Here is a 269,591-nt window from a genome sequence, read left to right on the forward strand (position 1 = left end):
CCCATTTTGTGGCAGAATCACCTGGAGCAGGCAGGGCAGGTCCTTCAGGAGGGGAGGACAAATTGATGCATCCTGGGGAGCTGCAGCCCTGAGGATGAGGTGGTTGCTGGACCTCCGAGGAGGTCTCTCAGCCAACACATCGTGTCACCGTGCCACCGCTGATGGCTTCTGCCATGTGGGATGTCCCAACCTGTGCTCCTCTAGCTGCTTCGTGGCTCTTCTGGCTTCCTCTGGGGTGTTCATTTGGGGCATCCCCTGCCCCAGGATGGTGCTGGACCAGAATTAAAGCTTTGCTGTAATGCCTTGTGTGGCTGAATGTGGCCACCTGGGATGTCAGGGCAGGGTTGTGATGTGGGCAAAACCTCAGCCCCTCATGGAGCTCTTAGGGGAGCCCAGCTCCCTTCCCTTCCTCTGTCCAAATTACCAGCCTTGGGCAATCCGGTGTCCTTCCTCAGGACGGGGCTGCCCAAATGGTACAGAAATAGGGGACACACGAAGGAAAGCCATGGGGGCTGTGCAAAATGCTCTCCTTGGATGCTCCGAGGAAGCCCGTGTCCTCATCGTGGGTCCAACCTCCATCACCACAAGGGCTGGTGAAGGTGTGAGTACAAACACGTCCTAGATATGGAGCTGAAGTTACACAAAGTGTCATCTGGAAAGTCATGTGAAAGCTCTGGGCCTGTAGGGGGGTCTGGAGGCCCCATCTGCTTTGGTTTGCCCACTCAGCATCCAACTACAATGCTGTGCCTATGGGGTTAGCACTGTCATGGGGCAACGAGGGGTCTCCTGGCTTTAACCCACACTTGGTAGGAGATCTTTGTAGGTGAGATGCATGGGATGGAGAAGAAATGTGAGATGGGAATTAGCTGGGGAAGTCTCGTTCGTATGAGCTTGCTTTTCCCTGTGTTTCTTGTAGGGCTGCTTGTGGCTGCTGAGCTGAATCAACTGGTTTTCTAGTGGTGATTTAGCTCCCAAAGCATCACAGGTGGACAAGAATGAAAAAAATACGACTTTCATGCACCACCTAGGAATTTCTACTGGGTACAGGACTGTTGGTTGGAGTGCTTAGCACCACGGTCTGACTTGGATGCACTAAGGATGGCCCCGTTGGGATGTGCTGTCTTGTTGCTTTGATATCTATCACTAGTGTTTTCAAGAATTTAGGAAATCCCATTTTTCCTTCCTCGTCTTATGGCCAAAACTTCATAGGGAAATGGTCCCAAAGGGGTGTGAACACCCACACAGGAGGAATGGTCTGAAATGGGTGCACTGGTCCATTCCAGCTCATGCCAGAGGGAGGCTCTGAGTATCTTCAGCTGGACTTAGCTCTCCTGAACTACTCAGTTAATCCTGAATTGTTTGGACTGCATAAGTGCAACCCCAGTTAAGGTGTCCAAGGGGTCTTCAAAAAGACTGGGCTGATCCCAGCCCCAGCTTTGGGTTTTGGTGCTGTTTCGCACCACTTCTTGCAGTGGGAGCATCTCTTCCCCTCGGATCAGTCCCCAGGGAGTCCCAAAAGTTTCAGGAGGGTGCCTCCAGACACCAACAAGTCAGTGTGTTCATATTTTCTAATGGAACAGCTTGAATTTCCTATTCAAGGGATTTAGAGAGAAATCAATTACCATAAAAATCTATTAATTGCATTTTTTTAATAAATAAATAAAAGCTGCAAACTTTTGACCCCCCGAGGCTTATTTCTCCCGTGCAAGAAACAACCCATATTTAACCCGATCTCTCCTCCCCTCCAGAGCTACCTTTTTCCTGGCCAATGTCTCTGACTCCCTGCAGCAAATGGTGCCTGATCAGCGGAGAGGGGCTGCGGAAATGCCCCTGACCGGGCTTTTTCCATGTGGACGTTTCAAAGCTGAAGGCAACAGCTGGCATTTCCTCTGCAGAAAATTATGAACACGTTTGCTTCCAAAGCTGACGGGCCCTCTAATTGACACCAGCTATTGCATCTTCACCCTGCCTCCTGACTTTTTTCTTGCGTTGGTTATTTTGGATGTGTTTTTCTTGCCTTTTAGGGGCTGGCAGTAGTTCTCTCCTCCTCTGTGAGCCATTAGGATTTACTCCCTCCTCTGTCTCCTTGCTGTTGTGTTAAGCCTCGAGCCCTTGCATTTATTTTTTTTCATCTTGACCCCAAAATTCAGTGGTTTGAGTCTGGCCTTTGCTTTTGGCTGGGTGCTGTCTGTCCCTTTGTCTTCCCCATCCAAATCTCCTGCAAAATTATACGTAGATGTGTGAGGATCTCAGTGACCTGTTAACTCTGATCCCATCAGAACCTGGACCTTCTTCATACCCTTTTCCTGCTTCCACATCCCAAAATTCCCGTTAATTCTCCATTCAGGCCACTCTCAATATTTGTTACATGATCTTTCAAGGGGCTCCTGGGATCTTTCTCCATAGGATTTTGTGACATCCCTGATGATGCTCCAAGAGCACTCATAAGTAGATGCCCCTGTGGGTTCTCTGCTGGCTAATATAGAGTTGTGCTCAGCCTTCAGAGAAAGCTGCAAAGAGGTTATCCTTCCTCTCCCCAGCTGGCTGTTTTCAGTATTAAAATATTTCTTGTTATCCTCTATCCGAATGGGCTGAAATTGTCAAGATTTTGCTGCATTGTGAGATCTGTTTGGTTGCGTGATGCTTGATGCAGCAGTGGGTGTAGGCACGTGAGTTTGTGTGGATTATCTGGGAAGGCTGTGCGTGCCCAGATGCAGAGCTGTCATGTAGGTTTGTCGTCTGTATGGGACAGGGATAGCTGTTTGGGGATGGAGTTAGCCTCTGGCACTGGGGATCTGTGGATGGGAGAAGCATGGGGACCAGCTGGAGGTACAGGCAGGCACCAGCCAGATGAGACTGCAAACCCACTGGGTCCCATCCCTTTTAGACAGACCTTGCTGAGTGGGGTTATTTATCTATCCCCAAATGTGCTGTCAGAAATGGAAAAAGAGTTTATTACAAGCATATACACAGGAAGAATAAATGGAGAGGAACAGCCCAGCCTCTGGCACTGCTGCAAGTTTGTAAGACCTCCTTTTTTTCCCCTCTTGCATCTTGCCAGGCTTCCCACGGCTCTGTCATCTGGTCCAGGTGTGGGAAAGGGAGAACCTGCTCCATCGACTTTACGGAGTTTGGAGGCAATTTGTTCAAGGAACTGTAAAACCTGGAGAAGTTGCCCCTATAAATTATTTACCAGAGGCAGTAAAAGATCAAGGAAATTGCTGGGATTCCTCGCAAAACCCTGAGGTTTATGGGGTCATTTGCCTGCCCCTACCAGGTTTCTCTAAAGCGCTCTATAGTGGTTTAGGAGGTCTTTGACAAGGCAGATGGCAGCCAGTGTCTGCAAAGATGAGCTGAGACCTGCCAGATTGAAGTTTGCTAATATTTAATGTATAAAACGAGCGGTGAAGTGGCACTGAAGTGAACTGGTGGCTCTGAGTGACCTGAGCTGTCTTGGTGTGCTGGTTTCACCCTGAGGGGCAGCTGAGCTCCACCACAACCCCTTTTAATTCCCCTTCCTCGAAGGGGAAATATGATGGGGGGGTGAAAAAAGCTCATGGGGTGAGATAAGGATAATTTAATGAATGGGAAAAGAAAAGAGAGGGGGGAAAAATACAAGCAAAGGATGCATGGAAGGAAAGGGATTATACTTCCCATAAATGAGTGATGTTCGGCCACATCTTGGGAAGCAGGGCCTCGATATGTGTAGGGTTTTTTTTTTTGGGAGAATGGAGGTTTTCACACCATTGGTGTGATATTAATGCTGTCCCAAGATGGGGTGGCCTTGGCCAACGCCAAATATCACATCCCAAAAGATGAAATGGCCTTGGCCAACCCCAATATCCCATCCCAAATGATAAAGTGCATGGTCAGAGGAAACCCAGGTGTGATCTTGGCCTGCTGGTGGGCTGTGGGTGGAGGGAGCTGCAATGGAAGCTGCAGAGCATCCCTTTACATTCATATAAATGGCCCTGTCTTGCTTACAACCTGTATTTTATTTAGGATCACAGCAGGATTTTGGAAAAAAAAAAAAAAAAAAAAAAAAGGAAAAAAAACACAGGAAGGGGAAAAGCAAGAGAGAAAACTACTAATTTTCCTTTCAACATCAGAGAATAACGCCCTTGAGTTGGGGATCATCTGTAACCTGGAGGTGCTGCAGTCATCCATCAAGGGCCCACGCTGGCGGCACAGCAGCAGGGCTTGGGTGGGTTTTCACAGCTGCAGCTCACTGCTGGAAGGCAGAGCACAGCTTTAGCTGAAATGTCAAAAGCCTGTGCAATAAAAAATTAAAAAGCTCAACGCAGTCAAAGATTTGCCACGTAGAAGTTCAACGTGTATGCACAAACGCATGTATGAATTCATGTCTGCATGTGAAATCTGTGGGATCTGGGTTGTGAAACCTTTTTGCATCCTTTTCCTCACTTCTGCAATGTGAATTGAAGACACAGCTATTCTGAACCAAAGCCTTTCTGCACCTACAGGGTGTTCGCTTCTGCAGACATTAGCATTTGCTCTCTGAAGGCCCGGGGCTTGCTGTGTTTTTTCTTTGTTTCTACAAAGCCTCCTAGGATTTATCCCTCATATGATTGTTTTCCCATGGCTGGGTAAGACTATGTTAATATGCATTTCTTACTCTATTTGTTCAGTGCTGAAACATTAAACAGTATCAGGGAAAACAGCGAAGAATCACATATCAGATGTTTGTCTGCAAAAATGTGCTTTGCCTTAGCAAAAGTGGCTGCAGAAACTCAGAATTATTTCTTGTTGCTTTTTTTTTATTATTATTATTATTATTTCCTGCATACATGTGAACTTGGACAGCAAATGCTGAAGATTCAAATGTGTTTTTAGTTCTGGTCTTTGCCCCTTGCTGGCTCCCCATCGCTCTCAGGGCATCGTCACGGCGCTACGTACCCCAGTCCCAGCTCTGTGCCGTGGCCAGAGGTGCAGATCCTCTGGGTGAACCTGCTGTAGGATGATGTTGTCAGGTGCCTTGCCTACACAGGCATCCTAGAGGAGTTTCCTTATTCTCCTTTAAGAATAGACCAATATTTTCTTGGAATTACAAAGTACTGAGGAGATTGGTCAGCATTTAAGCTTTTCTGATTTTTTTTTTCATGTTTTGGGCTCAGTCTATCCCAAGGACTCGAGCAGCAGGGATGTTTCCTGTACATGAATATGAAATATTTATGAAAAACAATGGCTTTAAACTAAAAGAGGGAAGATTTCAGTTAGAGGTTAGGAGGAAATTCTTCCCTCAGAGGGTGGTGAGGCCCTGGCACAGGTTGCTCAGAGAATCTGTGGATGCCCCATCCCTGGAGGTGTTCAAAACCAGGTTGGACAAGACCCTGGGCAACCTGACCTAGTGGGTGCCCACGGCAGGGGGCTGGAACTGGGTGGGCTTTGAGGTCCCTTTCAACCCAAACCATCCCATGACTCTAACTGGGGAGCCTTCCCCATACACACCAGTAAGACCATTAGGGCAGGCTTCGGTCTCAGCCATTGTCATGGACATCTGCTCTCAAAGGACCTACATTAGCTATCTCAGTGGCATTTCTGACGTTATTTTAGGCACAGATATTTCCAGAATAGCTTGTTGAATTTACCAACTAATATTCTTCACTTGGATTATATTTTGGGCAGAACTGTAGGGATATGGAGGACAGGAGGAAGAGAAGAAGGGAGGAGGGAGGAAATGAAAGAAGAACTTTTGGAAGAAAGTGAAAATAAAGGTCTCTGCAGGAACATTTCTGGAGGGATGTACATTTGTAATAGTATTAACACAGAGCTCAGAAACTCATTCAGAGTGCCTTCATGCTCTAAACTGGGTTTTCTTGTGGCCCAGGACAGACCCTGCCCTATGGAGCAAAGGATTAAATGGGAAGGGAAAAGGGGATCCTTTGGCATTGCAAGAAGGATGCTGGAGCTGAGGGGTGATGGGGTGACCTCGCCAAAGCTGACAACATGACTTTTGCAGAAGAGCTGGGGGTAAAACACAGTTTTCTTAGGTCTTAGCTCTGCACTTGTGCTGCGATATAGGAAGGAAAGGAAAAATGTGACCCTGGAAAAGAGCTAGGCTGGATGAAGTCATTGAGCTCTGAATTTCCACCCTGGAAGCGGTCCATGTCTCCCTGTGAAATCTGCTCGGTCCCAGCCAAGCAGGTGAGGCTCAGACCAGGAGAAGGACTTTTTATTGTCCCTTTCAAGAGAATAAAACCCCTTCTGGCAACATCACTTCTGCTGCAGTTAGTGCTTCACGGAGAGAAGTCTCTGCCTTGCTGGGGGAGACTTCTGTAGCCTAATGAGCTGTCAGCAGTCATCTGGGGAGCCACTAAACCATCCGTGAGCAGCAACCAGAGCTTTCAGCCCCCTTTGGATCCATGATGAAGGGCTGGATTTCCAAGGAGGCCACGTGCAAGGCAGTTAATCCTAGATTTAGGGACCTGAAGGTCGGTCACAAAGCAGACTAATAAAGACTTGAGTGCGGGTGGCTGCTGTCTGCAGCGATCTCTGAGCGATGCTCGTGGGCTGATCCCGCACGATGGAGGCAGCAGATGTTTCCTTCTTCCATTGCAGCAGTAATATTCACATTTAGGCTTAATTGAATATGGTCATTATTGCCTGAAGAAGGGTACTTTTAGGGAAAGGTGCTGGAAAATGAAGCTGAGCTCTCCCTGCAGCCAGCTTCAGCAAAGAGATGGAGGAGTGAGAGGGTTTATGGAATTTAATGTTGATTCCCCATGCCAAGATGAGCTTTGGGAGCTAGAGGAAAGCTTCCCTTGCCACAGCAGGCAGGTAAAGCATCCCATTCAGATGGCATACCTTAAAGCATCTTTTCTCCTGCAGATGAATGACTGTCCAGGCTGTGTGCTGACTCCAGGAACTGAGGAACGGGTTCTTATCAAGGGAAAAGAAAATGCTGTGTGCCCAGCTCCTTGCCCTGGCAGCAGCCGTGGCACATTACAGAGCCATGGCCATTCATGAAGGTATGTGGCAAGTGGGCTACCGTGAATGCAGCAGCTGGGAGGAGATGCTGAGACACACTGGGGAGGGAAAGAAAAAAAAAAAAAAAAGAAAAAAAAGCATTTTCTAAGCAGTTATTTCTCTAATGTCACATCAGGGTGAGCTGTAGTGCTGATACCTTTGACTTTTGCGTTAGGGTCCTTTTTTTTTGTTAGCAGCTTTCTAAAAGAGCATCCCTACTGGTCCCTGGACAGGACCTGATTTTCCCTGGTTTATGGGGAAATCAGGTGTCCAGCCTCTGACACTGTCCTACCTCAGCTGCCCCAGGGGAAGGTGGGGAGAAAGGGAAAATTTGTCCTCTCCTGATTCTTCTTTTGATCTCCAAGAGCTGGGACAAGCCACCAGCCAGGGGATGTGAGATAGAGGACCTCAAGGCAGCCTTGAATCCTCCTGCTGCTATTTAGAGAGGCAAGGCAGTGTGAGGGCTCACCTCTTCACTGGCTCCCCATTGTCTGTGCAAGCCCACAGAGTTTTTGGGAACGAGGGGCTGGAACCAAAAAGACCCTGGAGAAAAGCCTCGTACAGTTACAGTATGATCCTTCTCATGTCTGTGGAGCTTTGGGGTCCTGCAGGAGGGGAAGGCTCCTTGCAAGCTCCCAGGAATGCTGTGGGGCTGGCTGCGAGCCAAAGGGTCCAAATCCTTCCTCTTCGAATCCCTCTGCAGCAATAACCCCCCCAGGCTTTGGGGGTGTGAATTCACCTGGCGTAAATTCAGCAAATTCAACAAGGAGTTAATGGAGGCTTTGGCACCAGCTCCAGAATTAACTTGATTAAGTTCCTGTCCATCAATTAAGCCAATATAGTCAACTATAATGCTATTTAATTTGAAGCTGGGAACAGTGCAATAAATCAACGTTTACAGATGTCTCTGGCAAACCTGTGATTGATGAAACGTGGTAATTTTGGAGGTGCATGGAAAATTTCAAATAAAATCATATCCCCCTGTGATTAATATAGCTGTCTGTGTTGGTATTTTCTCCAGAAGGTACCCATCCAAATATGCTTAACATCACATGTTCCCAATGACAGCTTCAGGCACCTGATCCAAGCAGCGGATGCATGTGGGTTTCATTGCCCAGCCGGGCCCCTCTGGAAAAGGTGCTGAGCACCTGGCTCAGCATCTCACAGCATGGGCTCTGGTTGCCCCTTTATAGAGAAAAGGGCACCAGCCTTCCCATTTTGATCCCGTGGAGCTCCTGCAGCTCACTGTTGTCTTTTTCCTTGCTATCCCTGGGTGCAAACAAGGGCAGGAGCATTGTGCAGGGTGAGCAAGGCTCCCATGGACCAGGCACGGATGGAGGAGGCTCGTGGGGCTATGGGATGTGGAGGGGTAACAAAGGGACCTCTGATACTGACAGTATTTTGAGCAGGTTCTCCAGATCGGGTCCAAAAATGCAAGTTTTCCAGGGAAAACTGTGTGCAGTGCGTTGAGCAGCTCCAAGAGGTGGGTGATCTGGGGAGAGCTGTTGGAAAGCGTTCTCGACCTCATCCAGCACTTGTTAGGATTTTCTGGTGATAACACAAGGACTGGCATTGCCTTTCCTTAAAATCCTTCTGGGGTAGCAGGGATATCAAGGTCCAAGCTAAGGCAAAGGGGTAGATCCAAGAGCAGCAGCAGCTGGGAACAGAGCTTATGGTGACACGCTGTTAGCAGCGGAGCTGCCTCCAAGCCAGCCCTGACATCCCAGCTGAAAAGCACTTGTGGAGGGTTGAGAAGGAAAGGGAGATCTCAAAAGAGCGCTCTAGAAAGGGAAATTGAAATAATTATCTCCCACTTTTGTCAGGGGAAAGTGCCTTGTGTTCACAGCTGGGTGAGTTAAACCAGAAAGAGCCAGTCATTGCTTTTCCTGCAGTAAAGAATTGTTAAGTTGTAAAGAGCTCAGGATCAGGAGGCACAAAAGGAAAATGAAGAAACCAAAAACCTCGGGCAGCAAAGACCTTTGGGGAGCCATCTGTTTGCTGACAGTAAGTGATCCTCTTTCCTGCTGCTTGGCCAAAGGGAATCAATCAGGGATAGGTAGCAATGAAGGAGATCACAAAACCTGCATCTTTCCAAGCCCTTTGGGGAACCTGCTCATAGGATTGGGGTAAAAGGCAGGTAAATTGAAGAGGCTGAGCTAAAGCAGCCTTTCCATCGCAGCAAAAACACGAGAAACCCTGCAATCTCTGCAGCAAACCCTGAAATCTCTGCAGCAAACTGGAGCAAATGCTCCAGCCTGGTTGGGTGTGTGTTGGGTCTCCAAACCTGCAAAGGAAGTCCAGAGAAACAGTGACACAAAATGAGAAAAAATGTGAAGAAGTTGAGCCCAGTCCTGGTGAACAAGCCTGAATACAAAAGTCTACCTCCAGCAGTCAACACAGCCAACTTTTTAGCAGCTTTACATTAATAAATCAGTGTCTATCTGCAATGGAGAGAAAAGCCAAAGAAAATACAAATTTTGAACTTCCCCTTAAGAGACTTCATTATCTTAACCAACCTTAAAAGCTATCAGATTTCTGCCCGTGAAATATATTTATTGGATTCCTAAAGAAAGAGAAATTAAATTTAAGGACTGAACAGTGTAAAGGGAAACATGCCTTGATGTTCATTAAACAAATTTCCGCATACACCCGCCCCTTGGGTGCCAGCTGCCATGGATAGCTCTGGCTTGCACTGAAAGCCCTCTCCCATTGCTCATTCTCTGCATGTGACATTTTTTCCACGCTCAGAGCTGCTGACAGCTTGGGAAGAGGAGGGTGTTGCAGATCTGAGTGCATGGGGTGTCCATGCAAGACTGGAGGACCTGGTTGTTTTAGGACTGGAAAAGTGCATGGCCCCACGTCTGCGTTGTGTGCCTCATGATGGCTCTGAGACCTTAATGAGAAGAAGCCCAGGGTGGTTAATAGGGTGACAGAGCTGCTACATTCCCAATTTTCAGTTGTGCATGTTGTGGGTGTCAGCTTTTGGGCATACGAAAACCCTAGAGGTCCTCGTACTGCCAGCATGGCCTTCAGCCTTCACAGACCCGGGTCGCAGTGTTTGTGCTTCAAATGGGAAACTTCACAGGGTGGAAACAGCAAAATGGGGATTTAGGGAGAAATTAGAGAGAATGAAGCAGCCTGTTTCTCTGGGAGACCCATGATTAATCACTTCATTGGGCTGAAACGTGGTCTCTCTCCCTTAGCTATAATATCTCAGGGGTTCACATGGCTCAGAGGGGTTTATCTCCTGGCTGGTTCCACGATGTGAGCTGAGCTCTCCTCCTTCAGTGTGCAGGACAGCAGAGGTGGCCGACGTTTTGTTCCTCGTGGGGCAGTCCCAGGGTGCGGAGACGGAGAGCACGCGGCTGCTCAAGGACTTTGTCAGCAGCATGGCTCGCTCCTTTGAGAACGTGGTGATGGGCAAAGGAGGCGTCCGGCTGGCAGTGGCACTCTATGGAGAGAAACCAAGGTGGGTCAATCCATCCTCTACCACCAACACGTGGGTTTCAATAGCCCTACGCCTCTAAATGGGGACTGTTTTTGATAAGCAACCATCTCCCTTCCCATCCTTCCATCTCCTCCCTCAGTTAAAGAGGTCTTCCTGCTTGGTTGAACTCTTGGAAGAGCAAAGCAAGAGTTCAGCAAGAGTTCAACCTCAGCAATGTCACCAGAGTCTAGAGGGGCTTGGCCATGGGGAACTCTTCCAGGGCAGGGAAGGTAGCATTTAATGCAGCCACAAAAAAACTCCCTCCTGTCCAATTTTAGGTACTATTTTTAAAGTAATAAGGCTCTGGGGTTCCCCTGACCACCATGAATAGGAATTCTTGACTACCTGTGAGCCTAGTGTGACCATCTAAGTGTCATCACCGTTGTTGGTCATTACCATTAAAGATGCAAACTTGCTGTGATGACACCATTTTCTTGCCCTTTATCCCCCCATATTCCCCCATCTCTCACCCCCAGGATGAGTATTGAACTGACGGATTATGTGACCATCGAGGAAATACTGGTGGCAATTCAGGAGCTTTCCTTCAAAAGGAGCAACCTAAAAACGGGGGCTGCCCTGGCGTTTGCAGCTCATGCCATGTCTCGCCCAGCCACGCTGCGAGAGGATGCAGCGAAGGTAAGCGACCTTCTGTGACAACTTCCCTGGTATAATCCTCAGCAGGGATCAGACCTCTGACTTCTCCACCTGCTGGCACGAATGGGCCAGTTGGGTTGTGGTCATCCCATCTGCTTTTTGATGTGGAGTTGGGGAACCTCATTTAGGAGCCCATTCAGCTTCAGGTCTGTGATGGAGAGGGACAGGCACACTCAGATTTTCAAAGGGCTGGCTCAAATTATGGAGATGCTCATGTTTCTCCATGGCCTGCAGAGTGCTCTGGTCCCGGATGTCTCCAGCTAAGTACCCAAATTCTTACTGCTCAAGCTACCTGAGCAGGCTTAGGATGTGATTTAGACAAGGAGACAAGTCTTGGTAGCATCAGTTCCTCCTAATGTGCTGTTGGTAACAGTCTACGTGCACCTGCTCCATTTGGGGACAGTGGCAGTGCAACCAGCATCTTATTCACAAAGCAGACACGTGGCAGTGTCCCTGCCTTTTGGGCATAAGTTTTGGGCCATCCTGCAGCTTCCTCTTCAAACCCCTCGTGTTGTGCTCGTTCATTCTCTGGCTCTGACTCCAACTCTTGTAGGTAGTCGTTTTGATCACGGATGGGAAATCCAGCGACTCAGTTGAAGACAAAGCCCACGTCCTGCAGGATCGGGGAGTGACGGTGTTTGCTGTAGGTACGTATGGACATAAAAAGCTACGTGGAGCATGACACCAACTACTGTGTGTGAAACACCACCCGGTTTACACACCAGGGAAGGTTCCAGCTGCACAACAGCACCCGCCTCTAAACACTGCGCCCATCCCTAGGCTCAGCCACCAGCAACTACTGCACGAAGGAGAAAAACACATCTGTGCTGTGCTTGGATATTTGTTGTTGTTGTCAATCGCTGATTTATGCAGCGGAAATCTGCGGTTTTGCATCTGTCAAAACTACTTGTGAATTCAGGAGGAGTTCAATAAGTAGTTCCGTAAAAGTCAAAATGTTTTGATGTGGCATTTTCAAAAATGAAATGGTTTCACTTTTGAAGGTTTCTCTTAATCGGGTTTAGAGGCTGACTTCAAGTGTCCATCAGAACGATTCCACGGGAAAGGAAAAATATCAGCCCCTTCTGCCCCCAAGTTAAATACAGCCATCTATTACAAGCCAAACCCTTCATTTCACCAAGTATTTTGGAGAGAAAAAGGAGGTGGTGGTGGTGATCCATTAGGGAGAGCAAGCAGGTGAATTTGGACCGATGCAAGCTGAAAATTATGATTAATTTCTTTTTTTTCTCTTTTCTGATTCAACCACTGGAAGATGCAGCAATTTTCACACAGCTTCCCAAAGTCCCTTTGACTAATCCCAAAGCATCCCATTAGTGCTGAGTCCCCAGGGGCAATCTCTAACATGCCTCTGGAGGAAAAATTGGCTTCTTTTCCCTAATGGAAGAGGCTTCATCAGCTCCACCACTGGAGACTGGTTCTCCATTCTTTGTTTCAGCCTTCACTGTGGGCAGCATGACCATAAAGCCAGCATAAATCACAAAGGGCAGCATGTTGCTCCCTCTTGCTCTTCCAAGACCTTTGCCAATGCCTGACCTACCCCACTGATGTCTCTGGTGTTCTCCTTTTCCCTTCTTTTTTTTGCCTAGGAATTAAGGATGCTGACAAGCAGGAACTGAACACAATAGCTTCTGAGCCCACAGCAGAGCACGTGGTTTACGTTGACGATTTCCACCTGCTCCACAGCGTGGCCCCCAAGCTCTCCCGAAGGCTCTGCTTCACTGCCTCAGAGCCACCACGGCCCATCAAGCAGACTGTGCAAGGTAATTTTGGGGTTCTCCCTTTATCCTATTTTCCACCTGCTCAAACCAGCCACTTCCAAGCCCCTGGATGTGCCAGCTGTGCCATGGAGATGGACCTCCCACATCCCTTCTGGTCCCATCACAAGGGAGTTTTATGGGTTGGATGACCCTCAAGGAGCAGCCAGCTCCTTGGAGCACCTGTTGCTTAGGTCCTGTGTATTTTGCTTGTGTCTGCATTGCTGTGGTTTGTCTGGTGATGCAGGATCCCAATGCTCTTGCTGCCTATTTGGGCACTGGGGCAGCAGTTCTGCCCCTCTGGATTTTCATGATGGGTCTCCCGTGGTGAATTCTGGCAGCACAGCTCAGTGTCAGAAGGAATTTCATCCTCAAAACGGATGAAAAAAACAACCAAAGAGATGTCCAAAGAGATCTGGATCTCCCCAAAGAGATACAGGCGTTGCAGCAAACACAGAAGTGGTGGTAATGAATTTCTCCCTCTTTCATGGCACACAAACTTAAAAAGTTTCAATCTTAGGACAGAGCTTGGGAGAACTTTATCCAAGTCTTTAGAAGATCATTTTATTTGTTTGTTTGTTTGGTTTCTCTGCGGTTCTGCATCTCTTCAGGGCTTCCTGTGATGCTTCACAGAGAGTTTGAGCTTTCTGGCAGAACCATCTCTGCTGGCAGGAAGGAGAATAGCAGAAAGAAGCTGATGCTCTCTGCATTAAGCAGGTGTTCACAGGGCAAGTGTAGCCAGAAACAGTTTTGTTTTCCCTTCTTGTGCTGTCAAGCAATTTGTCAAAAGAAAACCTGCTTACATGGTTCTGGACTGGAAACAGAGGCTTTCTCTGCGTTGAATATGGTGCCTCCATCGATGAAAGGCTTGCACATCGTGGTCCAAACCAAAGACCTTTCTTTTCTCTTTTAGCAGCTGAGAAGATTGTTGGCCCTCGGGATCTGCACGTCAGTGAGCACAGCCACAGCTCGCTGCGGCTCACGTGGATGCCAGCTACAGGGAGGGTGACGGGGTACCAGATCCACTTGCATCCCTTGTTGCCTTCTGGGCAGCCAATTTCGGAGGACCAGCGGCAGGTAGAGTCACGTTCCTGTCTTGCAGAGCCCCAGTTGTGGGTCTCAGTGTTCAAGATTAATCCTCTTTTGGGGTTGTTGATGGCACAGCCTGGTTTGGAGATGGCACCGTGTCCCTCAGCTACCCCGGTCACAGCCCAGAGCATTGCCATAAACTGCTGGAGCTGCTTGTTTGAAGGGAAGCTCTGTAGGGAGACCATCAGGTCTGCTGGTGTGTCAATTGGAAAGGAGGAATGGAGGGAGAATATGGCACAAACTGTCACAAGCTCCTTTATGATCAATAAGAACAGGTTAATAGGAACTGTGCCTTTCTTTCCATACCTCTGTGATACCACCTCTCAAATAAGTCCAGCCAGCTTCCATAATAGCAGCTCCTGTTCCCCTTGCTGCCAAGTCTGTTCACCTTAGCAAGGTTTCTGCGTGTTTTGGTTTGGGATTTGCCATGTCCTTGTGAGAGGGGTGATGCCACATGTGCCAGCTCACTCCAGGTCAGCTGGGTCAAGCAGGATTGAAGGATGGAAAATGTATGCCTAAGAGCTCCAATTTCTAATAAGAGAACAAACCTATGAAAGCATAAAGTATTATGGTTAAGATTATTGATTTTATTAATTTTTAAGATTGCATTTAACAAGAATGATCTTGACTGCTTCAGAATCTCATAAGAACAGAGTAAGAACACAAAATTTAGGTCTACTTCTCTTGCCCTCAGGCTACATTGAAATCTCCTTATATGAGCTTTTCCAACCTAAGTGATTCTGTGAAAATGGTTCTAAAAGAAACTCTCTTTGTCAAAAATAGTTGCTTTTCTTCCATTGTCTTTGAAGTGAGTATTGGGAAACAGTTTCACCATTGTGCATGCTCTTGTTTTCATGGAGTTTCTTCTGAGATATCCCATGAAACCCACCCTTGGCACTGTCCCGTGTCAGTGGCATGTCCCATGTGAACCCAGATATCATTTGATGATTAAAATGTACATAAAATCCATTAGTGCATTTGAAGAGGCTCCTGCTGATGGAAGCACCTTGCTCTAGAGGAGAAGCCTTGTATTCCTAACCTGCTGTGAACACGGGGGGGTTTGACCATCACAGAGGTGTAACAATGTCCTTTGTCCCCCTGTGTGACAGATCATGGTGGACGGTGACAAACACACCGTGCTGGTACCTGATCTGAAACCCAACACCAAATACGTCTTCACGGTGAGAGCTGTCTACACAGATGCCCTTGGGGAATCAGCAGCTGTCAAGGGGAAGACAAGTGAGTATCTCTTCTGCAGGCACCCCTGCATGTCACTTGTCCATGTGGGCACAGGAAGAGAACCACCCAAAAACTATATGTGTAAGGAGGGAGGGATAAAAGGGTAGGAGGAACATCACCTATACAATGGTATATTTGGTCCCTGGGACAATGTGCAGCATCTTGAGAGGGTGCAGAGTAACCCACAAAGCTCCTGAAAGCACAGGGTGGAGCTCACACCATCTCATTTAATAATCAGTGGAATTTAATGAATCCAGACTGGGATTCAGTTAACGTACCTCCCATGTACCTGGGATGCAGGAAGCCTTCAGAGACCATGGGTTTAGAAACACAAACACTGGGGTTCTCAAGAGAGATATATTCTAAACACCTTGTTTTGGAAGTGGGACTGTCCAAAAGGTTTGGGTTGGCACTATGTACATGTACACACTTAGAGTTTCACTACCCACAAGGAGAACACCAAGGTGGTATGATCGTGGCTTTTAGGAAATGCTCCAAGTGGTGATCTCTGGTCCCTTGAAATGATCTGGACTTCCTCCAGATTGTGATTTTGGCCCAGAAATCTCTGCACTACTTTCCGGGGCTTTAAGGGATAAAGGGGCACAGTAATTCCACTTTTCTCCCTGTTTTGCATGAAGCACCAAGTCTGCTTTGCCCAAGGCATTTTGAAAAGAATTATTCCTTTTTCCTTTCCCTTTGTTTCTTCTCCCCATCCCCACAATGTCTAAATTGCTTGTTTTCTTGAGGGAAGATCTCCGACAGGATGAATAAATAAAGAGCCTCAATGAAGTTGATTCATATGTACTTGCCACAAAGAAGATGGAATGGCTTTGTGGGTAGAAATAAAGTCATTTGATCTCTCCTGCTATTATCCCCAACATGAAGGCAGAGGTAGAAACCATAAATCTGTCTGCCGTGGCTGGCTGGATCAAAATGGGCTCCTCTTTGTAAGAGCCACATCTGTGGGCTCAAGTAATGTTTGATTCCTGTGTTCTTGCTCAACCTACCTGAAACCACTGCAGTTTTATCTGCTCATGAGGCAATGCCCTCGTGATAGATGTGTGGTTTGATATTTCAAAGCTTACGAGACTATTCAAAGAGGAAGCCCCGAAGCACGTTGACAGGGGGAGGTTCAGCTCGTTTTTCAAGTGGACAAGGGTGTGATAGAGGGGGAAGTTTACTTTTGAGGATATTTTTGCTACAATAGGGAGAATTGGCACTGCTTACTGTTGTGTCTCTTTGAAGACAAAAATATTTCCAAGGGTCTTTGATGTGGGGCTTTATTAAAGCCCTGTCTTATCCATTTCTGCACTATTTTTGTACCCCAAAGCACCTGTGCCTCCAGTCACTAATTTCCGGGTGATCGAAGAAGGACTTTTTAGCTTGAAGGTTGCTTGGACACCTCCCCTGGGCAAGCTGGAAGGCTATAAGATCTACATCCCCAGAGGTGAGTTCAGTTTTCTTGGCGTTTGCTTTAAAAGGAGCAGTGAGCCGAGGGCAGGGAAAGTGCCTTTTTATCCAAGGAATACTGCACCACAATGCTCCTGGCATTACTCTGGAAGGAGGCCAGGTTAGCTTCTTCCAGACATTGTGGTTCCTCTGGGATGGAAGAAGAGAGTTCTTTGAAGGACCTTCTTTGGCAGGACAAGGTGGGGATGATGCTGTGGATGCCCTGTACTCAATTGCACCATCATATCCAGATCTGCCCTGGATGTTTTTCATACTCAAGTATCCCTTTTCTCTTTGTTTTGCAGCCAACAGACCAGGAATGACCTACGAGCAAGTTCTGCGGGGCGATGTCTCCTCCCATGTGCTGGATAACCTGCAGGAGGACAGAGAGTACAGCGTCAGCATCTACGCCGTGTACCCCCAGGGGCCAAGCCAGCCCGTGGCTGCCATGGGGAGAACATGTAAGAGGTTTGACTCCTTGGCTGTCCCCTTCTTGCCCTGAGCTTTGCTTTCAAACCCTTTGCTGTTGAGAAGCACCTTATAGTTGGTTGGGACGGCAGCTACACATGCATCAAAAGAGCAGTGCTCAACACATCCTTCCTAAATCCGTTTTTGAGCCGTGCTCTTCCCCCATCACGTGCATTGATCCTTGAATACCACCATGCTGTTGGGGTGGAAAGGTGGGAGATCTGCCAGAGGCTCACTCACCCCTCTCTTTTGCACCCACACTGCAGAAAACAAGCAAGGTTGATGCCTTAGAGGTACTGATCCAGTGGCCACAGATTTGAGTGTTTTCGCCAGTGCTTTTACAAGAAACCTTCAAGCTTTTAGGCAAAGCTGCAACCCTTAGAAATCCTTCTCCTGTTGACAGACAGGTTGGAGGGACAGTGATAGAAGGAAGGCAGCCACCCAAATCCTCCAGTGGTCAGTAGGTGCTTTGAAAGATTTGTTCCCTGTTCTTCCAGTGAAGCTCCTGCCCGTGAAAAGCATCTTGCTGCAGAACGAGACCACTGACACGCTGCAGGCGAGGTGGAGCCCCGTCCGGGGAGCAACAGGCTACAGGCTCACCTGGACATCAGCAGGTAGAAACAAGGGAGTGGGGTGCAGGCGTTGGTGGTCAGGGAGATGGGGAGGCTGGAGCTGGGTGCACTTCAAGCCAGCTGGGCAACAAGAGTCTGGAGGGACCCAGGTTCTTTGGGTCTGTTGCACCAAGACCTGACTTTGGCCTCCAGCATCCCATATCCCCCTGAGAATGCATCCTCATTCTCAGATTTTAACGTTTGAAAACAGATCTGCACTAGCAGCTGGAGCCTCTCCCCTGCCCTGAACCCAAACATATTTTCATTGCTGGTGTGGGGGAGTAGAAGTTAAAAAATCAGGCCTGATGGCGTATTTTGGTCTTGGGAGATGGATGTCTCTGTGGTTCAAAGAGGAGATGGGCGTCGAGACACCTGGGCTCCATCACAGGCTTTGAAAAAAATAGCACTCTCTCCTCTGGCTCAGCTCCCCTGCTAATGAAATAAGGAGATATCTCCCACGGGGGGTTAGCTGGAGAACAGCTCCAAAGGTCATCAGAAGGGAAAAATCTTTATGGGGAGGATGTAACACTGCTTTTATTGCTTTGTAGTGAATGGTTCTCTGGAAAAAAAAAATAATAAAAATTCAAGGCACACCCCAAAACTCAGCTCTTTAGTCAGTCTTTGCTTAATGTCCCAGATAGAAATGGAGTACATGTGCCTCTCCTGCCACATCTTGAGAGGAAAATGAGGGATGTCCTCAACTGAAGGAGCAACAACACATCACCTCTGCTCTGGGGTTGTGGTAGCTGAGCAGCTCTTTTACTGAACACTGATTCACCCCAAATCTAGAGGTGACAAAAATCCCAAGGGACAGCCCACCCTCATGACTGTGGGGTTCTTCTCCCATGCTCCATCCCATCCCATCCCATCCCATCCCATCCCATCCCATCCCATCCCATCCCATCCCATCCCATCCCATCCCATCCCATCCCATCCCATCCCCCTGTGTGCAGGGGCATTGGGATTGGACACCTGCTGTCCGTTCCCTTGCAGCCATCCCAGGTGCTGGAGAATGTGGATTTTTCTTCTCTGACAGAGAATAGACAAAAATAAATGAACGCCTGATACGGAGAGAAGGTCCATGGAGTAGGGGGGAGGTGGGAAAGGGGGATGGGGCGCAGGGTGCTGGTGGAAGCAGAAGATGGGGACATGGCACCCTCCAGTGACCAAACTGTAAATGGCAGCCCCCCCCCCCAAATCCTAACCAGCTGCTGCCTGCACCTCTCTGCTCCTCTAAAAAGGGGGGTCCGATCCCCCAAGGATTAGGTTTTAACTCTTCTCTGTCCATGCTCCCCCCTGGAGTGATGCTGAGAAGTTCTGCTGAGCGGTTTCTAGTCCATGATACAAAAAATAGGATTAACATGGAGAAAATCTTTTGTGGCATCACTTGTCTCCTGTGTCCAGCAGGGAAGGCAGGGTTGCTCCAGCAGCATGTCACCCAGAGCTGGGCAGCATGTGGACCCTCTTAAAGGACTGCTCCCAGCCCCACGTACCTCCATTTCTGTTTTTTCTACCTCATTTATTTTCTTTGGCCTGCAAAGCCCTAAGCCACCTTGATCGGTTGGTGATCACTGAGGTCTGCCCAAAATGGTTGTGGGTTATTTCTGTCTGTATATACATTACCTCCTCAACCAAGATGTGAGCTAAGCGCCATCCCTACTGTCTTTGGTTTGAGGACCTCATGGACACACATGCAGACCAGGAGGACAAAGTCTTTAATCTCAGGCAACCGAGATAGTCCTTGAGTGTCTGTGTGATTGCCCACCACCCTTCCAAATTGGGGGTCCTCCTTGAGGGACCTCACCCATCGTTTCCCTTTGCAGAGGGCAGCATCCAGGATGTGAACCTCAGCAACGCCTACACCTACTACATGATCCAGGGGCTGCAGCCCGGCACAGAATACACCGTCACCATCAACCCCATCTTCGGAGATGTTGAGGGGCCGGTAGTAAATGCAAAAGCAACCACAGGTGGGTGCCCTGCAGCAAGGTGTGAGCAAGAGAAACAGTCCAAGAGGACATGGATGGGGTGAGGATGTGCTGGGAGCACGGAGTTGGTGCCATTTGTGGTCACCACCCTGCCTGTTTGGTGCAGAGAGCTGTCTGGGGGTCACTTAGAAGCTGTGGGGACCTTGATGCAACTGGGCCACTCTGCTCTCTTGCAGTGGCTTCAAGCACCGTGCAGATGCTGAAAGTGAGTGAAATATCCATCAGTGGTGCTCTGGTCTCCTGGGACTCGGTTGCTGGGGCCACTGGGTACCGAGTGGCTTGGGGTCCTACACCGGGTAAGATCCTGCTCTCCTCCAGCCTGTATCACCCTCACCAGCTCCTGACTACAAATGTGAGAAACTAAAGGCAAACTAAAAACACCTTCCCCACAGACACCCTCTTCTGTGTCCTCCTCAACAAGTTGCACAGGGGAATGGGGGCTGCGGTCAGTCCCTGATGCTTCGTCTCCACTGCTCCCTCATGGTCCCTCTCTGCCCCTGCTCCATGTGGGGTCCCTCCTGAACTGATCCTTCAGGGGCTTCAAGAACTGCTCCCACACGGCTCCGTCCCATGAGGTCCATCCCTCAGGAGCAAACTGCTCCAGCACGGGGCCCCCACGGGCTGCAGCTCCATCCTGAAGCCTGCTCCTGTGGGGGCTCTCCATGGGCTGCAGCCTCCTCCAGGCCACATCCACCTGCTCCACCGGGGGCTCCTCCACCCATGGAAGGGCTGCAGCGTGGAGATCTGCTCCATGTGGGACCCATGGGTGCAGGGGGACAGCCTGCTCCACCAGGGGCCTCTCCACAGGCTGCAGGAGAACTGCTGCTGTGTGCCTGGAGCACCTCCTGCCCTCCTTACCTTGGGGCTGCAGGGCTGGTGCTCACCCCTCTCTCCCAGCTGCTGTAATGCAGCAGGGTTTTCCCCTTCATTTTTCCCTTTCCTTTCCTCCCAAAGGCCCAACCAATGCCACTCAACTCAGCTCTAGCCAGCATCAGGTCCTTTTGGAGCTGGCTGAAGCTGGCTCTTATCTGCCATGGGGCAGCTGCTGGACTCTGCTCACAGAGGATACCCCTGCAGCCCCCCCCCCCAACCAAAACCTTGCCACATAAACCCAATACGTCTGGTTTGATCATTTTGGTTCCTCTTGGCTAGTTCAGTTCCTTCATAGTCATTCAAGCCCTAATTCAAATACACAACCACACTCTCATGCCCCAGCACATGCAGATGTCCTCCAACAGCACTTCAGCTGAGACAGAGATGGACTGCTGGGGAAAACACGGCATTCTCCAGACTCTCTAGTTTTATCCTATTCTGTTTTATTTTCCCTCTCTTGCAAAGAATTTTTTGGCAAAGACCGGCCTCGGCAGCTGTCCCTCAACAAGTCGATCACAGCCTACAGGCTCCGCAACCTGGCCCATGACACCGAGTATGTGATTTCCCTCTATGTGCTCTTTGGCTCAGTGGAAGGACCAGGGATCACAACCTCAGCCAGGACATGTGAGTATGGGCAAAGCACTCAAATAACCACTGCAGCACACAACATTTTGTGTGGCTGGTTCAACCTGGTGTATCCCTGCAAAGCTTTACACTGTGCCTCCAGCACCTCACTGCCGTCACCTTTCCCTCATGTCAGGGGCATCATGCTGGTGGTCCTTTGCCCTGCTGACCTGATGGGTGAGCGCAGGAATCCCAAAGGCTCTGGGTTTTCTGCTTGGGAGTCTTCAAATGCGAACTGGAGTCAGCATGCTCTGCTGTAGATATGTTCATGTGCCTTGGGCTTGGACAAAGCTTCAAATATGAACCACCAAATCTGCGTTCACCGAACTTTCAGGCATCTCAAAATCCATACCAATAGCCAAAGCATCCCACACTGTCCAATAGTTCAGCTGGAAGAGAAGAGACCTCGATAAACTCTGCTACAGGGAGATGCAGGGAGAGGAACATCCCAACACGGTCCTTGATGCCTGGTGGACTGTGTTGGGATGCCTGCTACAGGCAGCTGTCTCCTGCCTCAAAGAATGAGGACCCCAAATGGCTGTGCTGGGAGCCCAGGTTGCTTGGACAAGAGGCAGCAGATACAAATTCTTCACCTAAAATAGAGAAAGACAGTGATCCAGTTGGTAGCCAGAGATTGCCCCTCAATGGTGAACCATTGTATGTCCACCTCTGTTGCTGCAGCTTGAGGGGGGCAATGTGGTAATGCTGAGCACGGTGAGCACCATCTAATGCTGTCTTCATCTTGCAGCTCCTCTTGGCTACGTCTCCAATTTCAAGGTGACATCCTACACCAACACAAGCCTGTCTTTGGCGTGGAGTGCCACAGCAGCTGCCACCAAATTCAAAGTCACATGGAGCCCTGTGGGAGCAGGCAATGGTGAGCAGAGACAGGGTGCACATGCATGTTCCTGGCAGAGACCCATGTCGGTGGCCATGGTGATGGAAGGCCCCTTTCCAAACTTCTTATCTAGTGCCTGGGGTAGGAAAAAGATCTCACTACTAAGAAACACGGCCTTGAGCCTGCACCTATGGGTGATAAATCTTTTCCTGTTTGTATTCATGCTCTTCTATTTATGAAACCAATCCCCAAAGCTCTTAAACCACAGTACAAGTAATAGCTATTTCCTTTCCCTTCTTTCACAGAAAAACAGGTTGCCAAGACTCAGTACCTGGGCAGTAGGGTGTTAGCTCACCGTATCGACCACTTGCTGCCTGACACCCAGTATAAAGTCAGCATTCGGGCTGTTTTCAGCAAGACTGAGGGGCCAGAGGTGACTCTGACTCACCGCACAGGTAAGTCCTGGTGGAACAGACATCCTTGTATTGGGACATCAGGGCTGGATTTGTGGTCCTGGCCCTTCATTCTTGGGGTGTTCCTTTTGACATCTGTCCTGCTTTTGGCTGGGATAGAGTTAATTTTCCTCCTAGTAGCTGGTAGGGTGCTATGTTTGGGATTTAGGATGAGAATAATGCTGATAACACGCTGGTGGTTTAGGTGTTGCAGAGTAGTGCTTACACTAAGCCAAGGACTTTCAGCTTCTCATACTGCCCTGCCAGCAAGGAGGCTGAGGGTGTAGCAGGAGCTGGGAGGGGACAGACCCAGGACAGCTGACCCCAACTGGCCAAAGAGATATCCCATATCATATGGCATCACACTGAACAATTAACATGGGGTGGGGGGTGTCTGTTGCTCGAGGACAGGCTGGGAATCATTTGGTGAGTGGGGAGCAATTGTGTTGTGCATCGCTTGTTTTGTTTATTCTTTTTTCTTGATTTTCTTTCTTTCCTTTCCTTTTCTCTTTTTCTTTTTTCTTAAACTGTCCTTATCTCAACCCAGAAGTTCTTGCACTTTTCAACTTTCTCTCCACCCCACTGCGGGGTGGGGGGGGACTGAGCAAACAGCTGTGTGATATTTGCCAGTTTAAACCCCAACAACATCTCATCCTGGTTCATTTCGGCAGCATCTCTCGCAGACTCCAACCTCATCCAGACCGTCCAGGATCTGAAGATTACTGACACTGGTGTAAATAGTTTGAAGCTGTCTTGGAAGAGGCTTCCAGGGGTAACTCACTATAAGATATCCTGGGTGCCATTCAGCGGTAAGCATCCTCCTCTCTTGGATGCAGTATGAGGACAGAGCACAAAGGTCCTCAGAAAACAGGAGCTTAGCTCAGCTCAGTTCTTTTCCCACAGGTGATCAGGGTGGATGGGGACTATAATGTCTGGGGACAGGCTGAAGCCCTGAAACTTGGCCTTGTTTTAGTTTGCAAAGTAGATATTGGTCAGATTTAGGCATAGCTGGATTTGGGGAGTCAGGGAAGCAGTTCCCTTCCAGCAGTGTATGTGATGCCTTTGTGACCAGAGCCCTCAGCTGCCCACACCTTGGCTCTCCTGTATTCAAAATAAGCTTATAACATCCTCCCTGGTCATTTTCCATAAGATCTCTGTGCAGAAACTGCTGTAACAATAACTGTCAACAGCAACCGCGCTGCCATTTCTATGTAGCATTGTGTGTATTTTTTTGGTGTGGCTGCAATTTTTGTTAGGTGGCTTGGAAACCTCACAGCTGGTTGAAGCAGAGACCATCTCGTTCACAATCCCCAGACTGAAGGAGGGCACCACCTACACCGTCTGCGTATCTGCAGTGATCGGGGGCCAGGAGGGAAGCCCCACGCTCCTCACAGCCAAAACCTGTGAGTATAGAAACCACCGAGGGGGGACAAGGGCAGTGCCAAGATTTCCAATGGTTATTTGCTAAAATGCCACCAATTCCCACCATCAAAGGATCTTACCTGCCTCAGCTTTCTGGAAAACCCTTAAAGTGCTGCAGGGACTCCTTCGTCTCATCAGAAACACAATAGCTAAGGAGGTAAAAAGGCTCTGAAAACTGATCACAGGCTAAGGAATATTTCTAATAAGGGATATTTAAGGGATATTTACCCTGGGGCAGATATCATCAGATACTCACCAGCAGCTGGAGCTGTGGACAAGTGGAACAGAGATGTACTTCATGCTCATCGTTTCTATTTGGACTTTTTGCCTTTCATTTCAGTGGGGCCTGGATCAGAGTCTCCCAAAAGAGATGCATCTCTTTCATTTTAGCACAGTCAAGCTCTTGGTAGGAGCTTCTACCCTCCTTAAGTTTGAATTATTTTTCTTTTCCAACAGTGGATTTACCCAAAGTGACCGAGTTCACGGTGCAGGAAGCTGCAGAGACCAGTGTTTTGCTGACTTGGGCGGCTGTTCCTGATGCATCCACGTACCTATTAACGTGGCGCTTGTCCTCAGGTAACCATTTTTGGTGGGGAAAGGAAGATGGTTTGTAATTTGGAACCCTCCATCTTGAGTTGCCCCATCACCCAAGAGGATCTGAGGATGGACCATGGACAAGCCTGGCTTACCTTGTGGTGTGTTCAATTCAGTACTTGGTCTTAGAGCCAGCTGATGCAGCAGAAGATGGAAGGGGTGGGTAATAAAGGGGAAATTTCTTTCCAACACCAGCCTTAAGTGGCTGTTGTTTCCTTCTAGTATCATGACTATTATTTCCAAGTGCTGCCCAGTTTGACCAGGGTGCAGGTATTCCATGCATCATATCCATTAATCTCAGTTTCATTTGGGTGAAAAATAGAGGGAAAAAAGAAAACGGTGTCATTGAGGAGGTTCAGAAGATGATCGATGTGACCATTGCAAAATCCTCAGAGGAAGAAAACAGAAAAGTAAAAATTGCTTAGGAAAAAAAAAAAAAAAAAAAGCCTGATTGGCATTATCATTTTCTCTTCCTCTAGAGGCCCTGCTACTCCAGCAGGAAGAGTTGCAGTGAATCAAAAAAAGGCTGGTTTTGCCATCCATAAAGCCTTAATTCTTATAATTTTAAGACCTTTACTATATAGTAAAGAACTTTTAAATCTTTCCTAATCATTGCTCACAGTTTTTAGTGTATGGCTTGTTTTCTTCTTCAGTTGATTTGGCCTTACTGAATTTTACTGTTTTAAGGTACCAGCTATATATTTTTTTTCTGTAGTGGGCTTAAACCTCTTTGGATATAGCAAGTTTCCTGTCATTGTTGCTTCAGCCACTAACTTTTTTGCTAGGGATCAGTTCATCTTCACAAGTCAATAAGAAAAACGTGTGATGCAATTCCCCTGTGCTCCCTGCAGTGCTTTTTGAGTTACCAGGTCATCAGCTTTAATTTTTCTAATTCCAAGGACGTTTTGGTATTGGCAGCTTAAGACTTGCAGCATATGTCACTCAGGATGAAGTCTCCTGTGATAACATCATTTTTTTGCTCTACATATTATAGGTAAGTGATTAGGGAACTGAACATTCAGCTCTCTAGGGTGACTTAAGTGATCTAATGCAACTGTTCCTCTCCTGTGCCATGCTGTTAAAATATCGATCTGTAAGTATTCAAAAATCATTGGTTTCAGAGTTGTCAGGGGCTCAGAAATGGATAATACCACATCTGACAGTCCCACTGTGCCCTCACTCAATCGATCCTTCTGAAATAGGTTTATAACTATTGATTTAACATTACAATCAGATGAATCTTGCCACTGAGTTTCAATAGTACCAACAAGATCAAATTTATGCTCATAAGTGAGTAATTCCAATTTCTCTTGTTTAATTATCCAGGCTGCCAGCATGAGTGTATAAAGGCAATTAAGAATTTTGTCTTTTTTTTATTTTTTTCTCTGCCTGCCTTGATTAATTTTCTTCTCAGCAACTTGCTTTTTTGCTAAATGAATTCTCATTCATTGCCCATTTCCCTTGCTCCCTTTTTAAGCTCGCTTAATGCCCTCCTCCCTACCTGCCTACCCTCACCAGCCTGCCCTGTAAAAGACTGGGTCCTCTTCTACTCAGCTGGAGGTCATCCCAGCTGTAGATCTCCTTCTCATTTTACATAAAACCAACCCCATACATTTCAGCAGGGCTCCATCCAGAGCCAGTCTTCATCCCCCGTGTGACAGAAGGGACCTTGGAGAAGTTCACCTAGACCTTGCCCTTCTCTCTCTTCTTTCTAACTTCTCTTGACTGTTCTTAGACCACCAAAGCCACGTTTTTTTGCATCCACTCAATCAACATCCAGAGGCTCGTTTAATCGTGCAGTTGCTCCTTGACCCTCACATCTCTTGTCCCTTGCAAAGCATTTCACTCTTCTTCGAAAACTGTCTCCAGCAAGGACCATCTGCCTTCTCCAATAGTTGCAGACTTCTTCCTGCATGTGCTTGGCAGCCTTGTGCTGTGCATCCCATCCTGGCTATGATCCAGGTGTTTCCTGCCTCTGTCCACCAACAAAGTCTTCTGCTTGTCCAGAGCATGAACACGGTAACCAAACACTTTCTGATTGTGGAAAACATCATGTGAAACAGAGGGTTTTAGTGCTACGCAGTGGCACAGAGGAAAAGGAAAAGTAGCTAAATTTACCTTTTTGGGGGTATAAAGCAGGGGTGAGGAGTGGGCTGCTTTAGATCTGTGTCTCAGCAGAGCTGTCAGCTTATGTTTCTCTTCAGGCAAATCTCTTCAGGCAGAATAACAAGTCATCTATGATAATTATTATCTTGAGTTGCCTACCCAAATGGAGAGGAATAGAAGATTTTCAAATTGCAAGAGGGAATAATATATATATATAAGTATATATATATTTAAAGGAAGAAAACATCCCTTCCAAAATTTGTTCTGGGGTAATGAAGAACATTCAATACAGTTGAAACAAGCTATTTACAACAATTTAATTTATTTCCCTAGAAACTAACGTTCTTTTCTTTTAAGAGAAAATGCTATTTCAGAATGAAAAGGTACAAGTTTCACTTTGAGCAATGTCAAAACTCATCATTCAGTATTTCCAAAATAACACACTTTTAAAATGTCAAAACATTGTTATGACATTTTCACAGATTTTTCCTATCACTTTGAAGCAAAACTATCTATTGTATGCAGTCAGTTTTCTCAAGTTATGTTTATTTCTATTTTACAGCAAGCTTTCTATTCATTAACAAAAAGAATCCTGTTTCTATACGTGCCAGCCTTTGCAAACCATAATTAATGTTCCTTCATTGGATGGTCACAGAACTCAGTGCCTGGACCAAATGCCCTCTCTAAACATTTGCACAAACATCAGGCTTTATTCCATCCCTCTCAACTTCAGAGAGATGCAAACAACCTTATTTCAGCTGGTTTAGGGCCTGACCATTGCAGCTTGCAAATCCATTTTACCATGCCCAAAACTCATCTGCTTCTCAAGCTCCTGTTTGCCAAAGGTGATGTCAGTAGCAGATGGGGTGCTCCTGACATTGGATTTTCTTGAGCTCCTCTGCCTCTCAGTTAATGCATATTTCTTTCTTTTTTCCAGATTCTGATCTTTCCCTGGAACTGTTATCAGCAGCTTCAAGATCATACCGAGTGACAGGACTGAGCTCCAAGGAGACCTATTTGTTTTCCATAAGGCCAGTCTTTGGAAATACTGAGGGACCAGAGACAACACTCACTGCACAAACAGGTATGAAGGCAGGAAGGTTATGTAGTAGTTTTTCCTAGGTAGCTGCTATTGAGGCTAATTTCTTGTCTTCTCTACCCTTGTGGTGTTTTACACCATAACTAAGAGGGGGTTAACAAATATCTTTTCCTCTTTTCCCTCTTGCTGCAGGACCTCACACAGATTCACCTGCACTGGTCTCTCCCATGACTTCTGCAAAATTGGCTGCAATGAGATCCCCAACCACAGCTCCTAGCAATGTGAGGACCACTCCTTTCCCACTAGCCACGGCTACAACATTAGCACCAACCCCAGACACCCTGCCAGCAACCACCACAGCGTCTGCACCACTGACGACTCTCCCTGGGCCAAGTGAGTGTGCATCTGTGTGTGATTTGATGATGATGATGAAGGGGGTCAAACCACCAGAAATCATGGTCTTCTCTGGTGTCAGGAGCTAAAATTAATCTTTGTTTGCTGAGAAGTGAGAATGACCAGCGTTGGGGAAATGAATAAAGCATATATCATGCAATTAAGCTCTCAGCTCTGTCCTTGGGGGGTGAAGGTGCTGACTGCTCACTCAGTGACACTTGGCATCACAGAAGATGCCCATGCCTGAATTTGTTTTATTGTTCTCAGCACAAAGAAACATGCTGCTCCTTTAGGACCACACAGCTCACAGAGATTCTCTCTTCCCTCCGCAGTCTGTGGCAAGTTCAAAGCAGACGTTGGGTTCCTGGTGGATGAGTCCTCAAGTATTGGCCAGAGCAATTTCAACAAAGTGAAGGATTTCCTCTTCCGAATCGTTTCCTATTTCCCTAAGATTGGGCCAGAAGGGACACAGGCAAGAATCTGTTCTTCTGTTTCCTGAAAGTGTTTTCCTTCCAAGTGTTTGCCTGTTGCTCACCTCTGCAATGACAGCAGTCTGCTCACTCATGTTGAGGTTCAGAGAGGATAAGCACTTTGCCTAAAGGTAATTTAGTTCAGGAGGGATGCATGCTGCCATGGGAGATCCTGCACCAGGAGATGCTTCCACCCAGCTGTGAGCTGCCAGAAGTGTACTTCCCTCTGGTTCTGTGGTCTATCTACCAGCCTGTGCAGAAATTTCTGATGCCCTAGAGAGCAGAAAATAGCACTTTGCCCATGCTTAAGCACCTGAATTGTGCCCTATGTGTCATCTGCCAGCCTGACAGATGTTTTTGTGCCTGTTTTTAGTCTGTAAGAAACACAGCCTCATTCCACTTCTGTTGCAATGCAACTGTTTGTGTTATCAAGGAGATTTATTGAGTGATGGCACCTTTGCTTTGTGCTTGATCCCTCCACATTTCTTATCTCCCCTGCCTCCCTTTTCTTTGCCAGGTTGCTGTTGCACAGTACAGCGAGGAGCCCAGGGCAGCCTTCCACTTCAACCAGCACCAGGACCGCAACAGCGCCCTGAAAGCTATCAAGGAGCTGCACTACGCTGGAGGCAACACAAAAACAGGTGTGCAAGTGCAAGCCCACATTTGGGGTAGAAAGTTATGGTCCAAAGTTCTGTAAAATCTGACAACAGACAGTTGAATTTGGTTTTATTCCCAGGGATGGCCTGTCCAACCAGCCTGGTGTCCTTTATCCGTGTCCTAGTTTTGCTACTGGATTTCTCTTTGGTTTTTTATAACCTTGCCTACACTTAAGGGAGGTTTTTATACCTGGCTTGGAGATCAAGCCCATAAACATTAGATAAGGATAGTTGATGCTGAAGCATCCTTATTACCCACTCAATGCACATTCTAATCAGTAAATGCCAATGGTTATTGCCTTGTTACCCTAACAACAAAACAATGTACCTGGTCCTATTTTTATGGAGTGTCATCACGTAAATGTCCTTTGTTTCCCTCTGTTGTACAAATAACACAGCTCTTCATCAGCTCAGCATCTCAGAAATGCAGACACTTGTCTTACAGAGTTAAAAACCCACAGAGCACTTTCCACCTACTCATTCCCAGAAGGATGGTGGGGTATTCCTGCTTCCCCCAAGGTACATGAGCAGTAATCTTAAACTGAAGATAGTTAGTTTTAACTTTATCGTTTTTAAGTGGCCCACCTAAATATCTTCCAGTCAGTCAATGTAAGGGGAAGCATTGAGGAACCCATATATGTTAAATGAAGGCTTGTGTACCTCATCCTGGCTTAGTGGTATTGGTTAGCAACACAGAGAAATTGGGCTGGTCAGAATACAAGAATTTGGACAGGACTGGTTAGAGTAAGTGGGTGTGAAACAGGTCAGATTGCAAATTCTTAGGTAAACTTTCTTTTGGTCCCCTTTTTTTTTTTTTTTTTTTTTTTTTTTTTTTTTTTTGTGGAGTTTGTGTCAATGAAGGCATTTTACTGCTCCAAGGAGACTTTCTGTGCTATTTTGGAGTTTCTTAACCACTTCAGCTTGGGGGAGAGTTCTTTAGGAAACTCTCCTGATCTTTCTAAAGAAATTTGGAAATGGGAATTCTGTGATTTTTTTTTCCCTAAAATGTAGTGAAAAAAATGCTTCAAATCTGCTAAACATCTTTTTTCCTTTTCCAAAACAGAAACTGCTGAAATCAGCCTGAACAATTTCAGCCAATCTCATTTACTTCTGTCTTCCCTCAAAAAGCATTGGCCCATGCTAGGGTCTACAATCTATTTATAGGACCACACAAAATAATTTTTTCCCCCATGCATGGAAGAGGCCCCACAGGTCCCCCCTGTAGACCGTGTTAGGAAACCTACAGAAGTGTTATTCTGTAGGTTTACATCTTGCCTTTCTATGTTTGCCCAGGTCGTGGTATAACCTACATGCTAAAGGAGATATTTCAGTCCTCCAGAGGGATGAGACCTGAGTTCCCTCACATGCTGGTGCTCGTGACTGATGGGCGATCCCAGGACGATGTGTTGCCACCAGCCAGAGTAGCTCATGCTTTGGGTAAGAATTGCCCTATTGTGTTTCCCTAGGGCCTTGGTTCTCCTTCATGTACAGAGGAGGCTGAATTTCCAGAGGGTTGAAGGTTACTCCACTCATGCATTTTGAGTGCATCGTTTGCTTTCTTCACTTCTTCATCCTTTCTTCTTCCTGTTCCTAGTTTGAGTGTCTTGGTTTTGCTATAACTCACACACACTGCTGTCAGTGAGTTCTCTCAGGACAAGTGGAGTGAGGGTTTGGACACTGATCTCAGACATTTCTGCTTCCACTGAAAGAGTGATGTGTTTCAGGAATCCGCATCATTGCTGTGGGTGTCTCAGGAGCTGACCCTGCTGAGCTCAACAGCATCTTGCTGCAGCAGAACCTCCAGAATGTTTTCTACGTCAGCACATTTGATGACTTCCCCCAGATCCTCCGAGAGCTGATAGAAGTCATTTGCTCTGATCCTCAACCTTCAGGGGCCCAGTTGCCTAGTGGGGAGGTGAGCTGCTTCATCCCCTCCTCTAACTCTGGTCTTTGGAAAGGATGTGAGCTTGTCTGCAGTTATCTCCAACAGTAATATGGTTATTTGAATGAAAAGGTTGGTGGTGTAAAAGCACAGTAACCTCCTGAGACATGTTGAGGGACAATTTTTGATGTCTGGCCCCAAAACCTGGAGGATCACTAATCTAACTTGAACTCCATGATGCAGGTTGCCACACATGAGGCCAACAAGCAGCTGCCGTTTGATGACGCAGAGAGCAAGCTACTCCCTCCCACCCCATCATCAGCTCAACCACACCTCCAAAAAGGAGAGGAAGCTTGTGGTCCCTGGTGCCTGAAGGTAAGAATTTGTTCACTGATTCAGGGGAATATATTTCAGAAAAACATCTTGCTCACTGCTTTGGACAGGTGATTAGGTTCTCCATCCTGTTCTCCAAATTTCAGTGCAAACTGAAGACACTATAAACAATACATAGAATCATAGAATCATCTAGGTTGGCAAAGACCTTCAAGATCACCACGTCCAACCATCAACCTGACCTACTGAGTGTCACTACTAAATCGTGTCCCTTAGTGAGGAAATGAATCAGTCTCCTAGGTGGTCAACCTTGCTTCTGTTGCATAAGACAAGGGGTATGCTAGTCAGCACTTCATGGTCAGTCTGGTTTGTGTTTGGTGGATAATGATTTTCTGATCATCTCTTCTATTTTTCTTTTCCTTTCAAGAGCTTCAGGGGCTCACCAACTCGTGGAGGCTACGACTCATATGGATTTGTTATGAAGGGAGAGAAAGGAGAGAGGGTGAGTCCATTTTCACGAACCATCCACTTGGTTATACAACTAAATTATTAGTAACAATGAAGAGATCTAGCAAAGAATCATCCTCAGATCTTTTATGCTAGTGTTTTGATATATGCTGCTTCATGCTGGCTTTGAAAATCAGGCAAAAAGAAAAAGATGTATATGTGTATGTGTATGTGCTGGCAATGGAGGATTCCCTGAAGCAGTGCAGAAAGCTAGTGCTGCATGAAAATGTTTGGATTTGCAGGTCTGGAGCCATAACTTGCATACTATTACTTTCTACATGTTTAGGGCCTGCCTGGGAAGGATGGCATTCCTGGGCTGCCGGGTAGGCCGGGGAGGACAGGTCCTCCTGGTCCCCCAGGGCTCATGGTATGTATTTGTTTTAACAAACTCAGTCAAAGTGGCATTTAACGGAGCAGTCAGCATGGCTCTCAAGTCTCTCTCTCTCCTGTTTTGCAGGGACTCCCTGGCATCCAAGGTGATATCGTAAGTATATTGAATGCAGCAAATGTCATCAATGCAGCGGGACCCTAAAGCTTTGTTTTCCAAGCTTTTCAAAGGCCAGTAGTGCTGAGCAGGACAGGAGGCCCCAAGTGGCACATTCTACTTTTCTGTCACCAGACAGCTCTAGACCAAGACAAGGAAAAGTCTGTTGGCTCTTTCTTTTTCTTTTTTTTTTTTTTTTTTTTCTTTTTCTGGGTTCTGTGTCTCCTGCCAGGACTCTCACTTCTGACTGTGAACTGGAGTCAGACACTCAGATTTCCTTCTTCTCTTAGATCTGGCCAATACTGCAGTACAACACAGGCATATTTCTAGCCAATTAACCCTCAGTGAAATAGAAATCTCCAGAAAAAAAGGCCAAGGACTATGAACTCTGCCTTCAGTGATGTACCTGTCCTGCTGCATAATCACCAGCAGCATCATAGCTCTCAGACTTCCCATATGAAAATTGTTCATGCAACTATTCATACCAATGCTTGGAAAATATGTGTAGGCAGATGAGCCCTTGGCCCTGTGGATGACACATACATGATTCTCATCATTGTTGGGACCAAAACCCACTTCTAGGGACCTCTTCACATGACTACTTAAAAACTGAATGAAGTTTTATAAGAGGTCGGTCTGTGACTTGAACATCCCACAATGATATCTTGTGGGTGCTTTGTTTTTTAACGCTGTGTGATTTATCTTTAATTCCAGGGAGCTCCTGGCTATCCAGGACCAGTGGGGCCAAAAGGAGACCGAGTGAGTTTCACTCTTGGGATTGTCTGGGAAAAAAAATAAAATATATCTTGCTCTCTTTTCTTATTTCTAAGCATTTGCACAGTGATTTGTGATTTCATATTCATAATATGTGAATATGAAGTTCTGAACTATTCATAACTAACCCTCCTACACCACTAGTTTTTTTTTCTTAGGGGTTTGTCCTTCAGCTTTGCTAGGAGGCATTTAAAGCCTCTGTGGAGAAAACTGCTCAGTTATTATTGCAGGTCCTTGGGACATTTCATTTTTTTTCAGAAACAGGTTGGGTCATTCTGCATTTTGGAGAGTTTCCCCTATGAAGAAGTCTGTTTGATCACTTTTAGGACACAGAAAGATAAGGCTTAAGACCAGTTGTAGGCACTTCCTAGGAGCAGTCCTTCCATCATTCCCAAATGCACATTTCTCCTCCTTCCTTGCATGGACCCAAGCTGTCTATATGGCTACACAGTGCCGTAGATCAGAGAACAGATCCTGCTGAAAGCCAACCCCCTTCTTTTTCCCCAGGATTAATTTTCTGCCATGCCAGTGAGCAGAACTCATGGCACAGCCTTGTGGTTTCTAGTACCTCTAAAAGAGTTTCTGAAACCAAGTGGTTTGGTTTTGCAGTGTAGAGAGGTGCATGCCTTTTGGGGGCTGCTTGGTTTAAAGTTTGCTTATTGCCTCTAAATCACAAAACTGCCTGTTTTTGCCTGGACATCCCAGCACAGCTGAATGTGTGTCCTCCTCTTCTTGCACACAGGGTGAACCGGGCTATGTCCTGGGAGGAGTGGAGGTGATTCCCGGCCGAAACGGGCAGCCTGGCCCCCCTGTGAGTATTGTACCCCCGGTGTGCTGAGCCCTTCAGCCTCTGTGGCACTGACAGAGCAGCAAAGGGAGCTGTGAGAGAGCCCACATCCCTCTATCCCCTCTCTTTTTTGTTGTTGCAGGGACAGAAAGGACAGCCGGGGGTTCCTGGGGTAGCAGGACCTCCAGGTTTACCAGGCTTACCAGGGCCGCAGGGGCCACCAGGCATCTCCATCAAGGTGAGCAAAGTTATTTGCAGCACAGCTCTGTGATGCTGTGCCACAGAGAGAGGGAACCTGGCATAGCCCAGGGTCCCTAGACCCTCTGTTCACTCAAGGGCCCTAAGAACACACATTTCTTCTCTCTGTCATGGGATTCTCTCATCAAGTTATAAAAGGACTCTCTCTCCAAAATGGCTTTGCATGTCACCAGGACCTTGCTGTTCAACACAGCAGGAATCAATGATGGAGCCTGAAAAGGTTGCAGGCAACTTTCTCTGACATGGGACCAGATTCAATGGCCATTAAGACTTTTAAATCTCTAGGTCCATACAAAGGTTGTTCAGTGGCTGGAGTGAAATACCTGGGATCACTTCTGCTGTGCACAGCTCAAATAGGACTGATGGTTGTAGCCAAATGTCTCCTTACACTGGGGGATGTAAAAAAGTCTCAGTAGAAAACAAGAGACCTCAATTCCACTCCTGTCTGCCCTAAGGTGGGTTTTGACATCCAATTTTGCAAGTTGAGGAGTCTAAAGCATGAAAGATAACAGACACCTCTGCTAAATCTCTGCTTTCCCTTGGTGGTAGGGGTTTTGGTCTCTGGGGTTGTCAGCCTGCAGGAGCTTTTGGCCACAACCTAAATTTAGAGAGGAACCCCTCTCTAAATTACCACGCTGCACTAATACTCCTTGTCACTTTTTTTTCAGGGTGAACCAGGGGATTCGGGTATCAGAGTAAGTACCTGAGACTGACTTTCACTTTACCAGGTGATGACAAGCCTTTATTATTATTATTGTCATTATTATTATTATTATTATTATTATTATTATTGTCATTATTATTATTATTATTATTATTATTATTATTATTATTATTATTATTATTTCTAAGCTGCCCAATAGGCTCTGTTTTCAATACTTACCAGATGCCCATCAACACCCAAAAGGGTTGCTGGGACAGATGGTGAGACTGTCCTGTGCTTCACATAGGGCCCTCGTGGGAGGAACGGCCTCAAAGGGGACCGAGGAGGCACGGGAGAGCCGGTGAGTTGTCCACCGAGGGCCAGTGGCTGCAGAAATTTCCCTGGCCATGGTGGGAAGGGGCTGTTGGCCTGGGGACACCTGCTGCCACTTGGGGCAGGTGTAGTGGGACAATGTTTGCTGCCAGCTCTTATCAGCCATCACTCTGAGATGCTTTGCTCTGCTGATGAGGGCTGGCAGATTAAGCATGGTCAGTTAAGCATTTCTCACTTTGTCAGCTTCATCCTGCTGACCCATCACTCACCAATAGCCAAAAGGAAAATGTTAGAAAGTCAACAAAGTCACAAGATCACAGCCACTGATTTTGCTAAAAGCAAGGACATGCTCATCCTCATGGCACAGAGCAAATCAGTAGGAATTGTGTCCATCACCATGCTTGCCATGATGACAAACCCTTGGGTATAGTCAATTATGTTGGCAGATGATAGCAAATATTGCTTGATGAAGGTTACTCCAAAGTGGCAGTGATTCCACCTTGAACCCCTCCTGTCCCCATCACCCAGGGAGCAGCTCAGTGCAACCCTGCTCCTTCCAACATCCCAAATCCGACCCCTGCCCCTGTCTGAGGAGGGCAGAGAAGTCTGGAGTAGGTCCAGAGGAGGGCATGAAGGTGGATTAAGAGAGTGGATCAAAAGTGTAGGACAGTAAATGAACTGAGCTGATGGCAGATTCGAGAAAACCAAAAGGATGGTTCTTCACACAAGAAGTCCCACAAGGATATTTGCAGTATTGGAAGGGAAAAAAGGAAAGTAGTCCATGGAGGGCTACTAAGGATAATTAAACCTTGTCTGGTTTGGGAAGTCCCTGCATTACAAATGATTCAAGCCTGAGAGATTACTCAGGGACTTTATGCATCTCCTGTTTTTACATCCTTCCCAAGGTGCCTATTGCTGTCCATCATCATACACAAGTGCTTTTTTTGTAACCTTTACCCTACTGCAGAGCTATATCCCATAGACCAGACATTTCCTTATTTCAGTCTACCACTTCTACATCAGCAGCATTACTGGGATCACCCTCTTCCAGTAACACAGCCTTGAAGTGCCACTGCAGAAGGCACCCACTGCCAAATCAACACAAGCACCCAACCTCTATCTTCCCATATAACAAGCAAAAACATCTGATTTTCTTTTCCTGAGTGAGGACAATGATCCATAGCCTATTTTGGGGAGAGCAGGAAGGGGAGACATTTTGGGTCTAAATAAACATCTCTGTAAATGCTCAGTTGCAAAGAAACCAATAAGCCAGACTCGTCGGGAAACACATTTCTCTGTTTGTGTTTCTGCAGACTTAATAAATCTTCTCTTTAGTACATTGGGTAACAAACAGTTTGGAAGAAAAAGATGTGATGATGTCTCTTCTTTTCCAGGGGAAACCTGGCTTGCCAGGCCCTGTAGGACTGGATGGTGTTCCTGGACTGCCTGGACCACGTGGAGAAAAGGTCATTACTCGTACCTGATGTTTGCAGGATCCATCATCCCAAGGGGGAGCTGAGAATAACTGAGGCAAAGTAATATCAGGGTAGAATAACTGCAAATAGTGGAGGCATGTCGGGATTTTCCCCTACTCCCCTCCACTCCCTGCTCATATATGTTCAAGTTCATGCATGGTGGAGGAGATGCTCCACCTCCATCCAAGCCCTTGTATTCCTCCCAGTCTTCTTGCTTCCACCCAGTGGAAGATCTCTGCAGTTCCTGCTGTCAGGAATGGTTTTTCCTCCCAAGCCCTGCAATCTTTCTGTCCCCTGGATGGGGCTGCTCCTCTGAATCCCCCATCCTGCTTCAAAAATTCACTAAAAATATCCACAGACCCTCGTTTTCAATTCTGTCCTCCCAGTCATTGTTCGCACCTTGCACTGGTTGGGCATTTATTTTAGTTAAATGGCTACAGAGCAAATTTCTCCCCTCCTCCTTTGCAGGATGGTTAAGACCAGAGCTTGGAAGCAGGTTGCAGTGTAGGATGTATCTTGCTTTGCAGTCTGGGGATTCAGCTCTCCTGAGCACAATACTGTGCTTACCTTGCAGGGGATGGCAGGAACTGGCATTCCTGGCACTGCTGGCTCGAAGGGGGAAGAAGGAGAGCAGGTGGGTGGCCTTTCTGCAGTGACACATCTGCTGAAGTCCCCTTAGAGGGCTCAGTGTCTTCCAAAGTCTCCTCCAGGACCTTCCCTCTAGCTTCTTCTTGGAGGGTACAACCCGTGGTTTCGAAGGAAAGGGACAAAGAAGGGAAGACTTGGGCTTTTAAAGCTTGAGTTTTCACTGTTTCATTTTCTATTTTATTTTTTTTTAGGGGGCGATGGGCCCTCCAGGAGTACCAGGTCCAAAGGTGGGTACTGAAACCCTGAACCTGAGTCACTGTGCTTGATACTCAGGTGCCAAGGGATGTATCCAGCCCTAACCATCATCACTGGCTGTGGGAACATTGACCCCTTCCTCAAAAGCAAGGAAAGGGAATAATTCTGTGCATCAGCGGTCATTGGCCTGTGGAAGTCATTGCTGTGGGATGTTGCAGAGACCTGGAATGGCAGTGAGAGGCACTATCTCAATAATATAATAAATGCCATTTTTTTGTGGACAGTGAGAACCTGCAGAACTGTAATAGCCACGGTTAAATGTGTTTTGGGAGGAACATGAACTCTCATGCACCAGGGTTAATCCCAGCTCTGATGGGATGAGGAGGGATGAAGATGTGAGGAGCAGATTGTCTGACATCTGCATTTCAGGCACCTTCCTCTGAACCATCAGGAGATTCTCCTGAGCTGGGAGAAAAGTCTCTAAATTCAGTTTTGAGTGGCTTTTTGCATCTTCCTGAAGCATCCAGCTTCAGCTCACACTGGAAGTTGACACTAGAGCAAGACTGAAGTCCTGGGCACCAAATTTTCAGCAATTTTCAATTTTCGTCTCAGGAGATCTGAATTTCTCTGGCACAGAAAGCACCAGGCATGGGCTTAGGTGGTACAAAAGCCATCTCAGCACCATCCCAGGTTGGTACAGCTCTTGGAAGAGCAACCACATAGGATTGAGTTGCACTGCTCTCTGCACGTCCCCTTCTCCAGGTAACTCAGGTTATACTTGGAGTGACTGCTGATGCCCGAAGGAATATGAGCCACTGATTTATTTCAGGTCTGATAAAGTTAAAAAAAAAAAAAAATCCATGTTGACCCCAAAAGAAATTATTGTCATACTTCCAGGAGAGGTGAAAAATAGGGGAAAAAATATAATATTCATGGAAATGTTTCATTGGCCTGAAACAAAATATTTTGCTCTCCTTTGCAGCGATCTTTTTTTTTTAACCTTCATAAAATGGAGATGGATCTTAAATCTGTGAGGCCTTTGCAAGTGGTAACAGACAGTTTGCTGCTCATGTATTGATCTTCATGAGAGCAAAGACCTCCTTGAATTGCACAAACCTGTGAAGTCTGGGTGTGTGGCCAAGTGTTTCACTGAGAAAGTGCAAATTTTGGCAGGGTGCTCACCAGTAGGGTAACTGGTGATGTTGGCTTATGAGCTTATGAGCTCTTCCTGAGATGATATCAGAGGGTGCAGAAGGCAATCACTGCTGCTCTCCTTCATCCAGGGTGAACCAGGACCACCTGGGAGTGGAGAACCAATTGAGCCAAGGATGTGCCTCCAAATGAATCAAATCAGAAGGAATTTTTTCTAAATGAAGATTTTAATAAATACATAAGTTAATAAATTTATACGTAAATATAATTTACTTATATGTAAATATAACTTATATGTAAATATAAGCTCCAGACCTGCACGTTATCTGTGCAGTTAACTTCAGCTTTTCCAAAAGGCTGTCTCATCTTGAGCTCTCGAGCTCCTTGGGAGGAAACAGTCTGATCAAGCTCAGGATGGTCTATATATATACCTATAGCAATAAGTGCTTATGTATATTATATTAGGTAGTAAATGGTCATGATATAACTATCTAGTATATAATAACTGTATATTATAATATACATGCAGTTTAGTATTAGGCATTATATTTAAAGTATAGATAATAGCATGCTTGATTATACAACGTCTTAATTATAAATATAAATTGTAAATAATAGAGGTATTTAAAATAATATACAATGCATAAATGCATGGACTACATATATAATTTATGATATATCCCATATGTGATATATATATATATAAGAAAATCTTGATTTTCCTTTAATTTTTTACTTGCTTTCCCCATGGCTTTCACAACCTCCAGTGGAAGGACCATGCTCAGCACGCTCTACCGCAGCATGTGAGCTTTCAGGCTGATCCTGCTCTGCCAGTGGAGCCTAAAATCTTAACAAAAGCATCTTCTGTTTTTCAGGGTAACAAAGGGGAAGGTGGTGTTAAAGGGGAAAAGGTGAGACTGGGCAGCACTGGATAGCACAGCAGGAGGGAATCAGCCCTGGCTCCATATTCAGGCTCAGAACAGAGCAGCTGAGATATCAGGTTGGGGATCCAGGGAGGGAATTTGAGGTTCCCCCAAAACGTTTCTCGCAGTCTGGATGTAGATGACCAGGCCGTGTATCTATGTGCTGTGTAACCACAGAGTTCAGGAGCCTCTTGCTTCTGAAGGAGCCTTTGTGCATGGGATAGACCTTACATCAGTGGGAAATATCCTAGACAGTTTGCAACCAGCAAACACAACACACCAAACAACCCTTGATTGTTCTTTGCCAGTCCATCCTGTGCATCGACAGATTTATTTTATTGAGCTTGATTTCAATTTTGCTGCTTGAACAAGTGCTCCCCCAGCTGTTTATAAACTCAACGATCAAAAGAGACGGTGGATTTTTTTCCTAAGAATAACTACGATAATGAAAAGTGGAAATAGCTGTCAGTCTTTCTCAAGTCATTGGCCTGGAGTGGATATATGGGCTGTGTCCTGAGCCTCTTGTTTGACTGACCAGGCTCAGGAGGGTGCTGCAGCCCCTTTTATAGGAGAGGAGTGTGGATCCTGAGACAGGCACTGATGGTGGAAGGATGTCCAGGGCCTGGCAGTGATGGACCAGTCCTTGTTCCCTTGAGGTTATATGCTTTATTAGGTCCCTAAGGTGCTGTAAGCACAGTGGATACGCATGCTTGCAGCTTCCAGCTCTGAGCAGAGTCCCAGGGCTGGATTAGACAAAGCACTGACCTGGTCTGATTGCTCCCATAATCTCAGGGCTGTCTCCTGTCTCTCTGCTTTTCTCTTACAGGGACTCCCAGGACCTCCAGGGCCAAAGGGAGACCAAGTAAGTCAAACAGTAAGAGGGCATGTTTGGCTAGCTCAAGGGACGGTATCCCAAATTTCCCCAGCTTGTATGGCATGTGCAGATCTTGCAGGTGTAGTCAAGTGTGCTTATGGGGGGCTACACAGAGAAGAAGCCAGCAGGGAGTCACTTGAGCATCCCTGAAAGCTCAGAATCTCATTTCTGGTTTTCTCTTCACATTCTGAACAGGGTTTTGAGCTGATTTAAGGAGGAGATATTTTTTTTTTTCATTGTCCCAGGTTGTTCATTTTGTGTCATCTTGCTTTGCAGGGGAACCCAGGATTTCCAGGTGCTCCAGCTATGGGGGTAACTATGAGTGGATTACAGCCCTTCTTGTGCCATACAGCATCACCAACAGTGGTGCCAGTAGACCAAGGACCAAGAGATGCATCCCACTGAAGTGTGGGATGAACTAAGGGACTTTATCCCTAGCCCTCCAACCAGCCATGTCTTCTTCTCCCTTGCTCCATTTCTTTTTTCCTAGCCCTGTGCCACAGTTGCCCCCTGGCTTCTCAGAGGAGCAGAAGGATAAAGCCTCTCCCCTGCTCAAGCCTGTGTTCTGGACTTGTTCCCTTGTTCATGCTGCTCTGGTTCCTGCTGAAGAGACACTGCTGATGTCTCTTTTTTTTTTTTTGATTATTTGCCTTGTTCTCAAGTGGAAACAGGTTCCTCCAGCATCCTGTTCATGTCCTTCCAAATGCTAGGGCAGCTTTCAGGATAAATTTTGGTGGTGGCCACCTCTGTGCACTTCACAGCACTTCTGCAAGGGCTGTGGGAGCAGCTGGAAGTTGCACCGAGGGCTGAGACCCACCACCAGGACACACCGATGCATCCTGGAGGGTGCTTGAATGAGCAAGGGTGCCCTAGATTTCCTTCTGAGCAAAACCAACAGAATTGTTTTGGAGACACAAGGTAGGAAGACAGCTCCATGGTCCCAAAATCCAGCTCAGGGCTGCTCTGCAGAGTCATAGTGCGGCCTTTAACATTTATTTTTGTCCAAAGGTCAGTCCTTTGGTTTTTAAGCTGTTTGTTAGCAAAGGCTACAGCAGATATCTGTCAACTACCCCTCACTTATGAATGATATTTCGGTCTTATCCCTGGAGCCAAAATCTACTGAGGTTGGTGGGATCCCTTCACAAGCTTCCCTGGGCTTGGCATTTGTCTTGGAGCCCTTCCTGGTGTTTTCTGTCCCAGTGTAGGCAATGCATTTCCTATCCCATAACGAGGCTGAGATTCTCCTGCCTTGGAAGTGGTAGCACGAATAGACCCTCCTTTGAAAGGGAGATCCCTTCCCAAATAAGAGAGAACTTCTGTGATTTCTTTTTATCCTCAGGTTTTGGGACCACCAGGCAAGAAGGGTATGAGGGTAAGTCCATTAATTAACACTGCTTGAAACTTAGATGAAACTTTGACTAAGAAAAGAGAGGGCAGGGCTATTTACTGCCTGAATCATATATCCCTTGTGAAGGGCTGGAGAAGAGAGGTTGGAAAATTAGCAACAGTCTTGCCCTGCTGGTATTTCTTTTGCTTTTATTAACATTTTGTACCTGTCATTCTCTTTCTAGCTCCAGTCTGTGGGGAAATTTGCTATTTCCATGTGATAGTTTTAGAAGGTAGAGTTCATGGAAGACTCATCCCACTCACAGAAGCTAGTTTCCAGCCAAGGGAGGCATTGACACCAAGTCAAACAATAGCGGAGGCTGGAAGGGACTTCTGGAAGTCACCAGTCCCACCTTCTGCTCAAAATAGGGACAACTTCAAAACTGGGTCAGGTTCCCCAGGACCTTGCACTAAGCACCTCGAAGGATGGAGAGTTCTCCACCTCTTGGGACCCCTCACCCAGAATTTGGCCTCCCCATGACTGGAGGAAATTAAATTTCTCATATCAGGGAGGTCTCTGAGACAGAGCTGTTCCATGATTGATGTCCATATTCTACATCTGTTTTGTAGAGCAACACACATAGCTCACTTTTACAGTCTAGTCTTCATGGTGGTACATGGCCTGGAGTAGCTTTTTTTTTTTTTTTTCTTTATTCTTTATAGTTTATTGTCAATCTGCAGAGAAATTAAAGATCTCCCTTATCCTTGTAAGGAGTATTTACTGCAGGAGAAACTCCTCTGGGTTTTCTGACTCCTGGTATTCATGAAATACCCTCCAGACCTTCCTCACCCCTTAAAGCTAATGAGTTCTGCCCTTTTCTCTGGGCCTGGGTGTTTGTGCCACCTCCCTTCTTTGGTCTTATTCTCCAGATTGTTTAATGTGGGTTAGCAAAAATTTCTCTCTTATTCTAGGCTAGCTGCAGTTAGGTAGTGACCTGGGACCTGCATTTTTTGTGCTTGACACCACTATAAGAGCGCACATGGCACCTTGTAGTTGTGTGAAGTTACATAAAACATCAGCCATGTGGATGGATGGATGGATGGATGGATGGATGGATGGATGGATGGATGAATTTCCCAAGGGAATGGCTTTCAGAGTGGGTTGAAACTGCAGAATGCATCTCTAGCCAAGCCACATGAACAGAGCTTGGCTTTCCTGCATGATATTACTTGCTTTGGGGTTGTCTTTATCCACAGGGAGATATCGGACCAACAGGGGCCCTGGGACCACGAGGAGACAAAGGAATACAAGGAGACAAAGGAGAGAAGGTAATGCACTTGTTCTTCTCAGCACATGCTTTGTGGATGGAAGGGTTTTATTCACCACTTGCCTTCCTGTGTCAGACACTCCTGTGCTCTAAGCCCAGGGGAAACCTGTGCTCACATGGAGAAGTCAAAAACTGCTTGCAAAGAAGTCAGTGAGGGATGAGGAGTTACCAGTGCTTGGCTCACATGGCTGCCTGGGGTTGGTGAAAATTCTTGGGATCTGCTCTGGCCTTTCCTGCCATCTTATTTATGAGCTTGGAATTGCTCCTGGAAGACACCGTGTCCCTGTTTGCATCCTGCTTAGCACCAAACAGGGCACTAGCAACAAAATCCCATCCATTATAGCAGGGACAAGAAGTAGTCTGACCCTTAAGGGGCTGCAAAATAGCGGTGGGACAGGGACAGGTACCTGTGGTTATGGCACAGAATATATCGTGAAGAGCCTAGTGGGCTCATGTCTCCAATCTCTAAAACCAGGACAGTGAAACTGAGGCACTTGCTGGCTTCACCAAATAGTGCTTTTTGAAAATTAGCATCTCCTAGAGGTGGCAGGCAGCGTGGTGAGGAGGCAGAGGGATGTGGCAAGATGGGGAATGTGGAGCCAGAGAGGAAAAGCTCTTTGGTGATGCCTTGAGATATTCATTGGCTTTGTTTTTGTGATTTTTTTTTTCAGGGAAGCCCAGGTTTTGGCATTCCTGGTCAGCCCGGGCTGAAGGGAGACCCAGGGGACAGGGTAAGTGGAGCAACACACAGGGTATGAAAGAGAAAGCTAACAGACACACTGGGAGGTTCAGAGGCAATCTCTCAGTCACTCCCACGGGGATCTTTGCACCTGACCTTGGAAGACAATGCTCCTCCAAAATGCAGAGAGAGGATCGCTCCTAAATCTGGAGTAAAGCTCATCTGGTGATGCTGCAAGGAAGAAAGCCAAGGAATCCCCATTCCCAGTGGTTTTGTGGCCCGAGGGCAAGCCTGAGCTTTATCTTCCTGACTTTTGTGTTTAAGGCACTCCTGCATGTATTCACTGATGGCTAGTAAAGGTTAATGCCTTCACGTTTCCTCCTGTGAAGGTATTAATTGTCTCTTTCACTTTAATGTAGTCAAAACTTGCAAAAAATAGCATATTTGAGATCCCCACCCCTCTGTCAAAGTCATTCATGGAATTAGTGATTTCAGAAATGATAAAGATGTGCATCTAGACAATGTCTGCTTGTAGGAGCCCCTCTTGGGATCAGATTTTTTCCCCTTCTTTGCATCATACTAGGCTGTTTCAGCTGCTACCACCTCCTAAGGGCAGCATTGCAGCACTGAGTCTGATGCTTACACCCTTTAGATAACACAGAGGACCCTCATCTGAAATTTTTCAACCTCTGTCATTGTCACTGTGTGACTAACGGTCTGTATTTCTGCAGGGAAATGTAGGTTTGTCTGGGAAACCGGGTCAAAAGGTGAGTATTTGATGCAGTTACTGCAACGTGTAAGGCACCATCTCCTGACTGATGTCTGTGTCACTCAAAGCAGCTTGAGTCAGTGTGGTTTTAACTTTGCCGTGGGGCTAGTGCCAAAATTTCGGGAGTGTTCAGAAGCTGAAAGGTCTGAACAGATCCTACTCTGCTGGAGTCTCCAGGTGACATGCAGAGCCCTGCACAGATAAATGTTGAAAACATGCAGGAAGTGGGGCTCAAAACTCCTGCAAAACCTGTCTTGTAGGAAGCAATTGTATGGCCATGATGCCCGGCACGCTCCTTGAACCTGCCCTACAATATCTTAAATGTGAGGACTATGAAATCCAGAAGAGGAATGTAACAACTGCCTTGTTTTCCTTAGGGGGAAATAGGTCTAAAGGGAGAGAAAGGTGAACCAGGAGTACCTGGGAAACCAGGCGAGACCGGACTAAGAGGTAAAGATGTAAGTAGAAGCTCACAATCCAGGCAGACGGTCGTGCTGAACCCCTTTAATCCACCACTCAGTGCCAAGCTCTCAACCCCACGTTATGCCCTTGCAGCAGAAAGTAGGAACAAGTGATGAGATGGGACCAGTCTGAAACAAATATCTTATATAGGGCTGGATGGGAAAGCAACAGTGGTCAACAACACGAGTCCAGGCCTCTAATTAGCCATGCTGGCTTGCTGTTTGAGGGATCCACCTTCCTACTTGCTCTGTCCTTTCATAGCAAACAAGAACATAGACCCTATTGGGGTGTGCTTCAGGCTAGGTTTTGGGGTGAGGTCTCTTCATGCATGGTCAGGGTGGTGCAAGTGCCTGGCACCACGGTGTTTATGTTACACCGTATGGATGCAGCATCTTTTTTTTTTTTTTACCTCTTATTCAACATTGTGCTTTTTTGTTGTTGTTTTTTTTTGGTCTGGTTTGGGTTGGTTTGGGTTTTGCAGTTGAACCTGTCTGCCATGCAGGAACCTTCACGGTGTGCAGTCACACCAGCCCTGAAGGACTTGCTGTGTTTTTTAGGGTACAGCAGCTCCCTCTTATAACCATCCAAGGTGGCCTTTCCCAAGAGCTTCACAGCTCGCTGGCTTCAGATAAACCTCTCCTACAAGCAGTTTTCAGACTTTTCTTCAGTTCAAAGGGCTGAGCTGACCCCTGAGCATCAGGTGGAATAAGATCACCAAGAGGAGGCTTAAATAAAAAAGAAAAAAAAGCAGCTGTATTTCTGAGCCCAAAGCACTGCACAATTCCCCTGAGTTCAGAGCCATGGTGATTTCAGAATCAGACCAAGAGTTCTTAGCCTGAGCGGGAAATTAGTGTAAAACAACTTGCTGCAAGACAAAATGTAACCCAGCATTTTTGCATTGTGTTTTAGGGAGAACCAGGGAAGAAAGGCACCTCCGGGACAAAGGTAACATAAACTTTTAGTGCTCTCAGACAAGGCATTGCATGAGTTAGTTAAAAAGAATCTGCAAAACTAATCCCTTTGTTTTGAAGCTGACCCCTGCTCGTTTTATTTCCTGTTGCCTTGTCCTTGGGTTAGATGAGGCTGTGAAGAACCCTCTCCATATTTCCCATGACTTTTGTTTCTTTTATTTCAGCTTTGGCTTCATCTTCCAAAGCTAAAGGCTGAAAAACAAAGGCCAAAAAAGAATCAATGTGTGTTTTCTTTGGGAGAGAGATCTTTACACTGTCCAGCAGAAACCATTTGTTGTGACAAATCATAGTAGGGTTTGGTGGAAATAACCCAGTTTCCCCCATAAGTATGAATAGGTTGTTTTCATCATCAATCCCATTTATTCCAGCTCTAGGGCTGCTCTGAAACATCACACCTAGTCAACAGTTGATATTTCACATCACCATAAGCCTGCCTTTGTACCAACTTTCCAAGCATTAAGCAATGCCCAAGAGGTGCCCTTACCTTCTTTTAGGACCACTGGGATAGTAGTTGACTTGTTTCTCCCCCTTTAAATTGTTTCCTTCAGGTGTAAATGGAGTAAAATTAGTATCACCAAGGAAGGCTCAATGCAACCGAAGAAGGTATTTTAAAGCTCCTATTCCTCTCTTTTAGGGAGAAGCTGGTGCCCCTGGAGAACCAGGAGAAAGAGGAATGAGGGTAATAATTGAAATTATAGTGATTTTCTGCCCAGGTGAGTTTTCTGCTCTGCTACCACCTGGGCCCCCTGCTCTGTCCAGGAGGAAAGGAGTTCCTTCTCCAGCCCAGCAAGAATCCTCATTCAGAAGTTTCCATGTGCAACTATTTATTCCATGGGTGAAATATCCTGGAGGGAATCATTTTACTTGTTTGCTTTACGTTCTGAAGCTCCTTGGCAGGCTCTATTTCTGACTGATTGCTTCTCTGAATCCTTTCTTGTAGGGCCCACTTGGACTCCCAGGACGACCTGGAGAGCAGGGCATAAAAGGCGACACAGGACAACCTGGAAAGGACGTAAGGAATGCCCAAAGCAGCAGCTGAGAGAGGAAGGGCTTGGGATAGTGCACTGCCAGTCAAAGACAGAACTGTATTTTTTCTACCTTATGGCGTGCAAGGCACAGAAAGCTCCCTCCCTTTCTCCTGGGGAGGGATTTCCTCTTCAAAGGGAGGATTAGGGCTCTTTCTCCCTTCTTGTTTGACTAGGATTGTGCACCAGGTGGTGCTGAGCATGCAAACCTTCCCCAGCCCCACGCTGCTGGAAACAAAATGCTCAGCCCTGTCTCAGTCTGGTAAAGAGGGAAGGGAAAGGATGCGCTTGTGTTCTGTCTGATCTCCCTCTAATAGCTTAAGAAAACACTGGCTGGCATAAGCTACATTTGTCAGAGGGACAGAGGTCTCAAAGGCATGGCATTTCTACAAATTTTGGTAAAATGAGCATCTGGCTGGGGGAGAGAAAGTCCCTAACAAGCCTACCCACTGGGGAAGAGGCTACTAACCTCACCCCTTATTAAATATCAGAGAGCATCCTCTGCAGGAGTGATGTTGAATTCCAGGTTTCATTAGCTCCGTTGCTCTAGGAAGGGCTTGTTAGTCCACTAGATGCTGAGCTAGCAAAAAGATGCTGAGCCCCCCTCCCCTCCCATGGCTTCCTCTCATCCTGCCTCTCTCTCCCCCTCCTAGGGAATCACTGGAGAGAAGGGAGACAAGGGCGATTCTGTAGGTTTGCACATTCCCATTTATAACCTTGCATGAAAGAGTCTGTTTGGAGGCTGAAGTGCTGAAGTGCACCACTCACTTTTTTTTGGGGGGGTTATGGGGATGTTGTATCTTCCTAGGGTAAGCCTGGTCTGCCTGGAACTCCTGGAAGCATTGTGAGTAACATCTTCTTCTACTGACTTCCACATTTGATCAGGAAAGGGATATGTCGAGATTTATCATGAATCCTGGGTACCACAGGGGACACACTGCCAGAAATTATTGCTTTCAGCAGCATGTGCTGTACAGAGGATTTCCTTATCAAAACAGCACCCTGAATCTCTGACCTGTGAGCACAAAGATGCTACACTGGTATCCCGTTGGTTTGAGCCCAGACATAACGGGATCACATTGCTGGTTAATTTCAGAGAAAGCTGCTGGCTTGGGACCCATGGTTAAGGGCTACCTGGGACAAAAGGCACGTGGAGGTGAGAGCTCACATCAAAGACATCTTCCTTCACCGCATTTCTTCCATTTTTTTGTAGGTGTCTTCTCTGGAAAACACCATCACCCTGAAAGGTGAAAAGGTAAGGTCTCCTTCTACCTGAAGAAGCTTTGCCTTGAAGCTGAATATGTGATTATTGTAGTTATGTCATATATTCTGTAATTTCGTTACTTTTATAAGTCCAAGTCTGCAAACACAGCCTGAAACTTGCAGGCTCCTTAAGCAAATTCTTGCTGTTCCCACCTCCAGCAGCAAAGCTACTCCAAACTCCACGTATCACTGTTGATGATGCTGGGGCAAGGTGAAATACAATTCTTCCCAGTCCTCTTGTGTTTTCAGGGAAAACAAAAGAGAATATTTCAGCGCAGAAATTGGGAGGATATAATAAGACAATGAAGTTTGTTGCCAGCCCAATGGTTTTGCAGAAAGGCAATAAGATGACAGGGATGCTGCTACTCCAGTAGTTTGTCCAGCACAAGTCTATTGCTATTGCAGAAGCTCCCTTGCTCAAGCAATAGCTCTGTCTGGAAGGGATTGAAGGAGCTTTTGCCCAGCACCAGTACTTGGAGGGATCTCAGTGACATGGATCCAGCACAGAGATATCAGTGATAGGATGCAGCAGAGCCGGAGTCATTCCATCCTATCACCAGCCCTCTGAAAAGATCACTGAAAATATCACCCAGCCCCTCATGACTTGGTGCCAGTCTGCCTAAATTCTATCTGGGGAATGCCCAAATAGTGATCAAGAGCAAAGCAGCTCCTTGCCCCCTCTTGCCCTGCTTATTTATGGTCTGTTTAGCAAGCAAATGGCAAAGCTGCCTGCAAGCCATCATGCCATGTGCAGCCCCAGTGCAGGAACAGAGGTGGGGTCATGGAGCAATTTGAGTAATCAAAAAGCCCAATATGATGAAAAATGTATTTAATGCATTTAAATCCCTCTGTTCAACAAAGTTTGTGAGATGGTCATTTATTTTATGCACCATGCAGCTGGGGTCAGGAGAGGAGAGGAGGCAGCCAGGGGGGAGGCAGGGCAGCCACAGCATTGATTTCTGCCAAATTTCGATGTCTGCCAAATTTCACTGAGAGGAAAGGCTTGTTCAGAGAGAGGCAGAGTGTTTACCTAGATGGCTGCTTTGTAGGCAGGTCTGGGCTTTCCAGTTCACCCACAGGACTCGGTCACAGGCAAAGACTGGGAGAACAAGGCAGTATCATCGTGGGTCTGTCCCCTCCCCAAACCCTACATGAGATATCCAGGTTTTGCTTCATTGGCCAACCTGTGATGGCAAAGAAATCCAGGAGAATTTTAGTTTGTGAGGAGGAGTAACACCATTATTAGCCCAAGTAGATATGAGGGGAAAAGAATAAACAGAAAAGCTCTTAGGGATGTGAAACTGTCTTAAGGACCTAGGTAGCATACTTCAAGTGAAGAGCAGAGTTGCTCCAAATTTACCTTAATTACGTGAATTAATAAGGTAGTTACAAGAAAAGTCTGGTTGGTCCATGCGGAAAAGACAGGGATTTTGTTAGGATGAGGCCGGCATAGGCCAGTAGGTGGGAAATGCCATAAAGCTCGATGAAACCACTGTGAATATTAGAGGGGCTGAAGAACTAACACGTTCCTGCTGGCTTGCAGGGGGATCGCGGGAAGGATGGTTTGAAAGGTGAAAGAGGACCTCCAGGCCCAAAGGTAGGTGCTCGAATGCGTGGAGGCATCTTTGTGTTGGGCTGTCCGGAGGGGAAGAGAAAGAGAACCCATCTCAGATCTCTTCTTACCCCAAAAACATCAGGTTTTTCAAAGCAGGCGTCATGAGCTGGGCTCGTAAGCTTGTGGTCATCGTGATGTAAGCCCTACAACCCAATTTCGTAAATATATGACATGTAGGAAGGAAGGTGCTGTTCAGGAGCTGGGCGGGATACATTTCTAAAATGCTTGGGGTATTTGCTTTCTTTCCTCCCCTCCTGCAACTTGAAGATCACATCAGAAAGGAATGGAAAGAGAAAATGCTTCTGCTACAACACGCATCTAGAGATCTTTAGAGGTGGGACCAACTGCTCCGCTAACAAAGAGGAAAATGGTGAAGAAAGCAACATCAGTGGGTGCAGGTAGATGTCCTGATGTACCCAGTTTATCCAGCGCATCCCCACGATGTGGCTTCTTTGCCCCAGCACACCTTGGCATGGAGATGCAGCACCACTGGGGCCTTCCTGACGCCCTTCATTCCACCGGAATCTGTCAGTGCAGAAACCAGATTTCAGTGAAATGAAGCCCGTCAGAGAGGCAGGTCAGCCCCTGGTCCCATCAGATGCTCCTTGCCCTACCACTGGACTTCCCAAGCTGTTGCAGCTCATCCAGCATTTCATCCATGGCAGTGGCTCATGATCTCTCACCTGGAGACCCACGTCATATTGGTCAAAGAGAGACAGAAAACCCATCCCTGGGACTTAAACCCATCAGAGATATTTGACCCAGACTGTGCATGGTGGTGTGGAGGGCCACCAGGACCACAGCCACCCCTAGAAGGGACCACAGTCCCTGGGAGCATCTTGGCCACCCAATGCCTTGTTGCCACAACCACACAACTTCCAACCATGGCACTGGCAGTACCGGTGGCATTGAGGGGCCAACTGCACTTAGGTTTTTATGTCTTGTGCATGGCTGAGGAATGGAGAAGGAGTAGATTCAGTCTGTGGCAAGGAGGATTGCCTCCAGAGCAACGGGTCACCCTCTCATTGCATTTATACATGCCAAGTGGAAATGTGGGAGCTTGTTAAATTTTTATTTTTTAAAAAAAAAAAAACCTCTTTGGTGATGCTCAAGTCAAACTCTGGTCCAGCCTGACCCTAAAAACACAGCCATTGCCTGCATCTGATGGAGGAGCAAAGGAGCCCATGCAGTAGGGTGGGATTCAAACCCCTCTGAGAGCCAATAGAGCTTTTTCTGGGGTCACGGAGCCGGATGGTGGCAGACTTCTGCCCATTCTTGATGCTCGATGGTACAACTTAATTAATTGTTGTTATTTGTTTGAAGGGAGAGCCCGGTCCACCAGGAAAAGGAGTGGAAATGAAGGTAATGACAATAAAAAATTTGGAGCGTATTAATGTTGGCAACACCTCCCTCTCTACCAATGGTTGGGATGGCAGAGGGGACCCCATGCATGCCCCCAGGCTTAGCCATCACCACCCGTGCAGCCAGCTTCCCAGGTTGGAAAGGGGAGGAAAAGTATTATCATGTTCAGTCCTTCAGGAAATGCCATTTTCTCCTCTCCCTGCTGTGTTTCCCAGGGCACTGGAGTCAGGCTGCTGCTCAGCAGGGGGCATTTCTTCTGCTCTTTGGGGCTGGCCTTTAGTCATGTCCTTACCTTTCTTTCTTCTGGCAGGATCTGGAGAGACTTTTTGAAGAAAATGGTATTAAGGTATGTAACGCCTTGACCTTCCTCTTGACAAGGTGATTGCAATTAAGCTTTTCCATCTATCCACTCTGGTCTTCTGGAGTTGATGTGTGCTCCTCTGAGCCCAGCACTCACAAGAAGGCATGATGTCTTCCATCTTCCATGGATGAGGCATCTACAATTTCTCTGGGCAATGCCAAATCCCCATTCAGAGCTTGGTGCTGCCGCCTGGGTTGGTTGGTGGAGTGTCCTGCAGCAGCACTGGGTCTGCACAGCCAGGAAGAGGAGACCCCCCAGGTTCCTCTGGGTGCTTTGGCCATCTTGTTTTTTACATCTTGTTTAGTGCAAAAGCCAATTTGGGCTGCCCCTTCACTGATAGCACAAATAATTGTGACTTATCACTGCAATACAGCCATGCTAGGTCGGTGGCCTCCCTCTCCAGTCTCAAGGTAGGCACCAAGCTCAGGAATTGTGATGAACCTCAGCTTTTAGTATCTACCAGCTAGGCCCTTATTGTTGAGCTCATTGCCCTCAGCTCCTTTTTGTGAGCTCCGGAGATGTGACCAAGGGTGGTGAGGAACTGACTTATTCAATCGGGTGTAGGGGATCTTATTTACAGTGGGGAGAGCCCCTGCGTAAGCACCATCGATCAGATCCTAGATGCCCAAACCTTAAGCACCTATATTTAAATCAGCTGTTGGCTGTCAGGGCCAGATCGTAAAATCCCAGAATCATTAGGGTTGGAAAAGACCTCCAAGACCGTCTGGTCCAACCATCCCCTACCACCAATGTCACCAGCTAAACCATGTCCCTAAGCACCACGTCCAACCTTTCCTTGAGTACCAATGCCTAACTAATGCCCTGTGAGCTGACTGGAAACGCATCAGCAATCTTTTTGGGGTGGCTTTTCTTGGACTGTTGTGTCTTGGGGATGGGAGGGTGACAGCAGACCATTGCCTGAATGGTCCATGCTGTTGGCAGCTGGCATTGCTGAAGGATCTCTCCAACGTGCTGCTACGGGATGGGCTGGATGGGCTGATTCAGCAGTTGGGCAGCTCCAGGACAAGCAAAGCCTCCAGGAGAAAGCAGACACTTGCACGGACTGCTAAGCATGGTGTGAGTATTCATCATCCTCAGGGGGACCTAGAAGGAAATGAATCAGTGAAGGCTTCAGGGTCACCTCTGTCATCAAGCAGGCTATGGTGACTTGCAGCCAGCTTAGTCTGGAAGGGGCTGGGGGCTCTCACCAGGATTTTGGAACTATGGGTTAAGTTGCTGAGATTGCAAAGCACCTGGTTTTCAGGGAAATGAAAGAATCAGCTCCTGATATTTGGTGGTGGTAGCTAGAAGCCATCATCTATAGCTCAGAGAGGCTGGGGGTTGCTGGACTGGTGGACGTGTGAGGGGATCAAAGCAGAAGAAAGGATAAGAAAAGACCAAAAGGGTGGCCTCAAAAGTGAGAGGGATCCCAGGGACACAGAATTAATTGGGAAAGAAGGCCTGGAAATGACAAGCAGGGTCTGGCTGCCTGCTCAATCTACCCTGGCACAGGAAGGCCAGCAGGTGGGACAGAGCATGCCAGGGTGGTGGGCAGAAATAAGCCATCAGGACCCAGCTTTTTGCATTTGTGGTTCTTTGGAGCTCAAGTTTGTCCTGGCCACAGCAAACCACTTTTTTTGAGGTTGCAGGATTCGCTGAAGTTTGATACTTCTCGTGATGCCATGGCCAGAAGCGAGGTGACAGAAGAAGCACAGAGCCTGGCAGCGGAGCCTCCGTTTAGGGTGCTGGTGTCTGAAGGACCCCCTAAGGTGACAAAAACAGCAGAGCTGATGAAATGGAGTCACATAGATCTGTACTCTTGTCCACCCAGTCTGCTGCAGCAATAATAGAGCTCTCACATCTTATGTGTGCCAGATGCCTGGGAGCGCCCAGCCCATGCTCCAGCGATGATCCTCCTGCTGATTCCTCATCCTCCCTTGTAGAGGCTGTAATCTAGGTGTGTCTCCTGCCCCAGCAGGGATGGATCCAATCCTGCTGTCAGATTGGGCTGAGATTGCCCAAGGAACAGTTCCTGCCATGACTCCACAGCCCTCATTTGCTTGAGTAACCAGGCTAATTGCTAGAGATAATCTAGTCACCTACATCCTCTGCAATTTCAAGTAACAGATTGTGGTTGTGGGAATTACAAATTTTAGTGATAAGACTTAATCTCCACCCTGGACCTGAGTTCCTGTGTGTTACAGCACACCTCCAGGAATAAATTCAGAAGGCTGTATCCAGGCCACCTCTCATAGCTGTTGGATGAGTCCTGGCTCTTAATTTGCCCACACTAGACAGTCCTGATAAGAGAGAGCCCAGGAAACAGTAACAGCAGCCGAGGTGAGGCTTTTTAATCCTCTTTTACAACAGTCAAGAAGTGACTCACTCTCCACAAACCCTTGTTGGTCACTGGTAGGAAATGTTGTCTGTATCTGGAGCACAAGAGATGTGGGAGCATTTGGAGCCAGATCTGATGATTTTATCTTCTTCTGTGGTTGGTTCAGTGATGACCCAGTTGCTCAGGCTTAGGTCAAGACAGGCTCATCCCCCCTCTGTCCAGGCTCTTCCTGTGATCTCAGGTGAGATGCCTTACTTTTCCAGATTGTTGCAACCTGGATGACTGTCTTTTAGGGTCTTGAGGGGAATGAAGTGCTCACCAGTAAATGTGTTTGCACCAGAGAGCTCAAGAGACTGAAAATAGACATGTGGCAGAAAGCCTGGAGCCAGCAATGTTGGGATTTGGGGCATGGAGACACCAAAGCTGTCTCTGTTGGGTTTATTAGGGACAGCATCTGGAAATTGGTCACATCATGTGCTAGATGGCCTTTGTAAGATAGGGTGTGCTACGTAGTCTGTGCTGAAAGAAGCCACATGACTTTGTGGTGTACTCAATGATATGCCAGAGATGTGCTCCAAGAGACACAGCTTTTCAGATACCAGCATGGACCTATGAAAATAACCGAGTTTCGCTCATCTTTGTGGGTCAGGGCGCTCCACAAATGTTGTCACTGTCTCTGCCACCATGAATGGAGGTTTGGAGTATGCTTATGTTATAAATGGCTCAGGATTCAAATTAGGATTAAATAAAAAAATAGGATTTATTGAAAGAATATAAAGGAATAGAGGTAAGCAAACAGCGCTGGGTGCACCGGGAGTCTCCGCTCCACCAGGACGCACACCAGTTACATCAAGCAGCTGATTTTTATGCTCCTAGACTAATACATATTCATTACTACTTCTAAAAAAAATAGATTATTAAAATTAGCTTCCGGGGTGCAGTCCCTCCTACTGAAGCATGCTCAGTCTCCTCTGGGGTCTCTTCTGGGGGTCTCTAGGGGTCTTCCATGCTGAAGGCTCGCAGTCTTCCTCTCCCCCTTTGTACTTACTGGGCACCATCCCAAGTTTACGGAACACCTTCTTCAAATCTTGTCTCCCAGCCGCCCTTCAGCTTCTTTCTCCTTCCTCTTTATCTCTCAGCCCCCCCTAACCAGATACCAAAGATCCACATAGTATCCCATAACAGTCACTAGTTGTTATCAGTTGTTCTGAAACTCCCAGACACACGAGTAATTAAAACATTCTTCCCCAGCCATTCACAGACACATCTATAGCAGTGTTAGGAATAGAAGTCCGGAATAACAAAAGCAAACAGGTTCATAAATTTAAGAAGTGATAAATTGACTAGAATGAGGAATGAGGGGGAGACTGGGACACACTGCAGCTGTGGTTCAAGAATTGAATTGCCAGTGCAGGGCCCAGAGGCAGACAGGATTCAAACAGAATTGTTCTTTATGGACACGAATTGTTAAAACATTCCTCACACTTATATGGCCTGGGCCACTTAGCCAGGGCAGGGTGGAAAGGGGCTGCTCACCTTCTGGTGAGAGCCTTGGTTTGAGTTCCAGGTGAGAAGAGGCAAAACATTTGCCCTGAGCTCACTTATATTGTTGTGGGAGCACCATTGCTCCTCTCTGACCCCCTAAATCTGGCTGGAAGGGTTGGGGACCCTCTCTTCTCACCTGGACCACCCTGTTTAGGATGGACTTCAATGAAAAACCAGGGAGCAAAGGGGTCAGAGCCCTTAGGCAGCCCTCCAACCCATCAGGGACCTCTGCAGCATGCCCCAGCCCAAAGCCATTAGCACTTCCCAAGTAAGGTGCAAAAGAGATCATGGTAACTTGGCTCTCCAGCCTTGTCCTGCTGTCTGTGAGCACGTTATTGAATAAATGGTGTGTTACTGATAAAAGCAGTGTGTTGTGGATGAGGTCTTGACTCGGAAAAAGAAGTAACTGCTTTTGTTCTCCCCAGGGTCCATCTGCTGGTGAGTACCAGCCCCTGGGGAACACTCCCGAGTCCTTGGAGGAGAGAAGGAAGGAGCGAGACTCGAAAGGGACAAACACTTCTCACAGCAGTGTATGTAAATGCCTGTTCAGTGACTTTTAATTACATTCCTATTTGTGCTGATTTAATAGGCGCAATGGGATTACATTTTGAAGAGCTTGAGTGGACAAACCCTTGCGATTCTGTGCATTCAGCCTCTATTTTGCTGCAGTGAAAAGCTAATTTAGGGAGAAGATAAGGAGTTCTGCATGAATCGGTTTCATAGTTTTGAAAAGTCTTTGCTTTCCAACTTCCACTCTGGTAATCAGTAAGACTTGTGTTGTCAATCATCCAGCATCCCCTGCAGAGCTTGCCTGTGCCTCACACACACCCCGAAGATGATCTGCAAGGAAAGCAATCCATGGAGCTTCTCGAATCCTTGGAGGAGAGGGCAGAAGGACAACCACAAGAGGACACCAGCCATGTAGGTATTCCCCAGCAGCTCTGGGTGCTAGACCAGTGTGGAGACAAGCGATAGACTGGAAGGGACTGGGATGCTCATCTCTCACACAATGCTTTGAGATCCCCAGGGGAGACAACTGCTTGGACATAGGACCTTGGCAGGAGGCTGATGGCTTCATGGCTAATGGCCTTGTCCTCTGTATATGGGCAGGGAAATGGGACCACCCACCACCCAGAGCCCTTGGAAAATTTTTTTGGTGGTTAAATACCCACTTTGATGGAAAAAAAAGGCCAATTTCAACAAGAGTAAACTGTAATTTACCAAGCCTTCGTGGGGCAGCTGAGCCAAGGTGCCTATCCCAGAGGAAACATGGTGTAGGGCAACCCACTTTAACTCTTCCTCCAAGGTCTGCAAGACATTCGCCTCTTAGAAACCTCAGGAGATGAGTTATTGCTCTTCAGCTGAGGGGCAGTAGCACAGGAAAAGGTTCCTTCCATAGCCAGGAGGTGCAGCAGCCTTCCAAGGGCACATGCACGTCCCCTCTAAGTCACACCACAGCATTTGCAGCAAAGCCAGAGAGCACATCCAGGCTGGCAGCAGCAGTGTCACAGCTCAGAGGATGGGCACTAACTTGGGGTGCTACTGCAGTGTGGTTGTCGGAGCCCTAACATCCCAACTCACTCTTTATTTCTGCCCTCCTGGGCATGTATTTTCTTCTGTGAGCCCTAACATGCTCAATGACTTGGACCAAACCCAGCACCCTTCATTCTTCACAGCATTTTAACCCTAAAAGCAAGGTCAAGCTTGGCTGGGGGACCCTTCCCCAACACCATGCACGGAGTGGCACCAACCCCAGTGATGGAGAGGGGGCAAATGCACTCACCCAGTGCTGCTTCTGCACTTTTCCACCCGATGTTTTCCTGTGTGATGGAATGAAGGCTGTTTCTGAAAACACTTGGAGGCAGGATGCCCACAACCTGAGTGGAAAAATCCCTTGGATATTTGCTTTCAGCTACAAGCAAAGCTTCTGCTAGGAGCAGCATCAGCAAGGATATTTCTAGGAACAGCGATGGGGGAGGTAGCCCAAAGCGGGGAGACCCTGTCAAGAGGAAATCTTGCTCTGATTTGAGTCTGCTGGAAACTTGCCTCTGCTCCATCCCTTCAGCTGTCTCCTGCCTTGCAAATTGTCACGGCGCTGACTCACGAAGCTGGAGCAATTGCTGTGGCAGCAGCCACAAGAGGGCTCCCGGCACAAGCACACGCACACGAGCGCTCACACACGCGTGTCTGTGTGCAAGCTGCAGCCCTGCAGACTGTGCAACGAGCATCCCTCAGCTGCTATCACAGGGCAGGGATTTAGGAGCTCGCAGAGCCTGTTTCCAGCCCACATCCCACTTTTTGTATTGCTTCTCTTCCTGGATGCGCTGTTCCCCTTTGCTCTCCATGGTTTAAGCTGGAGAGAGATTTGGAAAAGCAAAGGATGGACACCAAAACCCTCACTTCTCACTCAATTGTGTGTAGTACCCCAGCTGAGGTAGGAGCTTTGTGATGCCCCGCTCTTAAAAGCAGGTAGAGCTCAGTCCCTAGGGACCTACACCCTGGAATTGGGGCATCCCAAATCTGTACTTCCATTCAAAGCTGTGGACTTCAGCTCTGTTCCTTGTGGTTTCACGCATGCCCCATTCATGGAGTGATTTAATAAATCAGATCCATCACAGGCACAGCATTTTCCTCCTTGATGAAAAGGGAGTGACCCCTCTTTGTCTGGTTTCAGGGAACTAAATGCATCCATGTGCCCAAACACTGTGGCTGTGGTGATAGGAAAAAAGTGGGGTTTGAGGCAGACAAAGAAAAGTCTTACTGTCCTCAGCAATCAGGGACGTAATCATTTTTTTAATCCCTGCATCCCAAGGATGAAAAGCAGTCTTTTCATCCCATTTGAGATTCCACTTCCATTTTTTTAAAGCCAATGGGAGGTGAGGAGCAGAGCCACAAAACTGCAGGCTCATTTATCACCAGAGACATAAGATCAGGTGGTTTTTTTTAGCCAAAAGTTCACACTTTGGGTTTGGAGGGATGATCTCCTCCCCCATTTTTCCCCTCCATCCTCCGGAGGAGGAAGAAGCATGGGTGGAAGGCAGGGAGCCAGGAGCAGCCCCTCTCCCCCCAGCACTGATCCCTGTGCGCATCGCAGGGTGATGCAAAGAGAGCGAAATGGAGCCGCTTGTTTCCCCGTCAGCAGCAGCTGTAATCACGAATTTTACCTGTTAAAAGGTTCATGGGGCCCTGGAGAAAAGCATTCTGTAATAGCCCAAGAGCTTCATCTCAGAGGTGCAATTTCTGGCTGGCAGGAGTTAATGGGGGAAGCAAATTAACTGGCATAAAGAGGCAGGATGAGCCCTGGTACACGTGCCCATGCCAGAAGCAGTGCCCAGTTGCTCTTTCCATGGATGAGCCACTTCTTTGGCACTATGGGACTGGTCTGGTTAATTCCTGCCCCCTCCATCTTCCAGCCTCCCTGCAGTTCAACTTACTCATTTTCGGGGTTAATTCAGATAAATGGTGCTGACTGTCTCCATGTGGATAAACCCAAAGTCACTTTTTTTTTTTTTTACCTGATATCTTCATTCTTTGTTGTTTCTGTCTTTCCTGTTCCTATTTCTTTGCAGGATATTTTCTTCCTCCCCCTTTTATTTTAATTTTTCTCTTTCCTGTCCTGATTGTGTCTGTTCTTTTCCTCCTCCTTTTCTCCTTCGTCTCTTTCTATTTTTTTATTTTTTATTTTTTTACACTGCCACCTGCCATCAGCAAATCACTGCTTTAGAAAGCAGCAGCCTCTCCACTTTTCCGTGAGGTGCCTTATTGCTGGCATCTCAGAGCTGGAAACTGCTAAAATTGCGGAGGAATAGCAGAAAGGAGGAGAGTTATTACCCCCAGCAATTTCCCACCACCCCTGGAAATGGCAGCTTTATGAGATCGCCTGCACATGGGTTGCCATCTGAACCTCGGCGAGGTCTTGGCAACCCATGGGCTTGCCTCGCCTTTTCCTTCTGACGCTCTTCGCACGTCTGCAGAATGAAGGTGGACCCGTGCGAAACAGCAGCGGCATTTTACACGTGCTCTGCATGCAGATCAGCCACGACCCAGTGCAGGATGGACAAAAGCCACCCAAGATGGGCACTCGTGAGCAATCTGTGCCAGCGCATCATTGACTGGTCTTTAATTCCTCCTCCTCACTCCTCGCTACGTTGCAGTAAAGAATTTCAATTTTAATTGGTCCAAAATATTTTTCCTTACGTATTTCGATGAGTCAGAAACTTCCTGGGTTTATTAGCCAGTTAGAGAAACCATCATCCAGCTACTTGAATCCAACAAAACAAGGTTAGCAGCCCTGCAAACTTGCCAACATAATGTCCAGGGCTGGACTAACCAGCACTTCTTACAAGTCCTTTGTCTAGGATTTACTTTTCCTTAACTTTAGCCATCTAAAATTTTCAAAATACATTTCTAGATTAAATTGTGAAATCAATCCCTGAGTCTGAAAATAACAACAACGTGGAAATAGTGCTGAGTATCTGCACCCCATCCTGATTTTCTTCTCTCCTTCCCATACTCAGGGCTCAGGTTTGGGTACAAGGAGGTTCCCAGCCTTCTTTTGTTGTGGATCACTCCGTTGTTTTCTGCCTTCATATCAAAATGTTTACCAAAGCTGATCTGCAGTGCCTCCATCATGTGGCTCGGGGAATAATTGCTGTACACTGAGATATCCAGCGGCTAGGAATATTATAATTTTTACAACAGCAAGCAGATAATTTGTTGTTGCTAACATGGAAAATTACAATCAGTTTATGATTTGGGCCAGTAACTATTTGTTCAAGCTTTACTGTGTGTGTCTCAAATATGTACCGGCCAGAACTGAGCATTGCAAACATCAGCAAGAGACAGATGACCGAGGAGAGTGATCAAGCATCAGCAGTTGTATTATTGCAGTCAGATATATCGGGTACAATAAATGCACAGCAGCTGTGTTACCCAGGCATGGGTGCTGCAGGAAAGCATTTAGAGCTCAGAGTTGCAAGATTTTAGGTATTCCTCTGAAATAACAGTAAGTTAATTGCATGGTCCTGAATGAATAATAGCATGGGGTGCTCAGCAGGGTGATGTTTCCTTTCCTGCAGGAAAAGATGAATTTGGATGATGGTTCTGCACTCCCAAGGCACATGAGGGCCAGGAGATCAGCCCAGCAGGACAGACACCTGGTAAAGACCCTATTTCACCGTGGTGGCTTTGGGCTGGCCATTGCATGCAAGCAGAGTCATTGGCATGATCCCCAAGGGAGCGGTGACCCTTCCTTGTTGGCTCTGTCACAGGTGCATCCCCCTGGTGCCCCAGGAGCTCCGAAATCCCCATCTGGATCTGCGGTGAGTGAGTGAGACAACCTGATATAAAGTTGTCTTCAAACACATGGACACGAGGGAAACCCTACTTGCCTCTTCTCACCGTGCAAAATGATGATGAATCATGATCAATCTGGGTGGGGGGGGTGAAAGTTTGGTGATAAATATTAATAAATAAAGCAAGAAACAGCTGCAGGTGTGGCTGTCTTGCTTGGCAGAGCAGAGTGTTCTCGTATTTGGCAAGGGAAACGTGATGCTCACAACACAGAAGTGGTGAAAATCAAACTTAATCAATGAGGGAACATAATTACCTGGATCATGGAGAAAGAAGTATGAGACAGGAGTATTTTGTGTCCTGAGAGAATAGAAGATACTGGTATGTGTGTGTAAATGTGAAAATACTTGAGTGCATTTATAAATATGTATAAGACGTATGTCTCTGACATACCTGCACAATTACATCTCCAAATTTAACATAATAAGCGAGAAATGGAAAATGCAAAGAGTTGATTTTACAAGATTTAAGCGAGCAAGACCTGTCTCCAGGAGTTAAGGGTGAAAAATTCTGAGTCCTCCAGACTCCTTTTCGCTCAAGGGGTGAAACATTTCTCCACCTCCTCTCACACTTTTCTCTTTTCTTCCTCAATTCAAGACGTACCCAGGCCCTCAGCACCCAAGGAGAATTAAGGTACAGCATGAAGCCCCAGGGCTCCTCTCACCCCATCTGTGCACGGTGAGGATGTGGCAAAATCCCAACTCTGTGTTGAACCTGCAATCATTTTCTTACAGAAGGAGGAAATGGGCCAGCCAGATCCACCCTTGTGTTGCCAAAAGGTCAGTGCTTTTGGTTCACCTTTTAATGCAGATACCCAGTGATGTTGGGGTGAGATGGGATCCCAGAGCATCTCCCAGGGCAATCTCTTTTAGAGGCTGAGAAATCGCAGATGAAAATTGGCCAGGCTGGTGGGTTCAAGAGGTGGTAACCAATGGTTTTGGCTACTGGCAATGAGTACAGGACCCATGCTGGAACTTTCCACATCTGTTTCAGACATGGTTTTGGTGTTTTGTGCCTCCTCAGTATTTTTTTCCTCTGTGAACTTCTCTGGTCTCCTTCAAACATGGTATCCTGGGACAGGGAGAACCTCAGCTACCGCTCATCTCAGGCCCCAGTTCCACAATTTATCATCTCTCTGTGCATTTCCACAGTTCAGGATAGGAGGGATAGGGTCAGGGACAGCCCTGATCTGGTTAGGATCTGGTTGGGATGGCCCTGGTCCACCATTAAGCAGTGGAAAGGAGGTGGCCCTCCACTGCGGTTTGACAAAAGGTGGTGCAGAAATGAGGGCAACACCAACATGGCCCAAAGAGGGAAGGAGAAATTCCTCATGCTCGCAATTGAAGGCTCTGTCTGTTGTTTTCCAGGGAGAAATGGGAGCTCCAGGAGCCCGTGGAGACAAAGGAGAAAAGGTAGCAATAGTGCTTTTGTGGTCTGAGTCTCTGAGATTTGGAGAGGAAGCTGGGGACACACTGGTGGACATCCAGGGTCCATGGGAGGCTGTGCTGATGTAAACCGGGATTGCTGCAGTCCCACCTTTATCCCTTGATCTGTCTGAGTGCTTCTGCTCCCTCCCAGCAATGCTAACACACGTCTGCCATGCCTCAAGGGGAAGGCAGAAAATTCAGGGAGGTTCCTGACGTTTGTTCTGCTGGACTGAACCAGGTGACAGATAAGCGAAAGCCAGCCCTGGCACAAGGACAGGGATGGAAGAAGGGCTGGAAGATATTTGGGTTTTGTCTTACAGGGGCAGCCTGGAGAGATGGGGGAGCCTGGAGAAAAGGTGAGCTGCGGAGTCGGGATCAGCAGCTGGAGCAGGACAGTGGTACCAGCTAGGTGGCCCAAATCCAGCACTGGGGATTGCCACGGGGAAGCCAAAACCCTGTCCCCTGCTCAGACCCATCACCTGCTGGGTCAGCTCAGTACCCCAACTCCTTCAGTACCCCATCTCCTTCTCTTTGGCCCCGTGTTGGGGCGTTTGGCTCTGCCCTGGCCACATGGACATTCCCCACCTCCTGTGGGGACATCAGAGGCATCTCTGTTGTGGGCACAACTGGAAACCTTTGCTCTCACTCGGGGTGGCACTGAGGTTGTACTTCACTCCTTCTCTCCCACAGCCTTGGTAACTCTCTCTTCATTTCTCAGGGCACCAAAGGAGACAGAGGGGAAAATGGTCAAAAGGTAAAGAATAGCGTTGGTACCACGGTCAGGGGTGCCTCTACTGACACCAGGAGACCTTGTGTCCTCTATGACTGCTCTCCCTCATGACATTTTACCTCCCATCTCAGGGAGAGGTGTCAAGGTGACCTCCTGAGATGTGGGCTCAGCCCTGGGAGATACGGCTGCTGTCTGTTGGTTTGGCAGTGAGTCCTGGTTGCTGCTCTAGGCAGGGCACACATCTTAGACTAATGCCAGAAAGTACGAGTCTCACCCAGAGTCTTCTGACACCATCTCTAATAATATTCCTGCAATTCATCTCCCTCTTTTCTAAAGCTCAGAATCACTGAAGGTTGAGGCTTGGAGGCACCTCTGGGTCCTTCGGGTCCCATCCCTGCTCCAGCAGGGCCACCCCAAGCTGGTGTCCAGGTGGTTTTTGATGCTCTCCAAGGAGGGGACACCACGACCTCTAGGTACCTATGCCAGGGTTCCAGCACCCGCCCAGCCCAGAAGTGCTTCTGGTGGGCAGAGGAAACCTCCTGGGCTCCAGGTCGTGCCCTGTTTGAGGTCTTTAAAAGTTCTCAGCAACTTTATCTCTCCAGATAAGGCTTCCCATCATCTAGAGGAGATGTGATGATCAGTTGGGGCCCTTTAGACTGGCTGTTCAGGGAGCAGCATGAAGCAAGTTCTTGATGGCCCAGACTGGAAGTAGTGGTCTTGCTTTTTTCTTGACCTTCTTTTCTTCATAGGGAGAACCAGGAATTGGATTCAGAGGTCCTGTTGGTCAGGCTGGTCCCCCAGGATTTAAGGTAAACCTTTCTTCTCCTCTAGATAGGATCTCACTTGTTTTTCTATGGGTTTTACTCTCTGGAGTCCTTGCTGACCTTTCCATTGCTGGGTGGGAAGCACAGAGGTGGCTGAGATGACAAAGATAAGGCACTGAGGCCAATCCTAACTTGGAAAGGCAAGAAAAACTGTATGTGGGTTTGGGACAGAGGGAGAGCTTTGTGTCCTCGAAGGGACCAGTTCAGAACAGGTAAGCTCCAGAAGATAAATATGGCTATGAAAAAATCCAGGGAGTTGTGATCTCAGCAGAGGGATGTTTCTGCAGTCCCTTGGGACATTGCAGGCATTTGGGGTTTGAGTTTACTGCACAGCTCTGTGGGTGTAAAGGTAAGTGTTCCTCACTCTAGCAAGCCCTTCTCCAGCCCTAGGACTTCTCTGATGGGCCTGAGCTGGAAGAGATGCCCCCAGTTCTACGTACCATTCATGGGAATTCAATGAAACACCCCAGGCTTTCTCCAGGACCTTTGGGATTCCATCAGTCCCACCTAAGATCTAAATTCCTTGTGATTCACTCAACAGGGTGAGCCAGGGGCCCCAGGACCTCCAGGAGCTCAGGGCATCCAGGGCATTCGAGGCAACGCTGGCACTCCTGGGTCACAGGGGGACAGAGGGGCTCCAGGCCTGCCGGGGACACCAGGACAGAAGGCAGGTGGTGTGTGGTGAAGGGACTGGGCATGTGGTGTTGGACACAAGGTGAGAATGAGCGTGGTCTTCCTTAGATTGCATCAGGTGTCCACTTCAGGTCAGACCCCCACCTACCCAGGTCTCCTGAGCCTACACGGAGTCTGTGAAGGGAAACAGAGATAAAGGCTGGTTGCAAAAGGAGTGGTAACGGCATTGATGAGATAAACTGATGTGGTTGGGGAAAAAAAAATAAAATAATAAATTAATTAATTAATTAATAAACAGTCAGGGTTTGGGCCAGGAGGATGTTCTTCAAGTTCAAAACAAAAGCAATGGAGCTCCAAGATAGCTGGGGACCCATTATTCTCTACTGAAGCTTAATGATGTGACCTGATGAGGTGATTAGGAAGAAAAGGAGTGGTTTGGGGTTTGATGTTAGCAAGAGGGTTCGGGGTCATTAGAACATGGGGATAGAAGGAGCAATGATTGTCACTGCAAGGACAAGGAGGCTTAGTGGGAGGTGGGATGGGGGACAGCAACATGTTTAAACTCAGGGTCTCTCCTCAACAGCAAAGAGGCTCCCATTGGGAGCATCCCAATGACTATTCCTCCTACTTGCTGTGGTGCACAAAGCTTTAGGGATGCTGGTTTTGGCTTTCAGGCTGGCTTAAGGGGAAGCAGGGCCTTTCCCTTAGGGTGTTCTCCTTAAAGGTTTTTATTTTCAAGGGTGAACGTGGGAAGAGGGGCCGGAATGGATTTGCTGGACCTGCAGGACCATCGGGATCCCCAGGAAAGGAGGTGACTTTTATACCTCAACCCTTTGTCTTCTGAGCAATGCAGGGTTGGCTGGGGAGGTGGTTGGGGCCCTGGCACCTGGCATGGGTGTGTTTTCACCCTTTTAGTGGGCCAGGAGAACATCAAAGACATGCAAAAACGAAGTCTTCCCTCCTACTTTGTTTTCCTCATCCTACAGGGGATTCCTGGGACACCCGGACCCAAAGGCAACAAGGTGAGTGCCAATCTGCCAGGCAGGTCACAAGTAGCCGAGATCCTGGGGTGGCAATGGGACATCCACTGCCATCCCCTGGCTCCTTATCCCTGAGCCCTTCCAGGTGCTTCATCCCTCTTTTGCCCTCAAGCCCTTCTTCCCCATGTTTGCCAGAGCATCCTCCAGAGAGAGCAGCAGAAAGTCAATGGAAGTGTCTCCTGACTCTTTCTGTGTCTTTTAAATCAGTGTCAAGCCTATCAACAATCATCCCATGTGGTGTCCTTGCTCCAAGAAAGACCTTTTTTGTTTTTGTTCTGCAGGGAGAAGTTGGGGTTGGAGCTGCTGGTCCAAGAGGTCCTCGTGGGCTGCCTGGCCCTCAGGTAGGTCCTTCCAAAAATGCTCCTTGCTTGGCTCGTTACAAGCTACCCTCTTCTGGAGGCAACATTATACCATCACCTCCTGCTCACTCAACACAGAGGATGCCAGAAGAGCCCTGTTTTATTAAATAATGGTTGCAATTAGCATCCCCTCTGCAATTAGATGCCCTCAAGTGCTGCATGTTGCACTGGCCGGCTGCATGCCTGTGCCCTCACTGGCTGAGTGGGAGCTTCAAAGGCAGCATCTACACCTCCACATCTGCATGTCTCAATAATATCATTTCAGTGAGGAGCCAGCTCATTTTGCATGCTTTGGGGATGCTACCTGCAAGCTCATTCCTTCAGAAATCCACATCGAGCTTTTTTACCCTCATTTCCCTCTTCCAGTCCCCCTGGCAGAGGGAAAACAGCCCCTGTCATCCTTGGGACAGCAATGCTCACTTTTCCTCACTTTGCTGAGAAGTTTTTGGTCCCCTTCTGGCAAAGACCCCAGGGAGACCCTCTGGAGTTGTAATCAGAGGCCATGTTTCAATTTGCTGCGTCTGTGGCTGTTCCGTGAATAAACTGATTTTATGCTGCAATCCATTTAAACAAACTCCCCATCTGCTAGCAGAACAGTTCAATGAGGCCCCTGAGACAAAACACTTAATGAGAATGTCAACAGCTGTGAAAGGTCTGGGGTAAGCCTCGCTCAAGCTTTATTATCTGTAGGAAATGATGAAATAATGTTTCTGCTCTTCTGACTCCAGCATATATCTGGAGTGAATCACAGAATCTGAAATTACATTGGCTACACAGAAGAGGGAAAAATTTGGCCTCACAGGATGGTGCCTAAGTCGAGGCATCTTAAAGACAGGTAAATCTTGGGGGATCTACCTAGGGAGGTCATAAAAGCACTTCTCAGACCCAACAGCACACCTATTCCTGGTAGTAAGGTTGAAAAAGAAATCAGTGGCATGCTTGAGGCAAGGCTCAGAAGAAGCACTAGAAAACTACAGCTAAGTGTGAAGATAAGGCTCACATTGGTCACCAAAGGCAAGGGTTTCTGCTGAGCAGCTGGCTGGTGGTATCTTCTTTCTGAAAGTCAGTGGTGTGGGTTTCAGGTGAATTCCTTTGCTGGGGTGAGGCCTACTGAAATTGAGATCAGCAATGGGTTATGAGCATGCATAAAAGCTATCGAGCCCTTTAACTGAGGGTGAGAAACCTCTTGGGAACCCAGGAACATCTCAGATCTCTGCCCATTGCTGCCCATGCCTTTGTCATGTGTAAATGCAGCTCAGGGAGGGTCACCCAACCTTAGGTGGCTTCTTCTGAACCAGTCCTCCCTGTAGCATCAGAGAAGAAGAGGCACCTTTATTGGAGTGATATCATACTAAATCAGGTCCATATCCTACAAATGCATTTCATTTGGGGGCTGAGGAGAAGCTGAAGATTGAGGCTGACCAAAGTATTATTCTCTAAACCCTGCACACACTGCCACCTGCAGTGACACGTGGATGGTCTCGAGCCCTCCAGGCCCTTTAAACCAGAACCATAGGAGCATTGAGGCACCTAATCCACGAGGCCATACAAGTGAGCAAGGCAGGAGGACTCCCTGGAGGATCTAGGCTTCTGAACATTCAGTTCCTGTTGTCCCCTGAGAGATGGTTTGCAGAATTGGGACTGTATATGTTGCATTTGTCTGCTGGTGGCCATCACTACCCCTCTTCTTTCTCACAGGGTGGCAAAGGCGCTGTGGGAGTCCGTGGCCCCGTTGGCATGATGGTGAGTGTTAACATAGCATGCAAGACTGATTAACATGGATTACAGTGGCCCAGGGCCCACAGATAATGAAAAAAAAAAATAAAAAATGTAAATGATTTGATGGTCTTAGTGGGAAATAGAGACTTGGGGAACCTGAACTCCAGGATTGTGTTGGGATGCATGAGCATAAATCCCGCAGGCAGCTGTGAGACACAAGCTGCCGTGCCAAGCATAATCACTTTAGGCTCCTGTCCATTTGGCTGACTCATCTACAAGCTTCGGAAGCCCTCCTAAAATATCTCCACCTCTCTTTTCTTCTCCGTCAGGTCTGCTTGCCTGCATGAGTTTCAGGGCCTTGTTCTGTTTTAAATTCCCTTTCCGCTGATAGGGGTGAGTCAGGAGAGATGCAGATCACAACTGCTGCTTCGACAAACAACTTTTTATTTATTAAGCTGTTGTCTCGAATGGAATGAAGCTCTTGTTATGAGCAGCATAGGCCTTTATGAAGCTCCTCAGAAGGCCAAGGGTGACTGCAGCACCACATTTCACCCTGGGTCTCATCCCTGAAGGGTTTGTTCTTGTCCAGGCTGTCCCTTAACCATGAGGGCTTGCAGAAGGTTGTAGCCCAGTGGTCAGGGCAGCAGCACAGGGCACATGGGGCTGGCAAAAAGCAGGGTTTGTGCCTTTGGGAAATATCTGTGCTCCATCTCCTCCCAGTCCATCCTGTCCCTGCCCACCCCTGTGATGAGCTGTCTGTGCTGCAGGGGGAAGTGGCCACCTCTAGATGTATTTGTATGAGGTCATGGATCACAAAAAGGGTTATACCTCGGCTGACTCCCCAGGAGAAGCCCTCTGGCAGCAGCCCTACACTCTCTGAGAGGCTGGGGCTTCATCTCCTTAACATTAAGCATACAGAAGTCTCAATGTGAGGCTTGCAAAATGGGGCAAATTGGCCAATCTGGTTTAATTTATATATCTCCCAGGAGATCCTGAGTTGTAGCCCTGACCCTGTGCCGGGCAGAAATCTATGGCTAATTTTTTTCTTTCCACCAGTGTGACTCAATTTTGCTGTTTCTCACTTCTCAAATTGCTCTCAGGGGGAAGGAAAGGAGAGCTTGGGCTCCTGCACCCACCCCACCACCAGCTTCTCCACGCTGGAGCCTCTCCTTGGAGGCAGCCCTTCAAGTGGAGGCTGCTCTTTTACTCTTCCCTAACACCTTCCCCGTTTGGAATTTCTCTTTACATTTTGTTTTATGTTCTTGCAGGGTCTAAAAGGCCTCCCAGGCATGAAAGGCGAAAGAGTAAGCAACAGTCACCTTACTTATGCAGCTCCTCAGGAGGAAGGCACCGTTGTGGGGAGCCTTTATCATGGAAAACTTGGGAGGGGGGAGAGACAATTTGCTCAGTGTGCACAAGTGTGAAGTGACATCTGCAGCCCCCAGTAAGGACTGGGCTGAGATGGGGCCTGGGTGCATGCTATCTTTCTGCAGGCCCATTTTTTTGGTTGGTTGGTGTTTTTTTGGAGGGGTGGTGGAAGGAAATTGGGGAGTTTGGACACCAAGGGACTCCTGGTGTACTCCGTTTGACACCCAAATGTGCAATGCATACCCTTTATTTGCATCCCTGAGCAGGAGTCCCTTGGTCTTCTTCTGCCACTTCCCACTTGCAAGCCCTGAAAAGCTGAAAAGTGCAGTGCTGAGAAGAGCAAATCATTCAGTACAACATGCAAGTTTTGAGGGGGAAATCTGGGAAATCCTACATTATGTAGGAAGTCTTCCTACCCTAGATATAGCGTGGGCACATCTCTGCAGGTGTTATGTCCTGCTGGGAGGTGAAAATCCAGGGACGGCTCCACACCGTGGATGTGCTGAGCATGGAGTCAGCCAAACCACTCCAGTCCTGGATCTTTCTTTTTTTTTTTTTTTTTTGTTTATCATTGCAATAAATTCTGGTGGTGCGCAATCTCTTGTGGTAAGCTAATCATTTGGCCAAGTGCCCAGAGGAACTGGCTCCCAGCTGTGATAGATGTCAGTGTCTTGACGTGCAAATCGGTGGACTGAGCAGCACAAGAAGAGTGAGTAAAAAGGGAATCACTCACTGTCTTTTTTTTTTTTTTTTTTCTCCTGTTTTCAGGGTGATCGGGGACTTCTGGGACCCAAGGGAGAAAGAGTAAGGACATTCCAGTTTGTGGCTGTCTGGTAAAAGGCTGCTAGGATTTTATAGTTACCTGTGAGCAGATGGACGTTTATTTTAGCAAGTCAGTGATCAGACATGGTAGAGACGTATATGACAAGAAATACTGATATCTGTTTTCAAATATATGAAGGTCTTAGCGATGTTACAGGATTTGTAGTGTTACATATGGGGGAGCACAGCCCAGCTTGCATGGGGTGCTTAGCAAGGATCCCAGCTGATGGTGTTCAAAGACTTCACATCAAAGGGGACTTTAAATCCTACCTTCAATCCTTAGTGGGAACTGAGTAGTAAGCACCACGTGCCTGGATGAGGATCCCTTTGCCAAGGAAATTTGCAGAATTTGAGCCCACCAGTGTCTCAGAGCTGTACCACGTGGGGAACCCTTCCCTGGTGAGACCTTTTAAAATTTTAATTAAAAATAAAAAATAAAATCAGAGCTTAAACAGGACCTGTGGACATCTCTGGTACAACCCCCGCACAAAGCAGGGCCAGCTGCAAAAGCAGATCACACTGCTCATGTCCTCGTGTGCTCTTCTCTGAGCCTCTGCTCTGATGTTTGGCCACCCCCAGGGGAAGAAGCTTTTTCTTCTGTCTGATGGGTGGAACAACTGGTCCCTTCACTGTGCACCTCCAAGAAAACTTGGGGTCTATCCTCTCTGCATTTTACACCCATGAAACGGAAGACAATGCTTAGATGTCTTCCTCCATCGTGGGGTTCTCCAGTGGGCTCAATCCATTTTGTTGGCGTCTTCCTTGCCCTGTACGCAATGCTCCAGGTGGGGCTTGCACCATAGTTTTAACAGGATCCTACTACAGTCATAACCAAAAACAGCAGGAAAAAAAAAGTCACTTCAGCAACTCTTTTCTGGGGCACAAAAATGCTTCCTGTGCTCTAAGGGAGGAAGAAAATTTCCACTGATTTTGGTGAACCAGCTCGCCCCAAAGCGTGCTGCAATCTTAAGCCTGAGTTGGCTCATAGCAGGTAATGCGAAAATAACACCCAGAGTGGTTCTGGAAAGTGCACAGAAAATGCTGAACTTCTGCCCAGTGTTTTGTTAACTTCCTTCCTGGATGAAATGGCTTGTTAGAAAATGAGTTTTAGAAAACCTACATGATGATTCTGCCTTTGAGTCATGCAGTATTAAATGATTATGGCTGATTTGTCTCTGAGGAGGCTACTTTCAAAAGGGACTCGCTCCAGAGACAAATCAATTCTTAATCTGCTTCATGAGGAGGACCCAAAACACCTCCCAAGATGAAGGAATGCGTAATCTGTTTTTCCAAAGAATACCTTAATAAAATATAAGGAGGAGTGTGAGATAAAAGTGGAAGGGAGAGAGAGTTGGTTTGGGTTTGTTCTACATGATTGCAGCTCAATTTTCTTTCTAACTCTCTCTTCATCAATACAGGACTATCTGTGTGCATCTCAGGGCCAGTACCATATATTGGATTAAACTACAGCATACTTATGCTCTCTTTTGTCCGCAAAATTGATCAAGTCCATCCCCATCCGCATTATAGATACTATGGAGAAAGAAAGCAGGAGGGTATATTAAGATGGAACTGGATCAGGGTCCTACAGTGACTGTGATGGTTGTATAAAGATTGCAAAAGACTGAAAAATATTATCAAATCTGGGGGAACGTTAATTCATGCATGTTTGTTAAGACCCTAGCATCAATGCAGTCTCCCTGAACGGGGATATTTGCGATACTGAAGCGAGCTGGTGTAAATGGAGGCCTTTTCAAGAGGGCTACAATTGCCACAAAGGACTAGCAAGGAGAATTACCAGCCTGTAAGGGGTTAATTTATCTTTCAGGGGAATAAAAGTGAATAAATGAGTTCTGTATGCTGCTAACAGCAATGGTGAAATATTAACAGGCTGCACTGAACATCCAAATCAGATGTAAAAGTCTTCCAAAGGCGAAAATTGCTCCTTTCTGCTTCTGTCCTGCCCATGGTAAAAAGGAATCACCTTCCCTACTGGGTCTGCCCTGTCTCCAGTGCCAAAACCCACACCTGCTGCACCTCCACGCATCCTCCTTGCTGCTGCACGCTGGAGGCAGGTGCACGCCGGCAGGTCGCAGTGCCCCGGTTTGAAGAATCGATGTTGCTGAGGGTGTGGAGGTTATCCCATTACCCTGAAACCAGCCTTTAGCTGGGTTAGGATGAAACAGAAGTATTACCCTGTGACACGCAGCCTGCACAGCTACGGAAGGCTGATGAATATACTTGGCTCAGACATGTCCGTGGGGTTACTGCAGCCCTGTAGAAACCAGGGCGGCACCTGGGGTGGCTGACCCTCAAAAACTACCTCAGAGGGGTGCCCTAAGTCCCACTCATCTTCCTGAGCTCCATCTCTGTGCCCATAAAGGAGGGCACCCTGAGCCTTTGGCCAGGTCCTGCTCCTGGGAGGAGATGCAAACCTTGCCATCCTAAGTGACACGCAGGGATGAAGGAGCCAAGCCACCTCATCGGGGATGAATTTGTCCCATCACGGATGGCCTCAGGTCAGGAATTGAACCTCAGGGTCCCATCTTCCCATGCACAGCTCCACCTCCAGCCTTGACTTCCAGACAAATGGGCCCCAACATTTTCTGGAGCAAGCGGTCACTGGCAAAACTCTTGGCTGTGAATTCAGGAATCACTGGGCATCTGCATCTCTTCCATGTCTCCTTTCCCTAGGGTGATCCCATGACTGGTTTTGGACCCCAGGGCTATAAAGGCAGTAAAGGAGATCCCGTAAGTTTGACTCTCATCGTCTTTTTAAGCTATCCCTTCCCCAGCGTTGGTGACATCCCCATAGGAAACAGCTTGGGACAACCACTGCAAACCAGCACTTTGGTCCAGAGCCAGCAGCTGAGGGCTGCATCCTTCCAGGAGAGAGGCACGACCCACTAATTTCTGTCTTGTCCTTCAGGGTGAACAGGGCCTGCCTGGTTTTGATGGAGACAAAGGCGAGAAGGGAGAGGATGGACCTGTAGGAGAAAAGGTAAGATCATCCCAATGTGATTGAGCTGTACAAAAAAAAAAAAAAAAAAAAAAAAAAAAGGCACTGGCTGTGTGAGGAGGGGGCTATATGCAGATACTGTCTCTGCACCCTCCCTTCCCACCTTCCTGATGGGAAACAAGGTGCAAGGACACATTTGCCCACCTCTTCCCACAGACAGGGCAAGGATGCTGCTGGGCTGGGGCTTGGGGTTGTGATATTCATCCTGTTTGCCAGGTGTGGAGCCCTGTAGTTGTGGGACCATGTGAAGCTGGTGTTTGCAGTGTAAAACCACCTCGGGAGAAGTGTTCATTCAATTGCTGCAGCACTGAAGGGCCCCGTATCTCCTTCTCCCTCCAAGAGCTGGCCGTGCTCCTTCCTTCAAACCCTGCAGCTCCTGGGGCAGTTTTAAGGCTCAGCCAGCTCCTCTGTTCCTGTCCAGAGCTGCTCCTCATGCAGGGCTGTCCCCCAGGGGGTGGCACAGCCAGCCACCCACCCCTCTGGCTGTCTTTGCTCTTTGAGAGCCCCCCTTGGTGGTCTCAGGTCTCAACCCATCACTCTGCTGGGAGGAATCGCGCAACTCTCCCACTCTCGGACTGAGTCATGGATTAAATCTCCATATGCTAATCATCCCTATTTTGATATCATGTTAATGGGTTTTGCTCCAGAAGCCTGACCCAGGACAGGGACTCAGCTGGATAAATATAAGTGTCTACAACAGCAGCATCCCTGTCTGAGCTCCTGTTACTTCCCATGGGGATCTGCATAACTCCACAGGGCGGATTCAGGATGGGCCAGTGTGGGCATCTCCTTTGTGAAAGGGCAGATCACGTCCTGGCACTGATTAAATCCCCAGTGATGTTAAAAGAAACCCATGGAGATGCTCCCATGGGTGGTACCTGTGTTTTTGTCAGATGAAATCCCCCTCGCAGTATCTGTCAGACTGCTCCCTAGTAAGAAAATAATATGTAAACATCTCCTAAAGACGCAGCACCTTTGGGCTGAATACCTGAGATACTCTGGAGCCCCGGGGTAGTACCTCCACCACCAGTAATTCAATCGGGGTCTTGCTCTTCGGTGTTTGCAAAGAGGCAGCCTACTTAGACGCTTCAAGACCCTTTTCTGCTTGTGTTCCTTCAGTCCCCATCACTGAGCACCAACTCTCTTCCAGGACAGTGCTCTGAGCTTTCTGCTGAGCTGTTCTGCAGCTGATGGCTTTCTTCCTTAGCACTGGATGCCATACAGACATTTGGGGTCTCTGGGGGCCTGCTATAGACACGGAGATTTTGGTGATTCTCTTTGCTATCTCCATGGGTTCCTCTGCTCTCTCTGAGGATGGGCCACTTCAAGATCATAGGGTACTTAGGCTGCGTTTGACAGGGATTTTAAAATTGTAGGGACTCAAAGGTGAAGCTGGCTCCAAGGGAGTCATGGGGCTTTTTGGAACAAGAGGACCAGTGGGACAGAAGGTGAGTACAGCGAGCACCTACATTAAGATATCCTCTCTAAGACCCAAGGTGTAAAATCATGCATGAACTGATGCATAAAATCCTTTCATGGTTTCCTCACAATAGAATTCTGTATTCTCTCCAAAATTACTGCTCGAAATATTATGGGGTTACCAGAGAGCAGAAGTTGTGCTCTGCCAGGAGAGCCCTAAAGATCCTTCCCATTTTATAAAGCACCATCTTTCCTGGCATCTTTCCTGGGTTATGACAGTCAATAATGATTTTGCTGAAATGTCAGTATTTACATGCCAGGTATGAATTCCTGCCTAAGCTCCAGAATCAAAATGGAGATGCAGGGCTCCCTTCAGCTGCCCACCCAGGATGTTTAAAGGATCTTACATCCCAGCTGCTGCTGCAGAGGGTCCCTGACCCCCAAAGGTCCTCCTGTCTCCTCTTCCACAGCTGTAGGAATATCCTAAAGCAATCCCCATTCCCAGAGTGCATGCATCTCTTTCTCACAGTCATTCATCACCGCTTTCCTTGCAGGGGGAGCCAGGAGCACGAGGCCTGCCAGGCTCTGCAGTGAGTTGGAGCATGTTTCTCTGCCTTTGGGATGCTTAAGCATGGAGTGGGGCTGGCACCACTCCTCCTCGCCCCATGGCCACGCGTGTGGGTCACTGGGGAGGTGAGGGGATGGCCGCTCAGTGTTGCTCCACAAAGCTCATCTTCAAAGAGGCTTTGCTGGAAAACCAGCCATGGGCAGGGGGGGCAACACCAAAGGTAAGTTTTAATAGGAAGTTGCATTTTTTTGCATCAGGAGACACATGAAATGTGCGTTTAATTATTATTTGTAATGCCTTTAGTACTTCAGGGAGCATTGCCAGACACAAACAGGCAATGTTCCATGTTCAGGTGGTTAAGAATTGTGACCATAGGTTGTGTGTCACATGAGAAATGTATAAATCCTTGAAAGACTTGACTACAAGTGGCTATTCCCAGTGCTTAGTGGGCACTGCTGCTGGCCAGAGGGAAAACAGTTATGTAGGAGGACCTGGATAGTACTTCCTGATTCCTGGCAAATTGCAACTGGGGAAAAAAATAAAAAATAAATATACTACTACTAATAATAATAAACTAATTTTGGTTTTACTGCAATGTTTTACAAAACTTTTACAAAACAAAACATTTTTGCTGCAATGTTTTACAACTTTGCCATTTCACCTGGAGGTAATCCTAAGTTTAAAAAAAAAAAAAAAAAAAAAAAAAAAAGGAAAAAAGAAAAGGGTCTCCAAAGTTGTTCAAAGTGAAAAAAGTCACCACTGATTTGTTTTCATTGGGGAAAAGAAGGAATAGGACAGTAGGAAACACCAAAAGGCAACTAGTCATGGAAATATGAGCATGTTCAGTTGTTTCATTGCAATAAGAAATATTACTATTTTTTTAAGCTATTCCACACTTAATGTCTCCTTGTGCATGAGCAGATGGTTCTCAGCAACTGCCTGTTGCTGTAAAGGCTCCACGGCTGCTCAGCGCTGCCTGATGATTACTGGTCATGGATGTATGGGTATTTAAGAGTCCATAATCCAAACTGGTAATTGCTCACTGAGGAAAAGGCCCTCATTCAAATTAGAATTTCAACTCCTGCTTTGGTAGTGCAAGTAGGAGAATAAGGATGGATTCCAGCAAAGGAAGCTCAACTGGACTGCAGTAGGAACTGGCCATCCTGACCAGCGGCCATCCAGTGATGGTTGGGAGGTGTGCTGTTTTCTACTGGTACCCACAGGGGTTGTTGCATAATATAATTAACTACCAGAAATTGCTATCTTGACAATCAGTATTTGAGGAAAGCTACGTAATCCTTCTTTGGAAAATATCTGAGGATTTTGCTGGTACAGGGAACGCTATGCTGTGCTTGGGGCTAGAATGAGATAACAAAGCTTGGTTTTCGTTTTTCATTAAATTTCTAAAATTGCAACTCTCACATCAAAGCTGGGGCCTTGACAGAGGAGCCTTGATATACAACAGCTTGGATGAAATTCATCTGACCTCCGGTTAGATGTCTGCCATGTTCGCTTTCCACATCTGAGCGGGCTGGACTCAGAGTGTTTTATAGACTGCTGTAGGGTAGTCTTGCAGTGTGATTCACATCATCTATTTCAGACACCTGTGATGGGACATGACATCCTGACGTAACTTGTTCTCCACAAAACCAGGCTGATGGTGTCTCACTTTATCTTCACAATGCTCACAGATACCTTGATTGTTTGCTCCTGAGTTACTCCAGAGTGGGAGGTTAGGCTGTCTCATTGATCATTCCTCAAGTCCTCTTTTCCCCTTCTCTTGAAGACAGACACTACTTAGTCCAGTCTGTCTGTACGCACTCATTCCTATGCAAAACCTCCAAGGTAATGCCTAGCAGTTCTCATTTTCCTTCAGCCCCCCCTAATTCCATCTGTCCTTTCTACAAATTTCCACCAACTCATTGCAAAAACTTGCTTTCTGTCCTGCTGAATTCCCTCCCAGTTGATATCTGGGGAGACAAAAGTTCCAGTGCCACCACAAATCACTCTGAATAATTTAACCAGCTTGTACAAAGTCTCATCCATTTACTCTTTTGATTTGATCTGCAGGAGTTCCCAACCAAGTGACAGTATTTGTGTCTTCTCCCTGTAATCGTTGCCTGGAGAATTTCAGTGGACTTAGATGAGTTTATAACTGGATCTCAAGGCAAATGAGTGCATTCTTGATATTCAGGACACCTCCTTCTTTTTCCTCTTTTCTAAAAGCACTGTGCTCGTTTACATTGATATTCCTGCCATACTTCATCCTTTAATATTAATACTTCAGCCTGTGTTAGATATATTAAGTTGTAGTCTTGATTATGTATTAAGACTTCAAGCTCCTCTTCTTTATGTCCCAGATGTAATTCATGCATTAAAATACTGGCAGATTAACCCATTATTCTCCTTAAAGCTCTGTTTTGAATATTCCTTGCCATTACTCCCTATTTTGGGTTTCCAGGATCTGAAGTTATGAGTGTTCCTGGGTCTTCTCCATCATGGTGTGCAGTCTTCCTCACTTTTGTACACTTCCTCGGTGTACAAATAGGGTCTCTGAGTTCTTCATGTCCTCTTGTGAGCTGGGCTCTATAGTTGGCCAGCAGCCTGTGGATGCTCGCCCTATAACTGAGGAAGCCAGGCCCCTTGTGGTAACACCATCCACACAGCCATGTGCGTGTTCCCAGAGAGTCCCTCTGAAACTTGACTGGAGGGTGGGAGACCCACCAGATCCTTGGGTCTTCTGCTTTTGCTCCCACAACCATTTCTGATGTTCTTTATTCTTCAGTGCTCTGTGGGGCCTGAAAATGAAGTGATAACCAAGGCCCCTTCACCCAGGCTGTGGTAGGTGTGGTAATACAAGCACAAATTTGACTTTACCAGATTAATTAAAAGCCCTAGAGCTCTTGATATAGTCATTGAAGAGCTACTCAGGGTACCAATGTGAGGGTCATACCTCACTACACCAGCTGCGTGAGGACTTAGGTGAACCCTATGGCAGCACAGCTCTAAGGCCTGCTGAGCAGTGGGGCCACCTCAAGCAAGAGGTGAGGAAACGTTGGGCGTAGACCTCTGTCCTGTGCTGGACAAGAGGTGCCCTAGCCACTTGTAGCACAAAAAGCCATATTCTGAGTTGTTTTTGGCCCAGGAGGGTGCCCTGAGCACTTCTGATGAGTCCAAGGTGGCCAAGGAGAAGCCATCCAGACCTTCCAGCCACAGGTGGAAATCTCTGCCCAGAAACCTTGGAGGCTTTGTGAGATGCATTACCTGAGAATTAATGCTTGTTACAGCCACGAGGACAAGCTGCTGCTTCCACACCAAGACAGGACAGGGTTTTTTGGGGGAGGAGGCTCAGGAGTGAATCAAATAATTGCGGGCAGGATCGTCTAGGCACAGGACGCAGCAGGGAAGGGATAAAAACACAGCTGAAACTCCCAGGTTGAGACTCCCAGCTACTTCAGATGTATCATCCCATCAAATATTGAGCGCCGAAGCCCAGGAGGTGGGAAATGTTTTAGCAGAGGTAGCAGCCTACGCCATGGTTTGGAAATGCATTAGCCCTTTGATGTCTCTTCCCTGCTGCTTCCAACAGATTGCTCCTTTCGGGGTGCAATGTGTTTCTGCAGATGGATTTCATGCTTGCCCAGGGTGACCCAGCTAATTCCCCAGCTCCTCATCTGAGTGGAGACAATGAGCCTGGTGATGACACAGGCTCTTCCCTGGCTCCAGCCCAAATCTTCGCAGGAATTTGTGCCTGGAAGCAGAGATCCTTGGCTGCTCAAAGGCATCTTTGCGTCACGGCCAGTGCTCAGGACTTATGACTAAGCCTCTGCGTTGCTGTGCCTTCATGGTACCTGGTGTCTTTGTGGTTAAATGAAGCCTGTTCCAGCAACATTTTAATAACAGAACCAAACAGCAGAAGCCATTTCCAGTATTCCACCATTAATTGCCTTTAAACTGCCATTTTACTAGCTTTTCTTGCCCAGCCTTTATTTGCCTGGCAATACACAGAGTGTAAATCTGAGGGAACAAATTTCCATTTGGCTTCTTTCCCTTGCCCACTGCCTGAACATTTTTCCTCTTCTTCTTGTTTTTAAATCCTCTTCCTTCTTGACCCTTTCAGCCATCATTTTCTTTCCCTGGGTGTAGACGGCCTTGAAAAGCATCATCTCTCTGACCCAAACCTCTGAAGAGAGATTAGACCCGCTGCATGCCCAAACCTGATTAAAAAAAAAACTTTCTAGCATGTATGATGAAGTCTGTTCAGCCTGTCACAGATAGAGCAACTACAATGAGATAAGATCGAGGTCAAAAGCATATTCACTAGATAAGTAGGCATGCCTGAGACCAGCAATTTTTCTGCCTACCGGTACGTATCTTGAGCTTAGCTCTTCCTGAATCCACCTGAGTTCCTTTCAGGTCCAGAGCCATCACAAGAAGCATCCCACAGGTTAAAGCTAACAGAAGAAATTAGAGTTGGACATGGGCAGATGTGGGAAACACAAGAAAAGACAGAAAGGTCTCTCTTTGACACAGGAGCCCCTCTGGACAAATAAATCCAGGTGCTGAGAGGACTATTAGAGCTAATTGGGAAATCACTAACTAGTGTCAGGTTTCTTCAGGCTCAGGCAGTGCTCAGGAATAAGCTTTAGCCCATCCTCTCGGGCACAGGTGTATAAATCCCTGGCCAGATGGGTCTGTACCTAGTTCAAAGCAATCTGAAAAATGCCAGGCACTTGAAGGTATCCTGGGCTCTTGAGATTTAAACATTGAACCAAAAGGTTTATTGCCCTCCAAACAAGCAATCTGTCCTAGTAAACAGAAATTCTAGTTAGCTGTGTTTTTTATGGCCCATTTATTTCCTCAGCCAGAACTTCATATTGATTGTGTCAATAAATAGTAACTGGTAAATAAAGATCATGCATGAGATGTTCGTGCCTGATCGTGCAGGCAGGGCTCGAGGAGCATGGACTTTACCTCCTCCAGACATGACCGGCAGAGCCGTGGAGGAGCACGTGGCCTGCTCTCAAATGCTCCTATTACTCCAAAAGATAAAAGGTGCCCAGGCTTTGGGAGGGGTTCGAGGAAGCACTCCCCAGAGAGGAGCTGAATTTTAATATCTGGGGATGAAGAGGTGATGGGTCTTGCAGGCTGACCTGCTGGCAAGGGCAGCACCGTCCCACCCACGTATCTCTGAGATGTTTGCTTGTCACCACGATCACTGAGTTGTCCATTAGCCACTGAGAGGATGAGTAATGGGAGAGGTGATGATGTAGCTGTTTGACATACAGATCTGGTGGCTGTTTTTTTTCCTTTTTTTTTTTTTTTTTTTTTTTTATAAACATGCTTCCTTTCAATAACTTACTGTAAATTAATTCCAAGCAGATAATGTAACCAAGCAGACAACAATAACTTGTTCATCTCCTGATCTGCTTAAGCAGCCAACTCACGCTCCTCCAAGAGAGATGAGCCCTGTGCAATCAGTGTCTCTCAAGTGGGGCCAAATCCAATTTCACCTCACACCCAGGTTCTGAAAACTGCAGTCAAAATCAGCCAGATTAGATAAATGGACTAGCAGAATTGGCAGCCTTGGGAAAAAAAAAAAAAAAAAAAAAAAAAAAAAAAAAAAAAAGGCATTTTTAGTAACTTTCAATTTGCTGTTGGAACAGGGAGACCCCAGAGAAAGAGGCCCTAATGCTGGATGATGTTGATATCCCATGCTGAGCTAAGCAGCAAAGTGGTTCGAGGACCTCCAAGGTGTAGTGCTATGGTGGAGCATCTTTGCCCTTCATTGCCCACATGTTTGGGCTGGATGAGGCTCTCTTTTCTCACTCCAAACTCTCCAGGTGGGAGATCTTCTCCAAGCTGTAACTGTAAGCAGCCTAGTGCTCAGAGCTGCTCTCACCAAGCAGGGCAGTCATTCACCAAACTGAATTTAACTGCTGAATTTCTGCTCTGCTCCACTGGTTGGGGCTGAAACTGAGCTGCTGACCCAGTGCCCAGGACCGTGGGCATCCCATGAAGGAACTCACACAGCGTGATGCTGCCTGCTTATACCCCTACCCCTATTTTCAACTGCAGCCATCACCACCTCAGTTTTCTTTCTTCACACGTGTGGCTTGCAGGTTTGTGAAAAATGGGTGCTAAACCCCAGCCTCGTGTCTCAGTGCTGGTTTTAGGGTGGCTCCTGATCTCTGACCATGTCTGTGTGCCACCTGGACTCTTACTATTGAGCTTCTGTCCTGATGACTCTCCTCAGCCACTGCCTTGCTAACACAGAAATTCATTTTGCTCCTCTTTGGCAGGGTGCAGCAGGCCTGGATGGGAGGAACGGAAACAAGGGAGCCAAAGGTGACAGAGGTCTGCAGGGACAGAAGGGGAAAGCAGTGAGTAGCAGGAAAGGATGTGGTTCATTTGGAAGGCAAAAAGAGGCTCCATGGTTTTCTCACAGCCATATAAGAAAGTTTTCTTCACTGAGGGTGGTGAGGCACTGGAACAGGTTGCCCAGGGAAATTGTGTGTGCCCCATTATTGGAAGCGTTCAAAGTCAGGTCAGCTTTGAGCAACCTGATCTAGTGAAGGGGAGTTGGACTAGGTGATCTTTAGATGTCCCTTCCAACCCAAGCTATTCTGTGATTTTATGATTCCATGAACTGCAAATTTTTTAGGAGCCCCCAGTGGTTAAAAGGACAATATAAATGCAACTGATGTTATCATCAGAGCTGCATTCTTAACCTGTCAGGCTACATATGATATGGCTTTTGTTTTGTTTTGTTTTCATGTAGGGAGATAAAGGTGATCCTGGGATTGCTGGTGACATCGGGCGGAAAGGAACAAAGGTAGGGGAAGGGTGAGACCCTGTTGAAATCTCTGTTCATGGAAATACTCAAAAGCTGTGTGGATACGGTCTTGGACAACCATCTCTAGGTGATCCTAGAGCAGGGTCCAGCAGAGTGGTTGGACCAGATGGCCTTCAGAAGTCCTTCCAACCTCGGCCACTCTGTCATTCTGTGAAATAAACATTGGGACAAGCAGAGAAAAGAACTCAGACTCCAGGCTGGAGTGGGGCTGATGGGGAAGGATGCTGTGGGTAAAGGAAGCTCTTGCAGCACTACACTGGGACTAATCCTGTGCACATGCAACGTTCATCCTGTCTGCCTTCCCCTTGATTTAACATCATTGCCCATGATCTGCTTTCTTTCCAGGGCTTACATGGGCTCCCAGGACGCACTGGCACGCCAGGAGCCAAGGGCACCAAGGTGAGCTCAGCCCAGCTTTCCCTCCTGCTCTGGATGCCCCATTTCCAGGAGTGTTTCCCACTCATCCCCAGGGTAACATCATGCTTGAAGAAGCCACCCTAACTCAGGCAGAAGACCCTCTCTGCAGGCTGCAGCACAGAGAGATGTGGGCACAATCGGGATTGTCAGAACTGATCCCCAATTTTGGACAATCTGTGGTTAAAAAAAAAAGAAAACAGCCCCTCATGAACCCCTGCCCAAATCCTCTCCTGGTCTGTGGCTTAGCAACTGCCTGGGCTCGATTCACAATTACTGCCAGGCACATCGCTCTGATTGTCAGCACTGCTGGTCCTTCCTCTATAAACAGGGATAATGGCCCTTAATGGTCTTTTTATGAAGGGTTTTGAAAAGCTTGATAAGAAGCAAGGGAGCGCTTGATATCTGAGCCAATGGGCTATGTTGTTATTATTGTTGTTATTGTTGTTATTGTTGTCCTTCGTCTGCCTTGGCCTGTTGGGTAAATTAAGTCCTACTCAGTGAATTGCCCACCTACTTTTATGTGGGTGGGCTTAAAGTCAGGGCAGCCTAAAGTCTATATTGGTCTGATGTAGGAATTTACATTAGTCTGAAGTAGGAATCTACCCGTATTTAGGCTTTCTGTTACCAGGAATGTCATCACGTCCATGCCCTCCACAGCACCACTTACCCACCTTGCATTTTGAAGCTAGTTTTCCACATATTTTAGACACTGTATGTACTTACAGCCCATTCACTGCTTTTGCATCCACAGGGGGAAATTGGCAGTCCTGGAAAACCAGGAATCCCAGGATCAGATGGGCCATCTGGACCAAAGGTGAATATTTAAATTGCACATCTTCCTTCCAAAAGGAAGTTTCCTAAAAGCTTTGCAGATTATGGGAATTTCACCTCGGCAATGTGCTTATTTCCGTGGGAAACAAACAGGACTATTCCTAATCTGTTCCTACAAGCCAGCATCTATCTGAGTGGAGATGCTTGGACATCTCAGAGATGGGGACCTCTTCTCTTGCCTCGGCAAGTCTCAGCCAAATTCATCCACCCAGCCCTGAAGCTCCTCAAGCAATATTGCACATGCCAAGCACTGGGGCTTTTTAATGAGATTTCTATCAGTCACCTTGAGTACAACACAGCCTGAGAGACCCTGATGGGTTGCACTCAGTAAATAACATTGTAATCTGAAGAAAAACAGGTTTGTTCAACAAATGCAACCATGCTAAATCTGCATTGGCCATAATTTTTATCTTGGCTCCCAACAGGGCGAACAGGGAGCATCAGGTGACGACGGTGCCATGGGGATTCCTGGGGAGAAAGGAGAAAAGGTTAGTGCTTGCCACACTGCATCGAGCTGCCATTTTTTAAAGAATAAATCCCACATCCATCAGGTCGAGTTAACAAAATTATACACTTTATGCATCATAGGTACCCTTTCCAGAGGGCAAATGTCAACTGTCTGGAGCATTGAGGCTGGGACTGCAGGTGGAAAGGGCAGGAGAAGGAGGTCTCCTTAAATTCACCCTCTGCTAATGCATGAAACATCAAGGCTTATTGCACTTTCCAGCCCCTTCTTGCATTCAGCTCCACCATTTGGTCCCAAAGGTTTTTGCTTTTGGTCCCCACTCCTGACAGTCATCTGTGTCAAATACTTTGAGTCCTTCTCTTGCCAAGCAACACCCCTGGCTCAGTGAGTTTCTGAGCTGCAAATGGTTGGAGGCTGGGAGATCAAGATATGGATGAGAAGCAGAAGGAAATGAGAGAGAAAATTTTGTGTCCAGAGGAGCTGGACAGGCTCTTATTTTTGCCTACATCAGAAATCCACCTTTAGCTGGGTCTTGCAAGCATCTTGCAGGCATCTCCTCCTGTTGTGTTTTAACAGGAGACTTTTCTGTTCACCACAGCTCCAGGAGAAAGCCCAATGGTGCAGATAAGTAGGAAACTTACAGGCCACCTCTTGGTGACTCCCTTTTTCCTCCTCAGCAGTCATTGGACTTTCTGGGGCTACAGACTAAAGGACTCAGCTTATATGTCAGGCTTTAGAAGTTTTGGGGTATCATCCTGGAGATGTCCATGTCACCAAGCAGGGAGGTTCCTCTGGAAGAGAAATGGTAGGGAGCAAAACAAAATTAATCTCAACCATCCTACTGATGCTCTTCCCATGTGAACAGACAAAAGAGAGTGTCTAGGGTCTCCCTTTATTGCCAATGTCCATGGGAGTATCTGGGAAATACCTACAAAAGAGAGTGTCTAGGGTCTCCCTTTATTGCCAATGTCCATGGGAGTATCTGGGAAATACCTGATTGGCCCATCTCTAAAATCACCTGTGCTTGATAAAAGCTCTGAACCCCTCTCTCTTGCTGATTCTCAGGGGGCCAAGGGAGTTCCTGGCTTGGGAGGCTTCAAAGGACAAATGGGGTGGCCTGGAAAGACTGGAGCTGCAGGACCAGATGGACCTCAAGGGCCCCAAGGCAAACCAGGGCCACAGGTGAGCAATAAGCGTCATTATCATGCTGTGAACCCTAATGAGATCTGGTGTGAGGATGGTTTGAATGATAAACTCTAATAAGCTGGCTTCTAGGAGATCTAGTTTTCTCCTTACCATTGTAGCTATATCATACATCTATTGATAAAGAAAAATCCTCTCCTCCTGCTCCTGTTCAGCCAGGTCTGGATCTCCCACGTGGACAAACACAACCATGGTCCCTCTGCTCTCTATAAAACCTTATACCAGAGCTGGTGGGGCTGCTCCAGCAAGGATTCACCCCCAGACACCCTCCTCCAAGAGCAGGATGCTCTGGACCTCATGGATTTACCTTCTGTGGGGAGCTGTGGTAGAAGTCCCATCTCCAGCTGCCCTTCAGATCATTGCACCTCACATCCTCATATGAGATAGCACCCCAGAAGTGTCCCCCACATGCCACCATGTGTACATACATGCCCCCCTCTCACCCAGATTTTGGAGGGGTCTTGGTCAACTTAATTCATCTTGCGATGCATTTATCACCAGAGATATTTTCTTTCCTTTCCTCTCTTCTTTTCCTATCTGCAGCATAAGTGGTGACCTCTGAATGAGGAAAGGAAGGCTGATAATTTCATGTTAGCAGGGCATCGAGTGCACCCCTCCTGTTGCTAATTATCTAGGGAGCAGGATGCCAAAGTTTCGGAAGGAGCTGGTGGCTTTCAAACCCCATTTGTGGCCTACGCTTAATAGGTGTCTTTGCATGCAAGACATGCTGGGCACCTTTTGAAATGTAACAAAAAGACTTGGAAATGAGACATACTAATACTGTTTATAAGCAGGAACATGCTGCCCCCAGATTCTATGGTAATGAAGAGTGTCTTGCTGCTGCCAACACAATGCAGAGGGACGACACTAGAGATTAATGTTAATCACCCACCCTTAGACAGCATCCATTAAGTAACGAAGAACTTTTCGACTGAAAGAATACTGGAAATGAAAATACTCTTCTCAGTTGTGCTGGTGGGACTGGCTGAGTTTCAGGCTTGCACAGGAGAATACATAAATGAACATGAAAGAGCTGAGAACAAAAGAAAAGCTGAAGTTGGGCAACTACCTGAAAGACCAACTGCATCCCACCAGACATCTCAGGGACAGCCCTGTTTTAACTCCTGCAAGGCTGGCAGATATTTGGCAGACATTAATTGATTGATGTATCCTTATAAAAATAAGCTTAAGGACTTAATGCACATGTGTGTGTGTATTTATACATAGGTATCATGTGTATGCACATCCATGTGTTGTCTGAAACACTTGAGTTTGCTGCCAGATGGGAACTAGATCGTGCTGCTGTTTGGAAATGAGGAAAGGAGGGAGACACCCTGGCAGGGTTTTTCTCTGTTATGCCCTGATGAATTTTTTCAGCCAAATAATGCATCTCTGATGGTCAGTGAGTGACCTTTGCCAAGTTAAGAGTACATGTAAAAGGAAGGAGAACGTAGCTGCTGTGTAGCTGCATCTGACTTTACAGGTCTGTGCTGGTAAAGATACAGCAGTGGGAATTGCTCTTGCTGTCAAGGATGGAATTTGGGACAGGTCAGACCCAGTTCGGTGTGAATTTTCAAATGAATCTGGACCTCATTAGATCAGGTCTCCTGGGCCTGACCAAAGGTCTCCCTTCCCTAGAAAGCCTTGCAGGGCTTCAGAGTCAGGTGGTGTAAAGGCATCTATATAGGTTTTGTTGATTATGAACCTAATTTTCACCCTACACAGAGAAAGAGCAACGCATTTGGGGAAAGTCTGTACCCACAGGGTGGGCAAGGTGTAGGACCCCCTCTCTGAAACACTAAAACAGGGACTAAAACAGCCTCAGGTCACAGCAGCAGCATTCTTCTTCTTTTCCTTGCTCCCCAGGCTCTATCTGGCAATGAAAAATTCATCAAAAGAATCGTACAAGGGAGGAAGTAGCCAAAAGTACAAGCTCCCCTCATGTATGTTTAAAAGGCAGGAAGTTTTTATGTTAGCACTTACAAGTGGTGAATGCTCAGAGAGCCATGTGAGAGATAATAAATGGCTTTTGTCTGGACACTGATTAAAGAGGGACTGTGAGATGCCTCTTTCTACACCCACACTGCTACTTGTCTTTTCCCTAAATTAAAAGAGAAAGTCCCTGGGTTTGAACCGCAGCGAGGCCACCCCTGTTTCTGATGTGGGAGGGCGTTATCGCAGACTGCAAGCCCTTCTCCTCCCGCTGAGGCTCCCTTTCTTAAATTAGTGCTGAGACAGAGAGCTGGAGAGAGAAAACTGCCTTCTGCCCCACAGAAAAAAAACAGGAAAACCCCAAGCTGTGGAGCATGGAATCTCCAGAGGTTGCTCAGGCATCACTAACTGAGCTCTCCTCATGCTCTCCAGGGCCCACGAGGAAGAAGAGGAAGACCTCCACTCTGCCTCAGAGGGCCCCCAGGCATGGACGGGCAAAAAGGAGAAGCGGTCAGTATGGGGGTGATCCTGCTGTCCTGCTGAGACCCCACCACCACCCTGCAGCAGGGCTGTGCATTAGGGCTGGGTGAACCCTGGCTGCCCTAGGTGGGGTTTCTTGGCCCTCCAAATTTTGCAACAGCAAGAGCACAAAAAGCTTCTTTGGGAAAACATCAAACATCCTCAGCTGTGCTTGGTAGACCAGGAGACCAATTGGTAGACCAACACTCAGTGCAGTACTTCAGTACAGAGGGGTAATGCTCAGCCTTTCATTGCTCATCAGAGAATATAATCAAGAGCTTAATTTCATGATACTGACCTGCAACCCATGTCCCAGATCAGCCCCTACATGCTTCGGGCCCTACCACCACCGACTCACAAGATTTTTGCATCAGGAGGTGGCACTGCTTTTCCTCCATGTGTCAGTGGAGGGTAATGTGATTTCTCCCCAAACTCCAGCACCTATAAGCAAGTAGGAAATGAAAAAAAATGACCATCAATGTTTTAATTTAGGTCACTTTCCCCATGTTCCTTTTCCTTTGATATTTTTAAGTATATGTAATCAACAAATCCAGTTCTCACCAGCTATGAGCAGAAAAAATTTCTTTTCAGAAAGCCCTGTTGGCAAAACCCAGCATCTCCCCAGTGCTGGGATTGCAAACCTGGCTTCCATCTTCTGCGTGGTCTGGTCGGGGTTCCCAGAGGTTCCCTGGAGGCCAGACCCTCTCCACGCCTCCACCTCAGCCTTTGTGGTCCCTTACATATTCCAAAGAAACCTGCCTTAAACCTGGTAACATCCTTAGAGCCCTGCTGCCTTGCACATATATAAGTTAGAGCAGTCACACAGCTCTTCAAACTCAGTGGAAAAGCAAAAAAACAGCCCCCCAAAAAATGGGAGCCTGCACCCAGCCCTCTGAGACACACTTTTGTTCTTGTTTCCCCGCACACGGATGAGACCGTTCCTTCCAGCTTAGCCAGCTACCCACTGATATCCCTTAAATTTATGGGAAAACATGTGAGCATTTTTCTCCATCTCCATTTCTAGAGCATCCTCTCCTCTCTAAGGTGCACTTATTCTTGGAGCATTTAATGGTCAATCTACTGAGCTTTTGTAATGACTTAAGTGTTTTTAACAGGGTGAAAATGGGCCGGCTGGCCAGAAGGGAGAAAAGGGAGATCCTGGTCTTTCTGTGAGTACTTTAGTCCAAGATGACATCCTATTACACAAGCCTGAATAGAGAAAATAGGACAAACTGCCCCTAAGAGGTGTAGAGAAGGAGGGAAATGGTGAGAAACAAATTCATGCAGAGAATATCCAGGAAATGAGAGTGTTGGCCATTACCCAGAGACATCAGATAGGCACGAGCTGGGGCAAAAGCAATGCTGGGCAGTCCAATGCCAAGTCCAAGCAATGACCCGGAGTTTGGGGCACAAAATTTGGCACCCCTACAAGGTGGAGAGCACGTGAAGTTGCAGTAGGGTGCAACATTAAAGATGCTCAGCTGAGACAGTGGTAGTTGGTTAGCCCAAGGACAAGGGATAGACTCAAAACCCATGGGACCAGATGTCTCACTCTGTGGGGATTACTGTTAGCTAGAAAAGAGACAGAAAAGAACAAAATGAGGTGCAGTTACATCTCAGCTAAACCTCGTGCTACAGCCCATCTCTGTCGGTCAAGCCTGCAGTGTGATTTCAGCAGCCCCTTATGGATGCAGATGGGCTGACGAAGCTTCTCAAAGGACATCTGAGGGACCTTGACTCCAGGGACAGTGCCAAAAAGGTGCTGGTACTCACTGGAAAGCCAGCCTGGGCTTGAGGTGTCCCACGATCCTCATGGCTGGAGATGTCTGTTCCTCTGGGCAAGAAAGAAACTATCAGTAGGGGAATCATTTTCCTGATAAGCCACAAAATGTGAACCAAGGTCCCTACGACACCAACATCTTGGCCAAACCGAAGTGGAGGTGGCCAGAGACCACATCTGGTGGGGCAAGGGGAGTCTGGCTGGGACATAAAGCAGAGGGAGATGGAGCTTGGGTAGAAAATCTCCTCTAACCTCTGCTTTTCCCCCTGGGGCACAGGAGGAAGAGGTGAAGGAGGTGGTCAGGAGCGAGATGAGAGGCAGATGCGGTAAGTCGGCTGGCGAGCCGTGCTCGGGGCCACGGCTCTGACATCTGCCGGCGGCTAAATTGGAGCAATTTGAGCACCAGCACATGCTCGCCCGGCAGAGCAAATATCACGCCATTAGCAGCCAGTGGAGACGTGTCACCTCGCCAAGCTCGGAGACGAGCTCGGGTTTCTGGGCCCTGGGGTCTCTGTCGTGGCCCTGACCTCCTGCTCAAACTCTTAATATTTTTTTCCTTCGAACCCTCTGTCTTCCCATTTTTTTCCCCGGTGGTTTTATCAATAAAGGTTTCCTCACCGGTCACCTCCATTTCCCTGCTGATCGGTGAAAGACACTAGGTCACCAGGGGAAGTTTGGAGCTGCGTTTTGCCAAATAACAACCTTTTAATTCCCGTCTACTTCGTGGTGCTTCTTGACACACAGACCTCTCTTCTGCAGCAGTGAATAGCTGCCAAGCAGGGCTATGGCAATAACAAAAAAAAAAAAAAGTGGAAAAAAAAAACACATTTGGAGTTGGTTTTACCCTGTAATCCCCACATCAAAAGGGTTTTAGGGTTTTGTGGTCTTGCTTTCCTTGCTCAGCTTCCTGAGCACCACTCATGTCCCTCTCCCTGGAGCCTTCTTGTGGCCAAAGAAGGTTTGAGTTTGCCTCCTTGCACTTGCCAAGATGATTAAGCCAGACTAGTGCTTGTTTCTGTCTAGAGATGTTAAGAGGTATTTGAACGCTTTTCAGGGGTAAAAAAAAATGGAAAATAATCCATGAAAGCATGTGCTACCTGTAAAAATAATTATTTTATTGGAAGAAAAAACTGCATTTCCATAGGGAAGGAATAAATAGAGAATAAACTTTGCCCTGTCTTGTGTTTACAGATTGTGGAGGTGAGCTAGGAAGGACGCTTGTGGAAAGGGGTAAGGCTACTAATACAGAAATGTATGTGAATATATAATATATAAATAATATATGTATTTCTAACATAGAAATGCATGTGAATGTGCACTGGAGTAAAGGGTGTTCTCCCTACCTCAAACAGTCTGAAACTATGAGTGAAAAGATGTTGTTAAGAAAGAGTGTTTTTTTCTGAGATTCAGCATGGAAAATGACCCTGGATCACTGAATGCTTTTAGACCCTGGCTCCTAGGGGGACTTTTTTTGAGGGAAAGATGAAAAAACAAGGTTAAAAGGGACACCAAGAAGTCTCCTGTTTCCACTCTGTACAGCAAGACAGAATCAAAGCTATTCTTGGCAAATATTCCCAACACCCAGATGTAAAAGCTGTAGCAATAGGAACTCCTTTCCATACCCATGAAACAGATCCTGTTATTCCACCATCCCAAACCCTTAACACAATAAGCTTTGGTGCCTGCATTGTGGGTGTCTATGTGCCATTTAAGCTCCCCCTTTAGGGACCTAATGGTTAAGGTCCATGGAATATGGAGGGCAAATCTGCTGGTACTGAGGTAGACCCATTTGGTCAAGGATTCAACCTCTCTTTTTTTTAACCTTTGTAGCACATTGTTTTATAGTATATAAAAGCAGAGCATTTCACAAAGCTGAGACTTTCTAAAGAGAGAAATAGGTCAAGAAGCAAATAGCTGGGATACTTGGCAGCATCCTTGCTCTGGACATGAGGAGCCAGTACAATCACAGACACACAGTGTAGCTGGGAACTCCCTTGGCATGGGACATTCCTAATTACACCAGACACAATATAGCTTTTTCTGGGCTCTGTTTCCCCTCCTGCTCTGTATTTAGAAAACAAATGTGTCAGCGTAGAGAGCATCTCTCCCTGGTGTCTCTCCATGGCCCCGTACCTGGGATCCTGCTCTTGCACTGGCCTCCACTTGCTCCTGCAATGCTCATAAATCACAACAAATGAATCCTGCACAGTGAATGTTCTTGGATACAGAAGAATTTCTGCTCCTATAAAAGACAGCCCTTGCTGACGTGTTTTGCATTCATGACTCAGGTTCTACCCAAGGGATTTGCCTGTTATCCAGCTGGTCAGTCCTTCAGCCAGGAGCACTGGGTCCTCTCTCCATCACTCCTGTTCAGAGCGTCATTTAGACGTAGCTCTACATTCACAAAGGAAAGCAAAGCTGCATCAAAACCACAGTGGACATGCCACTGAATATTAACCTGGGATGGATTTGATCTGCTGGTCCAAATCTCTTCAAAACGTGTTTCTGGGTTTGCACAGCCAGGTTCAACCAGATCTGCCATCCTGTAACCTCAAACACTGTACACACATACAGCCAAAACTCCTAAATTATCATACATAAAGCCCAAACTCATAAAATATCTGCCTCACTAATGTGCCTGCCAGCCCAGTCCTGGTCAAAATCCCACCTGTCCCACATTTATCCTTTTTTTTTTCCTTAGCTGGTCTTATCTGAGAAGACTGCAATGCCCAACATTTTAGTGGATCCACCTCATAGAGATGCTACAGGTCTCACAGAATTTAATTATACAGGGGGCTTTGATCACATCCCAAGCATCACTGAAAACATGTCCATGCAGTGCCCGTGGTGATCCCAAGGAGTCCCACCACACTGGCTGGGAGCTGCTTCCTTTAAAACCAGCTTTTAGTCTGGATAAATTTAGTGTATCCCCCTGCCTTCATTGGGAATACAGTAGACACCATGATCTGCCCCTAAGTACTTGACTTTCTGAAGAGTATGTGTGATTTGGGAATGGTTTCCTACCTTGGCCACATGCCCATGGTCTGGAGGTTATGGCCAACAAAACATGGCATTGTGTTGAACTACAACTATTTTTCCAAGCACGGGGGGCTTAGCTGTAAAAACCATCATGCCAGATTTCATCCTCACTGACCCAGCAATTAAATCCACAGGCCTGGAGGCAGCTGAAATCAGCAGGCGGCTCCCAGGGTATTCTGAGGGACAGGAACACCCCGGAAGGGATGGTGAAAACCAGGAAGAAATGCTCAACAAAACCCAGAGCATGACCACGTTGGCAACACTGTCAGAGCCCTTCATGGACCCTTCACTTATTGCAGGTAAGTGCGGCTGCCTGGATGCACGCTGTCGGTCTTTTCTACCACAGAAATAATGCTTTCACCTCTCTTAGAGCACACCATGAACCCTCTGCTAAATGTCTATCATGGACAGTGGGCAGAAAGGAGGCAGGAAAGGGATTTCCAGCAAGGACTCCTACACAAAATCCCACGTGCTGGACAGGGCTGATCTGTGGTTCAAAGCCAAGATGATCCAATGCTCCTACAAAGGGCAGCAGATGAGGAAAAAGGGGCCCAGTGATGATTGCCACTTTTGAAAGGACATTCCTAAATTCTGGAAGGAGGCAGCCAAGGTTTTCGGGCTGATTTTGTCCCACTCACGTCCTTGCAACTTCTAATAAAGCTTCCTACCAGCCAGAAATTACATCTCTGAGACCAAATGCTTCAGCTATTATGGACTATTTCTGCCCAGGGCCTCGTGAACCATTTAATGGGTAAAACTTCTGATTACAGCTAATGGGAAAACAACCAGCTCGATTTGTCTCTCTTTGTGTTGCCCAAGAGAGAGGGGGAGACAGAACAGCCAAGGTCCTGCTTTGCAGATGCACATACATGACCTGCCCATACATGAACACCAGTAGGTCTATGACATCTCCTCATCTACCTGTGCACCAGCCTAGTGGGATTGGCCACATTTTTAGGAATTATCAGTCTCCCCAATAGGATCTGAAGCAGTGCTGGGCAGCTGAGATGCAGCTACTATTTGGGGAGGATGAACAAGCCAATGGGGTTGTTCCCCAGGAGGCTCCAGGACCACACTGGGATTCACTGGGATGGTGTCCTGGTAGAGAAGCTCAGGAGATGAGTCTGATGGACATGGGGAAATCCATTAGTGCTTGGCTGAGAATGGCCAGCTCTCCAGGAAGAGGATAGCACGGGGCAGTTTTAGCTGCATTTTCCGATCATCCAACCTTTCTTCTGACCGTGAACCATGGAGTGAGTCCCTGGGGGACTTCTTGGTCCAGCCAGCTCACCAGCTGGCCAGCCAACACATCAGTGGGCCAATCAGCTCTGCTACTTTGGAAAATGTTAAAAAATAAATAAAATAAAAATCACATTGCATTTTTTTAACATGCAAAACCCCTGATGTTATATAATTTCAAACCTCAAAACAAGTGGTAGCCTGTAGAGGCCAGTGACTGCAGTGTAGATATGTTCACCTCTATTACACTATGGCACTTTCCTTGAGCTTTGGGACGCGTTTTAAGTCAAACCCATTGACGATGACCCCAACTTTTCGCCCATATAATCTGCTCAGGACCAAACAATCCCTCCTGAATCCAGCTAAGACTGAAGCCAGCCTCCAACCATCGCCGCCTTCCTCCTGCCCATCCCTCAAACTCTCACCTAGCCTCTGCATGGCACTGCGAAGACGTCATCCATCTGGGTTTAAACTCACTTTATACCAAGGCAGCATTCGGGATCTGGGCGGTTTCAGATCGATGGAGCGTACCACGCGTTATCGAATCACAGCTGCCGCCGTCGCCAGCCGACAATCCCATTAAAGCCCGGGTCTGAGGCAGGAGGGCTCATAAATCGCTCGACTAAGTGATGAGTGCGGATAGGCGCTCGAAATGTTAACAGGATTCTGCAGTCGGAGGGTTATTACCGCCAGATTACAATCGCTCCTGGCTTTTCAAAGCTCCCAGATTTACAAAACTCCGGCCTGACATTTATCTCCCGCAAACAACCTCAAATACTTCCATTTTCTCTGACTAACACCCAACCTTTTTGACTGAGTTGTTTAACACCATTAAGAATTTTATTGCCGCCGGTTCCTCCCCCCCACCTCGCCAATCGCTCCGTGACATTTATTAAGAGAACTTGTTAAGTGTTGGAAAGCCATGCAAGGCTCCGATGATCAATATTTAAATGATGGCTAATTTGTTTGCGTGCCCTCATTACATGTAATTTCCATTTGCTTCCCCAGCAGCTTCCAGCGTGCGGCAGATAACGGGGCCCTCTCTGCACAAGCGCCGAGAAGCCCACAGTCAATTACCAGGTGAAATACGCTGAATTAAGTGACATTTAGGGAAGTCAGCTCCCTAAATGCTTTCTGGCCTTGAGATCAAGGGGATGTGGGGCTGAAAGTGTTACACGTTCCAGCACACAGCGGCTCCAATCTCAGATTTGAGCTCGCCTTAAGGCAGCTGCATTTGTCCCCACCCCAAAAAAACACAGTGAGATTCCCCTGTGCAATGTCCCCTAATACAACCATCACTACAAAGACCCCCACCCCAAGAAATTGGGGTTCATTGCCCCCATGCAAAGCTCAGAGACTTCCTTGATGGGCAACCAATGCTGCGGAGCAACAGGGAGCTTTGTGCCCATCCCACTATTGGAAACCCACTGCCAAATGCCCACCGCTGGTCCTTGCTGCCCCCTTTCCTCCTCCAGCCCCATTTTTTGGGGTGAGAACCCAACCAAAGAGCACAGGCAGCTCTTGCACCAGCCCCATACATTTGCCCAAGGTGGAACCAGGGTGGCTTTTGCCCACCCGGGTCCCACACCTGAGTGGTGTTGGGGTCTCCCTGCAGCCCCCTGCCTGCAGCCGATGGACGAGGGCTCCTGCCGGCACTACTCCCTGCGCTGGTATTTCCACCCCATGACAAATTCCTGCCGACCTTTCATCTTTGGGGGATGCCGAGGGAATGGAAACCTCTTCGAAAGCAAGTGGGAGTGTGAGCGGCGCTGCAAAACCTCAACAGGTGAGGCTGCCCCTGGCTCTCCTATCCTCCTCTTCCTCAGGAGGAAGCAGGAAAACCCATCTGTGATCCATCCACCTCCATCGCCTGGTGGTGCCCCACCAGGACCAGGCAGGAGGGCTCCAAGCCCAGCAGGACAAGGGCTGCTCTGTTTTGTTTGATAAACCGGGATGATAAAAGGGTGGTGATGGTTTGGAGCAGCAGGGGGAGGAAGGGGAAGAGGCCAGCTGCAAAGGGGACAAGAAGGACTGTCTGTTCCCTCCATCCATGGAGAAAAGGGAGGTTTCCAAGGCAGAGCTGCAGCTTTGGATGGAAGTAAAGACCCTGAGGAGGCAGCTTTGCCCACCAGCCTCTCCAGGATGGGCTGCTCAGCTGCTTTGATTTTTAATGTACCCTGATCCCACCGGCAGCCCTATAACCAGTCATCCTTTCCCATCTGTCCCTCCAAGTCTCAACAATTTCTCTAGGTGCCTCTAATTTCAAGGTCTTCTCCCCCTGCTCCCAGCACATTTCCCACCCTGGTCCCCTCCAGCCCCTCCTAAAACCATCTCCTTCCTTGGGCCACAGCCGCTGATGGGCTGCAGGGTGGTGCATGTGGGTGATGAGGAGGGTCCAGACCAGCACCAGTTCTGGGTCCTGATAGTTTGCATGCCTCGAGCTCATCACCCCATGCCTTCTGCAGGAACACAATCCTCAGACAGCTCCATCCAAGTGCCTCTCTGGCCTCTCCAGCCACCAAGGACTTGGGGCTGAGTTTGAAGCTGGTGGAGCTGCCTTGGTCTAGCCCAGCTCGTGAGCAGTCCCGAACATCACTGCGTGTGTTTCATGTCTCACCAAGGGTTCAATGGGCAAAACTCACTCCTGGAAGACCAGTTGGGCTACTGTTATGTGATGTAGGCTTTGGAGGGTTGGTTTTCCTGGTTCTTCCTACTCTCCAGGCACATGGCAGCGTGCCACAGGGGAAATGGGCTCCTGCTGGCCCTGGCAGTAATGCAAACACCACTACTGCCGAGCAGGGCATGAGCTGAAACACTTTCCTAGAAAGACATCCCTCTCTCAGCGTGGAAGAAACCCCTCTGGGCAGCAAGATAAATGCATTAGCTCTCCACAATAAATTAAAAAAAAATACTGGTGAGGTTTACCTGCTCTGTCTTCAAAGGCATTTTACGAAGACAAGGAAATTAAAGGTAGGGATATACGAGTTCAGGTCACTTTTGGAGTTTTCAGGTGGTCCATGTTTGGTTGGTTGATTTTTAGACTGGCATCTGCTATACTTAAAAACAAGACCATTGCACAAGGTGTTATCATCCACTTGAAACCTCCTGATAAGCAAGGGGTTTTGCACAGCCTGAGCTTCCTATTTTGCGAGGGAGAGGGCAGTGCAAATATTTGTTTATTTAGGACAGGCAATGCCACCCAGAGAGCTGAAATGTTCCTTGGGGAGTATGGATATGGATTGACCAGCCAGGATGGGGAGATTGGCTGCCCCAGTGCAGCCAGGAGCCCTCTTTGCCCCTCACACAAGGGTTGGCATCACTCCTCGGGGAGCCCATCCTCATTTCTTGACCATGAGGACAGCCAAGGTAGACCAGTTGGCCCATTTCACCCAGTCAGCACCCACGTTTGGTGGCCTGCCCCTTGCTATTTCCTACACGAGGGGCAGCCACTCTCAGGGCTCTAAATCCAGTCCCGTCAGCATTGGGTAAGAAGTAAACCTCTTTCTGGACAATGTGGAGGGCCCAGGCCATGAGTGTTAGGCCACAGGGTGGGCTTTCCAAAGCAGCTTCAGATATCTCCAGAGCCACATCTGCACTCCCTCTGTGGGGACAAGCAGCTGCTGTGGAGTGGGATTCATCCAAAATTAGCCCAGGTCCCTGTGTCCTCCACTTGCCCACTTCTTGCTGGCCCTAAAGAGTGTCCAGAGCTGGCCCCTATCGGGATAGTTGCTTTATGGGTACCTGACATGTCATGATATGACCAAGCAGAGACAATCCCATGGCGTTAGGGCCTCCTGAGGCAGTTCAGACGTGGGAGGCCCAAGAAGAAGCCCAAGTTACAGCCAACCTCCAACATCCCCTTTGTTTCCTCTTTCCTTTCAAAAACCAGACCGAGGGAGGTGATCGGCTGCAATCCACGCCTAAATCAAAGAGAAACAGAGCTGTGAGAAGTGCCTCCAGAACATCTTGGGGACTGGACAAGCAAGACAACCCATTTAGCATGAAGAAGCAACAGAGGTTGGGAAAAAAAAAAAATCAAAAACTAATTATGAGCAGAAAACAAAGCGATATGAGGAGAGCAAAGCACCTGATTGCTCCAGAAAGCTTTGTCTGGAGGCTCATGACTGCACCGCTCTACTCAGAAAACTGCTGTGCAAAACCAGACAATGCCCACCCCCGAGTTTATTTTTGTAAAATAAAAGTGTGTTAATGCTGCTGTGTATCATCCGAGCTGATAATTCACACAGAACCAGTAACCCTTTAAGAAAGGTTGATGGGAAGCTGGGGGTTTCCACTGCCCCGTGTCGTGGGCAGGCTGAGCCCCATCCTGGTGGCAGAAAATATTTCAGCTTAGCCCTGACCTCCTCAGGGCCTTTAGTGAGTCCCAAGTTGTATGACAAGAAAAATAATAATTTAAAAAAATGGATTTTAAACCAGGCCTGGCTTCTACCTGCAAAATGCCAGCCCCAAAACTTCAAGGTGTGTGGAGGTCCATTAGGTGGGAGGGTAAAGCTCGGGGGTTGGTGGCCACATGGATACAGCTAAGATCAAAAACATCTCCAAGTGCACTCATGGGACAGCACGCCAGCCCCTGGAAGGGTCACAGCAGCTCAAACAACACAAATTTTCCTGCCAGGTCCTCAAATATTCAGAATTTGCCAGAAAAACAGCAGAAGTGAAAGGTTCTGCCTTCCTCACAGGTGAGAAAATTGCTGCCGTGTTGCAACCAGGCAGGAAATGTGGGGTCTGAATGCGATGCTTATTGCATCGTGTCTGCAGGGGTTGTGCTGGGAATTGCCTTTTTTCCCCCAAACGGCCTTGGTGGGAACGTTGTGGTTAGATGAGGGTTTGTGGTGGAGCAGGGCTGGAGGCAATGGCTAGGAAATTATCGGTGGGTTTTATTAAAAGTTTGGATACACGTTTTGGTAAGACTGAGATCAGGTTTTCCTGGCTGAGCAGGGTTGGTTCATTGCTACCCTGTACAGGCAGTACAGTATGGTGTACAGGCAGAAGTACAGGCAGGAGCAGGATTCATTCCCTCTAAATGAAAAAATAATAATAATAATAAATTTTAAAAAAAGGGGGGGAGGATATTGGTAAATGTTGGAAATGATACAGGTGCCATTTTCAGCCTCTCTTCTCAAAAGGATGTTTTGCGTCAAAATGTACTTTGGCAAGCATAAACACGCAGGTGCTGCATCACAGAAAAAAAAAAAAATACTCCCTGAGAAAAGAAAAAGTATTCCTGGCTGAGCAAAACACTGGCTGCAGGCTCACCCCACCCAAAAAAATAATGATAATAATTTTAAAAAGGCCTTTCTGTGCTTCAAGGTAAGGCCATGGCATCGAGAAACAAGAATTTCTCATCGAGAATGAGCCCTAACAGAGTGCATGACCCCAGGTTCATCCATGACCCTGGTGTGAAAATCTCTATTAAGGAAAGACTTTGCCAGGGGGATCAAGTTGTTGGGCTCTCACACTTTTCAGAGCTCTAAAAGAGCTGGGGGAAAGAGATTCAGCCATAGGAAGGGCTGAGGATACATTCCCAGAAAGTTTCGCCCACATCGACCCAAGCTGGGACATCTCTGGTTGCAACCTCCCTGTGCCCCAAATGAGGCTTCCTGATGTAAATCAGTCTGTGGCTGGACTGGTGCAAAAATATCCATATGGGCACATGGGGATCCACTGCAAACACAGTTAAAATAAATGTTTTAACAGGTTCTAATTCCTGCCTCTTTCTACTGAGCCCATATGTGGCTGCACCATCTCTGGTGATGTGGGATGTGTCCTCATCCTAGCTTTCTTTGGGTTCCTGCCTCCTTTTGGTCCCCAAATCCTCCCAGGACATCTCCTCTGCCCCCTGCCCTATCTCTGCCCTCCCAATGTGGGGTTTCCACCAGGAGCTTCTCTCCAGTTCAGGGTGCCCTCTGAGGGACTACTATCACCAGACAGCTCACTAATATCTCCAGGTGGCACTTATTTCCCAAAAACAAGAGCAGGAAGCCTTCCTCCATCCCATGGCTGCTCCCTCAGAGACCCCAGCCCCACATTTCCTCATCCACCTCCAGCTCTCAATTTTACCAGGGCTTTAGAGATGAGGATGGTGCATTTCTGCGGGCCAGTGAGGCACCTGGCAGGCATGTTAAGTTGACATAAAGTCTGAAGAGACAACAAGCTATAGGAATTGCCTGAAGATAATTTTTATGGCTGTGAATCAGCAGCATGGTGAGGTTTGGAGGCAGCTAGAGGTAAGCAAATGGACATGGAAGCATGGACCATGGGCCTGGGACCCACCTGAGAACATGAGGAATTTTTCTTCTGGCCTCATTATTCCCAGGACACTGAAGGAATGGGCCAGCACACTCAATTTTCCTTTTAAGCCCACTGCCATCACTTAAATAGAGCTTCACCTCCCCACGTGTGGAATTCCTTGGCAGCTTTGGGCTCCAAGCTTGGCCCAAAGGAGTGTCCCAAAGCCAAATTTGGGGAGCAGATTTGGCCACCTGGTTTCGTGGTTAAGCCGTAGCTGAAGGAGAGGGGCAGAGCCTCTGTGGTGTGATTTGGCTCAGGACCTTTCACCATAAACCATGCCCACAAGGGAAGCCAAAGCAGCAGCTCACGGGGGAGCTGGGGGACTTAATTCAGGGTTGCAAAGCACTTGGAAGACTTCTCAAGTGGGAAGCAGCACTGCAGGCGAGCGTATAGGATCAAGCTGTTCAGTCCTCTGCTGGGTGTATAAAACGCAGCTTGAATTTCCCATCAGAGCTCTGGGAGCTTGGGCATAATGGGAAATTGATAACTCGATTTTTTTTTAATACGTCTAACCTTAAATGTTCGTTATTGATTTGCCATCTGAACCGCTTTGGCAGGGCCAAAATATTACCGGAACGCATCCTCGGTGTTTCCTTGGAAATGTCACGTCACTCTAATTGAGTTTCTTGAAATGATTTGATTGCAGGGTAGGGGAGACTTTTAGGGCCGAGAGGTTTGCTGGGAGCCGGCTGCTTTCCAGGTGCAGGGAGCTGGGGCTGCTCCAAGCGGGGCGAAGCCAGAAGATTCCTGAACATCACAGGTTGGAGAAAAGCCATTAAAAAAAAAAAAAAAAAAAAAAAAAGCGAGGAGCGTGGCTACAAGCCCCAGGCATAGGAAGAGAGGCACAGGCTGGGGCTCTAAAGCACGTAAAACCAGCTTCAAAAATCCTTAGTTTTGCAAAGAGGAGGGGGACTTCAGGGCGTGGGTGACCCCAAAGCCCCATTCACATGGATGCTATGGAGCTGAGCATGTGGGACTGTATATATGGCTGTGTACCTATAGCTGAAGCACGCTCAGCCCCTTATATTTGGGATTTCAGCGCTGCCTTGCACATCTGGCCAGCGGAGCCTTGCGAGGAGGTGAGGGAAGGAGAAACTTGCCCAAGCGCGGCATCCGATGTCAGCGGGTAGTTCCTAGGCAACCCTGACAAAAGAAAATGGATGGCGAGAGATGAAGAGGCTGGGCCGGAGTAATTGAGTAATTCGATAACGATCCGGCCCCTGAAATGGCCGCGAGCCCCGAGCATCATCCAGCCTCCTCTGGCTGCGCCGGCAGATTGGAGCGGACAGGCTGATGGGGAGGGAGCTGACAGAAGTCCTCGTCTTCACTCCTGCCAGAGTCAAAAGCAACAGAAAAGTTCATCGCTGTGTCACCCATCTGAATTGCATCCGGCTAGGTAAATTAATTACCTGGTATTTTTAGAGCAGGAGTAATTTAGGTGCTGGAGATGCTGCGGAGGCAAACGGACGTGGAGCTGATGCAGGGCTGGACCCGAGCTTTGGCAGGACACGTCTTGCAAAAGCACCCAGAATGGCTCATTTTGGGAGCAAGAGCAATTACTGCATTGTTATTTTGGTCTACATAACCACTGCTGGTAAAAGTGAGGATGCTGCTGGTGAGCACCATCCCCTGCCCATGGCAAGGGTGGGATTGCAGCCTGATGGCTGTGGCATCCTGGAGAAGGAGGGGAAATGGTAAAGAAGCCCCCAAATCCTTTGGTGCTGGGCAGGCAGCTCTGCCTGCTGAGATGGGGCGAGCAGGAGCAAAGACTGGGATGGATTCACCCCACAGCATCATTGCTGGGTGGGTTAGGAGCAAAACCAGCAGAAAATCTCCCCATCCAGGATCCTGAAAGAGCTGTGTCAGTCTGTCCTGCCCTGTTTCACCCCAAAACAACCCAGGAAATCCCTTCGGATCCGTAAGGTTTGGGTCACTCATCTCCTGCCTGGGGCATCCCCTACCCAGCTCCCTGAGCCCCATCAGCAGGTCCCCATGTCCCCAAGATGTGTCCCGCCCTGCCCCTAAAGCCACCCCAAGCACCTCCACGTGGCTCATGAAGCGAAGGAGCCACCCCTTGGCCATGATCCTTGCAGCAAATAAATGCTGGAGGAGCAATATAACCCAGCCGTGGAGAAGCAACCATCATATTTCTTGCATTTTTCTTGATTTTGGGTGTTTCCTCCCAATGGAAGGTGTGGTGGCCACGTAGCTGCAGGCACACACCCTGCACATGGTGCAAGTGCCTCCTTGGAGAAGGGGTAGGAGGTGTGATAAGGACAGCAAACAAAAACATTGCTGCAAACACATGGGGAAGACAATTTGGAGGATTTAAGAGAATTTTTTCTTCTCCAGTGCTATATTTTTTTCCCTCCTTTAGAGGGAAAGCATCAAGAACCAAGCTTTATTTCATCCCCAAAGAGCTGACAGAGGTGAAGTCTGGCAGTTTTTAAGAAGGTGGCTTGGTCAGTGACAGTTTGACCCCTGCAAAATGAACAACCTTCTCATTCCCTATCCCCTCCTGTCTCTCTACCAAGGTCCCAGCCCAAAGCCATGAGGCTTTCCAAGCCACCAGCACCTTCTCTCCACCCCCTTTGCAGATAAATGCAAGGACTTGCTGCTGCTGAGCTGCCAGCAGGAGTGAAACCACCCCTAAAATTGTGTCGTGGGGCAGAGAAACCCACATAAAAAATGAGTTTTGGGGGAGAGGAAGAGCTGTTTGCTACAGGGTTATGGTGAGATGGAGAATGGGCAGTCCTGAATTTCCAGCCTGCACAGCCCTGAAAATGCACATCGTGTATTAAAAGTTATTAAAGATGGGTCAAAACAACTCAGAAAAATCCCTTTTTGCCCATCTATGGACGTACTGTGCCTCCATGTCCAACTCCTCTCTGCAGCCGTGGTGATGGAGATATTAAAAAGGACCACACGTGGCATTGCCTTTGCCTCCCTGAGCCTGCCAAAAGTTTCATGTTGGTATTTGGGGCGTGCTTTTCGCTTTCAAGGCTTCTGGTCTGCCACGACCACGAGATGCTGGGTCTTATTTTTCCCAGTAGTGGAACGGTTGTGGCGATGAAATTTTAATAAGATCTTCTTCAGCTGCCCACATTTAGGCTTAAATGATGATTCAGAGAAGGAAATTGAGCTCGGCAACTGCAAGAGAGGCTGCGGAAAGGTGGGAAGGTGTCCTGCTCCTGGAGAGACAGACGCACAAGGGGTACCAGTGAGGATGCTCGTGACAAAGCCTGCATTTTTTACAAGTTTGGTAATTTGGGGAGAAACTTTGGGGAGTTTGGGTCATACTCCCCTCTGCCTCAAATGAGCTCCCGAGAGTGTCCTTTCTCCAGGGTCAAGGGTTATTTTTATGCCGTGATATTTTTCATTTTTACAACAAAATCTATGCTTTGAGCTCTGCAAAAAAGCAAAGAGCAAAGCAGGGATCAGCAAGCTGTGGTAGCCAGCCGGGGACAGCTAAAACAGGGTTTAAAGCAGACCGATAGAGATGTACCAGACAGTTTGACTTCTTTCATCTTTTTTATTTTTCTTTAGTGCTGTTTTCTCTTTCCTATTTTCCCCTAATAAAATCACCGTGAAGACTCCATGTCTGGCATGCAGATTTGCCTCCTGCAGGACACTGTCCTGCACCGACCCTACCGAAGAGCGAAGCATTTTATGGGTAAATAGCTACAGAAATACACCCCATCATCTGCTGATGGCACAGGAGATGGAGATAGGTTTCCTTTCCTGGCTCCAGTGGTGACCTGCAGGATGATGGGAAATGCATTTGCCCTCATGCTCCAGCTTCGTACTTGGAAAAGAAAGAAAAAGAAAAAGAAAAAGAAAAAGAAAAAGAAAAAGAAAAAGAAAAAGAAAAAGAAAAAGAAAAAGAAAAAGAAAAAGAAAAAGAAAAAGAAAAAGAAAAAGAAAAAGAAAAAGAAAAAGAAAAAGAAAAAGAAAAAGAAAAAGGAAAAGGAAAAGAAAGAAAAAGGAAAAGAAAAAGGAAAAGAAAAAGGAAAAGGAAAAGGAAAAGGAAAAGAAAAAGGAAAAGAAAAAGGAAAAGGAAAAGGAAAAGGAAAAGGAAAAGGAAAAGAAAAAGGAAAAGGAAAAGGAAAAGAAAAAGAAAAAGAAAAAGAAAAAGAAAAAGAAAAAGGAAAAGGAAAAGGAAAAGGAAAAGGAAAAGAAAAAGAAAAAGAAAAAGAAAAAGAAAAAGAAAAAGAAAAAGAAAAAGAAAAAGAAAAAGAAAAAGAAAAAGAAAAAGAAAAAGAAAAAGAAAAAGAAAAAGAAAAAGAAAAAGAAAAAGAAAGAAAAAGAAAAAGAGGGAAGGGAAGGGAAGGGAAGGGAAGGGAAGGGAAGGGAAGGGAAGGGAAGGGAAGGGAAGGGAAGGGAAGGGAAGGGAAGGGAAGGGAAGGGAAGGGAAGGGAAGGGAAGGGAAGGGAAGGGAAGGGAAGGGAAGGGAAGGGAAGGGAAGGGAAGGGAAGGGAAGGGAAGGGAAGGGAAGGGAAGGGAAGGGAAGGGAAGGGAAGGGAAGGGAAGGGAAGGGAAGGGAAGGGAAGGGAAGTCCTTCCCTGCTTTTTGGTCTGGTCTTGCGTCCTGTTTCCCCGAGACCTTTGGGATCCGCCACCACCATATCTCCCCAAACAAGGATAGATTCAACCCCAAATGTGTGAAGGTGAACCCACACTTGCAAAGCTGCCAAAAACTGACAAACACCCCCTCAGGGCCCCACAGGGGGCCAGCCCTTTCCCAGTGTCCCCAAGCCACCCCATTGCAGCCACCAACCAAGAAGAGCTGACGATCCCATTCCCAAAAATTTGGAGCAAGCACAAGGGCACAGCCTGAAGTAATTGCAGTGGGTGCAAACTACAAGCTGGCATGTTCTCTGTCCATCACACACGATCTCCTTTCAGCCCCAAAAAACCCTCGGTGAGAGGGGACAACCACTCCAGCACAAGGGACAGCCCAGTTGAGGTGGAGCAGCATCACTGCTGTGAAGGCAGCTGCACAGACCTTGACCCCATCCCAAAATGCAGTCTTCATATAGTTCAGTTCACTACAAAAATGCCCTGAGAAGACCTCATCACCTCCAGGAGAAAGTGGGATTTAAGGTGGTTTAATTGATCTGGTTTAATATCACTCCTTTCCCCATCCTATATTCCCTTCCCTGGGTGCCTGAATGATGGGTTCCCAGCTTTTGGCAATAGCAGAGTTTCAGTTTTGACCTGAAGACCTGAAATTGCTGGAGGTGATCAGGGCCATGAGGTCCTCATGTCATTGGGTTGCTCCAGGATTTGGTTTCTGGGGTGCCTGTTTTGCCCTACCTTCAGTCCCAGGGGATGCCAGACCCAAACCCCATGCCAGGAGCAATGCTGCCCTAATGATCCCCAAACAGGTGACAACTGAGCCCAAAATGCCACCCAAGACATTTCCAGGGGATCCCCCGGCCCTTTTAAAGCTCTCCTCCACCTCAGAGACCCGGGATGGTGACATCTCCCTCTGAGAGGAAGAGGGACACCCATTTTTGAGTGCCCCCACCCCTTTCATAAAGCACCCATTGGCCAGGTCGGCACCCAGAGCCCCCATCCCAGATGCATCTACAAGCTCAGCCCCTTTCTTTCACCCCCAGCCCCATAAAATCGGGGGAAAAATGTGGGGAGGTTGTCCCTAACCCACTCTGAAGCATGTAGGGCTGCCAGTGGTGTGAGGCCAACAGGGTCTAAGGGTCTCCTGAGCTTTTTGAGGAACCACAGCCGATATCTGAAGCCCCCAGGGAGCGAGAAGACGCAGAACACATCTCTCCAAAGAGGCACGAGGGGATAGAAACTTTGGTGAAGCTCTCACCATTCACCCCAAGCACCCACAGGAGTTGAGTTGGAGCCTCAAGGTGGCATTGCATTCATTTTAAGTGGCTTTAGGTAACTTCTTCCAAGCTTCAGGGATGTGGCACCACCTGGTCCACCAATGCTCATTAAGACACCAGCTGCTGGTGCTGACTCAAGCCCTTCTCGCCCCACCAAGGATGAGGAAAGGCAGGACACGACCCGAGCAAGCCGAAGGTTGCTGAGAATCAGCACTCGCCTATCTGCAACGAGAGCAAAGGGAAATCATTTTTAATGGAGCTCCACCGCCAGGGACCCTTCGGAAATAGCTCCATCCATCACTGCTTCCTCGCCACGCAAGGTGAGCTGAAGGGTTTTGGCAGCTCTGGGGACCAGGCAGCCCTTCGAGGAAGCTCATCCTGCGGCAATAAATGAGCCTGCAAGAGTTTGCTGGAGCTAGAGGAGCGAGGACTGCAAGCCGTGGCTTCCCTCGCTCTTGCTGGGAAGGAGCAGGGTGGTGGTTCCCTCCGGCGATGTTTCCCATCCAGGTTTTTGCGTGGAGATCTGCAGGCAGGTTTGGTGACCAAAGGCTCCATGGATTTGCCTTCCAGGTCTCATTGAAAAAGGGGAAACGGAGATGTCCATCCAGGGGATGGAAGCTTCAAGAGAAAATGAAAAAAAGTGAATTGCTGGGGAGATGGGACCGGTGTATCTCAGCCAACTGCTGGAGGTGGTCAAGATGAAAATGTTCTACCAGGGATTGAAGCCAACGGGTAGCTCCCACCCTCACCATTCACTGTGATGGGCAGCAACCTCAAGGGCTGGGTGAGAAGCTGGGAGATGCTCATCCAAGAAGATCACGGCTCCATTTCTCCAAAAAGCACCCGTGACCACTGCTGTGGTCCAGGAGTGAGAACGTCTCCCCATCGTCACTCCGAGCCCACCCAGAGGCACTTCTGCCTGCCACAACTTTTGTGGGGGATCTTAGAGGGTTTTCCTCAGGTTTGGTGGGATTTGTACCTTTCCTGATCCACCAGGAGCCCCCAGCCCAGCCTTGGGAGGATCCTGCACCAGGAACCTGACTTTTTGGGGTGCCCCAGCCCGGAACCACGTGGAGAAACCCCATTTCCAGCAGGGAGATCTCCATCCCCATCCTCTTTGCAGCACAAACCCATTTCTGCTCGCAAACCAGCACCGTGAGGCATTGCAGGAGACCTCACTGACCTCACCAGGACTGGAGCAATACTGGGACCACGGATTGTTGTTTGTTTTTTTTTTCTTGGCTGCTGCCTTGGGGCAATCTGAGTTAATTCTGCTGGACCTCAGTGGGTCTGGGGAGCTTGAAGGGCTGTGGATGGGGCTTTAGGGCACTACACTGGGGCAAAACCCTGCCGAGGTGGTACACCAGCCCCACGCATCAAAGAGAAGCCCAAATTATTGGATAATGCTGCTCATCAACGCTGAAAACCCAGACAGGCTTCCTTAGGGGCCACAAAAACCTTCTGCATTTAAAATACCCTTGCAGGGAGTGCTCAGCTACCTGGAGGAGCGGGGGAAACGTGTCTGCGTGATCCTACAAAGTCCCAGCACTGACGACAGCCCCGTTTTCGGGTGACTCTCAGCGGGTCGTCGGGTTCAGAGGTCTTTTTTGCCCCCCTTTTTCCTCTTTCTGAATGGGGAGAGGCACCGCCGGCCCCGTGACGTTGCCAGCTCCCTCTGATTTCATTTTAATGAAATCATGCCCAAACGAAGGCTCCACGTCTGGAGTTACGACTCAAACCCCGTGATCACTCATTTTTATATATACACAAGGGAGGGGAAAAGCGTTTCCATAGAGAGAAAAAATATCACAGCCCTCTTAATAACAATAAAAGAAAAGCGAGGGTGCAGAAGTTCAGGGGAAGGCGCCTGATGCCTCTCTCCTCGGAGTGAGACAGCCGAGCGAGCAGCAGCCCCTTCCCATCCCGAGCACCGAGGACTGCCAGGTGAGTGCCTGGATTTCATTTATTCACCAGCAGCCGGCTTCATTTGCACAAACTTTAAATATTTCAGTGCTTTCCTTGGGAGATCAGGTTCCACGTTTCTCTGCAAGGAAGAAAAGAAAAGAGAGGAGGGTAGGGAAAAGCAGTTCAAAATACTATAAGAGGCTCCCCGCCACCACCACCAGTGAAATGTCTTTTGGGTTATTATAACAATTTTTGGAGGTAGATCAGGCAGGGGAAGGGTTTGGAAATCTAGAAGCGGGGACGCAAATCGCTGCTGATGTTAAAGGGGCGAGGGGAGAGGAGGGCACAGCCCCGTCCACGTCGGGTCAGCCTGGATTTCGGAGCCCTGGGAATCAGCATCATCAGGAGGCATTCGTTAGGGAAGCAAAAGCGGCATCAGACAGAAAGTTTGTAAAGTCTTACAGGTCTCATCCACTCTATTATTTTATTCTAGACTTACTTTTTGATGGAAAAAAAAATAAAAATAAAATAACTCAGTTTAATGCCGTGCCTCTGCTGCCGAGGAGCAAATAGGTTTGTCCCCAGTTTGCCAGAGCTGCCCTGCTGGAGTGATTTACTTTTCTCTCCGAAGCCAAGAGGCAGAGCTGTCCTGCCGGGGCTGCCGGCTCCATCTCACCGTAATGCCTGGAAATCTCTCACGGGCGTCCCGGCAATTTCCACCCTCCGGCAGCAGCAGATTTAACTCCGAATTCCTCAACCCTGCCGCAGGCAGATTTTCTTCTTTTCCTGCTTTTTTGGGGAGTTTAGGGGGATCCTCTTCCAGCTTTCTCTGGAAGCAATCCAAAAAACTTTCTGGCAGGGGAGCAAAACCCCTGTGAAAAATTATAGATATATATATTAAAAATTAGCTCTTGCTGCCTGGGCGCTGAATTTCCTTGCTACTTTGCCTCGCTTTTTGTCCTGCTTTTCCTCTGGCTCAGCCGAGGTTCCCAAAGAGTTTTGCTGAGCAGCAAATGCCCGTGGAGCCAAACCGTGGGTACTGAAACCCCTTTCAGTATCGGTGGGAGGCAAGGCAGCGGGGAGAGGCTGCTCGGAAAGGGCAGTGGCTTCGCGAGCCAGCTCAGCTCAGCTCTCAGAGCCATCGCCGTTATTCGGATGGCAGCCTGGGGACACGCACGGTCCCCCGAAGAGCAGGGGCTGCAGGCAGGGGTGAGGAAGGATGGAGATTTCTAAATTCATGCCTTGATTCCCCTCATCCCGCTAGCAGGGACCACAAGGAGTTCGCTGGGGTGGCTGCATCATATGGGGCTGAAGCAAATCTGCAAAGAGGGACGTTTTGGGGTGGGAGATGCTTGTCCTATTAAGCTTTTGCAAGCAAACTCTAAGCCCCGGGATTTAAATTTCATATCTGGGGCTGAAGGAATGAGAGTTTCAGGCTCCAGGTCTCCGTCACAGGGGTGTTGTGTGCCCGGGATTGGTTTTGTTCCCCCATCCTACAGCGGCATTTTTGCCAGCACTGCCTGGGTCGTTTCCCATCCTTCTCCTGTCTGGACACAGGGCAGAGCTAAGGGGACAAATCTGCCCCGAACTCCCCCAGAGAGGGGCAACGAGGGCAGAGTTAAGGGTACAAACCAGCCCTGATCTCCAAAGGAACAGCAAATTAGAGGCTGAAACTCGGTGACAGGGGAGCAGGTCCAAGGTGACAGCTCCTGGGGATAAGGGGGTGATCGGATTTTGGGGGACACCCACCCTAGAAGGACCCAAGCGAGGTCCCCGTACCCAAGAGGACTTGTCCAACCTGGACAAGGCTTGTCGTGCGGTGAGTTTGCCACAAGATGGGGCCAGAAGATTGGGAATGGCATCCCACCTGAAGTCCTCGGTGGGGACACCTGTCTGTCCTCTATAAAAGCAAAGACCCCCCGGAAAATCCCTTCTGGACTTTTAGGGGGCCCTCTCGAGCAGATGGGTGGGTGTATGGGGAGATGGGTTGCTTCCCAGAGAGGCAGGACTTGGAAACAGGGAGGTTTTGCACAGCATGGGGGTTATCCTAAGATTATCAGCCTCCTCGGGACACCAAAATAATCGTATTTTGAGCAGAGAGGAGCTGAAAGAAAAACTCAGCTTTACAACAGCTGCTGGCACACGTGGTGGAGGCATTAGCAAGGTGGAGAGGGCTTCACGGGGACTGCAACGGGATTGCCCCAGGCAAGGAGGTGCCCACAAGAGAAACAAGTCCTCCTACAGCAGGCAGTTGACAAAGAAAAAAAAGACAAATCGTCCCCTCCACAGAGCGTTCAGCCTTGCAAAGCACCTGGGACATCAAACCTCACACCCAGTACCCAAAAAAAAACAAGGGTTTGGGGGTTGCACCTTGGAGGAGGAGGCCCTGAAGCAGCTCTTTCCCCGTTGCCCTAAGCATTAGCTGGGATTTTGGGTGGGATCCAGGAGGATGGGACGTGGGAGGATGGGGGGATGGTGGTGTTGGGTGCCCCCCGGGGAAGTTTATGTCCATCTCTGCCCTCCCCTCGGTCTCTCCAACCGGGCAGGCCACCGCCATGCCCCACGCCAAGCTGCTGCTCCTCCTCGCCCTCCTCTGCGCCAGCGAGACCAGTCGGGCCCTCCGCCTCTACAACGCCGCCTCCATCTTCAGCTGCCTCAACGCCGCCCTCGCCGAGGCCCAGAAGAGCCTCCCGGAGGAAAACGCCGTCTTGGACAAGCGTGGCTACGACTATCACCCCTCAGAGGAGGCCTCCAAGGAGGAGGAGGAGGATGAGGAGGAAGGAGAGGGAGAGGAAGACAGAGGGAAAAGGACATTCCCGGGGGAAGGCCATTACAAATACAGCTCCCAGGCGCAGGTGAAGGGGAAGACGTACCAGAACCGGGCCAAGAGCGATCGCCGCACCAAGGTCACCCTCTCCCTCGACGTCCCCACCAACATCATGAACATCCTCTTCAACATCGCCAAGGCCAAGAACTTGAGGGCGAAGGCGGCAGCCAACGCGCACCTCATGGCCCAAATCGGGCGGCGAAAGTGACCCCCGCGGGGCCGGGGGGACTCGGAGCAGGGCTGGGAGCACGGGGCCACCACCCGGCCCCCGGCCTGCTGGCCAGAGGGGACTGAGAGCCGTGTACGATAGCAGTGTTGTATATTTTTGACCCATAGAGCTACCTAAATTTCATATCTCTTCTTCCTCCTTCTCTCCTTCCCGATCTCCCTCCCCAATTCCTCCTCCTGGACATTTCCACACCTGGGGAAGAGGCTGGTGTCCGCAGCAGGGCAAGGGGATCTGTCACCGTGGGAAGGTCCCGATTAAAGCTACAATCTCTTGAGTTTCCAACGCGTTGTTGTTCCGTCACCTCCCCCAGATGCTCATTCAGGGCTTTTCCAAAACCTCCAGCTCCACCTCGCCTGTCTCAGCCCAGGCCCTACATTTTCCCAAGTCCTCCAACACACAACCCCGTACACAATCATTGCTGCATTGGGAAGGGAAAAGTTCAGGGGATCTCAGGAGGGATTTCCCAGTTTGTCCTGCTGGACAAAATTTTAAGGTCTAGATTTTAAGGTCGGCCTGCAACCACCCATTTTCCCACCAAAACCTTCAGCCAGGAGGCCATCACCCCCATCCAAGTGGTCCTTCAGGGAACATCCCCAGGATGTGGGGTGGCTTTGCCTCTCTCCCCAGTTGTTTGAGGTGAGTTTGGAGCCCAAAAGTTGCAGGTTCCTCCCCAAGCACTTCAGACCCATCCTTGGGTCTGTCCGTGTTGTCCATCCCCACCACTCTGCCTTTCCAGGTACTTGAGGTTCCCCTTCACATCCCTGCCAGAGCTCACCCCGCTCACCCTGCTCCCCTTCATCCACCCTCCATCAAGCCCCAGCTCACTCAGTGCCCACCCCTTCACCTTAAACTTCCCCCAAATCCCCTCCTCTCTTCACCTCCCAGCCCACCTCCAAGATGAAACTCCATCTCCTGTCCTCCATCCCAGCACATGGAGGGAAATTTGGGAGATGGAGAGAAATTTGGCCCTCCTTCCCCAGGAAACATTTGCCAACAGCAGGAAATCTCCCACCAGCCTCACCCAGGAAGCCCCCCAGGTGGAACATTGCAGGGGACAGGTCCCTGGTTGAAAGGTTGGCAGATGGACCCACCAGACATCTGCAGGACATAGGTGGAGGCATCTCCTCTCCATCCCTCCTCTGGGCACCCAAAGGAGGCAGCAAATCTGGATTCATCCCCAGCAAGCCTATGTTTTGGTGGCCAGAGCTCCTAGCTGGTCACAACTCTAGGACTTAGGATGAGAATTTGAGGCCTGAAAAGCAAAAATCAAATAAATAAACCAGATCCCCCAGCATCTCCCCCTCGTACACACATCTCCAGCAGGCAACACACCAACGTGATAACAGCATCTGTGTGCCATGACCACCTCCTCCCTTCACCCTGGGGCTGAGGACGGACCGGTGAGGTCTTTCCTCATTGCAATCTCCTCTAGCCTTGGACTATATGGCCCTTTATATACATTTATATACAGCTTTATATATTTTATGGCCCAACAACCTACATGTCCATCCCCTGCCAGTACGCTGAGCTCTTGTTAAGCAGTGCACACTTGTTGTCCTCGTTTTACACCTGGGGAAACTGAGGCACACGTGCCAGATGTGCTCTTGTCCCTTTGTGGGTTTGGCCAGAGGTGTCCCAAGCTGTCTGGACGCAACTTTTCCAATGCATCAGGCTGTCTACAGGAGCCTTTGCTCAGGGTTAAGTCATTCCTCTGGGTGGATTTCCCCTCTGCTTCCCAGTGAGCTCCAGTAAAGCACTGGCCCAGGCTGGGAAGAGGCTTTTCCCTACCACCAGCTGCCATGGGGTCGGGGTCCAAATGGCTGTGATGTTCCCAAAGGGATGGGACACACTGGCCAGCAGCAGCTTAGATGAGGGGAACATCCCCAAGTTACTGTCTGGAAATCCTAACATCACATCCCTAGGGCTCACATTGTCTCTTTCTCCTGCTTCCCATTAATGAATCAATTAACACTGAAAACACACCATGGGAGTAGGTGGACCCAAAGTGTTTGCTGGCACCAGGCTGTGCCTGAATGTGCGAAGCTGGGACGGGGTAGTGATGGAGAAAGCAGAGGTCCTCTGTCCCCACCTGCATCCCCCTGGGGGGGTCTCACCCGTACCCGGTGCTGTCGTGGACAAACCTTTCCAAAATTAATCCTCCTTTTTGCTCGGAGGGGACAAGACACAGACAGAGGTCAGAGGAGCCAGATTTCCTTAGGAAGCTGGACTGAAGTCTCCATCAGCCACCACCAAGGGCTGGGAGCATGAGGATCCAAAGCTTAGCAAGGGCAGCCTTGCAGTTTGGGTGAGATGTGAAAAGTTTGGTGAAAGCCAGGTGAGGATTTGCTCTTTCCTGCCACTTCGTGCAGGGATGAAACCCAAAATCAGGTATTGCACTGGAAAGGGCGGGTTTCCCTGAGCAAAGTGTGGGTGCATGGCTGCTTTGGGCTCACTCAGACCAACAAATCCTTCTGCTTCCACCGCCAGGTCCCTTCCAGCCTCTCCATAATCCTCACCCAAGCATCCATCTCTCCCCTGGCCTCCAGGAGCTCCCTAGCCCTCTTTCTCTTCTTCCACGTGCCAGTGCTCACATGCCAACCCGCGTCAGGCCAAACCAGAGGTGTTGCAGGGATTTTGGCAACTCCCCGAGGACAGCAGGTCCTGACCACCCTCCTGGGATCAAGGAGGCCCCATGCCCATCTGGCTGAGGAAGGAATTTAAGCAGTACAACTCAACAGGCATTGAGGATTTGGGCCAAAAATATTCTCCTGCTGAGTGGGACGGTGCCTGTGTTCACGTCCATGGGGTTTTGGCTAGAAAAAATGAGATGATTTCAAGCAGTGACCATGGGAAGAATTGTCCCAAGGCACTTGGGGACATGGTGGCCTTGCAGAGGCCTCAGGAGCTGAGCCCTAAGCAGCCACCCTGATGACCTTCCCTTGTTGCCAACGCCACATCTTGGCCACACTTTAAGGAAAAAAACTCAGCTTTTGGGGTGCCCCAGGGCAGCTAAACCTCCCCAGCACATCCCATTTTCTGCTCCCCCCCTTCACAGGCCCCAACCCTCCTGCTGAACCCAAGAAGGTGGTGGGACAGGGGGAGACCCAACCATGCCCGGTGGACCAGAGCCAGTCCCCGTGTCTGGGCTCTAGCTCACATTTTAAAACTCGTGTTTCTGGGACATCCGTGTCAGTGAGTTTCTTGCTTCGGTGTGTGCTGTATAGAAAATAAAACCGTTGTCCATTTGCAGTGTGATGGTCTCATTGCTGCCTCCCCAGCGTGGTGCTGAGCCATGTACCATCTCCACGGCTCTTTTAGGTCCCCCAGGATATCCATCAGCCCCACATCACAGCCTCAGCATCTCTGGGGATTTATTTTTTTGCCATGTAACAACTGCTACCCCTATTTTAGTAGAGGAAACATCAGGACCTAGTCCCATAGGGGTTCTGGGAGAGCTCCAGGTCCTACACCATGAATGTTTTGGGTCCAAGATGTGGGATGCTGCAAAATCCAGGCACAGCCAAGGGAGCCACGCTGCTTTTGTGGCTCTGGAGCCGCCCTGGAGCTGGGAGAGCCCAGATTTCTCATGGTACCAGCACTGGAGAAGCCACCCCAGCCCTGGGACATTGCCTTGAGGCAGGAGCCCCAGCCTGCAGCTCCTCTCCACCCCCAGGTGATCCAGGAGATGCAACGTTTGCATTCAGAGAATTGGGGTGGAGGATAGGAAGCACATTTCCAGGCCTGGAAATTGCAAAGAAATTCATAAAAAAAATTAACATCTTTTTTTTTTTCATTAAATTAACCAACTCAGATTAACCCAGATGTTCCCCCCAAACAAACATTTGAATGTCTTCTGAGTTTGCAGAAAGTGCAAAAAGAAAGAGCAAAAAAATAAAAAATAAACAAGAAGGTGCAAAAGATGAGAAAAACCTCCCAGGAAAAGCTAAATGAGGATTTAAAAGGCTAAAGAAAGTTCAGGCTCCCCAGGTGTGAGTCCTTCAAAGCTCCTCATTGCCCCACACCGCAGTCCCAAAGGATGTGGGGGTGGTGGCTGGTAAGGGACCGAGATGGATGTCCCTTTGGTGGTGCTGGGGCAGAACTAAAGCAGGGGGTGATGTTCTGGGCTTGTGGGAGATGGGTTCAGCACCCCTGTGCTGGTTTTGGTGTGGGGGCTGTTGAGGCTGGGGCTGTGCTGAGGGTCCAACCCCATGTCCTGCCCTGGTCCCAGCTAAAAGCACATGGGCAGGCTGTGGGAAAGCTTCAGGTAAGCTTACTTAAATACCTTCTTAAATATCTTTAATATCTTCTTAAATATCTTAAATATCTTCCTAAATATCTTAAATATCTTACTTAAATATCTTCTGGCTCAGAGCTTCTCCAGTTGGATATATTTTCCTTTACTAACCCTCTGTGGATATCTCTACTACAGTCTCTTTGTACCCAAAAGCTTGACTTTTTTTTTTAATAGTCTCCTGTGTCAAGGAGTTCAACAGTTCCCTACAAGCTACGTGAGGTCTTCTCTCTTCGGCTCAGGCTGTGAGCAGTTGCTTCATGGGGCAATTTCTTGGCCTTGCCTAGAGAAGGTGAACAATCAGTCTGGGCTCCTTGATCTTTGGATCCCCTCCAGCCAGCAGATCCTGCGTGGCTGCCTCTAATCTAAAAGGAGATGAACTGCTCTGCATGTCAACATGTGGAGCTCTCCAGAAAGGGGCCTCTCCTGGCAGGGGTCTTCTACAGCCACCCAACTGGATGGTGAGGCCAGCCTCTACCTCCAAAAATCCCTTCCAACCTCCCCCTCTCTGTGAAAGGGGAGATGTGTTTGTACCAAGGCTGGTTGAGCTGGATCGTGCCCTCCTCCCCAACTGGGAGCACTGGGTGAAGCAGCTGGGAAGGCCGCGGTGCCCTGCCTTCTGCCCCAAGGCAGGGTGAAGGGGAACCACGAGCAGCTCGACTCCACAGCCGTGGTGTGCTGCAGATCCAGCAGCTCTGCTCTGCATCCTCCTCCTCCTGGGAACGGGGCTGTTGTGCAACATAATGACAGCCCTGGGATGCATGGGGACCTACCGCAAGGCCCTAATCTCTGCATCTCATCTGCCGTGGTGGGAGGTTGCAACATCTCTCTGAAGGGCTAACGCGTAGTTCTTGCTAGCCCAGTATCTCTTGGGTGCCTGCTGTGGAGAAAATGTCCTGGCTGCCACCAAGCTGGAATAACATCCTTCTTATACACAGGCTGTGGGCCATATGTTCCATAAAAACACCCAGAAAAGCAATTTTTTGCCTTATTCCTTAGTGCATACTCATAACCTCCTCTTCTCTCCCATCCTGATGCAAAGGATTTCTATCCACGTTGGCCAGGCTGGCATCCAGATGGGCAATTCATGCTGGGAACTGTATTGCTTGGAGCACAGGATCCAGCCAGATGGCATCATCTCCTCCAAGGCATCCTCAGGGCAAGCAGACTCTTCCTTTGGGACCTTCTTCAGCGAGACAGGCTCAGGGAAACACGTGCCCAGGGCAATATTTGTTGACTTGGAGCCTCCTGTCATTGGTAAGTGGTGGAAGATCCCCAACCCTCCTACTGGGGGGAACGGGAGGGTGTCACCTCTGATCTGGCATGCACTGTTGGCCAGCTAACCTCCTGGTGAGCCTACCAGCTTTCATATTCGCACTAGTTTAGATGTGGGTTCATAATCTGGTGGATAACGCTCATGACAATCATGAGGTTGTCAACTTGATCTCGACTTCTTTCAGATGAGATCAGGGGACCTACCGCACGCTCTTCCACCCGGAGCAGCTCTTCAGCAGCAAAGAAGATGCTGCCAACAACTATGCTCGGGGCCGCTACACCATTGGGAAGGAGATCATCGACCCTGTCATTGATAGGGCTCGTAAAATGGTAACAGTGCTATGAAGGGTCTTCTGCATTAGCCCTCTGTTTGTTCTTGCCTTGGCTGTCGAGAGAGGCAATGTTTTTTTGCCTATAAAGGCTCAGAAGTGCTGGGATAGTACGAAGATATGCTTGATTTGGGTAGAACTTCTTCGTGGCCATCAAGCTCTTCCTCATCTTCTTGACTGCTTAGTCAAGATATTAGGAGTCTGTATCTGTCCCCAAATGTCACTCAGACCAGGGTCCAATCTCTACAAAAAAAAAAAAAAAAAAAAAAAAAAAAAAAAAAAAGTAATAATTTAAAAGAATTGTCTGTGTTTAACAGACTTCCACTGTTAGAAGTGGAAGGTGTGTAAGCAGTAGTAAAAACCTGGCCTTAAACTTGATACTGAATGCGGTACCTGGCTGCCCTGGAGAAGGATTATGAGGAGGCTGGAAGGGACTCAGCAGATGGAGAAGAGGATGATCAATAAGCTCTGTGGGGAAGCAGCTTGGATTGTGAGTAGGTTTTGTATTTTTTTTTGTCCTGCAATTCCTTTCAGAGAATGGAGTTGAGGACTGGGTCTGTGATTTTTTTTTTAAGTTACGGGTTGGCTAAAAGCAACCTTTTGGTCAAGGTTTGTGTATGCACAAGTTTGGCTGAATAAATGGTGACCAGTAGAAACATCTCCTGTCTTGGTGTGCCACCATGGTGGGATGGGAGGGTTTTTTTTCTGCCTTGGCCCCTGGTGATGCTGGGCTGTCTTGCAGTCAGGGGCAGGTGACAGCAGGGCATGAGCCACCTCCCCTGCAGGGGAACTGCTGGGCTAAGATGAACACTGGGATGGTGATCCCACTCACTGGCTGCCTGGGGCTTTTTCCTGTCCAAAACATTGCTGGCTCTGGACTTTGCAGCTTGCAGCCCTCTCCGAGGCAGCGGGATCAGCTTTCTCCAGCCCCCCACCACCACGCAGAGCCCTGCTAAAGCAATCCACGTCTGGCTGCCAGGGCTGGGCTTGCCTGTGAGTCTAATTTTGAGTCTGGAGATGAGAATTCAAATGCTCTAGCTGTCTGCCAGCCCCTCCAAATGCATCTGACCCATGTCCTAGCTCATTCTCAGCACCAAAGCAAGCTGTCTCTACAGTTAGACTTCTTTTCTCTTGTGCTGGGTGAGGGTTGCCCCCCAGGCACAACAGCACCATCCCTGTGGACAGGTAATGAGTTGGAAAAATGGGTTTTAACTTGATTTCTGCAGATCCCTGGACCAGGACAGGTTATTACTCCGCTGGGGAGCCTCCTCCCAGTAAGTGATCCAAGAAAAGGAGCTGGCTGGGATGCAGCGGGGAAGCTGGATCTGCACTCAGGCTGTAATTGAAGGGCTGAAAGGGTTGGCTCTGGGTTGCACTGGAGGAAAGTTTAAACAACCTGAGGTGGGGGGGGGAGGAGTTGTTATTAGAAGCCGTCTCCACTTGCCATTACTCAGCTGGGCTCCGAGGGGTGGCAATCTCCCAAGGACAACACGTGGGGAGCTCCCAGGGGTTGTCTCACCTCCAGCCGCCCTCTGCCTGGGGGGAGTGAGGTTGTTTGGGCTGGCAGGGTTGGGAAGGAGCTCTCCTGGAGCTCCCAGGCCTCCAGATGCAGCTTTATGTGCTGGTTAATGCCACCCTGCTGCAAAAGGGTGTGCCTAGACCCCGAAGTGATGCTCAAACCCATCACAGCGCAAAAAGGGGAGAAAGCAAGATGTACAGGCAAGCAGCAGGTGCAATGCCAGCTCTGTCTTCCCTGTGTGGGTATTTGGCTGGGAGTGATGGTAGCTTGCTTATTTTTGGAGCCTTGTCTTCTGCTCAGCTCAGATATCCTGGTGGAAGGGTCACAGTTTGGGGTTTGTGGTCAGCACGCAGCTGTAGGGAGGAGAAACAGCAGCTGAGCCAAGCCTGGTGGCCTGAGACCATCATTTTTATGACTGCGGAGGAGCTTAAGCTGTAAGGATGTGTTGAACCCTTTTCATGGGACAAGGAGTGATGGCTTTAAGCTAAAAGACGGGAGATGTAAATCAGATGCTAGAGGGTGGTGCTGCAAGTAGAGAAAATAAAGCTGAAGCCACACAATAAAGGGTGAAACACTCTTGGAAGAAGGTCCAGAGGCTTGTTGAGAAGACAAAGCATCACCTATGACCATCAAGGCAATGATGTTGCTTCCCCAAAAGTTATGGTATCACTCCCCCCATAAAGAAAATCCTTCCTGGCCCTCCATCCCTGCATTTGTGGGAAGGGCCCGAGTAGGGCTGTGCTGACAGATGTGCCCAAGTCATTAATTGCAGCAATAAATAACCTCTTCAATTACATCAGCTCTGGTGCTGTGCTAATTGCTTTCCAAGCTGTGGGAGTGCAGCTGTGCTCCTCTGGGCTGGTTCACAGCTCCAGGCAGGAGCAATGCTCACCCAGATGAACTTTTGGGGGAATTGAACCAGCAACTTGCAGCCCTGGCTGCCTGCAGGGAGTGGAGCCACCAGCCTTGAGACCATACCTGTAAACTTCACAGCGTGCTTACCTGGGGTCATGGAGCCAGAAGTCATCTTTGACATTTTCAGAAGGCATCTTTGGTCTTTTTACTCCCAGCTTTGAAATGAAGGGTGGATGTGGGGGCTGTGGTATGCAGCAAACATGAACTCTCATGCGACAGCCACAAACAAACTCAATTCAGCATAGAGCAACAGGATTATAAACACTCCCTCTTCATATCTTATCAGGGGAACCTCAGTGCTTTTCCTCCTGAGTCACCCCAGCACCTGCCCCTGGCTCCTCAGGGCAGACTCCAAGCCCAGGTACGTGGGGCTGGTTTCACACTCCAGAAATTGAGACTCCTTCAGGCCCCCAGGAAGCCTTGCCAGAGCTGCGGAGGTGGCAAAAACCCACCCAAATGGTGCTCTCCCCACTGTGGGACTGGTCAAACTGGGGGTTGAGTGCCTGCTCCCAGCCCCAGCTCCTCCAGGCTGCTCTTGGAGGTGACATGAGCAGCATCCAGCTCCTGACAGGCAAGTTCTGGCAGGATATAGGATATTTCCCACACAGCAGCAATTACAGTCAATAATACTCAGAGTTAACCTACCCAGAGCATCCCCTTACTGGCATTCATCATTTCCCCAAAGGCACCATCCACACACAGGAGGGACCTCCACGTACGTACAACAACCCAATTAAATCCAGAGAGCTCAGAGGAAAAAAAAAGTCTTTATTCAAATACAAAAGACAGTTGCATAGAAGTGTACTGGTACATTTCTCGTTAAAAAGGTGCTTCTGCAGTAAAAGCCAGAGCAAGAGTTTGCCATCTCAACCAAAGCAGGCAGCTTGCGACATTCCCCTGGGCTAAAAAAAAAAAAAAAAAAAACAGGATCCTCTGCCCAGGCAGGATGTGTCCCCAGCACTGAGCCAGGCACCTATTCAGCTTCACTCATCGATAAACAGCCGTGTGATAAAGCTCGAGACACCCATGCTACAGAAGTGCGCTAGGAGCACGTAGACTAGGCAAGCAGAAAAGGCATAATACTTCAAACAGTAGCGGCGAGGTTCAGGACAATCCTTTGGCACCTCCAGGCACTCAAGACCAGTTTAGCCTGATGACAAGAGAGTTTGTATTTCATCTGAGGTTTGGCTTCATTAAGAAGAGGCAGGAGTTTGTTAGTATTCGTCCTCATCAGCCTCGTCCTCTTCTCCATCTGCTGAGTCCCTTCCAACCTCCTCGTAATCCTTCTCCAGGGCAGCCAGGTCCTCCCTGGCCTCCGAAAACTCCCCTTCCTCCATGCCCTCGCCCACGTACCAGTGCACGAAGGCGCGCTTGGCATACATCAGGTCAAACTTGTGGTCGAGGCGGGCCCAGGCCTCAGCGATGGCCGTGGTGTTGCTCAGCATGCAGACGGCGCGTTGCACTTTGGCCAGGTCCCCCCCGGGCACCACCGTGGGCGGCTGGTAGTTGATACCCACCTTGAAACCAGTCGGGCACCAGTCCACAAACTGGATCGACCGGCGGGTCTTAATGGCCGCGATGGCCGCGTTCACGTCCTTGGGCACCACGTCGCCCCGGTACAGCAGGCAGCACGCCATGTATTTGCCACGGCGTGGGTCGCACTTCACCATCTGGTTGGAGAACTCAAAGCAAGCGTTGGTGATCTCCGGCACCGACAGCTGCTCGTGGTAGGCTTTCTCCGCCGAGATGATGGGCGCGTAGGTGGTGAGCGGGAAGTGTATCCGCGGGTAAGGCACCAGGTTGGTCTGGAATTCAATCAGGTCAACGTTCAAGGCGCCGTTAAACCTCAAGGAAGCGGTGACGGAGGAGACGATCTGCCCGATGAGCCTGTTGAGGTTGGTGTAGGTGGGCCGCTCGATGTCCAGGTTGCGGTTGCAGATGTCGTAGATGGCCTCGTTGTCCACCATGAAGGAGCAGTCCGAGTGCTCCAGGGTGGTGTGGGTGGTGAGGATGGAGTTGTAGGGCTCCACCACCGCTGTGGAGACCTGCGGGGCCGGATACACGGAGAACTCCAGCTTGGACTTCTTGCTGTACTCCACGGAGAGCCGCTCCATGAGGAGGGAGGTGAACCCCGAGCCCGTGCCTCCCCCAAAGCTGTGGAAGACCAGGAACCCTTGGAGGCCGCTGCACTGGTCAGCCTGCAGTGGAATAATGTATTTTTACCTCTCTCTGAAGGACTATCCCAAATGGCATAGCAATAAATTCTGCTTGAAGCACTTACTGGCCAGAAGAGAAGTAACTAAACGAAACCAAACTCCACCCTGAGTACATCCAACCCCTAGAGTAGATCCATTCCTATCACCCTACTAAGAATCTTTAAGTAGGCATGTGTTAATCAACTTCAGGACCTCCATGGAGCTATCATAGGCAGTTCCATATCAGATGGAAACTGAGGAACTTGTCCAGAGTTATCAACCAAATGCACATCTCAATACCTGAGGGTAGACAGGAGGTAGCACATAGGCCCTGGACCCTTAGGAGACATCTCAAAGGCACTTCAGCTACATGCAACCACATACAGCATTACGAACTTTCCTTGCTCCTATCAAGCATGGAGTTTGGTCTTGCCAGCCCATTGCAGTTTGCCCGTTTGGAATTAATCTCTGCAGTTGCACAACGGGAACATGGCCTCCTTGAGGTCAAAAGTCCTTCTCTTCCCCTTCTTACATCTAGCATTGCCTCATTCCCCTTCCAACCCCCTATACACATGTGATATGTAGTAACGTTGGCTTTATGTGAAGATATACAGGATCTGATGGCCCACTCACAGCAGCAGCCACTTTTGAGCTCACAATGTTTCTTCCTTCAAAGATTACCCCAAAACCCAAAGCTTAATCACATAGTCCCCAGTGTGCTATTTTAAGGGAAAGAACACCTTTTCCCTTACCATTTTGCGAATCCTGCTGAGTACAGTGTCTATAATCTCCTTCCCAATGGTGTAGTGACCGCGGGCATAGTTGTTGGCAGCATCCTCCTTGCCGCTGATGAGCTGCTCCGGGTGGAAGAGCCCATGGTAGGTCCCAGTCCGGATCTCATCTACAAAGAGGGGCAGTCATGGAGAGCAGCACACAGTTACAGGTCATGGATATTGGTGTGGCAGAGTAGAACAGGTAATAAATCCCCTAGGAGCCCACGTGAGGTGAGTTACTGTAGTTACCACATGCAGTTTGTGCTCCTGCTTGTCGCAGGTGGCTGGAAGCACGGCCTCCATCACCTGCCCTACAGCACACCAAAGAGGAGACAGGGTGCCTCCAGTGCTGATTTTTCCACTGGATCCATCCCAACCAGCTAACGAAGACAGGATTAGGAGCAATTTCTCTAGGCTCAGATCTTGAGACACCTCCAGGGGTTATTTAGACCCACTCAAGCTGTTGGATATTTCATTTTCATTTGTTTCATGTTCTATTGACTTGCTCGTTCAGATCCCAATTTAGCACCTTGACTACCTAGTCAAGGTCACCTAAAAATTAAATGAAACCAAACTGAAGTCTACGTTCCTTCCATTAATTTAAATAAGTCACAGATCTGAGAGAGTAAGACAGGAACACATTCACCCTCAGGAGAGGCCTAGGAGGCAGGAGCAGATTAGATACACAACCTACATGGATGCAGGTGACTGGGAGTCATCTCCACCAGGTTCTTGAGGAAAAGAACTTGAATAGGAAGGCATTGCGAATCAAATTAAAGCATCAAATTGAGTTTAACCCCCAGAGATCACTAATGGAGCTGGGGATGGAAGGGGAAGTAGCAAACTTGCAGCAGCAAGACGTACGGCTCCTGCAGAACCATGAAATTTGTAGCACCAAGCAACTTGTGGCACCCACAGAAGCTTCAGAGGGAAGCTGAAGCTTACCCAGATGTGCCACAAATCCTAGGATGTGGTAATTCACCCTGTGGTACACTACCAAGGTTGATAAACCCATGCCTCTTCACGCCTGTGAGGATCCTGCTGAAGACAGCAGGTCTTTTAAGAAGAGGGATGAGCTGAGGTTATTCGGGATAACGGGTCTGTCCTTCTCAGGTCCGTTTGGAAAGGCAGCCCTCAGCCAGGTTCTGCTGGCTGGAGACGTTTTACCAGAGCAGAGGAGAGTGGGAGCTACTGGGCAATGACCCCGACCCCAGTAAGAAGGGCGAGAAGTCCCGATGATGATGCCACAACACCCTCCTCTCCCACTATTACCAATAACAGTGGGCTCCAGGTCTATGAACACCGCCCGGGGCACGTGCTTTCCAGAAGCCGTCTCACAGAAGAAGGTCTCAAAAGACGAATCCACTTGCTCGGCCTCCGGCTCCGTGGGTTTGGCCACCTTGGGGCCAGGGATGGTCCCGTCGGCCTGGATGCCGTGCTCGAGGCAGTAGAGCTCCCAGCAAGCGTTGCCCATCTGCACGCCCGCCTGCCCGATGTGGATGGAGATGCACTCCCTCTGCAAGGGGGGAAAAACGTCTCGTTAAGGCCATTTTTAGACATCCTGCGGCTTAATTTGAAGCCCCTGTGGCTCTCGGTGGGGCTGATGAGGGAAGCAGGCGGCTTCCGCCTACCGCTGGGAGCTGGAGCGAGGATCAAACCATGACCTGCAGACCTAGGAAGGGTTTGCCCGGCCTGAGGCAGGGGGAAGGAAGGAAGGAAGGAGGTGATGGGCTTCATGCTGAGGCAGGACGCAGCTGAGCACCGCCGCTGGCTCCTTCTGGCTCAGCACTCACCTGGTCCCACCATGGAGCCAGGTGGCCGCCGATCCCCTGGGGGTCAGGACATTGGGACAACAACTTCAGGCTCCAAAACATCTCTACACCAAGCAGGGAGAAGCCAAAAGCTGGGAGTCACACCAGGAAACAAAGCTGGAGGACAGCAGAAGTTGCCCAGGGCCAGAATATGGGCAGGCCAACACCGGGGAGAGGCTCAGAGTCCCCATTTACGCAGGTCACCCTCCAGGGGCCTCCCAAAAAACCTCCAGGGGAGGTGTCGGAGGTACCAGCACCTCCTGGAGACTCTCTGGGGACTTCTGATGGTTGCACGCTTCCCTCGATAATTGGCACCTCTGCTGCTTCCACCTCCCCGAGATCAAAGTGCTGCAGTGCCAGCTCACGGCCCAGCTCCCCAGGGGATCCCATTAAAGGGTGCTGGTGATCCCAGCCGGGTATGGCGAGCAGCACCATTGCTCCTGGTGATGATGGAAAGGATATTCTGAGTGTGTACACCCCTAGACATGACCACCCAGCCAGGAGGACCTTGTCCCTTGAAAGGACAACCCTCTAAACAACACTAGAGGGTCCTGAGCACCAACAGCTCTCGGTCACGAGAAGCCATCAAGACTCAACGCAACTTCTCCCCTCTTTGCCAAGAGGTTTCTCAGCACTCAAGCCGAGCCCAGCGGCCACCACGTGCCCAGACCATCTGCCACAAAGCCGGACACCAACTGTCCAAGCATCCCTCGGCCACCGCAGAGGGACAGCGAGCCCTCCACCCGCAGCTGGTGGAGCACAGCTGAACCCCACCACATGCAAGTCCTCCCTCCCTCCCTCTCCGAGCTGATATTTGCACTATTTGGGAAATGCTGCCTGCCACTCGCCCATCCCTCCCAGCAAGATGGTTGCAATAGCTCCTCGCCAGGCTTTGCAGGGGTCAGCGGCACAGCCCCGGCGGGGGCACGGGCCGGGACAGCTGCTCCGCTCCCCATCCTCTCCCAGTTTGCTGGTCCCAGCACCTGCTGCAGGGGGGCACTGCCATTTTCAGCCCAGAGAAGAGAAGAAAAGAGTGGCCTGCTAGAAGGAAGAAAGCATAGATCACATTCTACAGCTTTTTTTTTTTTAAACCCTCCCCATATATGCTGGAAGAGCTTTTTTTTTTCCTTGCATTAACTGCATTTTGCAGACTCTGCCCATAGGCAGCCTATTGTTGTCCAGCTGATTTTCCCATTGGAAATCCCATGGAAATGTTTAACTGTTTTATAACCGGGACAGGCTCTCGAAGTCACGGGATAAAAGGAAAAAGTTCAAAAGCCGCCTCGCTGGGAGTTCCTTTGAAGTTTCCTTCCACTTGCAACATGCAAAAGGACACCACCAGATTTTCCAACAAGTTGCTCTTTTGCATGCACGGGAGGGTGACAGTTGGGTTATTCACAAAAAGTTTCATCTCGAGCAGGCAGGGCTGCAAGTTTTTTAGCAGCCAGATCAATCCCCTTCCAGTTTCACAGCTGCAAACTCTTTAGAGCAAAGATTCGATTAAAAAAAAAAAAAAAAAATTGTAGCCATGAACCTAGGAGGAAGGGAGACTTTATTCATTTAATATCTAATCCCAAGGGTTTGTAGCAGACAAAGGCAACATGGCAGCTCACTCCTAAGGAAGAAAAAAAAAAAAAACCTAAAGGTCTCTACAAGTTGCACTAGATCCCTGGGGCAGGGTGAGAGTTGGAGTGTTAAACTCGGGAAAGGGGCCAGCAGTGCCAAACTCCAGGCTTTGCTCTGCCCCACAGTTGCATTTCGAGATATGCTGGTTCCCCCCCTCCAAAAAAAAGAAGAAAAAAAATAAAAAAGAAAAAAAATGCAACTTGCATTAAAGAGCCAGGCACTTTGCAGCCCTACAGACCCCATCTCAGGAGCTGGGAATTCAGAGGGGGGGAAAAAAGCAGCAAGAAGCCACTCAGCTGTTCTGCAAGCAAGTCCCTCACTTTTCCCTTATAAGGAGCAAACTTTGAATCAATAAGCCATAAGCTAATCAGCAATTAAATAAAGCTGCTTGGAATTAACATCCCCAAGAGACAGGAGAGCAAAGAGAGCAAGCAAAGCTGTTCAGCCTGGAAAAACCACAGCCTAGACTTTAGGTTTAGGCTAACACAAATATAAGGCATGCTCTTACCATGATGAGACTGGAGCCTCGCTAAGATCTAAGCAAAACAGCTGCTGCCCCTGCCTCTCCCTGCAACTTTATAGCCCAGGAAGGCTTGACTCCACCTGAATATAAAGAAGCTTTCTGCTAGCTTAAAGGAGCAGAGCTCCTTTTTTCCCCGTGCATCCCCAGGAATAGCAAGGGAGAAAAGGGTCTCGTGGAGCCTGGCTGGTGCAAATGCTGGGATTAAACAGCCTGGGGTACAAGGCAATGTGAGTTTTGTTGGTTTTTTTTTTTTTTTTTTTTTTCCCCAAACAGCCTCGATTAGGGGAGAAAAAAATTAATAATTATAATAATAATAAAAAAGTAGATGCCAAAGTTGGGCTAAAAAGAAGGAAACTGGGGAAGTTTGAGTACCCCCATATGATCCACTTTATCCAGAAGAAACAATCTTCCTCTTATTCTTATCCAGAGCATTACCATTGATAACGTGCTATGTTGTCTATTTTTATTTCCTATTTCTTTGGTCCATATCTCAGTGACCTCCGTGGGAATCTGCTGATTTTTTTCACCTCTGTGGCATTAGGGTGGAGGCTCAGATCCCCCATTTCCCTCACCTGCTGGACTTTTAGGATTTCTTTTTCATTTGCCCCACTGACAGCTGACATAGGGACTCCAAACCAGCTCTGGCCCCATCCAGGGGCAGGTCCCCTATTAGGGTAGGCACATCTTTAGGGCTTTAGGTCTGCCCTGATGGCTCGGTGGGCCCTGTGTCTACATCAAATCACCCAGGTAGGGAATTTTCCCTCTGTTCAGCATTTATGAGACCCCCTCTGCTTGCTGGGTCCGGTTTGGGCTCCCCAGTACGAGACAGGCAGTGGTATACTGGAGGAAACCCAGTGCAGGCTGCCAGGTTTGGGGGACAGGACATGGAAGGAATGGGTAAGTGTGGGGCTTGTTCATCCTCGAGAACCTTTTAACTCACCACAAAAGTGGTCAGATGTTGGAATAGGAACCTAAAGATGGGGGACTCTTCATCCCTGAACGTATTCAGGAGTCACCTGCACCCATCCTGATCTAAGTCGACTCCAAGATGCTTTCAGGAAGCAAAATTAAACCTCTCGCCGTGGAGCTGCTCGCTCCAACCCGACCTCAGGAGCATCACCAGCCACGGGATGACTTTCTTCAGCGAGTCTTTATTCCCTAATTGTACTCTCAACACCACGTATGGGCTCAGCCGAGCCTGAAGCGTGGGAGAATTCATCCCCAGCTCTGCCAAAAATTGGGCACAAGGCTGCTGGTGGGCAGAGAGATGAGATGGGATGGGATGAGCTGCCCGAGGAGGCATCTAGGGACCAGCTTTCCTCCCCAAATGTGCTGAGCCCAACCTCTGCGGGCAGATGGGAGCATCGCCCTGTCCCTGCTCCGGGCTATGCCACGGGTTTAGGGAAGCCGAGCAGGTTGGACGCCCTTGTTTTGGAAGTGGGGGGAATTCAGGGCTAATTGGGTCAGGCAGGCTTCTTTTGTTAGGCACAGCCTCGTGTAAACACATTTGGCGGCGGCGTGGCCTCCAAAGCTCCGCTGGGAATCCAGGTGGCCTCCGAGGATAGGGAAGGTATTCATCCCTCCGAGAACCTCCCCAAACGTGCACGCCGAGCCTGCCGGTCAGACGAGATCTTTTCTTTCCAGGAGACATCTGTTTCCCAAGGAGAACGGCGAAAATGAGGAACTCTGGAAGTTTTGAGTATGAAATATTCATTTTTTGGCTGACGTCTGGTCAACCTCGAGCTATGCGCGACTCTGGGTCGAAATTTGGGGTGGCTGATTTCTTCTCTCTTAGGAAACGGAAAGCAAAGGGGAAGAGTGCTGTAGGTGGTGACACGGTGACAGAGACAACCTGCCTGCAATCTCGGCTCCGGGACATATTTAGAACAGCATCGAGGAGAGGGACAGGGAGCAACCCCCCAGAGGACCCACTGCGGCAGCTCCCGGCCTTTTTATAGCCAGACCTCACAGCTGCTGCCTCCTTTTTCCCACTCCAGCATCCTAAATATTGCCTCCTGGCTCTGCCTGGTCCTCCTGTTGCCGTCCCCACCACGCACCAGCTGCTCTTAGCCTCCACGGGGCAAATCCGTCCCCAAAACTCGCCGAATGAGTGTCCTCGGGCGGAGGGGAGAGCTGGTTTGCGACCACGCTCCGGGCAAGCACTTGGATCATCGGGCTGCTGGGGAAGAGAAAACCCTGCTGTCGAAAGGGTTTGGCCCTGGGAAGAGAAAATATTTAATTTCCGCCAATATTAATTGTTGGTGTTGCTCTAACAGGAAAAAGTGGGGGAAAAAAGCTCTGATTTTGCTTCAGGCTGAGCCAAATGTGGGTTTTTTGGGGTGTTTTTGGTTAATTAACTGAACTAAAAAAAAACAGTGATTTACGTAGCTCCCAAATCCACCATTTTAGGAGTAATCTGCTCCCGTCTTTAATTGCTCACCCAGTTAAATTCGCTGCCTCTTTCACACGTGAATTTCCCTAGCATCAGCTTTCAGCCACTGGCTCTCCTCCTGCCTTTTTCTGGGGAGCGAAGGCGGCCAACTTTCCACCCCCTCATCCCCCCTGAAGGCAGTTGTTGTCTTTTCAAGTGAATTTCGTGCTGGCTGAATATGCAGAACAACAATCCTAAAGATCTCCATCCTCTGCGTTAACCTGAACCACCGGATCCCGTTCCCCAGCAGGTCTCCGTCTGCCCCCGTTGTCCTCCAGGGACGTAAAACCCCAACCAACTTTAATGGGAACACCCCAGAGCCCTGGACAAACCTGGTCTCATCCCCTATTTTAGGCTTGCTGGGGCTGCTGCTCAAGTGCTGCTCCTGACGTTGGTTGTCCTTTATCATCAAGCCGAGAGGCCCCAGCCCCAGCTCCGGCATCTGTTACTGATAACCAGAGATGATTTATCCAGGCGCTAGCCCGGCTATCTCCAGCGTACGCCTGCGTGTGCTTCTGTCCATGCAGAGTTTGTTTTTTATCCTGCTGCTTCCCCATTTTGTGTGCCCGAAGGATACAAGGAGGGACGACTCCACTTGGTTAGGACAAATCCACTTACGTGGTTTCCTACCCCTCCTTCCTACGCACAGATTTGGCTCCTGCAAACACCTCCTTGCAATGCAAGACAAGTGCAGCGATTTTGGATGCAGGGGGATCCGGTATAATCAAAGAAAAAATAAAAAATCAGTTAATCTTATCCCAAAAATAAATTATCAATACACCCCTGTCAACAGAAGCATTCGGCATCAGTAGGAACTCGCAGCATTCTCCGCCGCAATGCAAAAAGTTTCCAGCAAAAAGTGGTTAAAACCGAAAGCCTCCGTCGCGAGGCTATCAGGTTGGGATGTTTTGACATTCCAGCTTCTCCCCTCCCCTCTCCCCTCGCTCTCCTTTCCAAATAAAACCCTGGCAGAGCCGTCCCCACGCTGCGAGGCGGCTCAATTGGAGTGGAACCGCATATTTCGGCAGCGCGCCCTTCCAGCAGAATTCCCCCATCCAGGCTCTGCCTCGAAGCCATTCCCGTAACCGAGGGTGGAGAAAGCACCTTCTCTGGATCTGTGTCTGCACAGCTGTGCTTCTACTCTGCCTCCCCGAAAGCAGATAGCAACCAGCTGTGGGGCAGGGGCTTCGTGGTGGTGGGGTTAGGCTGTAGCAAGAGCCCACGAGGATGTATTTTGATTCATTCTCCAGTTGCAAAGGGTTGTTTCTACTCTTCTTCCTTTAATTAGCTTCGAAGTAACGAGGTAAATGCTTTAAGGAAAAGCTTTCTGCTAAAGGAACTCGGAGAGAGATGGATTTTTATTCTTTAATGGGTTTCAGAGTGGCTGTGATGTGTCAGGCAAAGGTCTGCCTCCCGGTGCCCTGCTCCCAGCCATGGCCGTGAGCAGCTGCTTAGAGAAGCGTAAAGGGCAGGGGAAATGGATATAACATCCCCTGAAGTCTCTCCGTTGATTTTTTATTCAGCTCGGGGACTTTCTGAACGGCGTGTGGTTTCCACACGCTCCGTAGCACTCGATGAGTTTCCCTGCCACGAGTTTGTCTCGTGCCCTTGAACGTCGGCCAACCTTAGCGTCAGCTCCCGGGCACTTTTCGTTTCAATTTGTTCAGCAGGACGCCGAGTGACCGGCCTCCTGCACTTCCCTCTCCGTACAGCTGAAGCCATCCCAGCCCTCGAGCACGTGTGTTTGTGTGCACATTCCTCGCAGAAAGGCAAGTGGCAGAGCTGTGTCTTTTCCTCTGCCAGCGATGTGACTTTATCTAGCTCCGCGACAGATCCCGACAGCTCTCTGCTCCCTTTATAGCTGATCCTACTTCCAGTATTGCAATTTTTAGTTTTAAAACAAAAGAAACTGAGCCAGACCCTCTCCATCATTCCCTGCTCCCCAGGAAACTGCCCCGTGCTGCATTTCAGCAGGGATTCGAATCTTTATTGACCCACTTTTGTATGAGATGCCTTTATTTCCCACCTCTCTGCATACGGGAAGCATCAAGAGCAAAGCTGGGGTAAAAAAAAAAAACCTTGCTAATCTCACGAGCAGTCTAAAAACTCCCCCTTAGTGCTTCCCTTCGTGTTTGATTTCGGAGGTACCAACGCTGCCATCGGTGGAGCTGAAAGCTGAAGCTTTGCAGCAAGCGTTTGGGAAGAATTGCGTTTCAGTGCAGACGTTTAATTGGTATTATTGGGATTAATTTGAAGATTCAGTGTACAGAGATCTGTTCCGTGCTGGAAAAGATGGGTCGACGCATTTGACTGTCCGGGATGTTCTTGGCAGCGTGGGATGTTCTCATTTCTGCACGTTATCCTTCTAGAAAAAGGATAGGGAGCTGCTGAAAATAAAATCACAGCAGCATCAAAAGGACATCGTAAAGCTGCAGCTAGGGACCTGTTCCCTTGCTGTGCTCAGCTGTGCGGAGAAGTTTTGGGCAAGAGCCCTTCCCATGCCACAAAGCTCACCCATGAGTGACGTTTCGGATTGCTTGCAGCTCGCGGGGTTTTTTCTACTGGCCCTAAAGCTCTGAGGAGGATAAATGCTGTCATTGAGCCTATGTAAACAAGGGGTTTGAAGATGTAAGAGCAAAACTCTTCTTCCTTCATCTTCCGAGAGATGGAACGCGTTGGAAAAACACAAGCGAGGGCTGCGCTGTTATTAAAACTTGCCTTTTTTTTACCTTGCTCAGCTCTTGGGCTGAGACAAAACCCAAACGAGGCCCAACCATAACGCCTGGAGAAGGTGCAAGGAGGGAGGACGGGAGAGCAGAGCGCCGTGGAATATCCAAACTCATTTGCTTAATTTTCTCCTAAAAGGAATGAATTCTGCGTGGTGCACAGCAGTTGGGAAATGCATCACTCCAGGCTCACAGCAGCAGCTCGGCCAGCTAGGATCTCTCTTAAGCCTCGCTGAAGAGCTCTGAAACACTCCACAAGTTGCCTGTGTCCCTTGGTGGAGTTCCCGTTGTGACCGTGAACCCCAAATATTACCTAGCTTAATGCTCGCTGACTACCTGGAGTGCGAGGGCAATTTTCATGTCGTTTCATGGCGCTTATTTTCTAGGTTTTTCAAGAAAATAGATTTTTTTTGTATTATTTTTTTTAACGGCTCTGAATACTGATGGTGACACACACCCTAATCATGTGCAATTTATGGCCGAAGGTTTTATGGCACCATAAACGTCTAAGCCGCCTCGGATCCTCCAGATGACTACTTTCAAAGTAGTGTAAGTGCTTCGACGAGCAACGTTGCCAAGTGCATAAAATTCGGCAGCACAACTCGACGCTTTGAATCCTGAAAGAGATCGGTGTCAATGAAGCGTGCTTTAATCTTCACCTAATTAAGTCGGCTTGTTGGAGAACCACAAGTCCTTAATGCATGTGTTACTAATTCCCTCTCTAATCCAACAAAAAAAAAAAAAAAAAAAGAAAAAAAAAAAAAAAAAAGAAATCTTTCCGAAAGGGCACAGTCCTAACAAGACAGACTCTCCATTTAGGTCAGCGGAGTCTCCACTCCTCCTTGCTGAGAGCTGGGGAGAGAAAACCTTGCAGGCTAAAGCCCTCCTTTGAGCAAAATCTTTTCTGGCCAAGAAGACGAGAAGCACAGAGCAAAGCTCAAATCTCAGATTTCTCCTGGAGCACCACCAGCTCCTGGAAATGCAGTGAGACCCTTTTGCAACCCCTGGCAGCACTCGCTAGCAGGTGGATGCTGCAGCATCAGTGGGACTCCCAGCACTCGTGAGACCCCACGGATATCGTGTGGGCACAACCTTCAGCCCTAATTTGTCGTTGACAAGCACTGATTTAATCTTCAGTGGAGTAAACTGCCTCAGACACCACCAGGGACTTGGCCATAAAGTCAGGAGGCGGCCTGAAGCAAGGCAGAAATCGTGTCCTGACCTCCTGACAGGCAGGAGAGAGACTGGTTGTACCAAGCAGTGTTGGGCTTAATGCCTGCCTTTGAGATAATATTGTTATATACCACACTAAATCCACTTACACTTATTAAAATACCAAGCTCTGATGAGTGCATAAATGCACAAGGAGCGGTTATCAGGGCTATGCAGCTGCTAAGTCTCACACATAAGGCAGGGGAAAGAAGCATTGGGTGAGGCCAATGAAGACTTGTGCTCACGTGTTGGTTATTAGCAGGTTAATGAACCCTTCCTGCCCCGTGCTTGCCCTCAGAGCTGCCTGGGATGAGAAGCTGCATTCCCTTGGGCATGATGTCTCCAGTCTGGTAGGCATCAGCAGAGCAAGGGAGGAATGTGTGAGAGGTAGATCTCAGCATTAGGAAGGGTTTTCTTCTTCTCCATCCCCATAACGAAGCAAATTAACAAACTCCTGAGTCCTTCAGCAGTGACAGAGGACGGGAGGAGCAGCTGACCAGCCCCCAAGCCCACAGACACTGGAGAGATACAAAAAAAAAAGAGTGGAAATCTAATAACAAGGGTTTCAAGAGGCATGAAAAGGATCTCCCAGCTGGATTGGCTTCTTATCTCTCCTAAAGTTTTGCACTAGGAGTCCTGTGGCCCACGAGAGGTTCTTCAGCTCTTCTGAGCTGTGTCCCATGCTTTGAGGTTCCCCTTTGTCCTCCACTGGTAGCAGATCCCATGACTATTCTGGATGTAAAGACTTAAATAAAATAAATAAAGAAAGGTAACAGGGACTTTTATTTTCAGTCTGCTTCTCCTTGCTCTGTTCTCCTCTTTTCACCACCACCTTCCTTCTTTCTATAACATGGTCTCCAGTGAACAGATGAAATCCAGATTGGTGTCCACTGTTCTACTGTTGCCTTGAGCAGCAGTGGGAAGAGAGATGTTAAAAGCATTTTGGGACCACTACACCCCGGGATGATAATGTTAGATTTTGGTGCTGGTTAACAAGACTTCCAAAATGGCAGGTAAGGCACAATGGGTACAGAGCGGAGGCAGTCTGAGTTCACTCTCATGCTGTATGAAGATGGATGGAGACTTTATTTTGAACATATAACTGAAAGGCAAACACAGGTCAGTGTGATGGAGGTGGGTAACAAGCTAAAAAAAATCTGCTTGAGCTCAGAGTTCAGGGTTTCCCTCCCCATTGTGGCCACAGCTCAATCCATTTGTGACAGACTCCTAAGGAAAAGTGGCCTTCAAAAACCTACATCTGGGTTGGAGACTCATCTGTAGGAGTCTCACAAAATCGTCTTTAAGTGCCTGCTTATCAGTGTGGATCCTGCAAGTGTTTCTGGTCATTCAGATCCTACAAATCTCCTTGAAGATGGGGACCTTCCACCCCACCAAGGTGCACTCAGGCTCCATGGAAGACATCAAGGCCGTGTCATAGACCTATGACAACATCACCAGCCTGGATAACCAGCATCACACTGGCACCTGCTGATGGGACACGTGGTGTCCTCTCCCATCGTGTCCTTGGTTTAACAGGGCCTTCAGCATTGATTTCACCAAGAGAGTGTTGACTTTCCCTGGGGACCTACTCCTTGGGTCCCCAGGGAAACCTGGGGGGACCCCTGGGGGACACACGTGGGGGGACCCACTCCTCATGACCTACACACTTATAGTTTCAGCAGTCAAGGTCTGCCAAAAGCACCTTTCAGATCACTAACATCTGTGCTCTGAGTTCTCCAGCCAGATGGAAGAAACATTTGATAAGCCCACGGCTCGCAGCCTGCTGTACTGGGGGGAGGCAGTGCTCAGGGATGTGACTGTGTCCACTACAGAATAAAAAATAACAAAAAAATAAATTAAATCATTTTTAAAAAGTCCTGAAAGACTATCAGTTTTTCAAACCCAGGAGGACACACCAGTTTGTGGATGGCTGTTGCAGAAACCAGGGCTCATCTGAGCCGGTGAGGTCTCTAGGGCAGGAGACAGAGCTGTGGAGAGGGACTGGAAAGAAATTAAAGGATATGAGTGGTGGAGATGAAGTATGCAAACGTCTATTGGTAACTATTAGCCAATATAAATGAAATACTGAGTGGGACAATGCAATTTGCTAAACTGTTTGGGTTTGGACAAAAATAGAAACTTCACGGTTTTGTCATGTTAAGTCTACACTGGAATAGAATAAACAAAATTAATTCCTCTCGTTTTGGCATAATACCAGTGCTGAGCCTGACTACTCTGGCATACGCCACTGAGAGTAAGCCTGGCGTATTGTGTGTGCTTATTCTTCCTCCTATCCCAGTGGCACATTTCAAAATAGAAGCACAATTTCTTTCTAAAATCTTCCAATCTTTGCCTCGCATATGGTTGTGTTTAACCCTTTGGCAGGCTGCTCTGTTCGGCTTAAAGCAGGGGTATCTGCTCTTCTGAATCAAGTTGCAGGTTCCACTTCAAAGTTAGGCTTGATTTTTAGTACCTCTGAAGAATTCATTTCTGATTCATTACTAAAATACAGCCAAGGCAGTGAAATGCCTTGGGCATATGTGGGATTTTTAATGCGTTTCAAAGCATTTCATCCAACCGGTGCACAGAAGTTGAGATCAACCTGCGACTGAAATGAAGATGATAAACTGTAAAAGGCAGTTCCAGCATAGCAGTCTGGGGTGCCAACATTGTTAAAGGGAGATCTTTTTGCCAAAGCCGTCTGGTCTAAAAGCAGACTTGCACCCCAGAGGAGATAAATCCAATTTCCAAGCAATGATAAACCATTACCTACTCTCTCTACTAGGACAATTAGGGCTGCCATTCCATGAGAGAGACCTTGTCCCAATATAACAGCCACTTTTCACAGAGGGGAAGGGCTGAAATGAAGGTAACTGGGATGTCACCCAAGGGGGACATGTCTCCTTAGCTAAATATCTAAATTTTCACCCTGTGTCTTGCTCAAAGCCCCACTTAACCTGGAGTGGGGTGGGACAAACCAGGCGGGTGTCTGATAGCTTTTCAAGGCAGAATTTGTGGGGTTTGCTAGCCAATGCCTGTCTAGCCAAAACATCTGCTGTTCCCCAGCACTATCAGAATTTAAGATCGTGTTGTAAAGAGTTTACACGGTGGTTTCACACCGGGACACTGCAGACCTCAGCAAGGGACTGTGGCCTGTGAGAGTCCACTCATCTCACCCCAAGCAGGAGATGAAAATCCCACCTTCCTCTTTCACCTGGTTTCATGATGCTGCTCTTTTTTTATTATTTTTTGTCAGGGGAGAGGGAAAAGCCTGCAAAAGCCAGAGGAGAAAGGGGTCGGGGAGGCGGCTCTGTGAGGGGAGCCACAGCCTTGGCCCCATGCCCTCACCCTGGGTCACATCCCAGATCACACCACATTTAAACCACTTGTGTGTGTATTTTGACAGAGTGTCTGAGGCACGTCTTTTAGATCGTAGCTTGTTTCCAAAGTTTATTTTTTCAGTTTTAGGGGGAGATTAAGGAGGGGGGGGGGGTTTCTCCTCCATCAACCCAGCGATTTCTGCCTCCTTCCAACGAAAGGGACGCGGCTACCCTCCGGAGGGGGGGGCGTGAGACACTGGCTTTTACTTCAGTGAGGTGAAAAGAAGGATGAAAACGGGAGGAAAGGGAACACAACACTTTATTTAGGGACCAGGAGCCACCTCCGTGCCTCAGTTTACCCTCCCCGCGCTCCCCCACCCTCAGGCGGGCACTAGGGGGCGCTGCCCTCAGCCTTCCCCCCGCCCCTCTCTTAATCCCGCCCCCTCGTCTCCTAGCAACGCCCCCCTCCCGCCGCGCTGATTGGCTGCCGCCGGCACCGCCGCCATTTTCAAACCGCTGAGGCGCCGCCGGGACCGGCGCCGCCGCCGCCATTTTGTGCCGGGCTGAAGCGGCGCCGCTGAGCCCCGGAGGGTCCCGTTTCCCGTCTCCCCCCCCTCTCTTTTTCCCCGAGTAGCACCATGGAGGCCGAGCCCACGGGCCTGAAACCCCCTCGGCGGAGACGGGGCAGGGCCAGTGCAGGGCCCCGCGCCAGCCGTTCGCCCCCGGCGGCCAGCACCCCCGGTGGGGCCCCGTCGTGCAGCCGGTAGGAGCCGCGATCCCTCCCCGTAACCCCCCTCAGGGGCTGGAGCCCACCCGTGGGTGTTGTGAGGGGGAATCTCCTCAGTCCTTTAGGGACTCTGTCCTTCAGGGCACCCCTCTGGTTTATGGGTGAATTCCTCCCCGGTTATATGGGATCCCTGTCCCCTACCTCATGAGGGGAGTTTTGTTGGATCCAGGGGATCCGCTGCCCTCCCACCTTATAAAATAGGGATTTAAGGATGATTTCTCCCCTTCTGCTGGCCTTTTGTCCTGTCTTATAAAGTGATCTGGGTTTAGGGGGTCCCTGAGTGTCCTGTAATTGGGCGCGGGGTATCCCAGTGCCATATCTTATACTGTAAAGTGTGGGAGGGACCCTTTCTTCAGGTCATAACTCATTTCGTTGCCTGTTCCTGGCCCATTAGAGGGGCAGTTGATCCTATTTCCATCCTTGTGTCCTAAGCAGGCTTCTGTGAAAAAGCCTTTCTCCTCTGCCTGGGGGCAGGGGGAGTTGTTAAGGATGATGGAGTTTGGGGCTGCTTTGTGGGGTCTGGGCTCTCTGCGGGAGTGTTGGAGTGGGACAGGTCCCTCTTGGAGGGCTCAGCCAAGCCTTGGGCTTTTACTCTGATTTTTAAATCCCTCTGTGCGTCATCTATTACTGGTATTTTGATGCGTTGGATCTGGGAGACCTTTCTCAAGACCACCCCGTGGAAGAAACCATTATGTCATAAACTAACCCAAGGTCAGCTTATCGGTGTTGACCCTGATAATGAGACCTGGATGTGTTTGTGGGCAGTAGTTGACCCAGGTGACCCAACTCCTGACTCATATCTAGATAAACCCAGGGTGATCAGTGGAGATTTCTGCTTTTTATTACCCTCGAGGTTAGGAAATGACTTCCTCTAGGGGTCTTTCCCTCAGTGCTGTGGTTATTTGTGCATTGTGTGGGACTCCAGCCCTTTGCATCCAAGCCTGGCAGCTGCTTTGTGCCCCAACTGTTCTTTGGGGATAATCTGGGGCAATCTGGGCAAATCTGTGTTTGAAACCTGTTGAAATGCCTCACAGCCAAAATGGATATTCTATTTTAAGTGACTTAAAATGAAAGCAAGGTGGATGTTGGTGAGCTCGCTTTTCATATTGGCTAGTTTTAGCAACCGTTGTGTCTTCTGGATGCCAGAACGCTTCGACAAACTTCAGAAATAAATGCTTTTTGTAGAAATAGGCTGCGTTACCATCGTGATGATCAAATTGTGGCTCCGTAATTACTGCCCTAGAGAAGCGTGGAGTAATTGAAGGCTTCAGCATCCCAGTGAGGTGATGAAACTCATCGGCAAGGTTTGGTCAGTCGTGCATTGCTCTGTGAGTTGAAGAAGTTGCTGGCCTGAGAATGACAGGGAGGCTTAGCCAGCAGGGAATTTGGGAGGTCTCCAGTCCAGCTCTTGCTTAAAAGATGGAAAACTTCCAATTCCTGCATCCCAGCCCTGCCACCAGCTCGGGGTGCTCCAGTTGGTGGTGGCTCCTGTACTGGGAGGCCCAAAGCTGTGGTTTTGCCATCCCAATAGTGGAGAGCAAACCACTTGGAACATTTAATGTAAATTGTTTAATCCCTTCCACTCTGGAGAGCTGGCAAACTACAACAGAGGGAGGGAAATAAGCATCCAGAAGCAGGTCTCATTGCTTTTTCTTTAATCACTTTAACCAGATACACGAAAATGTCTTATTTCTGAGTGGTTCTGCTGCGGGGCTGGATCCCTGAGCTTGAAACCAGGCTGACCTCGTGAGGTTGGGGACGATTTTCCCCTTTTTGGCTGTCACTGCCCCTATCCACCTGCTGCAGCCAGCGTGGGCACCTCGGATTTGGGGCTCTTCTGGATGGAAACACCATGAGCAGGGGTGCTGAGCACTGCTGGGTCCCTGCAAAAACCCCACTGAGCACTTCAGCAAAGCCCCTGCTCCCCAGCCAAGCGCTTCCACACCAGAATTTAAATATTTTTAAACTTATGCACCAAGGATTGCCTCTCCCCCAGCTGATTTGCCGTGCACACCCAGGCGTGAAGCAGCTCTTTGTCTCCAGCCCTGTAACCTGACCACAGGGGAGGAGTCCCCTGCCCACCCGGCTGATTTTAGGCAAATATCTCTCCAGGCACAAACAGCTCCAGTTGCAGGCCCGGGGCCTCTGCTTGAAAGCCTGGGAATGCACGAAATACATCCAGCGGGGTTTGAGGGCGAGGTAATCTCCTTTATTAGCCGCGTCCCCTCGCGCCTGCTGCCTTGCTGTTGCACCCTTAGACCCTCACGGCTGTGACATTCCTGAGCAGCCTCAAACTGGCTGAGTTTGTTTTTTAAAGTATTCATTTCCCCTTTTTTAGACAGTGACTTCATGCAACTGGGGATATTTCCTCTAAGGGCTGTGATCTGGGGGCTGCTTTAAAGTCTTTATTTTCCCTTTGTATCTCCCCCCCTTCAGCAGTGTTGCGTGATGGTGTGAATCATGATTAAAATGCCATCAGAAGAGGTAATTTCTCTGAGCAGAGAAATTCGGAGTGTGCCCACAGCTCTCCTGAGGTGGGAGAGGAGGATGGATTTACCAGGAGGACTTTTTGCTCTGCTGGCAGCTGGTTTCTGACCCAGAATCAGGGGTGGTGTTGCTCTGAACCTCGTGTCCCTGGCTTTGGTAGATAGAAAGCAGCAAAGAAACTGCAGGTAGGCTGCTGGGATGGGTGCAAGAAACCTCATTGGGGGTTTGTTTACGTTGTAATCTTGTTCCCAGCTTCACGTATCTAGTGCTGGGGTGAATCCAGGTGAGGCTGACAGCTCAGGGGCATGGTATCTCTGCTGAGGTAACACAAATAAAGCAGTGAGGCCTCTCTCCTGCCCCAGACACGCTATTTAACCCCGACTTACATCTCACATAATCTCCTGCCAAGCTGCAGGAGGCTGGCACCGGGAAGGAGCAGCCTCCAGCAGGGGTGTCCCAGGAGACAGGTACCTCCAACCCCATAAACCCGTGACGTTTTCTTGTCCTTTGCCCAAAATCTAACAGTTCTGATACCCAGAAGCGTTCTGCAGCTTTCCTCCTGCAAAAGCAGCCAGAGGTGGTGGCACAGGATCACACGGAGCCCTTGGGGTCTGGAGCGGGCTGGCTGGTGTTGGGTAAAGAAAGCAGCAGGACAAACAGCCGCTGCCTGGAGAGATGAGCAGGGGAGGCTGGCAAAGGAGCTTGGCAGAGCAGCAGCAGGTGCCTGGCTGAGTTTTCTCTTGAGCCAGCACCCGAAAAAGCAAAGCTTTGCGTTCAGGCAGTGGCTAAACCGTTTTCCCCTCTGGCCACGGGGTTGCTGAATTGGGAACAGGCCAGATTTTCGTGGTGGCCCCTCGCTGGAGAGGTGCTGTGCAGAGCAGGAGCCTTCCCTGCAGCCCCGTGGGAGGCTCCTCAGGAGGAGGTTTCCCAGCAGAGATGGCAGCAGAGAATCTGCTTGTCCGCACAGGAGCATGAGGCTTACAGACAGCTGAAGAGAGTCCTTCCCAGATGATGTTTACATATTTAAAAAAGCTTTTTACATCCTCTGTGATCACCCACTTGTTGTGCACGGTTTACTGCGAGCTCTTCATTCGGTTTGTGTTTATTCGCGGTGCACACGGAGCCTATTTCAAGGCAGTTGTTTGTTGGCCTGTGAGCTAACACAACATGGTTTTGATGGCGATACCTCTTTCTTCTCCCTAATTATGGCTTTTCTGCAGTGAGCGTTTGCTTGCTCTTGATCTCTGGCGTGATTAAAGCCTGTATTCCACCAGACTTTCTTGGGCTGGTAAAATAATAATGAAGAGCGCAAACCTGCACCGTCCCTTACCATTATCACTTCAAAGTTAGCACAAATGGAAACTTTTGCTGCGCTGAAGAAGGTAGTTATTAAAATGCATCGCTTCAGCATAATTGGAAGCTACAGCACAGCTTTCAGAAAATGTCTAGAGGCTCTCATGTTACCACTGTTTTACTCCAAAAGCAGGCTGTGTCTGGGTCTGAGCGTGTTCTGGGCACGGTATGCAAATACGCGTCCACTTCAGTCGCTTGTGCTGCCACGGGCCCTAAATGTGGAGTTTTTTGGGAGATGGGTGATGCTGCAAGGAGCACAGACACCTGAACCGTGTCCAGGCCTCAGCCTGAAACTGCTTTACGAAAATGTTGATACTGGGGCAGCAGTACACAAAAATCCAACCAGGATGATTTTTTTTTAAAGGCTTAAGATCTTGCTTGTGTGTCCTTTACTTGTGTTTGTTTTCATCTCTTCTTTGTGCAAGAGCTCTGCAACATTTCAACAGCTGGAAGAGGGCTGGGAAGAAAGTACATCAAAAACTAAGGGGCATTTATATATTATATATATATTTATAAACACATTTATATATTTTATATAGTATATTTTAGTTACTAACTGGTTTCTTCCTGTGTAAACTGTTGTTAATTTGTTTTTAGTGAAATATCTAGTAGCTTTTTATAGTTATTTTCATCTTTCCCTGTGCTCAGAGTGTCTGAAAACTTCTTGAAATCCAGTATAGTGTTCTTGTAGCAAACTGGAATGACGTCCTGACCCTACTGGACACCTACTAACGCCTGCTGGTGCGAGGGAACTGCCTTGAACCTGATGTTTTCCTGCAAGGAACAAAGGTGTGAGCACACCTGACTACTTACAGCTCTGGAGAATTGTTCCCTTTTGGTAGGATGTGCTAAACTTATTAAAGCATGGGCAGAGAGAGTAAAAGGAGCTGAAGTTCACCCTTCGTGCACTTCCAGTGGCCTCTGCACAAATATCTAGGAAATGCTGCTAGCACCCGTGGAGCCTCCTACCCCATGGTGTGCTCTCAGTTCCTGGGTGTTAAGGAAGAAGAAAAGACCTGTAAAATATCCAAAACCTGCTTTTTCTAAAACGTGGCACTGCTGCTTTCCTAAACTCCATGGCAAATGCCCCCAGCCAGTTATTAAAACCGAGGGCAGCTTTCAGCCCTCAGCTTCCCTTTATGTGAACGTTGACGGGGAGCAACACCAGGCTCTTAATTCTCTTAATTACTACGTGCTGATGATAGCCTGACTTGTTATTGTCTTGTAAAACAGAAGTCATGCTACACTTACCAAATAATTATCTTTACTCACAAACGATTATCCTCAGCATCCATTTGCTTAATCCTAGCTATTAGTGCTGCAATTAATATTTGCAGGGCAAGCTCATCGCAGATGCCTTGCAGAAGGCACCCATCAGATAAGGAGCTCGCGGTGGAGGGAGATGAAAGGTTTTTGCTGAGCCCAGCCAGCTTCAGGCCTGTGAGTCAAAAGATAAGGCTAGCATCTCCTGATAACGTGGCCCCTTGATGATAACGATCCCTTCAGTGCTTCGGCACCCAGTGAAATAATTTTTCCCCAGAAAGGGGTGTTTTGAACTCTAGGTATCTCCCCTGGCCTTGCTGTAGGCAAAGGTTGGTGTGATGGAGAGAAGACCTCTCTCTTCTGCTCCTTACCTAAAAGTAGGTGCAGTTTTTCTTAAGAAAACAAAAAGATTTATCAAATGCACTTTTAACAACTGGTGGTTGTGATGGTTGATCTGAAATATGCTTTGGAAAGAGGAGGTGAAAATCAATGGCACAGTTGGTCTCAGTAAAATGTAAAGAGCTTTATGAAATGAGTAGCCCTGCTTCTGCAGGGAAAGGCTGAGAAAAATAAACTAATTCTTACAGTCCTGCTGATCTGGCCAGGAGAGGATGGACTCCAAACAAGGAGAATCATTTTACTGAACTCTTACAAATGAGTTGCAATGCAGGCGTCTTTCTCAGTTATGTTGAGGAGGAGACTCTGCATGTCTTGACTGCATCCTGTGGGCTCTCTGGTGCATTGGGGAGACTGAGACAACATAAAGGTGGTCTTTACCTTACATAAAGTCAGGGAAAGTGTTAAATCAGTGATAAAGCAGATAAAGGCCTGGTGTATCCAAACAGCAGAGTTTAGCTGTTGGGAAAGGCTCTGTTTCCCCAAAGACTTTTTTTTTTTTGTTTTTGCATGAACAACAAGATTTTGACGTGTTTAAGCATGAGGTTCAAGTGACACTGAAGTCATCTTGCCTCCTGACTTGTAATCTCCTCACCTCTAGAAGCGTAGCAGACTTTGTCCTCGCATCTCTGCTGGGCGAGAAGGGATTGTAAGAACTTGAGCTCTAACCAGAATGTGGTTTTGCTTCTAGAGTTCAAGAGCTCAGACTGAAAAGAACTGGCAAGTTAGTTTGGCTCCATAAAGCATTTTCTAAATCAAAGTAGCAATGGAAAACGCAAAAACTGCCTGCAAAATCCTTTCCTGCCCAGGTGGACCCGTAAGGCTTCTGATTGTCAAGTCACTTGGTATTTATTTTCACATGCTGGTGTGCAGGTTTCCAGGTGGTAGCCAGCAAACCTCATGTTCTTGGTGGTGAAATCTCCAAGCATGCTGGAGGAGCAGCGGGGCTCAATGTTTGCGAAAGGGTGTGCTCCCTCCTGGCATATTTAGGTGTGAGGGAGTTTAATGCAGTGCTGGGCGTGTCACGTAGGGGCAGGATTGTTGTTAACCTCCAAAATTGTCTGTTGTGTGGATGGGCGAGCCTGTGTGGGGTGAAGAAGAGGCGTTCATGTGTCTGGGAGAAGGAGACAGCGCTGTTTTTACATTTATAGGATTTATGGGACATCTTCAACTTCCATTGTCAGTTCAAGCTTCCAGATTTTAGAGCTTTGCACACCTTTAAGGGTTTGCATTGTTCCCTTCCCTACTGAGCAAGTGCTGCTCTTCAGTTTGCCATCACAGCGGATGTCATGGCTTCCAGGTTCTGTTCTAACACAAAGCTTTTGCTTAATTCCTTTTGGTTTCAATTTTCTGAGCAGTAAAACCCAGCCCGTTAGTATTAAAATGCTGCTTCTTCCTCAGTGCTGAAGTTTTGAGAACCACTGACATGTGGAAGGATGTGAGCAAACGTCTTGGACCACTTTTGAGAAGTGCCAACACAGAAGTCCTGCACTTGCTGAAGTCCCCTTCGGGTTTTCAGAAGTAATAAATCTGCCAAGCTGTTCCCATTCACAGGAGCAGTTTCTTTTATTACAATAATCCAAGAGAAATATAAAATAATTATTGACATCAGGGAGTATGGGGACATGGTTTAGAGCACTTTAGTGTGCGTGCTTAGTGGTTGCAGCCCGTGAGTCTTTCTGTAGGAAGATGATGATTGTTTGAATTAGTGCTTGCTCATTAACTTAATTTTATAAATGCAGGATTCCCAAATTAGGGGCTCATCTTTGCTGGAGGCTGGGAGGAAAACAACTGTCGGTATTTGACTTTAAAATGTGTAAATACACGTTCACTGTTATATAAATACATATTTTTATGTAAAAATAGATTCTTTTATATAGAGTGTTAGGTGGTAACCATGGAAGTGGTATCTTTTGGTGGTTGTAGAGGATGTTGGTGCTTGTGGCAGTAAGCAAACGGCTCGGGAGCCTCTAAAAGTACCTGAACGAGGCCTGCTGGTGGAAGACAGCTTGGGCTGTGAAGCTGGGGTGAACCTGGAATCACCCAATTTCTTCTGCACCTTATTGTGCTGAGAAGTTGTCTTTGTTTGATTTCTCTCCTTTGGGAATACTCAGTGGGCTTTCCAGCAATGCTTTTCTTTTTAGATCTTAGTGCTTTTTTTAAAGCAATGTTCACATAAATATACGACCTCCCTGAAACTGATAGCAAAATTCCTGGTAAATTCCCAGATTTTGCCCTATTTACAGGATTTTACCCCAGAGAGCTTCATCCAATGGATTCATTTCAAGTGCCAGTCCATTTGCAAGTCGCAGTAACTTCGCATCGTGGCTGACTCGCAAGGATTTCCTCTCTGGATACTGGAAAAACTTCACCCTTCCCATTAACGCGTGTTTTCTAGCTCTGTTATCAGTTGGCTGAAGATGCTTCTCATCTTCATTTTTTCCCCCTTCCTCCCTTCTCTTCCTTTCCTGTCAGATCTGCCAGCATGTTTTATGCTTTCGTTTCTGCATCAGCTTTGAGTCTGCTATCATCTGTGTGCTTGCTCTGAAGAAATGGCAGGAAACACGGGGTTTCTGCTGAGTATCAAACCCCTGAAGCGATGAAACTTAAAGGAAAATTTCGACATGCCTGAGAAAGGAAAAGAGTGATAAAGGCAGCCCTGAGAATAATTTGTGGAAGGAAGAACTCTTCCCAGAAAGGAATGCGATAGCAAGAAACGAACAAACTGGGAAGTAGCGGGGTGAGAGAAAGGGAAAATTTCATAAAATGATGTTTCTAAAAAATAATTAATGAGGAGGAAGCTCCTGGTGCTGCTGCTGAGATAAAGCAGTTAACTGGGATCGAAAAGCTTTTTCCACCCCAATTATAAATCAGTGGAATGAAGATTAGACAGTACTTAAAAAATAAATCGTATGAATAGTTCCTGGGGATCCTGATGAAATTTCATTACTTGTGTTCCTTTTATCCTGGTAATGCTTGTCTGCTCTTTGAGCTGAAATAAGTGTTCAGAACACGCCGAATCCTTATTTGAATTTCAAAATTCTGCACTCAAGTAACAGGAATTCCTGTTTGCATGGGAGCTGTTCCTGAAGATAGTGTATTTCACACAGCGTGGGTTCTTGTTTAGTATCTGTAGGGTGAAGCTGGTGCCTTCACTGCTGTAATCGAAGGGTCTGCTAAAAACCTGACGTGTGAGTGAACGCTAGAATCACTTTATGTGCTAGATGAAGCTACAGACAGCTCCACGCTAAAGCAAAGCTTTAAAATACTCCAGATTAGGAAATAATCCTTCATGCAGTGGAGAGCCATGAAGTGAGCCTTTGGTAAATGTGGTAGAAGAACACAAAATATCAGTTTTGGTCCTCGCAGCCACTTGTAGGCAGCAGTTTTGTTGTGACTTTATCACCTCCTGACAAGCCCTGAACACAAAGGCTGCAGGGATGAGTTTAGGAATCAGGTTGGTCTTCCAAACTAAACCCTGACGCACCATTAGTGTACTCAGGGAGGTGGAGAAAACAGCAGGTGATGGTTTGCTTCCAAAAAGTGTTTTAAACGGTCATTAACTTCATCCTCCTAGCTGCACATCTTCATTTTTGTCCAGCTTTTGTGCTCGGCAGGGCAAACTTCAGCAGTCCCTGGAAAGCAGCCACAATTTCACATAGCATTGACTTGCCTAAATACTTACCTTGCGCTTCTCACTGTTTAAGTCTTGCAGCTTTGTTGATTCAGTTCAACCTCCTGCCTTTGCTGGGAGAAGCAAAGGAATTAGAGGTTGTCAGCAAATCTCTTCAAGGCCACCGTGCTACAGGGCTGGTGGTCCCCCAGTTACCACATCCTGGTGAGAGGGGAAGCACCTCATTAAGCGTTTAACATAATTGCGAGCAATTGTCTGAGCAAACCTTCAGCTTTACCTGCAAATGGTCAGGGAGGCAGGCTTGATCACAGGCCTTGGCTTCCTGCTGCCTTGCCCTCCTCGGGCAATTTCATTGAGGGTTCCTTTGAAGTCTTCCCAGAAATTAAGGCTGGGACGGACCGGACACCCTCCCAGCAGCCTTTTAAGAGGGAGGGAAGAGTCATGGATTATCTCAGACCTCTCGGATGCTTGGATGGGTCCCAGGTGGACAAGACAATTTTTGTTCCTTGCACAGGACCCTGTATTTTTCAGCAACTTCTCCAAAAGAGGCATTTACACCCGCGAGCAGGGGTGTAAAACGCATCTGTGCAGCCACGGCCTTGCAGGCTCCGTGTTGCAACCCTCATCCCTGCCCTATTTGGACGCTTTGCTGCTCACCTTTATTCTCCGTGTTTGTTTTGGGGCAGCCGTGGCAAACAGACAGCAGAAAAGGCTCGGAGCTAGGAACGTGATTAGAATTGCAAATCTGGGGCCGCCCTGCCTGACGCGGAGGAGGAACACCAACCTTGGCTGAAGCCTCCTGCGTGTTTTAGCAAGTCGCTCCAAGGACTGGTGGTGAAGGAGCCTGGCTTCCTTCGGAGCTGGCCTGTGCCTGAACGGCTTTTTTAGCCTCACCTCCATGGCTGAGGCTGTTCAGGGCGTGTAAATAAGATAGAGAGGGGTTTAAAAAGCAAAATGTGTGGAGTTTGAGTCTGGGGAACGGCGGCAAGGTCTGTTAGGAAGGGCATAAAGCAATAAATCAGCTTACCCACTGCTGAGGGGGTTTGAGACCTCCTGGGCTATTTTATCCTGTCCTAGGATAAAAGCAGGGACTCCAAAACCACTGCAAATGGAGCTTCAGGGACAGCTTTCGGACTCCTTTTTCAGCCTCTTCAAGAACTGCAAAGCACGCAATAAAATCCTCTTCCTCTAGGTGTCACCTCTGGATCGGGAAACAGCTCTCCCTTCACTCTCACCCCAAGGCACAACCCGAGTCTTTAAATCTGAGCTGAATATTTACACTAAATTGTCCGGCTGGGCTACATTTGGAACTAATTTAACTGCACCGAGTCCAATGGTTAGTGCTTCCCCACCCGGGATAAAGGGAAGTAACTTGACTGCTACCGATGAGCGTCCTTTTTCCACTCCCCACACAATTAATAGTCATTGATGACACGCTGGCTGCTGACCGTGTCCTTTTCCTAAACCATTTGAGCTCGGTGAGATCTAAAATGACTCGGGGAGGAAGAAAGCAAGCGGGGAACCAAAGCACGTGAGCCCATGGGGGCACGTGGGTGGTCTGGAGCAGGAACACAGCAGGGCCGCGAGCGTTCATCACCTGTCTCCTCACTTAAAAGCTCTTCTGTGAAGTTCCCTGGGTGGTTCCAGGTTTGCTGACAGCCCAGAATATGTTTGTCTCCAGCATCAGAGAGACCACAGAAGCCTGGTGCATGGAGTTAAGCTCATTTCCCACCCACACGCACATAAAAAAAAGGTCTTAAGACTCTGCAACTGCTTCTCTATCAGTTTAAACCTCTCGCTGCGAGGTTTCCCAGTGAGCTGAAGTGGCTGAATTTCCATGTTTGTGTTTTTTTAACAGCAGTTGTGTTCAGGAGTCCCTGAAACTGGCTGGAAAACATCACCCAGAGCACTCTGAAGCGCTCACTAATTAATTAGCCCAGACTCGAGGTCCTGTATGACTGTCGTTTGCATTCGTTTAGTTTCGGGGGACTTTGCACTTCGCAGGGCGATCTTTTGAAAGGAGCAGCTGGTGTTGTTGTAACTCTTTTACAGAGGGCTCGGCCCCGAAACTCGGAGCAGTTACCAACAGACGGAGGCTGCTGCAGAAGCGCTGCCTTTCAGCGAGGTGTCTGCTAACCACAACACAGCCCAGCCTCTGGCTCGCCCACCCAGCTGCTGGAGGTGTCACATCCCCTTCCCTGAGGTGCTTTATATCGCTCAGATGGGTCAGGGTTTTATCTTGTGCCCCATCAGCAGGTGGGGAAGAAGCACTCCCCGTAGCAGGGAAGCACTGAGATGTGCGATGCTGTTGGTGCAACGGTCCTTATCGATGCATCAGGCCCTTTATTTTTACTGAGCCCAGTTTAAAATCATTACGTGGGGTGTTGCTGCCTCCAATTTCAGCTGACTAAAGCATCTCCCAGGTGGGTTTTGATGTTGAATTTGCTCCTGATCATCTCTTTGCATCGAGCACACGTGGCGGGGCCGTTGCAATGCTGATTCATACACAGAAGGGGGCGGATTCAGGATTGCTCTGGAACCGCTCTCAGCTCTCTTTGTCTAAAGAGTTGCTTTAGGATAATCTGTAGGAGAGACACGGTAATCTTTGTACTAACTGTCCAAGAATGTTCTCCAGAACATGAGTAACCACGGGCTGAGCCGAGTGAGCTTTAATAACGGGTTTCCTGTGGTCACGTCTAGCAGACTTTCTCTCCTCTGAAGACCGGCCGCGCTTTCTAGCGAGGTGCTGTCAGCTTCCCTTGCGCTCAGAGGTTTATTTTGCGTGGGGGTGGTTTGTTTGTTTGCTGTAATAACTGGGCACGGCTACGGTGCGTCTATTAAAACCTCATTCCTGCTCTGCTTCAGGCTTGAAGACAGACTCCAGGTGTATTTGTGCTTGTCCCGTGGAAAGAGATTAGAGACTCGTGGCTGAGCTCTCCTCCCCTTCTCATCCTGCTAGCTCATGCGGCTGCCTTGGCCGCCGAGCAGCGGCCTTTCCCTGCCAGCATCCATAAAATTATCCCTGGAGGCAGCAGTTCCTTGTCTGCTGTAGCATCTGCGTTTTCCCTGATTTCTTAATCCCTCGTTGTATTGTTTTGTCTGAGTTTCAAGCTTTCTTCCTCTCCTTGCAGGGCTGTCATTACTCTGCTCCTTATCTGTTACTGCCTCTGCAACTCCCAGGGCCGCGTACGGTATCGGAGGCTGTCGTTTCCACCAAGAGCACCGAGGTCTAACCCCATCTCTGCTGCCGTACGCATGCAAACCGAGCTAAATTGGCCAGAGGAGGGGAAAAAGAAAGGATCTCCACCTGGAAATCACCTTCCAGGACTGGAACTGAGTCCTTTCAGAGCTGATGCTCCCCTCCTGCTTTCCCCATGGCAGGAGAGAGCCGAGGCTCAGGGTACAAAGCATCGTGAGATGTGCTCCTCAGCACCTGCAGGGAGGGCTGAGAAGCGTCGTCGTGGTTTTATGGTGGGAGTTGTGGGGCTCCAGGCTTAGGTCAGGCACAGGCACCAGCCTTTCGGCCCTATATCAGCCGTGCCCCGCTGCTGAAGTGCCCAAAATGCTGCGTGAGAAGCGAAGCTGCAGCCTCCAAATTCCCTGTTGGGGAAAAAAAGGTTGTTAAAGGTTAAAATAGCTTGAAGAGGGGTGGTCTCCCCGAAAGGAGACGAGTGCCTTGCCCAAGCACAGAGGGTGCGCTAGGTGAAGTGCTTCAAATGAAGTTAATAAAACACTGCCAGCCTTGTTTGTGAAAATAAATCCTCCCGGGGTGGTTCCTGGCCTGTGTCAACCCTGCACGGGTCGATTTGTTACTGGCTGGCGGAGCTGCCTGGGCTATCAACGCTAAATGTGTTTACTTATCCTTACATTTAGGAAGAAAAGCATGAAAGGGACTGGCCCTTGGAAAACTAAAAGCATTAAACAAGCTCTTTTGTACTAGCCAAGTACACCTTCAAGCCCTTGTAATGTTTAAATATTTCAAATGTGAAGTCACTCAGGGCTGCCTTACCACCCACTGCCTGAGCTCTGTTTCTCTTACAGCCTTACCCTTAAATTGTGTAGACATTACATTAGGCAGCTCCACCCTGCAGCCGTTTCCTGCCCGGCTCCTCGCTCCTTGCTTTTTTCCCATTATTTTCCCTCTTGTCTCCTTTTCTGTTTTTCCTACAGCTCCGATTTTTTTTAATTTATTTTTTTTTTTGGAGTCTAGGAACTAGGCTCGCAGTTCCTAGACTGCTGCCCGCCCCAATCTCTCCCTCCCTTGGGGCTTTTCTCCTGCGTGGGATCAGCGCTAATCGCCTCCAGAGCGATGCGGGGCATCTTTTTATAGCCCTGCCAAAGATGAGGAGGAGGAGATGAACTTTCTTAAGAACATAAGAGCTGCTTCAGCCCCAGTGTCCCTCTGACCTAATGCACTGCTTCTGGGCACTGAGGGAAGAGCAGGGACAGGGCTGTGATGCTCCTTTTTCCAGAACCATCCCTGATCTCCAGCAGTTTTGGGGTTGTCTGCTTAGCAGCCCCCTGTAAATCCCTTCCAAGGCTTTAGAAACTTTATTTCCAGTTCCACCTTGTGTCCCTGGTAGCTCTTGGCAAGGATTGTCGTGGGCCAGTTGCTTACACCAGCTCCTTTCCTCCAAAATGAGTAAAAACAGGGGTACGCATCTCTCTGTGCCCAACCCAGCTGTGTTGTAGCACTTCTGCAGGACAGAAAGTGCTGGCTTCGATTAGCTCGAGCCAAATCCTGCGGTTTATTCAGTTTGCTTTTCTCCTGAATCATAACTAATGACAAACGCAGCCAGCCAGTGCTGGGGCGTCCCTGCGCGGGCACTGTAGCAAAGGGCAGGAGGCTTCCTCCAAACACACGTGGCACTGCCACTGCTCCTACAGGTCCCCTGCTCTCGTGAGAGCCTCGAGCTGTGCTGCTACAGGCAAGCAACCCTTTTCCAGCTGGCTTTTAGTGACTTTTTGGTGTACAGCTTAAGCAGGTGACTGAGCACAAGCCCACCTGAATCACCAGTGGGCCCTACAACGGGGCAGGATTCCCACCGAGGGGCTGCAAAGCCACGGCTTGCAGGAAAGCAAAAAGCATACAGCAGAAACGTTTGTTTGCATAGCTGCTTAGGGTTATTTCTTAAAAAAAAAAAAAAAAAAAAAAAAAAGAGGAAAGTTTGTGCCTGTCAGCATTAAAATGTATGTTTTCCCGACCGTTCTCCCAGGATGACTTGTAATATTTATTGGATGGAGCTTGGTTCCCACAAGAACTCGAAATAGCCGTCTGGATTTGGAGCACCGAGGTCCTCCTGGGCTGGCACAGCTCGCTCCCAGGGCTTCTGGGCACCCTCAAGTCCCGACTGCTGTCCCCAGGGAGTGTTCAAAATAGGTACCAGAGGGGAAGGGGCTCCGGGGGCGATACGAAATGGAAAGAGTCAGATTTTAAGTGCAGTCAGTTTGAGCTGAACTCAGAACCTTTTGCTCCCTGCCTGGAAACTTTCAAAAAGCTGAAAGTTGACTTGGAGCTCTCGGGAGCCTGGGTTTGTGGGATTAAATGTGGAAAGGTCTGGGGTTTGTTAACACGTGCGGAGACGGTGGCCTTGACTTTGGTACATAAAAACACAGCGAAAGTGTCCTTATCATCAGGTCTCGTCTCTGTGACACCGTGCTGTGCTGTCGGCAGGGTTATTGGCTTAGTGTTTACATTTCCTTCATTTCCCTTTCCTCCTTGAACGTGCTCCAAGCGTTTGTTTGTGTTGGGTTTTGTGCTCGTCATGTCTCACCTGGTGGCATTGCCTTTACGTCTCTCTACTGAGAAGTCCACATCGATTTTTCGTGGTGATGGGTCCTCTGGAGAACAGCTCCGTTCTGAACCTAGAACCAAAACTGCTGAAGGGGACGTGAATTATTTAGATTAAAGCCCACAACACCACTAAGCGAGTCCAAAAAGCATTCAGGACTACTTTTTAAACAACATCCCTTGCATTTGAGCTCCGATGAGACTCTCGACCAACCAGTACCTCCTAAAACCTTGCGTGGGAGCTTCATTTCCCCTAACCCCGGGCACCTAAAAGCCAACTGCTTGAATCTGAGCCTCCCCCAGGGTTCCCCTGGAGTCACGCAGAAGGAGAGGCGCCTCCAGGCAGCTTAAAATGCCTGGCAGGGGGTGTCAGCCCCTGAAGGAGTGACAAGGGAGCCTGGGCGGCCACCTCCCTTTAGTAGCTGACAGATGAGACCTGGCTGCACACGCAGCAGGCAGAGGGGAGCCGAAGCTCGGCATGCGGCCGTGGGGCGCTTGTGTTTCTCTTGCTGCTTTTTAATTGCGAGGATTATCTTGCAGCCCAGCGTCAGAGCTGATTGACAAGGGCCCGGTGCGCGAAACCCGGCGGCTTCACGAGCTGGGGCTGCGATGGCTGCGCCACGAGGAGCTGCGCCCTTCTGCTGGATCCAGTCCTGCAGCAGCCAGGGCGCTTGCATGGCTGCTGACAGGCAACATATTTCGGCGGCAGCTGCACTGCTTCTCCCTCAAGTCCTCCCCCCCCATCCCTGCTTAAGCATTTACATCATAGCCCTGGAAAGGAGAGCGCAAATAGCTCCGTGATGCGGGCAGACGGGCTTCCCGCGGCGTGTGCTTCATCATTTTGTTCCGTCAGGAGCTCTCCTTCGGCCGTCGTGAAGAGGAATGCGAGTTTTCTCTTTCTAATGACAGATCCTTGCTCTAATCCCCTCTGACGTGCTTGCAAGCAAGAATACCTGCGTGCAGAGCCAGAGCTATTTGTGGCACGCGGGGACAGAGCTGCACGTGGAGGAGAAGCTGCTCTTGCCCATGCTCTGAGGCCGGGAAGGTGTTGGTGCTGAGGGATTTAGGGTTGACCTTAGGCTGCAGGTGGCCTGTGCAGGCGTGGAGCGGAGTCTGGGTGCCCCAGCTCGCAAAACAGACCAAAGGTTCTCCTCGGCAGAGTGTTGCAACAGCGCTCTGACAAATAATCATCACAAAAGGCTATTGTAAGGTGTTTCAGTGCCCTGCTGCAGTGCGTCATTCCACCAGAAGCCTTTGAAAACGCCCCCACGTGCCGAGCGGGAGGGTCGAAGTGATTTCAGCAGCTGGAAAATGGTCGGGGAGGGACTGGGGGGGGGAAAGGAGACCCGGCCGCGTGCCGCCCTTTTGATTCTCCCGCAGAAAATTCGAGCTGCCAGCCGTAGGGACAGCGCTGGGAGCTTGGCTTGGACGGGGAGCAGACACGCGGCCGGGGTGGGAAGTCTGGAGGCAGGCTGGAAGGAAGATGCCTGGCTCATTAGGGAAGTGTGTGGCGCAAAGATAACGCCTCGAGCCTCAGATGAAACCGGGCTCTGCCGTGTTGAGCCCAGAGCGTGCAGCCCGGCGGAGGTCAGACGTGTGATTATTTCGGGATAGCAGCGCCCGGGGAAGCTCCTCGGTGCTTATCTGCCGGCCTTCAGCGCCGCCGTTGATGGCTTCTCCAGACAAAGAGCTGCAAGAAGCCGCTGCGAGGAGCTGGACTCTTCCAGAATGGAAAAGCAGGCTGCCCCTAAAAAGCTTCCTAAAAGCGCTTACGAATGAAATGTGCTTTGGATAGCTCCAAGCTGCCCGGAGCGTGTCTGGAAGCGCTTCCTTTCGGGGCTGTTTTAATGTAAAAGAACGAAATAATAATAATAATAGCTATTCCAGAGCGTCTGAGCAAGTACAAGGAGTTCTCAGCTGGGCAGCAGCGGGGCTCTGTCCCATCCAAGACAGCTCAAAGGGGCTGCGAGCACACCGCCGCGTGTCTGAGAGCTGCTGGAGTTACTTCTTGCACCGCTGTTGCAAAATGCAAAGCTGCCAGCGATTTATTGCAGCTTGCTGAAACCTCGTTTCCAGAGAGCGAGTCATCAGCGTGGTGTTTTTGCTCTCCGGGTAATCGGGGCTGTGCCTATCCCCTTCCCTTTGTGCCCTGCTGGCAGTGGGAGCACTAACGAGGGAAGAGCAGGCTGCAAACTCCATGAGGAGTTCATCAGCACCGTTCTCCTCAATGCCATCGAGGCAGGGAGCTCTTCTGTCTCGCTTTATGCCCGTCACTAGGTTTTTCTCCAAGTAAGGCTTTCACCCTGGAGCTCTTCAAGATAAGGAGCCGTGACAAGCAGTGCTGGAAGCGCCCTCACTCAGCGTTTGTTTGCACAGTGCTTGGGAGGCCTCTCCTGCTGGCCAAGGCCTCTGGATATTGTTGAAGTGGAAATATTAACTCTACAAAGTTGGAAAGCCTTGCTTTTTTTTTTTTTTTCCCTACAGAAAAGCTTTACGTTAACATTCAAAGGGCTCTTTGTGGGGCTTTCTGTTCTTGTCCTTCAAAACGGGGTTCAGCAGCGGGGCTGGCGTGTTTGCAAAGAGGTTTTTCATCCGGCGCTGCAGCCTTCAACCATCTTCGCGCTTAGCTGGCACGAGTGGTTTATATTTAAGAACAGCTTGCACTGAAAACACAGCAAAAAAAAAATATAAAAAAAAAAGGGGGGGAGGGTTGGAAGTCAGAGGGGAAGGAAACACACGGCTGCTGCCCAGTCTGAAGAATGTATTTTGGAACTGCAGAAAAGTGAAGAGAGCTGCCAGATCAAAGCGTTTCTGCAGTTTCCTGGAGAAGTCATCAGAAATAAGTCCAGAAAGAGCTCGGGCTGTCGAGTGATGCTGACTGGGCTGCGCGGATTTCCAGTAACGAGGCAGAGAAACGTCTCGAGTAGCATGAATGGGAAGTCGCCCTAACCTGCTGAGGGAAGCTCTGCTGGGCTTCGTCCTCCGGGCTGACAAATGGGCAGCTCTTCCAGCGTGCCCTTTGTGGGCGTCTTTGGTCTTTTTTAGTCTACCCCACAACCTTTTATCATTTACCATTTATCCCTCAAAACCTTAAGCAAAAGGCAAAACGAGAAAAAGCTGTCGCTGCATAAGGCAAACAATAAAAAGACGTCGAAGAAGCCACACAGTGTAAACTGTTTGACAGAAGCGTTTGCTCTTTGATGAAGTGATTTAATTTAAGACGAGGTGGTTTTTTTTTTCCCTGCTCTTTACCTCTCCCTTCCGAACCTGAAGCAGGACGAAGCTCTGAAGGGAACCAGCAGCCCCGAAACGAAATCCTGCGGACGAATTCTGCTGCCCTTGCTGCAGCCACGCAGGGCTGTGCCAGCGAGAGGCTCCTGGTGTTTGTTCAAGGAAGGAGGCAAACAATGACTATTTCCTGAGCCTGGCTTCGGCCGTGAAACAAAGGAGCCCGCCCGCTCGCCTTTATCAAAACGTTATCTACCAAATCACCCAAACTTCCTCTAGGAAGATTATTGGGGCCTCATCTCCTTCCCTGCTATGTCGCCGGGCAGGTTTGGGGCTCAGGAGTTTCCAGCAAGAAGCTGGTTTTCTAAATCCGTTTGCAGGCCAGCTTGAGACTATGACAAATTACACACGCTCAGTTTTTTTTTGCAGTGTAGAAATATTCCATAACCTCGTTATGGACCACCAGCATGGCAGCCTCGATTCGAGCAGCCTGTGGAAAGATTTATTCTTGGCACGGCGGCGGTATCATCGCTTGCTGGTAAGCAGCCTGGAACATTCATTTCTCCGAGCAAACAGAGGGTACCAAAACAGAATTGTTTGTTCTTTCTGTACAGTCTCAATGCTCTTCGCCCCTCCCCTGCTTTTGGCCCGGAGAGGTTTGCTTTGCCAACGTGTTGCCGCAATGTTTTACATCTCGAAAATTATTTGCGGCTGTTCGCGCAATCTTCTTCACAGCCCCGAAGTTTTTCACCCCTGAAAGGCTGCAGTTAACTCCTTCTGCTTGCTTGAGGCCTGGCGAGATAAGGGCCCAGCCTTTTTCCTTGTCACTCTGCTCTTCCTGTCATAAAGAAGAAAATGATGCTGGGGACGATCTACCGAGAAGAATTTATTTTTTTTAAGAAAGCCAGGAAATGACAGAGCCTGACCTCAGGCTTCGCTTGGGTGACACAGCAGGGATTTCTGTGGACATCCCTGCAACGGGGCTGTTGCAACAGCTGCGCTGTAAACACAGCAATTAACTCCATCAATTAACTTCGTCCAAGCGTTGGCACCGGCGCAGCGCTTTATTCTGCTGTCTTCAGGAGCTAAACCATGACATCCCGGCCGCTCTGCGCTCCTGCCAATTCATCACGCAGTGGCTGGAGGAGGGATGCCAGGATGGGGCTTTGATCCTAAATGTCTCTTCCCTGCTTCGTAGAAGATCTGCCACCCTCGACGTCTGTCCGTGTGCCGCTGCGGACAGTCCCTGGCAGATCGCAGCTCCCTGCCTGGCCAAAGACCTGCCAAGGAAGGAGGTTCAGCAGGGGCTCCTTGCACCACAACAGGGTCCTATTAACAAAAGACAGTTGGGAAGTGGTTGTGATATCAATAAATGAGGGAATTCCTGCTCCCACACCACCAGAGGTGTTGGGAAGAAGCGGTTTCTGGTTTCCACTTCGCCCCCTCCTCTTGATTGAGTCCTCGTAGTGGACGTTGGAGATGTTAACACCCGGCTGGTCGTCCCTGCAGGCCACCTTTTGGAGGTGCTGTCAGGAGGATTCCCAAGAGACCCCGAGGAAATCCCATTCCGAGGACACCGAGGAGGCCGGGGTGCATCCCATACAATCAGCCCGATGATCCCTACCCCAGTGGGGGAAATGAAATGCTGCAGGGAGAGGCAGCCCCGTGAGGCACGCTGCCTTCTCACGTGCAGGCCAAAAGAAAACACTGCTTTGGCTGAAAATCCTATTTAACGTTTCTCTAATGGAAATGAGATGTGTTGGATGGTAACTGGAAATCTGGAGTAAAATCAGGCTCCTGCTTCCCAGCGAGAAAGCTCGCACCTTCAGCGGAGCCTGGTGGCTCTGCCTGGCTGCTCAGGGCCCAGCTTGCAGATTCTCTCCCTGCTTTTCTAGCTGCAGCCGAGGAAGGTTTGATCAAACTCATAAATTTTGGTCTGGGCAGCTCAGCAGGTTGGGATTAAGCAGCGAGGATTTTTCTTTCTCCTGAGAGAAAAACTCGCTTTTAAACTCTAGCTTAAATTTCAAAGAAATGCACTGCTCCTTCCCAGATTTTTTTATTTTTTTTTCTCTCCCCGAGCGGTATGTACTCTTATAAAGCCCAAAGAATGTTCCCTTCTAGAGGATTCTTCTCCATCCAGCGTCCTAGTATGCGGCTCTTGGAAATGCCACCTTCCTTTCTGGAGCGCTCCCACAGACAAAGCGATGGCGTTAAAAGGTTTTGGCTGGTCCCAAGGTACCGAAAGCGGCGCGGTCTGAGGAATATTTTCCTCTGGGTTTGTGTAAATCGCAATTCCTGCGTATGGCCTTTTGAAAAAGCTGATTTTTTACATCTCAGGTATTTTATTCATCTATATATTGAGGTATTTATGGCGTATTTACTATTCTAACCACTCCGAATGTTCCAGCTTCCTGATTTCCCACTGTGGCTGCTGCTCACGTAGCACTTTCGCCTCTCCCAGTGCCACTGCCTCACACAACCCCTTGGCACGGGTAAAATTCTCCCTCAGCGGGTCCCGAGGGGCCATCGGCCTCCCCAGAAGCCGCGGGGATGTGTTTGTTGCTCCTATTTCCACACCACCTCAGGCAGCTCAACAGCTCTCGCTCCCTGTGCAGGTCAAAGTATGGCATTGTCTGCTCCAGCCCGTTAGGACCAGCAGCCCCATTCCTTCACCCCAAACAGGGAGGGAATAGAGGAAACTCTCCTTACACATCACCATCGTGGTTCCAGGTGCCTGAGAGCAGTTTGGGATCATCTCTAGAAACTAAATCTGCTGCCTTCCCGGGGACAGGAGCACAAAACCAGCTTGGGCATCCAGCACTAGGTTAGATGGCTTCTCAGACAGTACACCACGGTGTCATTTGTATTAAAAGGAGTATCCTAAGCAAAGGGCCAGCATGGAAACTCACTTTTGAGGGAAAAATGCTAAAAATCCCACCCGTGTAATGCCCATAACGTCCAGCTGCCGCGTAAAACATTTGCCTCGTCACCAAAAGCCTCCTGTATTCTTTCCCATCCTTCTTGGAGTGAGCTGCACCTCCCAAAACATTTATCTTGGTGCTCTGCATTGGCTGGTGGAAGCGCAGAAGTATTTTCTGGGTGGTTGACTTAATGTTTTCCAAATACCAATCCGGAACACCGCACCCCGCACAAACCTTTTACAGACAAAATGCTTTTTTCTCTCCTGATACGGGAAAGCTGCTGACGTGAAGCGTTCCTAAGACTCCGTGAGGTGAATTTTCAGCAATGCTGGTGTGTAAGTCCTCTGCAACTCGGAAGGATTTGCATTCCTATATCATTTCCAGGTTCTTGGAAAGCCTGGGGGATCTCAGGACAAAGCAGAAAGGTGCAGCTGGCGGGGAGGTGCCTTTTCCGTCTGATTTTTTGACAGCAGAGGGGAAATCTCCCCATTTGGTGATGCAGCTGGCCGCCGTTGAAAAAAGAAAAAAAACCCTGTGGCCCATTTGGGACCGCAAATTCTCCGTGCAGAAACCCAATGACAGACAAAAATGTTTCTCCCCACGAGGGCCAGAATAAGCTTTAAAAAATTGTTGCTGGAAACATACCTTAAGTCCACCAGACAGTGAAAGCTGGAACGTAACTTGTTTGCTTAACTCCGTGCGAGCACAATAAATGACTCGCACAAGGCAATTCGTTTACCATTGTTCAAAGAGCAAGGATTAGACAAACGGGCTATTGTATGCATTACTTGCTGGTGGTTTGGCTTTCTTGGAGCGAGAATGACTTAATGAAAGCCCACAACTCAATTCCTGCTCCTAATTTTATGGGAAACTACAAGGCTGCATTGTCCAAGGTGCAGTTTGCTGCTTCCTTTCATTTCAGCTTCATTAACCTTGGAGAATGAGGTCACGATACGATTATCTTTTTATTATTATTATTATTTTTTATCCTTCCTCTTGGTCAGATTTAAAATAATTGGCAGATTTGTGGTCGGAGAGAGAGATCCTTCCCGACCAGCCTTTAGGGCCCGGCAGGAGGGTTCTGCCTGCCTGTCGCCCAGTGCTGCTTACTGTAATAAAACGGGATTTTCGGTCCACCACCTGCAGTTGTCCCAGGGAATACTGGCAACCCTTTGGTCTCCCCTTCCCAAACGCTGCTACATCTTTGTCTTCAAGACTTCTGGGCTAGGAGCTGAAGGCCTACGACACCATTGAAGCTGTGCAGAACAGACAGAGGTTATCGATTCGTACAGCACCCAAAACATCAGTTACCTTACTCCTTTTTTCTCCCTGCAGGTATCCTCTGAGACGAGGCAGCTCGTTCACCTTTCTGACTCCAGGACCCCACTGGGACTTCACCCTGGTGAGTAAACCCCTGGTGGTGCTTGTCTTCTTAATGCTCCTTCGTGAAGTCTGCCTTCTGAGGATTTGGAGGCGATTACTCAGCCGAAGGAGGTGCTGGGTGCATAAACGTTGGCCTGTCTTAAAGCTCATTTTCGTGAGCGGTCTAAGCTGACCCGACCCCGCTGTCCTTGGAAGCGGCGATCCCATCGTCAGCCAGCAAAACTGATCTGGCTGAAAAAGTCCCTTCAGCGAAAGGAAAACAAAGAGTTTGGGATGAGCTGAGCCGGCTGACTGCACGAGCTGTGTGGGTGCCAGCCCCGGCACGAGGAAGGCCGTGAGAACGTCTGGGGGTGGGGAAAAGGACAGGAGTAGCTTTTAGGAAGGAAATCCCATCAAAAATCAGCTGGGGCTCCTTGTGCGAGTGTGCGTTGGGCCTTGAAGGGCAGCCACGTGCAGATTTGAGGCTGTACAAACACCGATCGGTGCGGGAGTGGATGAAACAAAACCAAAAGCTCCCGTAGATGTTTTTTGCCTGATTTTAGAAACTTTCATCTGGTGACTACAGCTTCATTGAACTTACACGTTTGAATATTGCAAAGCCCTAGAAATTACATGATTTAACACTTGAAAACGTTGTGCTCTGTCATCAAAGCCATCTGTGTTTTGGCAGCAGCCCACAGGCAAGCAAGAAGTGTGCCTTTCCTGGTGGTATTTCTCCCGCGTGCATTGCACAAGAGGCTTTTTTCCCCGTGATAACTAGCTCCTCGTGTGCCAGGCACAAACAGCAGCTCTTCGTGCTGTCGTTTGTGCAGCTTTTCGGCCCAAAGCCTGCAAAATGTACCTGGCCTGAGTCTCAGGAATGGTCAGTAACGGGGCAAATATCCTTTTGGGTTGGTTAAAGGGAAGGATCCCTGCCTGTCCTGCCCGGTCCTAAGAAAAGACGAGCGCAATTTGGGTTCAAACATCCTCCGGATGGCTTCAGACTGGGAGCAAGGTTACTCCTGGTCACTTTTCTCTCTTCCTTTCCGCTAAGGAGGATGTGTTTATGAGAAAAAGGCACTTGACCGGTGTTGATTTAGCAGTCCCGATGCCATTTTGGTGTTTTATGACTTCAGGTGAGCAATAAGCAGGAAAAAAAAAAAAAAAAAAAAAAAAAAAAAACAGACTGACTCCTAACCAAAAAAAATTTCCTGCTTTCATGCAAAAACCCTTAATATGCGTAAGGAAAATGAGCTGACGGGAACTGCTTGCAAACTGCAAACCAAGCTCCTGGAGCTTTAATCGGAGCCCTTGCAATGTAATTAATGCTCACATTTGTGGCGTTGTTTAGGTCTCCTAAAGCAAGGCACAAAATATTTAGATTCCCCCTCCCGATGAGCAGTTTTGCTGCTTCTCCTTTACAGTACCTCGCTGAGAGCTTAAAACCTGGGTCTCACGGTTTGTACATTTTAATAACTTTTCCTAGAAGTAACTTTTTCCACATGGCTGGGCTTTCGTGAGGAGGTGAACGTGGCGCTTTGCTGGCTGTGACCGCCTCAGAAATGCGAGCGAGCGGTACCGTAGCTCTTTCTTTCCTATCGTGTGGCTTCAAAAACCCAGGTCCGAGCAGCCCGACGAGGCAGTTTTCCTGGAATCTGTTTCTGTTCTGGCACCGTGCAGGAATGATACAGCTGGCTGCGGACTCAAAACGTCTACGTTTTTTGTGTGAAACTATATTGGGCAAAGGAAATGGGGGCCAGCCAATGCAATACTTCTTGCATAAGTCTAGCCGGTTTGAAAACAAAACTTTGGCCTCCCTTTTGTGTCTGGGCTTCGGTCTGGAGCTTTATGGTAAAGCTGTTAATGTACTTGCCTGCATAAGGAACGAATCAGATTCCGACCAGAAAGGCGTGGTGTCTTTGTCTTTATTGCAAGTTCCCTTCTGCTAAATAGATGCTAATATCCTCGCCTTACATATGGGAAAAATAATCCGCAGACCAAAAAGGTGTGGTTGTAGCAGGCTTTTATTGTCGGCTTTGGTAAATAACCAACTCTGAATGTTTTCCTAAGCCTGAAAAACAAATGTCTGCGTTTGCATATGTTCTCGAGCCTGCCAAAGGTCTGTTCAAAAAGCATGGAGTGTGCTGGGCCATTAACGCAGTGACAATGCTGCAAATTTGGCCAGCCATAATGCCTAACGTGAGGGTTTTTTCCTCGGTAGTTAGCAAAGGGACTCGGTGACATGCCAGGGGCACTGTCCTGTCTTAGATCCAAACCAAAAACGCTGCTTGAAGTCCTCAGGGGACTTTGAAATCGAATCCAGCTCTTTTAGCTTGTTTGATCAGTTAGGAAAAAAAAATCACAAAAACCCAAAATATAAGAAACTAGCGAGGGAGCTTCTGTATCTCAGCATTACCTGTGTGTGTATTTAATTTAATTTAATAGTTAAATGGTGGAGTCAGCACGATGTGGACAGGTGAGAAGACTCCTCGGAGCCTAGAAACACTCGGTATGAAAGGACGAGCAAACAAGAGAACAGGTTTCTGAAGCCCTCCAGGGAGGCTGGACATCCCCTCGACAGCATCAGATTTTCACAGGAACCGTGTAAACTTGGTTGGCCAGCACTTAAAATAATCTGAATGCTTGTATTCAAACATTTTAAATACACTTACAATGATGACAAAGCCCTATTAAAGCTGAAACTTTCAAGTTATAGGAATAGATTAATAAATTCTAAGAAAACAGGAATTGCTTCTGACGGAAAGTCAAGCTGCTGGGCTAGCAGAGCACCAAAAAAAAGGATTTTTTTTCAGTTTTCAGAACAGACTTGTGTTAGTTCCCTCTGCAGCTGCAGAGAGGTGGGTCTTCCCATTTCGGTTCAATGTCTAGTCTGTTAAACAAGTGAACAGCGTGTAGGCCAATATAAAACCACAAAATAGTTTGTTTTCTTTTTCCTCTGTTCGTAATGAAGTGGAAGAAGACGGACTCTGCCCATTCCCTGGTTTTGAACAACAAGGGTCAGGCACAGGCTGCAAACCGAGTGCTTGTTTCATGGGTGACCAATTTATGCTCGTGACCCGTGTTTTTTTCCAGGCTGGTACTGGCTAACAGGATGAGTCCGCGCTTGGTTTTCCATTATCTGGGTGATGCAAAAATAACGAAGCCCAGATAGCACAGAAATAGCTGGAGGTATCAGGAAGCTCCGTGCAAATCATTGTTCCACTGACTTTTGCTCTTCTTCGGAAAGGAAAATAGCTGAGGGCTGCCCTGCCAAAAGCCTCATCTTTCCTCCACAAACCCATGTCCTCTTTGAGCCTGTTGCCTTCCGAGCAGGGCTGCCTCAGCCACAGCTGCCTGCTGTGGCCACATCCACAGCAGGTGATTCAATAAGTGCCCAAAGTGCCCTCACGTAGGGTATAACCCGGTGAAAAAATGCTTTCTGCTGGCACTGCCTCCAGGGAAAATCTCTGGACCCTTCACTCACAAATGCCAGCCAGGCTGGGGATCAAACATGGTGAGAATTAAATGTGGGATCTGCTGGTGTCCCCCAGGAGGCATGAAGTCCTTTGGTCATCGCGTCTGACCCCCTCAGTACCTAACTCTTTCCAAAAGCCCAGCTTCAGTGCTGGATTGCTGACCTGAGAAACCCTAATGGGCTAAAGGAACCTGGGATCATTTCACGGTGGTTGACTGCCACGTTCTGCCTTCTTACTGAGGTTTCCTCCTTAAGACTTTATTCATGGTCACAATTACGGGGAGTGCAGAGCAACAAACACAGTATATAGGTATGATCACACCACGAACCTCACGAAACAGCATAAACATCCTTTGTGTTGATGGTCAACCTTCAGATTTTTGGAGCTATTTGCTGGAATAAAGTTCAAAAAATGTCTCTGGACCACGTTATAAAAGCCAGAGCTTTCTTTCGGGTTGCAAGTCAAGTAACCAAAAGCTTGGTTTCATTTCCTACAGAAAAGGAAGCGCCGAGAGAAGGACGATGACGTGGTCAGTCTCTGCAGCCTGGATTTCAAGGTAACGAAAACATTTTGCTCAACGGGATTGTGCAAGCGTCCCCCCCGGTGAGCTGAGGTGGCTTACCCAGGGGAACGGCGCACTTTGGGGTGTTTGCATTTCCCCATCAGCAGCACAGCACCAGGCACAGCTGTGTTTGCTCTCAGATACACCTCTGGGGTGGGCTGAGTCTTGTTAGGGATATCCATCACGCTGCTGGTGAGCCCCTGTTTTAATCATCTGAATCCTAAACGTGCCACGGTTGTGGTGTTGTGTGAAATGAATGCGCGTAACCTGCAGCGAGCAAAAAAAGGAGGTGTTTTCAAGCAGTGGGGAGCAAAACCATGCAAAGCCCCCTTCAAATGCACTTCATTGTCTTGCAAACAAGCTGGACAGGCTGGGTGGTAAATCGTTCTTAAGGCTGTGGATTAAAGGGACTTAAAAAATTGAGGGTGGGGACTTGCAGAGCTGTATCTTGGGACGAGATACCAACTAGGATTTCTGAACGGGAATCTGCTTCCCTCCCTCCAGCTGCCCCGAAGATCTCGCTGTCCGACACTTCTCTGGAGAGGGGAACGAGATAAATTGTTTGGGGTTTTATTCCCCTAGGAAGTAGCTATTGAGTTGAGAGTTAACAAGTGGGTTTTACAGTTTATTAGGCCGGGTTTAAAAGTCATTTGCTAGTGGGGAATTTCCTGTTTGACCTCAGGAGCAGCGCATCCTCTGTTTGTTGCCACTTGCTCTGCGTTGAAGCCTTGCTTAGCCTGGCTACTGCTGGACTCTTGCCATCGCTGCTTGTCCCAGCCAGCAGGCTAACTCCGGGCTTTGACCTCTCTAATCCAGATCTCCTGCTCCAGATAAGGCCATCCCTGCCATTTCCTAGCAGGGGAGGGAGAAGAGCAGAAAGGATCCTCTGCCGAGGGCTGTGACACAGCAGCGCCGATGCCTCTGACTGTGTTGTGGGGTTCGTTTGGTTTCTGAGGTCTTTCTGGTTTTCTGATGCAGATGGGGGCGTTGTGGCTAGGAAAGCTGCCCTCGGGGAAGAGGATTTTCTTTCCTTTTTCTCTTCTTTTTGAATCAGGCTAAGTTGGGTGTCGAACAGAATTGCATGGACTAGGGTTTCTCCCACAAAGCCATCGCTTCTAAGGCAAAGCTGAAATATCGACAGCAACGTGCTCACCCGCTTTTGAAGAGTTTTAACTGGAATCTTCCAAGGAAAAAGGGAAATCCCTAGGCAATACAGTCAGACTGCAGCTTTTGTTTAAGCTGACTTTTTACCTTGTTCTTTTGAAAGGGTCAGGCTCTCTGGGATATTTGAGAGCGAGGCACGCCCACCAAACATACTCTAGTAGCCTTGTTGAAAGACATCAACAGCACTGACTGGGTTGTAATGTGCAGGCTTTTTGAAAACAACCCTCAAGGTTATTAAAAAAAAAATTAAAAACAATGCAATCAACTATTTATAGTCACATTTTCAAAACATTTCACCAGCACTTCAGAGTCTCATCACGCACTTAGGCTGCAGAGATTATATTTTGCCCCGTCTAGATTGAATGAGGGTGAATCAGCAGGCTAAAATTGAGCCCCATTAGACATGGACGTATCTGTTTCATTAACAAAATAAGGTCTCGGGGGAATCTGAAGATAATTTAAGAATGTTATGTATAGGTTAAGTCATACGTTGTTTATCCCCGTCTTACAGAGGGGAACTGGTTTTCGGAGTTTGTCAGTATGAAGTGTCAAACTCCACCACGTAGCTCTTATTTCAGCTCCTCTATCTCCCCCAGCAAATAGAGCCCAGCTGCCGAGCTGCTGTTTTGTCACCACGCGTGTAGTAGCAGGGGAGTTTTGCCAGCGTGCCGCCTTCACACTCCTCTCAGACATGCTTGTGCTGAGAAAACCATGATGTTTAAACCTCGCACAGTCTAGCTCATCGTTCCACATGCCAGGAAGATGATATGCAAAGCGGCAGGGGAGATCGGGCAGCGCAGATGGCCCGCAGTGCCCAGGCTGTGCCGGTTTGTTTGGGTTTGTTAACCTCCTCCTTGCCCGCCACTCAAAAAAGAACCACGTCTCTTAGGCCTGTTAAGCTTCTTCCGTGACATACAGCTTGAAAACCCCTCCAAACGTTGTCAAAATACGAGTGGAAAGTTATAACCTGAGACCACGGTTACAGCATCCACTTCCTTCAGCACTGAGCCGCTCCTTCACATGTGCCAAAACATTTCCCCCCTCCTTTTGGGGAAAAAAAATGAGGTATTTTCTCCCCGGATCACTTCTGGAGCCACACTACAACGTGGAGTACTGATAATTGTCTGGGTAAGAAAGAAAAGTGAATTGCGGTGTAGGGGCAGAAACAAGAACTTGAAGACAGGAATTTGTTAGGCAGATCTTCAATACTGAGAGTTACTTTTGCATTTCAGGTAGGTTTATGAGCTGCTTTCTGTTAATTGATCACGTCCAGGCTGATGGCATGTTACCCGCAGTTATGTAAGGCGTAAAATGATTCACGGGAGGAAGCAGTCCTGTGTTTTTTGAAGGCGTGTGTCTCTTGGTGTTTGCTAGCAACTGGATAAATACTTTTCAGAACATGACAGGGAAGACACGGATGCGATAGTGGATTTTACCAGAGGCGAAACGAAGCCAAGCTGAGTAATGTGTGAGAATCACGTCTTGTCTGGATGATGTTTTCTGCTGGTTATGGGTTGTCTGTGTAAGGCTTTAGGAAGAGGGATTCCGCAGAGGAAGTGAAGTCTTAGTGAAGACCCTTTTATGAACCTCCGTGCTGTGTCCTCTCCAAGCCTTACTCACCTTCGGGGCCCAGCTCTGTGAATATTACTCAGCCTGGCTGCGAGAGGAGTCCAGCCCCAACAAGCCCCGGCGTTGTGCTCGTGTTGGCAGCAGAGAGAGGCTGTGACGCTAAAGCTGACAGCGACAATCTTTCCAGGGAAAGCAGATAAAACCCAAATATTTTTACGGTAGGAAATGACTTGGAAGCAAAGAGGAAGGGGGAGAGAGAATCCCCGTGTGTCTGCATTCTTGCTGGTCCAGATCACTCAGAACCATCAGCAAATGTCTTTCCGTGGTCAGAGTCCACAGAAGCAGCTTGGCTCGGGGCAGGGATAACACAGCATAAAAAACACGACTAAATAATGCAAGAAACTGCAGCCCTAAGCTCTGCCTTTTGAACAGATCTCCACAAGCTTGAAAGGAACAACCCAAACAGTCCCGCCCTCCTCCCTTCCCCCTCCCAAAGACAGAACCGCGCCAGAGGACTTTTATGGCAGTTTTATTGGCGGCTCCTGATTCATGCGAGAACGTGCCCGTGCATAAAGCACAAATTTGTATTTGGAAAGGAGCTTGGATCAAAAGGAGCATCGCCGGCATCGGCTGCGCCGTGCAACCCCAAAAACAGCAGTTGGCACGTGAGAAGGTTGGGGGGTGAAGTCAACTGGAGCCTCTCTCTTGTTAGGGCAGATGTTGTGTGTAATAATACCATCAAATACCATAATACTACTCAGATGGTTCCTGGGTTTGGGTGTTGTGTTCATATTCGTAAGATGGAAATCGCTTTCCTGGCCTGAGCGCCCAAATTTTCAGTTCAAGGATGGTTGAGGTGCCGCTCCAGAGCTCTGCAAAACATTGGAGGCTCGATTTCAGCAAAAAAAACACATCTACACGGCGGGTTTTTACACTGTTGTTGTTTTTTCCACTGGTAACTGCATGATGGTCTTGAATGGCAGCTAATTATAGCGAGCTCCCACCATCCAAAATAAATGCTGGATGCCAGACCGGCTCGTAAACTTTGCAGATGCCCCAATAGTCTCTCGATGGGTCATCGCCTACTTTTGCTCATTTTCCAGAAGACCGCTCCGAATTTGGCTCCGAATATAAATATCTGGGAGTGGAATGTTAAACACAGCTCGGGGACGGTAAACAACGTTGTGTACAGCAGCGGGGGGCTACGTGAAAATGGATGGGAGATGGGGAAATCGCCCATATTCCAGTCCTCGAGCACGTTGTGCTGTATATAACATTTTTGGAATAGCTGTAAAGTGAGTTTTCGGCCGGATTTCAGTTCCTAGTAAGCAGGATTTCGGAACGTAGACGCACGACAATGAAAACGAAGAGGCTATGGCTGGAATGGATGCTTTTCGTTTGGGCCCAGACTTCGAGCCGCCAAAGGGATTAAAATGTCGCAGGTTCTTTCTTTGAAGAAATTGAATCCAGATGTCAGTCACGTCGGAGGCATCCGGGACCTGTGAAAACTGGGAAAAACGCCCACTGAGGAATAACCCCCTGCCTCCAGGCTGCCGTGGTGCACCAGCTCGGGGGCTTTTCCTTCGCAGCCGGTGGCAGGAGCGAGATCTTTTGTCTCTGGCTCCCCTCTGCAGCAGCAAACATCCTTCTTGCAGGGTTAGCTCTAAACTAAAGCAACCCCAAGTGCCCTGACCGACGGCTGGGGCTGTGTAACCTAAAATGTGAGGACATGGAGGGTGCTGGAAGGACTCTAGGCTGAAAATCACATTCCAGGCCTGCGAGGGTTTTATATTAACCGTGTCTGCCCATCGTTCTCGCACGTGATTTGCTTGAGTATTGCCAAAAGAGCCAGGATAGCAGGTTGTGAGTGCATGCCACGCTTGGCAACCCCTGGCACCAGCCAGATGCCACGTGTTGTTTAAGCAAGTGGAATATTTTTAACTGCGAAAACTTAACCTCAGTCTGGAATCGCAGACCGGAATTCGGATTCATGTTTTCTTAGGAATTCCTCGTTTGTTAATCTCAGATTTATTTGCTTTATGATGCTTTGGGGCTGAACTAACAAAATGGCCTGTCGGTACCACCGAGAAAACTTCTGTTTAGCAGCAGTCCTACCCGGAATAACACGCGGGAGTGAAAAATGACGCAGGTATGAGGCTGCCCGGGATGTCGGGCGAGCAGCTCGGCGTAACAGCCCGTCCTTCTCCATGGAAATGAAAACCCAAACCAAAAGCGAGCATCGAACAATGAGTGCTGGGTGACTCCTCTGCCACTCGAACTCCTCCTGGCTCCCTACCGTGATAGGAGGATTGGAGTCACCCAGGTATTTCGCTCCTAGAAGTGAAAATCCACGTCTGAGTGCAGGGGAGGAATGCTATTAATACCACCGGCAGGAGAGCAGGCAGAACTGGTCTGTTACCATCCATGCAGGGTGCAGGGACCGGCCGGGCGGCATTCTCGGGGCTTTGGAGACCTGGTGTGAGCCAGACCCTGCCCAGCAGAGGGGTTGGGGAAGGCACAAAGGCAGCCAGAGCCAGGGCAGAGGGTTAAAGGGGCACTGGGAACACAGAGGGAAATGCTGGTGGGTCGAGGAGCATGGCCTGGGGTAGGGGGAAGCTGGGATTGTGGCGTGGAGCGTGTAGGGTACGACTCCAGAAGTCAGGCTCGGTAGCTTCTGCTCACGAGGAACGAGTTTCCTTGCTTTTTCCGTCCTTTTTGGCTCTCATCAGAGGATCCCCAGGTCCTACAGCCTCCTTCGGGATGGTTTGGCCCCCTCCCACCCTCACAACCCCCCCATCAAACTCAGGGATGGGTTTGACACCCACAACCCCTCCGTCAAACTCAGGGATGGGTTTTCCAGAGCCACGAGCCCCTGGGTTAGTTGTTGGCTTAAAATTGACTCAACTCTCAGGAAAGAAGGTGACCTGGCTGACCAGCACCTGACGGACCTCAACTTTCTGAGAACCCTGCATTGGGCGACCCTAAACATTGCCAACCCCAAAACGAGGTTCAAGGAGCCTGGATTTCCAAGCTTTCCACCCAAAAGACGCAAAGCGGGCCAAAAATCAAACCAAAACAGGCCAGGGGAGAGGCTGACACGACACGGTGCGTTTCCACCAGCACAGGAGCCCTTTTTTTACCTCAGAGATTTGTTTCGGTGCCAGAAATAATCGGGCTGAACAAACAAACAAAACCCTACAAGGCCCGGGCCTGCTGGGGCAGGCACCCCTGTGAGGAGAGGTGTGTGGGGGGGGGGAGCGGCTCTACCCCTGCCAGCAGGGCTTGGGGAGCCGAAAACAGACTTCAAAGCGCAGGTTGGGGCAAGAATTGGGGTTTTGGAACAGGGAAGGTTGAGGTTGGTTAAAAAAAAATAACACAAGTTTATGGCGGCCACCGCCTCGCGCCCCTGTGGCGGCAGCGAGGGAGAGACCGTGAGGAGAAACGCGTCCCGCCACCAGCCCCGGGGGGCAGCTGAGCCTCAGCACCACAAATACCAACAGAGAAAAAGCAGGGAAACGGCCCCAAAACCTAAACACGCCTTTTAATTTGCTTATTTTTAACCCAAACGGTGAAAAAAAAATGGAAAAAGAAAAAAATGTGTGTTTTCCAAACCACTTTCTGTCACAAAACGTGAGGAACGCACCCCTTGCCCTTCACAGCTTCCCCCCCTTTAAGCAAAGCCTCCCCGGCTCTCGTTTTGGGGCGTTTTTTAAGGATTTTAGGAGAAAAAAAGGAAAGGGAGCCGGGGGGGGGGAGGGAGGGGATCCTGACCGGGGAGTGGGCGTGGCTATGGGGTGGGGCGTGGCTTGAGGGGGGCGTGGCCTCGGTCTTGGCCCCGCCCCCGGCGGTGAGGTCGGGGCGCGGCGCGGCGGCGGGCGCAGAGCGGCGGGGGGCGGCGGGGGGCGCGGGGCGATGGTGGCCCCCGGCGAGCTCGGGGGGCTGCTGCCCGTCAAGAGGACGATCCGAGTCATCGACGCCCAAAATCAGGCCTTCAGGGAGCAGGAGGTGAGCCGGAGATGAAGAACGAGGGGAAAAAAAGGGTCGGGGAGCGGGTTTTGGGGGGTCTCGTAGGGGTTTTGAGGGTAAAAGAGGTGGGTTTGGGGGCGGTGAGGAGCTAGGTGATGTCCGGACTCGCCTTGAGGTGCAGGTTGTGAGTTAAAATTTTTTTAAACATCAATCTTTTGTTAAAGGTTCTTGCAGGAGGGTTGTTCTGAGGGCTGGGGGCGAAGCGGGGCTGCTCTGGGGGGCTCTCTCCGTGCGCCGTCTCCTCCCGCTGCCAGGATTTTGCCTTATTAGGACCTGGAGCCAAAGCCCAAGTGTTGGTGGCTTTTCTTTTTATATATAGAGAGAGTTGGTTTTGTACCCTGGTGTTACCCAGAGAGGGTAATTGCATTCAGGGGAGGCTGTGGCACGTCTCCTGCAGGGACTGGAGGCAAAGTTCAGCAGCCAGGCAGGGATCAGTGGCGCTGGGCAGGGCGTTATTGCCCTGCACGGGGACAAGGGGAAGGGAGCTCCGGGCAGCTCTGTGGCCAGCACGCTGCACACACAGCTCCCACATTAAAGCCCTGCCTTTAAAAGAACCCCATTTGGGCAATCTCCTCCTGCAAAAGGGGAAACGGGTGCTGGGGGAGAAGTGAAATAAGGCAGGGCTTATAAATATGAATAAATCGCCTCTGATTGTTAAAATGTATGGGTTTGGTACAGTATTACCATTGTGGTTTGAAGCTGTAGATCAGGGCTTGAGCAATGCCCCCTGAGCAATATTCCTGGCGGTGCCGGGTACTCATTTGATGTCAGGATCCCCCAAATTTTGGGGCTGAACACTCCAATTTTGGTGAGCAGCTCCCCAGATTTGGGAAAGGCAGAGGGTGGGTGATTTGCATCAGGCACAGGTAAAGGTGGCCGGGACCGAGGGGGAGCTTTGCTCAGCTTTCACGTGGATCTTAAAGATAGTCAGGTGGCGATGATTGCAGGCAAGGAATATTCGAGTTGGTGACTTAAAACCTGCTGCATACCTGGTTTAATTAATACAGCCTCGGCTGCGTGCGGTTCGTCGATTTGTCACCGAGTTTGTATGCGCCGGGGACGGGGCTGGCACGGGGAGCATTGTCCTCTGCTAAATGAGCCCTGTAAAACCCACTAATTATTACCCAGCGCGGGGGAAAGGTTGCGTGCGTGTGTGCTGCTGGGGGAACGACTTAAGTTTTGTGTGGACGTTCGCAACGTATTTATATTCATTTCTAATCAAGAGCCCCTTTTTGGGGAAAAAAGTGAATAGGAGAGCTGTGAACTCCCCAGGGTTTAATTACGTGGGGGCTGTAGTGCTCACCGCTGCTAACTTGCTACGGAAACGTAGCAGACTCGCTTCTAATCCGGGCTGCTGTAAGGAATACGGCGTGGAGACAGTCTGCTCATTGTTTGCAAGTACAGAACTAAAAAAAAAAAAAAAAGCCCTGAGCCAAAGTTATCCCTAGCATGAACCACGCCGAGGCTCAGCTTACACCGCGGCTGAGCTCGAGCACAGGCGGAGGAGGCTCGCAGCACGTCACCCCCGGCTGAAACGCAGATCACAGGGAAGGTGAGGCTTCTGAGAGGAGGGGGGCTGCCTGCCTCGGATCGAGTGATAGAGTTGGAAGGAGAAGAAGAAACAGATGCAGCTTGCTGGCAACGAAAGCATTCCCGTCCCAGACAGGACGGAAAGTGGGATTTCTTTTCGAGAGAGGGGAAACGGCCTTTTGCTGAGCACTTTTGTAGCGCACAGAAGACTTTCTGTTGGCCAAACACCCTGAGGGAGCACAGGGCACGGACAGAAAACACTCGGGTCTTGCCCATCTGCGAAATTCCTCCCTCTGCAGAGCAGAGGATTGCTCACAAGAGCAGAGCTTTTTGCTCCCAGCCCGTCTCGGTGCCTCCCAGCTGCTCTTCCAAAAGGTCCCGCTGGGACAGGGAGCCCCTTTGTGCCTCCTGGCCCGAGCAGAGGCAGGAATGCCCTCCGCCAGGCCTCGTGCATGTGTCACAGATGTGCGGGGAAGGCATCCACACGTGTCCCTTCACACAGACACTGTGTCACTCATTTCACACCATGTCACTCTATCTCCTTTCTGGCCCTGCTGCCAGAAGGCTACAAAATACCCTAGGAGCATCCTAAAGCACCGAGCTTCCTTACTGCTCATTTTCAGCATCACATTTTTTCCTTTCCATGCTATTTATACCCCTGGCCTTGCCCGAGCTGTGTGTGGCTCACTCCTGTGTGTTTTCTGCTCGCATTCCTGTAGTTTCTTAGGCTTCTCTTGGCTCACATCCCCTTTCTCCCAGTCCACGGATACGTGCTTTCAGTGAACTGAATTACCTCTCCTTTCTCTGCAGCCAGAAACGTCTGTAAGTAATTAAAGTTTCCTCGTTTCCTGAGCACGGCCTGCTGGATAAACCTTTCCCAACCAATGTTTCCTGAGAGCTCGAGGCTGGCAGAGGGGCCAAGTGCCTGCAGCGTCCCCGCTGCTGTTCCTAAACCCTCTGAGGGTCGGGCCCATGCTCGAGGGTGCCCTCTTGGAGCTTTCCCCTTTCCTACATCGCCTCTGTAATCCTGAGGCTACCCAAACATTTCGAGCACAGCCTCAAACACCCTTTGAGTGGTGCCAAGAGGTCTTGGTGCTCTGCTTCAGCTTCCTCAGCCCTAACTGGGACCCAGCTCTCGCTGCGGGTTCCTGTTCCCCTTTTCTGCTTTCAGCTCCTGGTGCTGCGCAGGAGCAGAGGCTTTGGGCTCCCAGTCCTGCAACCTCAGGCTGGAGATGGAGATGCTAAAAAATTTGGGCTAAGCAAGCCTTCACCTTCTAGTCTTTGATACAGGAGAGGAGAAACTTAGCTGTAATTAACCAAAAACGCCTAATGAGGTTTGGGGAAAGTTTCTAGGGAGATGGGAGTCAAAAAAAATAAAATAAAATAACATCTTTTATCAATTTATCCTAACGAAGAAACTTCCTTGTGCTGGTGAGTCACGCCAACATCTGCCAGGTGCTTAGGAGCACCAGGGCACCTTCCCTGGGCACAGTATCTTGATCCTACAGCCTGATATCTTGATCCAAAATTCGTGGGGTTGTCAGCGTGATGTTAAAACCCGCTCAGAGCTCGAGCACCGGTAGGTTTCCTGGGGACACTTCCTCATTTTTGGCAGCCTTCGGGTCGGGGCAGCGTTGAAAATGCTCCGGGCTCCCGGCGTGGATTAGCGGCGTAGAAAAGCAGAAGCTCAGCCTTTCAGATCTAAACACGGAGATGAAAAACGATGATGAGTCGCCGGGGAAGGGCAGAGCAGGAGGGGGAGGAAGCTTTGTTAAAAAAAAAAAACCTTTTGGTTTTAAACTTCATCTGCTTCGAGTGTGCGTAGCCCTCGCAGGAATGTTCAGCATGCGGTCATTTGCCATTTGTTAGAAGAGCTGCTGAGGCCGGCCTGGGCTCCGACTGCTACTTTTCTCTCCAAAATCAAATTAAAATGGAAAAACACATTCTTTCGACAAAGGAAAACATGATAAAAGGGCGCAGCAGATCGCAGCTCCATCTTTAGATGAGTCGCCTGCCCTGTCAAGCAGCAGAGTGCTTCGGTCTATTTCTGTTTGAGCCTAATCCTGAATTCTGACGTGGGAGTTATCTTGCCTCTTCTGCACTGGGCAGAGGTTTTTTTTTTTTTGCAGCTTTAATTGTAGCCCTAAAGTTCAGACAAATATTTACAGCCCCTGCTTTCCATTTGAGATGAATGGCTACTTCAAAACGCTTTCTTTGCAGTGTTTCCCATTCCTTCGGGGTGTTCATGCTTTTTAAACCTGCCTGGACAGCTTGAGAAATGAAGTGGGAGTCACAGCCAGTACAATTTGTTCTCTGCTTTATTTACAGGAGCCAAGCAATAAACGGGTTCGGCCTTTAGCACGGGTCACATCCTTGGCGAACTTGATCTCTCCTGTAAGAAATGGTGCAGTTCGGCGCTTTGGGCAGACAATCCAGGTAAAAAGCAGAGTTTTCTCGTCCTCTGTGGACGTGTGGGGGGTGATACTGGCTGTGGCAGGGGGCAGAAACAGGCACTGGGATTTCCAGGCAGCTTTTGAAAACCTGTAGGATTCATACAAGGCCAGAAAGCTTGCTCAGGGATGAAGGAGAGTTCAGGAGTTCAGAGGTGGCTCTCTGTGTTGTCGAGGGCTTGGGGAGGGAAGCAGGAATAAACTTCAGATAAGGAGAACGGTGTTGGTAAACCGTCGCAGCCCTTGAGATAAGGCTCTGGGAGCTCGTGGCTAGATAGGAGCGAGCTGCCCTCGCTGCTGAGCGATGATGTCAGGGACGTGTTGCCCAAGGAACCGCCTGTGTCCAGGTGTGATCACTGCTCTGCCTCTTGCAACACCGCTGTAGATCACGGGAGCAAAGTTCCACTGCCGTCTGACTCACCCCGCTATGAGCAGCGTTATGATCCCAATTTATTTGCTTCCTCGTACCTTGGAAATAAACCCAAGCTTTATCTCCCTGTTCTCCTCCCCAGCGCTGCCGCCGCTGGATCGGTGAGGAGAGGCAGACGGAAAAGATTGCCAGGCTCAGGGCCCTCGGGTCCTTCTCAGCAGCCTGATTAAAGTGTTCCTTTATCTGAGGAAAAGTGTCTGGGTGTGTTTTCCTGCCCTGTGCAGCAGAGGAGGATGAAGGATTGGGAGGGGTGTGGGTAATACTGCTGCACTTCTGAACTCTAGGCTCTTTTAAAAAATGTTCTTTCTTTTTTTCTTTAATCCCTGCAGTCATTCGCCCTTCGCAGCGACAGCAAATCCCCTGGCTGTGCCCAGAAGTCATGTAGCAGATCCGCTGCTCCCACCCCTCCTAAAAGAAGAAACAGTGTCCTCTGGTCTGAGATGCTAGACGTCAACATGAAAGAATCCCTGAGCACCAAAGAAATCAAGCGCCAGGAGGTAAGAACTGGCAAAGGCAGCTGAGATTTGGTCCCTTTCCTTGGTGGGAAAAGGAGTAGCGAGCATCTGTGGGTGATTGTGCCTTCCTGTGCACCTTCATTTCTAAACCACTAGATTTATTTCGGTGCCAGGCATGGGAAAAGGTAGGCTGCTCTCTCTCGAGTCACTAGGGAGCTCGTCTCCCCAGTTCGACCCTTCAGAGATGCCAAACTTTTTCACAGGGGTGCTCAGCGCTTCTGAAATTTGAGCCCCAGCCACGCTGGTTGCTTTGCAGCAGACCCAAAGTCGGGTTCCTTGTAAAGCCAGCTGTCTTTTTCTCCCGGCTCTTGACAATTGGTTGAGAGCCAAACAGCGAGGCCTTGGCTTGCCTTTTCCCTGTAGTTCTTAGACAAATCTTCTCCTGACAACACAGAAGCTGACTAAAGACGCCTGGGATTTGACCTCCGCGGTTTTCTGGGTTTTGTGTTTTTTGTTTTTTTCCTACTTGCCTGTGTAAAAGCAGTGATTTAAAAGGTGCTAATATTTAATTTGGCTTGTGCGTGAGCGTCAGAGCTTTCACACAGTTGGAAGTAATGTGGCTTTCTCCAAGCTGGGAAAGCCAGCAGATTTACTCAGGGTTTTCATGCCCAGGTGGCATGAAATGATTCAGATGGCAAAAGCGAGGAGACAGGACGTACATTATGTTAGCTGAAAGGCTCCTTCAGAGGAAAACGGGGATTAAAAATGACCCTCAATGCTTTTATCCCCCTCCTCACAGGCCATCTATGAAATGTCCAGAGGAGAGCAGGACCTAATTGAGGACCTGAAGCTTGCCAGGAAGGTGAGTGGTTTTTTCCTGCCATCACTAATGGCGTTGCAGATAATTAAGTTTACTTACCCCCTGCAAACATTACACATCGGCTGCGTCAGGCCCAGAATCCACCTTTTGGAAACTCTCCTGGAAAGTTGAAGCAAGCAGTCGTGCTACCAGTGCTGCTTTGGTTGCAACAAATTCGGCCCTAAAACAATCGGGCTTTGCAGTGCTGCACAGCTGGTTGGGGAGCTCCTCTCCCAGATGAGAACAGTTCAGGCAGGAAAGCCCTTCTCCTTTTTAGGCCTTGATGCCTTGATACAGAGTTGTTAAAACAATGTGGTAACATCACCCAAGTCAATGTTACTGTTTCGGCTTCACTTCAAATCTGTCCTGCACTTGATACATCCCCCAGGTTTATATTTACATCGTCAGCTTTTAGCTGTGGGTGATCTGAATGCATTTTAACACGGACTTTCTTTGACAGGCTTATCATGATCCTATGCTGAAACTCTCCATCATGTCCGAGGAGGAGCTCACCCACATATTTGGGGACCTGGATTCTTATATTCCACTGCATGAAGGTAAGAACAACCAGATACATTGACTAGGAGTTGCACTCGGTGCTTTCTCACATCAGAATAGTTTTCTGAGGCGTTGTGGCAGTTCCTAATTCTGCGTTTCAATTCCAGACTTGTTGGCAAGTTTAGGAGAAGCGACAAAACCAGACGGAACAGTGGAGCAGATTGGGCCCATTCTCGTGAAGTGGGTGAGTACAGAACTCTGCAGACACCAGGCTGAAAATGATTATGAGCTTAAAGAACATTTAAAACTGGAAGCTGAAAAGCTGCGAGCTTTTGTGGCCTTGAGTGAAAGATTGAGGCGGAAATCCTGACTGCCCCGAAAACAATGGGACTCTGTCAGCTGTAATGGGCCACAATTTCATCTGGGAGACTCGCACTAGTGCGACTGCAATTACTTACTGATTTATGTTTGAAATGTCTACATTGTCCGGGCTGTTAGCAACTGATGTGAGCTCAGTAGTGCTGTTGCTGTTAATCTCAAACATCTGAACTTCAAAGGCACTGAATGTAGGACGCCCTTGTTCTCCTCACAAAAGGCTAGCTGCATATACAGGATGATCTGTTAGCTTTTTTTATCGGGCCCAGATATCTCAGTGAGGGGAGTAGAACTCCCCGAGCTTGACACGTTAATGTGATTTGGTTTTCCTGCATGGAATTTGACTCTTCAACACTATTTTTCTCCTCCTGCAGTTACCGAGACTCCATGCCTACAAAGGTTACTGTAGCAATCAGCTGGCAGCCAAAGCGCTTCTGGATCAGAAGAAACAAGACCGGAGAGTGCAGGACTTCCTTCAGCGCTGCCTCGAGTCTCCTTTCAGCCGCAAGCTGGACCTCTGGAGCTTTTTGGACATTCCTCGAAGTCGGCTGGTCAAATACCCACTGCTCCTCAAAGAGATCCTGAGGCACACTCCCAAAGACCATCCTGATATCCAGATCCTGGAAGAAGCCGTAAGTAACAGCGATTTCAGGAGCATTGTTCTGACAGAGCCATGTCGTTCTGGAGCTCCAGAAAGCTTCCTTAAAACCCCAGCAATTTTGTGGGGTGGCTTACTCAGATCACATAAATCTGTGACAGTAACCCCTTGTGAAAGCAAATGGGTGATCAGTCCACATGGACTCATCACAGGGAGGTTTTAAATAAAATAACTACATAAAAGAAATTATACAAGAAGATATGCAACCATAGGTCCCTGTCTAACCATTTGTAAATGTTTTATTTTTCAGATATCTATAATCCAAGGAGTCCTCTCTGACATCAACTTGAAGAAGGGGGAGTCAGAGTGCCAGTACTACATCGACAAGCTGGAATACCTGGATGAGAAGCAGAAGGACCCGAGGATTGAAAGCAGCAAAGTTTTGCTGTGCCACGGGGAGCTGAAGAATAAAAATGGGCATGTAAGTCCCTTGTGTTCATGGTAATTAATTCTCAGGTTTGAAAACCTTCCCTTAAAGGCAATTTGAAACTCCTTGTGGTAGCAGGACCAGGAGCCCTTCCATCCCCAGGGTTAGCCTAGACAATTACCTACGCTTTAAAAAGCCGAGGAGAAAGGAACTGATGGCAGGCTGCATTGCAGGCTGTAAGGGAAAGTTTCCTGCTGACAGTTCTACAATTGGCCTTCAAGGAGCTGGAAAATAATTAGCACAAAATTACCTTAGAAAGTGCGCTCTGTGCCCTAGCACTCCATCAAAAGGGATTTCCTGCTGCCTGTTTACTTTCAGGTGCTCTGACATTCCCCATTGTGGAGGCTGGCGCGCAGCTCTTCCAAACAAAAGTGTTCCTGCAGAAGCCTGTTTGGCTTTGAGATGAACTGCCAAGAGTTTATCTCCTCCTGCAGCAGCACTGAAAGACCCTGCTGTACTCCAGGCTTTGCTGCCTTTTGTCCTGGCTTACAGGAGTAACCTCAGTTTAAAACATCAAATCTTTGTGTTATTTTCTTTTTCGGTTGGTTGTTTTGAGGTTTTTTTTGTTTAATTCAGCCATTACGCTGCAGGACACACGAAGCATTTTGTATAGTCAGCAAACAAACTGCTTCTAATTATCCCCTTCTTTACCTTCTGCAAATCATAAATCAATTCTGAAGGCTCACAAAATAATAAACCTGATGATGTAAGCGTTGTATGTGCTGAGTGACTGTAACCAACAACTGTCAGGAAGCTACCGTGGGTGTGAGACTCGAGCTGAGGTGGCCTTGAATTCCAGAGGGTGTGTTATTGCTTTGCACAGAGCACAAGGCTTTGCTCATACATGGATATGTTTTCCCTTTCAGAAACTCTACGTCTTCCTCTTCCAAGACATCCTGGTTCTGACCCGGCCGGTGACTCGCAACGAGCGCCAGTCCTACCAAGTGTACCGCCAGCCCATCCCCGTCCAGGAGCTGCTCCTCGAAGACCTGCAGGACGGCGATGTGAAAATGGGAGGATCCTTCCGAGGAGCTTTTGGCAATTCGGATAAAGGTACGGCCCAACCCCATCTGGGAATCCTCACTTGGTGGTGAGGAGAGCAAATCTCCATCAGGATGATCCCAGCGGGCGTGTGCCGTGTCTGCATCCACCTTTAGACTCGCTGCTGGGCCTTGCAGTGTTAGATCTGATGCCCATAAACTTTCATACGGCGCCTCGCGGTCGGAGCTAAAATTAGAAAACATCTATTTCAGTGCGACCAGGCTGGGGTTTTTTTGGGGGGAGAATGTTTGTAGGATTTTTGAACGCTTTCCCCGAAGCTGAGCGGGTCAGGCAGGGCCGCTCGCCTCGTGCCTGAATCTCTAAATACCGAGCTAGGAACTGATCTGCTTTTTCCTTTTGTTTACCTCCAGCTAAAAATATCTTCCGAGTTCGTTTCCAAGACCCCTCCTCGGGCCAGTCCCACACGCTGCAGGCCAACGACGTCTTCCACAAGCAGCAGTGGGTCAACTGCATCCGATCCGCCGTCGCCCCCTTCCAGCCGACCGCAGCAGCCGCCGCCGAGCTGCCGGAGCTGCCAGAGCTCAGCGAAGAGACGGAGGAGAACAACCCCTCGGTGCCCAACGTCAGGGCCCAGAGGAGGCAGTCCGGCGTTACGGAGATGGAGCTGGACGAGAGCGCAGCCGAGTGCGGCTCCGTCCTGGACTCGGAGGAAACCAAGGGCGTGAAAACGCACAGAACGCTCGCGGGGCACAGGAAAACGAGGGAGAAGCAGCTGAGCAGCAAGCGGAAAGAAACGCTGGTGTGAAGAGATCAGCAGAAGACTGTTTATTTATAAATACCGTGTACATTTTTCTTGTCATGTGAGCATGATTGGATTTGCTCTTCTGAACAGAAGTGTCTTTTTTTTTTTTCGTGTTGTAATGGCAGCTACTGGTATACAGTTAACACTGTTGAACTGGAGTCTGTTTTTTCCTAAAGCAACCACTCTTGACCCTGTTTTTACGCTCTTAGTCTGTGATTCAGAAGCCCTCGTGGTTTTTTTTTTTGACTGCTTCCGGCAGATTTTTTTTTTTTTTGAAGAGCACACCTTGGTTTCTGAAAGATTGCCACGTGGTGATTGAGGCCGGGAAACGGGAAGCCTAAAGAAGAAGTTGGTGCCCTCACCACGAGCCTGGTGGCGTCCCACTGCAGGGGAACACTTTGGATCCGTGCTGCGGGAGCCCTTTTAAAGCGGGCCCGAAAGCTGGAGTCACATTTTCTTTTTGCCTCGAATAGTGCATGTTTTGCAGTGTCTGGTTATCATCACCCGTGTGACTTTCCATCATTTTTTTTTTTAAAAAAAGGACAAAAAATCAGACCCCAGGTTCAACAGGTTCTCAATTTACCTACTGGAATCTTTCCTCCTGGTGTGTTCATTGTACATTCCTCATTTTCACTCATGTAACCTGCCGCATATTTAATTTTTTTTTATTAGTTGTTTTTGTTTCAAATACTTGTTTGGGGTTTTTTGTTTTGGTTTTCTTTTTTTTTTTTTTACTTTTGTATTTTCGTCACCTTCAGTCTTTCAGACTTGGCATTTCCTTTCAAGTACTTGATCCTTCTGGTTCGGAGGCGCGCGCGCGTTAACGTTAGCGCTGCGCTGAGCTCTGGACTCCTGAAAGAGAACTGCGTTGTACGGGGTGGGGTAGGAAAGGTGTTTTGTAGGCACGTTGCAAAGGGTTTGGGGAGGGAAAAAGAGCAGCAGCTGTAGAGGGGAATAGCAAGGGAGTGAAAGTAGCTTTTGTAGTTACTGTTTGGTGAAAATGAAGCCCCTTCCATGGGTTGGGGCAGGCTGGAGGCAGCCGAGAGGATTTTGCATGTGGTAGAAAGGTAGAGAAGGGAAGCGTCTGCGGCGGAGGAGATGGGGAGAGGGAAGAGGTAGAGGTGTACATAGTCGTAACGGCGGCCCTGCCGCCTTCTAGCAGTCCAAAGAATTGGTGTGAGAAGCCAGCTGGGAGAAACAAAGCGCTACCAGCTCCGCTCGAAGCCAAATTGTCGTCCCCGCGCCGCGGGTGGCTGCGAGGGATCCCGTCCCTTGGCACGGGAGGTGGGAGGAAAAGGTGTACATAGACACGAAGCCGTGTGGTTCTCTGTAAATGTCTTGTACAGTTTCGATTGCCAAGTACAATTAAATTTGCGACAGCCTTCTCCTCGTCTGGCGTGAGTTGTTTCATGGGCAGGGCACCCGAAATGCCATCGGGGTTATCGGGCTGCGGTACGGGGGAAGCGGAGAAACCCTGGGCACCTGGCTGGGCCCCGGAGCCCTTGTGAGGAAGCTGTGGGTTTCTCAAAATCCTCTTTTTGGTCACGATTCCTCTTTTTTTTTTAATTATTTTTTTTATTTTTTATTTTTTTTTAACCACCGAGGCCCAGCAGGACACGAGCCAGGGCTTTATGGCTGGCGACAGGCGGGCGCTGGGAAAGGGCACAGCTCCCTGAGTCACCTTGCTGCTTCCCTGGGCTTTCAGGGGAAAAGGGAGCAGGGGTGATGGTGGCTGCCCTGCCCTGCTGGTGGCACACCGAGTCCTCGTTGCTTCCCTGGGTGTCCTGCACGTGTTTCTCTTCATCTTGAGCTCTGATAAACCTGATTAATTGTCCTTGTTCCTCCTGCGTGCTGTGAAGTGATACCGTGCGGCTGCCCGCGGAAAGAAACCGGCTCTACCCACACCAACCCGCACTTCTCCAAACGCAGAGCTAAAGGAAATTTACGTCGGATCCCAAAAACAGCTCCCAAACCATCCCACAGCCCCGGCGGGGAAAAAGGTGGCCCCGTTTAGTGAGCGTTTAGAAATAAATCCCGGAGCTGGAGGAGAACACGGCTGGACAGACCTGGGGAGCACCCTGGGGAGCCTCTCCAGAGGCAAATTACGAGTGGTGATGATGAAATCACCCCAAAATCCACGGGCTGCCCGCGTAGGGCACGGCTTTGTGTTTGCCTCCCCATTTTTGACCCCTGAATTTGACTTTTAAGCTGGAGGGAGGCTTAGGAGCGAGGCGCCTTGAAGGAAAGCTCCTTTCGCAGACCCACACACACAAAAAAAAGGCTTCGGGGAGCTGCGGGGGCACCCGGCTCGGCCTCAAAGGAGAGGAAATCCTGCGGCGAGGCGCGGACAGAGCTCGCTCTGCTCTTCACGCAGCCGAGACTTGGCCGCGAGCCGCCTTGCCCCCGCTCGGCGCTGAGCCCGCGCGCTCCCCAGGACGAAACCGCAGCACGGCCGCCGCCTCCGCCCCCGCTCTGCTAGACTAAACACGCTGGGGCTGCCTGGCTGCCGGCGGGTCCTGGCCCTCTCCTCTTTCTCCTTCTCCTTCTCCCTCTTTATCTCCCTCTCCTCTCCTTCTCCTCTCTTCTCCCTCTCCCCTCCTTCTCTCCCTCTCCTTGTCCTCTTCCTCTCCTCTTCTCCTTCTTCTCCCTCTCTCTCCCCCTCTCCTCTCTTCTCCTCTTTCTCCTCCTTTCTCCTTCTCCCTCTCTTTCTCCCCTCCTTCTCCTCTCTTCTCCCTCTCCCTCTCCTCCTTTCTCCTTCTCCTTCTACTTCTTCTCCTCCCTCTTCATCTCCCTCTCCTCCTCCTTCTTCTTCTCCTTCCCCTTTCTCATCTCCCTCTTCTTCTCCTTCTCCTTCTTCTCCCTCTCCTTCTTTCTCCTTCTCCTCCTATCTCCTCTCTCCCTCTCCTTCTCTTTTCTTCTCCCTCTCCCTCTCCCTCTCCTTCTCCCTCTCCTTCTCCTCTCTTCTCCTCTCTTCCTCTCCTTCTCTTTTCTTCTCCTTTTTCTTCTTCTCCCTCTCTCCCTTTTCTCCTCCTTCCCCTTCCTCATTTCCTTCTCCCTCTCCTTCTCTCTCTCCCTCTCCCTCCCCTCTTTTCTTCTCCTTATCCTTCTCCTCCATCTCCCTCTTCCTTTTCTCTCCTTTTTCTTCTCCTCTTTCCCTTTTCCCTTCCGTTTCCCCTTCCCCTTCTCCTTTTCTCCTTCTCCCTCCCCCTTTCCTCTTTCCTTCTCTCTCTCCTCCTTCTCCCCCTCTCCCTCTTCTTCTCTCTTTTTCCTCTTCTCTCCTCCTTATCCTTATCCTACACCCCTGCCCCGAGCACCTCCCCGGCACCCCAACCCTTCTCTGCTCCACGGGGACATCTGGCAGGTCCTTTTGGGTTAGAAAAACCCGACTTTGGGCACGCAGACCCCGTTGTTCGCCCCCGTTTTTTGGGAAACCTCACTAAAACCTCAACCACAAACCGCAAAAACTCGTCTGGGAAAGCAAACCCAGACACATCTGCGCTTGTGGTGCAAGCCACATGGGTCGGGATAATTCATCAGGATGCTTCCAACCGTTCATTTTGGGGATTTTTTTAGCCATTTGGGGGATCAGACCGCCTTAAGGCAGATGTTGGGGTAGGGTTGAGCAGCAAAACACCGCACGAGACTGCGACGCCCAGCAGGGTCCTCCCCCTGCTCCATCAGGATTTTATGGGCCAGCAGGCGGGTTGAGGAGGTTAATTAAGTGCCGTGCTAATGAGGTTGTAATTAAGTATGGTCAAAATCAAGGGCTGGCCCGACCTCCTCCCAGATTGGGTGGCAATTTGGGATGGGCAGGGGGAGGCAGAGGGTGATGGGGAGGGGAAGGGTGGGGATGGGGGAGAGAGATGGGGAGGTGCTGGTGGGTACTGGTGGGCACTGGTGGGTACTGGTGGATACTGGTGGTGGGAATTGATGGATGCCGGGGCCAAGGAGGTGTCAGAGGAGCAACCCCTCCGTCCTCTTCCAGCGTTGCTCAGCACCAAGGCAAGGATGGAGCCTCCCGTTATCAAGACCACCCTGGTGCCCCCCCCTCCTGTTGGAGCTCAGACGAGCTCCCTCCAGCTTAAACAACCTCCTAAATCCTCCCAAACCTGGGAAAACACCCCCAAAAAAAAAAAAATATATATATATATATATATATCTGCCAGTTCCAGCCTCTCCCAGCCACCCCCAAACCAGCCCCCGCTCCCCAGCCCAGCATTTCCCTGTCCCGCCCGGGGCTCTTTCACAATTTTTGATTCATTTTGGAGCAGAAGAGCAGGCAGAAAACCAAGGGAGGGCCTCGCCTCCCCTCCCCGAAACGCCGTGCCTCTCGCCAGACAGGTTCCCAGCACGGGCTCAGCCAATTCCTCCCCGCCTCTGCGACGCTTTTCGTGCCAAGAGTTTGTTTGTTTTTTTTTTTTATTATTTTTCCAGGTGAGGTTTTCCTCAAGCTGGTCGCCCCCTCCCAAATTTTGTCCCACCTGGAGGCCCCGCTTCCCACGTCGTCCCATGGGTCGCCTCTGTTTCGTGGCATTCCCTTCAAATCCCAGCTTTCATTCCTCGCTGGGGAAATTTGGGGAGAATTAGTGCTGTTTTCCTGGAGCCCAAAAAGGCAAAATATCTTCTGCTGTGCAGCCGGGTCATCTGGTCTGTTTGGTCCTTGGTCCAGGTGGTGGCATTTGCTTGGCTGTTATGGGCACGTGGCAAAAAGAGGAAGAGATGGGTGGGTGGGTGGATGGATGGATGGATGGATGGATGGATGGATGGATGGATGGATGGATGGATGGATGGATGGATGGATGGATGGATGGATGGATGGATGGATGAACGAATACATAAATGGATGGATGGATGGATGGATGGACGGACGGATGGACGAATATATAAATGGATGGTTGGGTGAATATGGATGGATGGTGATGGATGGATGGATGGTTAGTTGACATTGGATGGATGGATTGATGGATGGATGGATGGATGGATGGATGGATGGATGGATGGATGGATGGATGGATGGACGGACGGACGGACATGTGAATGGATGAATGAATACATAAATGGATGGCTGGCTGGATGGTTAGTTGACAACTGATGGATTGATGGATAATTAGTTGACATTGGATGGATGGATGGATGGATGGATGGATGGATGGATGGATGGAATCCAATGGATGGATGGATGCTTAGTTGACAACGAATGGATGGAAGGATGGATGGCAATGGATGGATGGATGCTTAGTTGAAAACAGATGGATGGATGGATAGCAATGGATAGTTGACATTGGATGGATGGATGGATGGATGGATGGATGGATGGATGGATGGATGGATGGATGGATGGAAGGAATGTAGATGGGTAAAAGAAAGGCCACACGGATGGATGGTTGGGTGGCTGAGTGGATGCATGGACAGTTGGCTGGCTGGACAGACAGATGGATGAACACAGACAGACGGACAGCAAAACTGACCTCATCACCACGTGCTTCTGAACCCCACTGCACGCCCTGCCGGGAGAGACGAGCAAAAACCGAAAGCAGGACGTCACGAGGTGGTTAACCCTCACCCAGCCCGGGGCTAACCCCTGACTAACCAGGGCATGAGCCTCCGCACGGCCACCTCAACCCCCCCGGGGGCCACGCGGTTGTTCCCAGGGAGCCTGGACGAGGCATCACGGCTGACTCAGATCCCCGTCAGCGTCGGCAGCCGGGCTCTGCCTGGACCTGCACGAGCAAGGAGCTCCCTGAAGGCTTCAGCTCCTCCTTTTCCTCCTCCGGCAGAGGGAGGACGGAGGGAGGAGGCCCCCGTCCGCGCCTCCCCGCCGGCGCTGCGTGCCGGGGCAGAGCCGCGTGCGAGCGGGGAGCGCGGGACACCATGGCCGAGCGGCTGTCGGAGGAGCAGATCGCCGAGTTCAAGGAGGCTTTTTCCCTTTTCGACCGCGACGGCGACGGCTGCATCACCACCAAGGAGCTGGGCACCGTCATGCGCTCGCTGGGGCAGAACCCCACCGAGGCGGAGCTGCAGGACATGGTGGGCGAGGTGGACGCCGACGGCAGCGGCACCGTCGACTTCCCCGAGTTCCTCTCGCTGATGGCGAGGAAGATGAGGGACTCGGACAGCGAGGAGGAGATCCGCGAGGCCTTCCGCGTCTTCGACAAGGACGGCAACGGCTACATCAGCGCGGCGGAGCTGCGGCACGTCATGACCAACCTGGGCGAGAAGCTGACGGACGAGGAGGTGGACGAGATGATCAAGGAGGCCGACTGCAACAACGACGGGCAGGTCAACTACGAGGAGTTCGTGAGGATGATGACAGAGAAGTGACCTTCATCCCCCAGCCCGCAGGTAACTTGCCTTGACACCACTTTGCGCCCAGCCAGGGGGTGGGGGGGGTCACCATCTCCCTGGGAATGGGACCCCAAATTTTTCATTCTCCCCCATCTCAATGGTTGGAAACAAATGGTTCGCGGTGTTTTCTTATTTTTTATTTATTTTATTTTATTTTTCCTTTGTTTCTTCATAGGGAACCGAGGCCGTGGTGGCCCCCAGCCCTTCCACCCCCTCCCTGCCTTCTCTCCACCATCCTGGGCTGGAAAATCCTCCTTTATCCCTGCTGGAGCATCGCCAGCCAGCGTCTGCATCGGATGCGGGCATCCCCCCCCAGTGGGACAGGGCTTGGGGACGCTGCTCCCCCCTGGGATGCTGATGGACATGAGGGTTTCCCCCCAAAATGCATCCCCCTGTGTCCGCAGAGGGGGCAGTGGCCACCGCGTGTCCCCCAGCACCGCGCCGAGCCCAATAAAATGTCCCCCCCTCCATGTCCGGGTGGCTGCCAGAGCTTCTTTTGGCTTCTCTTTGGGGCTAATCCCCCCCCCCAAAAAAAAAAGAAGACCACCATTGGTGGGGTGACAGGGCTGGGGTCGAGACCCACATCATTCCCATCCCCTTTCCCCCATCCTTTAACCCCACGAGCAGGGGAAATGCCCCACGTGGTGCCTCTGCGCCCTGCCCACGGGTTGTGGCCACCCCACCCCAAATCCCTTCATTTTTGGGGGCTGCTGGCTTCACCCACGCTCCGGTTCACCCCACTTTTATCTCCAGAGGACCGGTGGTGGGTGGATTTAGCCCCAAAAACCCCATCCCAAGCAAAGTCAGGACAGGATTCGCCTTTCCCAGCTGTCACCCACCCCACAGCCCTCCCCGTGACTCAGTTTCCCTACAAAGAGGGCGAAACCCAACCGCAGCAGCTCTCCCACTGCTGGCTGGGGCGGTTTCCTTTCTCTATTCGGAAGCTTTGGAAAGAGGATTAATTACAATGAGCCTCATTAACGCTCAGTCACTAACGAACCAAGTGCCCCGTGCCAGCACCCGGCGCCTTCACCACGCGCTGCCCTCTTGCTCGCGCACAGCCCCGCAGCAGACACAAAACGGGCATTTCTGGCCCCAAAAAACAAAGCCCCAGCCCTGCACGAGCGAGACAAGCAACGGGGTCACACCAGGCTATCGTACCGAGCCGCTAAAATTAGATCTTCCCCAAAAAAATGTGATTATTTATTAATGCGCTGCTCCGGAGGCGAAGCGGCGCGCGGTATTTTTGGGGCTGACCTTTTCTCCTTCTGTTCCGGGGCTGTTTAATTATCAGCCCGTTTTTCACACCGCTCCTCCTGGGCTGTTTTTCTTAATGACGGCCTTAAACGAGAGGCTGGAGCCCGGCCAGGAACGCCAGCACCCTCGTCGGCATCTCTCATCCTGGGGAAAGCGCCCAATATCGCCCTTTTTTTTACCCAATTTGGGCTCCCGGCGGCTTGGCACCGTTTCCCCCGGCACCGTTTGGGATGGAAAGACAGACGGATGGACGGATGGATGGAAGGACGGACAGACAGACGGGCAGGACCACGCTTATCTCTGTCAGCACCATTTGCTTTGGCATCACCAAAAGAGGTCATTTTGCTCCCCCAAATCCGGCTTTTGAGGCCCAAATTTTAGGGACTGGTGGAAAGGGGGCAGGATCTGGCCCCAAGCTCGCACCCCGCCCCGTGACTCATTGGGAGGCTCAGATCCGGCCTTCGTTAATGATTACGTTAATTGAGCCGCCGTAGAAGGGGTGGAAGGGGGTGGCCGTGGGGTGCCAAGGGGCAGAAACCTGCAGGTTTCACCCCAAAACCTCATCATGGGGACAGTGGGGTGGGGACCTGGGAAATCCTCCAGGGTGGGACCTTGATGGGGGGCACCTGGGGTGGGACCCGGGGGTTACGTGGGGTGGCAAATTGGGGCCACCTGGCAAGGGGAGACCCGGAGTTTTACATATTTGGGGGATTTTTGTTCCCTGAAATGGTGTTTCTGGGGGATACGCAGCTCGCGAGCCCCCATGGGGAGGGGAGATGGGAGAAGCTTCACCTGCAGCGCTGGGTCAGCCCCAAATCCTCCCCGTTCCCGCAGATTTTTAGCAGAAACATCAAAGTGTTTCTGCTAAATGTTTGTTTTAAAACATGACGTTTGTTTTAAAAACATCAAATATTGGTCCAAAAACTTCTGCAGCCCCGCTGGAGGCACTGAGAGGCTTTCCTCTGAGCTCCCGGAGGATGTTAAAGAAAGGCAGGGATTTTTTTTTCCCCATTTTTCCCCGTTTTGTTCCTCTTCCACGGAGTCCTGGCCTCGTCCCCAGCAAGTGGAGGCGATGTGCAGGGAGGGAAGGCGGCTGCCTGAGGGAAGGGGAGGCCCCTTGGCATCTGCACCAACTCCCAGCCCTCCTGCAGAAAGGGAGGATGAAAAAAAGAAAAAAAAAAAAAGAGGCTGGGAAAAAAAAAGGAGGCTGCAAAAAGGGAAGGCTACAAAAAAAAAAAAAAAAAAAGAGGTTGCAAAAAGAGTTTGAAAAAATAAGAGGCTGTAAAAAAGAAAAAAAAAAAAGAAAAAAATAGGCTAAAAAAAAGAGGCTGCAGAATGGGAAGGCTGCAAAAATAAAGGGAGGCTGCAAAAAGGGGAGGCTGAGAAGATGCAAAAAAAAGAGACTGGAAAAAAAAAAAGAGGGTTAAAAAAAAGGCTGAAAAAAGAGGTTGAAAAAAAGAGAAGGCTGAAAAAAAAAAGTTGCAAAAAAAAGAGGCTGGGAAAAAAAAAAAAAAAAAGGAGGCTAAAAAAAAGAGTCTGAAAAAAATAAGAGGCTGTAAAAAAGAGCTAAAAAAAAGAGGCTGCAGAATGGGGAGGCTGCAAAAATCAATAAAAATAAAAATAAAAATTAAAATTAAAATTAAAATTAAAATTAAAATTAAAATTAAAATTAAAATTAAGGAGGCTGCATAAAGGGGAGAAAAGGGGGAGGATGGACAAAAAGGGAGACCGCAGAGACAGAGGCTGGAAAAAAAAAAAGGCTGAAAAAGAGGCTAAAAAAAAAAAAAAAAAAAAAAAAAAGAGGCTGTAAAAAAAGAGGCTGCTAAAACAGGGAGCCTGCAAAAAGAGGGGTGGCTGTGAAAAAGGAGAGGCTGTGAAAAAGTGGGGAAAAAGTTTTTTTTTTGCAGCTCCAGGTTGGCAGGGAGTGGGATGCCCGTGGAGAAGAGCTGAGCTGGGTTCCCCTCTAGAGAGGGGAGTAAATAACCAAGCATGGCAAAAAATAGAATAGAAAAATAAAATAAAATTAAAATAAAATAAAATTAAATTAAAATAAAATTAAATTAAAATAAACTAAAATAAAATAAAATAAAATAAAATTAAATTAAATTAAATTAAATTAAATTAAATTAAAATAAAATAAAAATAAAGCCTGGCAACAAGCTGGGGACGCGTCCATCCATTCGTCACTTCCAGGGATGCCACCTGTGGTTGGCACCTTGGGAAGGGGCCAGGATTTGGGTTTTTTCAGCCCAAAATGATGCTGACGACGAGCAGCTCCACAGGGGCTAACGGGGAGCAGGAGGAGGCCACAGCTGAGCGGGTCCAGGCTCCATCCCAGCACCGTTGGGGTATTTAATAGGAAATAAATCACCCCATGAACCGCTGCCCCAAATGCTGGGAGCCCCCCAGGGCCACAGGGGGGATTTGGGGCCTTTTTCCTCCCCTGCTCTCTGGGTTTTTGCTTGATTCCTGTTTTTTTTCCCCCAAAACCACACCACGGCCCCACACCCTGAGCCAAATCAGCGGGGATTTGGGTACTGGGGGATCTGAGGAGCTCCAAAAAGGTTTTAAAAGGCAGCAGGTTGGAGCCCAGAGCTAGAGGAGAGCCAAGAGCTTTGCGGGGGCGGGTTGTCATCGCCCTTAATTTTCATGAAGGATTAGGAAAAACGCAATTAAAGGGGGAAAAAAAATAAAAAAAGGGTGAAGTGGGGCCCAAGGGGGCAGAGTTTAGGGCTGTAAGAGCTGCTGGGAGCACGCTGCTTTGATGGGTTTTTGGTGAGCCCGACGAGGGAGCAGCACTGCTGGGGAAGGGGTTTCCTCCATCCCAGCTCTTCAGCAGGGATTGGGGATTGATATTTGGGAGGAATTTGAATATTTTGGGGCTTTTTATTTCCTCCAGGGTCCCCTCCAGCTCTCAGCCACCATCAGCCAAATCCTGGCATCCCTCAGTAAAAAAATAAAAAATAAAACCAGAAGCCCAAAAACCACGCAAGCCTGCAGACAGGGGCTTCCAAATGTAATGGGAACCCTTAAAAATCAGATAATCTGATAAAAAAACACACAAAAAAACACAAATCACATCTTTGTGGTGTGCTGGACTCCTCCTGGACTGAGGTCGGAGCTTTCCAAGCCCGCGTCTCGGTCCCTAAATGCAGCATCGGGGTGTTTGCAGGGCACCCTAGACCACAGGTCACCAAAGCACGAGCTGCGGCTGTGTTGTTGGGTGAAAAATTACCTTTTTAATTATTATGGGCAGGAAACGTGAGGATTTTGTCCCGCTGCAGCAGCGTGGAGGGCAGAGCCTGCCCTTAATGCCAGGCCAGGCAAGCCACCTGGGTGTAATTTAGGTTTCTGGAGATCCCCAGCGTTCACCAGCAGGGCCAGAAGCAGCCAGGCCCTATTTTGCACCTGGATTTCCCAAATGGGATGGGAATGGGGTTATTTTGGATGGCTGGAACCCAAAATGAGGCCCAACCATCCCCAAACCCTCAGGGACTGCCACCGAAACACCGAAGGAATCCGGCACTGGCCCGTCCCTATAAACCCAGAGTGAATCGGGGCTTTGGGATCTTCTAAATCCTTTATCACTCACCCTGGCCAGAGCTGTGCAGGACTCATCACAGCTGCTCGAGCAGCTCCAGGAAATTTTCTCCTAGGGTTAAAGACGAATAAAAACCAACACGACTCGAGGAACCCGTCAGCGAGGCGACTCGGAGGGAAGAAAGGTAACAGAAAGGGAACTGGTCGCTTTATTCGGGGTTGTCGGGAGAGCTTTTGGGTTGGGTTTACAGTGGAAATGTGGACTTGGCCATTTTCAGTATTTCAGCAGCTCAGGCAATGTTGAGAAAGCAGCCTAACGAGGAAGCTTTTGGTGAAGGATACACTAAAAACCTTTACGCGGGGGTGAATCCCACAACAAACACCTCCAGAGCTTCCCTGAGCGCCTCGGCAATTTCACATTTCTGGTATTTCAGACACACAGAAAAAAAAACCCAGGTAGTGTAACAAACAGACAGTCCTACAAAGAGCAGAACCTCAAAAGCTTTCAGTGCCAGTTCTACGCGATGTCACGCTGAAAAAAAAAAAAAAAAAAAACACAAAAGGGGTGAGGGGGGAACAAGCCTAACCAAAAATTAAAAAAATGAAGCGATTTAGTGGTCAACATTAAAGTGCATTCGGCTCCACGGCAGCTCTTTAACCCTGTGCTTACAATCTTTTCCCCTCCGTTGTGAGGCTGAGCCCTGGCAAGGGTGCAGGAGCAGCGGGCAGGAGGCAAGCTGCCGGTTATTCACAGCGTGAAGGAGGGTGAGAGCCCTGAGTTTGAGGATTTCTGAACACGTGCTGTCATTCGGGGCAGGAATTTGCCCTCCTGCTGAGGCTGAAGCCCGCTGAAGTTCAGGGAAGGTCGCTTACTGCTTGCAGTGCCTTCAGATTGATTAGCTGGGGGGTTAACTCGCCTCCAGCTGCAGCACACAGCTCACACGAGCCTCGTCCCGTGGCTTGAGGTGGTTCTTGCTCGAGTTTTTAACACCGAGGCTCCCTGTGCTCCCCTTTCAGAAGGGCAGACACCCGTGCCCGAGTGTTATCACCTCCAAATCCCTTTGCAGGCAGCAGACGGGCGCTCCAAAGGCACCGTGGAGCATCCTAATGCAACCATCTAAAACAGGAGACATGAATCACGCTCGCCGAGTATCCATTTCTCTCCGCTGACTGCAAAGGGAGCCTGGCTAGATCACCCGCAGACGCGTGAAGGAGAGGGACGGCTAAAATTAGGCGAGGCTAATCCCGTGCCAAGAGTGAGCACTGCAGCCTGGAACGCGGCGGCAGCCTCAGAGATCCCCCCAGGGAGAGGCTGGGGCTGCAGGTCGGGGCTGCACCTTGCCTCGAGTCCGTCTCTGCCCGAAATGCTCACTCACAGAGAAGAGGGAGGGGCGCGAGGTGCTGCCTCGTGAATACTTATTTACATCGGGCTTGGCTTCGATTAAAATTCATTTCTCGTGGGGAGGTAGAAGAGAAAGAGACGGATACTTCATGCTGTGCGAGCTAAAGCCACTGTCCTGTCCTTTGCCGGTCACCTTCAGCCCTGTCAGTTGTAGGACAGGTACTGGATTAATCGCTGAGGGATGTTTAGCTTGGCAATCTTCTCCAGCGCCCGCTGCCCTGCAGCCTTTCTCACCGTAACTCTGCAGAGCTGTGACAGGCTCAAGGGCGTTTCTGAAACGAAAAAAAAGGGTGCATGGTTACTGCTGCAGCTCAGACAGCAGCCTCGAGCCCAGACGTCGATGCACGCACGCACGCACAGGCAGAATCAGGATCAGGCACTTCCCTCCTGATGTTGTCAGACCTAACGTGCTCCTATCCCTGCCCCTAAAAGCCTCAACAATCACCAGCCTCCAAGATTCGGATCTGTCCTGGGTCTAGTCCTGAATTTAACCACACAATTTCAAAAAAAAATAATAATCTATTTAGTTAGCACGGTGTTGTTACAACGGTCTGCATTAAAAAGCAGCCACACACGCAGCTCTGCCAGCTGAGCTGAGGGGGCAGTAAACCCTGGCGAGGTGTTAACAAGTATTTATGGCATTGTAAGGCTCAGCCTCTTCACCCAGCTCAGCCAGGGCCAGAACAGCACGCTTTGCTGCAGTCTGAAAGCAGTGAATAATTCTGAGAGACTCCTACACGGAGAACAGGAGTCAGGGAGAGAAGGGGCTGTAAGGTGCTCGCTGTGCAGAGAGTTGTAAAGCCAGGAAAGATTTTTAGGATCGTGCAGTGCTGGGGGTTTGAAGTGTGCAAATGTACAGAAGGGTTTGTGAATCTCACTTCTGAGGTCCTCAAAGACCTGACGTCATCCTCAAACCTCAGTCAAAATGTCTCCTCCAAAAGCAGCCAGCCAATGCAGCTGAAGTTTAACACGTTCCCTGCCTCCTACAGAACAAATTTTCATTGATTTCCTTGATCTGACTTAAGGCCCCAAAGTGAAAATGCTCACGCTGACACACGAGAGGGACCTGAATTCAGCGAGGGCAAGATTTGGGCCATCTTACCTCTGTCATTCACCCAGAACTAAGCAGAGCTAGCCTCCAGCCAGCTGGCTGACGTTTACCACCCAGAACTCTACACCTTCCTAGGGAGATGATCAGGTATCTACGCATCAAAGTGGACTGGGAATCTTGATATGGTGCAACGGAGCCATCAGTCACTGAATTCCCAGGGCAGGGATCGTATCTCACTCACTTTCGTAGTACTCGAAGCATTTTGCTGTGGGACTGCTGCTCCAGGTGTAATCCGATGGCTTCTTGCCTCGGTTGTCCCTCGCGTAGATGTTGCCTCCGAATTCAATCAGCATTTCCACCAGGTCCACGTTTTTCACTTTTGCTGCGTGGTGAAGGGCCGTCTCGTGGAGTTTAGCAGCATTCACGTTTGCCCCTGAGACCAGAAAGGAAAACAAACCCGTTTACGAGAGCCTCACTTGACCCAAATGTAAGGAGTGGTTGAAGTGGAGGAAAAAAAAAAAAAAAAATGCTATGAACACACGTACGAGCGGCGAGAACGAGATCCAAACAAAACAGCACAAACAGGAAACCAAAGTGCTGAACAAGTTCTCCGTGCTGCCAATGCCTGGGTTTTCTTCTCTGGCTTTATGTTTTCCTTGCAGAGAAAGGATTTGGGTCAATTTACTAGGTAAATGAGCTGCTGAGTGTGAAGTTCTGAAACCAGCAGAGCCATTTTGGTCATCTCAACTGAGTGCTCACAGTCGAAGCAAACAGGAGCCTCCCTGTTAATTATTTGAACAGAAACACAAGCTCACAAGCTGTGGAAGCTCTCCAGCAGACATTACTGAGGCTTTGCTTAGGTGTTTTGACTAAGAAAATTGGGTTTTAATTAGCTGACAACGAAAGGTCTTTCTAATGCCTCCAAAACTTGTGATATTTGCCCTGTCAACTGATTTGTTCAGTGCAGGTGAGCTGAACCTCGTCAAGTTTATAGAGCTGACTCTTCTGTATCTAAATCTGAGCTAGCCACACTCCTCTGAGTTAATGGAGTTAAATGTCTCAGGAATTAATTAGTATAATCTGAAGATGGGTGCCCAAGAACTGGAGGGATAGGAAACAAGCTGGCTTAGCTGCCCGATTTCCAGACAAGTAACATTCCACAAAACAAATCGTCCCCGGGCCAAATCACCTCTTGGTAAGCAGGGGCAAAACCAAGAAGCTCAGCTCCAAGCTCCCTGCTAAAATGAGCAGCAAGAAAGCCGGGAGGTGAAAGCTGGAGCACGCGGCACCGACTTGAAATTCCAGCAAGCTCCTCTAGGCATAACGCTGAGCAGATCTCCCAGAGGCATGAGGTGACTTCACCTCTGCTTTTTTTGGACATCATCAAACTCTATGCAAAGCCACAGGAACACGTCAGCACAGCTGAAGGCACGCACGCCAGCTGGTATTGCTGGGACGTTGATCCAGGGAGGTGAAGATTTAGGATTTTTTATTAAAATAGGACAGTGAAAACATCGCTGGAGTCATCCTGAACTGGATTTTGACAGGCATCTGCTAAAAAATGCTTAAGCATTAGGCTTTGCTCAGTTAAAGGTGACAAAAGTGGAAGGTTTTGCCTACGTCATGCTGGAAATGGGTAAGTTCTTGTACAATAATTCACTGCAGAGCACCAGGAGGGAAATGCTGCACGTAGGCACCTCCGTAAGCTGCCTGCCCCAAAACAAACCCCGCGGCTGCCATACCTGCCTTGAGCAGCAACTTCACGCAGTCCAGATGCTCCCTGGCGCAGGCCACGTGTAGGGGAGTCCCGAAATGGCAGTCGTGGGCCTCCAAGTTGGCACCGACGTCGATGAGGAGCTGCACGCACTCTGAGCTACCTTTGGGGAGGGAAAATCCCAGTCAAAAAAAAAAAGAATCCAGCTCAAATGGGAGCGCCTGGCACGCCGGGATGGGCCTGAGCCAGGAGCAGGCTGATCAATATTTGGGGTGGCGGATGTAAAATACAAATGCTTGCGAGCCAAAAGGTTTTACTGCAGGATGGAGGCTGAGAACAGAGCACGAGGACGTCACAGCTGCATGGCAGCAAGCTACAGCTTGCAGCATCTGCAGGGAATCAGGTCAAATAAATCTGAATCCGAGGGCTGGCACTGAACAGCCTGTGGTTTGCAGAGCTGGCCGTGCCCTGGGTGGATTAGCTCACCTTCAGGACCAGAGCAGCAGCTGTATGTGAAATACCCCTCTGAAATACTTCTCTGCTGCTCCCAATGCCTCTGCTGCTCTCAAAGCCATCCCTGATGTTTGCTCCTGCTCCACAACTCAGGTCCAAATGTCTAGAAGAGGCTGAGGAGAAGACAGGAGGGGCAGAGAGCGGCGGGCACGCTCCAGCTGGGACATTATTTTGGCCCCTGAAGCTTTCTCCTGCCCCGTGGACTGGAAAAGACCGTGAGAGGGACAAGGAGCAGAGCAGGCAGCACCTCCCTTCACAGCCTCCTCCAGCCTCTGGGCAGCAGCAGAAGCTCTCGACAACCACAGGGGTCTGCGACAGCACCGCCTGGTTAAAAAAGAGTCTCGTGGCTGATTCTCCTCTGCTTGCAAAAGCAACACAGATGGTTTGGCTCAAGGTTTGCTCACAGAGAGTCAGGAAGGTGGTGTTTTATCTGCCTAGGATCTGGTGCCATGCATTGTTTCCTCAAAGGGAGCTGTGCCCGTGTAAGGTGGACATTTTCGAGCCCTAACGATCTGCTGAGCAACAACGGCCTTACTTAAGATTTCTGGTAGCTGGTTTTCTTTTTTTTTTTTTGTGGTTTTATTTTGATAAATAATCAAATAAATAATCCTCCTGCAGGTAGGAGCAGGCCAGCTTACCGTTCATGCAGGCTTCGTGGAGAGGGGAGGCCGTGTAGAGGGGAGGGTTCACCTTGGCACCGTGGGACAGCAGCACCTTCACGCACTCGATGCTCCCCGAGGCGCAGGCGTCGCAGAGCGGGGTGCTGCCGTCGATATTCCTGGCGTCCACCTTCAGGGCAGAAAAACAGCTGAGTATTTACAGACTGCTGCGTGGCAGCACCCTCGTTTTTGTTTCTATTAACCCCAGAACCGTGCTGAGCTCAGGAAGGAGTCGGCTGACACCGCCAGGAGCCTGCCTGGTGCTGTTGAACACTCCCAGGGCACAGCTAGACACGAATATCACGAGTAGCTGCCACGGCTCAGGATGTGACTTCCCTCCTTGCGCTTCTCCTGCTGAACATCACAAGCCCTGCAGCTGAGCCAGCATAACACGGTGTACAAATACTCCCCGTTTGTGCCAGGGCAAAGTTCAGCTCCCTCTGAACCGGCTGACTTTGCAGCGAGGAGGAGTACGGGGTGCACACACAATCCGTTTAACCAGGCTTGCTTTTAGGACAGCCACCTTTAGGATGTGACACGTCACGAGTCTTGAAGGCAGCAGACTCCAAATACGTCCAGAAAACTCTTTGGCAGATTTGTGTTCGCATAATAAAATCGAAGAAGAAATTTAAGAATAAATATAAAATTTCCTCACACATCTACGTGTGCCCTTCGCCCCTTCTGCCCTTGGTTCATCCTGGATAGCTTTAGATATTTGAGTCACCTAAATTAGATTAATTAGATTTGTATTCATCCCGGACTCTGTCAATAGTCAGAGTGGAGAGAGGGGGACAGGGAAATACTTACAGGGAGTTTTTTTAAGATCTCCTCAAGCCCAAACACCTCCTGAAGACGCTTCCCTCCCTCTGCTGACTGTCAAGAAAGCCCAGACTGACTAAAGCTGTCTCTTAATTCACAAATTAAGAGCCTGGGTATAGATGGAGCGAATCCAGACCCCAGAAATAAATTCAGACATCACAACGAAGCGGCCTCAAGCCTTTTTTTTTTTTCCCCTAGGTTACTCCAAGACCCTCCTACAAGGGATAAGCACTCCAGGATCCTCTCGACCTCAACGCAGGATGAGAATGCAGCAAGAGCTGCAGCTTCAGCCCAAATCCTACAGCAAAAAATCAATCTTTGGGGCTCGGTTTCGTGGTGGATACCAGGAGCAAACACAAACCTGGGCTCCCGCGGCCAGCAGGAGCTTGACACACTGCGTTTGGCCCCGCAGGCTCGCCTCGTGCAGGGGGGTGATGGAGTCGTAGGTGACGGCGTTGACGCAGGCGCCGCTCTCGATCAGCTGCTGCAGCTGCAGGATCTCTCCCCGCCTGGCTGCCTCGTGAACCGGCGTTCGATCGGCCCAAAAACCTGCAGGGGGGGGGGAATAAAGGAGAATAAATGAATTTTAAGGACACAAGTGAAGAGAAAAAGGGTTTCTGAGCGGGAGAGAGGCAGCTCGGCTGGAACACGAAGCCGGTTTCTCGCCGTGCTCCACGCTGAAACTTTCATCCACGTACAAAAAGGGCAGAGAGGAGCAGAAGCCTGACAGTTTGGGGTTGATTTGCCTTTTTGTTTCAAAATACTGAATGATACGACCCGGCCACGGGCAGCACTATAAAATACGGCCCTTTTACCAAAAGCACTGACATTTTCAAGGCACAAACGTGCTTTTTTGTTTCCTCGTTAGCTCCTCGTGCCCTTTGCCTATGTTCCTGAGCAGGGCGTTTTTGCCTCCAGTGGGGTTTCTCCTGGATTTGGCACAAATCCCAAGGATGGACGAGCCCCGGGACTGCCACCAACGGGACCGGGAAAATGACAAAAAGCTTCCAGCAGCATGAATTAAAGGTTTGCCCTATATATCGCCCTCCAACACGTGTGTTGGTGGGGGAGCGGCGATGGCTCCCCACAAGCATCCTCCAAGCCCTTTCCTTCAAGAAACCCCTTGACCCCAAATCCTCCATAATCCTCCCAACCAGCCCCAAACCAGACCCAAATCACCCCAAATCACCCCAAAACAGCCCCAAATCACCCCAAACCAGATCCAAATCACCCCAAATGCCCCAAACCAGACCCAAGCCAGCCCCACATGGCCCTAGTCAGCCCCACATGGCCCTAGCCAGACCCAAATTCCAAAAACCAATCCTAAATCCCCCAAATCAGCCCCAAACCAGCCCCATATCCCCTAAACCAGCCCCAAATGCCCCTAACCAGCCCCAAATGCCCCTAGCCAATCCTAAATCCCCCAAATCAGCCTCAAACCAGACCCAAATCCAACAAACCAGACCCAAATCCCCCAAACCAGACCCAAAGCAGCCCCAAATGCCCCAAAGCAGCCCCAAATCCCCCAAACCAGACCCAAATCCCCCAAATCAGACCTATATGCCCCAAATCAGACCCAAATCCCCCAAATCGGACCCAAATCATCCCCAAATGCCCCTAACCAGCCCCAAATGCCCCTAACCAGCCCCAAATCCCAAAACCCAATCCTAAATCCCCCAAATCAGCCCCAAACCATCTCCAAATGCCCCAAACCAGCCCCATATCCCCCAAATCAGCCCCAAATGCCCCTAACCAATCCTAAATCCACCAAATCAGCTCCAAAACAGTCCAATATCCCCCAAAGCAGCCCCAAATCCCCCAAACCAGCCCCATATGCCCCAAACCAGCCCCAAATCCCCCAAATCAGACTTATATGCCCCAAATCAGACCCAAATCCCCCAAATCCCCCAAATCAGACCCAAACCAGCCCCAAATGCCCCAAATCATCCCCAAATCCCCCAAAGCAGCCCCACGCACTGATGTCGCCCCTCAGGGAGCCGCTGCCCACGGGGCTCTCCATGGCCCGGCCCGGCCCGGCCCGGAACGGCCCCAGAGGGGCTGGATCGGGACGGAACCGGGGGGGGACGGAACGAAATGGCCGGGGCCGCCCCGGGGGCTGCTGGGAGTTGTAGTTCGCGGGGGGGCGGCCATATTGGGGGAACTGGGGGGACTGGGGGAACTGGGGGGAATGGGGTGGGGAGAGGGGGATGGGGAGGGAAAGAGGGACTGGGGGGGGACTGGGAGAACTGGGAGAACTGGAGGGGGACTGGGAGAACTGGGGGAACTGGAGGGGGACTGGGAGAACTGGGGGAACTGGAGGGGGACTGGGGGAACTGGGGGAACTGGTGGGGGACTGGGGGAACTGGTGGAGGGTACTGGTGTGTTTGGAAAAGGGGGACTGGGGGAACTGGGATGGGGAATAGGGGGTAGTGGGGTGGGAGGAAAAAGAGACTGGGGGAACTGGTGGAGGGTACTGGGGTGTGGGGAAAAGGGGGACTGGGGAGACTGGGGGGGACTGGGGGAACTGGTGTGGGGTACTGGTATGTGGGGATGGGAGAACTGGGAGGACTGGTGTGTGGGAAGAGGGGATGCTGGGGACACTGGGGGGGGGCGGGAATTGGGTTCTTGCAGCAAAGAGAGGTTTGGGGGCTGCTGGAGGGGACTGGACTGGGATGAACTGGGGCAACTGGGGCGCGGTGCTTAACATGCGGTGGTCGTGCGTGTGCACAGCGTTCGCCTCCCTGCCTGCCCCACAAATTTTACACCGAGGTAACCCAGGATGAAACAACAGCACGGAAAGGTGAAGCAATTTTTGCCAAAGATCTCAAAAAAAATCAGAGGAAAGCCGAAAATAAACCCAAAATCCCTTATTCCCACTGCGCCCAGAAGCATGTGACCCCCCTGAATTATTTCTGTGCTGTCTACCCCAGCTCTGCTCTCTTGGGGTAGTTCCTGGGGTAAGCTCGTGTCCCTAAAAATCTTTATTTTACAGCTTCCAAAATACCCGTGCCCACACGGAGGCAGCAGCAGAGCTGGCAGAGAGCGGCCGCGCTGACGAAACCACCGACAAATTGGGGGACAGAGGCGATGTCAGCTCCCCCCGGCTCGCAGGGACACGGCTCAGGAGCCCTGGGCAGCAACTGCAGCTCAGCAGCAAAACTGCAAAATCGCTAAATTGTCACCCCCACGGCCTTGCAGAGCAGGAGAGAAGCCTCCGAGACCGAAATGAAGGAGCCAAATGTGTGCGTCACGTTGGGAAGACGTGTATAAATGGCACTGCCCTAAATCCTTGCATGTTATTCTCTGCTTTTCCCGGCTTATCAGGGCTAAACTCAACGAGCCGGGTAATAAACAGGCATCATCTTCTGCCTTCTCCTCCTGCTCCGTCTCTAAATTATAAATAATTTATAAATTATTAAATGCGGGAGAAAGAAGCCGGGTTGTGTGGTTATCTGCCATTCAGCCTTGGCTTTTCTCCCTCTGAGAGCGAGTTTCCCCTCAAACAAAGCATTTCCTGCCCTAATTCCCAACGGATTATTGAGGTGTGAGGGCTTTAGGTGTGATTTTTTTTTAAGTGTGATTATTTAGGTGTGAGGAAGAAGCCTCGGTGGGTGCCCGTATCTTTGTTTTAGCCTGGCAAAGCAAATTACCCAAACAGAAACCAGACCCGTGGGCTGGCACCCGTGGGGGCGAGGAGAGAAATTTGGGTGCAGCTTTCCTTATCTCCATCCAGGTTTGGAAGAGGCGCTGCCTGTCAGCTGTCTTGCGTGCCAAGGAGATGGAGAAAATGGATTAAAAACACCTCAAAAAATCCCTCTCACAGTCTCTGCGGGAGCAGATCCGCAAGGAGAGGCGCTCCCTCTGAGGGCAGACTGCAGGATTCCTTCATTTACCCGTTCCAGCCACAAATTTGCGATTGCTGGTCGTGTTTTTCCTCCGTCCACAGGTTTTGTGTTTTGTTTTGGGTTTGTGGGGCGAGGTTTGGGTAGCGGGGCCTGTAAGGGTGGGTGGTGGCCTCTGAGGAGAATCCAGCAGCTGCCCCGTGTCAGATAAGGGCCAGGTTCAGCCTGCTCCAAAGGGACCTGCTGCTGCTCAGCCATTAAGCGACGTCATTTGAGCCTCTGTGAGAGCAGATTTAGGAAAGAGTTTGAGAAATTTAAGCAAAAAATGCTGCACAACAGCAGCTGGGAGAGAGGGGTGAGCACCAGCCCTGCGGCCCCAAGGTGAGGAGGGCAGGAGGTGCTCCAGACACGCAGAAGGATGTGAGGAAGGTGTTTTTAGTTCATCTTTTTTGTTGTTTGTTTGTTTGTTTCTCAACCAGCTTGCTAGTAATAGGTAAGAAATTTTATTAATCTCCCTACACCGAGTCTGTTTTGCCTGTGACAACAACTGTTGAGTGATCTCCTTGTACTTATCTCAACTCTTCAGCCCGTTCCATCCTATTTTCTCTTGTTTTTCCTTTGAGGAAGGGGAGTGAGAGAGCAGTTGTGGTGGTGGAGCTGGGTGAAAGCAGCCCACGTTTGTGTGTGCATTCCCCAGCCGCCTGGGAGCTGTGCTCTGGGTACGCTGCCAACTGAGGAACACCTGTGTCCCCCTCCCAACCACAGCAGCACAGTCCGAAACCATAAAAAAATATAAAAATAAAAATAAGAAAAGACATTTTTATAAAAATAATCTGTTGCTTACGATTCTGCAGTGGCTGCTTGTACAAAATGCAAGTCTGTCCTGGGCTTGCCCCCCACTTGGACAGGAAAGCAGCTGAGTGCCTGATGGTTAAGTAGGAAACAAACACCACAAAAAAAAAAAAATCTCTATTTTCCAGCAGTGGATGTTTTCATGTTAATTTTGACATCGTAGGAGGAAGAACTAAGTCCAGTGAGAAACTTCCATTCAGCACTTTCACGGAATAAGAAAACCAAGTGTTTTGCACGAACGGCATAAAAACTAAAAGTGCTTTCTTTCAACTGCAGCAGTGCAAAGATTAGCCCAGGATGGGGCCTCACAAAGCAGGAGATGTTATCCTTTCTGGCCATACCTTGCAGCCATCCATTCTGCCCCAAGGGCAGGATGTGATAGCTGCAAACCTGTTTTTCGATTTATCAGGGCCTCCAGTCGTTATTTGAAGTTGCAAAGAGCTGACATTCCACTCATTGTCGCCGAAACACAAGCAGGGCTGGAAGAGCTGGTGGAAAACCAAGCAGATTCCACTCACCTCTTGCCCCAGGGTTTGTCCAGGGATGACACTAAATGGATAAATCACTCTGCTTAGCACCAGAGAATAGCAGGTAGTGCCAGCAGGAGTGGCCATACTCTGCTAATACCTGTGTGTAATCCCAGCTGCAGTTCCAACCGGGCTGGGGGTCGATCAGTTGAAGATGAAGAAATTGTGATACAGACAATAATGTGAAGAGAAAAACTGCCTACCTCAGTTTAATATGATCAGGAGCAAGTGTTCCTATTTTAAAACATATCCATATATATCCAACACCTGAAAGCAGCTGCTTAGAACAAAAGGCCAGGAATAATCATGTTTTAGCCTTAAAAAATTCTTATCACAGAATCACAGAATTTTCTAGGTTGGAAGAGACCTCAAGGTCATCGAGTCCAACCTCCAACCTAACGCTAACAGCCCTCCACTAAACCATATCCCTAAGCTCTACATCTAAACGTCTTTTGAAGACTTCCAAGGATGGTGACTCCACCACTTCCCTGTGCAGCCTGTTCCAATGCCTCACAACCCTTTCAGTGAAGAAGTTCTTCCTAACATCTAGCCTAAAACTCCCCTGGCTCAACTTAAACCCATTCCCCCTCGTCCTGTCACCAGGCACGTGGGAGAACAGGCCAACCCCCACCTCGCTACAGCCTCCCTTGAGGTACCTAAAAAGAGCGATAAGGTCGCCCCTGAGCCTCCTCTTCTCCAGGCTGAACAAGCCCAGCTCCCTCAGCCGCTCCTCGTAGGACTTGTTCTCCAGGCCCCTCACCAGCTTCGTCGCCCTTCTCTGCACCCGCTCAAGCACCTCCATGTCCTTCTTGTAGCGAGGGGCCCAAAACTGAACACAGTACTCGAGGTGCGGCCTCACCAGAGCTGAGTACAGGGGGACGATCACCTCCCTAGCCCTGCTGGTCACGCTGTTCCTAATACAAGCCAGGATGCCGTTGGCCTTCTTGGCCACCTGAGCACACTGCTGGCTCATATTCAGCCGACTGTCCACCATCACTCCCATCAGGCCTCCAGCAAAGCACTCGTTTCTTCAGTTTTCTCCTCTGTAAAGTACAAATATGACTGGTTTATAGCACCTGATGGAAGGGTTTAAGCATCACTGCATGGACCGATGTGGCTCAGGACAGGAGAAACTTGATTTCCTGAGACCAGCCAGCACCTCCTGAGCTTCACATGCTGAGCAGAAGGCAGGATGATGTGGAAGGAGATAGAGGCTGGAAATCACTCAGAGTGGAATAAAAGCAGCTCTTATATAGACACAATCTATATTTCCATCTAGGAGAATATAATCCCCTATAAATGTCACTGCCCTGCATCTGCAGATAGCCTGCAATAACAGCGGTACAACCTACTCCAGCTCTGAAGCATGTGAACGACTCTGAAGATGATAACAATGATTGCAAATGCTCCCTCTGCTTAATTGCTACAGGACTAATTACTGCAAGAGAGGAAAGAGATGTTTTGTTTAGATCTGGAGTCTCATACACGTAGTCTCACGTTTTGCCATGATCGAGCAGGAACATTTTGGTCACAGAATGAGCTTGTGTCCCCTTGGCTCCAGTCGTGTGCCTGGTAAGGAGGAATAAGTAATGTTTATAAAATACTACATAAAACACTCTGTCTTCAGAGATTGCCAGGTTTACATTGCAAATAATAGGGTAAGCAGCACAGCTATTCATTTTTAAGAAACTACCTCGATAATCACTGGAAAAAAAGGGAAAAAATGGTGAAGGGATTTGATGAAAAAAAAAAAATCACTTGTTCATCACTGAAAATGCTAATCTGCACTCATCATTTTTGACTCATTTCCTGACTGGGCCTTGTAGCTGCCTGTGCAGTGTGTGGTTTTATAGTTGTGAAAACACCATAAAACAAGCTGGGTTTTGACAGAGGCTGTTGTAGGGGGTTGGTTGTTTGTTTTCACAACTTTGGTTTGGCTTCCCCCAGTGCTGCTAGAATTACTCAAATGTTTGTCACCACAACTTGAACAAAAAGTTGGTTTCTTAGGAAGCTGCAAGATACCAAAATAGCAAAAAAAAAAAAAAAAAAAAAAAAAAAAAATCAATCTAGAAACTGAAAATCTTGCCCGTGTTTTACTGCGGCAGACGTACACTAAACAAATACACCGCGAGCAAATATTGGAATTTAATCACCACGAAAATACGATGCATTTTCCAACGAAAGCAAGAAGCAACATGTGTTGGGTGTGTCAGGAGGTGAAGAGTTATCTGGGCTTTCCTCAGAGATGAGAGGCTCTTGAAAGCATCGGTAGGCTTGGAAAATGTGTTGGCCTACCTAGGTAAACTTATGCTGGGCTCAAGAAGGAAGATTTCAATGGAAAAGACTCAATCAGCTATTTCTTGGGGCAGAATAAACCTTTGTATTTGATCTCAATCCATCACCACAGACGTGGAAACCAGGTGATAAATGTTATACTTGTGCCCAGAGAAGCCACACACACATACCGTAGAGCTGGAGGACTCCTGCGTCTGTGTAGAGCTGAAGGTGGCATTTCCTTGGTGTTTTAGAGGACTTCCCCTAAAATTTTAATGAAAGGATGAAAAAAAAAAAAAAAAAAGAATGATTTTAGGCAAAATTTGGTTCTCTTGCTGCAAGATCCCAAACTGATTGCAGGAGTTTTGCTTGAGCTGAGTGGAGGATGTGGCAAGACAGCATTACAGGGGATGGATGACACGCTTCACAGCGCTGTTGAATAAAGTGGACTTTGGGGTCAAGAAATGCCTGACTTTGCGTTTCACCTTTTTCCTTGCTGTTTAGTTCAATGCTCATTTACAGAAAGGGCAAAGAGCAGAAATGGGTGGGAATAAAGCTCTTTCTGTCCACCTGGATTAAACCAGGAGGGCTCAACTTTTGTGTTGCTGTGCATTTATTGCTCCCACCTAAGATGCCCTGAAGTCTTCACACAAACTTTCCATGATGCCTTTAAATAGAGAAATTATTTTGTTTTCTGGGCATACCAGCAGGAATGACCAAACGTAATGGGCTACCAAAGAGGATAACCAAATCCACATGCTCTCTTCCCCAGCTTTCTCTTTCAGTGAAGGTCCTGAGCCAACACTTCCCACGCCCAATGCCTCTAAATTTGCTATTTTACCACTGCATATCAGAAGTTCCCAAACAACGGCCATGGGGGCCTATGCAATTCTCCAAATTGGTTTCGTGATGCTGCATTTAGGGAGACTGCTGGTTGAGGCTCATTTCTGTTCAAAACCAGGCAATTTCTTGGTGCAGACTTGTGCAAAATGTCAGGCAGAATCCTGCCCTGCTTCATTCCTGGAAGCACCCCCTGGGTGGGGAAACTTCATCTTGAAATAAAATTATGCTAAAACACAGAACTTCATTTCACTTCTTCTCTCTGCTACAGCAGATTGCCTGCTTTAATCTGTCCTGACAGCTGTGCCAGTGAAAGAGCAGTTGTGCTGGGCATCAGCAGTGCCAGCCAGGGTGCAGTATATCCAAAATGTTTGGCTTTGAGGTCCACACAAACATTTATTCAGAATTACCTTCAGCCACAAGTGACCTCCTCCCATCTGGATTCCCTCCAGCAGCCAAGTGGGCAGTTCACACTTCCGATGCTCTCACAGGCAGGAGACAAAGAGGGGGATCCAGCAGGCCACAGATTTTCTAGAAAATCAAAGAAAGGAGCCTCTGAAACCACCACGTCTCAGCCAAATTGGGCTGAAACCAGCTGATGGCTTCAAAAGTTAGCAGAAGAGATAGAAAGAAATAGCACAATCATGAGCCTCATTTTCTCCGGAAGCCAAGCGAATGCCAAGCTTATCTTCTTTCTTGACACCTACAAAATAAAAACTCAAAGTTTCCCTGTATTTCTGTGTCATCTGCTGTCCCATGATTTACGCACGACAGGAAACAGGGAGGGAGCCCACGGGTCCTGCGCCATTCTGTGTTTGCAAGCTGGGTCTTTATGCTTCACACAGCAGCTGGCAATGCTAACGCTGCCCCACACAGTCAATAATGATCTCAAAGACAATTATTTGCTTTATCTTCGTCTTGTTGTCTTTACACAGGAGGCGACTACCATTTTCAGGAACTGCTGCTTCCACCTCCCAGCTGATTCATTTCATTGCAACCATTTTCCATCTCTTCTGAGAAAGAAATGACTGACAGCATCTGCATGTACCATTCATATTTTTTTCTGAATAAAAGAGGAAGCAGATCTTCAGATGACTACTTCTGTATTTTAGATAAAATGTTATGAGTCATTCTTTCAAAGAAGCCGAAATAGTGAATTGCCAGGAAATAGGCCCACACCAAAGTCAGGCTGTGGGCTTTCCTCTTACAGAGACCACACGTGTCTCTCCGCCCCAGAAGGCGAGGAGAACCACTGACATAGAAACCCCAGGTAGAAATGGTGCCTGACCTCTAGAGGCTGCAGTCATTACTCTCCCCCACCAAAAACTGTTAATAAATTCCCTCAAATTCCTCATGTTTTCATAACACGAAATGGGAACTAGTCATTGAAGGGAGATCTCCCCACAAATCATGCTTTTCCTCATCAGAAATAATTCCCAATCCACATTTCCTTACAACTGCTGCAGTACCTCAGGGTCCCTCTCCTAGAGCAAGGCCTACGGTTACATGGGGCTGTCCATCTTCCACCCTTGTGGGACAACTGGGGACCCTAAACTTGCATACATATGACCCAAATATTACAGCATGGGGACGTGGAAAGCCTTTTTTCTTACTCCTTGGGTAGCTACATTCAGGACCAGCAACACCAACAAGAATTCCAGTCTCTGACGTGTCAGTAGGGTCTAGGAGGATTCTGACAAAACGTTGAGGCTCCATGGTCTGCAGGAAAAATCCCTTACTCTTCCCCACACCTTTGTTTTCTCACTGCTTAATAGCACTTTGCACACTGCTATTGTGGCTGTGAGGTGTTAAGATGGCGTAATTACCTCAACAGCACACTAACGACCTGCAGCATTGCCTTGACTACGAGGTGAATGCCATGCCATGTGGGCTGTCACGTCATCACCTCATGATTCTTTCTTTTTTTTTTTTCTCCTCAGTTTGCTAAGGCTGTGACTACCCCAACGTGTAAAAATACACCCAAAACGGAGCTAATCCAGAGCCGGGACACCCCAAAGGCACCCTGGTTGCTCAATGCTTTGTGTAGGCGGTCCAGATCACCTCGTTCCTTGCACCACCTATTGCAACAGCTTGTTCACAGCCTGGGCTGAGCAGAGCATGGACGACTGGGCAAGGGAAGAGAGGAGTGAGATCAAAGCCCCACACCCTGTTTCTGGGATCCCAGGTAGTGGAGGGAAACTGGATTATTTATCTGCTTTTTTTTTTTTTTCTCCTTAAAAACGCTCATTCTTGGAGCAAATCCAGCCCCAGGCCACACGCTTCCTTATTTTCAAGGGGAACTTTCCTTATTTTCAAGAGGAACTAAAGCCACGAGTGCCTGGCGGTGAGCAGGCCCTTTGAAACATGCTGGGGAAAATCCTATTGAAACGGGGCAAACGAGCAACCCCACTGCATGGGGACCCTGCAGAGTGGGGCCCAAAGCCAGCCTGGGACCTGGGGGGCATGGGGACAGGGGGCAGTGGGGACAGGGCTGAGGGGATGAAGGGAGAGATGAGAGAAGGCCCCACCTGGAGCACTGGGTCCAGTTTGGGGCTCCCCAGTACAATCAGGACATGGAGCTACTGGAATGAGTCCAGAGGAGGGCTATGGGGATGATTAAAGGACTGGAGCACCCGTCATACAAGGACAGGCTGAGAGCTGGGCCTGTTTAGCCTGGAAAAGAGAAGACTTGAGGGGAGACCTCATTAATGTATATAAATATCTTAGGGGACGGTGTCGATAGGATGGAGCCAGTCTCTTCAGTTCTGCCCAGTGACAGGACGAGAGGCACTGGGCACAAATTGAAGCACAGGAGGTTCTGGCTCAATATGAGGGGGCACTTCTTTACTGGGAGGGTGGCAGAGCACTGGGACGGGTTGCCCAGAGATATCTCCTTCTCTGGAGATATCCAACATCTGCCTTGGTGCCATCCTGCACAACATGCTCTAGGTGCTCCTGCTCGGCAGGGGTTTGGACTGGATGATCTTCAGAGATCCCTTCCAACCTCGGCCATTCTGTGATTTTGTGAAGGGACGAAAGGACGAAGGAGGGTGCTGAGGGGTGAAAGGAGGGGCTGAGAAAAGGGCTGAAGATAAGCGCTGAAAGGATGGGGGAAAGCCCTGAGGGGTGGGCATGAAGAGAGTGACCAGAGAAGGCACCGAGGGCCAAAGAATGGTGCTGAGGGCATGAGGGAAGGACTGAGGTGAGGGAGAGGCCCCGGGATGTGAGGTGAGGACCGAGGGGCAAGGGGCTGAGAGAAGGGCTGAAGAAAGGTGCTGAAGGCATCAGGGACGGGGCTGAGGGAAGAGGCTGAAGGGTGCTGAGGGAAGGAGATGAGGGAAGGCACCAAGGGGCTCAGGGATGGCTGTGGGGGGCTGAGGGAAGGGCTGAAGAAAGATGCTGAAGGGATGGGGCTGAGGGAAGGGGCTGAGGGAAGGCACTACGGGGGCTGAGGGGGACTAAGGGAAGGCACCAAGGAGCTGAGGGAAGGCATTGAGGGGGCTGAGGGAAGGGGCTGAGGGAAGGCTGCTAAAGGAGGGCACCAAGGGGGCTGAGGGGGACTAAGCGAAGGTACCAAGGGGCTGAGAGAAAGCTGCGGGGGGCTGAGGGAAGGGGCTGAGGAGACTGAGGGGGACTAAGCAAAGACACTAATGGGCTCAAAGAAGGCTGAGGGAAGGAGCTGAGGGAAGGCTGCTAAAGGAGAGCACTAAGGGGGCTGAGGGAAGGAACCAAGGGGGCTGAGAGGGACTAAGCGAAGGCACCAAGGGGCTGAGAGAAAGCTGCGGGGGGGTTGAGGGAAGGGGCTGAGGGGACTGAGCAAGGGCACCAAGGGGCTCAGAGAAGGCAGCGGGGAGCCGAGGGAAGGAGCTGAGGAAAGTTGCTAAAGGAAGGCACCAAGGGGGCTGAGGGGGGGACTAAGCGAAGGCACCAAGGGGCTGAAAGAAAGCTGCGGGGGGCTGAGGGAAGGCACTGAGTGAAACCACCAAGTGGCTCAGGGCAGGGACTGACGGATGGCTGAGCCAAACCCCTCTCAGCACCCACATCCCTTCAGCCGAGCCATGCCCGGCTGGGTGACCTGCGAGGAAGAGGAAAGCGGCGGGCGCGGCCGCGCTGTCTTTCCGGTTCAATTTTCACTTTCTGTTTTTTTTTTTTTTTTTTTTTTTTTTTCTTTCCCTACCCTCCCACCGCCACCAAACTTCTCCGCTCGCCCGCCCTCGGCCCGCCCTCGGCCGGCTTTTTTCCTCCCCTTCCCCTTCCCTTCCTGGGGCCGGCGGATGGCGGCTGCCCGCTGCCCGCCCGCCCCGCACCGCTTGAGCCCGTCCTCGGGCCGGGCGGGCGGCGGTGGCGGTGGTGGCGGTGGTTGTGGTGTTGGTGGCCATGGTGGCGAGGAACGGAGAAGCCAGGGCCGGAGCAGAGCGGCGAGGAGAGGGGCGAGCCCCGGCTGCTATGGGCGACAGGCGGCAGGAGGCGGCCGGAGGGCCGGCTACGGGTGAGCGGGGACCGGCCCCATCCCTTCCACCGGCCCCCAGCCTTTCCACCGGGACGGGTAAACCCATCCGTGTTTACCCCCTTATCCCCCCTAAAACCCCTTTTCCAGGGACTGCGACCCCTTAACACCCCCCTCCAGGGACTTTCTTGGGGTCCCCCCATCCCTCCGCAGCAGCCCCTGGGGGAGGCACCTGCTCGGCCCTAAGGACGCCAGCCCCAAGCCTCCAGCAGGCCTTAAAACCCATTAAAAAAAAAGCCTTTTTTTTTCGTTTTTTAATGTCACCTTGGCTTCTCGGGGAAGCGAGGGGCTGTCCTGCCTCCCGCTTGCAGCTGGGTGGTGGAAATGGTTGGGAAAAGCTGCGGCCCCCGGGGCCGTCCTTGGGAGCTGGGTTTTGTCCCCGCAGGTGCCCTTCAGGAGCAGGAGGTGGAAACGCAAACGGGGTCGTGGCATACGGCCCCTTCCCTGCGACATAAAATGTACAGAAGGCTGGCAGGCCTCTTTGTTTCCCCTTTGGAGTGGCCATGCTGCCCTGCCGGGCTGTGAAGCAGCCTTTTTGGGGTGGAAATGGTGTTCCCACGCTGGTTTCTGCCTCCAGATCATCCCCCTGCGAGTTGTCCCATGTGTGCACTCCTTAACTGGGGTTAATCTGGGTAGATGGATCAGGCAGGAGCATGAATGACACCAAAATAGTTATAAAACATGTTATTTTCTGCATGGAAACAACATTTTTTTTTTTTTTAATGCAAGAAAGCCTGCATGGTGCAGAATAGTCAGCAGCCCAGGGGCTTGGCACTCGTGGTGGATGCAGGAGGTGGTGGGTAAAGCTCAGCTCTGCAGGACTCAGGTCAGACATTAACCCACTGGTTTTACCCCAAGCATTCGGTCGCTGCTTGTTGCAGAGTGGACATTTCTCAGCGTTGCTCGGAGGATCTCGTTACGGTGTGTGCATTAACGAAGGGGGAGATGAGTCTTCTGCTGTGCAAACCATCCTATGGCTGTGCCTGGAGATTGCACCCGAACGGGTTAGATACAGCACATTGTCAAGAAAATGACTGGTTTCACAGAAACCGCTCTTTTCCAATGTAAAACAGCGTTTCGTCAGAGAATTCCCTATCTTCTCTGATAAGAAGAACAGTTAAGTGCTTGCCCAGGACTAGAGATCGCATTACGTGGCACTGAAACTGGTTTTACATACTAGTTTGGGCTATTTTTAGTGTTCCTGTTAAACCTGGTGTTTTCTGCAGCAGCAGGGCTTGCTTCAGCGTTCCCTGGTCCCAAATACTGACCCCCTGACACTCCCTGTCTGTGTCCTGCCAGACTCTGAGCTGCGTTGGCAATCCAGATGCTGAACCTAGCTGGATTAAAAGTGGCCTCTTTGACTTAATTTTCTACTGCAGTTTGATGGTTTTCTTCATTACTCAGCCTTGATTACTCAGCAGGGGAAGAGGAGGAGCGCAGGGGCAAGCGCTTGTGAAGATCAGTGTAGCCAGCAAGAAAATTGCACGTGAAATTACAGTTTTGGTGGAATTGGGCCAGTTTTATATACACAAAATAAGCGTGTTGGTCACTTTGGCGTCAGCTAAAGCATGGATATTTACTGGTTAAAATCACTTTGAGCCGAGAAAGTGAAATGCTTATTCTTTTGGGTAAGGGCAGTTTGGGCACTCTTTGGCTTTTTGTTCTTCCTGGTGGTGGAATTACTACCCCGAAAGTTCTGGTAGATGGCTGAAGCTGGCATGCACATGGGGTAGATTTTCTTTAGCCTTTGGCTTCGGTTCTATTTTGTGCTTGAAACTGGAAGTGTGTCGTGGTAATTTCCGTAACCAAAGGGTCCGTAGAGAACGTGTGGGTAGAGGTTTGTTGCCAAATCAAGCAAAACAAGAAAGAAAGTCAACTCTAGAAGAAGAGCATCCACGGTGAGAGCAGAAGAAGCCAGCCAAAGGAAGGCTCTGGCCCTGTTTTGGAGGTTCTCAAGCTTGCTCAAAGGCAAAAATAAGTAAGTGACTGGCAGTTTGGAGGGGCGTAGCTGCATTTTTTTCAGGTAGAGTAACTATAAGCCCACTTTTCCAGCCACAAACACTTTTTTTTTTTAATTCTTTCCTCAAATGGAAAGCCCATGAAGGAGCTGTTTATTGCGAAGGTTGTTTTTAACGCCTGAAGCGTTGCTCTCACAAAGCCTCCTGTGTGTTGGGAAACCCTAGGCATCGCTGCAGAGCTTGAACCTTGGGTCCAGGACATCACTGGCATCGATTTTTTGGGGATGTCCTGAGCAGCGCAGCGGAGGAAATCCAGCTCACGGGGCGACGTTTCTCAGGAGGGCTGCATTTGCTCTGCGGGTACGCTGTGGTTGCCTGGGTTTCAACGCGTGGGTTTCAACGTAGAGCCTGCGGGCTGCAAGCGAGGGACCCGTGAAATATCACAGAGCAAAGGTAAACCTGTCAGCAGCGGGTTTGGGGCTTGCTGTGCACGCGTCTCCAGCTCTCCCACGGCATCAAGACTGACTGTTTTAGGCCAGAGTGTGCTAGCATGGAGAGCTGTTGGGCTGGCTGGTTTTTAAAGGGGTGTTTTTAGCTGTCCAAGCGCTAAAATACCCGTCACAGCGCGAGATTTGGGAAGAGGCGATGCGGACACCTGCAGCTGAAGGGATGCACGACGGTTGGCAACGCATCAGAAGGTGACAGAAGAGGGGAGCTGCAGCAGGAGAGGCCTTGGAGGAGCATCTGCTGAGATGAAAGGCAGCATCAACTGCCTGCGTGGTGTATTAACGAGAGAAAAAAACGTAATAACCACATCCTCAATTACACGAGCAGCTGAAGGTACCGGGAGGGAGGTTATAATATCAAAGAAATGTTAAAATGAAAGAAAGGTTTCTCTGGAGCAGGACTCTGGCTGCTGATCCTCTGGGCAGAGTGGTGTCTCTGCTGAGGGGCTGCCTCAGCACCCTGCATAGCCCTGGTCCTAAAATGTGACCTAAATAAATATTGGCACTCACTGGAACTGAGATGAAAAGCCTTTAAATGCTCTTGCAGCCTAGGTGTCTGCATTACCTGATCCTAGAGGTGCTTTTAAATAACCAGAGAGCCGTGCCACCCAAAAACTTCCCCTTGCCGCAGCAATTTGAATGCTCAAAGCCAGCGTTTCTGGGGGAAAACATCACAGTTTCGAGGCCCTTGAGCTCCCGTGGCTCCTTTTGTGAGAGTACAAGGAGACATCCACTGCAGAGAGGTGCTTTGGGATTGTTTTACAGGGATTTGGGATTTACGTGCCGGAGGTAAAACCTCGTGCTGATTCTCTGGGATATTTCTGAGCCCCTGCATCTGTCTTAGCCAATGCCTTGACTCCAGGAGCCATGAATTTAGTAAAAATATATCAAGGAGATGGCCATCCAGCACTCCTTTTGAGCACTCATGCTCCCTGCCAAAGGCTTGTGCCTTGGGGACTTCCCGAGGAAGAGCTGGAATCAGTATTTCATAGAGTATATTTCCCCTCCCAGATCTGATGGGATTTTTTAACCCGTCTGTGGTGAGACCTTCAGAAAGGGCAGCTGGTTACTGGAGCCCCTCCGTTCCCAGGAGGCAGGCTCAGCCAGCTCTGCTCAGTAAAATCCCTAAAAATACGAGGTTAGAAGAGTTGCCTGCATCCCATGGTGGAAAGAATGGGAAGGAAAAAGGCAAGAAAGCAAAAGAAAAAGGTTCTGGGAAGCAGTAAAGCTGGAAAAGTGGCCGATAACGGCAGGAGGAGCAGGAACGAGGCACTTGGCTGGCATATTTTGAGGCTGGAAGGTTTTGCAGAACCCGCATTCAAATGCAAGAAAACCCCGAGAGGCTCAAATAAGCCTCTCAAACAGGCCTCTGGGGTCTGCCTCGGGTGATCGGTTTGCAAATACACCAATTCTGGTGTAATTTGGCCCAATTTTGGCCTTGCGCTGAGTCGAGCATCTTCGGCACTAACGAAGCAAGGCTCATTATAAACGTTGGGCTGTGCAGGCTGTCGCTGAAAGGAGTTTGCAGGTAAAGAGCTGCTCGGGCAGGTATTTTATGAGGCTGGATGGAAAGGGACAGTTGGTGTAATCGCCACGGTAATTAATTACCGTGTGCTGGGGGTGATGAGAAAGTAAAATCCAGCGGCTCCGGAGCGGGAGCAGCAAAAACAGGACGGGAAACGAAGAAGGAAGAGATCCTGACCACCAGGACAGGCTGCGAAGCCCTTCCTGAGGATTTCAGGGCCCGGATAACACCCACCGTGGGTTCAGCAGGACCTGGCCATGCTGGGTTTCTCCATCCATCCGTTTCCCCACGTGTCTGTGCCGTCCCCGGCCCCCGGAGGATGCCGGGTGGTGGCACGTGCAAGCTGCTGGGAGGGAAGGCGGCCGCTTTCACTTTTGCTTCTCCTTCAGGCACTTTCATTTTCACCCACTCAGTGCCGTGCACTCAGCCTGGCCGTGTCAGGGTTTTTTAGGGCTTTCCTGGGGGGCCAAAAGAGTCTTTTTTGGGGTGGGAACAGATCTGAAGGAGCTTCTTGAGTCTGAAAGGGAAGGTGGGGGTCAACAGCGAGCTGCTGGACTCGGTGCCGCGCTCTGTGATTGTTTCATCTCGTTTATTTATGTTATTTCTGCAGCAACTTTTTTTTTGGGGGGGGATTCCTGGACTTTCAGTTCGATGCTGCAGCCGAACTCGAACTCTCAGGGAACAGGAGGAGCAAATGTTTGACTTACAACCTGCAAAACTGCTGCTGATGTTGCATTTCCCAGAGCTTCTCAGGCTTTTTAGAAATCCTTTCGCTTTCACCCCCGCGAGAATACCCGATGCTTTTGCTGATTTAGCACCACGAACCCTCGATGTTCCACTCCTGAAGGGGTTTTTAACCCCGGGAGCTGCCTGGTCAGCTCGGTGTCTCTGTATGGAAACTCACAGCGGGGTCCAGCCACGACTTTTCTCATCCTCTTCCCATCTCAGTCTTTCCCCAGAGCTGCCGAGGACGCGGTGTTGCCCGGCGCTGTCAGCGGGAGGAGCGGAGCAGCGCGGCCCGAGGAGCGAGGTGCTCAGAGCAGGAGCCACGGGATTAAATGGCACCGGTTGCAACCTGGTGTTTTGGGGCCAAGAGGAGCAGTCGAGGGAGCCGGGCTTGGTTAGGCTGGAGAAGATGCTGAGGACAGGTCGGTCGCCCCTCCGCAGCTCGGGATGGGGCTCTGGACACAAATATTTCTCTTCTTATTTCTAGTTTTGTGTTTGTGCAGAGCTGGGACACAATTCCCCGCTCTGATTTACCTGGGGGAGGCTGAACTCGCTGATTGCTGCCTTGAGATTGAGGGGATGCAAGAGGGAGTCAGAGACAAAGCGAAACAAGAGGCAAGCAAGGAGAAAGACGAGCAAACTTATCCCTTCCCATCCTCGTTAGGCTCCAAGAGAGAAAATAATACAGGCAGAGGTCTGCAAGACCTCTTCATCTTTTATTTTTCTACCCTGAGAGCCCAGTTGTGTTGTATTTCTGGACACGTTTTTATAACGTTTCCCCCCACCTTTTGCCATGTCCACATTTTTAGTTTGCTTGGCACGGGGCAGACGCTGTCTCTATCTGGATGCACACAGTTCTAGCTGATATTTTCCTCTGCCCCTTTTAAAAAAATCCTTTATTGGCCCTGAGTAGTTCTCCTGTGTCACAAATCTTGTTATTTCTCTAAATACTTCTTTCTTATTTACTTATTTAAGTTGAGGGGAGGGAAAGATGACAACCAACCCTTTAAATATAGGATTAAAACCCCGAAGAGGTCGCAAGGCAGCACCTGATGCTATCCTCCTCGTGGGCCTTTCTGCTCTGGAGGTTGAAGTGGGACCTTACCTGTTTGTCTTCAAAAAATGCTGGGAGGTTTTTCTTAAAGAGCAGCCAGCATCAAAAACCTTGGCTCGAGGTCTGGAGGTTCCACGCTTCTCACAAACGATTGCTTTCATATATTTTTTTTTAAGTTCCCGGGGTCGTAAGCAATCAGCTTTTCCAGCGTGTCTGTGTTGCAAGCTCGGCTCGAGATTTCAAATCCTGTAGGTCGTGAATCATCACCAGCAGTAAAGCTTTGTAAATCTGCAACAGGGACCGAGCCCAGGATTTCCTGTGTTTCTCCACGGCTGCTCTAATTGATATTTGGATGTCAGCAGCAGCAGGAGCGTAAATATTGCAGGGCTTTCCTTTGTCTCTGCATACGTGTTTCATTTGGTGGCTGCTTTGGGATCTCTTCTTGGTGGGCTGCTGCTGGGAGGTGTTTTATTGGGATGTTTTCCTTAGGAGATACCTGGCGAGGGGGTTGGGCTTTGGGAAAGCGCTGCGTGATGGGGCTGTGCAGGAGGTTTTGCCCTCGTGGCACTGCAAACCACGTTCATGAAGACCTTTAGAGCAAAACCCATAACCCCAAGAAACCAACCTGGCCACGGAGCAGCTGTGTGCAGACGTCAGCTCTCGCAGCCTGCAGGAGCTCGCCACAAATCTAAGCAAGTTTTTAACACAAGAAAAAAAAACCCTGACCTTGCTCAGAGGTCGTAAAGTTAATTTGCCAGCAGGTTTTGCTTCTTTGGCAGTTGTTAACAATTTCCCTTTTTTTTTCCTGTTGCAAAGAAAGAACGTTTAAGAGCTCGTGAGCCAACAGGCAGCCCCTTTTCCTCCTGGCTGAGGGTGAATTTTGCTTTCAGAGCAAGACCTGGGGGCTGCGTGGTTGGAGGGGAGCTGCTGGAGACATCCCAGTGGGAGGCTCAGAGCTGATAGATCAGCTCCGTGGAGATCTGGGCTTGTTAAATCAGCGTGCTGGGAGTCACAGCCAGCTGCCACCCAGCTCTGCTGTGGCCCTGCACCCATCTGGGAACGGCCAGGATTAAAATTTGGCTTTTCCTTCCCCAAGGTTTTCATCCGGAGTCACAAGAGTCGAGCTCCCTGCTGCAGACAGCGGTTTCAGTGCTGCAAAGCTGCTACTTGGATTCGACGTCTCAGGATGGGTTTCAGTACAGCCAAGCAATTCTGGTGGAAAACGCAGTTTTTCTGAACGAGGTGAGACCCCTGGGAGAGCTGGAAGCTCAGGAAACGGTGGCGTTTCTTTGGGGCCCCAACTGGGGGGCTGTAGGGCTGTAAATTTTGGTTTATTGGCACATCTGTCTTCCCTTTGTAGCGTCTGGCTCACCTGCCTGCCTTGCAGAGCCCCGTTTGTAGTTCCTGGCTGGGGAGAGCCTTTGCTTTGCTTTCTTCTCCTCCTTCCTTCCCAGTCTGATCAGGAACAGAGGAGAATTCAGCCAACTTCAGGAGCTCGTGGAGCTGGTTGAAATGCAGCTGTGATGCCTGGTAGCAGGGCTTTAACGGCACTGCACGTCACGTATAGCTCTGATTTCACAGCAAGGCAGATGTCCACATGGTATTTCTGCCCTCGTACCTCTGCAGGCACCAGGTTTAACCCCAAATATCCCTCTTCCAGCTGTCTGGGGTCATTTGTGGAACCACTTTTAAATGCCTTCATCCCTCCAGTCTCGTTGCCATTGGCGTGGAAGATGAGCTGTCTCCTCTGAGGGCAGGAGCTGACCCGTCTGCTTCTTGTCATGAATTAAATAGAGCTTACAGACTTTGGCTGCTTAGATCCAGGGAATTCACTGGCTGAAAAGCTGGGGAATCAGGAAGCAAGTCAGTTGTTTTGAATTCTAAAGTCAAAATAAGCAAAAGCAGTGATAAGACTATTGTTTTCTTATCTTATAATCCCATTAAAAAAAAAACAACATCCTTCCACAACTTCTTTTAGCAAAGCCCAAAACCATCACGGACGCAGCTCTCTATTTGTTGCCAGCACTGGGAACGTGTGCTGCTTTAATCATCAGACAAAAGAAACCAGAGTAATTTGTGATCTGGCTGGAGCCAAACCCTCTGAGCTGTAGCTGCACGACAGCATCTGCTCTCTGATCAAATAATTCAGGCTTCCCAGGCTAGAGAAACATCTCCAAGCATCCCCCCTTGTGTAGGTATCCATGGTTGATTTGTCCGCTGATGGCTGCAGCTGCCCACTAAATGTGATGCTTGAAAAGCTCCCGAGCAGCTTGGTGAGAGGGGCAAGGAGGAATAAAGATGGATTTTCTTGGGATGCACACAGCCACAGCCACCTTTGTGCCACAGCGGGATGCTGTGAGGCTGGATGTGCCTGCTCTCCTTTGGAGGATATTAAATATTCTTCTGGGGACAAAATAGAGTCAGAGAGCTGTACAGATTGGGGTTCTTGTGGGATATTTGGTGTGCGTGTGCCTGGGGAAGGGGATGCCCGTGCAGCTGGAGGTCTGTGGGCAACACACCTTCTCTTACTGCTCAGTCACTTGGCTCTGGCACGAATGGACTAGAACCAGGTGTTGTTGTTGTGTTTTCTGCAGCTCAAAGCTTTTGTCCAAGCAAAGGAAGCCGCCGGCTACAGCCAGGAGGAGCTGGAGGAGACCTTTGCATTTCTCCTGTTTGACAATGAAGAAGAGGTAACCTAAAACGTTTACTCAGCTCAGAAGGTCGATGCCAAGTGCCTGCACATGGGCTCCTTCCCACAAAAGCCCGGCAGCTCTGTCGACAGAGTGTCCTGGCTTTTCACACCCTGGTTACCTGCGCAGTTGCTGCTGCATAAATATTCCAAAGCAGGTTCTGAAAGCAGCACCCGGGAGGTTTAGTGATGGATCCTGTTTTCAGACTCTCTAGTTGATCACGGTTTGAGGTCTCCTTTGCCCTCTGCAGGGAGCTATAAGAAGTCTTCCTTTGTTCCAGTGAGTTTACGGTCAAGTACGGGCAGGTGAAAACCTTCCACACACAATTAGAAGAGAAAAACATTTCTGTGACAGAAGGCAGGAGTTTATCAGATGGTTTTGGACAAGTTCCCTTGGTTTCCCTATCTACGTGGGAAGAGAGTCTTATGTTAGAAATAGTTTTCTTGCCCATGTTTCACAAGGAAGCTTTTGATTTTGTGTGAAGAGTTTGCCTGCACAAGGATGCTCAGGGAGTCTAGTGGGTATTCACTTTTAACATTCTTCAGTGATGCCACGGTAAATCCCTGCAGGGATGGTTTTGTTCAGGGTGAGATTGGCCTGAATGCAGTTTAATTCTGTCCAGTTTGGATTAAGATGCATCAAAACAAACAACATTCAGTCAAAACTGGAGAGCAGGAACTGGCCAGCTTTGGTTTAGCTGTTTGAAATTCAGCACTGTCTGTGCCAAGTAACTGGGCTCCTCGTACAGGAAAGAGGGAGCTCGAGACCTCGTCTGTTATAGGCACCTAAAATCCCTGAGCTAATTTGCTGCCTGGAGGTTCCTCCCTCTGTTGTTCGGAGAAGGAGTCTAGCTTGATAATCTAGACCAAACACGTGGCTTTTAGGAGGCAGAGATTAGATGAGATAAGTTCTCCGTGTTGCTTATAAAGAGGCCGAGGACAGTTTGACCAATTTGCCTTAATTTCTCACCCACCATGAGTTCAAACTGGCTGCTCCTGTTGTCACTCTTTGGTCAATGTAAATTTGGTCTTTGCATGCTTTAAGGAATCCGTTTGGATTAAACCACAGTGGGTGAGGCACTCCCAAGGCAGCAATTGTGCCCCATGCGGGTGTAAGCACGGAGCAGAAAGTGTCCTTGCCGTTCATGCCAACCCCGTTGTGGTTATCTTTCAACAAATTTCCTGTGCACATAAAGAAAGTGCAAAGTCCAGCCGTATGCTTGCACCCTTTTCTGGAGATGCTGGATTTTCTCCAGGTTTTCTGAAGCTTTTCCCTCGCCCCACGGATGCAGAAAACGCTTCTGTTTCCACGGAGGTTGTTGGAGCAGTCCTTTAGCAGCACACTCAGCATTTCACACCCAAAATGACACATTTTCTTCCTGTTGGTTTCGGTGGCTGTTGCGTTTAGGAGTGTTTATGCTGCATGTGTTTTGGCTCTGCAGTGATTTGTAGTTGACTTGCCCGCTGCAAGTATTCTGCTGACTGTTGTACTGCAGATTTAGGTAGCTGTGCCCCTTACCTTTGCAAACAGGCAGTAAAAGAGGCTGTTTCTTCTTTTGAAGGCCAAAGAAGTGTGTCAGACAGGCCTCCGAGTTAACAGCAGCTCTATTTCCATGCTTGGTGATCCAGCAAAAGGTAAGATTTTCCATTCAGTCACTCTTCTGGAGACATAAACTCCTTTAAAAACAAAACCAAAAGCCCAGATAAAACTCCTGGTACTGCCTGGCTATTTGCTGCAAAGACCAACAGAGCCACACGTGTTTCTTTCCAGAGAAATTGCATTTGTTTGGATCAAGGAAGGAGCAGTGTTTTCCTTCTGTCTCCTCAACCAGATGAGGATCTTCCCCAGCAAATGTATTGTCTCTTCTGCTATCCATTTCAGGCTTTTTTTCCTGTGTTAATAACCACCTTTGTGTCACCAAAGTGACTTTTTGGCAGCTCTGCACACCGGTTTGCTCTTCAGAACCGCTGTGCTGAGCTTTTGCCAGCAGTCCTGTTAATAACCAGAGCAGATCAGGATGTGCCAAAGCCCTTCGCAGCCCTGGCTTGTCCCCATATTCCCCCAAAGTACTTCAACACCCATCTTGTCTGCAAATATAGAAGCCCTTTGTCACATCTTCCTAGGAGACACAAGCCCTTGCTTGATATGTTTTCATGCACTCTCACGTGTTGCAGACAAAACTGAAACTAACCGGGCTCTTGTCCCAAAAGAAACCCGAGTGAACTGCTCACTCCTTTCCCAGAGCTGACCCTGAAACATAAAATGCTGTTCCACACCAGCAGGCAAAATAGGAAGAGAGTCAAAAAGAGTTTTGCCCTTTTTATGGCAGCAGAGTCCAATGAGGTTTGCAGCGCTGGCTCTTCAGAGAATCCCTTTCACAGGAGCTTCCTCTTGACAGGTTTTTCAGCACTCAGCATTTCTCGACAGACCGTTCATGCTATCTTGCATTGCTTTGGTTTCACAGGGGTGTATATATCCAAGTACGCCGACTGTCTTCTTCCGAGACCCTGGTACCATGGGAAATCAGGCTATATCGTCATCTGCAAGCTAATTAAGGTAAAACACAACTTTTTTTTTGTGGAGTGGTTTTCCTAAATCAGTGTATGATGCAGGTGGTTTTTAAGGACACGTTGGTGCCCAGCAGTGTGGTGGGGTAGGGTGTAAAAGTCAGCTCTGCTGAAAGCTCTTTGGGATTTTTGACCATGGGATGTGCCAGACTAGAAAGCAAGACATCAGGCTGGGCTTGGCTGGTGGCTCAGGGATGCAGAAAACCTTCCAAATGCCACCCCTGCGATCAGAAATTTCCACTAGGGTCACTTTTTCCCCCAAACTTTCATGCATTTTTACAGTTTGAGACAGTTTGAAGCTCGAGTTCCTCCTTAAGGAGGGACTCCCTTCCTCCATGGGGCTGGCGCAGGGCCCCTTTCTCACTTCCCCACTGGCTCCTGCTCTCCGTAGCAGGCTGTGAAAGCACCTTGCTCCTCTTGGCTCTCATTAGAGCTGGTTTGTGTGCCAAACCAAGCTCAGACAAGTCATCCCCTCCTGTTTGGAAGGATTCAAACACCCACAGCCCCCTCAAGACGAGAACACTGCTCTTTAGGGAAGAGGATGATTCGGGGGTCCTTCAAAATACGTCTCTGCCAACGCTTTTGTGTATTCTTTTTTTAAATTACTATTCCATTTGCTTGCCCAGGGAAAGGTGAAGGTGGTGTCTGAGAATTACACAACCAGCTACACCTGCCCCTCTCCCGGCTACGACTGCCACGTTGCCGTGAGCAAGAACATCGTCCCGTCAAAGGCCAGCCCCTGCCAGGCCTTCGAGCAGAGCCAGGTATGAGGTTTGGAGCAGAAGGACTGTGCAGACAGCTGGCGTGCAGGCAGCAGAGGAGCACAGCGTTGGCTGAGCTGCCTTTGCTCCTTCTCCACCACGTATTTTCATCTGTTTCCCTTCTCCCCCTAGTATTACGTGTATGAAGTGTCCGACGGCAGCGCTGCGGAGCGCCCCAGGCAGATCTGCCCCTACATAGTCATCACCTGCCAGTACAGAGAGCCGAAGGAGATGCCCGTCTTAGCTAGAGAGAGCCTGTAAGCAGCTTGCTGTCCTTCCAAAACACTATTTGTGTGAGCTGTTTTTCCCCTTCCCGTTGCTAAATATTCTTCTTTTTCTCCCTTTTCTCTAGACCTGAGCCTAACCACAAAGGTAAGGACATCTGGCAGCTGGATTTGTTTGATAAATGTGCCTTTATCTGTTCGCCCTCCTCTTTTTTCCTGCTTTTTCTGAGCCGTTCTCTCTTTTGCCAGTAGCATTTTACTGCCCGTGGAGGGGGCAGCTCTCCATCCGGGGCCAGCTCTTGTGCAACATTGCCCTGAGGACCCCATACAGCTCCACGATCCCAGCACAGCTGTAAGTTGCTCTTTCCTCTTCTTTCTGTGCAATATTTGCAGCGTGCAGCGTTGCAACCACTCTTAACGACCCTTTGGGGATTATCTTTGGGTCCTTAGCAGGCAGGTTGGCTTCCAGCACCTGGGTATCCATGGACCAGAAAAGCCAATTTTGTGTCTGTTGCCCCATCCTTTCGTTGATCAACAGCTTCTTGCAGCTGTGCCAAATTACCTTACACGCAGTCGGGGGAATTATCAGGGTCAGGAAGGGATTTGGGGCAGCCAGCAGTGTGGTGTCACACACAGTAGCAGCTGGAGGAGGACACGAGATCAGGCTTCTTACAGCAGCTGGAAACAGCTGCGTTTTGTCACCACTTTGTTATGTTAACAGTTTGGGCATGTTTATTCTGAAACAATTACCCCTGCTGGGGATTATTTCTCCTTGTGAGAAGTGGGCTTCCTGACAGTGCAAATAAAGTTAGCCAATTGTGTTTACAGATTGGCACGGTGGCAAATAAATTATTGAGGTAAGTGGCATTCAAAAAAAGGGAGGTATTTAAAATCTTCATTAGTCAGGGGCCATCCAGCAGGTAACGACTTGGAACAGCCAGTAGCAGGGCACAAATATCAGTGTTTGGAGTGGTTCACAGTGACAGGGCTACACCTGGGCTTAATCCTGAGAGCTTTTTCTGCACGTGAGCCCCGCTGCTTTCTCCTCACAGGCCTCCCAACCTGGACATTAACCACGTCATGGGGCTGTCTGACTTGAAGAAAAAGCTGCCAGAAGCTGCGTTTGGGAAAAGAAATTACATTGAGAATGAAGGTGAGTGTAAAACCCGCCAGCGTTTGCAGGGGACTTTTGCAGTTAGGATTTGCAGGAAAACAGAATTTCTTACGTGATTTCCCAGTGAGGTGAGGGACATTCCACCTCTCGGGGTCTGACCCAGCACCTCCTGCAGCATCACTTAAATTGCTTTTCGTAGCTGCAGAGCTAGGATAGGAAACATCTATGAAACAAGGGTTGAAGAGGAAACTCACTATAATATCAATGCATATGTCTTATAATTAGGAAATCTTGATAAAAGTTTTGTTTTTCGCTTTTCTTTTTTAAAAAATACAAAACAAAACCAGTGCTTCCATCAATTGCACCCCCACCTTCCTGGTAGGGGAGTGCTTGTTTGTTTGGAGTTGATGTAAGAGATGTTACTTCAACGTGAAGTTCTCTCTCTTTTGTCTGCAGTCTGCTTCCAGGGCGTTTACTTCAGTCTATATGAAGTGGAAATAGCGAATAAGGATCAACATAAAATGAATCAATTATTAGAAAATCTAAAGAAAAGGGACTTGGTAAGTATTTTAAAACGTTTTCATTCTGGCAGGAAAATATTCTTTTAAATGATCTTCTGAATCTTTGGTAGCATTATTCAAAGATTCTGAAATAATGCAAAATGGAACGAATTTCTCTGCTTTAAGTATTATTTTCATGCTTAGTTATTCTCCAACATAGTTTAGTCTTTCTGCTACCTGAAGATTGCTCCCTATGAGCTGGGACCTGATTTCTGGGGTGAGCAGAAATGTAGCAGGCAGACCTCTTTGGCTGTCTTTGTGCCAGATGAGACTGGTTTATTGGCTCGTCTTTGCATTTCCATAGTGGACAAGGACTGCAAGGGGATCTTAGATATTAAGAAAGTGGGAGCTTTCAGTGCTAGAATGAGAATTACTAAGCAAAAGACATAAGCTGCCACGTGCCTGCCTTTCTTCCTTTTTTTTCCTGCCTGAAAAATAGTCCCCACTCAGCTCCTCACAGCTACGCTGCTGAAGCCTTGGCGGCTTCTGAAGATATTGAGATTTATCTCTGCTTTAACAGAGAATTTCCCATCTGTTGTTGCTAAAGGCTGCTTGCACAATAAGACCTGATAAGAGTTATTCCAGCACACTGGGGTTTTCCTGCTCCCAGCGCAATCTTCGTGTCTCCTTTTGACTCCAGGGGCTGAGCATCGCCCCCGAGGAGCTCAGCACTGCTGGGATTCGTGCTTGGGGTTTGGCTTTGCTGCTGCTGGTTGCGCTGTCCCATCTGACCCTGCCTGTAGGTTCAGGGTTGTAAATTCCCAGCTGAAAACACACAACTGGCTGGGCACATCCTCCCCTCAGCGTAAGCTGGCAGCACTCCACGACCTGCCTGGAAGGGCTGGTGCTGTGAGGCACTGCTGAAGAGCTGCCCACCAACGTGCTTCTGCCATACCAGAGCAAGTGTTTGCAGGAAAGGCTCTCAGCCTCCATAAATCCTTGATGAGACTGCCTTTTATCGGTGCCAACAGGAGAAATGAAGAAGGAGATAGCATAGATGAGGTAAATGTCCCTTCTCGTGCTGGTGGCACCTGGTTGTGGCATCCACGCTGAAGTTCACCTGATGCTGCACTGCTCGGGGCTCCCAGCATCTGCAGGGACGTCAGCTTGTCCGTGCTCCTTTTCTCCTCATTTCTGCCCAGCCTCGCAGAGCTGGACTCTGGAGGAGCTGGGGAAGATGAGGTGGTTGAGATGCAGCCGTGAGGAGCTTGGTGCTGAAAGCAGCAGGAGCAGTGTTTCCCTAAAGCATCCCCGTCAGTCTGGATTAAATCATCTCCCATATCTCAGCAAGGACACTCGCAGCCACTTTGGGTGTGCTTTTCCCTTCCCAACGTGCTGCAGAAGGGCTTTAGGCGAATCCTTTGACAGCCACTCCCAGAAGCCCAGGTGAAAAATGCCCTCTGTTTCCTTTCCCTTTCCGTGGCGTGCGAGCCTGGCATCCGGCTTGCAAGTGAAAATGAAAGAGTAGCTGGGAACGAGCAGGGTTGCTCGAGGCCAGCTGCACTCCTCTGGGTGGAGGGTGACTTCTCTCAGCTCTGTGTCAGGCAGCTGCTGACTCGTGGCTTGCCTTTCGCCCTCGTGTGCCTGAAAATCGCCCCGCTGGTGAGAAACGATGGCAGTTTCATTGAGCCAGGTGACACCTTGGCTTTTATCCACTGGCTTGAGACGGTTTGAAGCAAGGAGCTGCCGTTCTGAGGAGCGAATATCACGCTGAAATTGTTCAGCATTTCCAAAGCTGCTCCGTTGTCATGCGGGCTGGGCTCCAGTCCAATCCTCCGTTATGTCTGCGTGTGCTGAATGGGATCGGCGAGCTTTCTCTGAGCGTTAGGAGCCCCGGAGTTACTCATGTCCTGGAAGTTCCCCTTAAAAGACATGTGTGAACGGCAGAAAGAGATCCAAACGGGTGTCCTCATGGAAGAAAAGACAGCCCGAGCCCAGCTCCGAGGTATTAGGCAACACCCAAATCCCAGAAAAGCCTTGATAAGCCCACGGATCTTTTTAGACATGCAGTCATCCTCTCCTGAGACAGAGGCACGGCCGTCTCTTAGGCTCAGCTTTTTGATTTTTTTAACATTTCTTGATGCTGCTGCTGCTAGTAAGCAGGCTGCAGGGACTGAACTCAGTCGGGCTCGTGCCTGGAGCTGTTGGCTGCGGACTCAGACGCTCGTGTCCAGCTTTGCTTCCCCTTCTGGGAAAGCCCTCCCCTCGTGCTGCTGAGAAATCTTCGTGGCTGAGATGCCCAGGGACTTTTGAACCGAAAGGGGCTAAAATTATTAACCTTGCTCGTTAATTGTTCCTAGCAGCGGGTTTGGCTAAGCATTTCTGTTGTTTTAAGTAACAGATGGGAGGACTTTGGGATGAATAACAGCCTTAAATGGAAAACAGCCTTACTTTGGGCTCCAAGTCCCAGTGACTCAAGTGGCACGGCGGTGGCCTCGGCAGGGATTGAGCTGGTGCTGTTGGCACACGTTCACCAGCACTCGGGGCTTGTTGACAGCGGCGCTGAGTGACATGAAGTGTGCTCAGGAGGGCAGGGAGAGGCTGCTCTAACTCCGTTTTGTTTGTTCCAGGCGATCATCAAATATTTACAAGATCAAGGAGTTCTTATCCTCCTGACCTCCTCCGCGTTGGCACGGGATGATGGTAATGCACGGCCACCTAGGAGCCAACACTTGGGCTTAAATGACCTGCCCTAGTGTAGAGGACGGGCACTTTTGTTGTTTGTTTTTTTTTTTTTTAAACAAAACCTGTCGCTTTACTTCACAGGATTCGACCCCAAGGAGCCTGTCAGCCTCCTGGCCCTGTTTCTGTTCACCTCGTCCCGAGCAGTGTGCCTGAGAGGTAGGGAGGTTCTCTTTGCTGGCTTCAGATGCCACATTTTGGGTGCAGAATCTTCAGTTGAGGGTTCTAGCAGACATGTTCCTCTTGAAAAGCTGATTTCTCGGCTCAACACCACCTACAGCTTTAGTGCAAAGGGTGTTAAAAGAGGAGATGAGTCCCATCTGTTCAGCCATGCTTCATTTTTAAGCTGATGTAAACCAGGTCTCCGTGCTTTGACCCTTCTGCACATCCTTGCCCCTTCACAGGAGGGGCAAAAATAGTGAAAAATAATTGCTTTTCTGCGATTCTTGAGTGAAAAATAATCGCTTTTCTTCCTCTGAGTTGGTTTTCAGCAGGATCTGCTCCCTGCACTGTGTCACATAAAGGGGTAAAACATCACGGCATTTGCTGGAGGTGATGTGTTTTGCTAAACCAGTGGGGAAAAAAGCCTAAAATATAAGTTAATTGTTCTGCTGAGATAACAAATGCAACGGGCTCTGTGAAAGGTCACTGCTGGCAGGGGGAAGAGGGGCAGGGAAGGGGATTTGCTCCCTTCAGGGCATTTGAGGGAAGCAGGGAGATGCTGTCAGGCAGAGCCACACTGCTTTGCTGCCATCAAGGTGAAGCACAGCTCAAGATGACCCAGTTTGAACACAAATCTCCAAATTAGAATGAGTTTCAGCATCCGTGGCATTTGCATTTTCTCTGGATCTTTTGGTTTTGTGGAAATATTCGCTCTCCAGTTTCCTCTCGTGGACATAAAGTGACTGCCCAGCTGGCCCGGACGGCTTCATCTGCACACCTCTCACTTCGTGTGCTTCCACAGGAATTCTCCTGGCCTTGCAGATCCCCGAGCAGGATGTAAACAGGGGCCTTTTGCTCTGTGTAACTTCTGGCTTGCTTTTTGTTGAGTCATCCCAGGGACAAGCCAAGAGACCGCTCACGCCAGCACACCCTGGTATTTCAGTCTGCCCGGGTGTGCGATGACTGGCGTTGCCAGTGGAGCTGGACAGGACATTCCCAACTCCCCTCCCCGGAAGATAAAAATCAGCAGAAACGTCAAGAGAAGCTGCCAGCACTTCAGAACACAGGTTGCTTTGTCCTTTTTGAGGTTTAACCTGCAGCTATAAACTTTCTCCTTCGGGATCCGCACACGAAGTGGGCTTGTAAGTCTTGTGAGGACGCGATGGTAACTTGGCAGTGTGAGCTGCAGATGTCTTTGAGGCCTGAATTCAGTCTGTGAGGCTTTAAGGGCAGGCTGCTGGTGGCTGTGTTAGCCTGGCAGCCTTTCTCATTTCTTTTTTTAGGCAAGGGAGAGAGACAGGGATATCCAGAGGCAGCCTGAAAATCCAAACTCCCGGGACAGGCCTGGGATCAGGAAGGTTTTTGCTGTGATGCCTGAAGCGAGGGCATAAAGTTTGGTGAGGCCAAGGGGGAAAACACGTGGAGATAAGACTGAAAATGGGAACTGACCACTCAGATATCCATCCCCGCAGCAGGGAGAGGAGAAAATACCAGAGCAGAGGGGTTTGGTTAAACAGGAGCATCCTGAAGCAGAGAGGGCACAAGCGGCTGCTTGGTGGGAAGCTCAGGGGCTGTAGCAGACGTTGCCCGGGGCTCACATTGATGCCAAAGAGGAGGCAAAGTGTGGGCAGCCAGGGAGCAGCTGGCAGTGAAGTGAAGAGGCAGGGGGAGAGGATAACGTCGAGCAAAATGCTCCGTGTTGTTACGTGACACGGTCTGAGCTCTGATGGCTTCCAGATGTTTTCCCTCCGGTGCCAGCAGCGCTCCCACACGTGCTGTCCCGTTTCTTCCTACGCGAGTGGCGTAACCCCAGCCAGCCGTGACTCTCCTCCGGGACCGAGAGCTCTCCTCGCCGGGATTATAAACAGTTCTGCTTCGTGGCTTCTCCTTTCTCTCAAGATAAATACGTCAGGGTTTGGGGGATAGAAAGAGACGGTGACCGAAGACAGCAGCGGGATGCGAAGAGAAAAGGAGGTGAAGTACAGATGCGTTTGAAGCCACTTGGCGTGGAGTGGAATCCTGAATAATGTTTCCCGTTTTGGAAGGAGCAGCCTCGCCTCGGAAGGCGTTTTTCTTCCTGTCCAGACAGCTCGGCAGGAATGTAGGGCGGGCGTAACGAGCCCGGCGTGCCGCAGCGTCCCCGAGCCAGAGGAGGAGGCAGGCTCGAAGGGACACCCGGGTTTGCTGGTAAGGAGGAGCAGCAGTGCCAGCACCAGGCAGCAGCAGAAAACCACGCGTCTGAGGAGGGGAGAAGAAAGCCAGGTTCCCTCAGGCATGGCTAGCTGGAAAGGGAGGTGACGAGGAAAGATGCTGGGGCTGGCAGCCTGGCCCTGCAGCCAAAAGGAAGCTCTGAGTGGTGACACACACGGGCCAAGCCTGCAAGTGCAAAGAATCAGACCGTCTGCAGCCTCGCAGAGGGTGAAGCTGGACAAATCTTGCTTGTGCAGGGAAGGCAGGCCACCAAAAGGCTCTCGGGGCATTTCTGGGTGCTAAGGGGATGCAGGAAGAGAGCCCAGCACAGAGCCACGAGGCTGGTTAAGGGAGAGGAGCATCTCCCTTCCGAGGAAAGGCCGAGGGAGCTGGGTCTCTAGTTTGAAGGAGACTGAGGGGTGATCTTGTGAATATTTATAAATATGAAAAGGGCAAGTGTCAGGAGGACGGAGCCAGGCTCTCCTAATGATAGGACAAGGGACAAGCTGGAACGTGGGGGGTGTTCATAGGGTGAAATTTCTTCACGGTGAGGGTGAGAGCACTGGGACAGGCTGCCCAGGGGGCTTGTGGAGTCTCCTTCTCTGGAGACATCCAAAACCTGCCTCGATGCATTCCTGGGTGACCTGATCGAGGAGTTCCTGCTCCAGCAGGGGGATTGGGCTGGGTTATCTTTCAAGGTCCCTTCCAATCCCTAATATTTGGTGGTTCTGTGCCATCATTGTACCAAACAGAACCCATTCCCACCGTGCCATCCACCAGCCTGGGCTCCTTCGAGCCTTGGGACTTGTTCCTGTCCATCCTGGTGAGATCTAAACCCACAGCTTGGATGACACCACACACCGTACGTGGTAGGATGTTGCTCCTGCTGAAATCAGTGACAGGCAGCTCCTTTCAGTAGGACCAGGCCTCCTCCAGCTTTATAAAATCCCCTGGGTGTTCGTACTATCCCTCAATCTGCTTCTTGCCTTTCCCCATCCCGCTCCAGAGCACGAACTCTGCAGCTTCGTGTGCTCTGCGTCCACCCACGCCAGCAGCAGGTAGGGATGGAGCTGCTGGGGGTTGCATTTGAGCAGGAAACAAACCCCACGAGTGGTCTGAAAATGGTGGTAGTCTAAACACCCAGCGTGGGCAAGCCTAAATTCATGCAAGTTTAAAGAAAAAAAGCGTTTTCAGAGCTCTGACTGTCCTAAAATTGCTAGAGCGAGGGGACGATCTCGCTGTGATTTCCTGCAAATGGGGCTAGCGGATACAACGGGAGTCTTTCCTCTTCATTTAATTCCTTTTTGACTCCCACATGCCATTTTTTTTTAACCTTCAGCAGCGACAATCACCTCTCAAAGCAGGACGTTGTCCCTGGGGCCAGCATCTAATTCTCTTAGCATCTAATGGTGAGGTGACTTGGGGGGGGTTTAATCCTTTTGTAAGACGAGTGAAAATTCTTTTTCTTTTCCTCTCCCAGCTGAAGAGCACGATCCGAAAGATGAAAGGCGAGGGAGCGACGTCTCCTTAAAAATAGCCTCGGTTTTGCCCGGCCTTCGCTATGCCTTGCAGAAAGCCACCACTTCTCCCCGGGGGGACGCGCTCAGCACCGACGTGCGGATCAAGCAGCACTTCCAGGAGTATGCAAAGCTGGAGCAAAAGGCACAGCACACCTCGGGCCAAAACGACGACGCTCCCTGTCCTTCTCACCTGCCACCAGCCAAGGATGAATGCACTAAATCCCCGACAAAGAGCTCCGAGCAGTCTTTCTGCCAGCTGCAGCATTATCTCGCCGATCCCAGCAGCTACACGCTGGAAATGTCGGCTGCCTTAGGGTGTTTGGCTGGGGCTGCTCCTTCTCTTTGCTGCAGCTCGGAGGCTGCACGTAAAGGGGACTGCCCTTTGGCTCTGCCACCGGACCCGGCTCCTCCTGTACCAGCAGAAGTCAAACTCGAAGGTGAAAACCCAAAGCCCACCGTTGTGGGGCTGGACTGGAGTGGTGAAGGCTCCCCAAAAGACGTTAGCTCAGCCAGCGAGCTTTGGATGCAGCAGAACAAGAGGAAATCCAGCCAAACCGCTGGGACCAGCACCGGGAAGAAATGGTCACCCCTCAAGATGCAAATCCATTCTGGGGGGGACAGCAGCAGGGACAGGAAAGCGACCAAGAAGAAAATCACCTTCTCCTTTCCCCAAAAAACGGGGCTTACGGCCAGCTCGAGCGAGCCCATGCTGAAATTAGCCAATTTAGAGTTTCCGCACAGAAGGAAAAGAGGTAAGTGCTGTGTCACAGATCTGTAGCCGTGTCTCCGTGCTCCCTGGTTCAGCCTGGAAAGAAAAAGAGGGGGATTTCAGTGAAAATTCAGGTGGTGGATCACACCCAGCGATCTCTGCATCTCTGGAGACGGGTGGGGACGCCCAGGGGGTGCACAACAGGGGCTGAAGGCAGCTCTGATCCACAGGCCATCGGGATCTGCCCTGCCCTGCTCCTGCTGCCGTTGCTGGTGGATCTGCAAGAGGTTCTCAGAGAGGTAAAGAAGTACCCTAGGGGTGCCGGTGTGCCAGGCAGGAATAAAATTCCTGAAGATCACCCATTCTAGGTCAGGAAAACGGGTTTCTAACGAGCTGAAGAAGCGATGCCTGATTTTAATAAGTGCTTTCTGATCGTTTGCATCAGTAACCCGTTGGATCAGGAGCACAAATCGAGTTGATGAAGACCATTCTGCTGCTGCTGGTCACTTCTAGAGCAGTCTTTCCACATTCTTCAACTGAATATCCTGCGATTGTTGGTTTTTTAATCTGAGCCTGTCCCAAACGAAAAGAACTGCCCTCCCTTTTCCTCGCTCCAGGTGCAGAGGTCCTGTCTGCAGAATTTGTGCACAATACCCAGCCTGAACCTGCCCAGAAGGAAACCTCGGCCCCCGACAGCCCTGGCTTGGAAACGAAGAGGCCGAAAACGCTGAAGAACTCGGACCTGAAAAAGGTTCCTGCTGCTGAGGCCAGCGCAAAGCCGCTGAAGAGTAAGGTGATAAAAAGCGTGGCGAGCAGCCCGCTGAAACCGGCAGCCAAAAAAACAGCAGAAAGCGGTAAGAATGCTGTTCCCTGCGGAAATGTTTGCTTTAAAAGTAGAGCCAGCAAACACCCGGGGCAGGTCGTGCCCAGGTGGTGGTAACAGCACAGGCAGCGGCAGCCAAAAGGCCTCACAAGGTTTAGGGCTTTAGGGATTAGGGTCTGGGTTGGGGTCTGCTGCTGCCCTGCACCCTGCAGGCTCCTGTTACACCCTCCCAGCACACACGAACCAAACTCATTTGAGTCCTTTACTAAGTTTTCAAAATTTTCTTCCTTTTTATAATTTTAATTCCTTTTTCTAAAATTTTTTTGAGCCCTTTTCTAATCTCAGTTGGCACCCTTGGCAAACCGCTCAGGGAAAGTGCTGGGTTTTAGCTGCTCAGCTCTGAAACGGGTGAGGACAGGGCGTCGAAACCTCCGCTCACAGCCAGCACCTGCCCAGGTTTTTAGTCCATTTTTTAATCCAGTTGCTTTAAAAAAAAAAAAAAAAGAGTGGAACTGTCACACCTTTCGCAGACAGACTGCAGTGGGTTTAGGAGGCAGAGTTGGATAGTCCCGGAGTGCAGCGTCTGCAGGTCCTGGCTGGGAGTCTGCTTTTAAACTGAGAGCCAGTATTACGGTGCCAAGATAAATGGTGGAGCAGCAGTTGTTTTTTGTTAATTTGCCGCGTTTTCTCACACCTCAAGCTTTGATGTCCTTCCTCGGATCTGCGTCTGGGTTTTTTCCCTCTTCCCGGCGAAGCGGGAGGCTTTCAGGACTGGTTTTGCCACCCTGGCTCTGTTTGTCTGCTTTTCTTGCTCTTTTATTGCCACGTTGCTGTCAGACTTCCTGATAACGTGGCGGTTTTCATCGGCGGGCCTGTCGGGTGCTGCTCCTCACTGCGCTTCAGGGGCTCCAGGATGGGTCCTGAGCTGGGTTTGATTCACCCGGAGGGCTCTGTCCACACTTCTGTACCTAAATCTAAAAGGCTGAATGCCAGGTTCTGCCAGAAATGCAAAATAAGAGCAGTTAGCAGTGAAAAACACTCAATTTATGGGTTTTTAGAAGGTGTTAACCTCCGTTAATGACTTCATGCTTTACCAACACAAGCTTTGAGCCAGGGTGAGGGGTGTTTTTAGTACCAAAAACTAAATGAAAGGTTTACTTGCTGTGCTCTGGCTGCCTCTGGGAGCCCCCAGGTTTCTGCGTGTGCCCCGAGGGGCAGCTCAGGGGCAGGTGATGCTGTTGAGGTTTTTTTTTTTCCTGTCTTTTAGAGGGCTGAGGGGTTTGTTTTAACCGTGTGGGTTATTGCAGACACAGCACGGGGTTTCTTCCGTGGCGAGGGGTGCAAGTGTTCAGACTAGAAGCACAAAGGAATAAAAAAAACAGATTCATGAAGCACTTAAAAACATCTCAGGTTGTTCGTAACTGCCCAAACTGCACAGGGACAAAGGGAAATTTCCTTCCCTTTGGATCCCGGGCCATTTATTTAGGAGGATTAACCCCATTCCTGAAACCAGCTGGATCCCAACTCTGGATCCTGCCGTAGCAGCCATGCCTGGCGTGACCACAGAGGTTTTGGGGTTATTTTGGGGTTATTTTTGTGTGTGCAAAGTCAGTGTTGGGGAGGCAGCTTTTTCCTGCCAAAACAAGGCCTTTAATTAATTGCGATGTGCCGGACACCACGGTCCCTGTCTGAACGCCATTTGTTAGCTGTGAAATCACAGAATTTCACAGAATTTCACAGAAAGCCTGCTCCGAAGCCCTCCTGGAGGCAGAACTGCTTGCCCTTCATTTATTCCCTTTTTTTTATTTCAATGCAGAGGGGAAGGAGCCGTTCGCCACCGTTCCGAGCGAGTTTTCTTCGCAGAGCCCCGCGGCGGAGAGCCAGATGGGCGAGATCTACCCAGGTGCTCCTGCAAGCCAATTTTTTGATCCGAAGGGGAACGACTACGAATCCCACGCCCTCAACTTGCTGGCTGACCTGGCTCTGGGCTCTTGTATTCCTTCCTTCATCCCCGGGGACAGCGGGGCGATCTCCTCGCCCTGCAGCCCACCCCGTGACCCCGCGAAGGAGCAGCAGGGCCTCCGCAAGCAGAAATCCTCCCGCGCTGCCTCCGACCACGAATACCACAGGGTGGACAAGCTGGCAAAGGGAGCTGCCTCGCCTGGCAAAGCGTCACCCAACCTGAAGCTTCCTCCTGCTGCCAAAACAGACCTAAAAGACCCCCTTCCCGGGGAGAAAAACCCCGGGATTGCCTCGAAAAAGATCAACCCCAACCCCAACCCCGCGAAAACCCGCGCCTTGCTTCCCAGGGAGACCCAGGAGGCCGCCGAGGCCAACAAGCACTCCTTCATCTCCTCCGAGCACTCCTACGCCTCGCTGCTGCCCGAAAACCTGAAGAAACCTCCCTACCCCAAAACCACCTCGTATTCTGGGCCGGCCCTTGCCAGAAACGGGACGAGGGGCACGCGGGCTGGCCCCTTGGTGGGGAAGGTGCTGCCTTTCCGCCACCAGCAGAGCAGCGCCCACCCTCAGCCTCCCGCCGAGGCCACGGCGGCGCGGTGCCGGGGCTGCCTCCTCTCCCCCAGGCTGAAGGAGGATTTCGCCGAGAGCCACAGCGTGAAGAGCAGTGGCAAAACCCTGCAGGTGACGCGCCGCTGGGAGGCCGGCTACCTCTTCAGCTCGGACAGCAAGTACACCAACGACGAGCTGGAGAAGACGGTGATCCGCGCCCTGCACGGGTGAGTGAGCCTGGCAGACCTCCTGCAGGGGATCTCTCTTGCTAGAGCACTTGTAGAATGGGTTTTCTGTGCTCTTTTTGTGTTGTTTTTTGCGTGATAATTGCCCTTTTCTCAGTGCTAAAACCCCGTTGTGTTGTGCTGAAGCTTGCTGTGGCTCTGGTACCCCGAGCCATGCACCCAAGTGCTTGTTTCTGCTCTCAACCCATTGCAAACCACATCGAGTGCTTGTTTCTCTTCTTTTCAACCCGTTGCAAACCACATCGAACGATCTATGACACATCTGGGCACTCGCAACCCTCCTTCAGTGGTGCTCAGCACCTCGGGGACCCAGAAAATGAGTGACCTGGGTCAGCAGGAGGGAGGAGGAGGGGTTGCAGCTCCCCCTTTCAGGCTGTGTTTGCTTTTTCTCTTCCAGGCCCTGGGACCCTGAGCTGCCCGACGACGTGGAGGAGATGAAGCTGATACTTCACATGTGGGTGGCTCTGTTCTACAGCAAGCCCAGCAAGGTGCTGAGCAGCCGCAGGAAGGTGGTGGAGCACAGCAACCCCAAGAAATTCGTCTCCTTGAACAGCACCGGGGACTTCCTGGAGCTGAGCGACGACGGCGAGGATTGTTTCGGGTCGGAGCCGTGCCCCGTGGACTCCCAGTCAGAGCCTGAGCAGGCTCCTAGCAGCTCCCTGGATCCCAGCACGCGCTGCCAGGGGGTTTTTCGCCCGGAGGAGAGCCTTGCAGACAGCACGGTGTCGTCTTCTTCAGGGGAGCTGCCCCCCGGGGAGGAGGAACCTTCCTCCACGAGCTCCGAGAGCCTTTCCCTCGCTGACCGCGCTGCTCGGAGCAACCTGGCGGAGAAATGCAGGCAGCTGGACCTTCCCGAGGAGGAGCACGGGTGTGATGGCTCGATTGCTGCTGCGGTAAGAGCCTGGGGGGCGGCCACGATCCCTTTTTGTGCTCGTAGGAGCGAGAGGAACGGAGCAGGAGGGCTTGTGGGTTCTTTTGGAACCACGTAGGGGGGTCCCCAAAGCAGGGCACGGGGAAGTCACCCAACAATTGGCTGCCCCAGGTGACAGCCACGCACCCGCACCCAGTTTTATCATAAAAAGGCTTCCAGGTTGGATGTCCTCGTGGACTGAGCTGGGCTCTGACAGGAGTTATCTATCCCTGACCAAGGGAGGGACTCGAGGAGGAGGAATCCCAAAAAATTAGAGCAGCGAAAGCTCTGCCGTGCCTAAGGCAACACAAACACAGGGGTCTGCTCTCCTTCCTGACTGAGAAAAGCCCAGTCACCGAGACCCAGCGTGGCTTTTTAGCACTCTGAAGGTCTCTGTAGCAGGGAGGAAATAAGGGATTGCTGTCCACGGTGCCATCACAGCTTGCTTGAGCAGATAAACCCAGCAGAAATAAGATTCTGTTCCATATTCTGGGCGCTGTCTGATGACTTCTGCACAGTTTGGTCTCTTTTTAAGCCTCTTCACGATATAAACGAGGTAGAAAGCTTCAGACCTGGGTGTCTGTGGGCTCGTTGTGGGGTGAGGACTCCACCTGGACTTATTTTAGAGACAAATTTGTCCCCGCAGATGCTGCTGGGGTGCTTGCACTGACATCTGAGCATTTCAAATAATCCATCTCCGTTCCTGCCTTTGCCTCCCTTGAGGATTAACCTCTGGATTGTGTTTTTTCAGGTGGAGCTGTCCCGGGAGGGACAGAAGGATGCTTCCATCACCCCCAACCCCTCCAACGATACCTCCACGTCCCCAGCTGTGCTGGGCAGGGAAAAACCACGCGACCGAGCCCTGAATTTCAGCCCAGCTCCCCAGAGGACGCCGCACGGACGTGGAGAGCAGCCAGAGAGTGGGGCCTCTTGTTCCACGTCCTCAGAAGCAAATCCCAGCACAGCAAAGCCCGAGGGGCTTGGCGGAGAAGGGAGGGCATCACAAGACCCCTCAGCACGTCCAAAAATCGAGGAGGAAGAAGTGGAGGAGGGAGAAGCAGAGGACGAGGGCTCTGGGCACGGCAGCACGGGCGTGGGGACCTCTGGGTTAGCATTTTCTGGAAGAAGTGATGTCGACGTGGAGCAGCAGCCGGTGAATTTGGCATCCCCAAGGGATTTTGGGGTTCCCGGAGAGGGTCCTGAGCCCATCCCTGCTGCCTCAGCCCTTCCCCGTGAGGACAAATCGATGCCAGCCCTATTTGGGACCGGGGCTGCCTCTCGGGGGCTCTCTGGCGGCACAACCCCGAGCGCGGACGTGCTGCAAGAGCCCTGGGGAGCTTTGGCCACCCCAGGTGCCGAAAAAAACAGCACCACTTTGCCACACGAAGCCACCCCGGCCGCTGTGGGTGACAGCAGCTCGGTGCCACCTGCTCCGAGCACACATCTTGGTGTCCCCACAGCCGGTTCTGGAGCCGGAGAGGCGCTGCGGGGTGGTTTGGGGCAGGAAAATGAGGATCGTGCGCCCTCTGCAGAAAGCCTGCTGCTCGTTGGGAGCCAAGCTGCTGCCACGGCTGGCCTGGAGGCACAGGGACAGGCACAAAACTCGTCCCCTCCTGGCTCCAGCTCTGCCTGCCGGGCGTTTTTGGACAGAGCAGCAGCTGTGGGGGCAGCTCCGGGGGTCCAGGAGGCCGCGGCGCTCGTCCAGGCTCCGCGGAGGAGCAGCCCCGGAGGGAGAAGCTGCCTTCCCCAAGGGTGTGGAGGTGAAATTGGTGCTGAGCTCGCTTCGGGGAGCTCTGGGGAATCCAACCAAGAGCAGAACAAGGCTTTGGTGGAAGGGCAAGGTGGCAGCACCCCTGCCAGCCACCCCGATGTTTTGGGGGAGCCCTCAGGAGGTGGTGACGGCCACGGCTTTGCCTTCGACTGTACAACCTGGGCAGGGGACTCCAAACCAGACAGCTCATCCCTGGCTGCCTGCACGGCCTCAGCTGCTGCTCCCCTTGTCCAGGAGCCTCCCCGGGGTGCAGACGCGGGTGCCCCTCGCTGCTTTTTCGGGCAAAATGAGCGGGGAGCAATCCTGTGCCCCCCTGGGAAGCCCTGCGAGCCGGGAGCCGCCGCAGAGCTGAGCGCGGCCGCCGAGATCCCAGCACCAGGCAGCTCCTTAAAGCCTGGATTTGCAGGAGAGGTGAAAAAAGACCCAGGTCTGTGCCGGATGGAGCCAACAGAGAGCTCTCCACGGGGTGTCCTCACGCCTGGTGAGGTGGAACCTGCTCCTTGTTCTCCTCCACGCAGCCCTGAAGCGGTTTGGCACGGCGCCGAGCCAGAATCAGTCCTCGGCGCGCACCCCGACACGAATCCAGCTCCCTGTGGTGCCACCACACCCTGCTTCGGGGGACAGCAGCCCCCAGGAGCCTGCCACACGCGTGCCACCCCCCAAATCCGGGCAGCAGGCGTGCTGGGAAGCCACGAGGAAGACTCCGAGGGAGGAAGCAGCATCCCTCGTGCCAGCCCGGCGGCTTTGCCAGCAGGATCGGTGCCACCACGGGGCGAGTACGAGGCCGAGGAGCCCGGCGTGGTCACTGATCTTCATCATGCTGAGGTGGAGGGGGAAGAGGGAGCAATCCCCGTTCCCCCCTGGGGGTGCTTTGCACCGATTTCCCCTCCTCTGACCCCATCCAGGGGGGCAAGGACTAAGCACGACGACTCCTCCTCCTCGCCGAGCGAGGCCTGGGGCTCCCCGAGCCCGGAGGAAAACCTCAGATGGGCCGAGCCCGGCGAGCCCAGCGGGCTGGAGGAGGCCAGCAGCAGGCAGGTGCCACCTTACGTCAATATTACGGACAGCCGGGGGGTCTCCAAGGATTTCCTCAACTTCACGGTCACCAAAAAAACCCAGCGGGGCAGGAGGGGGAACGAGCGGCCCTCCAGGAGACGCCGCCCTCGCGCGGGGACGTCGCATTTGCTGAGGGCCCTGCTGGGGCCGCGGAGGGGCCGGGAGGAAATCACCCAGCACACGTTGGACATGGAGCAGCTCCGCTTCCACTATAAGCTAAACCAGATCCTGAGGCGCGGGCGACCTCCCCTTTCTACCTCCGAGAGCATCTTCCCACGGCACCGCTCGCTCCAGGCGGCCTCCGAGACGTTCCCCGGGCAAGAAACTCCCCTCCCTCCGTCCCCACGGAGCAGGAGCCCTCTGCAGGTGACCATCCTGCCCTCGACCCCGTGGCCGGATGGTTTTGGCTGTCCCCAACCGCACAGGGACCCGTCATCCCGTTGCCCCCCGTGGCACGAGAGGTCCCGAAAACGAGACCTCGCCGCTCCCTTCCACCTCGGCAAGCTCAAATACGAAAAAACCCCGCAGGAGGAGCCGCCGGGGGCCGCCTCGGCCATCCTCAACGAGTGCCCCCAGCTCGACGGGGTGATGCTGAGCGGGGTCGAGACAAGAGGAGAGGACAAAGGGAAGGGCTCGGAGGGCGTGGAGGATTTCGGGGATTTGGTGGCGGAGCTGTGCGGCTCGCTGCGGGGCCGCCTGCGCAGCGTGGCCGAGGGGGCCTGCGGGAGCCCGGGGATGTTTTACCTGGTGGAGACGGGAGAGGAGCCTTTCTTCGCCAGGGTGAAGGTAAAACTGGGCGGGGAGGAGGTGGCGCTGGGTGAGAAACACATCAGGTGGAGCAGACAAAGGGCTTCAAGCCCTGATTTCACGCCCCACATCACGGCCGGCTCGTATCCCACCTGCTTTCCCCATATTTTCCCCCTTTTCCCTCTTCCCTGCACATCCTGGAGATGCAGAGGGCTTTTTCTCTGCTTTTTCATCCTCTGCAAGCAGTCGCAGCCCCCGCTGTCCTTACCAGCTCCCGGCTCTTCCACAGCTCTGAAGATATCCCTCGTACAAAACCTTCAAACCTACAAAATTTCTCTTTTTTTTCCCCAATTTCTCAGACCCTGCTGAAGAAAGACGGCCACGTGGAGATGGAACCCCTCAGCTTCTGCAGCGCCAAACGCCCGGACAGCGACCGGCTGCTGGTGGTGATCAGGAACGAGGACATTTCCTCACACATCCACAAGGTAAGACCCGAAACTGCTTTATTTTTTTTATTTTTTTTCTAACCAAAACTTGGAAACAACGAATACCAGGATCCATTTTATGGGTTTTTAAAGTTTGCACTGAATATACCTGTAAATTCAGTTGGCACTCCCTGGAAATATGCTGTTACTTACACGGTAAGAGTGGTGCTTCTCAAAAATCTGTTAAAAACAGCTATTTTCACATCACAAACCAAGTCAATTCTGCTTTTCTGCTCCCTTTCTGATCTCTGCCTAACCCCACTTGGAGCAGCCCAGCTCAGACGAACCCAGCTGAGCTTATTTAGGCTAATGGAGCCCCCCAGATGAGCTTTGGCTTGTGGGCTCTGGGGAATAACGAGCCACCTGCAGCTCCCCATATCACAGCCACGGTTTTGGGGTTGAGCTGCGGAGATCTGAGCGTCGGGGTGACGCAGACAGAGGACGGGGTTGGATCCTCAGCTTGTCCCCCCGCGGATCGAGCGTGGCTGAAGCTGCTGGCGCTGACGTGTGGCTGCCTTCGAGCAGGTCCCCTGCCTGCTGAGCCTGAAGCACTGCCCCAACGTGGCGTTTGCCGGCGTGGACAGCCCCGAGGACATCACGGTGCACACCTACCAGGAGCTCTTCCACACCGGTGGCTTCGTGGTGTCGGACGACAAGGTGTTGGAAACGGTGACGCCGGGTGAGTCTCGCTGCCACCCCCTGGGTGCAGGCGTTCAGGGTCAGTTCCCAGTTCGTTTTCTGACGTCTGCTTCCAAAAACATCCTCTCTTCCTGCTTTAATTGGGATTTTTTAATAGTTCCCTTCGAATCGGTGCCCAAAACCCTGTCTGGATGGCGGGTCCAAAATATTTAGGTGCTGGCGCAAGCACATTGGGGGCCAAAACCACGAGGGGCTGGAGCTGGGGACGTATGGGATGCTCAGCCTATAAAGGGAGGGCAAAAAGAAGACTGTTATCTTCATCTGCTGCTATCTTCATCTCCTCCGTGGTGTTAAAACAGCCACGCTCCTGGAGATAGATGCACGGTGACGGGACAGGCTGCCCGCTCACCCTCTGAGATATTTAGGGGGGGGAAAATTGACAGCAGGTGGGTTTCCAGCCACTGGGACCGAATCCCAGAGAGGCTGTGAAGCTGAATCCCTGCAGATATTTGCAGCTCTCCCGGACAAAGCCCTGAGCACCCTGTGGTGGCCCTGCTTTGAGCAGGGGTCGTGCTCCTGGGCTCGTTTCCTCCTCAGTCACCCTCTGGCTCTTTGCTGTCTCCCCAGGCCAGCTGAAGGAGGTGGTGAAGGTGCTGGAGAAGCTGAACGGGAGCGGACGGTGGAAGTGGCTCCTGCACTACAAGGAGAGCAAAAAGCTCCAAAAAGACGTCAGGTGATGGCTCCGTCCTTCTCCTTTTGAGCGTGGCATCCCCTCGGCCTGGGGATGCGGGGAGTCGGGTGCCTCTGCTCGGGTTTTGGCCTCTCACGAGATAAAATATGAAGATTTTTGTTTGCGTGAGAGCTTTCCCCGTCACGGAGGGACCACGAGCGTGGAACTGTCAGCGTCTGCACGCCAGCAAATAATTCGTGCTGGATTTTTGATCACCTGAACAAGAGGGAGCAGCAGGAGGAGGGACCTGGAGAGGAGCAGCTGGCCCCGAATGCTGCCTCTTGCACGTGGGCCCGGATGAGGCAGAGCCCTGGCGGCTGCCTCCTGCACCCCGCTGTGCCTCCAGAAGGCAGTTTCCCCCTCTCTTTTGGCAGACGCACGCTCCCCGTGTGTGTGACAGCCTGCGAGAGGCTGAGGAAAGGCACAAAATGAAGCTCGAGAAGCTGCAAACCCAGCTTGCCCCAGTTAGCCCAGTCACACAGGCACTGGGAGCTCAGGGTACTTTCCGGGGGCCTCCCTCTGCTTCTTTGCCATTTCCTTTTCTGCCCCATCCCTCGTGGGAGTGGGGGAGCTCTGAGAGAGGCCCCAGGATGTTGCGGGGAGCGTCTAAAATCAAACCTTGCTGGGAAAAGCAGAACTTCTCCCCGTTCAAGGCTATTTGCCACAGCAGGCGTGTTCAAATGATGCTGTAGGAAAAAGAGAAGCCGGCTCATAATGTGCTCGTTAAAACGTCCTGCTTTTATCCCGGCTGAGCTCAGAGGGACGTTTTTACGAGGCAGGCTGCCTTCTCTAGAGCTAAACCGCTGGCCAGAAAGGTCAGCTTTCGAGTAACGACCTCGGAACAAAGAGGAAACCAGTCTGTTCTCACCGAGCTGAGAGTGCTGCAGCAACGGGGGAGGAAGCTCAGATCCTCTCTGCGCCAAGCAGTTGGTGATAGCACGCAGAAATTGTTTCCAAGACCTGGTTTTCAGTCCTCCAGGTGTTTCCTTGCGCTCAGAGCAAGAGTTTTCCTTGCGCTCATCGCTGGCACACGTGTAGCATCCCTCAGCTCTGTTGTGGTGTGGGATATCGAGTTAAAAAGTACCCACGAGGGTGGAAAAAGCATTTAAGGGGGAAAAGCCGGCCCCATCCTGCCTGCTTGATCCCTGGGCAGGAAGGGGGTGCTGCCCCTCGCCCCTGGCTGCTTCACCTTGCCCCTCTCCCCGCAGATGGGACACCAATGCCCAGAAGAAGAGCTTGATCCTAAAATCGTGCCAGGGAGCCGAGCTGATCGAGGTGCTGCACTACCACGCCTGCGACTCCCGCGCGTCCCCCAGCTCCGAGTACGTGAAGTGTTTGTTGAACCTGCAGGTCCAGCACGTCAGCGCCAGGTTCGCCGTGTACCTCACGGGTAAGGACAGGCTCCGGGCGCCGTTCCTGCTGCCCTCAGCCCCCCAAAAACTCAGTGGGACGGTGCAGTGCGGGTGGGACAAGAAACGCCTTTATTTTCACTCCTGTTTCTGTCAGAATCACTGATTTGAGGTGTGGGTGCGGTGTGGACGGTCTCACGGTGAATCCGTGCTGTAAAAGGCAAAATGAACAGATTTTTTTGGGGAGGTCTGGTAAATCCTGGCAGGTTTTCGGGCCTGTGGCTGGCTTTGTGTCACGCTCTAAGCGTGGCTTGGCTTGGTTGCGAGGCGCTGTCATGAAATCTGCTCCCATTTGCAAAACAGAATAACCGCGGTGGGATTTGGGGGGCATTTTCTCTAGGTCTCAGCACAGTTCCCGGGTGCGTGTCTGACTTTGTGCCGCTCCCCCTCTTGCAGAAAAGCCCGGCGCCAGCAGGGAGCTCTTCGAAAGCAAAGGAATCCTTGTGGCCGACGTCAACACCTTCCTTGGGACGGTGCAGAAAGTGGCAGCCCCGTTTCGGAGAAGCTACTGGTAAGGGAGAGGAGGGGGAATTTGGGATCGACCTCCTTTTTCCCCCAAAAAAAGCACCAAATTGTGGAGAAACGGGATGAAAACACACCGGGAGCAGCTCCTGGGTGGCTGCAGCGAGCTGGGGTCCCAAGGGACCACCTGCAGGACCCTGAAACCTCGGTGCTGCTGCCCGGAGCCACGAGGGGAGCGGGGCAGTGACAGTGACAGTGACAATGCCACCTCTCTGTCTTGCAGGTGACGATGGGCTCCTCCCCGGGTCCCCGCAGCGCTGCTGGGGGCGTTGTGATCCTCTGCAGGTCCAGCCCCCGCGTCCTGGCGCCCCAAGCAGGGGCGGGTTGGCTTCAGTTCTGTACATAGAAATTATTTAAAAATGGCCAAGAAAGCCTCGCGGGGGATTTTTTTCTTCCCCGCCATCGAGTTGGGCGTAGGGCAGTGGTTACGTTCGCGTTACGGTTTTAAGTTATTGCGGTGGTTTTAAGCAGTTAGAGCAGCTGAGAGGGGAAGGAATAGGAACACGGAAGGAGCAGCGGTTTCCCTGAAGGTTAGGAGCCATCGGAGCCGGCTGTAGTAAAAGCATTTTCCACGTGGCCGTCACTGTACACAAGATGCATGCGTTCGAAGCTGGGGGGGGGTGGGGGGTGGATGTCTTAAAAGCTGTTCGGGGACCAGTGCCCGGCTGTCGGGGCAGCCGGCGGCCTCTACACTACATTTGGAGTCAGCCTCTCGGTACCATTTCACCGCTGGGACTCGGGATGCTTTCCAGCACGGGGAAGTCTTGTAAATGCCGGAACAAAACCCTTTTATTTATGGTAGGTCAAACGAACACACACCACGAAGAACAACAGCGCCGAGGACCTTTGCGAGAGCCCCTCCGTACGCACGCGGAGGCCGCGGTTGTCCTTCGGTGCTTTGTTTTTTTTTTTGTTTGTGTTTTTTTTTTTTTTTTTTTTTTTAAGTGTAATGACGTGAGAAGCTGTGTACAGGATGACTTTGTATAGAGTTTGTCTATTAAAACCTGAAAACCTCCCCGCGTGGCTGGTCTCTGGGTCGGGTGCTCCTGCTCCCAGGTGGGAGAAGCAGCCCAGGGGGAAGGGAAATTTCCCCTGCGGCCACCACAAGAGCCTGGTGCGGCGGCGAGAAGGGCACCGTGCTTCCCACAACGGTGCCAGCAGCCAGGAGAGGAAGCGCTGAAAGCCCCGAGCAAGGGAGGAAGGAGCCCAAGTCGAGCAGCGCCGGGTGCAGGAGCTGCGAGCCAACAGCCTGCTTTGCTTCCCTCTTCAGCAGCCACAAGAGGTGCAGAGAAAAGCGGTTGCAGGGCATTTTCGCTGCTCCTAACAGGGCTGAAAGCAAGCCCTGCGCCTCAAAATGCCTGCCCCCTGCACCTGCATCTTGCTCTGAGCCAGGGGCCGCACATTTTTCACCACCGAGGAGGTGAAGCACAAGCAGCGCCCTGCAAAAGAGCCACGAGAGCAGGATTAGGTGGTGCAGCAACCAGAAATGCTGTTCCTAGAGGCAGGCACTAGGGGGTGGCTGCAGAGAGCACGCAGACAGCGAGCAGCCTCATGCTACTGCATCATCCCCCCTGCCTGAAGCAGCCCTGAAAGCAGCAGGGCCTCGGAAGCCAAACCTCGGAAGCCAGAGCCCTTTTTCTAGGAGGAATTTGGCCCTAACAAGCAGAGATCCAAGGGATCTCGGCGAAGAGAGGCTGCTCGTCCAACTGAAGTGAATCAGACCAGAGCACAGGACTGGTTTTCCAGAATTTGGCTTTACTTCGCAGTACAGAAATCATTTGGAGCCTTCAGGAGACACGAGAAGCACAGGCTCTGTCATACCGATACCGCAGCGCCGTTTGGTCCGTCTGAGAAGCCACCAGGGGACAGAAAATACTTCCACATCTTGCCTGCTCTGTAATTTGTTCTCTCAATTTTATTAAGATTAAAACACAAAGGAGCCTTAGGCACAGCTGTGTCCCAACCGATGTAAACAGTTTGAGAAGCTGAAGTGGAGGTTAAGTTCTGTGCCCAGAACTAAGCCAACATTTGCTGCTACAATAGATGTGGGCTTTGTCCATAATACAACTTGCCACAGAGTTAGATTGATGGGAGAGACTTTAGGGATGCTGTCCACAATAAATGGAGTGCTCAGTTTCTATTTTCCTTGATAATCAGGTTTGAGTGACAACTGTCACGTCTACTAGCTCACCAGAAGCACATAATTGTGAAGGATGTTTACAAATGATTAAAAATACAAGGTAAGACACAGCTGTCAATGAGTTATCTCAATCTGCACCAACGTCTACGTCTGCAAAAAAAAAAAAAAAAAGGTTCAGTCTTGCCTTTCACTTACGAGGTTAGTCATTAAATCAGTCAGTAATTTGCCAGATTCTGGACAGCAGCCCTACTAGAATGAAATAATTAACACATGATATCCAAAAGGGGAACATTACCAGTGCAGTACTCTTCAATCTCTCAGAGATGGGATTACAAAAGCAGGCCTTACAATATTGAATTTCATACAGTGTTCATTAAGTTCCTTATATATTCATATTAGCCGATTTAATTTCTCCTAATTAGAGATTCTCATTACTGCTGCTCCTCCTCCCCGTAGATATCGTTCTTCTTGCGTTTCATCTCTTCAAAGTCAAACTCTGATCCCATCATCCTCTTATAAATATCCTTGATGTCATCGCACGTCGTCTCGAAGTGAGTGGTGGCGTCGTAGGTGCGAGAAATGAAAATCTGGGGAGAGAGAAGCAGGAGGTTGAGCACCGGGCCCGGCCCCCTCCTCGCGCCCCCGCCACCCCCAGCTACAAACCTGGCTCTCGGTTCCCAGGTCAGTCGGTGCAAACAGGTCGCTGATGCTAACGAACCTGGAAGAAAAAGGAGAAAAAAGTCCTTCAGCGGGGTTTTAAAGCATCACTGAGTAGCTGCAGCAGTGGGAAAAGAGCTAAACGAGAGGCTGTCGCTCTGCCCAGCGTGCGATCAGACAAGGTGCAGGGGAAATTTGGGTTTTCAACGCGCCGCAGAGGGGTGAGGTGAGGAGGGGGGGTGGAAGGGGGCTCGCTGGGCTCTTACTTCTGCTCGATGGGCTCCAGGAGGTCCAAGGCCGGCTTGATCTCTTTCTCTGGGTCCGCGGTTTCCACGGTGGTGCTGGCGATGGCGATGTACTTCCCCTGCGCCGCCACGTTGTGTGCGGAGGAGATCATGCAGACGTAGATATCTGGGGAAGGGCAGCAGTCACGGGTCACCGGGCGATCCCACAGCCTGTCGGGCCCTCCTCAGCCCCAAAGCCTCCTCTTCCTCACATACCCGCATACCTTTTCCTGTTCCCCTGACTCTTTCTACCTCCTAGCCTCGTTTAAGACCATTTTTGAGTGCAGAGGGGTCTTTGCCCTGCCTCGACTGAGGGGCATGTACACGAGCAGCCCTGCCAGATCCCCAAACTCAGCTTCTTGTAGCTCATCAAGGACAAGGGAACGGTTCTGCAGGACTAAAGCAACACTACTGCATCTCCCCTCTGGCCTGCACACTCCCTCAGCCCCATGGCACGGTTCTGAAGGGTGCCAGCAGCTCTGTCAGGCAGCAGCACCACCAAACAGACCCCAGAGTACACCCAGGGAGCAGAACACACCCGGGGAGCAGAAAAGCAAAGCCACACAGGGATTAGAAAGCTCCGTGCAAGTGCTGTGGGGCCCAGAAGGAAGCCAGAAGGCTTCTCCTGGAGAGAAAGCGCACTAAAAAGTCCCTTTCCAGGAAAAAAGGCACAGAAACTGCCCCAGGAGCTGCCATAAATGCAGTTTGCTTCTCATCAGAGCATGCAACCCCGAGACCTGCGTGCACACCTGATTTCCGGTTGACCTGGTTCTGTGGAATGATGATCTGGCACGAGTTGGCATCGTTCGTGTTCTTGATGGGGTGGCTCAGGATGCAGATGACCCGAATCACCTGGCCAACCTTCGTCACCCGGTCCGAGACGTAGCTGGGGTCGCAGATGAGCTGTTTGCAGCGAGCCACCTGCGGAGAGGACAGGCAGCGAGTGAGCAACGCGCGGGCAGCCCGGGAACCCGCTGGCTCAGGGGAAAAATCCAGAGCTCTACGAGGTGGCCGTCCCTGCCCTGGCTGCATGAGGGTTTTATTCCACTGCCAGCAGCACAGCTCGGACAATCCCAGTGGCAGCACCCACCCCGTGAAGCCGGGGGGCTGATCACACCTTCCCCGCATCACTCAGGACACAAAATATGTTTTGACCACTGCACAGCCCGCTCCTTCCAGGCCAGGATCATAAATTGCTGTGCTTGAGGCCAAAATGAGCAGGTAAGGACTGACTACCTCACACCAGAACTCGTTATCACGGTCAGAGTTTAACATTTGGCCCATCTGAAGCCTCCAGGCAGCCTGCACTTGGGCACAGCAGTCTGTAGCGTGGATTATCACCTCTGCTGCTAGCCAGGACGTGTCACCCACACCCAGGTGGGACACGTTACCCCACCAGGGAGGGCTAAGCTGTCCTACAAAGCTCACGCTGCGTTTGGAAGCGCATTTATAGCTTCCCAGCAGCTCGCAGCACTCTAACTAGTTAAAGTTTTACACTGCCAGTTTGAGAAGAAGCTGGAGAAAAGCTCAAAGCTAAAACTTATTGTCAAGGGCAGAACGGTTTCGTGCCCAGGTCAGACACACCACGCTCCTTTCCAGTTTTACCAGCCTGATTTATTTAAAAAGCAACCTTGCCACTCCCTCAAGACTCGCCCCAGCTCTGGGATTACTGCACCGTGCTCCTCACCATCACGGCTCCTCGAGATCCCTACGAGAACGAGCTGGCAGGGAGCAGAACTCCGCCAGCCTCGGTTCTGAGATGCGGGGTCAGGGGTAAGGGAGGAAGCGACGGGCACCGTACCTCCCCTTCAGACTTGACGCCGACCACTTTGCCGTTTTCTATCACAATTTCTTCAATGGGCTTGTTCAGCATGTAGGTGCCTCCGTATATAGCACTTAGCCTGCAAGAACAAAGCCATTTGAGCATCTTCCAGGTTTTTTTTTTTTTAATTATTATTTTTTAACAGCCCTCCCAGCCCCTTCTTTCTGTTCCACTTGGACAAACCGCACATTATTAGACTTAAATCATTTCAAAATATGCTGTTTAACCATCCAGGCAGTGGCTGCTGCCTGCCAGTCCTCCTGCAAGGCCCCAGCCAGCGTCTGGAGGGAGCTACAGGTGCCATCGGAGCCAGATAAAAAGGATCTGCTCAGCACAACGCAGCACAAATGCCACAGGGACCAGAAATGTCCCACACAGAATCGCTTCTCGACTTAGACAGCGTGAGAAGCGTTAACAACAGCAGGATTTTTACGCAGCATCACGTTCCAGAAGCCTAAACACCAACCCCACACACCTGATCCTCCCCCCCAGCAGGGCTGAGATGACCCCAAAGCCAAGTTCTCACCTTGCAAATCCCTGTGGCAGCTCCCCGAGGCCATAGAGGGGGTACAGGTAGGGGCTTTTACCGTACCTAGCCAGCGACTCGCTGTAGAGCTTGATCCTGTTGATTGTTTCTTGGCATGGTTGATCTAGATAGCTGGAGAGGGCAGTTAGAAGGTTTGCAGCGATTCATAAAACCAAAGTTTAGGGCAGAATACGCTCAGAAAAATGCAACTTTCACTTCCCGTGACGTTCCCTTCCCCACCCGCTGGCTGCTCCGAGCAAGAACTTCCCCTGAGGTGCCCTTTCAGACGGGCTTCACGTCACAAGGGGTTTCACTGGGGAAGGAGATGTTGCATCAACCCCAGGAGCCCACAAGATATAAATACCCCATCAGCAGAGGAGCTGGTGTTTGAAGGTCCACGCGGCACCCAGGGACAGACACTGCAGGGTTATCCCCACCCTAATCCCACGGGGCACGAGCTGTGAGCCCCAGGGGAAGCCACACTTACTCATCAGTCCTGTAGAGCGCGAGGGCATGGCCCGTGAAGTCGATAACATCCTGCCCCAGGTCGAACTTCTTGTACACGTCACGCATGGTGGTCTTCTTGGGATCGACGCCCTCAAAAGTTCGGGGATCGTTCTCGTCGAAGTTGGCCACGTACACGAGGAATTTCCTGAAGCGGCGTTTCTCGAACAAGCCCATCAAGCCTGAAAACGAGACGTTGTCAAACCCACAAAGCTACTAAAGTCAAAAAAATTGTTGCTGGAGTCAAAAATTTCCCCACGTGAGATCGCGCGAGGCACCCTTTAAGCATTTTAATTCTCTACAAATTGGAAAAGCAAGACCGGGCCTGCTGAAACGTGAAGAAGACAGCAGCAAAGGCACCTCCTGCTCCTCCTCCTGCCAGCCTCAGCCTCCGAAGAGGCTCGCTGGAGGACAGTGACGCAGCCGAGCTGAAGAACAACCGATTGCTTCACAGCAGCACCAGGGGTGTCTGTCACGAGGAAGGCTCCGGCGTCCAGACGAGCAGCACACAGGGAGCCTTATTTCCAAGCGCTGCTTGACCACACGATGGGTCTCTGCATGTCATATTGCCCTCTGCTAGCTCCTAAGACACCTCACGGAGCTATTCTGCAGTAGTTTTATCTCCAGAGTGGAATTTAGGTAGCCAACAAGAATTAAGACTGAGCTGGGTGCCACGTGGAGTTAGTCATTCTGGTTTGCCTGCTGATAAATGTAACGTTTTTCACATAATCCCATCTGACAAGGACCTGACACTAAATATTTCTGGGAGATCTGGAAGCAAAAGGTTATATCTGGGGCTTATGAGGAAGGAAAATCCTGCAGAGTTCTCCTTCCTCAAAAACTCCATGAAAACAGGAGCTCAAGGCTCAGGAAGCTCAGGACCCACACTGCAAGCGGTGCCTGAAGTCAGAGGAGGTGCAGAAGAATCCTGCACTAAGCATAAGTTGTTATACTTGTTAGAGTGATGGAGTCGACACACAGCACCACAGGATCAGGCTAAAACCTTTTTGACATGAGCACAGACCAAATATTCTGGTATTTGGACCCGTTTAGGGACGATGGCCTCAGGAGGAAATAAAATCAAGCGCCACTACTCACTGGATGCCAAGGCTTCTGCCTCAGTGGAAGGAACTTTGTAGATCTTCCCTCCCTTGTAGACAAAGCTCCCCTCGATCACCTTGAAGTCTAAGTAGCGAGTGACTTCTGTGTAGAGCAGCATCTTTACCAACTGACCTGTGAAGGAGAAGACGAGGGGTTGTTCAGAAGCTGAGGGGAGGCGGGGGATGCAGGCAGCTCTTCCAGCACCACAAAATCCCTCCCAGATCAGAGGGATTTCTAGGTGAGTTAGAAATAAGCTGAAAGCAGTGACCAAACCTTGTCTGGAACCAACCCTTCTTCCACCGCACTAATCCTGAGCAGGGCTGGCCCTACAGAACACACCCACCCCCTTCTGCTTCAGGGATGCGAGATTCCAGTAGCCAGTGCTCGATATTTGGCAGCGAGCTGCCCCTGAACTGGTTTCCACTGATAAAAAAAACTTCATTGATCATGGATTTGGTCGAGAAGAGCTGTCTCAGCACCACAACTCTCAGATTAAAGGACGAGGGCTCACAGCACCAACAAGGGGTGAGAGTCTGCAAGCCGTAACGTAGGAAAAAAGGGGGTTAATAAAGGGGATTCCTCCCTAAGGCATGGGGTAAGGGCAGTGCAGGAGCTCATGGCATTAAAAACGCAGACATTTTAGGGGAGGATGCTGGAAAAGGGCCGTTAGAACCCAAAACGCAAGCTATGGCTGAGCACTCCAAGCTGGAGCCATCTCCCAAGTTTGAGAGGTGCGCAGCCAAAGGCAGGAAGAGCAGAAATTCCTAAAACCTGTCCACGTGCAGGCCAAGTGAAGCGAGTTTCCAGCACCTCCTTCATTAATACCATTTAGGGATCTTTATTTGATTCCAGGACCGACCACCGACCCCAGCTGAGGGTCCCAAGCTAGGCTCAGGAGGCAGTTTTGGAGCTGGCAGCGCTCACCGTTAGCCATGAGGAATTTGGGAATTAGGTCCACGTTCCAGTCCCGTCCTCGCCCCATAGATTCCGGCGGAGTTCCTGGTAGATTAAACCTTTTGTAGAGCTTGGGAGAGAGCACAAAACTCGTTGGCACAGAGGAAATACGCAGGGGTGGGCTTCCTCCCACACATGCACACACTTTTCTGCCCCCTCCTCTCCCCCAGCAGAACGTAAGCAAGCTTTTGGCCAGGGTTTTAATTCTGGTTGAACTTCTGATGCAAACCCACAAAGCGCATCCAGGGAGCTCTTACGGTGAGAACCAGGCAGCGTTATTTTGCTCACCCATCCTCCTTTCTTCCTCCCAAGGCTTAAAAAGCTTGGCAATTTAGGACCTGCTGAACCAAAACACCGCTTAACACGGCTGCAGGGAACCCCAGCAAAACGCCTGCTTCAGGAGAGGGGCAGCCTCCGCCACGAACTCGACGCAGATTCCCCGGTTTTAATGTTTTAAATATTTATCTGGTGTGTTTACAAACGCCAGAAATTGTTATCGGTGCCATAAAATGTTTTTCCTCAAAGCAAAGCCTTAACGAGGACTTAATTTTGGATCTGCCCCAAAAGAAAAGCCCGGGGGGGGGGGATGCGATAGCCGGGTGTCAGCCCCCGTACTTACATCCTCCAGGGGTGTAATGGACGCGCTTTCCCCTCCGTAGTACGAGTTACGATCCATGTGCAGGACTTTCTTCCCGTTCACCGACATGATCCCGGAGAGGATGCATTCCTACACGCAGAGGGAACAAAAAAGACACGAGGAGAGGTTATTTGGCTTTGGGACTCCTTCTGTCTGCGCTCCCGATGCTCTCTCGCAGCCCAGGTTTGAAGGTTTGGGCAGTCCTTCGAAGAAACACGCCGGTGGCCTCTCAGAAGCAGACCTACAACCCAAAAGACCTCTGCTTGGGGTGGATTAACCCGTTAGGAGGTTTGGGCAACGCTGGGTAAGCCAAACCAGGTGTTTCAACCGCATAGGGCTCCCCTAAACAAGCTGACGTATTTAGGATCGGGAAATCCGTGCTCCTAAAGCACCAGCTATCGGGTTAATGACGTTCATCCTCTTAAGAGGGGCAGCGCCAGCCTCTACGGGTGACACCGGGAGCGTGAGATCCTGCCCTAAAGGGCTCCAGGAAGCATCAGCAAAACCCCAATCTTTGGGATTTGCCATGCAGGACAGTCAGAATTGCTCTGGGAGGGCGCAGGTAGCTCGAAGAAGGGATGAAGCCATTTAGGATTTTTATGACCTCAGTGGACACGCCGCTACCCTTGCTCTGTACCCCCTGGGATTACACCCGAGCAGGGGATCAGCTGCTGCGGCTGAAGGCGACACCAAGAGGCTGAGCCTAATTGCGGAGGGACGCAAGTGGCGGCCCCGCAGAGCCAGCTGAGTGATTCCCAAGGCTTTGCCCCCAAAATTTGAGAGCAGAATCAGCCCCCACACCCCACAAAACCCCTCCATGATCCACCAGCTGCTCCTTTTAGGGCATCCTCCACGCCAGCTCCCTCCTGTCCCAAAGCCCCTCCACGTTTTCCCGGACGTGGCAGCGGGCAGAGAGCCTCCGAGCAGACGTGGCTGCCTCAAATCCCATATTAATCCCATATTAATCCCATATTCCAACACCGCCAGAGAGCCACGAACCCTACAACGTGGAGGAAGCACAGGTGGCCTTTATGGTGCCAGTGAAAACGTTAATGATTTACTGCCGTGACCTGGGGCATCGCCGCCAGCACAGCTTCCTCGCCTGAACCCAAACCAGAGCCAGTTGTCTCCACCATAACTCGGGGTTTTCTCCCCCAAACCCTCGTCCCCACAGCCAGCACCACCCCACAGCAAATTTAGGTTCCTGGAGAAGACAGAACAGCTCCCAAACGCCTTTCCAACCTCATTTCACGCCCTCTAAACGCTGAAATGGGGATTTCGGTGAGGCACCACGGCGCTGTTCCATCCGAGGCCCCTTTGGTAGCTCCGTTTTTATCCCCCGGGTCGTTTCCCATCGCAGCCGCCGAGCTGACAGCGCGCTGCGGGAGGCACAATGGGGTTTGGGATCGTCCTCCCAGCTCAGCAGTTCCCGTTGGCAGCCACGGCGGCTCGGCCACGGCTCTTCCCATCCACCAGAGCGCTGGGGAGGGAGGAAAAAGAGCCTGGGAAGGGCTGGAGGCTGCTCAGAAAGGAAAAAAAAAAAAGAAGGGGGGAGTTTTAGGGTTCAAACCCGTAGCTTTCTGAGCAGAAATCCTGCATAAATGGGTAAAATTAAGCGGCTGCTGGCAGCACCAGCAGGAAAAGCTGGGACACTCAGAGCAGCTCCAAGGAAAGCTCGTGCGGGCGCCGGTTGGAGGTTTAGAGGTGGCACATCCCGTAGAAATCCACGAAAAACCCCAAATGGGGAGAGAAATCCATGAAAAACCCCAAATGGGGAGTAAAGGGGAAGCTGGAGGCGTTGGGGTTTCCATGCTCAAGTCCATCAGTGCTTCTGTCTCGTGAAACTGGTCACAGGATGGCCTTTTGCTTGCTGAAACCTTCGGGAACGGCGGGGAGGAGGCGGGTTTGTAGGATTTTCTCCCAGCCATAACACTCGAGGCAGCATCGTTCCATCTGACAGCTCCGAGGGGAGGATCCCACAAATCCTTTCCAGGTGGGAACCCCGCAGGAAGGCGGAGTTCCTCTGCTGGGAGGAGGTTCAGGTGCATTTGGGGTTTGCATCAGATAACCCACGGCGTCCAGAGAGCAGCCAGCAGCTCCCGAGGGATTTGAGGGATTTTCAGAGCCCGGTGGTGTAAATTTAGGGTGAACCCAAAAGGAAACAAAACCACTGGGTGCTCTCCTGCTGGCTGATTAAAAACACCCAAGGGAATGACCCTACAGCCATCGAGGCCTGCTGAGACCCCAATCCCAGCAGCCACCCCACAAAGAGGCAGCTTTGACAAGGAAACGTTGTTTTGGGAGCCAGGAATCCCAGCCCGGAGGCTGTTTTGGATCTTCGTGGCTGCTCGAGGAGCGTAATTTAGGACGGGAATATCACTGCCGGGCTTCCAGAACCATCAAAACAGTTCTCGGGTCGTCTTGGTCCGATTCTGCAGCCAGAATTGACACCGCAACCAGCCCACCCGGGGCTCTTCTGTAAATAAAGGCTTCAAGAATTGGTTTTATTTTAAAAAAAACACCCAAGTGTTGCTCTGAGGAGAGCAAAAAGCCCTCCAGGAGAGCCGCCGCTCGCTGCCTGTCCGAAAATCCAACGCAGGCTCCACTGGCACTCAGCTCGCCAACCCAAAGGACATTTTGGGGGTTTTCCATCCGAATTTCTGAGGTCTAGAGGACACCCATCACGCTCCAGCAGGTATTTCGGAGCAGCACCAGCTCTCCGGGTCAGCACACCTTCGAAGCCAGCCCTAATTTATTCCTTTTAACTCAACCACGAGCTCGTCCCCGAAGCGATCCCACAAGAGGCCTTTTGTCAATTTTACCCAAGCAGAAATTCCCATTTTAACGGGGCTCCCGGCCATCGGGGCCCCCCCGCCAGGAGGTTATTGAGCAGTTTTTGATATTTTATCCCCCAAAATCTCCTTTCCTTGCTACGCTGAAGGCAGAAGCGGATTTGAGGACAGATTCCCTAGGAAAAGGGTCCCTGTCAGAGCTGTTCCTGCCAGCTCAGTGGAAGAAGGGATGAAAGGAAGGGGGAAAGCCGGGCTCACCCTACAGCCGCTCCCACCCTTGGTGCATTTTATTCGGGCCACCTCCTGGGTTTAGGACACCCGTGTCCGTGCTGGGAGGGGTCTGATCAAGCAGATCCCGGGGCAGCAACCCCGCTGCACGCGTCCCTATTAAGAGGGGAAGCTGGAAGGGGGGAAAAAAAAAAAAAAAACCCTCACAGGCAGCCCCGCAGACCCTTCTTTGTCTTGCCACCTCTCGGAGGAAACAAAGGCAGGAAAGGAACGGGGATGGAACGGGGCAGGCAGCCTCCAACCCACCCCCTCCCATTTATTTCCCTCCTCACAATGCCTCCCAGCCGCCCCCCAAAACCCTCCCTGCACCCGCAGCGCCTCCCCGGAGGCAGGAGGCAGCAGAAATGCCCCCAGCAAACCTCGCAGGCTGCCATTTTGTTTCTTTTTTTTCCCTTTTTTTTCATTTTTTCCCTTTTTTTTCCTCCTTTTTGCAGCCTGCCAGGACAATAGGACAAAGCCCCGACGCCGCGCCCCGATAGCTTCCCCCTCGGGGAGAGCCGAGGGATGACCGAGCCCCCCCAGAGTAACAGCAGAGGGATTTTTTGGGGGGAAAAACGAGAAGGATTTGCGCCAGGGCTCGCCCGCAGCCCCATCCCCCTCCTGCTGCAGTCAGGGCTGGCTGGCGAGCTGCAAAGGCTGCAAAGGCGGAGCGGTAACCGGCTCTGCCTCCACCCTAAAACCGGGTTCGGCTCCGGTTCCGGGGAGGGCGAGACTCCAGAGACCTGCACCCCCCCCCAACGGCTTTTTTTGGGGGGAGGCGAGGGAGAAATAATCGAGATTAGGTGAAAAAAATTGTATTTTGTCTTAAAAAAATAGGTGATGAGTCCCCGTCCGTCCCCCACCTCCGCCAAAGAACCGCATTTCCTGGGGCCTCCTCCTCCCACGGGCAGCAAAATTGGTCTCCGGGGGGGGTTCAGCACCCCAAAAGGGTCCGGGGGGGTTGTGATAATCCGGGGGGATTATTGGGGAAGGGAGGGTGGGGGGGCTGCGATACCCTAGGGAGATTATGGGGAAAAGGGGGGGATGTGATAACATAGGGGGGTTATTGGGGAAAGGGATGGGGAGGGGTGATAACCCCAGGGGATTATTGGGGGGTGTGATAACCCCATGGGATTATTAGGGGGGTGTGATAACCCCAGGGGATTATTGGGGGGGTAATTTAGGGGGATTGGGGGAAGGTTTGGATGGGTTGGGATAACCCAGGGGGATTATTGGGGGTGGGGCTGGGAGAACCTGGGGAGATTAGGGGAAGGTTTGAATGGGTTGGGATAACCCAGGGGGATTATTTGGGGGGGGGGGGGGCTGTGATAACCCGGGGAGATTAGGGAAAGTAAAGGGGATAAAATGGGGAGATTATTAGGGGATGGTGATAACCTGGGGAGATTATGGGGGAAAGGAATAGAGGGGGTGTGATAACCCCTGGGGATTGGGGGGGTGATAATCTGGGGGGATTATTGGTGAAAGGATGGGGCTGGGGGGCTGTAATCCAAGGACTTTACTGAGGAAAGGAATGGGGAGGGGGCTGCGATAACCCGATGAGATTATCGGAGGGCTGATAATTCGGGATATTATTGGGGAGGGGGGGCAGCGATAATCCGGCGGGATTACTGAGGGAGGGGAAGCGATAAAATGAGGAGATTATCGATGAAATGACCCGGAGGGGGGCTGTAATCCGGCGGGATTATTGCGGAAAGGAGCCGGGGGGGGCTGTAATCCGGCGGGATTATTGAGGAAAAAAACGAGGGGGGAGCATCGGGAAGCGGGTGAAGCCCGAGGGGGCCCCGTGAGGCGCGGCGGGGCCCGGCGGGGCGGCGGCCGCAGGCCTCGGGGCGGCGTCGGGCGCTGCTCTCACCGTCAGGCCGGTGCCCAGCACGATCACGTCGTACTCCTCGTTCATGGCGGCGGCTGAGCGGGCGGCGGGGCCGTGCTGGGGCTCGCTGGGGCCGGGCCGGAGGCGGAGGAGCCGGGGCTGAGGGAACGGGGCGAGAAAATGGAGACGGGGAGGGAGGGAGGGAGAAAGGGGAGGGGGGGGGGGGGGGGGGAGGAGGGGCGGGCTCCGTCGCCTCACGAACCCGCCTCGGCCCCGCCCCCCGGCGGCTGTCAATCAAGGGCGGAGCCGCGCCGCTATTGGCTGGCGGCGGGCGCGGCGGGGAAATGGGCGGGAAGGGCGGCGAGGGAGCCGCCGGGTGGGAGCGCGCATGCGCGGAGCTTTTTCAAACACCCCCCCCCCCCCCCCCCCATCCGAGGAGGAGGAGGAAGGGGGGGGTCACGTGGGGAGGGGGCACGTGACCGGGCGTGCAAGGCGCGCGTGCAAGGGGCACGTGCGTGTGCAAGGGGCACGCGCGCGTGCAAGGCGCGTGCACACCCAATGACCCTCGTGCAAGGCACGTGCACACTCAGCAACCCTCGTGCAAGGGCCTTGCACACTCAGCAGCCCCCCTGCAAGGGCCTTGCACACTCAGCAGCCCCTGTGCAAGGCGCGTGCACACCCAAGAACCCTCGTGCAAGGCGCGTGCACACACAGCAGCCCCTGTGCAAGGCCCTTGCACACTCAGCAGCCCCCGTGCAAGGCGTGTGCACACTCAGCAGCCCCCGTGCAAGGGCCTTGCATGCTTGGTGACCCCATAGGTCCCCCCCTTCTCCTCTCCTGGAGCTCCCAGTGGTGCACAGCCCTGCCCTACAGCTGCTGTAGGGTCTCAGCACGAGGAGCAGGAGTTTTGGGGAAGTTTGGGCGGGTTTGAGGCATTTTGTGGGGTTTTCTCCTCTTTGCCGTTGCGCAGCGCACCCTTAAAGTGTTTTTTTTTATGGGGTTTGGTGCCTGTGGATGGGGGGATGTGGATAGGGCCCTGTGTCCCCTCACCCACCTGCTGGGCCAGGAGACAGCAGCCAGCGCCTGAACCCTCAAAACTCACAGAAAAAGGGAAAAGGACAGAAAAAAATCCAACTTCTCAAGGGCACAAACGCCTCCCTGGTGGTGAAAAATCTCCTTTATTTCAGAGAAAAACACCAGGGAAAGGCTGGCCCCGAGACGTGCCCCAAAAAGCCTTGGGACAGCCCCGAGCTCTGCTTCTCCCCCTCCTCCCAGCCCCCCGTGACATTTTTTTCCTGTAAAAGCGATTTTTCTCACCCAGGGCCAGCTTTATTTTTATTTTTTAGAGCTGCTTCATCACCTGCTGGCCACGGAGCTGCCGATACAATCCCTTGTTACATGTTGACATCCCGCGCAGGCTTTGTTTCCCTACAAAACCCCGTTTTGAAGTCCAGGTAGATACAAACCAGCCCAGCAGCTACAGTAGCTCCTATTTTTGTGTGTTCCAAACCCAAACTGAGCGGCTACATTAAATCTGAAGCCATTTCCTTCTGCTTTTCAAAGAGAAAGGTTGTTTCCTTGCTGGTGGGAAGCAGCAGGAGGATTTGGAATAACAAATCCCTCCTTTTCCTTCTTTTTCCCTCTTTTTTCCCCTCTTTTTCCCTCTTTTTACCCCTTTTTTCCCTCTGATCACTTACAGCAGCGCAACAGGTTTGCAGAGAACGCATCCCTAAGGGATATAAAAATGACTCAGGTGTGATCTCGTCCTTCAGGATGTCCCAGCCTGGTTTCTCCGCTCACCCCTTGGCCAAAAATCTCACCGTCGTCTTAACGTGGGCTCAGTCAGAGCAGTCATTAAGCGACAGCTAACGAACCACGCTGAAATTAAAAGCTTTTCTTTCCCTTTTCTTCCTTTTTCTTTTTTCTCCTCACGCGCTGACGTCTTTTTCTTGGAAAACCTGGATGATTTCGGGCTTTCTCGCCAGCTCACGTGCCAAGGTGCCTGAACCATCCGGGCTGTCCCGCAGCCCGGCGCCGAGCAGGATCCGCGCGGCGGCCGCGTGTTGTCCACCACACGCCACGTGTAGGGCTGTTAGGGGGGAAAAAAGATATCAAGAAGGAACTGAGAGGCCACCAAATTCAGTTTGGAGGCGAGCAGGGAGGGAAATGACCTCATGTGCGTGTTCCAGCTTTGTTCTCCGGGCCTAATCCTGCTCAGGGGCAAAATTGTGATGCTGAAGGGGGAACAGGACCCGCTGCAGAGCTCCAATTTACGCTCTGAGGGGGCGGAGGGAGGCCAGCAAAGCTCGAATTTACTCTGAGGGGGTGGAGGGAGAGATGCAAGGCTGCTCCCGCTCACCACCGAGGCGTGTTGTTAACCAAACTGAAGGCTGGGGAAGTTGCCAATTTTGGCAATGGCCGAAACCGTGTGTATACACTTTTTTTTTTTTCTTTTTTTTTTTTTGAGAGAGATGCTGATGCAAGAGACACCTCATCGTCTCACCGCGGGAATGCCAGCTCGCCGCATCGCTATGGCAACTGTATTTACCTTCGAGCTCCGCTACTATTTGCTCACGAACCATTCCCAGGCACTTTGATCAAGCTTAAGAGATCGGGTGGTGATATTTGGCTGCCCACCCCGCCAGCCCTGGACTGCCTCGTTTCGACTGAATTTTGATTTTTGACTGATATTTTGAGATATCAGAGAGATCAGAGCTTCATGCAAAATAAGCAGCCGGGCAGAGAGAAGCCCAGATTAGCGTTGTAATTTCTTCCTGCAAGGGGAAGGCCCCAACACAGCAGGCTCAAACACACGGTTAAACGTCAGAAAGGCCAGCAGAATGAGATCCTACAAACAAAAGCTGAAAAAAAAGAGAAAAAAATGAAAAAAAAAGGGGGTTTTGACATGTCAGGCTGCACCAAGAGCCATTTGCATACGCGCAGCTGGCAGCCCCGCTGAGCTCTGGAGTTCCTCGTGCTGTGATGCAGGGGGTGAGCAAGCAGCTTACCGGAGCGACCCTTCCTGTCCTTCGCCTCAAGGTCGGCACCGAGGGACAGCAGCGTCTGGATGGTGTCCGTGTGTCCTTCCTGCAGGGGGGAGCACAGGGGGTTATCGGTCCGGCACCGCCAGCCCTTGCTCAGCGGATCCGCGCGCGCCCCTGCCAGCAGTTTTGACCCAGAGGCATCCCAGGAGCAAACTTTGAATAAGAGTTTGGAATTAAAAGCGGTGAATTAAGACCAACGGTGCTTAAAATCCTGCTACGGCGCAGGGCTGTGTCATGTGGTGATGTTACAGCCCGGGCCTGGGAGGAGGATTGTGTCCCCGAAAGGTTTTCCCTCCGCCAGTGGCTAGAGAGGAGTTAATGCACAAATTACCCCATGACAAGACCTAAAGATGTTCCTTAATAGCAAATTAGCGCCCTAATTTGTCAACCAATCCCACCTTTTTCTCTCCTCCCCTCCAGTAACGTAATTAAACTGCTTTTAACTTCCTCTGGCCATGGAGCCCTGACTTAACTTTACTAATTGCGAGTTAAAACGAGGAAACATCAGCATCGAGCTGCGTGCTTTGTTGACAGGACCCACCGTGTCCCCTCTTTTTCTCTGCCAGTCGCTGGATTTAAAAGCTTCAGGGGGAAAACACGACGCAGCCCTCACACCCCTCCTGAAATAAACCCTCTCCCTCTAAATAATGTGCCTCATTTTGTGATTCCTTCTTTGATGCAATGAATTAGCCTTTATCACGTGGTGTGAGAATGGAAAGCCCGTATTTTTAGCTCCCCACCCGCTCCTTCCCCCATTGTTGTAGGATCTCCTTGCCCCCTGCTCGAGGCTCCCATGCGCACCCCCCCCTCTGGAGCCGGGAGCTGCTTCGGCTGCCGCAGCCTTGGCAGCAAACGGAGCAGAAAGCGTTTTCGTGCATTTATAAACGCGAAGGAATAAGAAAAAGGGAGGAAAAAAAAAGAAACCCCGCCAGCCAAACAAACGACGCCGTAAACATGAAGTGACACCGAGCCTCGGGAAGGGAGAGAAACCCATCGGTTTCTCCCCAAAACAGAGCTGGGAGCTTCTCCAAGGCACGTTACAGTCCCCAAAAAAAGCCCCGCTGTTAAACGTACCCTTGGCAACCAGAAGGGCTTTCAGCGTGGTCGCTCGGAGCATGAGGAGGGGAAGCTGGGAGAAAGGTTTCCTTTGTGGGAGCCAGCAAACGCCCCGGCTGGGGCCTGCTGGAGGAGAATGCTGTTGCCAGCCCTGGCGGTAAGTGCCATTGATGCTTTTGTAGGATCGAGGCACGGGGACGCTGCTTCGTTCCCTCTACAGACCCCTGAGTGCTGCACGTTAGGGCTGGTGAGGTTTTAACGTGCCTGAGGCTGAGCAGGGAGGTTTGTGCCTCACCTCACCTCGGGCAGAGAGCAACCAGGGGGATTCTTGGTCAGCAGGGAGGATTTTGGGATCCCCTCCGATCCCCTGGGAGTGTTGCGGGACCCGCAGCCAAGCTCCCTGCACGGGCACGAGACAAGAGGAGGCGAAAACTCAAACAGCTCCGACTGGAATTCAAAAACAGCTCCAGTGTGAAGGACACTGATAAGCACCGAGAGCTCCCTCCTCCTCTCCACGTCTCTTTTCTCACATCTGGCCATGGGCAGAGTGAATTTGACCTCCGGGGACAAACAGGTGCTGGCTCTCAGCTCATCAGCCCTTTTTTTTTTTTTTTTTTTTTCTCTCTGCACAGCAAGCTGCTGGCACAGAGTCCAGCTTCCGAGCCACCAGGACCCAAATTAGTGGGACTGAAGGAAGAGGAGAAAAAATCTGAGCAGTGTTTCATCCACTCCTGCGAGGGAGAAGACGCTGGTGAAGAGCTCTCCTCTCTCGTGAGCTGTTCACACCTCCAGTTCCCATTAATGAGCAGGGTGGACTCCCTCCAAGCACCACATTTTGGTCCAAAGGGGACAAATTGGAAGAGTAACTCTCACCAGAGATGTGGGTCAAGTGGCAAAGGGAACCGTGCCCTGCTGCCGCCCGCCCCTGCTCCACTGCACGCGCCAGGAGGGATGGTTTGCCAGCCCTCAGCGCAGTCACCAGCAGGATTTGTGGTGAAAAAACAGCTCAGACATCTGTAGGGACAGCTGGCCACACTTACTAAGGGTCTAAAAAACATCAAAAAGGGCACGGGAGTGGCCAGGAGCAGCCTGTGACAGAGGATGAGGCAGGAATGTGAATCCTCCATCAGTGGAAACACCTAAACTGGCCCGTTTTAGGTAGTGCACCGAGTGGTGAAGACCGTGCAGAGGAAGAAGGAGGAGAGGAGACTGACCTTGGCTGCGTAGTGCAGTGCTGTGAGCTGCAAGGCTGTTGCTCTTTCGTTGACGTCGATGCCCAGCTCGGCCACCAGGAACCGAATGGCTCCGTCCTGCGCCGTGACGGCTGCCCGGTGCAGAGCTTGAGCTCCCAGAGCATCCACGGCTGTGGGACAGGCCTGGAAGAGAGGGGAGGAGGAAGGGGAAGCGATGAACAGCCTGGGTAAACCTTCAGGGAGAGTCATCAGTCTCATATCTGGTGACTCTCTTCAGTTAAAGCACATACGTTGGGTTTCGGTTCATTAAAGCAGCACGAAACGACCCATCTCCAGCCCTCATGGTGGCAGAGGAGAATTTGGACACAGGTAGAGGGAGGGAGAAGGGTGGAGAACCTCGTGAAATCTCTTCCACAAGTCTCTGAACGCGGCCACAAAGACACAAAGCCAGGACGGGTAACAGAAGTGATACCCGGCGAGCTCATCTTAGAGGATATCTTCCAGCCTCTCGGCATGACTCGAGGTTTTTATAAAACCTAGAAAGTTTTAGTGCCATTTTATGCTGCCATTAGTGCTTCCAGCGCCGGCTCTGTGGCTGTGAGCCAGGGCTCCAAACGAGGAAATCAAATAATCTATTCTGTCTTCATTGTCTAAGGTGTGAGACTAAAAATGTAAGCAAACGCTTTGTCCTGTAAGGACCACAGGAGCAAAGATGAGGGCCAAAGCATCTCCTGAAATTAACACCTAGTTACACACTCAAACACAACCTGGGCATCAAGATGTCTCTGCTGCTCTGTGTTGATGCATGGAGCTCACGTCTACCACTTCATGACCTTGAAAAATGTGCTTCCACATTCCTTTCTCTTGGAAATTGTGCTCCTGGCCTGCTCTTTGCTGTTCTGGTCCAAGAACCAATGGAGCTGGTGCAAAGGAGAGGCATTCACCTCCACGGGAATTTGCCTGAATCGGTTTGTTAGGATTTGGTTACGAGCTGCCTGCCTGTCCTGGCAGCTTCAGCTCCTCCTGGAGGAGGGAGGCGAGGTTTTTTGGCACCTACCCCGTGTTTTTCCAGGAGCAGCCGGGCAATGTGGACGTGCCCGTGCTGGAGAGCGTCCATGAAGGGAGTGACTCCACAATTGTCCCTGCTGTCCGGCTCGTACCCGCACCTGGGAGAGAAGGCAAAAGCGAGGGCAGAGTCAGCAGTGGTTCTAAAACCCATCCTGGCCCAGTTTCTTCGTGTTGGCAGGGCAGCAGAGCACCAGAAAAAGACAAAAAGCCACCCCAAAGGCCACACATAAACCTTCCTCGGTGTTTTACAGCCTGGGGCACGGGTCTGCTGGGGATTTGGGGCTCAGAGACCTGGTACTCAGCTGCTGCAGCTCGCTCGGGCTCTGCAGATCATTTCCATTTCCCCGAACAGATGGGTCTGGGAGGAGCAAGGTGTGCACAGACCTCGCGCTGGCGGAGGGGAAAACCTCACAAAGCAGTGCCACGCACACAAAAAAAATAAAATAAAATCAAAATCAAAGCCTGCAGGTCTCACCGAGGTTAGAGCTCTGCTGAAATGAGAGAGGAGTGAATTAAAATGGAAAGCCTGGCTCGAATCACAGGGCTACGTTGATGCTGGGCCAAGCACAAACATGAATTACCCAAGGTAGGATGAGTAGGGTAGGCTAACGGGTGCTGTGATGCTCAGGGAAAGCTGCTCCAGCTCTGGCAGCAGGCAAATTGGGTTAGGAAAGCACCAGGCTCAGGAGGAGTGGGGCACGGGCTCGTTTAAAGCCACTCCACAGCGGTCTCCCAGGAGCCACAGCCTGGAAATAAAGCCTGGAGGAGCTGCACGCCCAGAGCGAGCTGCCAGGAAGCTTTTCTCTTAACGCAGGGCCTCGGACACGTTGGAGGCAACGGGAATGAATCAGCACGGAGGAAGAGCTGAGTTATGTAAGCAGGGCTTTATGTCACCACGAGGTCTGAGGCTGTCTGAGCCCCGCCGGGGAGCAGGCTCGGCGGAAAGACCCGGCAGCAGCCGTGAAAAACCCAGGAGGAAACGGAGCCAGCTTGGGGAGCAGCTGTGCAGCTGGGCTTCGAGCGGAGAAACGCCCTTTGTGGCTGGGTGGCTGGCACTGGAAGCCAGGCAGGGGAAGAGAGGAGAGGCAGAGCTTCCTTCAGAGCTGGAGGAAGGCCGCTTACCGCTCCAGGAGCAGCTCCACCGCGTCCCGACAGCCGTGCATCGCTGCAAAAGAGAGAGAGGAACTGCTGGTGATGTGTGTTTTCACGCCACCGGCTGCCTACGGGGGAACATGATCACGTTTCTGACCCTTCGTGGTGCAGGGAGGAGGTCCAGGAGGCTTCGCGGGGAAAGCTGCTGATTTCTGTTTGTAATTAAAGCATCGCCTCCAGGGCTCCAGCCTCTCTTTCCCCTGTTCCGATAGGGAAATGGAAAACGAAGCAGGGAAAAGGCAGGCATAAAAGCGCTGTCTGCCTCCACCTGCAGACTGCCCGCGTCAGAGTGCACGTGTAATTAAGCTGACACAAAGATCGTGTCTCGCTAAGGGTTCGTTAATCCCTGAAGCGAAATCTGGGAGAAGCAGAGAGAACACAAAGCCAGGAGCTGCCAAACAGCCCCACGGCTTTGCCCACCCCCCATCCTCAGCCCCCCCATCGCTCCCATCTCGTCATCCTAATGAAGCATCCTCGGCGAGACCGCAGCTCAGAGGAGAAACAACAACAGTGGGGGAGGATCTGAGCATCACATGCTGAAATCTTCCTCTTTTTTTAAAAAAAAAAATCATATTATGGCAATGAGCGGACAGCTTTAATGGTTTTTTTGCCTTTTTTTTTTTTTTTCCCCCTGCAGGTCATTTTGCAAAACAAATGAAATAAATTGCAGGGGAAAAAATAATCCAGCCAAGCTCAGAGCTGCAACATCAGGTGATTTACTCCATGCAACAGAGGAAGAGCCCCTGGCAAACGCGTGCTCGCAGCAGTAACCTTCAGATGTGGCAGCACAAGAGATGCTCCTCGGGAGCCCGGTGAGGGTTCCCATCCTCCCTGATCTCAGCAGAGCTGCACTGTGAAAAGGATTTCTGAAATGGAGGCTTTAAAACACCCAAGCTGTCTGGAAAAAAAAACAAAAACACAAAACAAAAGCCACCCAAGCGACACGATTACATCCTTTAGCAGCAACGGAGAGGAGAGAAAGCTGCAGTGCTGGGATCCAGCAGCACTCCGCTTCCTCTCGTCACATCTCCCCCGCTCTCTTGCCTCGGGCTACGGATATATGAAGCAGCAAAGCCCGAGGAATCGAGCAGAGGGAAAAATTGGGGAGAAAATGACCCGGCATCTAGGCAGGGAGAAGCGTGCCAGGAAGCCAGCTGGACTGGTCACGGGTTAACACGCTCATCTCCACACCCGGGGATGGAAATTCACAGAGGGGCTGACGTGATTTCCCCTGGCAGCTCCAGCATCGCCTCCGGCCCTCGTCCGTGCCCTCTCCTGTGCAGCCTCCAGAGTGATCTCAGGTTAAAATTAAGCTGAGGGCAGAGGTTTGAGGAGCTCCAGCCCTTCCTGCTGCTCCATTAAAGGATGGTTCTGGGGCTAAAGGTGACTGGAAAGCCACCCAAATCCTGCAAATCCTGGGGAAAGTCAAGCGGAGGGGTGGAGATACCTCCAGCTGGCATCACATTGCTGCTCCCTGCACCCTCACAGCCCAAATGCTGCGAGCAGGAAGGACTTGAAGCTCCGGGTGTTCCCCAGGAGGCTCCTCAGCCTACTCCTGATCCCAGCCCCAAATCCCCAGCCCAAGAAATAGGGCGGAGAGGGGCAAAGTACCCAGCCTGCTGCTGCAGGCATGGAGACAGAGGGCTTGGGATGGAGCTGGGAGAGGAGAAAACACAGATAAAGCAAGGATTTCCTATTTCTCCCTCAGCCAAGTTGCTTTTTACCACGCCGCACAAAATATCAGACAACAAACCAGCCATTTTTCATGCCTGGGTTGAACCCAAGGACTGAAGGTGCAGCCAGTGCCCGAGGGCTGGGACTGTCACCGCCGGGTGGCTGCTGAGGGCTGGAGATGGAATGGGAACGACAACCAAAGGGCAACCAACGTGCCTCAGCGGATTAATTACAGCACCAATTACAGAGTCAATCCTTGTTTCAGTCCTTGGGAGATGAATTCAGGCAGCCACGGCTTCGAGCAGCGCTGCCCTGAGCTCAGAACGCGATGGAATGAACGAGGCAGGAGGCCACAAACCAAATCCAAAGGTCTGTCACAGAGGGAGGGTGGCCATGAAATGCTCCTGGCCTGGATGCAGCCCTCCCAAGGTACCAGAGCTGTTATTTAGCATAAAAACGTGCTTTGGGGACAAGCAAAAGGCAGTGGAATGGGAATTGAGGACCCATGAGCCTCACGAACCTCACAAATTTCACGAGCCTGGAACCTCATGAGCTCTGCCACATCGTTAAGAAACCTTCAGCTTAATTATTCCTGCTATTTGTCTATCTCAGAGCAGCTAAAATGAGCATCTGTCCCGAGGTGAAACCCTGCACGGACGTAGCAGGGCGCTGCTAGCCAACAGAAGCTCAGAGCAGTGAGCACCCAGAGCCCACCACTAACCTCACCTCCATTTAACGTCAGTAATTTTACCATTTCTCCACCCTTTTGCACCAAGACAGGCTCCCTCTGCTTCCCAACGCTAAACAGGGATGGAAATAAGAGCAGCTTTGTGTTCTCCAGCCCATTCCCTCCCCTCACCTGCTGTGTGCAGAGGAGTTCTCCTGGTCGTGCTCTCCGTGTCCCAGCTGCTCAGGGAAGCAGCCAGCAGGTAGCTCAGGACCTGCCCGTGGCCCTCCCGGCTGGCGATGTGGAAGCAGTTCCAGCCGTCCTTGTTCTTCAGCAGCGGGTTGGCTCCGTGCTCCACGAGGGCTTTGATCACCTCCAGGTTCTGCCTGGTGCAGGCCATCATTAAGGGAGTCCTAAACGAGAGGAGAGGGGATTAAAATGGGAGAGGGAGCGCTGGATGAGCCTGGTGGCTTTTGTTCCAACACAAAAAGATGGTTTGAAGCTGTCTGAAGCACCTGTAGTCACTCTTAGGAAAATAATGAGGTTGTGGGGTCTGCACCTCCTCCAGGGGACCAAGGAGGTGGGTGGTGGCTGAGGGTTTACTCCAGAGGCAAAGCGTGAGTTACTCGAGGTGCTGAGCCCACATCTCCCGTGTTTGACCCTATTTCAGGGACTAATTCCACCGGCCTCACTAGCACCAAGATGTTTTCCTCAACTGCCACGTTATCTAACCAGCAGGGTGGCAGGAAAGATAAAGGTTTAACCGCCACAGGTGTGAGCTGCGTTCCCTATTTTAATTATTTACAAACTTTGCCTAATCACCTGGGTGTGCGCAGGCTGGGCAGAAAGCCCCACAAACGAGGAAGAGCCCTCCTGCACCGAGATGCTCCACCCCGTCTTCACTAACCCCCACACAACAGCTGAGAGACAAAATAAAGCAGGATCAAAAAAATCCTCATTCAGAAAAACAGCCCGAAAACTCCTCCCTCTGAACAAAGAGCCTAAAAAGCAGGGACAGGTTTGGCTTCGACTTTGGGTTAATGCTCCAATTTTAAGGCCAGATAAGGTGGTGAGAAAAGAGGTGAAATCTCCAGTTAGGGAGATTTTTAAGAGATCAGACACATCGATGCTGGGGACAGCAGGGGTAGAGCTGCAGGCCTGCCACGGGAAGCCAGGCTTGCAGAAATGTCTGCGTGCATTTCGTGAAATCCCTGCCTTCCTCTGCTCCCCCTGATGTCAGCTCGATGCTGGCACAGCCTCTAATTAGCGAGCTCTAGGACCCCGCCTTTGTGTTTGTGCTGCTTCAGCTTCAGAAAGGCTTTTGCTTTCTTTTGCAAGGTGGTGGGCAGAAAGTTCCTTCCCCAGGAGGAGAAACCAACAGGTACGTGGTGATTTTTATTAGCCAGGCCCATCACACGCCTGTGGAACAGACCTTGTTATTTTATTTTATTTTTTATTATTCCCAGTGCTCATTCACTCATCATTTTGATGCTGTGTTACTCACAAGGCAGGCAGAAAAAAAAAAAACCCTGAAGGAACGAGCTGGTTCTTGGGTCACGGGCTGTTGTTTTATCAGTAGCAAATTTGACCCAAGATGAAGAAATGGAAATAAAACAAATTAAAAAAAAAAAGTCTTTGTGGTTGTTATTGCAGTTTCAGAGGAAAGGAACATTAAAAAAAAAAAAAAAGTGAATCAGTATCATTGATTCCCATCAAATGGGAGAGAGGGGGAAGAATAAAAGCTTTTGTGTGCATCTGTTTGAATCAGATCTGCTAAGGAAGCAGTAATTTACAACCTCAGTGGTAAATGGGGGAAAACAGTCAGAGGGCTGGAATTAAATTACACGATTTGCACCCCTGGCAGCATGGAATAGCCCGACTTGGATGGGATGCGCACGGATGATCAGGTCCAACTCCTGGCTCCACAGAGGACCGCCCAAAAACCAAACCAGCTGCTCTCCACCTCCTCCAAACCGAGCTGCTCCTCGTGCACCTTGCCCTCTGGATGCTTCTCCCCCTTTCCTGGGCGAACCAAAGCCATTCAGACACAGCTCCAGACTCACCCACCTACCAGTCTCCCCTTTTCAAGGCATCCACGCAAGCCCCCTTGGCCAGGAGGTAGGAGACGCACTCCCCGTGGCCGGCGGAGGCGGCTTCGTGGAGGGGCCTCTTGTAGTCACCGTTGGCCACCTCGATGTCCAGCTCCAGCTCCTCCAGCAGCCAGGCCAAGAGGTGGAGGTGGCCGTGGCGGGCGGCGAGGTGCAGCAGCGTGTCCCCCGAGCGGCCGCAGCGCTGCCCAGCGGCGTCCCCACCTCGCAGGGCGTCCTTCAGCAGCTCCAGTTGTCCCCGCCGGGCCAGCTTGAAGAGATGAGGCTCTTCTGTCATGTCTGGGGGACCTGGAAGAAGCAGGGAAAGGGATGGTTAGGGATGGGGGGTGCTGGGGTAGAGCCCCCTCGTCCATGAGCCAGCTCCTCGCTGAGGTGTTTTGCTCAGGGAAATGGCTGCCGGGGGGCAGCTGAGGTTTCCTCCCTGTCCCTGGAGGGAAAAAGCAGAATTTGGGGGTTTTATAGGATGCAGGGATTTCGTTTTCCCTTGGGGATACTCAAGGTTTCCCAGCTGTTTCCCTCAGGGAAAGCAGAAGTTTTGTTTTCCTTCAGAAGCGCAACCCACAAGTTTCATTTTTCCTCATGGAAAAAGAACAAAACTGACCCAAAACAACCCAAACCAGAGACTGGGCCTTTTGGCAGGGACAACAAAGCTTTCCCTTTCCTTCAGGGAAAGGAACAAAAATTAAGGAAACCAGGATTTCCTTTTCCCCCAGAAAAAATAAATAAATAAATAATAATAATAATTAAAAAAAAAACACAAACAAACAAAAAAAAAAACAAACAGAAAGTTTGTTTTCCCTCAGGAAAAAATAAGAATAATAATAAGCCTTTTTCCCTCAGGAAAAAGATGCCTTCAAATTTACTTTTTTCCTCAGGAAAAAATAAAAATAAGGAATCCTATTCCTCTCAGAAGAATACCTTGAACTTTTCTGTTCTTCAAGGAAAAAATAAAAGTTAAAAAAAATAATAATTTAAAAACCTTTTTTCCTCAGAAAAAAATACCTTGAAATTTCCTTTTCCTCAAGGAAAAATAAAGGTTAAAAATCTAAAAGTTAAAAGCCCTTTTCACTCAGAAAAAAAAATACCTCAAATGTTCCTTTTCCTCAAGAAAAAATAAAAAGATTAAAATCCTTTTTCCTCAGGAAAAAAAAAGAAACAAAAAACAAAAAACTCAAAATTTCCTTTTCCCTCAGGAAAAAAGGAAAGTTAAAAACCTAAAAGTTAAAAATCCCTTTTCTTCAGGAAAAATACCTCAAATTTTCATTTTCCTCGAGAAAAAATAAAAGTTAAAAATCTTTTTTCATCAGAAAAGAATATCTTGAAATTTCTTTTTCCTGAAGAAAAAGTAAAAGTTAAAAATCTAGAAGTTAAAAATCTTTTTTTTTCCCCCCCCTCAGGAAAAATACCTCGAAATTTCCCTTTCCTTGAGAAAAAAGGCTAGTTTAAAGTCTTTTTTCCTCAGAAAATATACCTGGAAATTTCCTTTTCCCTCAGGAAAGAAAAAAATACCATTCCTTCAGAAAAAAAAAATACCTCAAAATTTCCTTTTCCTCAAGAACAAATAAAAGTTAAAACCCATTTTTCCTCAGAAAAACACACCTTGAAGTTTCCTTTTCCCTCAGAAAAGGAAAATCACCAAATTCCCTTTTTCCTCAGAAAAACACCAGGAACGATTCATTTTTCCTCAGGATGAAGGCGATGGGGGCTCCCCTGATATCATAAATGCCAGAAATGTCCTTTTTTCTCAGCTAAAAAACCCAAAAACCCCCAAATTTGGGGTCTTATTGGAGCCCACCCCCCCGCGCTCTCCTGAGGTGCCGTGACGTCACGGGCAGCCCCGCGACCGAACTCAGCGTTGACTCCCGCTCGGCCCAAACCCGGAAGCGCCGCGCTATTGGGCCGCGCCCACCGGGGCGAGCCCTCTGATTGGTCGGCGGGGGATGAGGGCGGGGCCTGGCCTCCGGGAGGCGCGCGGGGTGCGGAACGAGTGAGTTTGGGGAGGGGAGGGGGGGACCCTGCCCTAGCAACGGGGTTGTTGCCATGGCAACGGGGGGCACATAGCAACGGGGGAGCGAGGCGGGGGGGGCCTCGCCCGGGGAAGGGGTTTTTTGGGGGGGGGGGGAGAGGCGGGGTTGCCATGGCAACGGGGGGGGTCCCTGGTTTTGGGGGGGGGAGTTTGGGGTTGGGGGGGGTCCCTTGGGGATGGGAGGGGTGGAATTTGGGGATGGGGGGGTTGGGAAAGGGGGGTGGTTGGGGATTTGGGGGGTTTTGGGGGGATTTGGGGGGATTTGGGGATTTTGGGGGGGATTTGGGGGATGTTGGGGGTTCCTTGGGGATGGGGGTGCTTTGGGGGATTTGGGGGGGGCTTGGGGATGGAGGGGGCTTTAGGGAATGGGGGGGAATTGGGGGAACCTTGGGGGTTGGGGGTCTCTTGGGGATGGGGGGAATTGGGGATTGGGGGGGTCTTTGGGGATTGGGGGGGTCTTTGGGGATAGGGGGACCCTTGGGGGATGAGG

General features: G+C 50.0%; 9 protein-coding genes across 13 annotated transcripts; 5 read left to right on the top strand and 4 right to left on the bottom strand.

Annotated features, from left to right (window-relative positions):
* Positions 1 to 6,123: 6,123 nt before the first annotated feature.
* Positions 6,124 to 106,822, top strand: LOC309874233 (uncharacterized protein; the record flags this gene model as incomplete). Its single annotated transcript, XM_082752246.1, has 90 exons — positions 6,124 to 6,162; positions 6,881 to 6,986; positions 10,273 to 10,453; positions 10,948 to 11,107; positions 11,679 to 11,772; positions 12,730 to 12,903; positions 13,814 to 13,974; positions 15,096 to 15,225; positions 16,556 to 16,672; positions 16,980 to 17,135; positions 17,640 to 17,756; positions 19,577 to 19,723; positions 19,918 to 20,037; positions 21,080 to 21,238; positions 21,987 to 22,115; positions 22,382 to 22,531; positions 23,200 to 23,337; positions 23,785 to 23,931; positions 24,407 to 24,526; positions 27,588 to 27,734; positions 27,882 to 28,082; positions 28,415 to 28,554; positions 29,070 to 29,193; positions 30,502 to 30,645; positions 30,933 to 31,123; positions 31,334 to 31,465; positions 31,851 to 31,925; positions 32,217 to 32,297; positions 32,388 to 32,414; positions 33,129 to 33,173; positions 33,931 to 33,999; positions 34,118 to 34,213; positions 34,902 to 34,928; positions 35,184 to 35,237; positions 36,604 to 36,675; positions 37,259 to 37,318; positions 37,524 to 37,559; positions 40,429 to 40,464; positions 41,816 to 41,848; positions 43,060 to 43,131; positions 43,802 to 43,861; positions 44,541 to 44,576; positions 44,956 to 45,036; positions 45,950 to 45,985; positions 46,646 to 46,690; positions 46,952 to 47,023; positions 47,690 to 47,725; positions 47,845 to 47,880; positions 48,250 to 48,291; positions 49,843 to 49,896; positions 51,238 to 51,276; positions 51,587 to 51,622; positions 52,580 to 52,714; positions 53,287 to 53,406; positions 55,946 to 56,050; positions 56,325 to 56,441; positions 60,599 to 60,679; positions 60,791 to 60,841; positions 61,470 to 61,505; positions 61,607 to 61,651; positions 62,240 to 62,284; positions 62,620 to 62,655; positions 63,018 to 63,053; positions 63,779 to 63,838; positions 64,395 to 64,520; positions 65,226 to 65,297; positions 65,473 to 65,508; positions 65,808 to 65,867; positions 67,584 to 67,628; positions 68,873 to 68,908; positions 69,741 to 69,776; positions 72,489 to 72,545; positions 72,724 to 72,795; positions 74,190 to 74,261; positions 74,787 to 74,822; positions 81,103 to 81,183; positions 81,582 to 81,635; positions 82,002 to 82,055; positions 82,825 to 82,887; positions 83,330 to 83,392; positions 84,436 to 84,552; positions 86,938 to 87,015; positions 88,140 to 88,193; positions 89,082 to 89,130; positions 89,996 to 90,034; positions 91,978 to 92,142; positions 94,091 to 94,162; positions 94,698 to 94,868; positions 95,398 to 95,459; positions 106,733 to 106,822. The coding sequence occupies 90 exons, from the start codon at positions 6,124 to 6,126 to the stop codon at positions 106,820 to 106,822; spliced, it is 7,707 nt and encodes a 2,568-aa protein (XP_082608372.1).
* Positions 106,823 to 109,708: 2,886 nt separating this feature from the next.
* UCN3 (urocortin 3) lies at positions 109,709 to 110,188 on the top strand (the record flags this gene model as incomplete). Its single annotated transcript, XM_082751594.1, has 1 exon — positions 109,709 to 110,188. One exon carries the CDS (start codon positions 109,709 to 109,711, stop codon positions 110,186 to 110,188), a length of 480 nt encoding a protein of 159 aa, XP_082607720.1.
* Positions 110,189 to 119,752: 9,564 nt separating this feature from the next.
* On the bottom strand, positions 119,753 to 123,022 carry TUBAL3 (tubulin alpha like 3; the record flags this gene model as incomplete). The annotated part of the gene is made up of 3 exons (XM_082751645.1): positions 122,779 to 123,022; positions 121,486 to 121,634; positions 119,753 to 120,736 (listed from the first exon to the last, which is right to left on the bottom strand). Exons 1-3 carry the CDS (start codon positions 122,978 to 122,980, stop codon positions 119,753 to 119,755), a joined length of 1,335 nt encoding a protein of 444 aa, XP_082607771.1. The 5' UTR covers positions 122,981 to 123,022.
* A 44,165-nt stretch (positions 123,023 to 167,187) lies between these two features.
* Positions 167,188 to 180,044, top strand: NET1 (neuroepithelial cell transforming 1; the record flags this gene model as incomplete). Of its 2 annotated transcripts, none has more annotated exons than XM_082768928.1 (10): positions 167,188 to 167,297; positions 173,033 to 173,140; positions 173,914 to 174,081; positions 174,839 to 174,901; positions 175,359 to 175,455; positions 175,564 to 175,640; positions 176,146 to 176,403; positions 176,680 to 176,850; positions 177,723 to 177,909; positions 178,269 to 180,044. In XM_082768928.1, the coding sequence occupies 10 exons, from the start codon at positions 167,289 to 167,291 to the stop codon at positions 178,661 to 178,663; spliced, it is 1,533 nt and encodes a 510-aa protein (XP_082625054.1). In that variant the 3' UTR covers positions 178,664 to 180,044. The 2 variants fall into 2 exon arrangements, with proteins under 2 accessions (XP_082625054.1, XP_082625053.1); XM_082768927.1 differs by lacking the exon at positions 167,188 to 167,297 and adding an exon at positions 169,061 to 169,153.
* A 4,487-nt stretch (positions 180,045 to 184,531) lies between these two features.
* On the top strand, positions 184,532 to 185,289 carry LOC309876908 (calmodulin, striated muscle; the record flags this gene model as incomplete). Its single annotated transcript, XM_082757780.1, has 2 exons — positions 184,532 to 185,002; positions 185,181 to 185,289. The coding sequence occupies one exon, from the start codon at positions 184,532 to 184,534 to the stop codon at positions 184,979 to 184,981; it is 450 nt and encodes a 149-aa protein (XP_082613906.1). The 3' UTR covers positions 184,982 to 185,002; positions 185,181 to 185,289.
* A 4,704-nt stretch (positions 185,290 to 189,993) lies between these two features.
* ASB13 (ankyrin repeat and SOCS box containing 13) lies at positions 189,994 to 198,024 on the bottom strand. The gene is made up of 6 exons (XM_082752038.1): positions 197,938 to 198,024; positions 196,322 to 196,509; positions 195,121 to 195,271; positions 193,998 to 194,132; positions 192,497 to 192,688; positions 189,994 to 191,476 (listed from the first exon to the last, which is right to left on the bottom strand). The coding sequence occupies exons 1-6, from the start codon at positions 197,978 to 197,980 to the stop codon at positions 191,349 to 191,351; spliced, it is 837 nt and encodes a 278-aa protein (XP_082608164.1). The 5' UTR covers positions 197,981 to 198,024; the 3' UTR covers positions 189,994 to 191,348.
* Positions 198,025 to 208,499: 10,475 nt separating this feature from the next.
* TASOR2 (transcription activation suppressor family member 2) lies at positions 208,500 to 241,961 on the top strand. Its single transcript, XM_082770638.1, has 26 exons — positions 208,500 to 208,784; positions 213,740 to 213,939; positions 215,668 to 215,813; positions 217,166 to 217,261; positions 218,823 to 218,895; positions 219,726 to 219,817; positions 220,455 to 220,592; positions 220,722 to 220,846; positions 220,942 to 220,961; positions 221,063 to 221,165; positions 221,866 to 221,966; positions 222,384 to 222,487; positions 225,058 to 225,130; positions 225,254 to 225,328; positions 229,002 to 229,793; positions 229,981 to 230,049; positions 230,368 to 230,604; positions 232,390 to 233,311; positions 233,727 to 234,222; positions 234,991 to 237,852; positions 238,173 to 238,298; positions 238,824 to 238,977; positions 239,565 to 239,670; positions 240,876 to 241,057; positions 241,473 to 241,587; positions 241,822 to 241,961. The coding sequence occupies exons 1-26, from the start codon at positions 208,570 to 208,572 to the stop codon at positions 241,823 to 241,825; spliced, it is 7,626 nt and encodes a 2,541-aa protein (XP_082626764.1). The 5' UTR covers positions 208,500 to 208,569; the 3' UTR covers positions 241,826 to 241,961.
* A 1,527-nt stretch (positions 241,962 to 243,488) lies between these two features.
* Positions 243,489 to 255,310, bottom strand: GDI2 (GDP dissociation inhibitor 2). Its single transcript, XM_082751652.1, has 11 exons — positions 255,156 to 255,310; positions 250,206 to 250,313; positions 249,557 to 249,656; positions 248,630 to 248,764; positions 247,515 to 247,713; positions 247,028 to 247,159; positions 246,481 to 246,580; positions 245,429 to 245,600; positions 244,662 to 244,806; positions 244,402 to 244,456; positions 243,489 to 244,325 (listed from the first exon to the last, which is right to left on the bottom strand). The coding sequence occupies exons 1-11, from the start codon at positions 255,198 to 255,200 to the stop codon at positions 244,170 to 244,172; spliced, it is 1,347 nt and encodes a 448-aa protein (XP_082607778.1). The 5' UTR covers positions 255,201 to 255,310; the 3' UTR covers positions 243,489 to 244,169.
* A 1,106-nt stretch (positions 255,311 to 256,416) lies between these two features.
* Positions 256,417 to 268,918, bottom strand: ANKRD16 (ankyrin repeat domain 16). Of its 4 annotated transcripts, XM_082784509.1 has the most exons (9): positions 268,675 to 268,918; positions 267,039 to 267,363; positions 265,160 to 265,380; positions 262,597 to 262,639; positions 261,766 to 261,864; positions 261,464 to 261,572; positions 260,428 to 260,589; positions 258,122 to 258,200; positions 256,417 to 257,202 (listed from the first exon to the last, which is right to left on the bottom strand). In XM_082784509.1, exons 2-9 carry the CDS (start codon positions 267,350 to 267,352, stop codon positions 257,042 to 257,044), a joined length of 1,188 nt encoding a protein of 395 aa, XP_082640635.1. In that variant the 5' UTR covers positions 267,353 to 267,363; positions 268,675 to 268,918; the 3' UTR covers positions 256,417 to 257,041. The 4 variants fall into 4 exon arrangements, with proteins under 4 accessions (XP_082640635.1, XP_082640636.1, XP_082640637.1 ...); XM_082784510.1 differs by lacking the exon at positions 261,766 to 261,864; XM_082784511.1 differs by lacking the exons at positions 256,417 to 257,202; positions 258,122 to 258,200; positions 260,428 to 260,589 and adding an exon at positions 260,975 to 261,366.
* Positions 268,919 to 269,591: the final 673 nt, after the last annotated feature.

The sequence above is a fragment of the Aythya marila genome (assembly GCF_965140915.1).
Source record: "Aythya marila genome assembly, chromosome: 1".
In the NCBI taxonomy this organism is placed as follows: Eukaryota; Metazoa; Chordata; class Aves; order Anseriformes; family Anatidae; genus Aythya; species Aythya marila.

Excerpts from the sequence above, each read along its gene's own strand:
- ANKRD16 (XM_082784509.1), bottom strand. The coding sequence starts at position 267,352 with ATGACAGAAGAGCCTCATCTCTTCAAGCTGGCCCGGCGGGGACAACTG. Across the intron at positions 265,381-267,038 it reads GCCTTGAAAAGGGGAGACTG|GACTCCCTTAATGATGGCCT; the intron begins GTAGGTGGGTGA and ends CCTCTCGTTTAG. Across the intron at positions 261,865-262,596 it reads GTGGAGCTGCTCCTGGAGCG|CGCGAGGTCTGTGCACACCT; the intron begins GTAAGCGGCCTT and ends CCCCTCCGCCAG.
- TASOR2 (XM_082770638.1), top strand. The coding sequence starts at position 208,570 with ATGGCGGCTGCCCGCTGCCCGCCCGCCCCGCACCGCTTGAGCCCGTCC. Across the intron at positions 221,967-222,383 it reads AAATTACATTGAGAATGAAG|TCTGCTTCCAGGGCGTTTAC; the intron begins GTGAGTGTAAAA and ends TTTTGTCTGCAG. Across the intron at positions 225,329-229,001 it reads CCGAGCAGTGTGCCTGAGAG|CTGAAGAGCACGATCCGAAA; the intron begins GTAGGGAGGTTC and ends TTCCTCTCCCAG.
- ASB13 (XM_082752038.1), bottom strand. The coding sequence starts at position 197,980 with ATGGAGAGCCCCGTGGGCAGCGGCTCCCTGAGGGGCGACATCA. Across the intron at positions 196,510-197,937 it reads CTCCCTGAGGGGCGACATCA|GTTTTTGGGCCGATCGAACG; the intron begins GTGCGTGGGGCT and ends CCCCCCCTGCAG. Across the intron at positions 191,477-192,496 it reads ATGCTTCGAGTACTACGAAA|AAACGCCCTTGAGCCTGTCA; the intron begins GTGAGTGAGATA and ends TTTTCGTTTCAG.
- GDI2 (XM_082751652.1), bottom strand. The coding sequence starts at position 255,200 with ATGAACGAGGAGTACGACGTGATCGTGCTGGGCACCGGCCTGACG. Across the intron at positions 248,765-249,556 it reads CAAATTCCTCATGGCTAACG|GTCAGTTGGTAAAGATGCTG; the intron begins GTGAGCGCTGCC and ends TCTCCTTCACAG. Across the intron at positions 247,714-248,629 it reads GGCAGAAGCCTTGGCATCCA|GCTTGATGGGCTTGTTCGAG; the intron begins GTGAGTAGTGGC and ends TCTCGTTTTCAG.